Source organism: Rhinopithecus roxellana, chromosome 16 (genome assembly GCF_007565055.1).
Source record: "Rhinopithecus roxellana isolate Shanxi Qingling chromosome 16, ASM756505v1, whole genome shotgun sequence".
Taxonomy (NCBI): domain Eukaryota; kingdom Metazoa; phylum Chordata; class Mammalia; order Primates; family Cercopithecidae; genus Rhinopithecus; species Rhinopithecus roxellana.
Window position 1 is genome coordinate 14,499,528 of NC_044564.1, and position 213,480 is coordinate 14,713,007.

Genomic DNA, 213,480 nt, shown 5'->3' on the forward strand with positions numbered 1-213,480 from the left:
CGTCCATCTCTAGAACTCTTCATATCTTGTAAAATTGGAAGTCTGTACCTATTAACCAGTCACTCACCATACTCCCATACCCCCAACCTTGAACAACTACCATGTTACTTTCTGTCTTTGAATTTCACTATTCCATTTTAACCTGATCCTCGAGGCTGTGTGGTTGCCTTATGGGTCATTATCAAAAATGTGTCTGTTTCACACCAGCCTTTGAGTACACAGACATCTAAGAGGTCTTCTAACTGGCCTGAATCCCTACTTGTGAGAAAAAAGACCAAAACTACCATGAAGCTTATCTATTGCCTGTTCTGCTGGAGTCAGCCTGAAAGATCCCACATTTAGATAGTGGAGTGATGACCCAGACATCTCTCCTGGCCTTTCTAAGGATCTCTGTGGACATCTCTTCAATTTCATGGGCATGGACACCAGAACAGGATTCAGCTGTTTGGAGGCCCAGGGCATGGGGGAATGTGGGAGCCTCATATTCTCCGTAATAAATAATGAGCAAAATCTCCATAAAAGCATAGCATCGTCTGGGCACGGGGGCTCACGCCTGTAATCCCAGCACTCTGGAAGGCCGAGGTGGATGGATCACCTGAGGTCAGGGGTTCGAGACCAGCCTGGCCAACATGGTGAAACCCCATCTCCACTAAAAATACAAATTAACCAGGCATGGTGGCAGGCACCTGTAATCTCAGCTACTTGGGAGGCTGAGGCAGGACAATCACTTGAACCTGGGAGGCAGAGGTTGCAGTGAGTCGAGATTGTACCACTGCACTCCAGCCTGGGCGACAGAGTGAGACTTTGTCTCAAACAAACAAACAAATAACCGAAAAAACGAGGTCACTAATCCCATTTAAAGTCACTGAAACATTTGCCTTCTCTATTTGGACTTGCCTGAGGCTCCAAATTGAAATGAATACCTACACACTCAGACAGCACAGTAGGCACCCGTAGCTGGAACATTTCTCACAGCTGGTTTCCCGGAAGAGTCCATTGAGATTTGAAATCTCTGCCTCCAAACACCCCTGAGGCTCTTGGAGACCAGTATGTAGGTCTTTTTTTTTTTTTTTTTTTTTTTTGAGACGGAGTCTCGCTCTGTCGCCCAGGCTGGAGTGCAGTGGCCGGATCTCAGCTCACTGCAAGCTCCGCCTCCCGGGTTCACGCCATTCTCCTGCCTCAGCCTCCAGAGTAGCTGGGACTACAGGCGCCCGCCTCGTCGCCCGGCTAGTTTTTTGTATTTTTTAGTAGAGACGGGGTTTCACCATGTTAGCCAGGATGGTCTCGATCTCCTGACCTCGTGATCCGCCCATCTCGGCCTCCCAAAGTGCTGGGATTACAGGCTTGAGCCACCGCGCCCGGACTGTAGGTCTTATTTATCTTTGTTTTTCTCGTAAAGCCCAGTACACTAAAGACATACAATCGATGTGGATTGAATTGAATTGAACCCAAGATCAGGCATATATGTGAAACACTGTGGGGAAGAGGTATAAAGAGAAGTTTGAGTTAGGGAATTTGTAGCATGGTGGTTAAAACACGAGCTCTGAGTGGGCTGACCTGTGTGAGTTCCAGCCCCACTGCTTACTAGAAATGTATCTTCGTGTCTCCCACTAAGCCACGTGGAGTTAACATGAGCCATAGAGGACGTAGGTGTATGCCCACGCTAAGCCCTCCTTTGCTGAGAACTGGACCCACGAGTGTAGACTCTAGCAGTTGTGTTTGTACTGTGTAACCGTGTTGGGAGCCCGATTCTGTCACTGTTCGGGACCCCACTATGTAACCTGCACAGACCTAGGGGGACTGAACAAAGGGGGCAAACTCGGGAATAAAACACAAGAGACAAAAGAGCCTATTTGGAAGAAGGGGTCAGGGGACACCTTGCCTCTAGTGGACAAGGGCTCTGAGCTTTACACAGCCCCCCGTATTTATTAAGCAAAAGAGGTAGCGAGAAAGGGGTGGAAGAAGGGGTCGGCTGCTTGGTCCAGAGTAGGCTTGTAAGACTGCATTCCTCAAACAACAGGCTCTAGATGTCGCTGTAGATAACCTTGGCTCCAAGGAGTGATGGCGTCCAGCAAACCTTCTGTTGGCAGGAACCGTCTGATGAGTTTGCTCACATCCTGCATTCATGATAAACACTTTGCTGTTTGATCGTATAGCCTCCAGTGGAATGCTGAGTTGGTCACGTCCCTCAGGTCTTCGGCTCCCTGAACAACCCCAGCCACCTGGCCAGACCCAGTTGGGCCAGGGATGGACCCAAGCTGGGCCAAGCAGCTCATCTCTCTTGGAACCTGGGGTTGGATGGAGCATCCTTAGCGGGTCTGGTCTCATGGCTGAGCTGGGGGAGGAAGCGGCCTCAGGGTGTGTAGGAAAGTGATTGTTGTGTGCAGTTCAGTTTCTGGCAGGTGTTGAACTTCCTGCCCTTTGGTTCTACCTATGAGACATTCATTTTTCTTTTTCCAGTACATTCCCCTTTGCCAACATTAAGTAGGTATCTACAACCCGTGACCAAACAAACACTCTCTTATCTCGACCCCACCCTCCCAGGATTCGTGTAAGGATTGAGGCAGTGACTGAGTAGGGCCCAGCCACAGGCAGCCCTCAGGAAGCATCAGCCCTCATTGCTGTGACTCCTGTTAGTAATGGTTTCACCTCCTCCTCTGATCTACAGTGGTGATGTAATGAAGCAATACTCTCTGTCCATAGGGAACGGACAGTGTGTCTGGGAATTCAGGCAGGTGCATGCCAACAGATCCCATCAATCCAAGCTGAGGTGGGCCCCTGGCCACCAGCCTCACTCTGGCTGTTTTCTACCCTAGTCTCGTGGAATTCCTGTTGCCTGAATAGCTGAGTGTTGTCTGCAAACACAAGAAGAGGATGTGGCGCTTTTGCAAGGGGCCCCATCAAAAATAGTCTCCAATGAGCAGGCTCTGGGCCACCTAACTATTTCTTTTTTTTTTTTTTTTTTTTTTTTGAGACGGAGTCTCGCTCTGTTGCCCAGGCTGGAGTGCAGTGGCCGGATCTCAGCTCACTGCAAGCTCCGCCTCCCGGGTTGACGCCATTCTCTCGCCTCAGCCTCCCGAGTAGCTGGAACTACAGGCGCCTGCCACCACGCCCAGCTAGTTTTTTGTATTTTTTTAGTAGAGACGGGGTTTCACCGTGTTAGCCAGGATGGTGTCGATCTCCTGACCTCGTGATCCGCCCGTCTCAGCCTCCCAAAGTGCTGGGATTACAGGCTTGAGCCACCGCGCCCGGCCACCACCTAACTATTTCTTCCATCTTCCACCGCGGCGTCTGGAGAGCTGCTAAGGTGGAGTGGTTACCTGGCTCACCCCATCCTTCCCTGGGATGTTGGAGGAAGGCCTGATAGCACCCATCCAAGCACTAACTTGAGCCCCTTCCCTCTGCTGGAGTTGGTGCTGCTGCAGTACAAGAGCCCGGCGTGATCCCTTGTATTAATAGGGCTTTATTTTCTGTTATCTTACAATTTATTTTGTTTTCAGACACAGGTCTCACTCTACTGCCTAGGCTGGAGTGCAGTAGCTATTCATTGGTGTGATCATAGCACCCTACAGGCTTGAACTCCTAGGCTCAAGTGATTCTCTTGCTTCAGCTTCCTGAGTTGCTAGGCTGTTCCACAGCCTCTGCTCCCAAGCTTTCTTACAATTGGCACAATTCCTAGGCTGGCCAAGTCACATATTCTACCCCATTCCTGCAGTCATTGGCTTGGGGATAGACGTGTGACTCAAACTGAGCTAATTAGAGTCTGCCATGGGGCTCTCTTTGACACAATGAGGAAAGAGATCCTCTTTGTCCATTGCGGTTATTAAGCAGGCAGGTGACAGGCCCAGGACTGCTGGTGCCTAGCTTCACCCTTTGCTGCCTTGTAGAGAGAGATAGCCTGAAAAGGGAACCGACACAGAGGACCAGTGGCCTTGTTCCAGAGCCTGGGGTTAGCTGTGTTTGGACCTAGTTGTATACCTGATTTACTAATTATGATCTTCAAAAAATGCCCTTCATGCTCTAAGCAGGCAGAGCTAGGTTTCTGACAGTGAAATCAAGTTTCCTAACCAGTACAGGAGGATGACCCTGTTGGGGCGTGTCAGGGAAGGATTCTCTATAGACATGACAGTGAAACCGAGAAGCGAAAGATGACTGGAACCAGCCAGGTGGAGAGGAGGGGAGAGAACATTCTGGACAGCAGGAGGAGCTCATGAGAAGGCTCCAAGCCAGCAAGAACAGGGGTGTGGGAATCCGTTTGCTTCATTATCTTGTGTGTGTTCTACTATAGCTATAAACATATTTGATGAATAGCCTTTATTAAATAAGTTCTGTGACCCTGATTTACCATAATGTCCATTTGCAAAGTACTTTGTGTTTTGCAAATCTCTTGTCATCGGATATGTCATAATTTATTAAATATATTTGACTGTGTTCTCACAAACCCCTGACTGCACCTAGTATTCATGTAGTCTAATTTTCTACTTTTCACCCAGGATTTTGAATTTTAAATATTGGCTTTTCTCAGCTCAGAAGCCTAGAAGGGTTGGGGACAGCATTGAGAGTGTTTTGGAGTTGGGCCTGGGACCAGGGGCCAGTTTTGCCTGGTGATGCATCTGCCAAGAGGGCTGAAGAGAGCCACCCTGGCTCAGAGCATCCATTCATCAGCTAGAAGAGGGAAATGAATTTGTCAATCTTTGGCTTTGCCTTTGACCCCTAGAGGACTGCAACCGATGAAATGATGATGGGAAATTTGGCTGCCATCTATGACCAGCTCCTTTTTTTTTTTTTTTTTAAGACGGAGTCTTGCTCTGTCACCCAGGCTGGAGTGCAGTGGCGCGATCTCAGCTCCCTGCAACCTCTGCCTCCCAAGTTCAAGTGATTCTCCTACCTCAGCCTCCTGGGTAGCTGGGATTACCAGCGTGCACCACCACGCCTGGCTAATTTTTGTATTTTTAGTAGAGACGGGGTTTCACCATGTTGGCTAGGCTGGTCTCGAACTCCTGAACTCAAGTGATCGCCCGCCTTGGCCTCCCAAAGTGCTGAGATTACTGGCGTGAGCCACGGCGCCCGGCCTGACCAGCTCTTGGTTGTGGAATGGGTGACCCTTTAGACTGTCCAGGGGAGATGGGAGTAAGAATCTCTCACAGCATTAACAGGTTTCTCCTCCTCCCTGCGTCTCCCCCAAATCCTGTCCCCATCACTAGGCTATTTAATTTACTTATTTTTGGGGAAGTAGGAGGAAAACCTAGCCCAGGTGGTGTGTGCTACTTCTTTGTATTCCATCTTGGACCAACAAGAGCAAGCAGGCAGCAGATTTCCCCACACTGGAACATCACTTGTGTTACTCATTTGTTGTTATTTACTACTTGTATTATAGGATTTAACTTTGACTTCCCAGCTAAGTTGTGAACTCTTTGGAGAGAAGCACCAATTGTGCCCATTTTTGTAGGGCCCACAGCACCCGAAATAGTACTTAGCCTTAGCCTTAGCAGATCCTTTGATTCTTTTTTTTTTTTTTTTTTTTTTTGAGACGGAGTCTCGCTCTGTCGCTCGGGCTGGAGTGCAGTGGCCGGACCTCAGCTCACTGCAAGCTCCGGCTCCCGGGTTTACGCCATTCTCTTGCCTCAGCCTCCCGAGTAGCTGGGACTACAGGCGCCCGCCACCTCGCCCGGCTAGTTTTTTGTATTTTTTAGTAGAGACGGGGTTTCACAGTGTTAGCCAGGATGGTCTCGATCTCCTGACCTCGTGATCCGCCCGTCTCGGCCTCCCAAAGTGCTGGGATTACAGGCTTGAGCCACCGCGCCCGGCCCCAGCCACAACTTTTAATGAACTCATTTGCACACTAGAAAAGTTCCACAGCTGAGCCCCAGGGAGCCCATCTGGGTGTCAAATAAGGAGGACAGGCAGGGTGTGCTGTGTCCCTGAGGGAGTTGGGCCCAGGCCAGCATGGAGGCTCTAGGTCTCAGGGGACATTTAGGCCTGAGTGGGGCCAATCCCAGCCCTGGACAGGTGGCTCTCGCTAACAGGGTGGCTGAATCCCACATGGGGGGCTGGGGTGGGGAATGAATCCTCCGCCTTGGCATGGACCTTGGTCCAGCAGAGGGCTTTCATGCCAGAGTGGAGTCATCCCTGGCCTGGAGCCTCTGGGCTGGCAGGAGGTCCTATGAGGCCACTCCCAGGCCCTGGTGTGGGGTCTCCCATTAAGAAGGGGGTGCGGGCAGGGCGCGGTGGCTCACACCTGTATGTAATTCCAGCATTTTGGGAGGCCAAGGTGGGTGGATCACGAGGTCAGGAGATCGCGACCAGCCTGGCCAACATGGTGAAATCCCGTTTCTACTAAAAATACAAAAATTAGCTGGGCATGGTGGCATGTGCCTGTAATCCCAGCTACTCAGGAGGCTGAGGCAGGAGAATCGCTTGAACCCGGGAGGCAGAGGTTGCAGTGAGCCAAGATCATACCACTGCACTCCAGCCTGGCGACAGAACGAGACTCGGTCTCAAAAACAAAAAACAAACAAACCAACAAGCAAACAAAAAGGAGTGCTGCGTCTCTGGTTTGGGTGTGTCAGGACAGGCTCCCAGCCATCAGAGCTTGTTGGGTCCTGGTGAGAGTGAGTTCTAGGCCCTGGCGTGGAGCCTCTGGCCCACAGGGGATGCTGGGTCTGGGATGACGCTAGGGTTGGGTGGGTGTTAGTTCCACGTCCTGGGGTGGAAAATCTGACCCAGGAGGGATCTCTGTGTCTCCAGTGAGGGGGCAGGCCAGGCTCTGGGCAACCGAGGACACTGGGTTGGAGCTGTCAGTCCCAGGTCTGGACCTGGTGACTCTAGTCCCACAGCAGAGGAATGCGGAGTCCCGGGTGGGGTCGGCCCCAGGCCCCAGGCCCCAGGCCCCAGGCCCCACCAGGCCCCACCAGGCCCCGGCTTGGGGACTCCGGCTCGGCAGGGGGCGCTGCGTCTCGCGGGTCGCGCAGGAGGCTCGGGCGGCTCCGGGCCCACAGGGGGCGCTGTGGCGGTGCGGCGGGCGCCCGGCAGGTGGCGCTGTGGCCGTGGCCGCGGCCGAGGCCCGGCAGGCGGGCGGGCGGCGGCGCTGCGCTGCGGCCGGCTCGCGGGCCGGGGGAGCGGCGGCGGGCGCGCGGGAGGCGGAGCGGCAGCGGCGGCGGGCGCGGCGGGAGCGGCTGGGCCCGGGCGGGCTGGAGCGCGGTCGCCGAGCGGAGGGCCGCGGCCGCGCGGAGCCCGCCATGCCGGCGCGGGTCTGAGGCGTGGCGAGCCAGGGCCGAGGCAAGCGGCGGGCGCGCCGCCCCTGTCGCCCCGCGGCAGCCCGGCCCGGGCCCGATGAGCGGCGGCCTCGGCCTCCGGCGCAGCCCGGAAATGTCCGGCAAGATCGAGAAAGCAGGTGAGGCGCGGGCGCGGGGCGGCTCCCTCCGGCCGGGCCCGGCCCGGGGGCTCCGTCGCTCTCCGGGCCGAGCGCAGGTCCCCCGGGATGCGCGGCCCTGCGTGCGCCGGGGCGGGGTGAAGCCTCCGAGGCCTCGTCGGGACGCCTGGCAGACTCTCCTCCAGGCCCATTCCCTGCCGGGCGCGGGGGGAAGCGGCCGCTGCGGGGACGCTGGGGGCCTGGCCGGGCGTGGCCCCTGCAACCCGGGGCCGGGCGCGCGAGCCGCTCCGCGGTCCCCGGGAACTTCCGAAAATGGCTTAAGCCCCAGGCAGGGGAAGAACAGCCCGGGCCGCGTGCTGCTGCGGCTGCAGCCCTCCGTGCCCGGCCTGGGCTCGGCGCTCGGAAGGTGAACGAGCTGAGCTGTAAAATGTGTCATTTCTAACGAGCCTCGAGTTTAAATTTAACCAGACGCGTCCACTTCGGTGGCTTCAAAGGAAGCAGGCTGGATGAGTGGAGGCGTTTTGAGGACACAGTCAAGTTTCCCCTCCCCACCCCGATCAAGCTCAGCCCTGCAAGGAGGGCAGGTGGGGGCCCGGTGGTTTGTTGTAGATGATAAATCCTGATGCAGACCTCGTCTCTTTGTGTGTTCCTAGAAATCTAGGGGAGTTACCTTCCCAGACCCTGGGTTTGCCTGTCGTGGAAATAGAGTCTCCAAAGATTCAATGACTGTCCAGCATATGGGGCCCCTGGCTTCATTAGCCGGCGGCACCTTGCAGGGCAAATGCGAATGCTTGGGTCTAAGGTGAGGTGGGCGGGTGTTCCTGGGCTCCTGTACTGGGAGCATGCCCTGTGGTCATAAGCCAGGTACCAGGTTAGGTTGGCGTCTGAATTAGGGAAAGCAGATTTTTGGGGAGCTGCAAAGGAGGTCTGTGGCTTTGATTTTGGAAGTTGCTTATGTTTCCTGGTTTGAATCTGGGATACTTCTGTGGGGTGCACCCCTGCAGCGGACCCACAAGGCAATATGACTTTTGCAGGCTGTGGTTGAAGCACAGAAGGACATTTTTGTAGGCTTTATTGAGGGTTTGCTATATATCTAACTCTTAGCACCTAAAAGGCATTGCTTCTTTAATTTTTGAAGCTAGTCTGTGAGAAAGAATATGGTCCCAGTTTTAAAGGCTCAGAGAGGTTCAGTGAGTTCCGGCTGTCCAGCCAGCAAGAGGGCGGCAGGCCCCTAGGGTATTCAATTCCCGGCCCTCCGACCAGAAGCTGGGGTGCTTTTATGACGGACAGGGCGCTTGGGTTCAGGTGCCATTTCTTGAGTATTTTTCTCACTGAATTTGAGGCCCCACAGCCTTGCCCAGTGACCATGAGTCGCCATCCTGTACACCTGCTGCTCCAGAAATAACTTGGGTTCATCTGTGCAGCATTTCTCAGGAACTTCTTGTATAGTGTCTGTCAGAATGGTACTGTTGGGAAACGTGGATAGTTTATTTTAGAAAGAACATTCACTGGGTTCTTTGATTATAAGAATATTCCGTGTTCATTGTCAAAACTTGGAAATCACAGAAAAGTAAAATGAACCACATTGAAAATCATCTGTCACCCAGGTACAGTGGCTCAAGCCTGTAGTCCCTGCATTTTGGGAGGCCAAGGCAGGAGGATCGCTTGAGTCCAGGAGTTTGAAACAAGCCTGGGCAAAATCGCTAATTTAAAATTATATATATATATATATATATTTTTTTTTTTTTTAAAGGAAAAAAATTACCTGTCATCCCATGAGATGCTTTCCACAGCCCAAACCACTGGGAATGTAATGACTCTTCGAGTTCTCTGCTATTGGGAGAAAGACGTGAGGCCAGTTCATTTCAGCATAGGTTGTCCTTGGGCCTTTTCTGGGCACCGCCTTCTGCTAGGGGGTTGTAGATGCAATTGCCTGCTCCCACAGAAGCTTGTCTGACCTAGCACAGTTCCTAAGCTACCCAGGCTGCCAGACCGAGTGACCGTGCTGCTGTGGGCACGGTGAGAGAGGGCCTTCATCAGTGTGGGAATGAAGACGACTTTGGAGGGGACAGTGTTTGTACTAGACTCTGAAGAGAGGGCTGAGATATACCTGGTGGAGACAGGGAGAAAGAGGAGAGAGGGGAAGGGGTGACCAGGATCTGCAGAAGGTGCGGGAGGAAGATGCATTTTGTGAGAAGCAGAAAAAGTAAGACAGTTCTGAGATTGGCAAGACCAGGGTCAGGACCTCGCCTACAGATTGGGGATCACAGACGTGGAGCTGGCTGGAGGTCCAGCCTCCTTGCAGAAGGTCGTTTGCTGTGGTTCATAGGAGTCGTAGCAAAAGATTACAACAACTGCCAAGGAAGACTGGGGCGCTCCTGGAGTGAGGAAGACCTTTCCTGGTGGTCTCTGCTGGTCATTCTTAGTGAACTTCCCTTTGCATTTCAATGAGATTTTGTTAGGTTTCTGTTGGAGTTTTTTTAATGGACTTCCCACTATTCAATCTCCAGAGGAGTATCTGATTCAGAGGGGAGGCCCTTAGGTGAAGTGGCGACAGAGCCTGACACCTGGCAAACAATTGTGACTGGAGTTTTGCTGTTTTCTGTTATCTCAAAGCAACAGAAATGCTGCTTAAATATGTTCATAATCTCTTCTCCCTGAAAGTAGAAGGACCAGTGTTTTCAGTTCTCAGTGCTTAAAGCATCCAAGGTTTTTTGGCTGAACAGGAAACTCCTTCACATCCCGTATAGTGTGCAGCTCTAGCCTGTTCCTCATCCCGCCCCCTTGCCTTGCCTGATACTCGGTGCTGTGCAGGACTCTTCTTAACCCCTGGGGGAGATCTTTTGAGTCATTGATGCTCTTTGGGACATTTTCTTTTTTTTTTTTTTTTTTTTTTGAGACGGAGTCTCGCTGTGTCACCCAGGCTGGAGTGCAGTGGCCGGATCTCAGCTCACTGCAAGCTCCACCTCCCGGGTTCACGCCATTCTCCTGCCTCAGTCTCCCCAGTAGCTGGGACTACAGGCGCCCGCCATCTCGCCCAGCTAGTTTTTTGCATTTTTTAGTAGAGACGGGGTTTCACTGTGTTAGCCAGGATGGTCTCGATCTCCTGACCTCGTGATCCGCCCGTCTCGGCCTCCCAAAGTGCTGGGATTACAGGCTTGAGCCACCGCGTCCGGCCTCTTTGGGACATTTTCTTCCTCATGCAGCAGTTCCTGGCTGGGGCAGGGCCTTGAGGGGTTCATCCATACCTATGTATAGTCTCAGAAGACACACCAGGTCATAGGCCTCATGTCTGGGGGTCCCAAGTGCCATGGAGAATCAAGACAGTCTGGGCCAGAGGGTGGCACAGGGACAACTTGCTGAGCTGGTGGGAGCCTGTCAAGTGAGGCCTAGTGGAGAAGGGTTGAATTTGGAGGGCCAGGAAGAAGCTAGGGTGCAGGGGAGGCTTTTCTTTTTTTTTTTTTTTTTTTTTTTTTTTTTTTTTTTTTTTTTTTTTGAGGCAGAGTCTCGCTTTGTCGCCCGGACTGGAGTGCAGTGGCCAGATCTCAGCTCACTGCAAGCTCCGCCTCCCGAGTTTACGCCATTCTCCTGCCTCAGCCTCCCGAGTAGCTGGGACTACAGGCGCCCGCCACTTCGCCCGGCTAGTTTTTGTATTTTTAGTAGAGACGGGGTTTCACCGTGTTAGCCAGGATGGTCTTGATCTCCTGACCTCGTGATCCGCCCGTCTCGGCCTCCCAAAGTGCTGGGATTACAGGCTTGAGCCACCGCGCCCGGCCAGCAGGGGAGGCTTTTCTAAACTCCACAGTGCTTCCAGAGATGACGAGAAGGTGGGGAGTAGAAGAGAGATGGACAGATTAGGGAGCTCCCAGGGTGAGCTTGTGGGTAGGTCTGCAGTGGAGAAGAGGCTCTTCCCTAGGAGCTCAGAGGGACTTGCTCTGGAAGACTGATGGGAGATGTATGCAACTGTGTAGAGGCTGCTTCCGAGAACAAATGAGCATGGTTCTGGTTGTGCAAGCAGTTACTGTGGTTCTCTTTGCTCATGTGTCTTCCAATAGAGACACTGAGCGAGGAGAGTTGATACCCTCATGTTTCTGGAGCTTGAGCACAGACTGGCAGCCGCGGGCTGGATTCAGTCCACAGGTATGCTGGGTTGGATCGGTGTGTGTTCTTGAGGAAAAAACAGAAGAATCGATGGTCAGTATTGAAAACTCAGGAAGTTGCCTGTAATCCCAACACTTTGGGAGGCCGAGACGGGCGGATCATGAGGTCAGGAGATCGAGACCATCCTGGCTAGCACGGTGAAACCCCGTCTCTACTAAAAAATACAAAAAACGAGCTGGGCAAGGTCGGGGGCGCCTGTAGTCCCAGCTACTCGGGAGGCTGAGGCAGGAGAATGGCGTAAACCTGGGAGGCGGAGCTTGCAGTGAGCTGAGATCCGGCCACTGCACCCCAGCCTGGGCGACAGAGCAAGACTCTGTCTCAAAAAAAAAAAAAAAAAGAAAAATCAGAAAGTCACTCAACAATCTCAAAAGCCAGGTTCCCGATTCCCTTGAAAAATGAGAATCTCAGGTGACCCTGAGACCTTGTTCCTGACTACAAGGCAGCTGTGGGCGGGCGTCAGGTGGCGGCCACTCCCACGGAGCCCCTCACCACTCCCACAGCCAGCCACACCTCCGACAGCCCACTTCGACTTTTGACATTTGCGTTTGCATCCCCTCCCCGGAGAAATGATTCTCGTTTGTTTGTTTTTATCTGGACTTTGAAACCTTTGCCCCATCCCTTCATTGACTCATTACTCCATCCTTCATTCATCAGGGATTGAGCACCGGCTCCATCAGGCTCCATACAAGGCTCTGGGGACTCAGTGGTGAACTCAGCAGATGTTGCACTGCCTGCCCTGAATACAGGCATCCTCTGTGTGTCACAGGGTGGGCAGGAAGGTGGCAAGGGATCAGACTTGTAGTGGGGAGGGATAGTCAGGGAACTCCTGTGCTCCTGTGACAAAATGGGACTTAAGGTGAGAAGCAGAGGATGGGTCCAGTTAGCTGGGCACAGGCTGTGGAGTAGAGGACCAGTCCCCTGGGGTGGGAGCAGACCGAGGCCTCCTTACCTGGAGGGAAGAAGGTCCTTGGACTGCATGCGTCAGTTTCAGTCACTCATTCCTTTCTTCCTTCTTTCAGTAGCTTCACTTGTCGCCTACCTCACAGAGCAAACTCCTAAGGGCCTGGAGTTGTTCTAGTTCTTGGAACACAGAAAAGATCTCGGCCTCCTGGGCCATGCCTTCTAACTGAGCCGGCCATAAGTTAAGCAGTTTGGTATATATATTTTTATAGTCCCTTTCCTTCCTCTCTGTGCTCCCAGTGAACCACAGGCTGGCTGGGAGTTTCATCATTTACTGGACCCTTCTGCCAGCGCTGTAGCTCCCATCACCTTGGAGCAGTTCACTGGGCCTGGTAAAGTGGCCGCAGGCTTGCCCAGCATGCTGCCTGAAGACAGAATAAATACCGTGTCTCGTGCTCAATGTGCTATGGTTTCAAATGTGTGAAGATGCTTTTACTGTAAATCAAAAAGAAATTTACAGTGACTGCATTCGTGGTCACATTTTTGTCTTGATGTATTTTCTCAGAGCAGATACTAAGAAGACAAGTCCTATCATGTGGGGCTGCACATTTTTGTGGCCTGAGAAAGAGGTCCTCTTAGATTGGCAGTCACTGTATTTCGATCAATTTTAAACTCCTCAAAGTTGTACTTCCTTTTTCCCCATAGTTAGGAATTTTTGTGGTCAAAGTATACTCAGTCAAGCAGTGCGACATTTTGATGGCACCTACTCCACTTTCTTTCGCTCACCTTTTTAACACTTATGGAGTGCCTCCTCGTTGGCAGACACCAAGTGATGCCTCGTGGCAGGGAGCCAGCAGGAACCTGTCCCTGGAGACCACAGTCCAGGGGTAGAATCAGAACGATCTTGAACATTTCTGTAATTTTCTATGGTTTTCAGAATGCACTTATAGACTACCTCATTTCATTTCATCCTCACAACAGCCCAGGGGGTGAGGGCAGGGCTGAGTACCCCTCTTTTGCCCCTGAGGGCAGCTAAGGCCCAGGGAAGTTTGGTTGCTTGCCCAAGGTCATGCCCTAGAGAAGTGGAAGAGGGAATGGGCCCCCTTTCTTGCCTTTACAGAGCACTTGTTAGAGCCTCCCTCGTTGCTGGGGACACAGTAGCTTTCTGTCTTAATTCTTCTTCAGGCTTCTCAATCTCTTTTCTGATGTTTGAAAAAAAGATCTACCGGTGAAATTAAGGGAGGGCCACTACAGTCTTTAGGCTGCGTCTGATACTCATAATACTAATCACATTAACAATGCTGTAGAGAGATAAGAAATAACACTAACACCAGCTAAATGTGTTTTTAGAAAAAATCAGCCACAGCAACCCCAAGTGTTTCCTGGTCTCCAGAGCAGCTGTTGGCAGAGGCGGTTTGAATGGGGTTCCTTGTAGCCAAGAGACCTTGTAGGAGGTCTGTAGAGATGAGTCATGTGTGAGCTTGCAGAAAAATATCTCCCAAAGTAGCCCGGATCGGAGATTGCCTTGAGTGCCAGGCTGGGTCTTACCTCAGGCCAGCTGAGCGTGTTCCCTGTGGCCAGGATAAGATCACGCTCTGGAAAGAGGAGAGGCCTGACAACCTGCCGCCTGCCCCACCCCGCGGCCGCCTCGCCGCCGGGACAGGTGTTCCTCTGACTCGTCACCCGTCTTGCCCCAAAGGTGTTTTATGAGTAAATAAATAAAACCCACCGTTTGTGAATTATTAAGGGATCTGTCATCCAGCAGGCCAGTCATCTTAGTTTCTGGTCATCTGTTTGAGAACGTCTGAGTTGTGTCCTTGCGTGATTCGTACGTTTTCCTGGGGCTTATTTTCCCCATTAGTGCCAGGAAGAAGTGGGACTCAAAAGGAGTGCTCCTCTGTTTGTGTTTTTAAGCTGCAGCCCGCCCCCCCCGACATTTTTTTTTTTTTTTTAATTTTGAGTTCTAGAATACATGTGCTGAACGTGCAGGTTTGTTACATAGGTATACATGTGCCATGGTGGTTTGCTGCACCTATCAACCCATCATCTAGGTTTTAAGCCCCGCATGCATGACTGCAGGCCCTTCTTTATACATAAGAAGACCATTAGGTAACCACTAATGGGGAAGCCTCTTTGAATGCCGTCCTTCCTGCTTAGCCGTGGCCAAGGCTCCTCCTTGGACCCTCCGCCCTAAACACAATGTGAAAACCCACTTCCTGCATGCTCTCACAGCCTCCTCCTCCAAAATCAACTTCCTCTGGGCTCTTTGTGTCTTCTCTTCCTCTAGCAGGTACTAAATTCCATGGAAATGCCCCAGATCAATGCTTGAGTAGAATGATGTTTAACTCATTCAAAATCAAAGCCCCAGTTTCCTTTCTGCAAGTTAAAAATCAACAAGTGAAATGTTAAAGAGATCATTAGCTGCGTGAGGGAGTGTGCCTGTCTACCGCTGCGGTGCCATTACGGGGCCTGGAACACAATGGGTGCTCAATAAATAGTTACTAAAAGAATGAGTGGATTTAGTTAATATTATCATAGAATGAATTTCAGTTTCTGGTTCCAAGTCTCATATTATCTTTAGATGTAGCGTATTCTGGTTTTAAATAGCCAATTAGGATGTTTCTTGGTACATTAATAGGACCAATATCTGATGAGTGGTGTGCAGTTAGTTGGGGGTTCTGTGTTAACCATACACCTTGGTCAGTGTTTTCCTGTAGCCCTCTGAACATTAATGATGAAGTTAGGATCAAATTCCCAGAACACTGTTGGGAGAACGCCAGGACACCGTGAAGGCTGAGCCGGCTCTGACGCCGCATCTGTCAGTCAGTGCCCGTTCTTTGAGCTTCCACTTGTAGTGACTGCCTGGTTCTTTGGGATACGCAGGAGCAAAGCACTCGTAGGCAATGCTCATTCTGCCCTGTATTGACAAACCAAGGCCTGTACCAGCTCTGCTCAGCCTGACACCCATAGTGATCACCGTCCCAGAAATCCCTGTCCCTACTTGTTATTTTTTTTTTCAGTTGGCCTTTGAACGTGATTTAGGACTAGCTTTCTGCAGCATTACTGTCTTTTCCCGGGATGACTGTGCGGTGTGTGCTGTCTAGGGCTGGGGTGCAGGCTGTTGGTGTGCCTCTGGCTCCGCCTTCCTTCTTTGTCAAGCGGCATGGGCAGTCTTTCTTGCTACTTCCCCTTCTTCCGTGAGGTACAGGGGAGAGGCTCACCTGAGTGTATTAGAGCTCTGCTGTCTGCTGGTCACAATTCCTCTTTCTCCCACTTTCTTCTTCCATGCGTAGTTTGAAAGACAGATGGCACTTCTCTGAACCCACGTCCCACCCTGCAGTCTGGACTGCTGCTTCCTGGAACACCATGACTCCTGTAACAGCTTAGACCTCTGTCCCCATCAGTCCCTTAGCAGCAGGCTTTCTCTTTGCTTTTCACTGGCTTGCCGGAACCACATAGTGACTTGACCGCATATTAAGTTTTGTGATCAGGCAATTCTGCAGTGCTTTTAAAGCATAGAAATGGAGCACTGAGCACAGGATGCTGTGTGGGTTTGCCCAGGGCTGGGTTCAGAGGGCCGGATTTCAGGCATTTGCTCTATAGTTTTTTAAAATTTGTGCCATTGGTGTGGACCTGGCAGATGAGATTCCCAGCCGCACACTGTGTTGTTAAAAACAGAGCAGGAGTGTGACGCTGGCAGTAATTGAGAGAAGGAAGGACATGGAATGAGAAGAGAGGACAGCTGACAGCCAGTGGAATGTGACCGTGTTAAATAGCCACTTAGCTGACCCCAAATGAGCAAACAAACAAAACCCCTGGTTGGAAACAGTGGTTGTGTTTATTTGCTGGTTATCACATGCTCCCATCCTCCTTCAAGTGATGGTTCTGAATAAATAGATGGATGATTGTTCATGAGTCATGGAATTGGGCTACTCTCAACCCCTCCTTTCAATAATAAATACAAATAATAGTAGTAGCTGATGTTCATTAGGCACTTACCACGTGCTGTACCAGGCTCGCTTCTGTGTGTTTTACACTTATGGTTGCATTTAATCCTTACAATAGGAGAAAGGTACTGTTAACTGTTCTCATTCTGCAGAGGAGGAACCTAAGACACAGAGCTTAGTCTTTGAGATCTGAAAGAGTTAAAATTTACACATAGTCATATACTGAGTTGGGGCAAAGTTAGGACTAAAGCCCATCAGACTATTCCCCATGCATCTGTATTTCCATTGATTCTGATATTATTCTCTTGGCTTTGTGACTTGGGTGAAAATGAGCCTTCGCGTTTCCAGGGACCCCTCTGCCACAGAGGCAGCTGCTGCACTGACAGGATACCCCATCATCCTGAGGTTCGGAAGACAGCTCTCCTCCTGGCTGTCCTGCTGGAGCTCACGGGACTGCGGAAGCCTTGCTTCTGGCTGGGTGACAGTGGGCAAATTGCTTAATCTCTCTGAGCCTCAGCTGCCTTTGTGGTAATTTGGTAGGATGGATAAACCCACCCCAGAGCCCTTTCTTTCTTTCTTTTTTTTTTTTTTTGAGATGGAGTCTTGCTCTGTCGCCCGGGCTGGAATGTAGTGGCCGGATCTCAGCTCACTGCAAGCTCCGCCTCCCAGGTTCACGCCATTCTCCTGCCTCAGCCTCCCGAGTAGCTGAGACTGCAGGAGCCTGCCACCTCACCTGGCTAGTTTTTTGTATTTTTTAGTAGAGACGGGGTTTCACCGTGTTAGCCAGGATGGTGTCGATCTCCTAACCTCGTGATCCGCCCGTCTCAGCCTCCCAAAGTGCTGGGATTACAGGCTTGAGCCACCGCGCCCGGCCTCACCCCAGAGCCCTGTCTAATGCTGGTTCTTCTTCTTCTTCTTCTTCTTCTTCTTCTTCGTCTTCGTCTTCGTCTCCGTCTCCGTCTCCGTCTCCGTCTCCGTCTCCGTCTCCGTCTCCGTCTCCGTCTCCTTCTCCTTCTCCTTCTCCTTCTCCTTCTCCTTCTCTTTTTTTTTTTTTTTTTTTGAGATGGAGTCTCACTCTGCTGTCACCCAGGCTGGAGTGCAATGGGGTGATCTCGGCTCACTGCAACCTCCCCCTCCCAGGTTCAAGCAATTCTCCTGCCTCAGCCTCCCACGTAGCTGGGATGTGAGGCACCCACCACCATGCCCGGCTAATTTTTGTATTTTTAATAGAGATAAGGTTTCACCATGTTGGTCAGGCTGGTCTCTCTGGCCAGGCTGGTCTCGAACTCCTGACCTCATGATTCGCCTACCTCGGCCTCCCAAAGTGCTGGGATTACAGGCATGAGCCACCGCGCCCGGCCCTAAGGCTGGTTCTTTGTGAGTCTCCACTGCAGTATGTGGGGTGGACTTATTGAGGGTTGTTTTGTTGATGGTTTTTAATGGTAGTAAATGTTGGACAGCACTTAACTAATTATCAAAGTAGGTTTTGAAACATTTTGTACAGATTAGTTTCTTTGTTGTTTTGGGCTTTGTTAATTTGTTTCTTTCTTTCTTTTTTGAAACGGAATCTTGCTCTGTCGCCCAGGCTGGAGTGCAGTGGCATGATCTTGGCTCACTGCAAGCTCCGCCTCCCAGGTTCATGCCATTCTTCTGCCTCAGCCTCCTGAGTAGCTGGGACTACAGGCACCCGTCACCATGCCTGGCTAATTTTTTGTGTGTTTTTAGTAGAGACTGGGTTTCACCATGTTAGCCAGGGTGGTCTCGATCTCCTGACCTCATGATCCGCCCGCCTCGGCCGCCCAAAGTGCTGGGATTACAAGTGTGAGCCACCGCACCCGGCCAATTTGTTTCTTATCATAAGGTATTGGAGTTGCACAAGATTTTTCCCGGATGAGGATGATGACAGCTCACATTTATTATTTCCTGTGTGCCAGGAATGATCTTAGGAGCTTTACCTTCAGATATGTGTGTGATTTAATTAATTCTGTCCTTATAAAGAGTCAGCAATGGCAGGTATTGTGCCAATTTGACAGTTGAGGAAAGGGAGGCAGCAAGAGGGAAGTGACTTGCCAGAGGTGGGTTGTGTATTGCTGAGAACTGGAGTTTCAGTTCTCTTCCCTTCCTGGGGTCTAGGACTGACTTGAGGGCACCACCACTGCCTTGGGTTGGAATGTACTCTGGGGTTCCCCCTGGGGCTTTCCAGCCCTCTGTAGGACTGTTAAGGTGGCACCACATCTGCCTACAGATTTATGAAGAAGCCCCTGGTTTCTCCATTATTGAAGTGGCTTAAAAAGTACATTTGCTGAAAATATTGCATGAAAATCTGCTTTGGAGAAACCTCTCACAGATGGCACAACAGTGGGAAGTGGCTCTTATGAGTTAAAGTAGTTCCGTCCATCCACCCACCCAACACTGAGTGTCGAGCAGCCTGCCAGGGGAGGATAGGGTACTGAGAAGGCTGAGGGATCAGTGCCCTTGGGGAACTGACAATCAGCCACCACCTGTGTTGTGCACAGGAGACTTTTGATGTTGACTCTCACACCCTCAACCATGTTACAGGCAGCATGAGCCTGAGCTGAGAGTTGGGAGACCTGCCTTATGGCCCCTAGGTCTGCACCAAGGCACTGGCTCAGTGCCCTTCCCCAACCCTGTCTCTCCATCTGTGCGGTGAGCTGGTGCAGAGCAGTGACTTGAGAGCATGTGCTTCAGGTCCTCCAGCTATGGCTTTAGATACCAGCCCTCCTGTGTCATTGTTGTGGGATCTTGGGCATGTCACTCTGTCTTGTCTAAGCCTCAGTTACTTATCTGTAAAATGGAGAAAATCCTAACAGTACCTGCCTTATGGTATGGAGGGAGAATGAAATGAGATGATGTGCATAAAGCATTTAATCAGAGTCTGGACACATGAGAAGTGCTCGATAAACCTTAGCTTTTGTTCTTACCTCAGGTGGCCTTCTACTCTAAAGTGAGCGTTTCTTTAACAATGGTAATCTGGTAACTAAAATTCAAACCTCAGTACTCACAGAGAAGGGGAGGTCCCTGGCTGTTGAGGTATTTCCTTTTAGGCTGGTTTGTTCTTTCTCTTTCTCTCTCTAAGAAAGCTAAAGTCCAGGGAGGAGGTTTTTACAATTAAGTAATAAACTTTTGAAGTGATCACTTGAAATGATCACTCATAGGATGAGTAGAGGGCAATTCATTTCAGCTACACGTGTCCCAGTGCATGCAGGCAGACCATGAGGCCCTGATTTTAATTTGAGTCTCTCTGGAAGGAATGGGCCTGTGCTTGCAGGCTGTGGTATATGTCAGAGCCACAGCAGGGCTGATACACCAACAGGTATATTTTTTGCCCTGTCTCAAGAGACACCTCCCCAGTTTCTCCTTGCGGAGTGACTCTCGGGGATTAATTAAATCGTCTTCGTTCAGCTCTGGAGGTGAAATGATCACAGAGTGTTGCGTTTGTGACAGTTAAAAACCACAAGACGTTCAAAATCCTCGTGTACAAAGTAACGTACAAATTGCATTGAGCACTGCAAGAAGGGGGATTTCATACCCTTTGTTTTTCTTTCTTGATTAATTTTCACAGTAAAGATAAATTCAGAAATGCTGTTGCTGTGTTCTGAGTCTTCCTTAACCCCTGCTCCACTGGGAATTTCGGAAACGTGAAAGTAAATGTGTGTCGTCTCCTTGCAAATTTGTCCATGCAGCTAGCATGAAGCACAGTGCTATTTGCAGAGAGACCAAAGCCCAGTCAACCCTTTTCACTTTCTGTAATCATTTGGTCCTGGAGCTACAGAACCTCTCAATTAGCATAACCACACTAATTTGTGCTTCTGCCTCAGCTTGTCAAGAGTGCCTTCCAAATATTAATTCTCTGAGCTCATCAGAAAACCAAAGGCACAGATCAAAAGCATGCTTTTCTGCATGATCTGTCCTTGTTTTCTTCTGTTCATGAGGAGCTTTCTCTATTAATTACCCTAAATATGCAAGGTTATAGAATGAAGCTTTTATATTTGACAAGTAAGAATTGGACTAGGGACCTGGATTACCGAGACTCGGGCTAGGGACTGCCCTTGCTACAGGGGTGCCGAGTTCCCTGGCCTCAGCTTGGCGGGAGAAATGCACGTACTGCTGAGGAAATTCTGTAGGCTAAAGTCATGGGGAGCAGGTGAGTCACCATCGTCAGAAATGCTTGGACCTGTGACATCTTTGGGCGATGAAGAGGGAACCAGCTTGGCACTGCCACAGACACACCGTGTCCTCTGGGGCAAGCCAGGATTCCCTCCTGGGCCTCTGAACCCCACTGTATAATTTGAGGGCCTTGAACTGGAACAGAGGTTCCTGAGCTTTTTAAGATCATAGGTCTCCCAAGAGTCTGATGGAAGCTCTGTGGACCTTGTCCCCAGGGAGAAAGATTCATTATGTGTGGACATGTTTCTGCCAAGCTGTAAATTCCCACTACTATATGACAAATGAGGATTTGCAAATACCCAGGGTCTTGGAAAGATCAAATAGAATTTTTGTTGTCTGAAACAATCAGGACTTAGTTCAGTCAGATCTGAGTCTGAGTGACAGTAATTATGCCTTCCCGGAATTTGGTAAGGATTCTGTGAAATGGGGCTTGTAAGCTGCTGGGTGTAAAGCCTGCATGGATAAAAGAGGGAACCTCTCCCTTATGGGTGAGGTTTTAAAAAAATTTATGTATAGTAAAATTGATGTTTTGGGGATATCCTGCAGGGATAAAAGGGGGAACCTCTCCCTTATAGGTGAGGTTTTAAAAAAATTTATGTAGAGTAAAATTGATGTTGTGGGGATATACAGTTGCATTTGTTGTTTTTCATTTGTGATGGGGTCACAGTGTCACCCAGGCTGGAGTGCGGTGGTGCAATCATGGCTCACTGAAGCCTTGACCTCCTGAGCTCAAGGAGTCTTCCACTTCAGCCTTTTGAGTAGCTGGGACTACAGGTGTGTACCACCACACCCTTTTCATTTTAAAAATCTGTTTTTGTAGAGACAGGGTCTCCCTATGTTTGCCAGACTAGTGGGGTATAAAGTTTTGTGCACTTTAACGCGTGTAGATTTGCGTAACCACTACCACATTCAGAATACAGGCCAATTCCATCGCCCTGGGGAGAAAAGCCTTCTTGCCGCCCCTTTGCAGTCATACACTTCTCCCACCCTGGCAGCATGGATCTGCCTTCTTTCTTTCTTTTTTTCTTGAGACACAGTCTCGCTCTGTCCCCCAGACTGGAGTGCAGTGGCGCCACCTCGGCTCACTGCAACCTCTGCCTCCTGGGCTCAAGCGATTCTCCTGCTTCAGCCTCCCGAGGAGCTGGAATTATAGGCATCCACCACCACGTCCTGCTGATTTTTGTATTTTTAGTAGAGACGGGTTTCACCATGTTGGCCAGGCTGGTCTCTAATGCATGGCCTCAAGTGATCTGCCCGCCTTAGCCTCCCAAAGTGCTGGGATTACAGACATGAGCCACCATGCCCAGCCAGCATTAATCTGTTTTTTATCTATACCTATAGATTTGCATTTTCCAGGATACCATGTAAATATAACCATAGAGTGTGTGATTGGCCTTTTACTCTGTACTGACTTTGAGACTCATCAAATTGTCCTTTTTATCACTGGTTCATTCCTGTTTATTGCTGAATAGTATTCTGTTGCATTGACATAATAACTGCTTATCTGCATGAGAATTTGACCTTGGCTAACTATCTGTCCATTTGCTAGAAATAGACAAAGATGGCACAGGACCAACAAAAAACAACCCAATTTTTAAATGGGCAAAGGACTTGAATAGGCATTTCTCCAAAGGAGATATACAGATGGCTAATAAACATGTCAAAATGTGCTCAACACCACTGATCATTAGGGAAGTGCAAATCAAAACTACAGACAGAGCTGGGTGCAGTGGTGCATGCCTGTAGTCCCAGCTACTCGGAAGGCTGAGGTAGGAGGATTGCTTTAGACCACAAGGTCAAGACTGCAGTGAGCTCTGATCGCACTGCTGCACTCTGGCCTGAGTGATAGAGTGAAACCCCGAAAAAGAAAATTAGCCAGGCACGGTGGTGTAAGCCTGTAGTCCCGGCCACTTGGGAGGCTGAAGCAGGAGGATTGCTTGAGCCCAGGAGTTCTGGGCTGTAGTGCACCGTGCCTACCGGGTGTCTGTACTAAGTTCAGCATCAATATGGTGACCTCTGGGACTATCATGTTGCTTAACGAGGGGTGAACTGGCACAGGGTAGAAGTGGAGCAGGTCAAAACTCCTGTGCAGATCAGCAGTGGGATCTCACCTGTGAACAGCCACTGCACTACAGCCTGGACAGAATAGTGAGACCCCCGTCTCATTCATTCATACATGCGTATATACATACATACATACATACTTAAGTACATCCCTACCTACCGCAGGGAGATACCACCTCACACCCATGAGGATGACTGTTTTCAAAAACACAGAAAATAGAGCTTGCAGATAGCTGAACAGGTGGCACACCTGGGGAGGGCGTGGAAGCTCCGTGCCCCTTCTCGCAGGCCCTGCCCAGTGCAACTCTTCATCTGTGTCCTTTGTAATATCCTTTTTGATAAACGGGTAAGCACAAGGCAGATGGAATTAACAGACTGTGGCTGCTGTTTTTAAACGGGGTTTGCCAGTATCTTGGTGTCTTTTCGGAGGATGGGCCGACTTTCTGCAACAAGGGAGAGCAGAATCGCAAGATCTTTAGGAGGGACCTTGACATTTCCTGTGGCAGATTTCAGTATTGCTGGTCAGAACTCATTTCATCCATCAGGGTTGCTATAGGCTTTCTTTCGAAGTGCCTTAATCATCTTTTGCCTTCCTTGGATTTACCAGGCCATGGATGCTGAAAGTAACAATCCTGGTGTTTTAGGAGAGGAGTGGACTTTTTTTTCCCATGAACCCTATGGGAAGTCTGCTGCTTCATATGTGTATACGGCCTTCCTGAAAGCATGTCTGAAAATTGAATATCAAACCTGTATCTTAACAATACACTGTCAGCCGGACACGCACACAGTCCGATGAGTTACCTGAGTCAGGACGAGGATCTACAGCTTTGGCATGGCCACTCACCTCTGCCTTCTCTCAGCAGTAGTAGTTTATGAAACCTGTGTTTTTCACTCGTATCAACTATTCCATTTTCTCATTTTCACTACTTTTTATAAAATATTAATGGCAAAATGTAATAAAGCAGTCAAACTCTTTCCACAGCAACAATCACTGCCACCACAACAAAAACACCCCGCAGAAAATAAGTGTTGTGGAAGATGTGGGGAAATCTGAACACTTGTGTGCTGTTGGCAGGACTGTAAAATGGTGCAGCCACTGTGGAAAACAGTATGGCAGCTCGCCAAAAAACTAAAAATAGAATTACCACGTGATCCAGCAAAGTATATACATACTTATGGGTGTGTACGCAAAAGAAGGGAAAGCAGGAACTTGAGGAGACATTTGTGCACCGTCTCTGTAGCAGCATCGTTCACAACAGCCAAAAGATGGAAGCGACCCAGGTGTCCGTCCAGTGACGAGTGAATGGATAAAGAAATGGGCTGTTCGGCAGGCGCAGTGGCTCACGCCTGTAATCCCAGCACTTTGGGAGGCCGAGGCAGGCGAATCACAAGGTCAGGAGGTCAAGACCATCCTGGCTAACACGATGAAACCCTGTCTCCACTAAAAATACAAAAAAATTAGCCGGGCGTGGTGGCGGGTGCCTGTAGTCCCAGCTACTCGGGAGGCTGAGGCAGAAGAATGGTGTGAACCTGGGAAGTGGAGCTTGCGGTGAGCTGAGATCGCACCACTGCACTCAAGCCTGGGCAACAGAGCGAGACTTCGTCTCTAAAAAAAAGAAACGTGGGATGTTCATACGTGGAATATTATTCAGCCTTAAAAAGGAAGGACTTTCTGACGTATGTTCCAATGTGGATGAACCTTGAGGACATTATGCTAAGTAAAATAAGCTAGTCACAAAAAGACAAATACCACATGATTCCACTAGACCGTGAGGTGCCTACACTAGACAAAATTATAGCAACTGTAGGATGCTGAGGTGGCTGCCAGGGGCTGGATGGAGGGAGGAATGGAGACTATTTCAGTTTCGTAAGGTAGAAAAGTTCTGGAGATGGCTGCTGGTGGTGGTGGCACGTTAATGAATATTACTTATTACCACTGAAGTGTACACTTTAAAATGATTAAGATGGCAAATGTTATATGTACTTTACCACAGTTTTTTCAATGTTTATATAATTACATAATTTTAAGTATCTTTTTAAATTATTTATTTATTTATTTATTTATTTGAGACGGCGTCTCGCTCTGTCACCCAGGCTGGAGTGCAATGGTGTGATTTCAGCTCACTGCAGCCTCTGTCTCCCGGATTCAAGTGATTATCCTGCCTCAGCCTCCTGAGTAGCTGGGGCTATAGGCGTGTACTACCACACCTGGCTAATTTTTGTTTTTTTAGTAGAGACGGGGTTTCACTATGTTAGCCAGGCTGGTATCAAACTCCTGACATCAAGTGATCTGCCAGCCTTAACCTCCCAAAGTGCTGGGATTACAGGTGTGAGCCACCATGCCTGCCCCCCACCCTGTTTTTTTTTTTTTTTTTTTTTTTTTTTTAATGGAGAGACAGTTTTGCTCTGTTATCCAGGCTAGAGTGCAGTGGTGTGATCATGGCTCACTGCAGCCTCAAACTCCTGGGCTCAAGGAATCCTCCCGCCTCAGCCTCCCAAAGTATTAGGATTACAGCTGGGAGCCACCTTGCCCAGCCCGTGAAGCTTTTATTCCAGGGCAAATCCTGCACCTCTGGATGGGGACCTGGTCATCTTGTACCTGGGCCTTTCAGTGGTGTTGGGCCCCTGCTGTCCCCTGGCAAGCTCCCATTCCCATCAGGGGCCGATGGAAGTCCCTGGGAGCCTAAATGTCTAGTTGAGCTCTAGCCTCTGGTGGTGATGCAGCTTGGCGCGTAGTTAGTGCTTGGCTCATGTCAGCTGTCAATAAAGACTCTCAGGCTCTGCAGTGGCTTCCCTCCGAGGGCTCTGCCTGGATCCATCAGCGGCACTTACTCTCTCTGAGTTGACAACACAGATGGCACTTACTCCAGAGCTGTTTGGCAGGATTCCAGGCTATCGCCACATTCTTGAGAAGGTATCACTGGCTTGGGGGAGGGGAAAAGAGAGAACGATGTAGGCAAAAGCAAGATCAAGGCCCTCTCCGAGAATTTTCCAGCCTGGCAGGCCCTGTTAGGTGGCATGGTGCCGCTGTGTGAGTGGGAGCACCACCTGGCGTTGGCCACAATAGGGTCTCTGTTCCTACAAGTATCATTAACGTGTATCTCTACGAATCTGGGTGATAACCAATTACCTTTGGGTTTTTCTGGTACTAAGACACCAACACATGTAAGAGATGTAAGGCGTTATCGATTTAGTGTTTCTCAGGAAACAAAGGAGAAAATACATTAGCAGGTGGATTATAAAACGCACCTTGATTTCAAAAGTGAAGCTGTGAAAAACTACAGTATCCAAGGGAGATTGATTTTGGGACCTCGGGTGGATACCAAAATCCACAGATGCTCAAATCCCTGATACAAAATGGCATAGTACTTGCAGATAACCTATGCACATCCTCCCGTATACTTAAAATTATTTCTAGATTACTTACAATACCTAATACAGTGGAAATGCTATATAAATAGATGCTATACCATCTTACTTAGGGAATATTGACAAGAAAAAAGTCTGTATGTGTTTCAGTTACAGACACAGCCATCCATTTTTTTTTTTCCTGAGTATTTTCAATCCTCGGTTGGTTGAATCCACAGATGCAGAACCCATGGCTGCAGAGGGCCAACTGTATATGACTTAGAATCAGGGAGATACAGTATAAGCCACTGACCCAACTTCAAGCTGATTTCTTTGACACCTGTTCTGTACAGTCGGTGGCAATAGATGCCTGGAACGCTGATAAAGAAGAAGTCAGGTCTCCTGCCCTCATGAGCTTGCTGTGACTGGGTCCAAGTTCACCCCTCCAAATAAGACTTCGCCTTTGACTGAAGGGTTGGACTCTGGATTTTTGCTTGTCAATGCACCTCTATTCTAGCCTCTCAGTTAGATATCTGGACACCAAAGGAAAATTGCTCTGAGGATCACCGTGCTGACAGAGCGCGTGACAGATGGCGTGATGATCACACTTCCCGGCTTCCGCCTGCTGTCCTGGCATCGTTATTAACGGAGCCCTCCCTACCCCCTTCGAAGTGTCCTGGTTTGGATGAGAAAACACTGAGGGAGTAATCATTGACATCTGTCGCATTCCACAAATTCGCGTTGGAGAGGGTCTGGGTTTGAAGTGAGAGAACTGCTTCAGGTCCACAGCCTGTTCTAACACAGGTCAAACCCATGGAGTCTGCAGGAGGGTCGGTGGGATTGGCTGGGGCTCCATTCTCCCATGGGCATCTGCTACTTGGCATGTCCCAGTCACTCCCAGAAGCATCAAAATCTGGGATGGTTTGGTTCAAGAAACATAAACATGTACATACAACAACCAGTGCACGTTATCTCGAGGTAAAAATCAGATCAACCAAATCTCAAATTGTTATTCTTTGGAATGGGTGAAAAGGATATTAGTGTTTTTGTCAATTTAAGTTTCATAGAGAAAGTTGGAAAAATAATTATATAGGGACACTAGTCTTGGTTAACTTGGACAGAGTTTTTTTTTTTTTCTGTTGCTATGGAAAGGGTACAGGCATAGGATTTTTCTAAGAAGTTTCGTTTTTTATGCAAGTGATATACTGCATATTTGGTGGGAGGAGGTTAAAGGAAACAGCCAGAAAGCAGGTAGGAAGCTTGATGTTTGTGACAAATTGATAACTTGCAGCCTGTGATGTTGGCAGGTGTTGCTGACAGGGTCATCTGGGGCCAGGTGGTCGCTGTCCTGAGGACCTGCTGGGTACCCAGAATGCTGCCTGCCTGTTCGGTGGCTCTCAAACATTAGCACCTGGAGGTTTCTGGGCTCTGGCGCCTCATTTCTGATTCAGTAGGTCTGTGGTTAGGCTGAGAATGGGCATCTCTAGCAAGTTCCCTGGTGACACTGCTGGTGGAGGTGGGGGGGTATCTTTGGAACCACCGCTCAAAGTCTGGAGAGGAATTGGAAGGGTCATGGGGACTTACCTATAAGATAAAAGGTTGCCCTTATAATAATAATAATGATGATGATGGCATAACAAAGAATTTCTGTGCATTAATGCCAGGAGCTGTGCTACATGTATTTAATCCTCCCAGAAGGACTGGAAGGAGGTCACAGTGGCCTCATTTTACAGATGAGAAAACTGAGGCCCAAGGCTGGGCGCGGTGGCTCACGCCTGTAATCGCAGCACTTTGGGAGGCCAAGGCAGGCAGATCGCCTGAGGTCAGGAGTTTGAGACCAGCCTGGCCAACATGGTGAAACCCTGTCTCTACTAAAAGTACAAAAATTAGCTGGGTATGGTGGCCCATGCCTGTAGTCCCAGCTAATTGGGAGGCTGAGGCAGGAGAATTGCTTGAACCCGGAAGGGGGAGGTTGCAGTGAGCTGAGATCATGCCACTGTGCTTCAGCCTGGGTGACAGAGTGAGATTCTTGTCTCAAAAAAAAAGAAGAAAAGAAAAGAAGAAAACATAGCTACATGGGCAGTAGTCAGATGGGCTATTCCCCTAACTTTGCCCCAACTCAGTATATGACTAAGTACAAATCCTAACTCTTTCAGGTCTCAGAGAAGCGCTCTGTGTCTTAGTTTCCTCCTCTGTAGAATAAGAACAGTAACGGTATCTTTCTCTTATTGTGAAGATTTAATGCAACCACGAGTGTAAAATACACAGAAAGGAGCCTGGTACTGCACGGGCTAAGTGCCTAATGAGCATCAGCTACTACTATCTCTCTGGGCGACAGAGCAAGACTCCGTCTCAACATAAAACAAAACAAACAAACAAACAAAAAACAACAAAAAAGGCCCTGAAGGGTTTCTGTGACTTGTCCAGCTGGGTTGAAGAGCTAGGTTGGGAGAGCTGGGTTGAAGCCGCTGCCTAGTATTGAAACAAACCCTTATAAAATGGAGAAGTAGTTTATTCATAGCCCCAGAAAGACATCACAAACTGAAGACTTTTCTAGTAGTATAAGTACGCGTGAACAAGAAAATGGTGACCCTTCCGCTTCCAGTTCATGCTTCTTGTCGGCAGTATTGCGAGGGAAAAACAACAGTGATCAAATGGGCCCTGACAGGAGATGGCCAGAAGCTGAGCAGTTGGGAAAAAACTCTTTGGTGAGTCTCACTCTGAATGTATATTGTGCCTTGGGATATTAGCTGGTTAATTTGGATGACGTATTAGTCACAATAAGCAAGACATTTACAAACTAAGCATCCAGAATGTGAAGACAAAACTAAAATTTTGCCAGGCACTGTGGCATGTGCCTGTAGTTCCAGCTACTCTGGTGGCTGAGGTGGGAGGATCACTTGAACCCAGGAGTTCAAGTCCAGCCTAGGCAACATGGTGAGACCCTGTCTCAAAAAAAAAAAAAAAAGAAACCCACAACCTCTTTTTTTTGTTTTGTTTTTTTTTTTGTTGAGACGGAGTCTTGCTGTGCTGTCCAGGCTGGAGTGCAGTGGCGCTATCTTGGCTCACTGCAAGCTCCGCTTCCCGGGTTTACGCCATTCTCCTGCCTCAGCCTCCCGAGTAGCTGAGACTACAGGCGCCTCCACCTCGCCCGGCTAGCTTTTTTTGCATTTTTTAGTAGAGACGGGGTTTCACCGTGTTAGCCAGGATGGTCTCGATCTCCTGACCTCATGATCCACCTGTCTCGGCCTCCCAAAGTGCTGGGATTACAGGCTTGAGCCACCGCGCCCGGCCTACAACCTCTTTAAAATTTAAATTATATCTGAAGTCACGCAGTACTCACATGAGTAATTTTACAGCATCAGGTGTATGTGCTCTATAAAGGGTTTCATCTCAGCCCTCTTTTTTGGGCTCTTCTGTCTCCTGAATTCTCCATTTGGGAACTGGCAGTCTAGTCCCGTGACACTAAGCCAGTTAGCTCAACAGTGGTCCTTCTCAAACGCATGTTTCCAGCCCCTCTTTAGGACATTATGCGCCTGAACCAGAGCTCTGGTTCTTCCCTTCACTCTCTGCCTGGTAACTGCTCTCGGGTTCCCCCATCACCGTAAATAATGCCATTTTTGACCCAGTTGTTCAGGCTCAAATCTTGGTTTAGATGAGAAAACAATGAGAGTGTCCTTGCCTCCTCTTTCCCGGTGCAAATCCAGTCCCTCAGTAAGCCCCCGCGATTTACTCCGGTAAATCCTGACTGGTCCCTCTTAGCACCTCCTCTGCTGACCCCTTACTCCAGGCCACTGCCCTTCTCCTTGGACTGCTCCATGCCTTCCTAACCGGCTTCTTGGTTTCTACTCCCGACTCAGAGCCATTCATTCTGCATTCCACAGCCAGAGTGTGAACTGGATCACATGGATCCTGTTTATGATTGCCCGGGGCTTCCCCACACATGTGAAGAAATCTGAGGTCCTCGACATGGCCTGTGCACGCCGTGGACTCTGGCCCTTGACTCACTCCCCGACACCCCTCTCCCCGTCGCTGTGTCCCAGCCACACTGGCTTTTGTGCTCTTCTTCCAGGTGTTCTTTCTCTTAGAGCCTTGGCACTTGCTGTTCTCTTACTGGAATGTTCATTCCCCAAATATTGCAGGGCACCTGCTGAGAAGGCACGGACAAGAGCCGCAATTTAAAGGCTGCTGGCGCCACCATTTTCCGATCACGTGACCTTGGGAAAATTTGCTTACCCACCTCCTTTTAAAAATCAATTTCTCATTGATAGGATGGATCCTGCAGTAGGGTTGTGGTGAGTTCCTGCTTGGGAGTACTGGATCGGAAGTGCTGGGGAGATATGAGTTCCTCTTCCTGCGTCCTTTGCTCCCTAGCTCCCTCGTATCTTTGTTCAGATGCCACCCAGAGAGGACAGCCCTAACCACTGGGCCCACAATAGCAGACAGGGTGCCCATCACTTTCTGTCCCTCCCTTACCCCTGCTCTTTTTCCCCCCTTTAAATGTAGCTTTTTTTTTTTTTTTTTTTTTTTTGACAGTCTCACTCTGTTGCCCAGGCTGGAGTATAGTGGTGCAGTCTTGGCTCACTGCAACCTCCTGGGTTCAAGCGATTCTCCTGCCTCAGCCTCCCCAGTAGCTGGGATTATAAGCATGCACCAGCATGCCCGGCTAACATCTTGTGTTTTTAATAGAGACAGGGACTATGTTGCCAAGACTGGTCTTGAACTCCTGAGCTCAGGCAATCTGCTGGCTTTGGCTTCCCAGAGTGCTAGGATTACAGGCGTGAGCCACCGCACCTGGCCTATTTGCTGCTTTTTTATGATTTTTTTCCCTATTTGGGAGGTAAGCTCCCTGTCAGGTACTGTTTCACCGAAGCCCAGAATGGTGCCTGGCACATAACTGACGCTCACTAATTTTTGTTGAATGGATAGTGAGTACCCATTGGGTATGGACTCCAGATCTCTTAAGGGAGACAGGGGTGCATTTTACAAGCTTGAGGAGCACAGCCAGAGTGCAGGCTGTGACCGTGTTCACACTCTCACAGCTCAGTGCAGAGGGCCATCAGCAGTGAGTGGCTGGGTCAAGTTTATCTGGAGACGGGGAGTTGTAAAGGGCAGAGGCACCACAGCCTGGAGCCTGAGGTCAGGGGGCTGGCCGGGAGAGGGGCCGGAGTCTTCCCCAGCGCAGGCATTGCCTCTTCCAGTACTGCCATGGTCCAAGTGAAGCAGAGGCCGTGGGACCCTCAACACTGGTCTTTGAGAGTCCACTGGATGTTGGCTGTCAGGTTTCCTTTGACTCGCTGAACTACAGTTCAGAGGAGGGACCTGAACTACAGCACAGGCAGCAGGTGCAGGGCTGTGCCCAGTGTCCAGTCTTCATGTGAAGAAGTGGGAGATGAAGGTGGGAGAGGTAATTTGGGGCCAGACTCTAAAAGGCCTCAAATGCCAATTCATGTACTTAGGACTTCTGCTTTTAGTATTACAGGAAGCATCAAGGGGTTTTTATTTTTTATTTTATTTTTTTGAAACAGGGTCTGCCTCTGTCACCCAGGCTGGAGTGCAGTGGCGCAGTCTTGGCTCACTGCAACCTCTGCCTCCCAGGCTCAAGCCATTCTCTCACCTCAGCCCCCTGGGTAGCTAGGACTACAAACACACGTACCACCATGCTTAGCTAGTTGTGTTTTTCCTTTTTCTGTAGAGATGGGGTTTTGCTATGTTGCCCAGGCAGGTCTCAAACTCCTGGGCTCAAGTGATCTACTCACCTCTGCCTCCCAAAGTGCTGGGATTACAGGCGTGAGCCACAGTGCCTGGCCACATCAGGGATTTAAGACGCATTCTCTGTACATATTTAGACTTTCCTCCAAGTCTTCTACATTTCTCCCTTTCCCGTACTGAGGGCTACGTTTAGTTCCTGGCCAAGTCCTGACTTTGTAAAGAACAACAAGTGAAACAGCTTCTTCAGAACCCTGGATGCTGAGCCCTGATTGCACTTCAGTGAACCAGCCTCATCCATGAAGATCCTTGAAAAGCCAGAAGGTGTCTCATTAGGGGGTCCTTGAAATCTGAAGCAGGGGACAGGTTCTGAGCCCCTGTATTTTGTAGGTCAGGTTAGCACAAGAAAGATGGGCTGGTGACTTTGCAGTTCATTTCTGTATAGTGTCCTTCGAGGCCTGCCTGAATAGAGAAACAAAGCAGCCTCGTGTGGGATCCAGCAGCAATGGCGAGTGGGATGGGAGCCAGCGTATGTAGTTGTTGACACATCCCCTGTAGAAGTGGGGCGGTGGGCTAGCTGTGGGAGAGCACTGCACTGGGAGTTGGTGACTTGGGGCCTCCAGCCTCCTGTGAAAGGTCTTTTTTCTCTGGACCTCAGTTTCTCCATTTTATTGTAATGACCTGGGCTAGCTCAGTAGTTCTTAACCTCTTTTTTTTTTTTTTTTTTTTTTGAGACAGGGTCTCGCTCTGTCGCCAGGCTGGAGTGCAATGGCGTGATCTCAGCTCACTGCAACCTCCGCCTCCCGGGTTCAAGTGATTCTCCTGCCTCAGCCTCCCGAGTAGCTTGGGAGTGCAGGTGCTCACCACCATGCTCAGCTAATTTTTGTATTTTTAGTAGAGATGGGGTTTCACCATCTTGGCCAGGATGGTCTCTATCTCCTGACCTCGTGATCCACCTGCCTCGGCCTCCCAAAGTGCTGGGATTGTAAGTAAAGGCGTGAGCCACCGTGCTGAGCCATTCTTAACCTCTTAAAACTCCTTAAGACTTTGGTGACAGCCATAGACCTCTCTTCCCAGAAAAACGAACACATTTGGTTTGCCAACACCTTAGGAACCCCCAAAGTCCATGAGACAAAGCCCTGGATCTGTAAGGCCCTGTCCCGTCTGACCCCCAACCTTCCCCTGGGCACGTACCTCCAGCTACACAGGGCTTTCATACACGCTGCACCTTTGCCTGGTCCAGCTCTGCTCATCCTTCAGGTCTCACCCTTCCCTGACTTCCAGATTAGATTAGGTCGCCCTGCTAGACATGCGCCCCCCCGCCCTGAATTTAGCACTGATCACCGGGATAACTAAGTAATTCTTCGTGCATGTTATCCGACTCTCCCCAGGCCCCGTGTTGGTATTTGTTGAGTAAATCTCTGAGGCCCCTCCAGCTATGACATTCTGAGACTGATCTATGAGTTTGCAGGTGTGTCATAGGAGAGTCCCTGAGCTTGTATTTCCTATGACATTCGACACATGGTGGCCTTTGCCTTCGATGATTTCCTCTAGGCCTGGACAGGAAAGTTACTTCAAAGCAGTCTAGGCCAGACTCGGTGGCTCATGCCAATAATCCCAGCACTTTGGGAGGCTGAGGCTCGAGGATCAGTTGAGGCCATGAGTTTGAGACCAGCCTGGCAACCAAGCAAGATGCTATCTCTACAAAAAATAATTTTAATAATTAGCCAGGCATGGTGGCAAGTGCTTATAGTCCCAGCTAGTCAGGAGGCTGAGACAGGAGGATTGCTTGAGCCCAGCAGTTGGATGCTGCAGTGAGCTGTGATTGCACCACTGCATTCCAACCTGGACGACAGAGGGAGAGTCTGTCTCAAAAAAAAAAAAAAAAAAAGGCAGAGTCTAAGGACCCAGAAGACAGAAGAGTGGCTCCCAGACTTTCTGCCTCAGTGCTCTGCTGGGCCTGACCTCCAGGCTGGTCATCGCCTTTGTTTATATTCTGGGCTGAGCTGGAACTCGCACTTGGAACATTCCCACAGTGCTTGACGCTTCCTCGTATTGTTGTATTTTTCTCCAGGAGGGAAGTGACCGACATCAGACTTTCCTCCCAGCAGACAAATTCCATACACAAAGCTTTGTGTCAGCTACCGGGTACCCGCCTGAGAGCCCAGCCTCTGTTTCTTTGATTCTGGGTGGGTGAATGTGCACATTACAGGGATCCACGAGCCCTTCCCTTCTGAGCCATTTCTATCTTAAAAAAAAAAAAAAAAAAAGCTCCTTCAAGAAGTGAGCACCGCCTTGCAGACGAACCCTGACTCAGAGTTCCTCTGGAGCCAACAGCGTCTTGCATGTAGGGACAGGCGCTTCTTAAAATGTTCCTAGTTCAGTGGCCACAATGTTACCCCTCTGGCTTATGTCATGTTCCACAATCAAAGTATCATTCTTCCCAGAGTCCAGCTACTCGGGAGGCTGAGGCAGGAGGATCACTTCTCAGAGTTTGAGGCCAGCTGGGCAATATAGGGAGACCCTGTCTCTTAAACAAAAAATTATTCCTGAGGTACAGATGTTTGTAAGATAAATTTTATTTTAATTATACTAAGATAATGAATTATTTACTAGAATATTGCAGTGGATCTTACTCTGATATGGGGGAGAAAATCCCGAGTGAGAGTAAATAATTTTTTTTCAATGTATTGTATCTAAAGCTTGGAGATTTATAGGTAATAATAATTAAAACAGTGACAGTAGCTATTCTCATTGAGTGTCTGCTGTGTACCAACAAATTTGAAACATCTTTATTTTATTTTAGTTTTTTAGAGATGGGGTCTCGCTCTGTGGCCCAGACTGGAGTGCAGTGGTGTGATCACAAATCACTGCAGTCTTGACCTCTTGGGCTCAAATGATTCTCCTGCCTTAACCTCCCACCTCAGCCTCCCAATCTAAATTCTTATTTAACCTTTAAACCACCCATGAAGTATATAACATAATTGTACACGTGAACGTATATGAAAATACAGGGTGTGGAGAGGTTTAGTTTCTATCACAAAGTTGTTTAGCTAGGAAGTGCCCACAGAGATTCAAACCAGGCCAGCTGGCCTTCAAAGCCAGTTCCTTCACACTGTCCTCCTGCCTCCTCCAGTCATGAGGAAATGGGTAGCAGAGGTTTTCCTAGCCAAGGATAAAGATTTGGGGGCTGGATCTGGCCCTCCAACTAAATGCCTAGCCTTGATCCCTGCCCCTCTCTGAGGAATCTGTGAAATGGGGGAGGGGCTCGCTGGAGCAGATGATCTTGTGGATCACCTTGGGTTTTACGGAGATTTGGGGCTTGGAGTAGTCATCCCTGAAGGAGTGACCTTGATAACACACAGCCAAGTCGGGTCTGATTGAAGGCAGTTCATACCGTTACAGCGTTCTCGGCGTATTTGTGCAAGGCTTGGAAACTTGTCACAGTGGCTGTGCAGTCAGCCCTCTGCTTCCCATTTGTGAAGAATCAAAAAAGTTTGTGTTGTCTCCCTGAAATGTGCACTGGAGGTGGGTCGCTTGCCCATCTTGGATTTCAGGCATATTGGTCTTTGGGATGGCTCTGTGTTTTTTTGTTTGTTTGTTTGCTCGCTCGCTTAGTCTGGGACACTGCAGAGGGGATGACTGTAAAAGACGCTTTCTGAGCTGGGGATTAGAGAGGAATTCTTAAGATTAGGTTATTCTGTTGCTGTCCCCCTCCCTCTCCCCCTGAGCAGTTCACATTGGAGTTACCTTGGGGGAGCCATGATTGAGAAGTGGTTGGACCACAGGGTCCTCATTTCAAAGCTCTTCTCTCAGGGAAATGTCCAGTTCATTCTAAAGGTGCATCAGTAAATTAGTTGTTTGGAACCTAGGATGCGTTTTTTCATGGAAACACCATTACGAATGTGTTGGCCCCCAGCTAAGAAATGACAGAGCGCACACCTGAGCCCAGGTTCTGTGACTGTGACCCATTGTTCTCTGTGTGCACAGGAGCCTCGAGGAGCTGCCCCAGACACGGCTCCTGACTTCAGGGGCTTTGCACTCCTGAGAGGGAAGAAACGCCAGGGCTGGGAGTGGCCTGAGCTAAGGAGTGGGGAAGTGGAGGAAACAGGCCCCAGCCACCCACACCCTCTGACTCTTGCTGGGAGAGGAGAGTTTATTTTATGGATTAGAAACTCTGGTTAACGCATTCCGGGGGAGAGGACAATCAGTGTGTGTATGTTGGGGATAATTCTCATTGGTTTATTCCGTCACCTATCCACCCATTTATTCAACAGAGAGCTATATAAATAGCACCTACTGTGTGCTAGGTATTCTGCTGTGCAGCTGGTTTCATTGGACCCCTCTAGCGTGGTGGGGGTTCCCTGTGCTTTATTCCAGTTTGTGGCTGCAGTTTAATCTGGGGAGGAGCTTGCGGCTCTGTGAGGGAAACGGGGAGCCTCTGCACGCATGCTCCTTCCTGCCGCCTCATTGGAGAGGGTGCAACAGACACATACCATTTGCTTTGCCAAGTTTGGAATCTCAGGCCGTGATTTTGCAAAAATGACCTCTGTATTGGTAGATCAAAATATGAGGCCTTAAGATTTTGTAGAGATTTGGATTTTGGTTTCGTCTGTTTTGCATAAATTGGAAAGATTATTTCCCCCTCCTGTAGAAAGGAAGGGCCTGAGGCCGGGCGCGGTGGCTCAAGCCTGTAATCCCAGCACTTTGGGAGGCCGAGACGGGCGGATCACGAGGTCAGGAGATCGAGACCATCCTGGCTAACACGGTGAAACCCCGTCTCTACTAAAAATACAAAAAAAAAATAGCTGGGCGAGGTGGCGGGCGCCTGTAGTCCCAGCTACTCGGGAGGCTGAGGCAGGAGAATGGCGTAAACCCGGGAGGCGGAGCTTGCAGTGAGCTGAGATCCGGCCACTGCACTCCAGCCTGGGCGACAGAGCGAGACTCCGTCTCAACAACAACAACAACAACAACAAAAAAAAAAAAAAAAAAAAGAAAGAAAGAAAGGAAGGGCCTGGTATGACACAGTGACCCACTGCGCCCAGAAACTAACAGGGCGTTAAGTGCCTCTTAAACTTAGTCTCTCTGGTTCTGTGGGTCTTTTATGGAATGTTGTCTCAAATTTTACTCCAGTTCTATACTTGCTTCCATTTTTTACCATCCAACTCTGTAAAATAAATTTACTTTGGTGCTTTTGGCTAAATTGACCAAAGCCAGACATCTGCCACCTAAGCTAATATATTTTCAGTCTACATTTATAAAAGTGATGAAGGGCTGGGCATGGTGCTCACGTCTGTAATCCCAGCACTTTGGGAGGCCGAAGTGGATGGATCACTTGAGGTCAGGTTGAGACCAGCCTGGCCAACATGACGAACCCCCATCTTGACTAAAAATTCAAAAATTAGCTGGGCATGGTGGCGCACACCTGTAATCCAGCTATTCAGGAGCCCGAGGCAAGAGAATCACTTGAGCTCAGGAAGCAGAGGTTGCAGGGAGCTGAGATTGCGCCACTGCACTCCTGCCTGGGTGATAGAGCAAGACTCCGTCTCAAAAAATAAATAAAATAAAATAAGCAGAGTGCAGTGGCTCACACCTGTAATCCCAGGACTGTGGGAGGCTGAGGCAGGAGTTTCACTTGAGGCAGGAGTTTGAGACCAGCCTGAGCAACATAGGGAGACCCTATCTCTACAAAAAGTTTTAAAAATTAACCAGGCAAGGTGGCATGCACCTGTAGTCCTAGCGTCTTGGGAGGCTGAGGCAGGAGGATTGCTTGGGCCCGGGAGGTTGAGGTTGCAGTGAGCCATGATTGTGCCACTACACTCAGCCTGGGTGACACAGCAAGACCCTGTTCCTGCCCTCCCCCAAAAACAAAGATAAATATTCACCAAGGACTTCCTGAGTGTCAGGCAGCATGCTAGGTACTTCACAAATGTTCTCTTGTATTTGATTCTTATTACAGCTGAGGAGGTGGGACTGGAATTATGCCCAGTTAACAGATAAGGAAACTGAGGCTACTGTGCTCAATTGGCAAAGCCAAGGGGCAGAGCTAGGATTTGCACCCAGGCTGGAGTGCAGTGGCGTGATCTCGGCTTGCTGCAACCTCCCCTTTCCAGGTTCAGGTGATTCTCCTGCCTCAGCCTCCCAAGTCACAGGGATTACAGTTTTGTGCCACCACGCCTGGCTAATTTTTGTATTGTTAGTAGAGACAGGGTTTCACCATGTTGGCCAGTCTGGTTTTGAACTCCTGGCCTCAAGTAATCCATCCACTTCAGCCTCCCAAAGTGCTGGGATTACAGGCGTGAGCCACCTCGCCCAGCTCAGAGCCTGCGTTCTTACCCATACCATGCTGTGGGGATTCTTTAGAAGTTTTATAACCTCAAACTTTGGGACTAAAATAAATGAAATATTTTCATCCACCTCGTCATTGTCTTCCTTTTTACCAAGAATATATGATTGATTTCATTCCCTTCTTTTCTTCCAGAAAACCCATCGTTCAGAATTTAGATAGTGTAGCACTTTTTCCAGCACAATTTTTCCCACAGTGCAGTGGAAGTTTGGAACGTGAGGTTGTAAATTCTTAGCTGTGTTTGTCCCCAAGGTGTTTTCTTCTTTGGAGACTGAGGTGTAGCAGTGTTTTTTGATGTCTTGTTTTGTTTTGTGTTGCCCTTGGAAACACAGCATTAGTGAAATCAGCTTGTTTTCTCTGACAGTACTTGTTACATGGTGCACACTGGTCTGATCGTGGGACTCTGAAATAGAAGGCGTGGCATAAGGGTCTGTGTGAAAATGTTTCTCCTGGCATGCCCCAGAATGGTTCATTGATGACTTTCAGCTTTTTTGATCACCTGATTCCCCATTTCTCCTGCGGGGAAAAGTGGTATTAAAAGTATTTGGACATAAAATTCATCTTTCCAGCCACTGCTGTGCTGGTGAGTAATAAAGTGTCAAAAGGATGACGAGGAAAGAGCTTCTTAATATAGACCATGCCTGAGACACACCGGTAGGGCGATAACAAGCCCTTTCTTCTGACTTCCTCCCTGGGGCCGAAGGGATTTTGAAAGGCAGAAGGCAAAGACTGTTCAGAATGAGATTCCTCAAGCTTCCCTTGTGAGGCTGCCTGGGCTCTGCTGCTGGGTGATTTGGGATGTCCAAGAGATGATCCCCTTTCAGCCAGTGACTCTGTCCTCAGTTGCTGTTCCAGAAAGACACTGGGGCTGGGAAGGGCCCTGTGTCCTCTGGCTTTAAAATGGGCAATGCTATTGAAAAACAGAAGCCCTTGAAACGAAGTCATCTGTACCCCTGGAAACAAGGTAAGAAAGCCCTGTGCTTCCTTCCCAGGAAGAAGCAAGAGAGCAGTTTTCTCTGAGAGACTGGCCCAGCACCAGAGCTGAAGTGCCTGGGGAATCACTTTCCAGAGCAGAAAGCACTGGTAGTCCAACATGGTTTCAAGGAAATTCACAGTTCTTCTGAGGAATAAGATGATTCCTCTCTCAATATGAGGGCTTGGTTTGGCTGACGGTTTAGGTTCAACTTGAGATGTTTCATTCAGTGCAGTATGTGTCTGTTGAAAATTTTTACTTTTTTTGAGACGGAGCCTCGCTCTGTCACTCAGGCTGGAGTGCAGTGGCACGATCTCGGCTCACTGCACCCTCCGCCTCCCAGGTTCAAGCAATTCTCTGCCTCAGCCTCCTGAGTAGCTGGGATTACAGGCACCCGCCACCACGCCCAGCTAATTTTTGTATTTTTAGTAGAAATGGGGTTTCACCATCTTGGCCAGGCTGGTCTTGAACTCCTGACCTCATGACCCACCTGCCTCCGCCTCCCAGAGTGCTGGGATTACAGGTGTGAGCCAATGCGCGTGGCCGAAAATTTTTACTTTTTTAGAAATATTCCAAGTCAGGCAGGTGCAGGGGCTCACGCCTGTAATCCTGGCACTTTGGGAGGCTAAGGCGGGCAGATCACTTGAGGTCAGGAGTTCGAGTCCAGCCTGGCCAACATGGTGAAACCCCATCTCTACTAATAATACAAAAATTAGTCAGATGTGGTGGCAGGCACCTGTATTCCTAGCTACAGGATGAGACAGGACAATCGCTTGAACCCAGAATGTGGAGGTTGCAGTAGCTGAGATTGCACCTCTGCACTCCAGCCCGAATGACAGAGTAAAACTGTCTCAAAAAAAAAGAAAAAGAAAAAGAAAAAGAGATATTCCAAGTCAAAGCTTTGATATCTAGTAGTTTGAGGCTTTTGTGATATTTTTGGTTTAGAGAATGTTATTAACAGCTTTTAAATATATAGCACTTCCAAAAGTTCCAAAGTACTTTCAAGGTACTTTCTGTAAAATCTTAACATTTATCCATCCTGGACACCCAGGGAGTGGGATAGCAACCTCTCCTGACACCTGCTCTGTCTTTCTAGGGCTTGGGGTCATGTCAGCTTGAGAAGGAGGAAGTTGGCAGGGCCACAGAGCAGTGCAGTACATTTGGAACTCAAGGACCTTTAATAGTGTGTCAGTGCAGGGCAGTCTTCTGATGCACTCAGCGGCCTTTTTTCATAGTTACTGACCCAGGAGGCCGGCTGGCTGGCAGACATGCCAGAGATGACACATGTGACACTTTACCAGGTCTTTGTCTCCTCTTGCCAGAAGAAGTTGCAGTAGCATTTGACCGGTAGCAAGACAGTTTGTTCACAGCTGCATATATGGGTGTGTTTATGAAAAGAAAAAAAAAATAACTGGAAGAAAATGCATGGAAATGTTAAGAGCAGTTGCTGTTTGTCAAATGATAGATCTTTTTCTCTTGAAAAGCAAGTAGGTGGGATGCTAATTTACTGTCAGGTTCCAGCCCTTCTGACTTTGCATGAGTCATTCTTTTGTCTGACATGTTACTTTGGAAAGGGTAGTCCTTAGCCATCCTTGATTGGATCCTGGTTTGAACAAAACAGCTATTAAAGACATTGGGGGACAGTTCGGGAAATTTGAATATGAACTCCAGGGTGGATTATAATGAGGAACTGTTGTTCATGTGATTATGTGTGATACGGTGCTGAGTCATGTAGGAGTATGTGCTTTTTTGAATAGTCATGCTGAAGTATTTAGGGGTGAATAGTTATGCTGTCTATCATTTACTGTCTAAAATCACAATCACTCTGTGATTTTCCCTGTGTACACGTTAATAAATTTGTATGCCTTTTCTCCAATTAAAAACAATACTGTAATCCCAGCACTTTGGGAGGCCGAGGCAGGCAGATCACTTGAGCTCAGGAGTTCGAAACCAAGACCAGCCTGGGCAACATGGCAAAACCCCATCTCTACCAAAAATACAAAAAATTAACCAGGCATGGTGGTGCGCGCATGTAGTCCCAGCTACTCAGGAGGCTGAGATGGGAGGATTGCTTGAACCTAGGAGGCAGAGGTTGCAGTGAGTCGAGATTGCACCATTGCACTCCAGCCTGGGTGACAAAGCAAAACCCCCGTTTCAAAAAAAAAAAAGAATCCCAGGGCACCACCATGACCCTGATCTGCAGCCCACATTCAACGTGGTTGTGAAATCTTGATGAATGAATGATGGCCCCAGGTTCCAGGGCAAGTAGCACTGTCTGTGTCTAGTTTAGGGACAGGCGAATGGGAATCCCGGGCATATCGTTATGTGGATTTGCTACAGGCAGTTGGGACAGCCCAGACGGCCCCTAATTTCTGCCCCGGTGCCCCTGTTTTAGGTGCTTCAGAGAATAAGACTTTAACCAGAGCCAAAGATGATCATGATTAGGAAGGGCAGGCCCAGAGTGCGTTCCAAAGGCAAATTTAAAGGAAACTGTTATCTGCCATTTAGATCATTTACGTGTGTTTCCATGTCATACACTTGGGGAGTTGAAAAGCCGCAGGGGCAGAACACCAATGTGAAAAACATGAATCTCACAGCCTCCACCTGCATTTTATGCTTGCTAGAGAAGCTTCTCTAGTGATTTGAGACAGTGTGGGACACATACCCGATGAGGGGACCACTATACTGTCTGACTTATGGTTCTGGTTTTTATTTTTTGATAGCTCTCAGGACCAACCCCACACAGAAGAAAATGTTTTTTACAATATGGATGCTCTTCGTGGTTGAGAAATCTGACTCATTTGTATTACCATAGTGAGTTCCAGCAGGCCCCAAACAGAAAAAAATAAGATGGGAAGTGGCACGAGGCAGTGGCTCAAGTGTGATCCTGAGAGTTCCAACCAGAGTTCTGGCCCAGCCCGCTCTCCGACCTTGAACAGATGCATTTTCTAATGCCAAATGCCATGGCTTTCCTTGTCTGCACTGCTTTCAAACTTCCAGCTTCCAGAACAATAAGACTATAAATTACTGTTATTTAAAGGCACCCAAATGTGTGGTACATTGTTATAGCAGCCATAACAAACTAAGATAGTGGGTACAGGTGGGAGAAGCATTGATTATTGATTGTTAACTGTAACTAGGCTTTCCTTGTCTACAGTGGCCTGTTCCAAATGACTGCATCTTATTGTGTTATTTAATTTACATCCCCAGGTTTTTTTTTATTATTATTATTGATCTGTTTACCACTTGATTGTAAACCACCTGAGGGCAGGAAGTCGCAGGGTTCATTGCTTTGTCCTCGGCACTTGCACAGTGCCTGGCACATGTGCCCTCTGTGAGTGCTCTCTGGCTCTAGTTTTGCTGCTGGTATAAAGGGTAGGCGTATGCCGGGCATGGTGGTTCCTGGTGCACAGTGGACATGCAATAAATAGTGGTTACCAGTGCCAGCAGGTGTATTTGGGACTTGGAAGGTGGCAGGTGGTTATTTGGGACCTGGAAATTGTTCATTCTAGCCTTTCATGGCCCAAAGTAGAAACATTGGAAAATGAAAATAGGTACACCTTCCTCTATCCCACAGCAGTTCTGAGTTTACAAACAGTAAATGTATTGATGATTGTTCAATTGCAAATATTGCTTCACAAAAGCCCCTCTTAAAGAGTCAACATTTAGTCGTTGATTCATACAACTGGAGGAAACTTTGAAATTCAGAGCTAAATTGAACTTCTCTGAAATAGGCTTATAATCCTACCCTCCCAGAGGTAGGCAGGCAGGCACCCTGCCTGACTGGCTCCTTTCCTTCTTTCCTTTCCTTTTATTCCTTCCTTTCCTCTCTTTTTTTTTTTTTCTCTCTTTGAAAATAATTTGAAGAGTTGCTTACTGTGTTCATTTTGGCTCTTGGGAGTACGGCACTGACAGAAGTTTCCTTGGGAATTAAAAATTGCAGCAGTAATTGCAAATTGAATTGTTATCTCCTTCAAAAATCCCAGCAGCTCCAGGCCATACCAGCCTGGTAAATGGAAATGTTAATGATTTGCATGTTTGTACACAGTGTGGGTGTGAGCGAATGAAATTAACACCCTTAGTAGAAGAGCTGAGTATAAAAAGCTTCAGCCCACAGGCCTTGGTGGATTGTGGGGTTTGCTGTGCTATAAGCAGATTGGCAGGCCCAGTTGGGGCTGGGGGTGGCAGGGGGTGAGTTAAGGATTTGCCTCAGTTCTGAATGCGAGTGGTTCTTCTGCCATAGGGGCAAATTTAGAAATGTTTGCTTTCCAGCCAGCAAAGGTGTTTAGACTCGCCTCTGCAGACTAGATGGCAAAGTAGCATCTGGTGCAACTGGATGCCCATGTGCCAGCTAATTAATATTGATCCGGAATGCACAAGGGCTGGGTGCTGCAATAACCACCAGCTCAGTGCGTTCTAGCTTCTAAGTAAGGCAAGACAAATTACTTCACATTTCCAGGCCTGTTTCCTGATCTCTAAATGAGATTAATAATAATGCATACTTTGAGGGACTACTGTGAGCACTAATGAGATAATTCACATGAAGGGGTTATAGCCCTTAGCATACAGTGAGCATTTAATGAATAATAGTGATTCTTGTTATGCGTTGCATAGTAGAGAGAACCTTGGATTGACCAGATCCATGGACATGGATTATCTGCCTATCTTCATCCTAGTCCCAGTGGCTGTATGAGTTTGGGTAACTCTCCACCTGTTTCCATCGCTCAGTTTAATGTATCACATGCCCACTCGTCTTGAAGGACCCCTTGCAGGCCGTGCATCAATGACCATCAGCATTGGTCACATTGCCTTTCAGATCTGCTAGCTCCTGGAGCATTCAGTACCTGCTTAGACAGCCTCAGTTTGGCTGAGCTGAGAGATCACAGGAGAGCTTTTTTTTTTTTTTTTTTTTTTTTTGAGACGCAGTCTCGCTCTGTCACCCAGGCTGGAGTGCAGTGGCTGGATCTCAGCTCACTGCAAGCTCTGCCTCCCGGGTTCACGCCATTCTCCTGCCTCAGCCTCCCGAGCAGCTGGGACTACAGGCGCCCGCCACCTCGCCCGGCTAGTTTTTTGTATTTTTTTAGTAGAGACGGGGTTTCACCGTGTTAGCCAGGATGGTCTCGATCTCCCGACCTCGTGATCCGCCCGTCTCGGCCTCCCAAAGTGCTGGGATTACAGGCTTGAGCCACCGCGCCCGGCAGGAGAGCTTTTTATGGTGTTGAATTTCTTTGAAAATTTCTTTAGAACTCTGGAGCCCAGGTGCCAGGGTGGAGTCTTTGTTCTCCCACTTTCTAGTTGGCTGACCTTCAGCAAGTTACTTAATTTCTGGGCCTCAATTTCCTCATCTGCAAATAGTGCCCACTTCCTAGGGAGATGTGAGGATGAAGGAGTCTGTCCATGCAAAGTGCTTAGGACGGTGCCTGGCTTGCAGTCAGTATCCAGTCAATGTTTATTATTGTTATTACTTTTGGGTCACATACAGCGAAGTTACGTTTGATTTTGGTTGAAATGATGTTACATTATTAAAGAAAAACATTGGAGCAAACAGACACAATGCAAACAAGAAAATGCATGTTGAGTGTCTAAGCCTAAAAGACATAAAAGACTGGGCATGATGGCTCGCTCGCACCTATAATCCCTGCACTTTGGAAGGCTGAGGTGGGAGGATTGCTTGAGCTCAGGAGTTCAAGACCAGCCTGGACAACATAGTGAGACCCTGTCTGCAAAAAATTTTTAAAAATAAAATTAAATTAACTGGGCGTGGTGGCACACATTCAGTGGCATGATCATGACTCACTACAGCCTCTGCCTCCTGGACTTAGGTGATCCTCCCTGTGTGTCAGCCTGGGTGAGCTGAGGTCCTGTCTTAAAATGAATGAGTGACCTAAAACATAGTAAGGCGGCAAAAGTGTTAGTTGGTGCCATTATTCTTTTTCAGAGTGGCTGCACACGATGCATATTTTTCATAGAGTTGTCAACATGTGCGAATAATTTTGCTTTTTTTTCTTTTAATTTTATGCTTCTATGTGGTCTTCATATCTACTATGACTGTGACATGCCACCATGTTACTGTTCCGTAACTTATGAAATCATTCACCCGCTGTTGAATACTGAAATTATTTCCACTTTTTACAGGTCAGGCAGCAGTAAGTAGCTTCATTAATATAGTTTTGTGATTCTGTTGGATCATGTCCTTAGGATAAGTTCCCAGTGTAAAGTTCCCAAGCCAGGAACACAGAAATAGCTTTAAGGACCTTGCCTTGTTGTTTTCCAAAAGTGATGCATTTTCATGAGTGATGTATACATTTACCAGTTATTCACAAGCACATCAGTGCTGAATATTATTTTGAAATCATTCCTCTTGTAAAACGTAAACTACACTTACAAACGCCATTTTGATGAATTATCTGATGGCATGGGACTCAGAGAAAGGGTATGGGAATTTCAAAAGCCATTATCAGTGTTAAGAATCCGTTTCGTTAGAAAATTCTAATTTCCCACAGTCATTTGCTTAGGGCTTGACTCAATCTCATTCAAGTGCTGAGTTTCGTAGAAAAGAGACATGAGGCCTTATTTAAGCGTACCCAATTACCATCACAACTTTTTGTCTTCTGCCTCCCAGAGAGCAGTGATTATTAAATACTTAGTTTCTTCACATGAAAGAGACAGAGTGAACCCAGAAGTGTTATTAACATCGTTAATGTAATGCTTACTGTTAGGCAGTGTGACTAATGACCCAACAATCCCTCTTCGCTGCTTCTGTAGAGGGCTAACCATTTCCCCAACTGCATATGTATGACAAGAGCATCAATTTCGTTGTTAGGAAAATACATTAAACAGCTTGCTGGGAGGGTGGTTTGAATCAACTAGTGCAGAGGGTCAGGGTGTTGGAGTGAATATAATGGACAAGGCCATTGGTTCATCAGTGAGCTTAGAAGCCATATTGGGATGTAGTCATAAACTGGTTTGGGGTAGGAGAAGAAGGTAAACAAGGCCGGGCGCGGTGGCTCATGCCTGTAATCCCAGCACTTTGGGAGGCCGAGGCGGGAGGATCACAAGGTCAGGAGATCGAGACCATCCTGGCTAACACGGTGAAACCCTGTCTCTACTAAAAAATACAAAAAACTAGCCGGGCGAGGTGGCGGGCGCCTGTAGTCCCAGCTACTCGGGAGGCTGAGGCAGGAGAATGGCGTGAACCCGGGAGGCGGAGCTTGCAGTGAGCTGAGATCCGGCCACTGCACTCCAGCCTGGGCGACAGAGCAAGACTCCGTCTCAAAAAAAAAAAAAAGAAGGTAAACAAAAGATTATTTAACATGACTTTGGAGTCACAGATGTCTTGAGCTAGAAGAGAAGAGTAAAAATCTCAAATTATTCCCTAATTTTGCCAGTGAAGAAATTGAGGCTTCTAGAAGTGAAGTAACTTGTCTGAAGCCCGGCAGCTAGTATGTGGCTTTGTGTCTCCTAAGTTAGGATAGCAATATAACAGTGATATAGTAATGCATGTAATAATATAAAGCCATACAACATATTGTATATGTTATGATTTTATATTTACATGTTACAGAATATTCAATACATTGTATATGCAATCCCTTATGTATTGTATTGTATATAATATGTGATACAATAATATATGTAACAATGATACAATAATAACATATTGGGATACAGTATTACAATAATGCCTGTGGCTTCCTTTTTGCCAGGCGTGGCACTGAAAGGTCTGTTTATATTAGGAGCTTCCATTTGGGAGCAGTTGATAGGTAACTCAAGTGTCCCAGAAATGGGTTTTTTCTTAAGTGAAAGATCAGATGTTGGAAATGGAAACCCTAAGTGTGACAGAATTTTTCTCATGAGAAGTGTGGGTATAGTTTTGGGTGTGGGTAAGAAAAGGGAAGGAAACTTCATTCTGTCATCAGATACCTCCAAATTTAGAACAATATCTATCGTAGCCATTGGCTTTCGGATATGCTTTACCCTGGGAACATGCGTAAAATACATTTCCGTGTTGGGCTATTTCTTTCCCAGCTGTGTAGAGGGTGTCACCATTATTTTAGATAATAGCCATGGCCAGTGGCCACTTTATCTCTAATCACTTTTCCAATCACTTTTCGCTGATTGCTTCTAAGGCATTTCATTTCAGATGTTACTTTTTGCTGAAATACCTGGGTGGCTGTTTCAGGGGCCTCATGGACTACCAAGGAGTTTGCCCCCAGGGGTTGGTGAACTTCTAAAAGCCCCAAGTTGTGAATATTTTACGCTTTTCAGGCCCAAGAAGCAAAATTAAGACTATTATATAGATATCCATAAAACCGTTTAAAGTGAAATCATTTAAAAATATGAAAACCATTCTTCACTTGCAGGCTACGAACAAGTAGCCTGCACAGACAGGTCCGGGTGAACTTGGGCTGTGGGCAGGAGTTTGCCAGTCCCTGACCTGCAGTGTGGCTTTGGTTCGGGTGTTCTCTGCAGTCATTCTTACTCTGGAATCCAGAAGCAGGTCACTCATCAGTTTAAAAAGGTCAAAGAATCTTGTGATTTTTGGGCCAGAAGACGACTGAACCATGACTCCCCCCCGAGCTGCCTCCTGTTTGACTGGGGTCGTTCAGCGAGCCTTCTGGCTTCTCCGGCAAACACACATTCAGGTCTCCATCTATGCAAATGGAGACCTCCTTCTCCTTCTCACCACTGTAAGGAGAAATAGACAGTGGAAGTTTTGTAGAACCTCGTGATTAACTATAGAGGCTTTCAGCATTTTTCCTTTACCATTAAATGGGGCACTGTACTAAAAAAAATTCTATTGTTTCTATATTTGTTCATTTATTGATTGGATGTTCATTCATCCAACAAATGTTTATTGAACAGGTCCTGTGTCACCACTGTTCCAGGCACGGGGGGTATCTAATGAGGAAAATAAGACAACTCTGCCCTCTGGAGTTTTTAGTGTACATGTGAACAAGTATAATATTGTAGGCTTTTGGATGACAACAAGTATAATATTGTGTCCTATAGAGGAGCTAGGGAAGGGGACAGGATGCCGGGGGAAGAGGGTTGTTAGTTTTACGTGTGATGGAAAGGGAGAGTGATCAGAAATAAGGAGCAGAAGCCCATGTGTTGCAGATGTCTGGGCAGGCGTGCTCCGGAAAAGGAAGAGGTGGCACAGAAGTCCCGAGCTGGGAGTGTGTGACTAGGGCGGAGGCTGGAGACCCATGGCAGATGAGGCCAGGCCTTGAGATGACTGTAAGGACTTGGAAGGGAAAGCCAGTGGGATTTGCTGAGGGGTTGAGTATGGGGTGCAAGAGAGAAAGAGGAGTCTAGGACGACCCCAGTGGTTTTGGCCTGAGCATCAGAAGGTTGATGTTCGAAGCAGGAGTGCTCCAGTGGCACAGATTGTGGGGGACGACTGGGGCTGTGTGGGTACAGAGTGAGTTTGAGGTGCCTGTCAGAGATCAAGGAGGTGGCCATTAGGCTATTAAAATCTGGAGTTCAGAAAAGAAATGTAGGCTTTTTTGAGAGTTGTTGACATAAAGACGGTGTTTAAAGCTATGAGACTGAGTGAGATTACCAGCAAGTGAGTCAGAGAAGAGCAGGGGCCATAGCCTGAGCCCCAGAGCACTCCAGCATTAGGAGGTGGAGGAGATGAGGGAGCACCAGCAGAAACCTCGAAAGACCTTCCAGGAAGGTAGGGGGAAAGCAGTAGATTGGTGTTCAGAAGCCAACTGCAGGAAGTGTTCCTGAGGAGGAGGCTGAGAGGGGGCTGCGGTGACACATGATGCTGACTGCGTCAAGTCACGTGAGGGGCAAGACTTGGCCTTGGCATTCAGTAACATAGTGGTCACTGGAGACCTCGACAAGAAGTGTCAGTGGGGCCAGGCGCGGTGGCTCATGCCTGTAATCCCAGCACTTTGGGAGGCCGAGGCAGGCGGATCACCTGAGGTCGGGAGTTTGAGACCAGCTTGACCAACATAGAGAAACCCCATCTTTACTAAAAATACAAAATTAGCCGGGCATAGTGGCACACGCCTGTAATCCCAGCTACTTGGGGCGCTGAGGCGGGAGAATCACTTGAACCTGGGAGGCAGAGGTTGCAGTGAGCAGCCAAGATCATGCCATTGCACTCCAGCCTGGACAACAAGAGCGAAACTCCGCCTCAAAAAAAAAAAAAAAAAAGTGTCAATGGAGTGTTGAATATGAAAGTGTTAAAGAACAAGCAGAGGAGAATTGGCCACAGGGAGCGTGGGCCCTTCTTAGAGTTTTGCTGAAAGCAGGAGTGAAGACACAAGGTGGTAGTTGTTAAGGGTATTGGAGTCAAGGGAAAGTTTTATTTATAAAGGGTGAAATAATGGCAAGGTTGCGTGCTGATGGGAATGACCTGGTAGAGATGGAAACATCGCTCAAGACCAGGAGACTGGCCGGACAAGAGAGAAGTCCTGATTATCAGCTGCGGCGCATTGAGTATTACTCCAGTCATTGCTGACAAATCACCCCGGTATTTAGGGAGCTTAAAGAACAACTGGGCACCTAGTTTACACTTCTGCAGCTGGCAGTTCAGGCTGGACTGCTGGGCTCCTGGTCTTGCCTAGGGTCCCTCAAATGTCTACAATCAGCAGATGGGAGGGCTTATTCCTGGGCCTCAGGCTAGCCCAGGTTCCCTCGCCTGGTGGAGTTGCCCACCTCAGAGGCGGGGTGGGGGGCTGAGGCCCCAGGTCAGAAACCGCACAGTCACCTCCACTTCTTTTCATTGGCTAAAGCAGGCCACAGGCCAGCCCAGATTCAAGGGGAAGGGAGAGAGGACCTGCCCCCTCCCTTTACCCGTCCTTCTAACAGGAGAGTGCAGAGTCATCTAGCCAAGCTGTGGGTGTAAGGAACAGGGAATCATTTGGCCATTACTGCAAACAATCTGTCACAGCTGTCTGTGAGCTAAGCATGTTGCTTTCGATCGTCACAAGAGTTCTTTGGGGTAGGTAGTATGATTTTGATTTTACAGATGAGAAAACCAGGTCACCAAGTGTCCAGTAACTTGTTCAAGATCATGCAGCTAGTAAGTGGCAGAATTGGGACCTAAACTGGTCTCTGACGTCAAAGCCCCTTTCTTCCCTGTTCTCCCTTCCTGCAAGTGTCTGTTTACAAGGGTAGACTAGAGGGCCCCTCCTCCCTTTGCTTGTCAGGCATGAGAATAATATTTTGGTGGATGATGATTATCTCATAATCAGGGCGGACTGAGGGAAGTGGTCATCTTGTTGTGGCGTGCATGTTTACTGTACAGGGATTGGACAACTCTATTTATGAGAATCCCATTGAGGTCACAGTGGTGTGTTACTGACAGAGATTCATGTCTCTGCTCGCAGCTGGTCCCTCAGTGTTCTTTGACAGTCTTTGCCCTTGTCCTTGGTCAGCTGACTCTCCTGTCCAGATAGTCACACATGTTCCCCTTCACGCCCCACTTTGTTCCAGGCCTCTGATTTCCTCTGCCTTTACGCTGGCCCCTCTTTCTGTCCCTGACACAGGTACACTCAGCCTCTAGTCCAGGTTCCCTCTGCCCAGGTCCTCTTCCCTCCAGAACTTGTCATAATCAACTGTCTTTTCAACTAAGTGGACTTCAAACTTTCCAAGAGTAGAATCCAAAATGTGGGAAAATTTGAATTAGCATCAGGGAACTTTGGCTCTGCCACTGGTTGTATAAGTCTTGAGCAGGTCCTGTACCCTCAGGTTCACGAATCTGGGAAGAGTGGGCACCTTGAGCCATCTCCAAGGCCATTCAGGGAGAGCGAGATCTCTTTATGTCTGCCTTGGAAACCCTTGGCCTAGAGCTCAGTTCTGTTGCAGCGGCTGCAGTGTGTCCTGGGTGTATACCTGACAGCCCTGCATTTTGCTGCAAGAGCTGCAGCCTTCTGTCTGCCCTCTCCTAATTCAAGTGTCAAAACCTTGTTGGCCCCAGAGCTAGAGCACCTGCCAGCCACTTCGCTCATTTAGGAAAGCAGGAGGTAGGTCCTGTGCTGAGTCCACAATCTCAGCAAAAACCTCAGTGAAAATGTTTTCCAACTGTCTTTGGATAGAGGGAGCAGAGCAGTGAGTAATTAGGTTCAATCACCCATTTCAAGTCTCTGTGACCCTGGTTATATAGGGAGCCCGGAACTGGGCCCTTCTTGGAGTCCCTGGGTTGGGATCTGAGCCAGCTGAGTGTGAGGGAGGGAGGGAGCGAGAAGGGATGGAGGAGAAGCCTGAGCCAGTGGAGGGCTGCTGTCTCTGCTGCGCTTTCAGCAAACTGATCTCAGGCATGACATTCAGGATGCAGAGTTGCTCCTTACTTTTTTATGTAGCTTGCTACGAGAAAATAGTCCTGCTACTTATGTATCAATGTAATCTTGGGGACATTACTTCATTTCTGTCAGCCTCAATTTACTCATCTGTAAAATGAAGGCACCTGCCTTAGCGTATGAGGCGTGAATGCAAGAATACTTGACAATACTTGGCATAGAGTTAGCCCTCGATAAATTTCAGCTGCCATTGTTATTATAGAACCTTCACATTTTGTTGTGTTTATATTGTAAATCATTGGTTAAAGATGTTTTTATTGTCATGCTAGCTCCGTACTTTCAAGATGCATCCTTGTAGTATTTCTTACCCATTTAGTTATTGATTCACTGAGTTGGTATTTATCAGACACCTTATGGACAAGGAACCCTTGATTATTATCTTTCTGTTCAGGTTATGATAAGCTGTTCATTTCTTAGCACTTGCCACTATGATATTCAGAGCTACAGTTCACTGAGCACCTGTTTCAATAGAGTTGCTCACTGGAGAGATAGATTCTAACGTCAGAGCATAAAGAGAACATGGCACAGAGGAAGAATTAGCCTTGAAAGATCCCTTAAATCGTCTGTAAAGTACAGTGTACATCGGAGGTCATCAGACTTTTTCTATAAAGACCATATAGTACATATTTTAAGCTTTGCAGGCCACATGTGGTCTCTGTCACATATGCTTCTTTATTTTCCTTTTTATAGCCCTTTAAGATGGAAAAACCTTTTGTTAGCTCTGGGCCCTTAAAAAATAGGCCTTTGTCTACATGAACAGACTGTGTGGTATGTCTTCTCTAGGATGGTCCAGGGGTCCCCGCCTCCTGGTATTCACACGCAGGTGTCATCCCCTCCCTCTCTGCATCGGGGCTGGTCTTGTGACCAGTAGAATACAGCAGAAGTCATACAAGATGTTGTAGCTTCCGCCAGCCTGTCTCTCTTGGATCCCGGGCCCTGGGGGAGATCAGCTGTCCTGTGGTGAGGTGAGGCCACAGGTGAGGGTCTGTGACTCCAACTAGCAGCCCACAGGGAAGGGAAGCAGCTCTACCAGCCCCAGTCAGGCCTCAGGTGACTGCAGCTTCACGAGACGTCTTCCTGAGCCAGAACTATCCAGCTTGTGTCAGTCACTCTGCCTTTCAGTTCATTATAAAATCCACAGCAGGGAACAGGGTGCAGTGAGGAGTTCTAAAGAATGCCTGCTTGCCTGCAGAGTTACTTTGATTTTTTATTTAAGTGTCTGCTGGTTACACTTGTCCACAAATCTGTTTATGGAGAAGATGAGATGGGAACACGTTATTCATGGGTGTTCTCATTATCATGCATCTCTTGGAGTTTCCATCATTCCAGCCAGAGAGAACATTTACCATTCAGCAGATGGCTGCATATAGACATTTAAGTTAAGTTTCCTGAGGGAGTGATGCACCTTTTCTGGATGAGCCAGACATTGAGGTGCACCACTCAGTCCTTGGCAGCAGCCCCCACTAAGGTCAGGATTGGTGGCTAAACATCTAACTTGATCCAACTCACTCCTGATGCCCCCGCCTCCACTGATACCCAGTGTGGCCTCTGCTGTAACACAGCAGTGCGCTTGCGATCTGGGGAGAGCTTTTGCTTTCACATTGAATAGCTTCAGATGGCTTTGCTCTTTTTCCGTTATGCCGAGAGGCCCTTCTACACTAAATGGCTCATCCATGGGTAGCTACCATTGACCTCTATCGTGTGGCCTGCTTTGGGAAGACAAGCTGGGTCAATTGGTTCTGCCTCAGAAATTTGAAACCGAACACGGAGAGGCATTCTAATCATTGGCGGGGATTTGAGCTAAAGAATCTACAGAATTGGAACCAGGCAGCCTCTGTGTGCTTCCAAATTATGAGAGAATAGTAACTCAGAAGAAGCACGTTCATGCATTTATCTGATGAACATTGATAAGGCACATGCCAGGCCTTGTTTTAGCCACTTGGGTTCCAGATCTCCTCATGAAACCTATATTCCTAGTAGGGGAAAATACACAATAGACAATCAACATTATCCATTAGTGAGCTGCATGTAAAGGAAGTGTGAAGGTGATGAGTGCTGTAGGAAGGAGGATAAGGGGGCATCAGGAATTCCAGGGATCGTGGGGTCAGGTTGCAGAGCTAAAGAGGGTGTCCGGGGTGGCCTCATTGAAAGGTGAGATCTGCATCAAGTCTTGAGAAGGTGAGGGAGCTGGCGAAGCAGATAACTGGGGCACAGGCATGCCAGGCAGGGGGACCTGGTAGGTATTGAAGGAACAGCACGAGACCAGTGTGACTGGAGCAGAGTGAGCGAGAGCGTGCCAGCCTTGGAGGTCATTGCAAGATTACATTTCTGTTTCATTTTAACAAACCTTTGAGCACCTGCTCTGTGTCAAGTAGTATTTGGCACAAAGCTTTTCAAACCTGGGTTCCTCATCTGAACCACATAATACAGAACTCTGTGACTATTCAGCTCTTCAGCTCTTCCAGGAGTGTGACACAGCTGATGCTTTCTGGATGCGTGGAAGAGAAATTCATTCAGTACATCCAGTGCATGCCCTAGGGTATTAGGCCTCATTCTCTGCTGGAACCCTGACTGAAAAAGGCAGAATTCCTCCCCCAGCCCCTGCCCTGTAATTACAGACTAGTAAATACTATGAAAGATCAGAAGTAGGATCTGAAGGGTAAGTCAGAGTTAACTAGGTGAAATGTGAGGTGGGCCCTTGGGGAGGGAGAGGATACTGTCTAGGTGAGAAAACAGTGGGCAGAGACCTGAGGGAAAGGTGGGAGAGGGGGTGAGATGGATTTTGTAGGGCCTGTCAAAGCCTTGAGTTTAAGAGCACTTAAACTCAAGCTCAAGCTAAATAGCCATTAAGTGTTTGGGAGTTGAGAGAGAGAGAGAGAGGGAGAAGCGAGCAAGAGCGAGAGCGCCTCGGAAAGTCAAGAATGGAATTCTTAGGCTACCTTGTATTTGCAGGCAGATGATGGCAGCTTGGATAAGGGTGGTGGCAGTGGGACAGATTCCCTGGATATAATGGAAACTCCAAGAGGACTTGGGAATGGATGGGATCTGGGATTTGAAAAGGTATTGTCAAAAGACAACATTATCCTGCCAAGTGAAAAAGGTAGGCATAAGCAAGGAAAAATCAAGAGGAGTCAGAGTCTCATTATGATAAAACATCTTGTTCTGATGTCTTGGGAAAAGCTGTCCACAGCATGAAGTTGTCAGCTTCTTGTCCTGGTTTGCAGTTTGACTGTCTGTGAGTATAACATCTGGTGTTTGGGTGAACTCTCTGTGGCCTACATATCAGGTGTGAGACCTGTCCCTCACAATATACATGGAGTTGTCAAGCTCCAGCTTGTGGGGCTTGTGGGACAGAGCAGTTCTTGTTCGTATTTGGAGAGTTGTAGCCAGATGTTTCCAAATAGGAAAGTAGAAGAATTCCGGATCCAGTTCAGTCTACAAATAGTAAAAACTCAAAAACAACGAACAGGGCTACAATCTAATAACAGGTGTACTATAGTTTTTCTTCTGAAACATAGTTTTTTCCCTACAGTCACCCTCATTTCTACTAAAGATAATCAAAGCAAGGTGAATTTTTTTTTGCAAAATAAGCTTAGTCTCGTCAAATTTGACCTGATTATTTACACAACTCCAGTAACGCTAGTGATTGATCACAAAGTTTGCTTTGCTGGAACTTTGGATAAGAAATCTCAGATTGAACTTTTAAAGGACTCTCAAAGCTAGGAAGCCAAACTGATATTTCCAACTATATTCTGTTATGACAGCAGACTCATATTGAACTTAATGGAAATAACAATATTAACGCAAAGATAAGAAGAGTCACAAATAATTTCCGAATTCTGGAGAGATTAGGTAGGGAGAAAACATAAATATTTAGTTTTTGTTCATAAGAGTAAAACTTTACCAAATTGCTGAAAGCTAATATAAGGAAAAAGGTTTTTTTTTTTAATCTAAGAAATAAAATGCCAGCAATGTGTCAAATTAAAAACCGTAAAACCCACAATTATTATTTATCATTTTATTGCGTTTCATGTCATTAATTTTTGTTCTGCTTGATCTTGGTCAGTAGTTTCACGAGCCCATCAGTTTCTTTATTAGAGTTATGGAAACGTTTACCCAGTCCAATGGTATGATCTTAAAGTTATCAGAGACCTCTTTCCGTGAATCTCCTTGAAAACACAACATTTTAGGATTATAGTTGCTTGCAAAAAGCATTGAGAAAAGCATCAGAATAAAGCTATTAACCGTGGATAACAAGACTTAAAGCGACCATGATTAGAGATCTGATGAGGGTTCATTATAATAATTCCGTTGACAAGGAAATTTGGCTGTTCCTGTGGCATACAGCAAGTTATCATGATAACCAGAATTATGACTGCCAACATATCAGATGATCAGATAAGCCTAATTGGAGTAATGTCTCTTTTTCAAGGTGAGGGACTCGCCCTTGGATGTTTTCTGCTGGCCCAGCTGAGAAACCTCAGAGTGAATGTGAGGTCAGAGAGACTTAATCTAAAATTGATTTTGGGAGGTTTGTCAAAAATATCAACAGGTTTAAAACAATTAAAATAGTATCACAGGTCATTGTGGAAATAATAGTTGTTCATTTAACCAGTGATCATTAAAAGACTTCAGGAGACAAAGTAAGTTACATAGTTGTCAGCAAAAACTTACCTCCTTTAATATTGAGAAGACTCACGTTTCTTAAGTAATCAAAGGCCTAATAAAAGAAAACACAAAGCACAAAAAATTGTCTTGATAAAATGCAAAATCTTTATTTCCTAGGCCAATTATCTAGAAGGAAAGAAAAACCTTTCGCCATTTCTTATTAAGAGTAAATCAATACTCCAAGAAAGCCTTGAGAAAAGCATCAGAATAAAGCAATTAACTGTAGATGACAAGACTTAAAATGACCGTGATTACCTCGTGTTAACAGAGAGAACCAAATTCTTTTTTTTTTTTTTTTTTTTTTTTTTTTGAGACGGAGTCTCGCTCTGTCGCCCAGGCTGGAGTGCAGTGGCCGGATCTCAGCTCACTGCAAGCTCCGCCTCCCAGGTTCACGCCATTCTCCTGCCTCAGCCTCCCGAGTAGCTGAGACTACAGGTGCCCGCCAGGTCGCCCGGCTAGTTTTTTGTATTTTTAGTAGAGACGGGGTTTCACCATGTTAGCCAGGATGGTCTTGATCTCCTGACCTCGTGATCCGCCCGTCTCGGCCTCCCAAAGTGCTGGGATTACAGGCTTGAGCCACCGCGCCCGGCCGAGAGAACCAAATTCTATTTAACATCTTTTTATTTTATTTATTTTTCTGAGACAGAGTCTCGCTTTGTCTCCTAGGCTGGAGTGCAGTGGCACAATCTCGGCTAACTGTAGCCTCCACCTCCCAGGGTCCCACCTCTGCCTTCTGAGTATCTGGGATGACAGGTGTACATCACCACGCCTGACTAATTTTGTATACTTTTTTTGGTAGAGATGAGATTTTGCCATGTTGCCCAGGCTGGTCTCCAAATCCTAGGCTATGGCGATCTGCCCTCCTTGGCTTCCCAAAGTGCTAGGATTACAGATGTTAGCCACCGTGCCTGGCCCATCAGTGCACTTTTGATATTAATGCTCAATTTTTAGAAAAAAAAGTTTTAGAAAAAATTGGATGTTATAATTTCCTTTTAATTTTAGTTTGATCAAACATAAAATTCCTTTCACAAGATTCATCTTCCACAAACCTTTTACCATTTCCTGATCAATTCCATTTGTCCTCTAATGTTCCTCTTTCTCATTTTGGAAGAACCATCACTCTACTGTAGAAAGAAAAAATTACTTTCTTTTTCCCTTAACAAAGTCTTATACTTTATAACTTCCTATTTAAAACGTCTCTTATTTCCCTCACATACAGAGTTATTTCCTTCTAGTTTTAATGGTCATCTATTAATTAGACTTTTTAACTCTTGGTAGCCTTAATTTCTAGTGAAAACTAGGGAGTGAGCAGATTTAAACTGTTTTATATCAGCATTTTGTACATGAGCACCATTTCTTAATGTTTAGGAACATGTGCCCTAGTAATACATTTTTCATGTTTATTAACAGACTCTCAAGGCCTACATGTACTTAATTTATGCCATATAAAAATAAGATGCCAAAATACATATACTTTACATTTATATTCAGATACTAATGTTTCAGTATTTTAACTTATTTAGAAACAACTCAGACATTTCATAACTATTACTTAATTTAACATAACTCGACTTTAAGATTTCAAGTTACTGGCTGGACGCAGTGGCTCACGCCTGTAATCCTAGCACTTTGGGAGGCCGAGGCGGATGGATTGCCTCAGCTCAGGAATTGGAGACCAGCTTGGGCAACACAGTGAAACCCCATCCCTACTAAAATACAAAAAATTAGCCGGGCATGGTGGCAGGCACCTGTAGTCCCAGCTACTCGGAAGACTGAGTCAGGAGAATCGCTTGAACCCAGGAGGCAGAGGTTGCAGTGAGCCGAGGTCGCAGCACTGCACTCCAGCCCAGGCAATAGAGCAAGACTGTGTCTCCAAAAAAAAAAAAAAAGAAAAGAAAAAAAAGATTTTCAAGTTACTGAAAAGGATTTTTGAAACTATGATTTAATTCATCTATAAACCTTTATCCCCTTTACATTGACCTAATTTAGTCATTCTTTTTTTTTTTTTTTTTTTTTTTTTTTGAGACGGAGTCTCGCTCTGTCGCCCAGGCTGGAGTGCAGTGGCCGGATCTCAGCTCACTGCAAGCTCTGCCTCCTAGGTTCACACCATTCTCCTGCCTCAGCCTCCCGAGTAGCTGGGATTACAGGCACCCGCCACCTCGCCCGGCTAGTTTTTTTGTATTTTGTAGTTTTTTGTATTTGTTTGTGGAAGATGAATCTTGTGAAAGGAATGAAACGACGGGGTTTCATCGTTTTAGCCAGGATGGTATCCATCTCCTGACCTCGTGATCCGCCCGTCTCGGCCTCCCAAAGTGCTGGGATTACAAGCTTGAGCCACCGCACCCAGCCGTTGTTCTTAATATATATGCTTAAAATGCTTCTTAAAACTAGTCAGTGAAGGAGTTCAGGAAATGCCATTCGGGAATATGTCGCATTAGTATATTGATCGCTTCCAGCTGCATGTACTTGAAATATAACGAATGCAGGGAGAGGCGTTCTCTGAACTCGTACCTGCCCAAAGACAGATTCTCAGAAGCACTCAGTTGTCATCAGTCCCTCCTCTGCCCCATCATCTTACGTTATTTTATTTTTGTTGACAAACAAGACAGGTATAAAAAAAAATCACAGAATCAAAGAAACAGAAGTTAAACATGATTCTTTTTATTTCAAACTATTAATCTTTCCATTTTCTGTTCCATCACCCTAAGCAGTTGTTAGCTAGGCAGCCCTAAATCTGTCCTTCCAAAAAGATGACTCTTGGATGAAATGAGTTTAAAAACTGACATCTCAGAGGCATAAAATTAAACACTATTATTTGTCAAAAGAAAGAAAGGGGTAAAGTGGGAAGCCCAGTTAAGACACAGTGGTCCAAGGTGAGGCTTATTATTTGTTTTTGTTTTTTTTTTAATTTTTATTTTGAGACGGAGTTTCGTTTCTATGGCCCAGGCTGGAGTGCAGCCTCCACCTCCCAGGTTCAAGTGATTCTTCTGACTCAGCCTCCCGAGTAACTGGGATTACACCATACCTGGCTAAAATTTTGTATTTTTGGTAGAGACAGAATTTTGCCATGTTGGCCAGGCTTGTCTCAAACTCCCGGCTTCAAGTGATCTGCCCACCTTGGCCTCCCAAAGTGTTGGGATGAGAGGCGTGAGCCACCACACCCAGCCACAGGCTTGTTATTTAGATTTGAGTCTTGCTTTCTTCATTGTAATAGTTTCTAGTGATTCAGGGTGCAGACAGGCAGAGCCCTTACAAAATGGAGATTTCCTTTATAGATGTAAATTTCTTACAAAGTTTCAGAGTAGCCAGCTGAATGCCAGAAATGTAGGCCCCTGTACATTTTCTTTAGCAGTATAAAGTGAGTCAAGGATGCCACCAGGTTTCTGGCTTATGTTAATGGGTAGTTAACATCCACTGGGAGAAGAAACACAGGACACTTGCTGACACTGGTTTATGTATAAACAGTGAATTGTGGTTCTTTTAGGGCTTTTTCCATTTTTATTCACCACCAGAGTTTAAACCATTGACTGGAGGTGTTCACAGACTCGGAATCATTGACTTCAGTTCTTCCCAAAGTTCTTAGCTTGTGGGATTTGGGGGCTTTTAAAGGGAGTGACCTGGGGTGACAATTCTCTACCTTGAGAGATCTCCCTTTCGTCTGGCACGGTGTCTCCAGCGCATCTCCTCTAAGCACCTCTGCCCAGGCAGGTAACTGTGCATGAACTAACCTTGGAAAAGTCAAGAGACCTGGCTGTGGCTCATTTTTCTTTCTTTTCTTGGGTACTTGGGCTCCTAATGCAAATGCTTCTCATTCAGAGGTTCCAGGGAGCCTCCATCCATGAGCGACTCCCATGATTTATGGAAGAACTGCTGTGTATCTTCACGTGGGTAACGCGCTTGTTCCACACAGCCTGCACTGTTTCGTTATTAAACTCTTGGGACCCATGTGATAGTGGAGTATCAAGATTGACAGGTTAATTTCCCATTTATATAGAAAAGTGTATGAAAATTGATTTTTTTAAGGCATGGGGGTGGAGGATCCTGGGATGTGTGGCATGGAGGGAGAGAAGATTAAGCATTTAGTGTTTGTCAGCTACATTTAAACTTGTCCTGCTTAGCACCAACCTAGGAACTGCTCTGAGTTCTAAAGGAATCACAGGAGGCTGGCTGTACAAGTGGCTGCGTTGCCTCCATGCATTTCCTTTGCTTCTTTCCATTAAAAGCCAAGGACCACCTTACTCTTGGCATTTTAAAAAATGAAATCTGAGGAAAACATGCTCAGTTGAGAACAGACTTTTGGGGAGGAGTGAATGGGATTTCTATGCAAGGCCGGGTATGGTGGCTCAGCCTGTAATCCCAGCACTTTGGGAGGCCGAGGCAGGCAGATCACTTGAGGCCAGGAGTTTGAGACCAACCTGGCCAAGATGGTGAAACCCCGCCTCTACTAAAAATACAGAAAAAATTAGCCAGTGGTGGTGGCACACACTTGTAGTCCCAGCTACTTGGGAGACTGAGGCAGGAGATTTGCTTGAACCTGGAAAGTGGAGGTTGCAGTGAGCTGAGATCATGCCACTGCATTCAAGCCTGGGGGACAGGGCAAGACTCTATCTCAAAAAAAAGAAAAAAGAAAAAGAAACTGTATGCAAGTTACTTGATTGGCCACTCAGAAAGCTTACTGATTGATTATGAATTGAGTCTGTTGTCCAGGCTTGCATTCTCAAATTTTCCAGTATTGTCAAGAAGCCAGAGGCTGGTATTAATTTAACATAACATTTGACTTAACAGATCCTATTGGTAATTTTATTTTATTATCTTTGCATGGTTTTGAACCTCAACACCTCAGCAGTCAACTTATTTTACATGTTCCATTTCATCAGAACTCCATCATAGTTCAACTAAATCATTAGAGTATGATGATGTAGTTAGATTTAAGTACTCTGAATGTAAAACACGGGCTGAGAAAACATACACTGAAACCCGCTTTCTTCATCAGCAGATGTTAATGAGGACTATCTAAGTCTCTGGTACTGTGCTAGGCACTGAGCAAAAGAGAGGCTTTGCCTGCCTTTTCCAGGAGGCATCCTCTCACTGCCGGGTGGAAAACAAAGGCGGTAGATGTAACCTACAGTACAGGGAGGTGAATGCTGTGCAGAAAGCTGTGACCTCATTACCCAGTCTAGGAGGTCAAGGAAGCTCTGTGGGAGAAAATAATTATTCAAACAGGAGGGAACCCAGCATCTTGTGGACGGCCTGGATGGTGACTGTGTTGATTTCAGGCCGATTGGGCAGCTCCTTGTATGGCTGCCCAGTTGTGTCGTGGAGCTGCATTCCATACAGTCGGGGGTTGGGTCTGAAAAGTCCACGCAGCACCAGTTGCCCATAGTCATAATCAAACAGAGAATCCTTGTCGGAGACCCACAAAGCCGGTTGTCTTCAGCGTCGGAACAGAATGCTGTTTCTTAAAAGCGGGGATGGCAAATGGGCCAAATCCAGTTGGCTGTCTGTTTTTGTAAATAAAGTTTTGTTGGAATGCAGCCATACCCATTTAGTTACGTATTGTTGGTGCTGCTTTCTCACCAAAATGGCAGTTGAATATTTGCAGCAGATTGTATGGCCCACGAAGTCCAGTGTCTTGTATGTTGCCCTTCAGGGAAAGTTTGCTGCCCTCTGCTTTGGAGCAAATGAAGGAATTTGTTTTATATTTGGGCACTATGTTGTAAAAAGAAAATCGTTGCCTTTCAACACCAGAATCGTAGCAGCGAGGTGAGATGTTCACACCCCAGAACACATGAAGGAACTGAGGAAGCCGCCACCTCACCTCTCCATCTGATGCTCATCTGGGATCATATGTGCTCTGACTCAGTCGGAGAGTGATTTGCCTAAAATGTGTTTCCTTCCTCCTTTCCCTGCCCTCTCTGTCTGTCTCTCTGTCTATCCAAATGCATGTAGCTAAATTCGCCTGAGTTTTCTCCATACTCCATTGTATGCCCTTCCCCCTCCTTCAGTTGCAGTGGACAGACTGATGAGAAAAGAGCAGAACCAGGTTTAATAATGTGGATGAGGCACTTCTGCCGACAGAAAGCTAAAATGATGTCTAGTGATTCAGTAGCAAAACGTGGTAAGAGAATGAGTTGTCATTGTGACACACAGTTAAGCATATTGAACCCCAATATAACTGTAACTCCCTACACTGGATTCACATTGGAACTGACTGTGCAGTCTCAAGAAGATATGCCCTTATAAATGAGCACTGTTAATCAGAATTTGGGGATGGGAGTTAGTTTTAGTTGCGTTTAGTTATAAATGTGGTTTGATTTTACAGTTGTAAAGGAGCTGGATGCATATGGCAGAGAGACTTTAAGGTGACCCCTAAGATTCTTGCGTCCTGGAGTTGACACCATTGTCTCCCCTAGAGTTGGATGTGGTCTGTGACTCGCTTCCCGCTTCTAACTCCTCTTGCCAGCTGACTCCCTCTGGGGCCCTTCGTCCTGGCTCGCTTTGAGGAAGAGGCCCCTGTGGCAGGGAGCTGAAGGTGGCTTCTGCCTACATCCAGCAAGCAGGGGACCTCAGTCCTACAGCTGCAAGGAAATCAGTTTTTCTGCCCACACCCCAAGTGGACAGCTTGAATGAAGACCCTTCCCTGGCAGAGTCCCTGCTGTGCAGTACCCTCATTGCAGCCTTGCAGGGACCCAGCTAAACTGTGCATGAACCCGGACCCCTGACCCACAAAAGCTAGGAGAGGATAAATGTGTATTGGAAGCCACTGAGTTTGTGTGCTTCGTTATGCGGCGATACGAAACGTTTCAGGACTTACACAAGTTGTTACTGGTACTTATTTAATGTTACAAAAATCCGAGCCAAGTCAGATCACTTTAGGACAGGAACATCTGAATCACAGCCTTGGTGAGCTTCTAATCCACTGTTCCCTTTTTCTTCCCATGAGGCAAAGCCGAAAATGGCTCCTGAGGTCCTTTTTGTAGCACTGACAGGTTTCCTTGGTCATAGTGGAAGAGGGGGCATCCCACATCATTTGGCCCAGTGTTCTTTTACAGAAGGACACATGGAGGACAGGGGCTGGTCCCTTGGGCTTGTCTTCCCTGAAGTCAGCTGCAGCTTCCAAGGAGGTAGCATCTTGAGACATTTATAATCTATCTGACCCCACCCCTCCTCCCGCTTGTCAATAATGAGTTCCCCGCTGGGATTTCCTCGCGTGCATTTCCAGCACCCTGGGGCCATATTTGTCCTAGGATTCTCCTCCTCATTTACCCCAACCCCCAGTCACTGCTACCTCTTAGCCTTTGCTTCTCCGGGCTGAGGAATTCCTGCATTTTTTATCTGTCCTGCTCCTGCTGGCCTGTTTTGTCTAGCTACTGCCCTTCTAAACCGTATCCAGTTTCACTCATAAAAACAAAGCAGGGGGAGATGGTTAAACCAAACCCTCCGGCCTCCCCTGTGCAGTCCTGGCTCCCATTTGATTGTTGGTTCTCTGAAGAGAGGTGCTCTGAGGAGGAAGAGGGCTGCCTGTGCCCCTGGCACACCCCATCATGGAGGCTGGCCTCCTGGTGTGTTGTTTGATTAGGTATCCTTTTGCACCCCTGAGGTCCTGCTAATACCTGCAGTACTCACAGTCCCTGTAGGCATGGGTGTGTGTCATCCCTTAGTCATCAGCACTTAACCGCTCTGAGCTGCAAACATTGGGCCTCAGAGCTCAGTGTCGATGTGACCACCATCTCACTTCTGCCAGAAATAGATGGGGAAGAACATATTTCTGTTAAGTTCTTGAGAGTAGTGTATTAAGTTAGAGCTCCTGAAAACAGTACACTGGCTTATACCAGTGGTTTAGATTCTCTAAGAAATATGTATTGATATGAAGTTATCAGACTATTGATTTTTGTGTAAATATTAAATCGTTATTTGAAGAACATCCTAGATCTTGTAAAAGCAAAGTTGAAGACCAGATTCCAAGTTACTTTACATTCTTCTTGAAATTCCCTCTAGAATGTGCTAGGAAAAGTCCCTCTTCTGTTGAGTTTATTTTTTTTTTTAATGGACAAAACCCATCTTATTTACCTTTTTACCTTTGCCACTAGGAAACTTAGAGCCAAATGAATACAACTCAGTTGCAGTAAATCTTGAGTTCTAAGCTTCTGACTCTGTTTGCTTTTAAAGTGTCTCATTTGCTGCTTGCTTAGTGTTGCCTAAATAAATACCTACCATTAGGGGAGGAATTGCTTTGTAACTTTGCACATTAGCCCTGTGGTTTGCATTGACCTCGATTCTAAGCAGAAACAGCTGTGAGTATGTTATATTAATTATTAGGTGAGTTGTTTTAACTAGTGCAGACAGGAGCTTGTTGACCTGTGCTCTGGGTAAGAACTCTGATTTCTGCTTCTACTCAAAAGGGTCAAATCCCATGATATAGTTTTGACTTAGGAGAATTTAGTTCTGGCCTGGAGTGAATCTTTGTGGGATTGATGCAGACCAAGACTCTTGTTAACGCCGAGCTCTGCAGCAGCTGGCCGCTTGTTTGTCTTCTGAGCCTGTTTCATTTGCCTTCCCTGGTCTGCTTGAGCAGAGGAGAGAGGAAGAAAAGCTGTTGGCAGATGTTTTTAGCAAGACCCTTAAGCGTAAGGGAGGAAGCTAATTTTAGTCCTGTTTTTCATGTTGTGGTGGTTTGGTTGCCTCCTTCCTCTTAGGGTAGAGCATTTTAACTTTTGTTTTTGCTTTTGCATTTCCTGTGTGTATGTCCTGAAGCAAAATGGACTGCTAAAAATGTCACTTGGTGTTTGTTATTTTGTGCCTAGAATAACATTCAAGACCCGTGAGCGCTGTGAGTCACGAAAATAGTTTTAGGAGAAAGGAATGTTGTCTGTGTTACTCTTTTCTATATTTCGTTCTAGAAGTTTTCCAGGTGATTTTCTGTGCTTATGTTAATTGGACATCCATAATCTCTTTCTTTCATCAACAGCAACACAGTAACATTGTATTTGTTAGCACATTGCATATCTACTTGAATGCAGAGCTCTTTAATTTTAAAAGTACAATAAGTTTTGGGAGAAGATCATGGCTAAAGAGGCAAGTTGCTGGAAAATACAGTTGTGCTGCTTACTCAGTAAACAACCAGCCAGCAAGCTGCGTGCACGTTCATTGTGATGACAGCTTAAACACAAAGCAGACGTGAGTGTGTTCCCCTGGTGTCCCCAGTTCCTAGCACATAGTAGAAACTTTGTAAATATTTGTTGGGTAAATGAAGTCAGTAGCACTACAGGTAGGAGACCGTAAGGAAGGATGGTTTCTAAAACAATAAAAAGGGCCATCAGCTAGGCCAGTGGTCTTCCAACTTAGTGTGTATCAGAATCACCTGGAGAGCTTGTGAAACCAGATTGCTGGGCCTACCCCCAGAGTGTCTGCTTCTGTAGGTGTGGCCTGGGGCCCAAGAATTTGCATTTCTAAGAAGTCTCTTGGTGAGGCTGCGGTCATTGTCGGTTCAGGACCACACTTAGAGAACCGCTGACTAGGCTAATAGCTGTGGGTGAGAAAAGAGGCTTGGAGAAATTGTGTGTTGCCTAATTAACAAAACCAATTAGTAGCTGAACCAACACAGAAGGCCAGGTTTGTCCTCTCACTTCCTAACTTGAGGACAGAGAAATGTATTCTGATGTCCCTAACTGGCAGTCTGCTATGGTAGTGACCACATGCCCCAGTTTCTTTCTTGGGATTTCATCCCAGCCTGACAACCTTGGGACAGAACAAGAGGACAGGCGGTGTCGTTCCAGGTATGTGTCAGCTGCACCAACCACTCTTTGTGGCATCTGCTGCCCATCAAAGGAAGTGGTTGGGCTTGGAGCCAAGTTAAGTTTTCTCATCGTTTGGCAGTTGTGTCCCCAGATTTTCTTGCCCATCTTGGAGATCTTAGCCCAGCTGGGGTGCTTGGGGTTCAGCTGCCTTGAAGGGGAGTCAGTCCCCCACACAGGTGATTCCCAATACCATGGTGGGCACTGAGATTGGGGTGAGGGGAGCACATTTGAGGAACCCTTCACTTCCTCACAGCCCTTGCCCCTTTCCTCAGGGTGCGCTGCCCCCAGCGGCTGCCCATGCCCACCTCAGAAGCTGGTCAGTTGGGGCAGAAGGAGGTTATTGTGGCTGCCTCCTGTCCGTGGTTTTCTTTTACATCCTTTCCATTACACTGTTGGTGCCCACCTCCCCATTCTAAAAGACATGGCCAGTGGCTCCCCTTAAGGAAGGCACTTTATTGTCGTGATTAAGACTGTGAGGCCAGCCTATAATCCCAGCGTTTTGGGAGGCCAAGGTGGAAGGAGCCCTTGAGCCCAGGAGTTCGAAGCTGTAGTGAGCTGCAGCCATGCCACTGCACTCCAGCCTGGGCCACAGAGTGAGATTAAAAAAAAAAAAGACTGTGAATTTGTTGTCAAACTGAGCAGTCCGAGTTCAGGCTGTTTCCCAATCATGCTGTGACTTTGCACCTAGTTCTTTTCTCTGAGCTTTAGTTTCTTCATCTGCAAAATGGCAGTTAATGTCTGCCTGTCAGGGCTGGCATATAGTAAGTGCTCAGTAAGTTACAGGCTATCTTTTGAGGAGCAAGAGGTAGACTAGGTCCTGCCTAACCCTTGCCTTAAATTCCTCTTCTCTACCTTCATTCCTCAGGGGCTTTCCTGGTACAGGGGCAGGATAATGGTGTGTGCTTACTATGGATTTTGCATTGTGGCAGTTTGCTGCAAGACAAGGTTGGGGGCATTCATTTTTATCTAAACATCAGGACCACCAGTACATTGGTAATTCATCTCTTAGTGGAAGGTGGCTTGTGGGTGTTTAGCTTCTCAGCCTGTTGGGGACCATTTTTAGATTTCTGAATTAATCCTTTCTCATGGCTGGAGAAGAAAAACATCGTGAACCCTGTGGATGGCGTGTCCCAGCACCCGCAGGAAGCTGCCGGGCTCCTTACTCCCGCAGAGCCCTCCTCTGCAGCCTCGCCCAGCCCCTGGCTCTCGCCCTCCCTGAGTCAGGTCTCCTGTTCAGCTGACCCTGCTGGGCTGGGGCCTTCCAGACATGCTCACCCTCTGCTGGGAGCATTTTCCCCTCGGTCCATACCTCATCCCCACCAGAAATACCGTGCAAATCCAGCCAAGTGCAGCAAATCTCACCAGCTTCTGCTTAAGCCAGTTTCCTCCTGGTGGTAAGCATAGTTACCACCACCCCCCCACCACCGTCTGTGGAAAGGGCGGTGACGCTTGCCTTCTCTCCGCTCTCTCCCTCCCAGCTGCTCCTCCACAACCCCCCAGTGTCCCTGCACATCCCAGGAGTCTGCTTCCGGGGAACCGGACCAAGGTTTAAGCGTTCACCTTGTGGGGGAGGCCACCCCCACCCCTCTCTCCAGACTTGGTTAGGGGTCTTTGGCCTCACTTGTGTAGCACTTGTCCCCCGACCACAGTAGTGATGCTTCAGGTCTGCCCTCCCTGCGCCTCCACAGGGTTTCTTGTTCTCTGAGGAGTAGGGGACAGGACAGAGGCTTTTCCTCAGCAGGCAGCCAGCTCAGATTGGACTTTCCTTCTAGGGATCCCTCTGCAGATTGGGAAGGCCGTCTGAACTGGAGCAGGTGGGCTGTGCCAGGGAGGCCATCACCAGACTGGACTCTACCCGGCGGTTCCCACCCCCACGTGCCCACCAGGCCCAAGCAGTCAGAGCTCCAGCCCTAGCTGCCCGAAACGATGCAGGGGAACAGTTTTCTCCTGAGCCAAGTGTGGAGACCTAGATTTCCTTGCACCTGAGGGAGAGGGACCACAGTGGTGGCTTCTCACGCCTTGGGGAACTGGACCAGGGCCCGTTCATAACACAGAGGTCTGAGCTCCTTTTCAAGTCAGGCTGACTGCTTTGGGTAAGAGGGCAGAATTTTAAAGCAAAATCATGCCCTGCAAGCCGCCTATTTCAGCATTTTCAGACTGGTCTTTACGTAGTTGTTTCATTGCCCTCGGAAAGGAATGTTGAAAGCGGCAAGCCCCATTTGAAGCACCCCGGATTTTAACCAAGCTTCAGGACACATAGTTCTGTGCTAATATTTTTGTTTTGATGAAAAATTTAAAAACACTGCTCTCAACCCCCACCACAAAGAATACGAAAATATTATTATAAAGAAACTAGATATATCCCAATCCCTGCTCTCCGGTGGTGCTTCAGTTTGTAAAGCAAAAGTTAGAACCAAAAATGCTTTCAAAGTTGGCTTCGAACAATGTGCATAACTCTCTGCCCCCATAATTCTGCTTTTTACAGAGTTTAGAGACCCGTTTATAGATTCAGTCCACGGATGGTTATGCATTTGTGAACATGTCTACTAGCTCTCCGAGTTCCACATTTCTGTTATCAAGGGACCCTTAGATCTGAGGACACGGGGACTGGCAGACACCAGCTGCAGAATGGAACTGTCTTTTAGGAAACAGAGGCCATGATGAGTACATGACGGGCCCTGTCTACCTGGCGGAAAATGAAGCGGCCTGTTTTTCTTCATGGTCACTTGGTGGCTCTTGGCAATTTCTGACTCAACACCATTGGACTTTCTGCTGGCCCCTCCTTTGCTCTCTGTTGGCCGGGGGAGGGGCTTTTGTAGCCCGGCACAGATGGAGTTGATAGGAACGTCCAGCTTTCTATCCATCTGCAGAGGACCTGTGCTTTGGGTCACAAGGTCCTCAGCAAATTCCTTTCCCTTCTAATTGATTTACAATTGATTCCAATTGGTTTAGTTGTTTAGCAAATTCTAAGTTCATCTTTTTTTTTTTTTTTTTTTTTTTTTGAGGCAGAGTCTCGCTCTGTCGCCCAGGCTGGAGTGCAGTGGCGCAATCTCGGCTCACTGCAAGCTCCGCCTCCCGGGTTCACGCCATTCTCCTGCCTCAGCCTCCCGAGTAGCTGGGACTACAGGCGCCCACCACCTCGCCCGGCTAGTTTTTTGTATTTTTTTTAGTAGAGACGGGGTTTCACCGTGTTAGCCAGGATGGTCTCGATCTCCCGACCTCGTGATCCGCCCCTCTCGGCCTCCCAAAGTGCTGGGATTACAGGCTTGAGCCACCGCGCCCGGCCTAAGTTCATCTTATATGTAAAAGGTGGTTATCATCTTAGAATGTGTTCAAAGAACTTTAAAGATCCTGCTTTCCACTCAGGACACAGTTCATCTACAGGGCAGGGTCAGCAGTGGAGTTGGGACCCCAACCTCTAGCTTTTGGGCCTGCTCCTAGCAGGCCAAGTGGCATGGTGGCTTTTCACCCAGCCCTGATTTGGGACACACTGATGTTTCAGCCCCTCCCTCTTAGGAATTCTGATTTGAAAATCGTTGTATCGGCCGGGCGCGGTGGCTCAAGCCTGTAATCCCAGCACTTTGGGAGGCCGAGACGGGCGGATCGCGAGGTCAGGAGATCGAGACCATCCTGGCTAACACGGTGAAACCCCGTCTCTACTAAAAATACAAAAAACTAGCCGGGTGAGGTGGCGGGCGCCTGTAGTCCCAGCTACTCGGGAGGCTGAGGCAGGAGAATGGCGTGAACCCGGGAGGCGGAGCTTGCAGTGAGCTGAGATCCGGCCACTGCACTCCAGCCTGGGCGACAGAGCAAGACTCCCTCTCAAAAAAAAAAAAAGAAAATCGTTGTATCTACTCTGTATTCCTATGAAAGAGACAAAAAGATTTGTTCAGATTTGCCTTCTTCTGATTGCAAATAGGAACATGTATGGTTTTTTTGGGTGCACTTTTTCAGAAGATGCCAGGTCATTCTGACCCACCTCCCTCCTCTCCTGAGAATCACCAACTTAGAGCAGTTATTTGAGGGCAAAAAGCACATATTTTCCCAGCACAAAGTAGGTGCTAAACAAAGTCTGCAGCCAAATATAAACAAGCCCGGAAGCAGAAGGAAGAGCAGGGCTCAGTGGTGGCTTTGGCCCCCTGGTTCTTATGTCTGCCACTCCACACACACGGTAGGGCTTAGGAGATATTGGCTGACTGGTGCTCTGAGCCTTTTACCAGAAGAACCTGATTCAGCTACATTTCCTTGGTAGGGGTGACGGCTTAGTTGGACTTTGGTGGCTGGAACTGGTGGTTGATTTGCTTTAATGCGACCCCCAGAACAAATGCCAGAGAAAAGGCAAGTAGGCAAGGCAAAAAAACTTTATTTACAAGCCAATGTGAAGGAGGGAGCGAGGTTCACCAGTCTCCAGCGGTGGAGGCCGACGAAGTTGCTCCAGCGTTCTCGGGCGAGGTTCCTAGGTCCGCACAGGAGGAGCAGGGGCCAGGGAAGTTCGCACCGCGCGCCCGCCGGGAGCGGCTTTTATGTCCTGGGCCCGGGAGTGGGCGGGCAGTGGGCGGGACATAGGCGGGTCGGGGGCGGGGCGGTAGGCGTGGCTAGGCGGGTTCCGGTTCTTCTCCGTCGGAGGTTGGGTTGCGCCTGCGCAGTACCCATGTTTTTCCCGGGCGTGGGAAAGTTGATGGTGAAGAACCCGGAACTGCGCCATCTTGCCTCCGTTCGTCCAACCAGTGGTCACCCCCTCTTCCCGTACACGGGCCTTTTCCAGGTTCAGCATTTACAGACTTGTTTCCCAACCAGGAGGGGCTTATCCTGAGGCATGTTCTGATCTGAGATGAGATTAGAACTTTCCCTGCCGTCAAAGTCAAAGGGTCCCATCTGCCTGTCACTTCCCATGTGGCTCTGCTGGGCTTGCCATCAGCCCCTCCCTGTCCTTGGCCCAAGATGTGGAAAATCTTAATAGCTCAACCAGTTCCCTCAGACCTTTGTCTTCTGAAACAGTGCTTCTAACACTCCAGCACTGCAGGGCCACCTGGGGGACTTGTTGAAACCCAGTGTCCTGGTCCCTTCCCAGGGACCCCAGGGAATCTGATGGCCCAGAGATCCCAGTTCATCAGATTCATTAGATTTGGGCCAGGGCTAAAGAGCTGACATCCGGACCCCCTCACCTGTGACGCTGATGCTCTCATCTGATGCCCAGCCCCTTCTCTTCTCAGCTGAACAAAGGATGAGGACACAATGTTGCCTTAGATTGATTCATTGAAATCGCAAGTAGTGAAAAAGTAAAATAGAATTTAAATCTTTAGATTTTTGACATATTTTGTGTACTTGGTTGTAATATAAAATACGTTTCTTACCGGGTCAGAAAGGTTATTAACCTCTGCCTTAGCTGCTACTCCCTCTCTGAAATGCCCACCTGTGCCTTTGCACCTGTGCATGGTCCTTAGTTCCAGGCTCAGGAGGGGAAGCCAACTAGTGTCTTGGCAACTTTTGGCTAAGGGCTAGGTTTGCGGTCTTGACCACCGTACATGACCCCTAACCTACAGCAGCACCTGTTGGCCCAATGAGGTGGTTTCTCCACCCCACACTCCAGGGAGAAGGGTCTTCAAGTGTTTCAAGTTGATTGTGATTGAAGTAAGTTTCATGAAACGATATTAGCCTTAATACATGCATGGCCTCCGAGATTTTCTGTTTCATGTTTTCATCTATCACATTGATTTTGGGAAGTGCTAAATGGGTTGTGCATAGTAAGCATCAGCATTGGAGTAATCCACAAATCCACCCCTCAAGTGGCCAGGACCAGTTCCCACAACTCTGCAGGGCACCTGTTCTCCCCCATCTCAACTGCCCTGCACTTACCACAGCCAGATCCTTCGCCATCTGCCAGTCTCGGTTCTAGGGCCTCCGTTCATGGACTTTTCCTGAATCTCTCACAAAGTGACCCCATATGTCCCCAGCATTTGACTCACCCCACAGTGTGCCATAGCCCTGGGTTGGTGGCTTGACTTCCTTGTCATCTTATAGACCACCTGAGTGCAGACCACCTGCGTTCCTGTGTCCCCGGAACCCCGCTTTGTCTGGCTGGTTGGAAGCTCTCAGCCACATTGCAACCCCAGCCTTGCGGGCGGGCCCGGAACTGGGACTTGGTTTTTAACTTTGTTTCAACAGGAAAGTGTGTTCTGATTCCAGCAACTGAGTTGGAGAAAACAGATCTCTGCTTTGTCTCTCCGCCGTGTGGCCCATGCCCTCTCCCTGGCGGGCTGAGATGTAGGCCTTCAGACAGACGGCAGGAGACTGCCTCCTGTGGAGGATTTGGGCCTTTAAAATAGAACTTCAGCTCCAGGAGACTTAAAGGCTACAGCTGCTGAGGGAGAGCAGTGAAAAATGAGATTCCCTCTTGAAAAACGATCAGTTTCCTGCTCTGAGGACTCTAGAATAAAGCAACTGAGTTTTTGAAGTTGGGTTGGCCCTGGTTTTTCCTAAGGGCACTCCCTGGATGGTGTGGGGTTTACAGAGTGTTAAATGAGAGGTAATTTGGAGGGAGTTAGAGGAATGCTGTTTGACTGAGTCCAAGATCCAGGGAAGAGGGATGGCTGTCTTTCAAAAACACTTGGTTGGGGAGCCTTTTTAATCAGTATGGCGAGGCCGTTTTGTAACTGATACAGACTGCTGAGGCATAAAGGCAGTGAGAAAGGGAGGACTTTCTGATTTAGGAAGATCCCCTTCCCCACTTTCTAGCTAAATGTTGGCAATTCCAGGCATCACTGAAATATATGTTCTTCTCCAACCCATTATTTTTGGGGTTGTTTAAAAACAGTGTCTTGGTTGCACCCATAATCCCACCTCTCAAGTTGAGAGAGCCAGTGTATAACTTTGGCCTCTTGCTTGAGGCCAGGAGACTGTCCCGAGGTTTTGCGCTGAGAGTAGTTTTAGCCCAGGTGCTAGCACAGCCAGGAGGCCTTTGATGTGCGCCTGCTGTGAACGAGCCATCTTGGTCCTGGGCTTTTCCAGAAGGGTGTAATTCACTTTTACAAGCAGTCCTGGCCAGAAAGTCTTTTCCTCTACTCTTACAGTGACTTACTCCCCTGGTGATCAAGGTTGTGAACACACTTAATAAACAGCTTATTTGCTAGTCTTTGGCTTCAAAAGGGGGAAGAGGAATCTACACCCAGGTTGTGGCATCTGCGTTGGAAGCCAGGGTGGGGACAGGATGGTGGTGATCCTAGCCAAGCCCAGCGTCCCACGCTGAGTGGGTGCCGACTTCAGTGGAACACCGACCCAGAGGAAATGAAGGAAGTCTTCCAGGGACGAGAGCAGATGTGAGCCCTCTTTCCTCTGAACTTGGCGTCTGCTTTGTTTGAACCATCCTTAGGGTACTTACTTACTCCTCTCTCTACTAAATTAGGAGACCGTGTGGCTGGTGTGTGAAGCAGAACTGATTCAAATCCAGGGTCTGTCACTTACTCCTCAGCCTCACTCTCCCTGTCTGTGGCATGAAGACAGTGGTACCTGTATTGGAGGGTCATTTCGAGGCTTCAGTGAGATGAGGCCTATTCAATGCCTGCAGTGATGCTGGCTGCTCGCTGCACAAGAAGTGGTCCTAGTCATCGCTGTGTGGCCATTGTCATCGCTACCAGCTCCACATGGGCAGGGCCTTGTGTTGCTCAGCACCTGATACAACTCCCTGTACATAGTGGGGGCCAATACATTTGACTGGAAATGAAGTGGATTGAATTTTAGGCTCTAAACCAGTGAAATTCTGGCTGTGCCTAAACCAGCAGGACCTCCAACTTTCCCAGAACCTCAGGGGCCCTCAGGAGCCTCCCATAGGGGTTAGGCTAGTAACTCCGAAGTTAAGAGTCAGCTGGTATCAGTAGCACCGCAGTGTGCTTTTCCATCCCGGCCCTCTGCACGCTTGGGTGTCATGTCAGAATGGTTGCATGAGGAGAAAGGGCTGAGGGAGGCGAGTTGACACTTTCTCCGCCAGTTCGGAGGAAGGAGCCTGGACTGCCCTTGTTCGGGGGCAGGGGGCCTGGGTGGTAAACTGGGCCTCCTCCTGACCCCGGCACCTTGCGAGTGCTCAGCGTGTAAACGTTTATGGAGTGAAGGGGTGGTTGAGTGAGGATGCCGGGCCGTGTCTGACCTGCACTATCCAGTGCAGTCTGCTTCCCTAAGGTGACAGGGAAGGACTTTTCAGGTGACTCCTGTCCCTTCACTGTCTTCTTTCTCTGCCCATGAGCTCCTTCTGCAGTGTCCCAGGCTGCTAGGGATTGTGGCTGCCAGCTCCTTCCCCTGTTGTCTGGGAGATAAATACGTAAGTATGTGCTCATTGACAAACGAAAATGCTGTTTTTCCTCTGGAGGCCCAGAGGGTGGCTGGACAAACTGTGAGTTCTCAGAGTCTCTGAGCAGGGCTAGCGCAGCAGAGGTGGGGGCCGTCTGCTGCCACCTCCTGCCTGCAGGCCCATAGGGCTCCATCACCATGACCCAGCCCCAGCTAGACAGGCCTTCCTGCCCCCAGACTGGCTGCTTTGCTGGTGGCACTGCGCTGGAGAGCAGGAGGCTGCAGCCCCAGCAGAGTACTGTTGGAGTGCTGAGATGGCATGCTGCCTCCACCTGCCCCTCCTAGGCTGGCAGCCGTCCTAACAGGCAGGTTCCTCTGAGCCACGGAGACTGCCCCAAACAACTCCACCTAAAAGACAGAGGCCGGGGGAGGGCTCTGTCACCAGGTGATGAGATGTGCCCTGGCCTCTGCTCTGTGGTTTACTCAGAATAAACTGCTATTTTACCATCACCCTTTTTTTCGTTTTGCCTCTGAAAATAAAGCTGAGAAATGACTAATTCACATCTCAGGAAGCCTATGAAGTCTGTGGTTTTAATCTCTAGGTCAGTGTCTAACAGTAATGGAAAAGCAACGCTTCCTTGGGAGTAGGCCACCATGGGGACAGGCCAGCTTGAGTGGTTCAGGACACCTGCTAGGGCTGCAGTCACCTTGTCTGTGAAAACGGGAGGGGTGGGAAGGTTTAAACTTAACCGTGTGACTTTGGCCAAGGTCCATGACTCCCGTGTGACTCAGTAGCCTCATCTGTTTAGTGGTAATAAGAATACCTCCCCTCTGATGTTAGCATGAGGACCAGGCATATGCCAAGAGCTCCCCACATATTAGAACCCCCACTCCTGGCTTCTAAGGGGATTTCTAAAATGGTGAGTTTTTAAAAAATCTACATTTTAGCATCTAATTAAAAAATTTCTGAGGGGAAGTTTAAAAACAGCCGCTGCTGATTTAACCACTTGATTGGGCTCCAGGAGGGAAGCCGCTCTGAGTCTCAGAGGCTTCCCTTCCATCCCCTCGAGCTGCGTCTGTGGTTTATTAGGGGAGTGAGTCTGGGAATTCTCTTCACATCTCTGGCAGGTAGGGGAGGGACTCCCAGGACATCATCTCCACGCTTTGTTCCCACGGAAAAGTTTACCTGACAGGGGCTGTGGGTTCTGTTTAAATCCTAGGAGATGCTTAAGTTATTGGAATTTTTCTCTAGTTTTAAAGCCAGTTGTGTTAAGAAATAACAGCTGTCCACTAAAGATGGTGGCATTTATCCCAAAAAGGAGTATATCTTTGAACTGCCCGGTGGCTGCAGATGACATTTATGAATGTTAACTAAGTGCCAGGACTGGGCTAAGTGACTATGTGCAGTACCGTATGACATCCTCCCAGCGGCCCAGTGAGGTAAAGATCACTACTCCCATTTTACAGCAGAGAAAAGCAAGCCCCAGGGAGGCCAGCTGACTCAGCATCACACAAGATGAGGCCCCTTTCCTTCCATCTGAGACATGGGTGGAGTGGGACTACGTGGATAGGCTGCCCTAGCCCACGTGTAGAGATGAGTGCCGCTCCTGTTTGCCCCATATCATAGCCATAGGACATGGCGGCAGTTCCCCCTTGAATGACCATGGTCCCTGCCTTCAGAAAAGATCAGTCTGCATTGTTGGGAAGCTATGATTGAAGAGATTTCTTCTCTTGAAACAATAGAAGACTGCCTCTTTTTCCATGCATTCCATCTCCAGGCCTTGTACAGTGACATTTCTTGATGCCATCACCCAGCAACCTCTGTTTCCCTGTACCAGGTACCGTGGAGGAGGAAATGGGGCAGTATCTCCGTGTAGGAAGAGGATGTGGGAGGGCTCCATAGCCCTGCCCAAGGCCAGCAGGAAGTCGCCAGTGACTCGGTCTCCTCATCTATTGAGTGGTAATAAGAATGCCTTGGCCAGGCACAGTGTCTCACACCTGTAATCCCAGCACTTTGGGGAGGCTAAGGCAGGCAGATCACTGGAGGTCAGGAGTTTGGTGCCAGCCTGACCAACATAGTGAAACCCTGTCTCTACTAAAGATACAAAAATTAGCCAGGTGTGGTGGCAGGCACCTGTAGTCCCAGCTACTAGGGAGGCTGAGGCAGGAGAATCACTTGAACCCAGGAGGCAGAGGTTGCAGTGAGCTGAGTTCGTGCCACTGCACTCCACCTGGGTGACAGAGCGAGACTCTGTCTCAAAAAAAAGAATGCCTTGAAGGTGAACAGGAAGCGCCACCTTCAAGACCTCAGCACACCACCCTGAAGCAGGCAGATCCAACCAGGCCAAGGCTCTTTGCTTCATGTCCCAGCCGTCCCCATCACAGGAGGTGAGGGCCCAGGCTGGCTGTGCGTCTAGTCCATCAGCTCTGGAAATGTGGCCAGTGCCATCTGAGATGTGCTGAAGTGTAAAATCCACACCAGATTAATATGAAAGAAAAAGAAGGTAAATGACTCATTAATCATTTTTATATTATATGTTGTAATAATACTTTAGATAAATTGGGTTAATTAAAAAATATTTTTAAGGCCGGGCACAGTGGCTCACGCCTGTAATCTCAGCACTTTGGGAGGCTGAGGCGGGCAGATAACTTGAGGTCAGGAGTTCGAGACCAGCGTAGCCAACATGGTGAAACCCTGTCTCTACTAAAAATACAAAAATTAGGCAGGACGTGGGGATGCACACCTGTAATCCCCGCTACTTGGGAGACTGAGGCAGGAGAATCACTTGAACCCAAGAAGTGGAGGTTTCAGTGAGCTGAGGTCCTGCCGCTGCACTCCAGCCTGAAGGACAGAGTAAGTGAGACTCTGTCTCAAAAAAAAAAAAAAAAAGGTAAATTACATATGTGGTTCACATTATGTTTCTATTGGATAGCGCTGGCCCAGAGAGACCATTATGCTTTAGAACCTAGAGGAGGAGGGTGAACAGTATAATCTTTCTTGTCTATTCCCTGGAGGTAGCTTGAACAATAGATGTTCTAGTAACCCAGGCTGAAGAATCCCACCAAAGAAGGTTCCTGATCGAGTTGTCTCTGACTCGTGTGCTAGAACTACTTAGAGAATTATGTTAAAAATCCTTATAAACCATCCTTTCTACATCTCTGATCTGGCGTGGATTGAATGTCATAGCTGTTAGTTGTTACAGGGTTCATTCATTGATTCTTTTATCTGTGTGTTTGCTAACAAGCACTTATTTATTTTCATGGTGTGCCAGTTATTGGGCTAAGTGCCAGATTCCAAAATGAATGAGATTTGATTCTCTCATTGGGGTCTCAAAGGACTAGTTAGGTAGAACCCTTCTCTCTCCCCTGAATTCTGAAAGTTGGAAAAGAAGACAGTAAGGTAGATAGACAGGGACCTTGATTTCTAAAGCCTTGCTTGAAGAATGCAGCTTGTTCTAAAAGCGCAGTGAGCTTCCCAGGATTGAGTTCCAGGATTAGACCAACATTACCCAACCACTCATAGTGGCTTTGCACTTGTCAGGCCTCCCCATCTGGGGGACATCAAACAGGCTTACCATGGAGGGCTTACTCTCAGAGGTAGGGAGGGGGTTGGTTGGGTGCAAATCACGCAGGGCCTCTCTAAGGGAGAAGAGACACCATCAGAGGGTTTCAAACAGAAGGTTGACATAGCCAGACTTAGCTCTTATAAGGACTGCTCTGACTGCAGAGTTGAGAATGGGGAGGGCAAGGAGCAGGGGACAGTTAGAAAGCCATCGCAGTCATCCAGGTGTGGGATAAAAATGGCACTGGCCAGGCTGACCGTGGTGCAGGTGGTGAGAAGTGGTGGATTCTGAATGTACCATTAAGGTAGAACTCACAGGCTTTGCCAAAGGATTGCAGGATGGACTCAAGCAAATGAGAAAAATCGAGGATTTTAAGCTGAGCTGCTGGAAGGGTGAAATATCCTGTTTACCAAGATGCAGTCAAAGCAGGTTTGGGAGGAAGCTTCAGAGATGCAGCTTTAGACTTGTGTTTGAGCTGCCTGTCAAATGTCCAAGGGAATCACCAAGAGCTTGTGTTGTGTAAAGAGACCACCCAACAGTGAAGTAACCTGGCCCCTCTTCTCTATCTACACATGTCCCTGAGGGCCTCCACTGGTCTACTAGCTTCCTATACTGTGTGTATGCCGGCAGCTCCCAAATATATACCCCTAGCCTTCATCGAGTGCCTTCATTCCTCTTGAACTGCCTAATTCAGGCTCCCGTGGATATGTAATATGGTATTTGTAGGAAGAGGAAATAAGGATGGATATACTACTTATTTCTGTGTAAATGAGGGATAAACCAGAAGTTATATAGTTTTTTTAACTTTTGAACTGTATAAATGTTTTACAAATTCAGAAAAATCCTGAAATTGAATATCAGTAAAAACAAACCTAACTGTATATTAAATGATAATATAACCCACACAGAAAAAAGAATTAGAGTATCTTTTTGAACACAATACTCGCTGTATGCCCATCACAGGATATATTCTAAGGACTAAAAGAATTGCTAAGAAATCTTGAACTTTTGCCTTTAGTAGTTGTTGATAATGATATTGCTGTAGCAATTCTGAAGAAATTGTGTGTTTATTGTAGGATAAAGCAAATGAGTAGATTGATGATGTTAGAAACCAGGGTTCTCACTGTTGTGGAAGGGGGCTGCAAATATGGAATCAAGGAAGGAGGAAGAACCTGGTGGTGTTGGCTTGCAATAAGAAATAACAGTATTAACTTCTAATTTAAAAAAAAATATGTATATACACACACACTCATGTTTAATTATATATATTTACATTAAATATATGTATGTATTTCTCTCCTAGTTGTGTCCACTGAAAGGACATGAAACAGTGACATCCCAGTGGCAATGAGCACATCTGATGCCCAGATCTTGGTTTCTAAATACCACTCCCCACCAAAAGGAGCTAGGGCACGTTAAAGAAGTGGCAGATTCCAGGCTGATTTCCTTGAGAAATGGGGTAGGGAAGGTACAAGGTGATTCTGGAGCTTCTTTTGCATCAAAAACCAAAGAAGTGTTCAAAGATTGATGGAGACTCCTCAGTAACACTGGAGATGGGTTAAAAGGGCTCCCTCTGGCCAAGTTTGGAAGTTTGAACATCAAAGGGCATGATTATAATGGATTCTAACATACTGAATAATAAATGAACACCCAAGTCCATAGTGATACCAAAAAAAGTGAGGGGTGGGGGTCTGTTACTTATAAAGGAATGCCAGCCAATAAATGCCAAGGAATAATTAAAAATCACCAATGTGTAACCACTAGTAAAATAAAGATTCACATAAGGAACATCAGTGGATGCCAAACTATTTCAGTGAAAATTTGTTGGCCGGGCGCGGTGGCTCAAGCCTGTAATCCCAGCACTTTGGGAGGCCGAGATGGGCGGATCATGAGGTCAGGAGATCGAGACCATCCTGGCTAACATGGTGAAACCCCGTCTCTACCAAAGAATACAAAAAGCTAGCCGGGCAAGGTGGCGGGCGCCTGTAGTCCCAGCTACTCGGGAGGCTGAGGCAGGAGAATGGCGTAAACCCAGGAGGTGGAGCTTGCAGTGAGCTGAGACCCGGCCATTGTGCTCCAGCACGGGCGACAGAGCGAGACTCTGTCTCAAAAAAAAAAAAAAAAAAAAAAAGAAAATTTGTTAGGGAACAAGATGCTTAAAATCTCAAATTGCAGTACAGATTACTTGTTAGTTACAAAAGAGAAACTATGTCATTGCAGCGGAGAAATTTGGCAGATACCACCTTGACCAAGTGATCGAACTCAGCCTTATCAATAACTGATATAATACAGTAGAAAGCACATACCACCCAGGAACTATGTTTACCGAACATGTATTACCTGAATCTCATGACAGGGAACAGGCTGGTCCAACCTACGGGGGACCTCCTCCAAGACAACCAGCAGGCACTTTTCAACGTCCAAAAGCCAGTCCCCTCCTTCCTGCCTCCAGACTAGATAAGGGAAATTGGAGAGACATGACAGCCAGATGCAATGTGTGCTCCTTAATTGGGTCTTGGATTTAAAAAAAAAAAAAAAGCTACAGAGAACGTAATTAGAGAAATTTGCTTATGGAGCAAATATTAATGTCAGTGTTAAATATCTTGGGTATGATAATGTTATTATGTTATTTATGTAGGAGAATGTCCTTGTTCCTAGGAGAGAGACAGCTGGTAGTATTTAGAGATGTGTTTTAACATGTGCAACTTTCAGTTGCTTTGATGAAAAATAAATTTGCATGTATGTATCTGTGAGAGAATGAAAAGGGAGGGAAAGCGAGCATGACAGAATGTTAACAGTTGGTGAATCTAGGTGAAGGGTATGTGGACGTTTGCTTCATAATATTCTTTCAGCACATCAATAGGTTTGATTTTTTTTTTTCCAAAATACGACGTTGGAACCAGGCATCGAGGTTCACACCTGTAATCTCAACACTTTGGGAGGCAGAGGCAAGAGGATCACTTGAGCCCAGAAGCTCAAGACCAGCCTAGACAACATAGACCCCATCTCTGTAGAACGAACAAAACTTCGCCAGGTGTGGTGGCTCATGCCTGTAATCCTAGCACTTTGGGAGGCCGAAACAGGCAGATCACTTGAGGTCAGGAGTTCGAGACCAGGTTTGCCAAAATGGTGAAACCCTGTCTCTACTAAAAATACAAAAAAATTAGCCAGGCACGGTGGTGCATGCTTGTAATTCCAGCTACTCAGGAGGCTGAGGCAGGAGAATCACTTGAACCAGGAAGGCAGTGAGCCGAGATCGTATCACTGCACTTCAGCCTTGGTGACAGAGTGAGACTCCATCTAAAAAAAAAGAAAAAATTAGCCAGGCATAGTGGCACATGCCTGTAGTCCCAGCTCCTCAGGAGGATCACATGAGCCCCAGAGGTCATCGCTACAGTGAGCTGGGATCACACCACTGTACTCCAGTCTGGGCAACAGAGCAAGACCCTCTCTCAAAAAAAAAAAAAAATGTTGGGGGAAAATAAAGGATAAGAGGAAAGGAACTGTAGACAGCATATAGGCAAGTCTTTCAAGTGGTTTTGCTATTTAGAGAAACAAATGTAGGAGTAGCTGGAGGAGAAGGTGGGCTTAAGGACTTGGGTTTTTAAGATGGGGGAGATCTACCATGCGTATGGGCATACGTGAAGTGACGCACAGCAGAAGGAAACCTAGTGGTGGGGAGAGGAGAGAATGGCTGGTGCAGTGTGTGAGCAGGCCTGGTGGGTGGGGCCCCACTGCTGATGTAAGGCACAGATGAGATGCCTAAAAAGTCATTGAATGAGTTTTGGTTTTAATTCTTAGGCTAACCTCATGAAATAGGTACTGTTATTAAAAATATATTGATTCAATCTTGGTTAAACATAGATAATTATAGGATTCAATTGTACTTATATTAAGTTCCTAGAATTTTTCACACAATGAGGGAGAAGAGATTGGAAAATGTTTATTTACTGGTGATTTAAGATCCTCAGAATGTATACATTTGTGTAGGTGTTATCTCTTGTTATTTTTTAAAAGCTGAAACAAAAATTTCCTGAGATATTCACAGGCTCTTCCTGAGATCGTCAATTCAGAGTTCTTAGGGAAGATATTCATGGGTAAATACATTTGTTTGTTTTAGGGAATAGAATTTCCTTAACTTGTAAATGAACTTTGCAATTGTTAATCTGACCCATATAAAAATCATGTGGGGCTGGGCACGGTGGCTCACACCTGTAATCCCAGCACTCTGGGGGGCTGAGGCGGGTGGATCACGAGGTCGGGAGATTGAGACCATCCTGTCTAACACAGTGAAACCCCGTCTCAACTAAAAATACAAAAAACAAAATTAGCCGGGCACGGTGGCGAGCGCCTGTAGTCCCAGCTACTCAGGAGGCTGAGGCAGGAGAATGGCATGAACCCCAGGGGGTAGAGTCTGCAGTGAGCTGAGATCACGCTACTGCACTCCAGCCTGGGTGACAGAGTGAGACTCCGTCTAAAAAAAAAAAAAAAAAAAAAAAGAAAGAAAAGAAAAAACAAATCATGTGGGCTCTTTTTCAGAAGAATCTTAGACCTTTGTATCTAGTTTATTTCACCTTTTTATTGGAATATACTATACATCAGAAAGTATATACACATACCTTATGTAGATAACTTGCGGGATTTTCAGAAGTTGAACACACTGGTACAACCAATCCCCAGATCAAGAAACAGGCCATAAACGTCACCTCAGGAACCCACTGCCTCATGTCACCTGCCAGTTAACCACCCCCACTCCACGAGCATAACCAGTATCTTAAATCCCCAAATAATAGATTAATTTTGTCTGTTTTTGCATTTATATAAATGGAATCGTATAAAATGTACTCTTTTGAATCTGGCTTCTCACTACACTCATGAGAACCGTCCCCGTCATGGGTGTAGATTGCATGGTATTCCACTGTGCGAAGGTGCCACGGTTCACCCGTCCTGCTGTGGACAGGCATTCGCCGAGCGCTGCTATGATATTCAGGTACGTGTCTGATGGTGAACTCATTCTTTGGAGTGGAGTTATTAGGCTGGAGAGGAAGTGGGTGGCTGTCAGTCAGCAGGGTAGAGAGTCCCCCTTCTCTTCATCCTCACCGATAGTGTTCCCTGTTTTTTCTTTTTATCCATTCAGGCATGTTCATGGTGGTAGCTCTGTGGTTTTAATGTACTGCTTCCTGATGACAAATGTCGTTGAGCCCCGTGTTATATGTTTATTGACGGTTGAATGTTGCCTTTTGTGAGGTGTCCAATTCTGAATCTCTTTGTAGTGCTTACCAGTTAACACAAAATGAAAAAGGTGATTCTGTCAGATCTTAAATCCAAGGTGAAGCCTGGTTTCCTGCATAGGCAGCAAGGTCCCAGGGCTCAGAATCCCTCCTCACCCCTTCTGCTGCCATCCAGGGCCCCACTCTGGGGCAGGCAGTGCTGGCCGCATTCAGCTCAGTGCGGGACATTTTGACCCTATCGCATCCAGCTTCCCATGCCTGTCCTCTGTGACAGAACCACTTCATCCCTAGGAGTCTGTCTCACCATATAAGGGCGCAGACAGGCCAGCATGAGGGTGTTCATCAACGCAGCATTGTTTGAAAGAGCAGAAGTTAGAATCTATTCAGTCAGGGCCCTGACTGCATAAATACACTGTGGTCGCCGTCCAGCAGAGCATCATGCAGCCATTAACTGCGCTCACATGGGAAAATGCCCACAATGGCTTGTTGTTTAAAAAAAAAAAAAAAAAAAAAAAATGAAAAAAATAGTTCTGCTGTATGTGGAGTTATGAGAAATTTTTACCTTCTACGTTATATATTTTTACAGTGCTTGGCTTTTTATAATGAGATTGTTTGAAAATTTTTTTAAAAGATAGGCTTAGTATTCCCATTAACAGTGTCATAGTTATCCGGTAGACTTCCTGAACTATTGGGTAGTAGGAATGAATTTTCATGACAAAAGAGTCTTTGGAATTGCAAAACTTCAAATACTGTTTTCCCTCTGTTTTAACAGGAATAGTTCTATATTAAGTAAGACAGAGGATCTTTCGACGTGAAAGTTGTTAGAAAAATATAACTCCAGGCAGGGCACGGTGGCTCAAGCCTGTAATCCCAGCACTTTGGGAGGCCGAGGCAGGCGGATCACGAGGTCAGGAGATTGAGACCATCCTGACTAACACGGTGAAACCCCATCTCCACTAAAAATACAAAAAATTAGCCGGGCGTGGTGATGGGCGCCTGTAGTCCCAGCTACTTGGGAGGCTGAGGCAGGAGAATGGGGTGAACCCAGGAGGTGGAGCTTGCAGTGATCCGAGATCGCACCACTGCACTCCAACCTGGGCGACAAAGCGAGACTCCGTATCAAAAAAAAAAAAGAAAAATATAATTCCAGGTTGCTTTTGGCTCGACTAGACTGGGGTTATTTTTAGCTTTTGCCTTTTTAAGAGTCGGCAGAGACCTGACAAGGTTATCACGTGACAATAATAGCTGCCATGTAGTAAGTATTTCTATATATCAGGTCCTTGGCTACATGCTTTACACACAGGTCACATTTAATCCTCACAATTACTGAAGAGGAGGAGCTAGGTCTGTGGCTATGGCTTTCCTATAGGTGAGGAACCGGAGTGTCGGGTGAAAAGTTTGCCCAGGTTAGTGGCCAAGCTCAAGTGAAAACAAAGACACATAGGCCTGGCGTGATGGCTCATGCCTGTAGTCCCAGCACTTTGGGAGGCTGAGACGGGAGGATCCCTTGAGCCCAGGAGTTCGAGACCAACCTAGGCAACATACAAAAATACAAAAATTAGCCAGTCTCATAACCTGGTCTCAAGATAAAATAAATAAATTAATAATTAAAAAAAAAAAGCCACAGACTTCAGCTGTGCTGCCTGCCATGCCCACAGCCCTCTGTCTCCATCTTTACCTTGCAGTGCACAAAATCCTAGACATGTGAAAAGACTGTTAAAAAATCTGAAATCCTCATCTTTAAAAAAGCCCTTCCTAATGTCCTCAATCACGCCTCCACTCCGTTTGTCCTTTTTATGCATTTGGAAAATGGGGAATGTGGATTAAGTAAGTGATCTCTAAATCCTCCCCAGTGCTCTACTTCTGAGCCCAGTAGAAGACAGGGAATGAGGAATTAACAGTCACAGCATTTCTCAAGATTGGCTGCCTCAAAGTTGTCCACCTTGCCCTTGACTTTGTGATCCCGTGTGGTTGATGTTTAGAGACTCCCCGCCATCCCTGGTGAGAGATTAAGCTGAGACAGAAACCACTGCTAAGTTGGGATCCCAGCTGCTGCTACAAGTGACACAGAAAGAAGGCCAGTTGATAGCCACATTTGTCAGCAACAGGCAGAGACGATTGTGAAGCCTGGCCGAAGGGCAAGTTAAAAATTTAACAGTGAAATATTGGCATATTGGCATCTGGCAGACCACTTTGGAAGACATTGGGTTGGGGTTTGGTGTCTTTTTGTTCTGCTTGGTTTTCTGTTGAGACATGATTCTGTGAGCAGGCTACATCCTCTCCTCCAGCCCATCCTCTTTGTCTCGCGATAGAGAAGGACTTTCATCCGACAGCCAGATCTGTGGGCTGCGATGTTGCCCAGGAAAGTGGCTGCTGTTGTTAACATCACAGTCATTTATACAGAAATTGGTTGTGAGCTCATATAAGCCACCCTGCCTCTGGAAGGAATGACTAGCAGATTAGTCATTGGGAGTCTCTGACCTCGGGGTAAATGTCACATGGAGCAAGAGTCTGAGGCTTTCTGTTCTTAAGTTCAGGTGAATTTGAAGTTCTTCTCACAGATTGGATAGATCACAATAAAATAAACCAGCATATGGCATTTCCAGGTGAAGGAGGACTTTCGTGTCCTTTCTTAGACATGGCCATGTGGGAAAGTGTGCATGTCTGGCAACCCCAGGTGTCGGGAGGAATATGGAGCAACTAGGACTCTCCTAACCTTGCTAGTGGGACTGTAACGTGGAAGAACCACTTGGGAGAATCGTTTTGCAAAATCTGTAAGAATCAGTGTGGCATATGCCCTACAGTCCAGCCATTCTGCTGTTAGAGGACTCTTGGCATGTGTTCCAGGAGACATGTGTGAGCAGCATTGTTTGTGAAAACAAAAATGCTGGAAGCAACCCAGTGTCCACTGACAGGAGAGCAGATAGATAAAGCTGGGCTTATGGAATCTACAGAATTTCTCAGCATTGACAACGAAAGCACTGACACACTCCAGCATGCCTGAGTGTCAGGCCTGCTGTTGAGGAAAAAAGCAAGAGCGTGAGAATCTTTACAATATGCTATCACTTCTGTAAAGTTCACAGACTTATAAGTTAAACTGCATGTGTCAATATAAACTATCCAGAGAAGTAAGGGATGGTAAGTCTGAAAGTTAGAGTCGGGCTGCCCGTAGGGAAGAGGCATGGCTGCAGAGGAGCGCGTGGCAGCACCAGTGGAATCCATCTGCTTCTCGAGCTGCACCATCCAGTGTGCCAGTCACCATCCCCAGGGGCTGTTTAAATTACACAGTTAACTCACAGTTCAGTGCCTCAGCCACAAGCAGGCCTCAGTAGCCACTAGTGCCTGTCGTGTTAGACAGTTCAGGTACTGGCTGCCTCCATCGCTACAGAAGGTTCTGTTTGATAGGCCAGATGGTGGGTGCCTGGATTTGATTCATTCTGTATAACTTGTATATATTTATTTGTATAAAATTTTTAAATTTTTTGTTTTAACTTCAGTTCTAGAAAATTACTAAAAAGAGGCATATACAAAATCAACAGTGTAACTTCCTAAGTGTGAAAAGCAGGGAAATAGCAAGAGAGTGGTCAGTGGCACTGCCTGAGATGCAGCAGTCATGTGGGAGCACTCCCTTCACGTCGCCCTCCACCCCAGATGATTGACATGCATGAGACAGGGGCAGGGAGAGTGTGTCTGTCTGTCTGTCTGGAGCCGCTGGCAAGATTGCCTTCGCAGCAGTGTTCATGCGAGGGCACCTGTGGTTTCCTCCCCACCCTGCTGTTGCAAGGCATTATAGTACCTCCTCAGCACTCAAAGGCATAGTGTGAATGACCTTGAAAATCACCTGAAGCCTGTGCTGCTAACCCAAGGTTTCAAGAAGAATGTGACAGGTATACTATCCTAGTTAGTGCTGTCCTCGATTTCCAGCGTTGAGAAGGTTGGTTGTCATTTGAAAGAATCTCTCCTCTCTGCCTGATTTATGACTTCTTGTACTAGAGCTGACTGTTCTGAGGCAGATACCCTGAAGAGGGAGATGCATTGGTAGGCACTGCACTGTCTTTAGGTGCTGACATGGTTTCCCAGCTGTGCCCAAGGCAGACGAGAATTGTGAGTGCAATAATAACCCTCCTGAGTTCCGTCAACAGCTCATGGGCAGAGGTGCCCTTGGCTGGTCCCTGCCCTTGCCGGAACCTGAGAGGGTTTTTGGTGATCGAACTCCACGCCTCGCTTGTCGACCCCAGTTCCGCCCTGGTCATGATGGCGTAGCTGTGAATCTTGCCACCGCCTCAGCCCCATGACTGCCCGAACAACAACTCAGGGCAGTAGACGGTGAAGAAAGCGGAAGTTGGCTCACCCAGCCTGAAGATCTTTGACCGCCAGAGAACCCGTGCATCCTGCCCAGACTTCCCCATTTGTGTCTGCTTTCCCTGCTTTCAGTCTTACTTAACAGGGTAGAAGTCGCATGGATTAGGAAACTGCTCTGACAGCCCATCTGACTTGGAAACCTGCCTGGTGAGGGAAGAAGCTGTGTCTTTTAGGGACACTGTGGGGCCGCCATCAGAAGACATGGGGTAGGGACAGCAATAGGATCCATATGCAGGGAGGCAGGTTAAACCAAAGAGGGAAATAGACTAATAGGCTAAAGGCCAGATTGAGACTTCTGGGTCAGTGCCAAAGGAAGAGAAGAGTGGGCATTTATAAAGTCCTCATTTACTTAGGATAGTGAGTTAAATGTTCAGTGTTGCCAATTAACTGGATGAAGATCTGGAAGCAGTTGGGAAATAAGAATTCAGAATCGATCGACCTTGCTATGCATCCACGCTCCTTGTGTTGAGCAGGTGCCATGTGTCAGACATTTTGTGAAATACCTTATTGCATTATCCACAGTAAATATCTCATTTAATCTACATCACGTCAGCCATCTCAAGAAATACAATGTTATCTCACTCATTTTCCAGACAAAAAAGGGAAAGATTTAGAGAGATGATATCTAAGTATTTTAATGCAAGCATTCTGACTCCAGTGCATACCCCTTTAAAAGAGATGGGTTCTTGCTATGTTGCCCAGGCTAGCGTCCAGTGGCTGTTCATAGGCACGATGATAGCACACTACAGTGCTAAAATCCTGGACTCAAGCAATCCTCCTGCCTCAGCCTCCCACGTAGCTGGGACTACAGGCATGTACCAACAGGCCCGGCTAACAGTGCACACCCTCTTAAGCATCATGTGAAGGATTAGTCTGTTCACATCCATGTTGAAGTATAAAGAAGGAATTATAAACTGTAAATGGGATCCACCCTGCTTGGGTGAGAGAGAGAGAAGAGGCAGGACAGAGGGGAGCGGGACAAGTGGCACCATCCCAGTTCACTTGAATGCCAGGGATGACTGCTGACATATGAGGGCTGGTGTTGAGAGCCTCCTGACCCTGTTGAGCCGTTCCAGGTGAGCTAGCCAGGTGCAGCAACTTCCTGTTGACTTGTGTCCCCATCTGGGGACTAAGAAGGGCTTTCTGCAGCTCTGGCCAGCACACAGCTGTGAAGCTGTTTGGTTTGACCACATGTGAATGCGGGTCAGGCCCTGGCTTTTCTCTTTGGTCCAGAGCACCATGTGTGCCTAGGTAATTTGCAAAGGGTAGATAGTTTATCTGATCCTGCCTGGCCACCTGGAAGGTCTTTTTTTTTTTTTTTTTTTTTGAGACGGAGTCTCGCTCTGTCGCCCAGGCTGGAGTGCAGTGGCCAGATCTCAGCTCACTGCAAGCTCCGCCTCCCGGGTTTACGCCATTCTCCCATCTCAGCCTCCCGAGTAGCTGGGACTACAGGTGCCTGCCACCTTGCCCGGCTAGTTTTTTTTTTTTTTTTTTTTTGTATTTTTAGTAGAGACGGGGTTTCACCGTGTTAGCCAGGATGGTCTCGATCTCCTGACCTCGTGATCCGCCCGTCTCGGCCTCCCAAAGTGCTGGGATTACAGGCTTGAGCCACCGCGCCCGGCCTGGAAGGTCTTTAACAAAGGAATTGAACTTCGGCCTTGTTAAGTCACGTGCAGCAATAGTAGACACAGTGAGAGCTGTGTAGTGCAAGGTGCTGTGCTGTTTATTCAGAGGGTGGTTTTGTTTTCTGTTTTGTTTGGTTGTACTAAATTGCTGGAAAAACTTGACAGAGGGAGTTCTTTTTATTTTTAAAACTACAGGTGTTTATTTTTCCATTGCGTAGGACAGTATTTTCTTCCTTAATTTTCAGCCAATTTCAAGTATTTTCTGCTGTTACTAAAGAAGCAGTCTTCCTCCTGGGATATTTTTGTTGTTGGTTGATTTCTTCATTTGTTGAATGTGTGTTTACTGATTATCTTCTGTGGGCCAACTACCATGTCAGCACTGGGAAAACAGGCATGAACAAGACAGATGCAGTCCTCAGGGAACTTGTCCCCTGAGCCTTAATTTTTTTTGAGGCAGGGTCTCGCTCTGTTGCCCAAGCTGGAGTGCAGTGCTCACTGTAGCCTCTAACTCCTGGGCTCAAGCAGTCCTCCCACCTCAGCCTCCTGAGTAGCTGGGACTACAGGTGTGCACCACCATGCCCAGCTAATATTTTGTAGGTGCACCACCATGCCCAGCTAATAGGTAGACAAAGTCTCACTCTATTGCCTAGGCTCCGACTCCTGGGCTCAAGTGATCCTCCCGCCCCAGCCTCCCAAAGTGCTGGAATTACAGGTGTGAACCACCACGCCCAGCCAAATTTGCATTCTTGTGAGGAGACAGGTGTAAATAAATCAATTAATAAGATATTTTCAGACTCTGGAACAGGTTGTAATAATGCTGAGATGAAGGAAGACTGCCAGTGGGCTTTTTTTTTTTAAAAAAAATAGCTTTATTGATATTTAATTCACATATCCTACAATTCATTCAAAAAGGGTACAGTTCTTTTTTTTTTTCCTTATAATTCACTGGGCCTACAACCATCACCAGATTCTAATTTTAGAATACTTCATACACCAGGAGAAAAAACACCATACTGATTACAGCAGCCCTCTCTATCTCTCGGCCCCATCCAGTCTTAGGCAACCACCAGTCTACTTTCTGTCTCTATGGATTTGCCTGTTCTGGACATTTCACATGAATGGAACCATACAATACATGGTCTTCTGTGGCTGACTGCTTTAGCTTAGATAATGTTTTCAAGGTTCAACTGTGTTGTAGCTGATCAGTACTTAATTTCTTTTTATTGCCAAATAATATTCCATTGTACGGATGTAATACATTTTATTTAGTCATTCACAAACATGTGGACATTTGCGTTTTTCCCACCTTTGGCTACTATGAATAATGTTGCTGTGAACTTTCCTTTGACTTACCTGTACAAGTCACATGGATTTAGGCTTTCATTTCTCTCGCAAATGTGCCCAGGAGTGGAATTTCTGGGTCACATGTCAACTCTGTGATCTTGTGAGAAACTGTCTGACATTTTCCAAAGCAGGGAAACCATGTTACATTCCTACCAGCAATGTGTGGGGCTTTCAGTTCTCTAGTCCTCACTAACACTTGATACTCTCTTTTTTATTAGACCTAGTGTGCGTGAAGCGTTACGTTCCCTTAATGGCTAATTATGTTGACCGTCTTTCCATGTGCTTATTGCCAATTTGTATATCTTCTTTGGAGAATGTCTGCTCCAATTCTTTGCCCATTTTACATTGGGTTATATGCCTTTTATTCTAGAGCTGTAAGAATTTTTTAATTTTTTCTGTATACAAGTCCCTTATCAGGTATAGCTGGCCCTCCATACCCATGGGTTCTGCAGCCTCTGATTCAACCATTTTCATGGTTCAAACATATGCAGGGAAAAACAATAAAAATAACAGTACAATAATGCAAATTTTAAAATAAAGTGTAACTATTTACATAACATTTATATTGTATTAGGTATCATAAGTAATCTAGAGATGATTTAAAGCATGTGGAGGATGTGTGTGCGTCATACACAAATATTCCGCTGTTTTATATAAGAGACGTGAGCATCGTGGATTTTGATCCCTGAAAGGGATCCTGGAACCAAGCCCCTGAGGATGCTAAGGTTCATATGATTTTCAAATAGAGTCATGCTCTGCATAACGACGTTTCAGTTAGTGACAGACCACATATCAGGCAGACCACATTATAATATATACAAGGCAGACCACATTATAATCTTTTTTTTTTTTTTTTTTTTGAGACGGAGTCTTGCTCTGTCACCCGGCTAGAGTGCCGTGGCCCGATCTCAGCTCACTGCAAGCTCCGCCTCCCGGGTTTACGCCATTCTCCTGCCTCAGCCTCCCGAGTAGCTGGGACTACAGGCGCCCGCCACCTCGCCCGGCTAGTTTTTTTGTATTTTTAGTAGAGACGGGGTTTCACCGTATTAGCCAGCATGGTCTCGATCTCCTGACCTCGTGATCCGCCCGTCTCGGCCTCCCAAAGTGCTGGGATTACAGGCTTGAGCCACCGCGCCCGGCCATAATCTTATGGTCCATAAGATTATCATAGAGCTGAAAAATTCCTGTCGCCTTGCCTGATGTAGCCATCATAACATTCAACGCAATGCATTACTCATGTGTTTATGGTGATGCTGGTGTAAATGCACAGCGCATATGGTTATGTACAGTACATAGTACTTGATAATGATAATAAATGACTATGTTACTGGTTTATGGATTTGCTGTACTTTTTATCATTATTTGAGAGTATGCTTCTGCTTACTAAAAACAAAATGTTAACTGTAAAACAGCCTCAGGCAGATCCTTCAGGAAGTGTTATAAAAGAAGGCATTGTCACCGTAGGAGATGACAGCTTCATGCATGTTATTACTCATGAAGACCTTCCAGTGGGACAAGATGGGGAGGTGGAAGATGGTGATACTGATGATCCTGCCCCTGTAGACCTAGGCTGATTAATGTGTGTCTTTGTCTTTAATGAAGAGTTTTAAAAGTAAAAAAAAATAATAATAATGTTTTAAATAGAAAAAAGCTTAAAGAATAAGGATATAAAGAAAGAAAATATTTTTGCCAACCTGGGCAACCTAGTGAGACCTCATCACTACAAAAAGTTTAAAAATGAGCCAGGCATTGTAGTACTTGCCTATCATCCTAGCCACTCGAGAGGCTGAGGCAGGAAGATGTCTGAGCCCAGGAATTCCAGGCTGCAGTGAGCTGTGATCACATCACTGCACTCTAGTCTTAGCCAAAGAGTGAGACCCCATCTCAAAAAAACAAAAGAAAAATACTTTGTACAGCTGTACTATGTGTTTATATTTTAAGCTATTACAAAAGAATAACTTTTTTAATTAAAAGTTTATAAAGTAAAAAAGTTATAGTAAGCTAAGGTTAACTTATTGACGAAAGAACATTTTAAAAATAAATTTAGTGTAGGTTAGATGTGCCACGGTTATAAAATTTACCCTGGTGTACAGGAGTGTCTTAGACCTTCACATTTACTCCCTGATTCACTCAGAGCAATTTCTAGGCCTGCAGCCTCCATTCATGATAATGCCCTTCACAGGTGGAATTTTTAATCTTGTATACCATTTACAGTACCTTTCCTACATTTAGATGTGGTTGGATACACAAATACCATTGTATTGCAGTTGCCTGCAGTGCAGTACTCAGTACAGTACCGTGCTGTACAGATGTGTGGTCTCGGAGCAATGGGTATTACTCCATATAGTCTAGGTGTGCAGTAGGCTATCCCATCAAGATTCATTTGAGTATACTCTGTGACATTTGCACGACGAAGTCGCCTAATGATGCATTTCTCAGAACTTATTCCTGTGCTTGAGCAATACATGACTGTATTTTCTTTCATCCTGTGGGTTTGTTCATTTTCTTTTTTTTTTTTTTTTTTTTTTTTTTGAGACGGAGTCTTGCTCTGTCGCCCGGGCTGGAGTGCAGTGGCCGGATCTCAGCTCACTGCAAGCTCCGCCTCCCGGGTTTATGCCATTCTCCTGCCTCAGCCTCCGGAGTAGCTGGGACTACAGGCGCCCGCCACCTCACCCGGCTATTTTTTTGTATTTTTAGTAGAGACGGGGTTTCACCGTGTTAGCCAGGATGGTCTCGATCTCCTGACCTCGTGATCCGCCCGTCTCGGCCTCCCAAAGTGGTGGGATTACAGGCTTGAGCCACCGCGCCCGGCCTGTTCATTTTCTTAGTAGTAGTATTTGCAGTGCAAAAGGTGTTAATTTTGATGAAGTCTAATTTTCTATTTTTTAATTTTGTTACTTGTGCTTTTGGTTTTGTATCTAAGAAAACATGGTTAAATTCAAGGTCACAAAAACTCCTGTTTTTTTTTTCTGAGAGGTTTACAGTTGTAACTCTTACATTTAGGTCTGATCCAGTTCAATGTCAGATAGGAGTGGCGAGAACAGATGTCCTAGTCTTAAATTCTTGATCTTTGGGGCAAGTCCTTCAGTCTTTCACCATGGCCCAGAGGGTTTTGAACACCTTTCTTCTCGTTCAGTCACTGCTGCCAACTCCAGAGCTTTGCACCTGTCACTTGTTGCAGTTTCCTAAAGAGTGAAGAGATTGATTCGAAATGGCCTTCCTTTCCAGTTCTCACCTCCTACACATCTGTGATTTGACTGGGTGTTCTTTCGTCTTAGCCAGTTCCCTTGGATGTTAGTTAGATCACACAAACTCTCTATGGACACTTGGGAATATTTGCAAGTTCTTTTTCCATATTTATTTGGACTGCCTTTGATTTCCACAATTCCTTGGTGAAAATTGCAAAAATTGAAGCATGTAAGCAGAAATGTTTTGTAATGGATCCATACGTCCTTTCCTTTGAAACCCTCAACAGCCAAGAAAAAAGATGGGTTTGGGGACGTTGCTCCTTTCCACAAAAGGTCAGTGAACTGTTGCTTCTTCCCACTCCCATCTAACAGTCAGTACCCTCTTTGTTTTCAGACTCTCAGCGTTCTCATCTCTCTTCCTTCACCATGAAGCTGATGGACAAATTCCACTCACCCAAAATCAAGAGAACGCCATCAAAGAAGGGAAAACCAGCTGAGGTGTCCGTAAAGATTCCAGAGAAGCCTGTGAACAAAGTAAGCTGACTCTAGGTGTTTCTCCTGGCCTCACCTGCTTCAAGCAGTATGAGTTTGTGCGATTTGTATGTTCCCTCCCTGGGGATTCAGCTTTCAGTGATTCATACCTACTTGGTAGCATTCCATGGGCGGGACCTTTGGTGTCCTTATAAAATAAGAACCATTAGGATGGTGAGTGTTTGCCATGTTAGCCAAGCTCAGTTGACTAGGACAGTTCTCCTTTTCCAGCTATGTCATCCTCTGGGCATTTAAAACAGCTCAGCACATCATGTCCACACCCCAGGCTGCTGCCTCCCTGCCCTGCAGTTCCCTACGTTGCCTTGGCGCACACTCAAACACAGGGAACTTTGTGATGTCCAGAACATCCATCATTCGGCTTTAGGGCCTGTGCTCTGAAACATGCAAACCCCTTGAGACCCAGCCAAAGATGTCCTCAAGAGTTAGTGGCCTCAGCAGGGCCAGTCAAGCCAGATATGTTGAAACAGCTATTGACTTTCATCAACCCCTCCCTTCAGCCTCAAACAGCCATTTCAAGCTCTGTAGGAATCCAGGTTTCCTCTCTTCCAGGAGGCAACAGACAGATTTCTACCAGAGGGCTACCCTCTCCCCTTGGATCTGGAGCAGCAGGCAGTAGAATTTATGTCCACCAGTGCTGTGGCTTCCAGGTCTCAAAGGCAGAAGGTCAGTGTAACATTAAGAACAATTGGGTTTGCCTTGCCTTCTACTGCAGAATCCTGGTCCATGGTTTTGGGGATGGAAAAAAAATCTGTTGCACTATTATTATGTTCAACTGGGTGGTGACTGTGGGCTGAATTGTTCAGGAAAGAGTCCAAGGGACCTTGGATAAAAGTGAGAGTTTATGCAAGGTCCCATGATCTTTGGAGAGAGCTTTGTGGCAGAAGCTCAGGGATTCTTTCTGGGGTTGGTTTGGGTGTGCTGCTTGGGTCCAACGGGTTCCGGGGGATGTGGGCGAGTCTCATCTCTCAAGACCAGCTGTTCCTTGAATTGCTAAGATGATCTGAATAGTTTAGAAGGGAAGAGGCTTCTGAAGCCTTCGAGTGCTTTCTTAGCCATCTCACAAGGCTGGTGGAGTGCAGTGAGACCGCCGCATAACCAAGTGCTCTCAGAGCCACAGACACCTATGTCCCTAACATTTATGGAGCCTTTTCTTGGCCCAGTGCTGAGTGCTTTACATGTGTCCTCTTACTTATCTTCATAGCAACCCTGATGTATGGAAACTTAGGAAACTGGATCTATAAAAATATTAAGCATTTAGCCAAAGTCACACAGCAAAATGTTGGCGAAGTCAAGATTTGAATGCAGGCTGTCTGACGTCAGAGTCTGAATTCTTGAGATGCTACATTTCCTCTTTATGAAAGACAGAATTTTTAATATGTCGTGAATTTAAATATTAATCCTGACTCGTTACATAAAAATAAAACTAGGCTGGGCACACTGGTTCACACCTGTAATCCCAGCACTTTGGGAGGCTGAGGCAGGTGGATCACTTGAGGTCACGAGTTCAAGACCAGCCTGGCCAACATGACGAAACTCCCTCTCTACTAAAAATACAAAAAAAAAAAAAAAAAAAAAAAAAAAAATTAGCCAAGCATAGTGGCAGGCGCCTGTAATCTCAGCTACTTGGGAGGCTGAGGCAGGAGAATCATTTGAACCCGGGTGGCGGAGGTTGCAGTGAGCCGAGATCGTGTCACTGCTCTCCAGACTGGGTAACAGAGTGAGACTCTGTCTCCAAAAAATAAATAAATAAAATAAAACTAAACTTAGTAATGTAAAATAAAACAAACCTTGTAGACAGGTGTTATTAATCCTTTAGTGCTTATCCAAAGTATAATTTCTGTGTAGCAGAACTACAGTCACAGCCATCAGTTTAATGCAGCTGGTACAAGCTAGCCTGTTATTTAAATACATAATTCTTGAATTTTGCAATTCATCTATTTTTGTTTTTTATGTTGACCAGCAGAATATCTTAAAATTATAGTTAAAAGTGGAGGAAAGTAAAGGTTTTAAATCTAATAGTCTTTTGTTGAAAAATAGTTTTTCTTGCCTCCTCTTTTAACAAAAGGTGGCTGACAAGAGGGAAATAGTCAGTGTTTGCCAGATTGATCTAAATTCCAGATTGAAGAATAGTACAGTGGATTTGGTCTGTGCCACAGTTATTTTTTATTACAACCTGTTTATAACCTCTTGTAGCCGAGTTAGTATTAACTACAAATAGAGTGTTATTGTCATCCAACACTAGTCCAGGCAGGCAGAGTAAAATGATTCACTTACTAACAACGTTATTCTGCTAGTGAACTCTGATATGAAACTGTTCAGCCACTCAATTTCTGGGATTTCCCTGCTTTTTGTTGTTGTTGTTTTTGTTGTTTTTTGTTTGTTTGTTTGTTTTGAGACAAGAGTCTCTGTCGCCCAGGCTGGAGTGCAGTGGAGCAATCTTGGCTCACTGCAGTCTCCGCCTCCCAGGCTCAGGCAGTTCTCCCACCTCAGCCTCCCGTGTAGCTGGGACTACAGGCGTCCTCTACCACTCCTGGCTAATTTTTGTATTTTTAGTAGAGACGGGGTTTTGCCATGTTGGCCAGGCTGGTCTCAAACTCCTGACCTCAAGTGATCTGCCCACCTCATCCTCTCAAAGTGCTGGGATTACAGGCATGAGCCACCGCACCCGGCCGGGATTTTCCCCTTTGTTCATTTTTCCAGGAGAGATCATGGAGAAAAATTCAGTGCTAAAGTATACCCCTCATTTAGTGGGGTGCCTGTAAACCCCAAGGGCCATTTGGCAATGTCTGGAGACATTTTTGGTTGTTGCCATAGGAAGGCAAAGCAGATGTTACTGGCTTCTAGTGGGTAGGGGTTGGGAAGCTGCTAAACATCCTACAATATACAGGACAGGACAGTCCCCACATACAACAAAGAATTCTCTGCCCCAAAATGTCAGTAGTGCCAAGAGAAATCTGTTCTGTAGCAAGGAGCTATAGATGCGATCTTCACCCAAGAAGGAATGTTATCCCCTTTTTCGTCATTGCCCATTAGGAAGGGCTGGATGACTGTGCTCTGTCCCAAGCCACCTGTATGGGACAAGTAAATGCAAACCTGTTGCTTTGTGGAGGCCCATGGACAGAACCAGAAGCGTTGAGAAACCTGCCAGAGTATGTGGACTTAGAGGATTATGTGCAAGAAACCTTACAGTGGGTCTGTCATCTGCTGCCCTCGTTGATTATTCATTAGCTCTCTTACCACTTAGGGAATGATTACATACATTCTTATTTTACTTCAGGTCGTATACATGGCTTTCCCTGCTCAGATACGAGGGAAATGGAAGTGCAGGGAGATGAAAGTACATTTTCAGATTCGCTGCCACTTCTCAAGGGCTCCTCCTTGCCCCAGCCCTGTCCTGGGTGGTTTCAGACACGCTGTCTTATTTACTCCTCACCATAATTGTGTGGGAAAGCTTTTATTATTCCCACTGTGCAGTGTTGGCCCTGGTGCACCTTTTCTTCATCAAAATCTGTTTTTCTCACTATATTCTGTTGTCTTCCCAGACTGATTCCATATTAGCAGTCTCTTGCATCTTCTTAGTGAATTTTAAAATTCAGAGTACATTGTGATGAGCTTCTAAACTTTTTTGCAGCCTTTTAACAAGTCTAGCAGTAAGCTGCAGTGCTAAAGTGGTAGAGGAAATTTAGCCACATACTGGGAGTCCAAAGGTATAATTACAGTGAGCAGTGAGCAGGGGGTCCTGGGAGGTGTGAGTGCCCCATCTCTGAGGGCATTTGGACAGAAGTTGGATCCCAGGGCTCTTGGGTGGATTCCTGAAAGCCCTTCCCCTTCAGCTCTTCAGATCTTATGAAATAGAAGCAGGGAGCTGCTGCTGCCGGACAGCCTGGTGGCAGGTGGTGATTTGGTGCTCTCATTGTAACCAATATCTGTGTTAGCCATGTCTTCTTCCTAGGCCTCACTGTCCTGGGCTAATGGAGAAGAATGATGTTGCTTTGCCATTTTTTTTTAAATCCTACAATTCTAGTGTTTTGTTATACTGATTGTGACTTGCCCTCCCCTCACTCTCCAGCTTAACCCACATTTTCCGGTTACACTGTCCTATAGTGTGGAAATGAGGCTTGCGTTGCTGTGGAGAGGGGAGGCACCAGGGCTGCAGATGGGACAAGGAGTGACAGGGCAAGTTGGAGTGTCCCGGATGCAGCACAGCTGTGCGGAGAGAAGCATCTGGAGAGGAGGGCCAGTGTTCCTCACCCCGCCATCTCCTGTGACGGCACATGGCTGTGGAGCCACAGCCTGGGCATCAGGAATGAATATGACCCACAGGGCAGGAAAGGCAATGGGGGTTTTCTGTCCACCTCTGCCATCTTGGTCTTAGTTTACTCGTTTATTAAATGAGATCTTTAGACCAGGGGATCTCAAATCAACCTTTTAACTTCAGCACATTTCTGATCTGGTCTTTCTTTTCCTTTCCATCTCTCCAGGCTCTGAACTCAGACAGACCAAGTTCAAATTCCGTATCTGTCACTACAGCTGTGTCTCCTTGGGCAAGTTGCTTAACCTCCCCCACACCCCACCAAGCCTCAGTTTCCCCACCTGTGAAATAATAGTATCCACTTCACAGGGTGGTTGTAACCTTCAAACAAAATAGCCTGTATAAAATCCATAGCATGGTGGGTGCCTCCATGTCCCCGATGAATGGCAGCTATGATCTGGCCTGTTTCTTCCCTTTCCAGATGTTCCCATCCTAGGCCCTCTTTCTCTGCTTTATTACTGCCAGGTATATGGTCTCTGGTGTTGGTATAGTGCCTGTTAAATGTTGTGAACCACTTCCATATGCATTCTCATTCAGTCCGCCACAGTCACCTCTTTAGTTACATGGGGCAGATGTTATTCTCCCCATTTTGTGCATGACAAGCCCGAAGCCCAGTAGTTGGCCTTGTCTCTAAGCCATCCCCAGACACAGACAGCCTGATTTAGTTTCCAGGCTTATGTGGACCAACGATGGCAACCCATCCCTCACAGCAGGAGGGGTGCACAGGTGAACGCACCTGCCCTCAGGTTATGCAACGAGGCACCTTCAGCAAAGCCAAGGCATGGAGTCCCCAGTCCGAACCAGTGCTGGATGTGGGTGTGTAGCTGTGAACTCTCACTGCCAGCTGCATTCACAAGGAGCCCCAGCTTGACAGCTGAAAGGCTGGAGAATGCACAACACTCAGAGGCCATTAATTCTGGGAATGGAATCTGAGTTCTCGGAGGCAGCCTGGCTGTGCTACATTACATTGTTGGCTCCTTTAGGAGGAGCCCAGGGCAGCCCGACCCTTTTTTTTTTTTTTTTTTTTTTTTTTGAGATAGAGTCTCACTCTGCCACCCAGGCTGGAGTGCAGTGGCCAGATCTCAGCTCACTGCAAGCTCCGCCTCCCGGGTTTATGCCATTCTCCTGCCTCAGCATCCCGAGTAGCTGGGACTACAGGCGCCTGCCACGTCACCCGGCTAGTTTTTTGTATTTTTTAGTAGAGACGGGGTTTCACCGTGTTAGCCAGGATGGTCTCCGTCTCCTGACCTCATGATCTGCCCGTCTCGGCCTCCCAAAGTGCTGGGATTACAGGCTTGAGCCACCGCACCCGGCCAAGCAGCCTGACTCTTAAACGGCTGATTTGATCTCTCCGCAATGGCAGAAGAACTCTCTGCTCTGAAGTGCCTTGCCACTTTCGAGTGCCTCCCATCTTCAGATTAGCCACTTTCTCCCCAGCAAACCTGATGACACATCTTCTTAAAATGTTTTCTGTTCCTCACCAAGTTTCATCATTGGTGGTCTCTAACACTTTCTGATGTGCTAAGGTGGCAGTGTTACTGTCATAGTCCTCTTCTTGCCTGGCTGACTGTGGCTTTAGGCACATCTGAGGTCTGTTGGCACTGCGACTCCTTCACCCTCAGGTTCCACCCTGCCCCAGGCAGATGACATGAAGCAGAGAGCTCTGGTCCACAAGGTGGAAAAGCAAGCGCCCAGCCTCTTGGAAACAGACCATAAACAAGTCTGTCAGGTAGTGAAAAGAGAAGAATAAAGCCAGGGTTCAGGACCCAGGGATGGGGATGAGGAGGGGGCACTTCCCCCACCCGCGGAGAATTGTGTCTTCTGGTCTATGGGACACCTTCTGGGAAAGACTCTATGGAAGAAATGACCCAGTCTTTTGCACATTGTCTGACTAAAAGTAGCCATTTATAGATTTTTCTTTTGACATTCCCATGAAATAAAAGCCTCCACTATTGAACTGTTTTATACTTAAAATGATATTCTGCACCTTTTTTTAAACTTTGTTTTTTTTTTTAATTGAGACAGTGTCTCACTATGTTGCCCAGGCTGGTCTTGACTCCTGGGCTGAAGTGATCCACCCGCCTTGGCCTCCCAAAGTGCTGGGATTATAGGTGTGAGCCACCTCACCTGGCCAGTCTGCACTGTTTTAGAAGAAAAGAGCTAGTGTTCAGAATCATAAGTACTTTTTATTAATTTCTACCATTTGTTTGTATATTTATATTGTTTAAATCACCTTTTTCTAGAAATTATCTTCTTGCCCTCAGTTGTTTTTATTTACATCCTCTAGACTTCTGAGATCCTGCAGGTGGCTGTTTGCCTCATACACACCCCTCTTAATTTGCACTGGACATGTAATTGACTACTTGAGTACACTGCCCATTTTGGGATTTATCCATTCTGTAGACTACTCTTTTTTTTTTAAAAGGACAACCTCCCAAACCAGAACAGGTTCAGAGATTCCATTTCTGTAGATTACTCTCAGCCTCCTTCCCCTGCCAGCCAGCTGAGACCTGGATCATTGACATCTGGGCAAGTAGAGGGGAAGTTGGAGAGAAGAACGAAAGGGGTATGTAGACCCACCAACTGGATCCAAGGCCCCCCACGGTCAGGGAGAAAAGCTTGGGGTTGTGGCTTAAGCACTGGAAAGCGCAGGGCTCTGTATTTTCTCTTTCTCTCAGGAGCAGAGGGAGCATGAATGCTGCTGGCGCCTGCTGCATGAGTAGTCATTGAATCTTGAGAAGCAGTGTCATCTACTCTGGCTTCTCTGCCTTCTCTCCCCAGACTTCCTGCCCCTTCTAGCTGTGGGGACTTCAGTGGGGTGAACAATCTGAGAACCTAGTGAGGAGTCCTCAGGGAATGGGTTTCAGCCCTTCATGCCCCGGACTGGTCTTACACAGTCCCTCAGATCTTTGAAACAAAAGCCTGGAGTTTCTTGATGTGATTTACAGGATACAGATGTACCATGGGCCTTGACTGTTGCTTCTCCAAGTCGTCAGCAAACTAGTCCTTACTCTACTTAATGGGGTCAGTGGTGGTCTGTCAGTGTGGCTGATGAGGACAGACAGGAGAAGTGGTTTTCAGGACCTCAGAGTCTGGAAAGGGAATTCAGAAATTTCTGGATGAGCTTTCTTGGTCCAAGCCCCCTTCTTCCTTCAGCTCTACCCTCTGTCTCCTGATTACAGTCCTTAGAAAAATGACCTGGCTTGGTTTCTGTAGCAAGAGCCTTTCCATTCCTATCGATCTCAGGCTGGTTTAAAGAAAATGTTCCTTTATTTTTTCAAAATAGCTCCCTTTAATCTCTCTCCTCCTCCTTATGCTGAACGTCTCCTTTCAGAACCTGAGCTGGCTGGAGGAGAAAGAGAAGGAAGTTGTCAGTGCCCTGCGCTACTTTAAGACCATTGTGGACAAAATGGCAATTGATAAGAAGGTACTGGAGATGCTTCCAGGGTCAGCCAGCAAGGTGCTGGAGGCCATCTTACCCCTGGTGCAAAACGATCCTCGAATTCAGCACAGGTGAGTGGCTCTGACGTCCTTGGCTGTATCAGAACAATGGAAGCCTTGGAGGCATCTTGGTTTGGTGGCACTGGAAACTCAAGGTTCCTAGGAACCTTGAGGAAAAGGACTCCATCACCCCTCATCCTTCCCCTGACCCATCCCCCCACAACTGTCCCTTGATGCCATCTCAGAGTTGAGGTCACTATTACTCCTGAAGCCCGGGACACATCTCTGCCATCCCTAGGGATGTGGCCACAGTGTAAGTTTGTGGTCATTTCTTTGCCTTAGCTCATTGGCAGTAGTCACATTGGTTTGGATACATTTCTCCTGAAGCCGTCAATCACCTAACATGTCCACTCAGTCCTATCAGTGTCCAGCTGCTTAGATGATTAGGCCAAGAGAGGCAGGTAGGGAAGCCCTGTTAGAGTGTGGGCCGCGCAGCGCTTAACTGTGTCAAGCCAGGACACCTCCCAGACTTGGAGCCTGGATTCACTGCAGGTGGGGGGAGCCTGTTTTGAATGAAACTTTTTGAGTTTCATTATCTGTCAGCTGGAAGCTACTGTTTCCAGTCATCACCCGAGGCCCTGACTGAAGAGCACCAGCAGGGCCTCCACCTGCATGAGGCTCTTCGCAGGCTTCACTGGCAGGAGCTGGACTGCAGGCTCACAAGCTAAGAGTTTTCTGGTACCTTAGACCTTGGGGGTTACACAGCAGCCTGGAGGCTGCACAGGGAGGCAAAGAAGCACAAGCTGGGAGAGAGAGGAGGGACCCTGTGGACCAGCGCCATTACTGGGGTTATTGGGTCCAGGGCGGGCCTTATCCAAACAGGCCTCCTGCAGTGAGCTTTAATTGGTGGGTTTAAAGCAAGCAGGCATGCGTTCAGGAGGCGCAGCCTGTGACTAAGAGGTGGTTACTTTAAGTTCTCAGGCAAATGGTCTGTTTAAAGGAGCAGTAGGTAAGCCAGGAGCCAGCCTGCTGGCGGGCAGAGATGCCTTTAGTTTCTGTCTGGCCACCGGCTAGAGCCAGTCAGGTGGGATGTAGTATTAGGAACCTTGTCAAGGGTTCGTGAGCCCTACTTCTGGTATGAGAAAGCTAAACATATTTTAAAACGGATGCTGAGGCAACATAAAATTACAAGCACTCCGTGCAGGGGACATGGAGCGAGCCTTTACCCCAGGAGGCTTTTGTTGGGTAATACTTTCATTGCTGGAGTGCATTTTCCTCTTACAGGTTAGTTAGCAGCTTGTCCTGTATTTATTGTTAAATGTGAAAAGAAAAGCAGTACCAAATGTAATCTGAATTGAAAGCCTAGCAGGAGCTTTTTCTTAAGAGGCTGGCACATTTTTTTGTTTTTCTTCCATGGTACCTGTTCAAGATAAATGCTTCTCTGTCACAATTCCCCAAGATGGCTTAGTGTTCATTTAGCCCCGTGAGGCTAAGCTTTTATGAACTGCTTTCAGAACTTGGCAATGAAGTTCATAGTTTTCTTCTTCTGGGGGATAAAGCAAATAATGTCTTTATTTATAAGAAACTCTGCCCTGGCGCTTCCACCCTGGAGTTTCAGCTGACCCGTGGAGACTGTGGTCTTCTGGCCAGAAGCTCGCTGGCACTGGTTGGTGACAGGGAGGAAGCAGGACATGCTTGTGTTCACTCTGTCTTTTCCAGAGTCAATCCAGCTTCAGCTCGTAGAAGGGTTCGGTGCTGGGCTCCTGGGAGTGAATGGTGACATCATGCCACAGTCAGATGTATGGATGCCCTTTTAGAACATGTTCTTGTGGACCTGGTCTCAAGTGGTGGTCTCTGCCTTGGAAGAGTTAAAGCCTAGTTGAAACAAATCAGCTCCCTCTGTTCTATGATACAGCCCTTGTTTTATGGTACAGAGAGGAAGCTCTGTTGGAGTTTGAAGAAAGGAGAGCTACGTGGGTGTTGGACTTGATCTGATGAAACCTCGACTGGGTAGTTCTTGGAGCCCGACTTGAGGGAAAGCAGCAGTTGGATTAGCAGTGGGGGCAGGAGAACAAGAGCAAAGGAACTGAGGCCACTGGGCCTGGTGTGTCCCGGGAAGGGGAGGGCAGCGACTCGGGCAGTCATGGGCAGAGGGTATACGTCCTAGGGCGTGGGTGAGAGGGGAACAGTGGGAAGAGGGGAGTGATCACTTCACCCTGCACCCTCAGGCGCTAAGCCTCTTTGGGAGAGGCCAGGATAGTGTCCCCTGGACCCTCACACCCAGAGCGTGGTGCTGCTAGCAGTCTTGCTTCCTGGATCCAGGGCGCTGTTTGGAGGTAGGTCACTTGCAAACTCCGGGTAAGAATTGATCAGGTCACATGGTAATGGCTGGGGGTATTTTGTGTCTGTTGAGGGGTGGCTCTGAATTGACATTGAATGTCTAGAACCATTTCCTAGAGGAGAAAATGGGAAGTGCCTGGGTGTGGCTGTAAGGACCCATGAAATATGGTTTGTTTTCTGGTCGTCCTTTGACTAATCCTGTTGAAGGGGTTTTCCTTCTGAAATTCTTTCAGGCTAGTGGAGGTGGCTTTTTGGTCTCCCACAGTGATTGGAAATACCTCCTCAGATGCTCCTTTTAGATGCTTTGCATTATCTCTTTCCTCCCTAAGGGCAGTTTGCGAGCTGGAAGGTCCTTTCCCGTTTCTTCTGCGAGGCGGGTCCTTGCAAGCAGGCCCTTTGCCGCCCTCACCTCAGTTCCTGGGACGGTGATAAGCTGGCCTCCAACAAGCAGCTGGCTCTTAGCATGAGCTGTGAATGGAGGATTCCCGAGTGAGGCACCCGGAGGCCCATATGAGAGCAACAGTTACACTTGTCACACGCGGAGGGCTTTGCTCCATTGTGGAAATGAGCCAGCAGCTGGGCCTCAGATGGCATTTTTATAGTCCTCAACTCTCCTTCCTTTCTTATGTCTTAGCCCCTTGACACAGGAATCTTCTGCTTCCAAGCTAATGACAGGAAGGCTGGACATTTCCAGCACCTTCAGGGAAACGTTAGCATCCAATACAGGCAGAAAGGAAGTAGTGAATAAAAGTGTTTCACCTCTTTCACCTCACCGTTACCAGCAGTGTAACAGTGAGATGTTTTCTCCGGTGGAATCGTCCTGCAGCACCTCGGGAAGGCCGCAGGCTTCTGTCAAGAGGCCTCACCTGGCCTTGCCAGGAAGCAGAGCGAGGTGCAGCCCCGCCGTTAGAAGCACATTCCCCTGCAGGATGAGCTTAGCTCTGGTCCAAAACCCCAGGAGAGACTGCAGGGTCTTTGTTTTCCCCTCTCCATCCTCTTTCCTAAGAGAGTAGTTCCAACAACAAATACTTTCCATCCATACCATCTTCTAAAGTAGCCCGATCCTGGCTTTCTCGGGGCTCCTTTGGGAATTTTGTTTGTTTGTTTTAAGGGACTTGATAAGTTTGCTTTCATTCTTTTCAAAAGAAAAAGAAAGTTTGCTTCTGACCCTTTCGTTCTGTTGGAACATGCAGAGTGGAACGCCTGGCTAAATGGAAACTTGAGATCCCTTGCAATAATTGTTTCCTCCTTACCTGATTCTGAAGAGCTCCTCATTAAAGCACTATTTGGTCCACATTTTTGTTTTAAGTGGCTTTGTTTTTAGAACTTGTTTAAATCCTATCTTACAATATTATATATTTTCCTCAAAGTTACATCTTTGGCTCCTAAATGTCTGCATCATTTTGGTTTTTTTTTTTTTTTTTTTGGACTAGAGGGGGTTTCAACACATAAATTTTCTATATTGTTGCTCTTCCTCTGTTATAATTATTTGAAATGGAAAAATAATCCTTTCCACAATTCCTAGGGAAATTAGTTATTTAAAAATATGTGAAAGATGTAAACACCTCCATCCGACTGCTACTCTACAATCACTGAGGCACTCAGGGCTTCTGTTCGTGGGCGCTGGCATCACAGTATAACTGGTAGTGTGGTGCCACACACACACACACACACACACACACACACACTCACTCACCTGCGTTCCCACCCTCACATCCCCACCACCATCACAGGCCCCCTCGCCCCTGATTTACTATCCTCAAAATAGTCTTCATTCGTGCGCTCCTGACTTCCGTCTCATGGTTATAATGCAGAGGATGATGAAGCTGGCCCCCTGACAGAGGAGTTCTAATAAACTGCAGACCTGTTTTGAGTTCATGACTGTTAAAATCCCGCAAACCTGTCGGCTCCTTGTGGCACATCTAAAATAGATTTTATTCTAATTGCTGACAGTCAGTATACGCTCCCTGGACCTGGTCTAGTGATTAGCAGCTAGAAGGAAGGGAAGATGGGGCACTCCTTGAGACATGTGATCAGAATCTTGTAGAAGGATGTGAAGTTTGAAAAAGCATCTTAACTATCGTGGTGGAATTTTTGTAATGTTCCATTTTGGAAATGAAAAAATTTTGAAACGCAGATTAGAATATAAAGCTCCACAAAATCTTTGTTGGATGTAAGGAAAAAGGCTCATGGGAGAAGTTTGCTTATTAAAAGGCGGTGTGGATTTTGCACAAAGAAAGATGGGGAAACACACCCTCGTCACCGAGAAGCTGGCTCTGTGCTAAGTGATGGTCATGCTTTAGGTTTTCTTTTTTTTCCATTCTTCTCTTCCCTGTAGCTCAGCCCTCTCTTCCTGCTATAGCCGAGTGTACCAAAGTCTCGCCAACCTCATTCGCTGGTCTGACCAAGTGATGCTGGAAGGTGTGAACTCAGAAGACAAGGAGATGGTGACGACTGTGAAGGGGGTCATCAAGGCCGTGCTGGATGGAGTGAAGGTACCGGTGCAGGTTCCAGACAGTCCCGGTCAGGGACTTAGAGCAGCCTGCCTGCTGGTGCTTGTCACATAAGATCTTGCTCCTAACCTTCAAACATTAGAATGTCTTTCTGCGTCTCTGGTGTTGGTGCGCTGTATCCCATAACTACTTACTTCTCTCAGGACTGGTGAAAATGGCTCTTATGGAAAAGCTGCCCAGAGCAGTCAGCCCTTACTGAGCATTGCCTTAAATCTTCAGTGAGCCTTCGTAGCATTGTGCTAGCTGAGCATGCTTACCAGCTAGACAAAATGCAATGGAGATCATTTTCACAATGACTTTAAGCAAAGCTCCCAGCATGTCATATCAGTGCTACCTTTTCATATTCTGGGAACTTCTAGGATTCTTGGTAGAAAAGCAGGAGTGAGTTGAATAAGAAATGGAACTTTCTATATTTACTTGACATCCATGATGTGGTCTGTGTATTTGCTATCCAGAGAAGTCAGAAACGGTGTAAGAAATTATGAATCCTAGTTAAGATGGGAAGCAAAGGCCATAGAGGGTCTGGAATTGGGATCAGGGGGACAAATCCTAATAGAGAAAATAAGTCCTAGTGGATGGGGAGCAAGACAGAACGTTGGACATGAACCATTGGGTCTTTGGGTCAGGGCCAGGGCTGCAGGCAGCAGGACAGTGGAAACCCCGCTGTTGTGTGAGGCCGTATAATGTAGTAGAAAGGGGGTCAGCCTTAGCGCCTGGATGGATTTGAATCCCAAGTTCATCACTTGCTAGTCTATGAACTTGAACAATTTACTCAGCTGCTCTGCACCTTAAGTAACTCATTTATAAAATAGGGATAATAATAGCATTGTGCATCGCAGGGTTATAGGAAAAATTACACTAGTCAATACACATAATGCTTCTAGAACAGCACCTGGCACATACGGAGCAGTCAGGCCTTAGCTGCTATTTATTATTAATTATGTGGTGCTAGATGCATGCTTTGTAAACAGATCTCTTGGCTTGAAAAACCTGCGTCCCTCTCTTTTCTGAACCCCTCAGTCCACAATTACAGCTGAGGTATTTACCCCAGGTCAAAAACAATTCCTTCCCACTCAACCAGGCTAACAAATTCCTGAAAGCCGTCTCCTTGGCTTAACATTCCCCAGCAGCTCTGGAGAGTAGAATAAGGACCCCCAAAGGGCTTAAATTACAGAGAGAGGCTGAGAAAGCATTGCTCAGCATTGAAAATTGCTCCAGAATGAAATGTGTGTTTGCCAGGACATCTGGGTGGCCCTCCACCTCCAGTAGCATTTAAGGGGAGGCTGGTGTGTCTGCTGGGGTCATGGAGTTCATGTAAAGGGGGCTTTCCTGGATGACATCAGTATTTTCTTCTGAATTCCCCCATGTTCTCCTTTTTTTTTTCTTTGAGATGGAGTCTCGCTTTGTCAAGCAGGCTGGAGTGCAGTGGTGCAATCTTGGCTCACTGCAACCTCTGCCTCCCAGATTCAAGTGATTCTCCTGCCTCAGCCTCCCGAGATGCTGGGATTACAGGTGTGAGCCACCACACTCAGCTAATTTTGTATTTTTAGTAGAGATGGGGTTTCACCATGTTGGCCAGGCTGGTCTTGAACTCCTGACCTCAGGTGATCCGCCCACCTTGGCCTCCCAAAGTGTTGGGATTACAGGCATGAGCCACTGCGCCCAGCCTGCCCATGTTCCCTTCATTCCAAAAAGTTACTAGTATCTGCTTAGGGCAGCGAGACTCAAGGATGTAACCCAGGGTGGCTGTTGTGATCAGACCTGATGGCCCGTTCCAGGATTTGGAGGACAGGCACGTACGTTATCCTGTCTGGTCCTCACAGTAGCACATTGGGTTCAGCAGGGCAGAGTGGGACATGGCCTGGGGCTTTATCAGCAGCCCCGAGTCACTCTGGCTCACCAATTCCTGCTGTTCCTGTCCAGGCTTCTGAAAATGCTATTATTGAAAATTGTTATTTTTCAGGTAACATTATTAAGGTTTCCTTCTATCAAATTGATTCTCATGAGATGTTCACAAGTTAGAGTAGCCAAAACGGAGGAGAGTGAGTTTCCATTCATAAAGCTTTGTGACAGTCCAAGTACATTTCCTCTGTGGAGTCATTACAGCACCACTTCGTTAGTTGAAAGGCATGTCTGAAAGAAAAATTTCCTTGATTTTTCAAAGTGACTGGGACAAAAAAACAAGAGAGAGAAACCTATAGATTATGAACCTGTCAATGTCGGAGCAAATAACTTTCCACAATTGCTTTAAAAATAGGTCAGCCAGAACAAAGATTCTCTAGGTGAGAAGCTTTACAAATTCAGTTTTGTTTCATTTATTCAAGAAGCATTTAGTGAGAACCTTCTGTGTGCCAGGCAGTGAGAGAGAATTGGGAATATGAGCAAAGCTGGCCCAGACCCTGCCCTATGGCACTTAAAGTCTAAGGAGGACAGGACCATAAACACAAAGGCACACCCATGTGGTATAGCGCTGCCAGGGGAGATGGCACAGTGTGCGATGAAAGGGTATGATGATCTTCCTTTCTCAGGGTGATCAGAGACGCTTCCCCAAGGAAGAGACAGGCCAGCATCTGGAGGATGGACAGGAGCTGCCTGTGGCTGGGAGCTTTTCATGCTGGAGTCATTACAGGCAGTGAGAGTGATCGAGACACTATGATGTTGGCATTTGTTGTTATTGTCTAATAGTAATAATAGCTAACATTTATTGAGTGCTTTTTGTACATCATCCTCACTTGATACTCATGACAACCCTCCATAGTAGGCATGAATGGCTGCCTCTTACCCCTTTCACAGGTGTGGAGACTCAGGCCCAGGTGGAGCAGTAGAGTCAGTGGCAAGGGCATGATTCCCACCCCAACCCATTGCCCCCTCCCCGGCTCCTGCGCACCATGTCATCCGAGCTACCTCCCACGGGAGGACAGGATTCTCTGCACTCCCATCCACAAGCCAGCTGTGACTTCCAACATCTCTCGCTGACCCTTCAGGCCTGGGACACCTTACAAGCCCATGCCCTGGTGGCGTGAGAGAGCCTCCCACAGCTGGGAGGGGCTGGAGCTGTGCAGGGGGAAACGCACTCACGAGGATGTCGGCAGCCCACTGGAGGAGGGGCTGCACACTCCTTTACACTGACTCACCATCCTTTACGTAACCCATTCAGTTGTTCAAGGGAGTCTTTCCTCTTTTTTTTTGAATGATTGAACAGGTGTTATAAAACAGGATTACTTTGGTTTTGTCCCTGAATGGGTAGTAGCATTTATCATTTAAACCTCCACATAAATGCCACTTGTTCAAGCTGTATAACCTTGGGCAAGTTACTTCCCTGAGTTTCAAGTAGGTTTTACAATATTTGTCCTGAAGATTTGAGGAGAGATTCAGTAAGATAAAGTATATAAAGTACCTGGTAAGAACTAGGTAACCAGGAGGCAGTGGGGAAGCAGTGTTACTTGGAGAAGTGTTCATTTCTAATGGCTCACGGTGACCATTTTTGACGGTGATTAGGGCTCTTTTCCAGGTAGTCTTATAATCTCAGGTAAGAGATAGACCGCTGTCACCTCGTCTGGTTCTGGGGCTGCTTTTCCACCGGGAGCCTGTAGCTCAGAGGTGGTTGTGACTCTTGAAGGAAGGAAATCTGAGGAATTTAAAGACCCTCAATGTTTTTCTCTGAAAACCAGACCCAGTCTAGCACCTGGCTGTTGGGGGCTGAGCCACTCAAGGTCAAAGAGATATCCCAGCATGACCTTTTGAAATCAGTACCCCACCTCTTCCCAACTTAACCAGTTAATTTCCTCTCTTACTTGAGCACCAGAGCTGTATTTTGACTTGTCAAAGGTCATTTAAGCCCTTCCTTCTCTGTGATTATTTTCTTTCTTTCTTTCTTTCTTTTTTTTTTTTTTTTGAGACGGAGTCTCACTCTTGTTGCCCAGGCATGATCTCAGCTCGCTGCAACCTCCACCTCCAGGGTTCAAGTGATTCTCCTGCCTCAGCAGGAGATTACAGTAGCTGGGATTACAGGCACCCACTACCACGCCCGGCTAATTTTTTTTATCTTTAGTAGAGACAAGGTTTCATGTTGGCCAGGCTGGTCTTGAACTCCTGACCTCCAGTGATCCGCTCGCCTAGGCCCCGCAAAGTGCTGGGATGACAGGCGTGAGCCACTGCGCCCGGCCTATAATCATTTTCAATATGAATAAAATGAACATGGAAGTAAAGTATTACATATTTGGAGAGCTACTTTTCCAAATACCGTTTTTGACTTTTGAAAACTGATTTTCAGTGACCAGTTGGCAGTTTCCAGTCACTGTTGTAGACGTAGACTCTAGAGTAGTCTTTTACAGTCTTTTTTCTTTTTTTTTTCTCCCCGAGACAGTCTCACTCTATCGCCCAGGCTGGAGTGCAACAATGGCACAAACTGTGCTCACTGCAACCTCCACCTTCTGGATTCAAGTGATCCTCCATTCTCAGCCTCCTGTGTAGCTGGGACCACAGGTGCATACCACCACGTCCAACTAATTTATTTATTTATTTGTTTTTTTGGTAAAGACAGAGTTTTACCATGTTGCCCAGGCTGGTTTTGAACTCCTGGGCTTGAGTGATTCACTCGTCTCGACCTCCCAAAGTGCTAAGATCACAGGCATGAGCAACCACGCCTGGCCTTTTTATCAGTCTTTTTTTTTTTTTTTTCCTTCAAAACGGAGTCTCGCTCTGTTGCCCAGGCTGGAGTGCAGTGGCGCCATCTCGGCTCACTGCAAGCTCTGCCTTCCGGGTTCATGCCATTCTCCTGCCTCAGCCTCCCGAGTAGCTGGGACTACAGGCGCCCACCACCGCGCCCGACTAATTTTTTGTATTTTTAGTAGAGGCAAGGTTTCACCGTGCTCTCCATCTCCTGACCTACACATGAACCACCCACCTTGGCCTCCCAAAGTGCTGGGATTACAGGAGTGAGCCACCGTGCCCGGTCTTTCAGTCTTTTCTAACTTGTGCCTCAGGACAATTAAAAAGTCTGACATCCCTCTCAAAAAAAAATTCTACCTTCAGTAGGAGGTGTTGGGCTCATGCCAAGTTATAAATGGTCAGCTTTCAATGAGATTGGGGTGTTAGCACAGTAGCTAGATATGTGCACATTTTAGGGTTTCTCTTCTGTGATAGTTAAGGCAAGTCAAGACTAAAGACCTTCTGTCTAGGCAGGGAGATAGGTGGTAAGTTTAAAAAGCAGCCCGCCCCCTTTTATACTCTTTTCTTTTTTTTTTTTTTTTTTTTTTTTTTTGAGACGGAGTCTCGCTCTGTCACCCAGGCTGGAGTGCAGTGGCCGGATCTCAGCTCACTGCAAGCTCCGCCTCCCGGGTTCACGCCATTCTCCTGCCTCAGCCTCCCGAGTAGCTGGGACTACAGGCGCCGCCACCTCGCCCGGCTAGTTTTTTTTTTGTATTTTTAGTAGAGACGGGGTTTCACCGTGTTAGCCAGGGTGGTCTCGATCTCCTGACCTCGTGATCCGCCCGTCTCGGCCTCCCAAAGTGCTGGGATTACAGGCTTGAGCCACCGCGCCCGGCCTATACTCTTTTCAAGCCTAGGCCATGCGAGCTAGTGTAGGGAGCGTGATTGGGATCATGACATCATCTTTGAATTCGGGCGCCTGCCTGCACATGTGTGCCTGTCATTCCAGGATTCTTTTGCCATCATTCATTAGTTGAGTTTACAGCTGCCTCTCCAGAAAAATGACGATCTAATTATAATTGCTCATGAATCAATGAAGAGTCGGGAATGTTTTCCTGTATCAACAGATGCAAACAACACAGACTTCTTTCTGTTCCTTTGGCTCTGCTTGTAAAGAAGAGTGAATCTGAAAGTGGAGTGTCCAGGGCACTGTGTTCTGGCACTCTGTAACTCCCTCTAAGGCCGTGATGCTCTTCTTTGGGGCCTGGCGTTGTACTTTTAGGAAGAGCTGCGTCTCCCACTGTCCCCCCTCCTCCAGGCGATAGGGTGCAGGGGAGCTGCCTCTGTCCTAATTGCTCTCTTCCCTGATTGTGTAGTCTCTCATCCTCTATCTCGTCCTGTTTGTAATCACCAGCTAGATGACTGCTCCTTAAATATTAACTTCTAAATTATGCTAACATCTAAGTATTAAGGTTCTCCTTTCTTGCTAGTACTTGGCTCTTAGAGATTTTGCTTCTCCACAGTTCTTCAAGAATAGGCATCTGAATGGGGTAACAACTGTCACAGAGTAGGGTAACACTGAACCTGTGTCTGTGGATATGCCTGGCTGGGCATGGTGGCTCACACCTGTAATCCCAACACTTTGGGAGGCCAAAGCAGGAGGACCACTTGAGCCCAAGAGTTTGATAGATGCATTTAGTTTTGGGGGGGATTTGCTTGTTTAATTGTTATTTCAGAAGTAATATGTGTTCATTTCAGAAAATTTAGAAAATAGAAAAAGAACAAAATAAAGGGGTATTTCATAGCCATATTTTTTGTATTACATATATTCTTGATTTGGCTTTGTTTACAAAACATGCAATATATACCAGCATATCACCTAGAACTATTTTTCCACTTAATGTATTACAGCATCTTTCCATGATACAGTGCATATTCTTGTTGTGACTTTGTTTTTAATAACAATGTAATGGTTGGCCCATTGTCTGGTTCTATCATGACTTATGTAATCAGTACATATTATCAAATATTTAATTGTGGGATATTGAACTATTCAAAATTATCACATTAATGATACATAATCTTACGTATATTCTGTGATGACCATCTTTTGTGGTTTAATTTTTGCACACATTCATGACATTTTTCTAGGACAAGATTCTTTTTTTAAGAGATGGAGTCTTAATCTCTCACCTAGACTGGAGTGTGATTACAGTTCACTGCAGCCTTGAACCCCTGGGCTCAAGCAATCTTTCTCCCTCAGCCTCCCAAAGTACTAGGATTATAGGCATGAGCCACTGCACCTGGTACAAAATTCTCATGATGCAAATGTTTAAGGCTTTTGATATATACTGATAAGTCATCCCTCTGGAGAGGCTGTCTGAAGCGGTGCTCCCACCTACTATATCTGGAAGTTTCTATTTTATTACCATCCAAGGTGATGAATGTCTTATGATTATTGACCATTGGTATCTGTGACTTTCTTGTTTGATTTTTTTTTGGTGTGTTCACCTTCTAGTTTTTGTGTTTTTGAAAGAACCCTTGCACTGGGAAGGATGATAACTGACTCTGACTTATTTGCAGCATACACTGTCGTTTTTGTGTGTGGTGTTTTTGAGTCTGGAGAGGCTTGGCAGCCTCTGGTTCAGGGTCTCTGGTTACTGTGTTGCCCACTGGCATCCACTGCCACCTCCTCTATAACTTGTAAACAGCTTCCTGCTGAAACACGTAGGCCCTGGCCAGATGTCCATCGACAGGAAGGCCGGGGGAGAAGTTGTGATGCATCCACTCGTGGGAACACTGCCGGCAGCGAGCAGCAGGCACCTCGCACACACGAAGCACAACCGTTGACGCTGAGCTTGGGGGATGGAGCAGGCAAAGATGTGTGGACAGGAAGTGGATTGGCGGCTGCCAGGGGCTGGGGGTCGAGGGGAATGTGGAGTTTCCTTTTGGGGTGATGAGAAGTCCTAAAATTGATTGTGTTGATGGTCACACAACTCTGTGAACAGACTAAAAACCACTGAATTGTACACTTTAAATGGGTGAATTTGATGGCATATGCATTATATATCCATAAAGCTGTTTTTAAAAAGAAAGTGGACACAAAAGTGTATATATGATATGGTTGCATTTATATAAAGTTCTAGGACAGGCAAAAGTAATCTATGATAATGGAAGTTAAAAAACGGTTGGGGCAGGGCAGGTTGGCTGGAAATGTTCTTTGTGTTTTTAGTGGCACTTACTTGGGTATATGCGGTTGTCAAAACTCATCAAACTGGGAGAAAATGCATTCTCATCTTTTTTAAAAAAACACATGGGCCCTTAGGTCTTCCCTTTTTTTTCTTTTGCTATGATTTGAAAAAGGCTATTTTTCTTTTCTTTTTTCTCAGTTAATGGTTCTAAAGTGATTTCTTTGCTGGGTTATCTCCCCTTAACTCCTTCTCCATTAACAAGGATCCCAACCAGCCCCCACCCACCCCCACCAGCTAGCTGCTCCACCACACCTGTGGCCAGCTGGCCTTGGGAAGCCACCCAGTGCCATCGTCATGCATACGATCTCATGACTTTAGAGAACTAGAAACAGGGTTATTCCCCAACAAACTGACTGGGAATCTCTTCTGCCACGTATTTTAATTTGTCTGATAAACAATCATTTTGAGACTCTGGGGTTTGCCATTTCCCCTTCCAAGAGGAAGTGCCTTTACGCATTTGAAACTTCTTGACATGCCATGAAGGTATTTTTGGAGGGCCGAGGACATTTGGGAAGTCATGCAGATTACCTAAGGCAAGTGATTCTTGCATTTATGGTGCGTGGGGAATCTGTAGGCACAGAAATGAGACTCAGCAGCAGAGGATAGACAGCACCTGCCTGCCTTCTTATGGAAACTCAGTGGTGACGGGAGCTTTGCTCATTGCCTTTTTCTTGTGGGGGTAGGAGCTGGTCAGGCTCACCGTCGAGAAGCAGGGACGTCCGTCTCCAACGAGCCCCGTGAAGCCCAGTTCCCCTGCTGGCAAGCCTGATGGGTAGGTGCTGACTAACCCTCCTGTCGCGGGGGTCACACTCAGTGGCAAAGTCTCTACATTTGACAAGGATAGGGCCTGGGGGGTGGGCAGCATGAGGGTGGGCTGCTGGAGGCCCATATTGCTTTTTCAGTGGTTAGCATTTTGTGTATATTTCACACAGGCTTGAAGTATTGCCCATCTCAAGTTTACTCTTCAGTGTGACTGTTTCCAGGGATCATGTGTGAGCGCATCCAGTGACACATACCAGTGCTTTTCCTGGGCAACTTCGTTTCATAATTACAAAGAACTTTTAAGGGCTTGGGTTTGGGGGCTTTGACTTGAGAGCACTCTTGCTTGATCCAGAGTAAACTGAGGATGACATCGATGGTTGTAAGGGTTTATATTCATCTCTACTCCAAGCTCCTGGTAAAAATATAAAACATAAATTTGGAGCTTTTGTTTTGTTTTTGAGACAGAGTCTCTGTTGCTCAGGCTGGGGTGCAGTGGTACGATCTGGGCTCATTGCAACCTCCTCCTCTCAGGTTAGAGCGATTCTCTTGCCTCAGCCTTTCAAGTAATTGGGACTACAGGTGCACGCCACCATGCCCAGCTAATTTTTGAATTTTTAGTAGAGACAGGGTTTCACCATGTTGGCCAAGCTGGTCTCAAACTCCTAACCTCAAGTGATCTGCCCACCTTGACCTCCCGAAGTGCTGGGATTATAGGTGTGAGCCACTGTGCCCGGCCTGGAGCATTTTAGAGAGCCCTTAGATCATCTTCAGATGAGGAAACTGAGGTGCAAAGTTGGGGGCACAGCCAAGCTCCAGTAGCTCCTTAGCAACCAAACCAGAACCCCAGGGCTCTGTATCCAGGGAGCCTGCTCCTCAGCCCCACCTCACCCACCATGTTCTACCCAGTCACATCCTCACCCTCTCACGGCCTGTATGTGCTCGTCCCGTCTGTGACCTCCTGTAACCCCAAGTTCTTCCCAAATCTCCAGCCCAGCAGAGCTCCCCCTGACAGACTGCGAGGTAGAAATCCTAAACAAGACGACCGGGATGTCACAGTCAACTGAGCTCCTCCCAGACGCCACAGATGAAGAGGTCGCGCCCCCCAAGCCCCCTCTGCCTGGCATTCGGGTGGTTGATAATAGGTAATTACCTTCCTGTTTGTCCAGTGCTTCCCATGGTAGAATGAGCAAGAAAGGGAGGAAAGCAGGGTTCAGGCCCTTTCCCCTCAGTGCTGGGGGCTTGGCTCCCCTTGGGAGGCTGACTCTGGAGCTGTCCCCACCCCGCCCAGCCCTCCCTGGCCACCCTGAGCTCTCCTGAAGGCCGCCTTGTGCCCTCAGCCCAGGGAGACCTGGTATGATTTATTATGAAAGAAAAAGAAAGGGTTGTTCTTTTTCGTTCATTTGGTATTTACAGGTTTTATTTTGGGGGAGGGGAGTAGGCAGGAGTTGAAGTGTGAACATTGGGTGTGGAGAGTCTAGTAATGAAAGAGCCCCACATCCTATACCCCATTATCACGCTGAAGAGCTTTGGTGAGTGTGGTTTGGTCTGCCTGGACGTTTCGGTCTGTTTCAGTCCTCCACCAGCGTTGCCACCCAAGAAAAGACAGTCAGCACCGTCCCCTACCCGAGTGGCTGTGGTGGCCCCCATGAGCCGAGCCACCAGTGGCTCCAGTTTGCCTGTTGGAATCAATAGGCAGGTAATGCAGCTCGTGTTCGCTTCTTGGGAAGGCAGGGAGGGGGTGGGAGGCTCAGGGATTTGGCTCCTGAAACTGAAAGAAACCCATGGTCTTTAGGCGCTGGTGTTTTGTCACATCGAGGGGTGCTTGTACCCCTCTCATTCCAGGACATGATCCAAATTCCCATATGGGGATAAGGGTCAGGGCAGGGAGGCCAGAGCCAAAGGGCGTCTCCTGGGGATAGGTGAGCCCGGCGCCAGAGCCCTCCCTGGCCACACCCCCCCACCAACTCCAGACGGCTGCTTCTCGGCTGTATGTGTCCTTCAATTGCTGATGTCAGAGGTGGTTTTTGAGTTTGCCTGACAGTATTTCCTTCTCTAAGTAAATGCACCAGTTGCCTCACCCCTGGTCTCTGCCACTGTTTCTCAGAAGTGACTTGGCTTTGTTTTTCTTTTTCCGTTTGAGGATTTTGACGTTGACTGTTATGCACAGAGGCGACTGTCAGGAGGCAGCCACTCATATGGTGGAGAGTCGCCCCGCCTCTCCCCCTGCAGCAGCATAGGCAAGCTCAGCAAGTCAGACGAGCAGCTGTCCTCTCTGGACAGGGACAGTGGGCAGTGCTCCCGGAACACAAGCTGTGAAACACTAGGTGAGCCGCCAGCATCTTCCTGTTCCATCCTGTCTTGGTGGCTTCTCTGGGGCCATACAGTCCTGGATGGGAGTCCCAGGTCATGCAATCATTAACTACGTGACTTTGGCCAACTTGTTTAAAATCTGAGCCTCAGCTTCCTCATCTGCAAAATAAGGATAACTGTATCTGCCTCCCTAGGAAGTTGAGCATGTAAATGAAATCACAATGTAAAACCACAGCCTAGATATTCAAGCGGTAACTGTTGTTAGTTCATCTGTCAGTGGGTAATTTGACTCTCTTTACCAAAATTAAGAGCCATTTGTGTTGAAAGCTTTAATTGAAGGGGTGGGGGTCCTGACAACACTTGACAGAGGCTGAAGGGGAGAGAGCCGCACGAGCCAGCCTTCTCGTTAGTCAGTGCTGAATGTGTGCTGTGTGGGCCCCTCCAGTCTGCCAGGCAGGGGGCTTAGAGAGCAGGAAGCTGTTTGTATCCTGTGAACTAGATATTTTCACTTCTGAGAATGTATCCTAGGAGCATAATCAGCGATTAATAGCAAGATTTCATTGGTAGGAAATCAGGTGAATTATGGTACATTCATTTGCTGGAATAATCTGTAGCTATTAAAAATTGCTCATAATATATTGATAACTTGAAAAAGTACAGGACCATTTACGTATTTACATAGTATTCTCAATTTTTTTTTGAGACAGAGCCTCACTCTGTCACCCAAGGCTAGAGTGCAGTGACACTATCTGGGCTCACTGCAACCTCCGCCTCCCAGGTTCAAGTGATTCTCCTGCCTCAGCCTCCCAAGTAGCTGGGACTACAGGTGTGCACCACCACGTCCGGGTAATTTTTTTGTATTTTTGATAGAGGCGGGGTTTCACCATGTTGGCCAGGCTGGTCTTGAACTCCTGACCTCAGGTGATCCGCCCGCCTCAGCCTCCCAAAGTGCTGGGATTACAGGCGTGGGCCACCATGCCCAGCCAAGTTTTGTATTTTTAGTAGAGAAAATGGTTTCATCACATTGGCCAGGCTGGTCTTGAACTCTTGGCCTCAAGTGATCGGCCCATGTCAGCCTCAATAAGTGCTGGGATTACAGTCGTGAGCCACTGCGCCCAGCCAATTTTTGTATTTTTAGTAGAGACGGGGTTTCGCTACATTGGCCAGGCTGGTCTTGAACTCCTGACCTCAAGTGATTGGCCTGCCTCAGCCTCACAAAGTGCTGGAATTACAGGCGTGAGCCACCGCGCGGCCCTCAGTTGGGCTTTTTCAAAAAGGAATCCTAGAGACAAAAAAGGCATTTAAGGAAATACATCAAAATGTAAATAGAAAATACAGTTAGATTACAGGGTTGTGGGTGATTTTTATTTTCTTGATATAATTTGCCACGGTTTCTGTAATGGTTGTGTATTTTTCTTTTTTTTAAGTAAGAAATGTAAAAAATAAGAAAAGTATAGCAAACAGCCATATTCCCATCTGGTTTGCTTTTATAATCAGGGAGAAGAAAGAAGAATATAACATGTAAATATAAACGAAACCCTGGAGACATGTCTTTGTCACACACCCATGAGCAAGCTGGCGAGAGGTGGGCAGTGGGGTGACTGCTCCTGCAGGGCCTGTGGCTGACGGGGTCTTTTTTTCCCTCTTGTAACTGCAGACCACTATGATCCCGACTATGAATTCCTCCAGCAAGACCTCTCTAACGCAGACCAGATACCTCAGCAGACGGCCTGGAACCTTAGCCCGTTGCCAGAGTCTTTGGGGGAGTCTGGGTCTCCATTTGTTGGCCATCCTTTCCAGCTGCCTCTTGGCAGCCATCCCCAGCCAGACGGACCTCTGGCCTCAGGGCAGCAGACAGATACGCCGCCTGCTCTCCCCGAGAAGAAGCGCAGGAGTGCAGCCTCCCAGACGGCGGACAGCTCTGGCTGCAGGGTGTCCTACGAGCGGCATCCCTCGCAGTACGACAACGTCTCTGGGGAGGACCTGCAAAGCACAGCCCCAATCCAGTCCGTCCCCTACGCGCCCTTTGCTGCTATTCTCCCCTTTCAGCATGGAGGTTCCTCAGCTCCTGTCGAATTTGTGGGTGATTTTACTGCTCCTGAATCAACGGGTGACCCAGAAGAACCACCTCCTCTACCAGAGAAGAAAAACAAACACAGTAAGCTTTTGTTGCACTGTTGTCAGGAAGTGCATTTTATAACTTGAAATGGCAGTATGTTTTCTGTCAGCATTAGACCAGAATCAAATCAGTGGCCTCATTATTTCATAAAAGATAGGCCAGCCAGGTATGTGGACACTTCTGGGAGCCAGGTTTTCTCATTACAGGTGATCATTTTTAAAACCTGATCAGCTGATCTCTCCTTTACAGTTTCTGTACAGTCTCAGGCCAGTTCTCCACATAGCCCAAGGGCTTCTCCTATTTATTTATTTATTTATTTTTGAGACGGAGTCTCGCTCTGTCGCCCAGGCTGGAGTGCAGTGGCCGGATCTCAGCTCACTGCAAGCTCCGCCTCCCGGGTTTACGCCATTCTCCTGCCTCAGCCTCCCGAGTAGCTGGGACTATAGGCGCCCGCCACCTCGCCCAGCTAGTTTTTTGTATTTTTTTAGTAGAGACGGGATTTCACCATGTTAGCCAGGATGGTCTTGATCTCCTGACTTCATGATCCGCCCGTCTCGGCCTCCCAAAGTGCCGGGATTACAGGCTTGAGCCACCGCGCCCGGCCGCTTCTCCTCTTTAGATGGCAACAGTTAACCTTCTGGCCTGATCACAGTGACAGAGGGGAACGAGTGTCCTGGCATGCAGGACAGCATTGCAGCAACATCTGCGTAGAGCGAGGTGGATATGTGAATTTCAGCAGAACTTACCTAGTGTCCACAGAGTGATTGTCTGAGGATCCCTGTCTAGAGCACGCTGTCTCTGTTCATGCTTCCAGAATGACTTGGGAGCTGAGGTTGCCCAGCAGGAGTAATTGAGGACACTTCTTGGACCAAACATTTTAATATATGATGTTATTGGAGCCCAGGGGTGGAGCTGAAGTTTTGAATATTTTCCAACTGTAAATCTGCCATAAAAGTAATAAGGAGAGTTCTCCTGGAAATTCTGTTTTCTCCTAGCTCCCCAAACTGCCCCACACTTCTGGGAGTTGCCTGGCCCTCTCTGTCCCTGCCCTCTCCCCGCTTCACTAGCATAGTTCTGCTTCGATTTTCTTGGCAGCGCAGCTGTCACCGTTTCAATGTGTGTGGTCACGTTAGCCCCACAGCCCCGGGCTTCCCTGGCCTCAGTTGACATATCCAGCAGAGAACTTCTATGAACTAGAAATGGAATCTCTACTCCAGATTCCCACATGAGAGCATCTGAGCCCAGCTTAGAACTGGGCCCCATTCTCAAAGAAGGGAAGACCTGGCTTGGTTCAGTCCAGCAGGGATCGCCCTGAGGGCCGGCTGCGTGGTCTCCAGAAGGCTGCGGCTGAGATGGTATCATGTATCCCCAGCTCCTCAGTGGGTGTTGCCCAGCTTGTGTGATGGCCTCAGCAGTGGTCCCCAGCTAGAGGGAGAGCTGGCTCTGTGGGACTAATGATGTCATCCCCATCTGTCATGTATATTCGCTCATCAGAAACCAGGGCTCCCGCAGAGGGGTGTGCAATGGCAATGCCAGAAGCATTTCCTTCTCTCCCCCTCCCTCTGCGTGGACAAGTGTTTAAAAAGCTGTTGGCCTCCCCCTCCACCCCTGTTATCTTGGGCTACATGCCACTCAGGCTCACCCCCTTTCCTTCCCTAGGGGAGGGGTCCTCTGAACTCAGACACTGGGCAGAATGGCATCCTTGCAAACTGCGGCAGACGCCAAAGAGCCTTACCCTTCCAGCTCCTAGAACAAGTGTGGGCGGCGGTCCTGATGCAGGGTCTGTAGAGGGGAGAAGGAAAGGGAGGGGTAGCCAGTGTTTCCTTTCAAACAGTCTCAAGTGGCTGAAAATCCCCAGTAATTTAGGCCACCATTTTGAGGCTTTAACCCATTCATCAGTGTCTCCAGCACTGGAGCCTGCAAACCTCTAAAACAACTCCTGAGCTGCAGCCGTGGCGTGCCCTGAGCTAAAGCTTCACATGCCCTGTCGAAGGTCATCCTGACAGCCACCTGCAAGGCAGGCCCTATTCGTTCCAATTTCATAGGTAGAGAAACTGGAGCTTAGAAGAACTGAGTATTGCCCAAGATCAACAAGCAAGTGGGGCACAGATCTGGGACTGAGAGCCTGACCTGAGTTGTACAAGCCTGTTACACTTTCTCCCGAGCCAAGGAGGAAGGGATTCAGCCCTCCTTCCTTGAGATCCCATCCAGTTTTCAGTGTTGACCCCTATGCAGGGGGTGGTCTTCTCCATACTCTGTGAAAGAGCCCCCAAACTTAGGTACCCTGCCTGAGCCTCAGTCCTAGTCCCCAGTCTGCTCTTCACTCCCCGAGGGAACCCTCAGGTGACCTTGTGGAAAATGCCTCAAAATTGCTTTGAGGGAAAGAAGGAAAGAATCATCACCCTGGCCGCGTGGCTGACACTGGCGTGAGTTCACGCATGCTCAGTCCCAATGTCACGACGTATCCTCATCATTTGGGATGCACTGATATCATGAGGGTCCCCAGCCCCTCCTGCCAGGGGCAACCCTGTGAGTCCCTTGCACCAGACGAGCCTTGTGATCACTGTCCGGCACCTGAAATCCCCAGTCCCAGGCCCTGAGCACTGGCGGCTGAGCCTTCCCAGCAATGCTGGCTGCCTGGCCTCTGGGCTGCCTGCCACTGGGCTGCTTTTGAAATGGACCAGGTCCTCCTCATTTGTAGAAGGCTGGGAATATCACTGCTGTTCTCTATGCTTGGCTAGCAGGTCTCTACAAGGACTTCAACATCAAGAGTTCAGAAAGACCTGAAGAGATCACAGTTTCACAGAAAAGTCAGGCAGAGGTGGTTGTGTTTAGTCTTTTTTTTTTTTCCATAGTTCACTGCAGCCTTGAACTGGGCTCAAGGGATCCTCCCACTTCAGCCTCTTGAATAGCTGGGACCATAGGCACATACCACCATTGCTAATTTTTTTCTTTTCTTTTTTCTTTTTAGAGATGGGAGTCTCACTATGTTGCCCAGGCTGGTGTCGAACTAGCCTCAAGTGACCCTCCTGCCTCAGCCTCCCAAAGCACTGGGATTATAGGCATGAGCCACTGTGCCCGGCCACGTTTAGTCTTTTTAGGGAACAGTTTGTGGGTGCTTGGGATCACCTTCCTAGGCTTGCCTCTTCCTCTGGAGCCTGGTAACTATGGTTGTGCAGCATTAAAGAGGAAGTGTGGGGCTAGGCGCAGTGGCTCACGCCTGTAATCCCATCACTTTGGGAGACCGAGCCAGGTGGATCACCTGAGGTCAGGAGTTTGAGACCAGCCAGACCAACATGGCACAACCCTATCTCTACTGAAAATACAAAAATTAGCTGGACATGGTGGTCCATGCCTGTAATCCCAGCTACTCGGGAGACTGAGGCAGGAGGATCGCTTGAACCCACGAGGTGGAGGTTGCAGTGAGCCGAGATCGCACCATTACATTCCAGCCTGGGCGACAAGAGCGAAACTCAGTCTCAAAAAAAAAAACGGAAGTGTAAGACAAGCTCAAGGGGCTGCGAGCTGCCCTTTCAGTAGCAGCAGCTGACCTCGGGGGCAGCCATCTCTTCCTGTGCATCTTTTCCAACCAAGTTCTGCTCTATGCTTGTTGGAGCTAGTAAGAAATTCTTACATAATATTTTAAATAAAGAAGGTGACTTTGAACCCTTTCCTTCAGTGACAGTCCTGGAGAGAGAGCATTTCCTCTATACCTGGACCCCCAGTGCGGCTTAGGGAAGACATAAACTCCCTACCTCTGTGATTGTCTTCCTCAGCTCAGTGTCTGGCCTTCCTTGATTTGTTGACTAGTTGAGGTTTGCAGAAAAGCCTCTGGCTTTGTGCTTATTGGAAGATACAAAATTTAGCGCTGCAGAGCCACCACTTTTTCTTGGTATCTGAATCTCAGCTCCACCTGGCCAGGTGCTCGTCACAAGTGCCATGCCCTGAGGGGAAAGTGCCTGCTCAGGAGGTGGCTGAGATTTGCCATCCCTTGAGTCCCTCGCTTGAATCCTGAGTTCACATTAGGGTTCCCCATTGGTGTTGCGCGTCTGCTGGTCTGGACGCGTCTCCTCTGTTAGCGCATCAGAGTGTGATTTCACTGCCCGAAAAGGCCTCTGCGCTCCGCCTGTTCGTCCCTCCCTGAGGTGCTTTCGGTGGAAAGTCCCGTAGCTGCTGTGGGAAGAATGTGGGGAGGGGTTCCCTGACGTGGCAGCCCCCAGCCTTGCTGCAGCTCTGTCCCTCCGTTTCACAGTGCTGGCCTACATGCAGCTGCTGGAGGACTACTCGGAGCCGCAGCCCTCCATGTTCTACCAGACGCCGCAGAACGAGCACATCTACCAGCAGAAGAACAAGCTCCTCATGGAGGTATACGGCTTCAGTGACTCCTTCAGCGGAGTGGACTCCGTGCAGGAGCTGGCCCCGCCACCCGCCCTACCCCCCAAGCAGCGGCAGCTGGTGAGTGACACCCTCCCTTGTGACTAGAACTTCCGATCCTAGCAGGTCTTTAGGAACCAGAACGAGCCTCCTCCCTGCCGTGGCAGGGCCCCAGTTTTGGGTGTGAAAGGCACCATCTCCCACACAGATGCTTTTACTTTTTCCTGAGATGCTCACCAGCAGCCCAGTGCCTACTCCACCACCTCCCCACCCGGGGGTGCAGGGACCTTTCTTTTCCACAGCAGCCCCACGCAGCAGGGACAGGCTTGTACTCAGGGTGTTTGCTCTCTCTGCTGACAGTCTCTTGTATTTTTTTCTTTCTTCTTTGGCTTCAACATAGACCTCCCAGAAGGGAGGGACTCAGTCAAAGCACAGGCCATGGTCTGTGCATGGCCATCTGTGGACTTGATTGGCATAATGGGCCTAACTGTGTAGAGTGACTTACAACCCAGCCTTGGCCAGGGAGGGCCCAAGGGAAACAAGCGCCATTGAAGCAGAAGATGGCTTTAAACAGAGCCACTCTGTTTCAGACACAGCACCTTCCTCTTCTAGAAAACACTCCTGTGCTGAGGACTCCCGTGCACGTAAGGAAGCATGGGTCAGCACAGAAGGCAGGCTGTTCCACCGTGGGCACCCCATGAGGCTCCGGAATTGCCCAGGCACTGGGCAGGTGGGCAGATCGGGGGTGCCTGTGGCATCCCTCCAAACTTTCTCCCTTTGCTGCCAGTTAATGAACATGGAGGACCCTAGTCAGGTTTGAGGATCTGAGCCTCTTGTCCAGCTATGCTCCCCAGGAAGAGGAGGCTCCCCAACGGGGAGCTCCAGGCTTGTTCAGAGCTGCCTGGGTTGCTGTGCTCATGTGCTGGCCAGTCTGGTGGCTTCTACTAGGAGGCGACTGGTGTGCACTGGGCCATCTTTTATCCATTACGAGAGGACATGAAGGGCCGTCTGATTCTTCTGGGAGGCAGCTGCAGACTGGAGGACAGATGTCCCTGGATTACTCCATATAATCACCTGGGGCTCAGCGCAGTCCCAGGAGCCCCTGAGCTTCCTATACTCAGTGGGCTCTGGCTGACCAAGCAAGCTGTTTTGTTTCCACTCAAAAACTACACTCAGCCCCTTCAGAGAAGGCCATGTCCAGTAGAGAAAAGGCCAAGCTTGGAGTTGGGAGTCCTGAATACCAGTCCTGCCACTCGTTAGCCGTGTCACACGTGCCATTTTCAGAGTCTCAGATCCTCACCTGCCCTGCCCACCCCGCAGACACAATTGAGAATGTGAGTCTCAATTGCTTTGAAGATGTTTCAAAAAGGGTCCCACCATGGAAATATAAATGCCTCATTTAGAGACCCCTTGCCTAAAATGTTTGGTTAGAACTATTGCCGAGACCCAGGAGTGGTGGTGGCAAATGTCTATAGTCCCAGCTACTTGGGAGGCTGAGGTGGAGTATCACTTGATCCCAGAAGTTCAAGACCAGCCTGGACAACATAGTGAGACCCTGTCTCAAAAACAAAAAAGCCATTGCTGAGCCTGATTTATTGAAAATATGTTTGGCCCATTGGCCATCCTTGGGCATCTTCTCCGTACTACGGAGTCCAAAGGCTTCTGAATATTTGGGGAGACACCCCTAGTGAGTGAGTGGAATCAGAACCTGTTCCGCCACACCTGCGGGGCAGTGGTGAGCTCAGCCCCCGGAGGCCTGTTAGGAACATCTGTGTTGAACACCTCCCCAGGTAAGCACCAGGGCTCTCATCTGGCTCTATATGGTCCCTGCCACAGCTCCTGGCATCCCCATTATAAGTAAATTGAGGCTGACAGAGCCAGCGAACCTTAATCCAAGCCCACAGCTAGAAACAGAAGACCTGGGAGCCAGGCCCAATCCTAATGACAACCCAGGCATACCACCTGACAAGTCCTGCCAGCTGCTGGTCGCACCCTCTCAAATGCAGATGCAGGAAGTGTTATCCACACTTCACAGACAAAAATGGTGCTCATTACACACGCCTGTTGGCCCATGTACAGTGTGATAAGCAAGATTCCAGGTGCTTCACACATATCATCCCATTTCATCCCCCCAACAGCCCTGTACAGGAGGCGCCAGGGTTCTCCCCATTTTACAGACAGAAAACCTGAGGCACAGAGACCTTTAAGTAGTGCCCAAGGCCAAACCCGTGAGAAATGGCAGGATCCAGACTCAAACCCAGGCAGCCGGAGCCCCATCTGAGTTTTGAAGACGTGTTAATGACACATGGATCCACTCCCCACAGAGGAGCAGCTCCAAGCCCGGAGTCAGCCCGTGTCTGTATAGCTCCAGCCACCTTGTCCTCCTTCCACCCGACCTGCTTCCTGTGGAAACAAATTTTAGGATCTAGAGTAAGGAAGTGAAGGAGGGTGTCCTTTCCTGCAGATAGCCTTCGGCAGCTGGTTTTAGTCCCTGAACTGGGCCTAGAAGCCGTCCCTCTCCAGAATGTCTCTGAGAGGATGTGGAGAGCGACCTCCATGGCCTTTCCCTGCACGGACCTGACTGTTCTCTGCTTCTCTCCCTCCTTCCCTGCCTTCTCTCTCCTCCCCTCTGTCCAGCAGGCCTCCTGTGCTGCTTCTTCCTTCTCCTCTGTCTCCTACTGTGTCCAGCAAACTAAAGTGGCCTTCACCCCCGAGGACGGCAGTGCCGCTCAGGGCCTCAGTGTGTCCGTCTCTAACTCCTTTCTCAGCCGGCACGGCAGCTTGCCCGTGCCCTCGGTGAGTTGCTCCCTGCTGTTCTTTACTTGGAAACACGTGAACAGGGCCATTCCTTGGTAGCGTGTGCCTCAGCTCTGTGTTCTGCCCATCACGGCCCTGCCCTTCTGCGGGTCCCTACACATAGATGGGAAGGTTATCAATGGTAGGTTCTCTGGGGCCTTAAAGACCATGAGGCGTCCAGGTGAGGCAGGGGTAGGCATGGGAAATGTGAGTGGCCATCTCTTGGGAGCATCACCAGTCTGGCATAAACTGAAACACATTTTGACCTTTTTATCCCAATCTCCCTTAGGGACTTGGGTCAGCCCTCTGTGTTCCAGGATTAAAAAGGAATATAACCAGGTGTGGTGGCACTCACCTGTAGTCCCCACTCCTCAGGAGGCTGAGGCAGGAGAATTGCCTGAACCCCGGAGTTCAAGTCCAGCCTGGGCAACGTAGTGAAACCCTGTCTCAAAATAAATAAAATAAATGAGATGGATGGGTAGATGGGTGGTACTATTCCTCACGTAGAAAGCCAGGTTGAGAAGAGCAGGCTTCACCAGCACTTGGTGGTTTGACTTAAGGGCTGTGTTAGTTTGCTTTTGCTACATAACAAACCCACCCAAAACTTCGTGGCTTAAAATAATAGTGACCATTTGTCACTGCTTAGGACACGGAGTAGCAGGATGGTTGTGCTGCTCTGCCCCAGACTTGGCCAATTTTGGCTGAACTCACTGACATCTGTGGGACCTGAGCTGGGACAATGGGGCTGATTTGGCTGGGACCCATGTAGTCTGTCACCTCCATCAGGCTGGCCCGGGCTTGTTCACATGACAGCTGGCGGGCTTCCAATAAAAACAAATGGAAGCATGCAAGGCCCCTTAGGGCCTAAGCTCAGAAGTGGTGTGATGCCTATTCCATTGCATTTGCTCAGTTAAATTACAAAGCCAGCCCAGATTCAGGGAACACAGAAGTTGTTTCTGCCTCTTTATGGTAGTTGCTGCTAAGTCGTGTTGCACGGGCCGTGGGTCCAGGAAGGGAATGGGCTGCAGCCATTTGTTTAAAGAGTTTACTGCTTTAAGCCTAGGGGCTGGCACTGAAGAGGGGAGTCTTTCACTGGCATCTGTGCATGTCCAGGAAGCAAAATGGCCACATTCTCCCTTTCGTCTGTTAAAATGAAACTTCGCACAGGGGAAAGAACTCTAGAACAATTTTGCTTCAGCGTCTTTCCTTTGGGACTGGATTTTACTTGCGTCGTATTTTGTAATTGTGAGGATTAAGTAAAATTATGTGAAACGGCTAGGTATGTAGTAAGCTTAGCTTATTACTGTTCTTGCTCTCATTGTCTTAGTAATAAGAGTTCTGGATCCTCGTCTTGTTCTGCTTCTAACTTTACACATGAGAGCTAACCTGTTTGGCCATTTTCCCCCCTCTGTAAATGATGAGTTTGGACCAGGCGATTTTTTGTTTTTGGTTTTTTGTTTTCTTTGAGACGGAGTCTCACTCTGTCGCCCAGGCTGGAGTGCAGTGGCACGATCTCGGCTCACTGCAAGCTCCGCCTTCCGGGTTCACGCCATTCTCCTTCCTCAGCCTCCCGAGTAGCTGGGACTACAGGCGCCCGTCACCACGCCTGGCTAATTTTCTGTATTTTTGGTAGAGACGGGGTTTCACCAGGTTAGCCAGGATGGTCTTAATCTCCTGACCTCGTGATCTGCCCGCCTCAGCCTCCCAAAGTGCTGGGATTACAGGCGTGAGCCACCATGCCCGGCCGGACCGGGCGATTTTTTTTTTTTTTTTTTTTTTGAGGCGGAGTCTCGCTCTGTCGCCCGGACTGGAGTGCAGTGGCCGGATCTCAGCTCACTGCAAGCTCCGCCTCCCAGGTTTACGCCATTCTCCTGCCTCAGCCTCCCGAGTAGCTGGGACTACAGGCGCCCGCCACCTCGCCCGGCTAGTTTTTGCATTTTTTAGTAGAGACGGGGTTTCACCGTGTTAGCCAGGATGGTATCGATCTCCTGACCTCGTGATCCGCCCGTCTCGGCCTCCCAAAGTGCTGGGATTACAGGCTTGAGCCACCGCGCCCGGCCAGGACCGGGCGATTTTTAAAGACTTATCCAAACTCAGGTTTCCAGTTTGGTTTTGTCTGGTTTCCATCTGTGCCCAGGGTGGGCAGTCCAATGCCCAGTGACTTCCAGTGCCCAGGACCAAGACAGTCTTGCCTATCATGAGGACCTTGGAGTGCATTCTCCCACTGGATACCAAGGCCTGACTCCTTAGAGCCCCCAGCAGCCCTACTCATGCTGGGAAGACAGGCTCCCCTCACCCTGCTCTGGCCACACAGAAGCCCATGGTTTCCTCAGAGGCACCTCTGGCAAGCTCCTTTCACAAATCTTGCGAAACTTGGCCTGTAGACAATCCAGGCTCTTGACTGAGCTAGGTTTTTGTTTTTGTTTTCTTTCCCCTTAGAGTTTCTACAATATCCCTTTTGAGCAGTTAGGGTTAGAGGACTATGAATGAACTGGACTGTTTGCTACAAAATTAAATTTGAGGGCATTTTAATTAAGTTTGGTTATGAGTACGTCATAGTTTTTATCCCTGGGACACACGAGAGCCTTAAGACATCTTGTGTGTAAAACACTGCATTCTTAGCAACAAGGACCCCGAGGGAAGGACCTTATAAGATGCCTTATGTCATTAAAAGGAGAATACCTTAGGAACCATTAGTAATGGCCACGTTTGGAACATTCAACATCCAGTACACTGAAACCTCAGAAAAGTGATTTAGTACAGTGCCAACACGTTCTTCATATATCCGTTGGTTAAATTCTAAGATGAACCCCAGACATAGGGCTTTGGGTTACTATCAGAGCGCCCTTTATGCCTAAATTTCTTCGCTCATTGCTCCTGGGCCTGTGTCGTTTGTCCAGCATGGAACTCTGAAGGGGTGCCCCTTGGAAACACAGCAGTTGTCAAATCTGAAGACAACTCATATGGTTCTTGACACAGTGGACGGTTACTTCTACTAAAAGATTTTAACCATTGAAAACCTCTTGCCATGGGAATTTGTAGGGCACTAAATCTGTGTGGAACAATTTAAATTGAAGTGGATACTGAGAAGTATTCTCATTCACTCCTCCCCTGATCCTAGGGATGGCTTTAATTCAGCAAGCTCAGGACATCAACTTTTCTGGGCCAGGTTGCAAAAGACATCCAGCTGAGGAAGATGGCCCTGGCCAAAGCAGATGGCCCCGGCCAAAGCAGGGCTGCAGGTCAGCAGGCAGAGGAAGACAGGCACGAAGCCTGCTGCAGAACCAAAAACATCTGCACACATTTTAATTAATTTTGGGTCTGAGTACGTCATGGTTTTTTGGTTTTTGTTTTTGTTTTTGTTTTGTTTTGTTTTTGAGATGGAGTCTTGCTCTGTTGCCCAGACTGGACTTCAGTAGCATGATCTCTACTGACTGCAACCTCCGCCTCCCGGGTTCAAGCAGTTCTCCTGCCTCAGCCTCCAGAGTAGCGGGGATTACAGCCGCCCGCCACCACGCCCGGCTAATTTTTTGTATTTTTAGTAGAGACAGGGTTTCACCATGTTGGCCAGGCTGGTCTCAAACTCCTGACCTCAGGTGATCTGCCCACTTTGGCCTCCCAAAGTGCTGGGATTACAGGCGTGAGCCACCACACCAGGCCACATCATGGTTTTTATCCCTGGAGTATATAGGAGTCTTAAGACATCTTTCATGTAAAATACAAGTTCACACCATGTTAAGGCATGTGTGAGGAATGACATGAGAGTTGTAGGCATAGAAACTTTGTGGGTGGTGGAGCAAGGACAGGGTCGTGGGGGCTGGGGGTGGAGCTTGAGCTGTGGCTTGAAAGACAGTTGGGATATTTTAGGAACTAAAGGGCATGAAAAGCAAGTTAAAGATGTTCCAAGCAGAAGGACCTGCCAGAGGCATGGAGGCCAGGAAGCCCAGTGTCCATTCGGGAAGGTCATCTCAAATGTAAGCACTTAGAATAAGGTCATGAGGGCAACGATGACAGCCCTCCTTCCCGTCTCCCCAGAACCTCCACTCCAGGAAAAGCCAGTCCTCCCCACCCGCAGGCTCTGCCGGGCCTGGACTCGACTGTTTGCTGGGCTTCTCTCTCACCAGCACCGCCTATGAGTTGGTCCCAGGGGGTCCCTCCTACTGTCCCCCACACAGGCTTCAGTCCTGTCTGCTTGGCCATTCATTCACCAGAGGTGTTAGCTCCTGGTCCATAGACTCGCCTCTTGCCTGACTTAGGCCTTAACCCCAGGAGACTTGAACACAGACAGGACTCCAAACCCTGACATGTGGTCTCGGGGGCATTCGGACCAGCTTGGTAAAAGAAAGGTGTTGAGAAGAATGTATGCATGACCGTGAGGCAGGAAAGATACAGAGAGATGGGTGCAGCCTCTGCCATCCTGATTGGGCCAGGCCCCGCCTGTGGCTGTTATGTGGGGGCGTGGCTCCATGTCTGAGTGACAGCCTCACCATCCCTCCCAGAAGGAGCTCCCTGGGCTGCCTGTGTATTCCCATGGTGGCCCTGCCTGGTGGCTGCCCATCTGCTTTCTCTACCCTACTCCTTCCCACCTTCCACAGCAGACTCCCATGGCCCTCTCCTCTGCATGTCCCTTCTCTGGCTTGCATTTTCTCTGCTTCTGCACATCTCAAAAGTTGTAGATTTGGTTCCTATTCACGGTGCCCTTGACCAAGATATTATGCACAATCTCTCAGTAACCATTAGGGCTGCCTGTGCCCTGCTGGTGCTGCATGGTTGGCATTGGAAAAAACACCTTCCTCCAGCCGGGCGCGGTGGCTCACGCCTGTAATCCCAGCACTTTGGGAGGCCGAGGCGGGCAGATCATGAAGTCAGGAGATCGAGACCATCCTGGCTAACATGGTGAAACCCCATCTCTACTAAAAATACAAAAAATTAGCTGGGCGTGGTGGCGGGCGCCTGTAGTCCCAGCTACTCGGGAGGCTGAGGCCGGAGAATGTTGTGAACCTGGAAGGCGGAGCTTGCAGTGAGTGGAGATCATACCACTGGACTCCAGCCTGGGCGACAGAGCCAGACTCCGTCTCAAAATAAAAAGGAAAAAAAAAAGAAAAAACACCTTCCTCCGTACCCCACACTACTTTCTTGTACGTTCTTTCTTTGCTAACTGAAAGTTATGGGTATTTACTGTCACGAAAAGATCTATTTGGGTGCTAGAAATCTGTTGAAATATTTCTTTACCATCTTGGCTTCCAGAATGAATCTGGATAATTAAAACTGCTAGCAGACCCAAGTTGTGAGTAGAAGTTACATTGAAATGCCTGTAATAACTGTCATCTGTTTAAAAAAAAAAAAAAAAAAAACTTCAGGCAAGGAGAGTTAAGTGTGTATCATCTTGAAGACTTTAATTTTTTAAAAAGGGTCTGCAGAGCAGCTGGCATCCCATTCTGGGTGAAACAGTCGTTTTCTGAGATGGGCCCAGGTTTCTGCGCATCAGCACACGTGCTCTCAACAGAAGGCTTGGGCTTCATGCAGACGCTCGGTCCCCATGCCATGGTGTCCCCTCACTGGGAAATACCAGGCTCAGCTCCTCGGGACCCGTGGTAGGTTCCTTCACTCTGCCCATGTGTCTGCCTCTCCCTTGCTCACTCTTTCTCTCGCTCCCCACCCCCAACCTCCTGGCCACAAACCATCCCCAAGGATGAGCCATCACAGAGACCGTGGGCACGCTGACAGGCCTAAAGGCCAAACAGGAAAGGGGAGAGAGAGAGAGAGAAGGAGAGGAGGAGGAAAACGGAATGGCCCACGGGAGGGAAGTGGAAGACAGTCCCGTGGGGCTCTTGGCACCTGTTGGAAACTTTGTTGGAAAAAATAAGTTTCTGCCATCCTGACCTTTGTCTCTCGTTCCTCCCTGATGCCATCTTGTCTTACTGGCTTTCTGTCCTGGTCAGAGCTAGATCACATTGAGAGAGAAAGAGCAGGGAGCATCTGTGGGCAGAACCCAGTAGCCGAGGGTGGGAGAGGGATTTCTCAAGGCAGCCCCTCCTCCCTGGATGGGGTGGGGGTGTTGGTGCACAGGCTGGTCAGACCCTCCCTTTGCACGGTCTGCATGGAGTGCTCCTCTTTTGGGGAAAGGACTGTGCCGCTGTCTCCATGTTGCGAAGCCTCCTTGAGGCCTCTGCCTCCCACTGGTACATGGTCCTCCTTGGCCTGGCGTAGCTCATGTAGTACACAGGTGCTTCAGGTTATTTCACACCATTGACTCCTAGACTCTCCTCCGTTCTTGGAGGTTTAGCAGCACAATATAGTCTACAAGTCTATGCCCTTAAGGGTGTGGTCTACCAGTCTGTGCCCTTAGGGGTGTAGTCTACCAGTGCATACCCTTAGGGGTAGCATCTATCAATCTGTGCCCTTAGGGGTAGAGTCTACAAGTTCATCCCCTTTGAGGCAGAATCTACAAGTCCAAGGTTGAGTCTCTGCAGATCTCCAGCTGGTTGCATGCAGGCTTCTCTCGTCACCAGACCCTGGGCTCCCTGAGGTAAAAAATTAGTCCCCATGCCTGGCACATAGCAGACAGGCAGGCAGTGCCCATTCACTCGTCCTGCCCCTCTTCTCCCCGTCCCACCATGTCCTACTGATACTGCACAGGGCATTAGCCTTGAGTGGGTCCACTTCTCTCCAGCCTGTGACCACTCGCTTCCTCCCCACTCCCGTGTCTCACCTGGATGCACTGCAGCTCCTGACTGGCTTTCCTACCTCTGCAGTCAGAGGCCCTCCCTGCTTCTCAACCCTGCAGCTAGACTAAAATGTCACCACATCCCTGCAGAAACAGGGCCAGCTTCCCTGGCTCTTAGGAGGCCCTCACACTGTTTCTCCCCACTCTACCGTGAGCCTGTCCCCTTCACACCTCCACTGCCTTCCCTTCATCCCTTCCCCACATACAAGTTTCTCCTTCCTGCTCAACCCCGTCTTCTTCTGCACCATGTTTTCTCCTTACTTGCTGTATGAACCTGAGCACGCCGCCCCGCCCCAATGCCCTGGGCCCCCCTTTCCTCATCTGTGCAATGGGAGCACAAGGTTTTTATAAGGATGAAGAGCACACATGATGTAGTACGAGATGCACAACCAGCATTTCATGGAAAGGGAGGTATTAGCATTAGATCTTTCACCACATGGGGGAGGCTGCTGCTTTCCTGTGTAATGCTCCGGTTCGTCTTCTCAGGATTGCATGTCCCCTGAGGAGCGGGCATGAGCTGTGAACGGCAGCTTTGGTGCAGCCTAGCCTCTAGCTCCCATGTAACAGATGCATTGATCCCAGGCTCTGGCCAAGAATCCATTTTCTTCCTCATTTTCCTTCCCTACTAATCTGAGGCTCTTGCTGTTGTGTCTGGGTCAAGAGTTTCCTGGGTAGTTCCTGTCTGCAGAGCCCTTGAAACACAGTTTGGCTCCTGCAGTGCATTCCCCCTGTGCTTTTCCACTCTTCCTGATAGACCCAGTGCTACTCTGAAGTGTGAAGACTGGATTAGATCCTACTCAGCTTGACCCGGTCTTGTGGAAGGAGATACATGCAGACCAGAGCCCCTTCCAGATCACTGCGACCCTCAGGGGGTATTGTAGAGCCACCTCTGGAGAAATGTCCAGCTCTGGAGGAGACGGTGTTACCTCCTGAGCCCAGGAGTGAGCCTGCCTTGCCTTACTGTGGGCGGTAGGGAGTGTGCCCATCTCGAGAGCGGGACTGGTCACAGCCCTGACAACAGGAGCAGAGCTGAGAGTGCCTTGTGTTGGGGGCTTTCAAAAGCAACCAGTCTGATGCAGCTGTTTCCGCCCCCTGGTTCTAGACTTTGAGAATCTTTGTTGTTTACAGCCTGGCATTTTGGCTGGTCGGTGCCCCTGGACCAGCTTCAGGCGCAGTAGTGTCACTGTAGCACCTGGCCGTGGTTGTCCTTCTGACTCCATCTGTGACAGGCGAACTGTCAGGTGGGAGTTCAGTCAGGGTGCTGGGAAAAATTACGGAGGAGAAATTTTAAGATAAAGTTATAGGAAATAGAAACAAACCTTCTTGGAAGGCCGGTACCAAAAGCACCCCCATTCCTTGTAAAGGTCATGCGCTCACACGCACCCTGAGGGCCAGTTCCACATCCAGTGCCTCTTGCCTTTACTTCCACGTCGGGCTGCCGTCTCCCTATCGAGGGCCTTCCTTACTACTCTGTGATCGAGATTCACTGCGGTTCTAGAGATGGAGAAGCCAAGAGAGAGAAGCTGAGCCATTTGTTCCGAGTTAAGCTAGAGCCATGGTTGGAATCCAGATCCCCATCATGAAAAATACAGTGTTAAGTTAACATTTTTGAACTGCTTAATTGCCAAATAAATTTTGAGATCTCGTAAGGCTCAGTCAAAAGAGAAGTGTGTAGGCTGGACATCGAGAGGCGTGTATTTGTCCTTCATGGTCTGACATGTTACAAAGTGTAGCTACAGGCTCTAAATAGAGTTCTAAGAATAAGTATAAATTAGAGCCCCTGTCAGGCTGTTGAAATGCAAACTGAGTAAAAATAGTTGGCAGACTTCTAGAACTGAATTTGAATCATTTTTTGGTGTGTATTAAATCTTTCTATAAAGGGTTGATGCTATTCAGATCAACACTTAGTGAATTACAAAGCATTCTAGAATGTATTGGAGGTTTTGCAAGAGTGTAATTTGCCATAAAGCCATTGGCCCAAACGTAGTATTTTCAAGGGAGATACTGTGATTCCAGTTGTAAAAATATGTCACATGAGAAGGAACTTAATAAGGAACTTTTACATTCACCCATCTTCTCCCAAGCAACACGTTTTTGTTCTTTTACATCCTTTTTTTCTTAGGATATTCAAGTGGTTTTTAAAAATAAGCTCCACTAAGAAGTTTATTTGAAAAGGGAGAAGATATTTTTTGGACCCAACGTAATGCTAATGTTACCCTTCTTTGAGGAGAAGGATGACTGCCTCCTTACCAGGATCAAACACAAAACGGTCTGTGGCAGATCTCAGTTCAGGTGCTGGTGGCATTGGCCTCAGAACCTACCACTTGGCTTTGGAACTCATCTTTTGACATTATGTAAAGTGTAGTTATTGTTACAAATTAACACAAGGGCATCAAAGAAGAGGAGTTGCTCCTGGGCCTAAGGTAGACCCTACCAAAGTAAGGTAGACCCTTCTGTAAACCAGTAGTTAATTGGGACTGTAAAGAAAGAGAAGACAAAGCCAGAAGTCTCCCTAATAGTTTGCCAAATGGAGTAACAAGGAGTGTTACCAAGCACCTTTCCGAGGCAGGAGGGTGTCCTGGGAGTGGTCGTACCCCATCTCTGTAGGAATCAAATCAGATAAGCTTTTCTCCCCAGGCGATCACGTGGGCCTCGTCAGCAGTTAAAAGCTCAACTTCCTTCCAGAATAGATCAATTAGGGCCCACACTGTGAGGCTCACAGTCCCTAGTTGAAGGACATATGTGCTCTGAGCCCACCGCCGGTGCTGAGCTGTAGCTCCCATTGATTCTCCACTGGGGAAGGAAGCCCAGACCACACTAGAAAAGCAGCTTCCCCTGAATGTGTTTTCTCACAAATGAGGAATAAAAATTTAAACCCGAAAACCAGCTGTCCAATAGCTTATCTATTTTGCTAAGTAGCATCCAAAAACTCTGAAGTCATAAGCCTTGCTTGAGCCAAGATTATACAGTAATAACGAATTTCTGGCAACTTCTCTTCCCAAACACTTCACCGTGCCAATGAATCCATCCATTTACATGACCACATTTCCCTGTAACTGGTGGAGCTGACAGTTCTCCAGGGCTTGGAGCTCAAGTCACTGTGGAGCAACCGTTCTGATCCAGGTCCCTCGGCCTGTGTCCCTAACCCTCAGCCGCTGATGAGTAGACAGCCTCCTCTGGCACACGGTCTTCCTGATCAGCAGAGGAATTAAGTGGAGTGGCTGTTATATTGAGGATTCAGAGTTGTTCCTTAAAATATCTACTTTCCTGCTGGGCATGATGGCTCATGCCTATAATCGCGGCACTTTGGGAGGCTGAGGTGGGAGGATCACTTGAGCCCAGGAGTTCGAGACCAGCCTGAGCAACACAGCAAGACCCCATCTCTGCAAAATCCAGAAAATTCGTTGTACCTGGTGACACATGCCTATAGTCCCCCCTTTTTGAGAGGCTGAGGCAGGAGGATCAGTTGAGCCCAGGAGGTCGAGGCTACAGTGAGCCATGACCGCACCACTGCACTCCAACCTGGGTGACATAGCGAGACCCTGTCTCAAAAAAAGGAAGAAAAAGATCTTTCCTGCTTTCTTGCTAAGGCAACACAGGGCCCACCCCTAGTCCTTTTTCCATGCCAGGACTATAATAGAGAGAAGGTGTCACCGAAAACTGGTGCCTTTTCTAAGTATTTTACTTGTGAGAAAAAAAACAAAACTGCTGCCTGGCCAGCCTCAGGCAGCTTTGCCTTTTAATGAATTGGCCACACGCTCGCATATGAGGTCATCGGCCTCCAGCATCGTTTTGACTCCGGGGCCCAGTTGCTTTCAGGGGTGTGTTTCCAAAGGAGCTGGTTGCTGATTCCACCTTTTCCCTGCCTGTCCTGCCGCACTCCGGCCAGTGCACCCCTCTCTGCATCCTGGCTTATGGATCAAGTCTCAGCTCACTGGGCTTTTGCATGCCTGGCGTCATAAAGCACTCAGCTAAGGAACTCTCTGCAGAGTTGGTGAGGCTGCACCCTGCAGAACTGTGGGATCGCATGGTTAGGGCCTGTCTTATGTCTGGGATACACTCAGTATTTCAGAAAACTGATTGTGATACCAGCCATCCCCACGCTGCCTCTTACCAGCTGTGTTATTAGGCACGTGGTCTTCCCTCCCAGCCTCAGTATTTTCATCAGTTATGAGAACCGTAAGGCACTGTGTGTAGGTTAATTGAGATGATTCATGCAACGCCTTATCTGCCCAGCAGGAAGATACAGTAGGAGTAGTTGTTCTCGTCCTCGTGAGGCAATCCCTGCTGTGTTTCGACTGACTGTGTGACCAGGGCTGACATTGGGGGCCAGACACCCCCTCTCCTAACTGGCACCCCCTAGATCTTCTGCAGAAGTTTGCAAGTCTCAGACAGGCAGCCCTTCCCGTTCTAAAATCCTCAGCCCAAACAGTCTTATTCTGGCTATAAATAAAAGTTCCTGCTACACAGAGAGCAGCAGCTCGTCAGAAGCAAAGCCGGGCACGAGCCAGATCCTGAAATAAACCCCCGGCTGTGGTGAGGCGGCGTTTCTGTGGAACAGCCCTCCCTGCCTTTCTCCCTGCCCCTGTGGGTAAGTGTGATCATAAGGGGCTGGAAGTATTGCTCTGGAGAATCGGTAGAGATGAGGGCCCGTTGAAAATGGTGTGATCATGAGCCCTGATGCAGCTGCTGGCATCTGCAGAGCCCGAGGGGCACAGCAACGGCTTCATGGTGATCAGAAGGCTTTCCCTGTGTCTCCCTGTCCCGTGAAGGTACCTTTCCAGTTTGGCTCTTGTCCCAGCATGACTGCATAGCTTGAATACCAGAGCGTGAGCTCACAGCTGCAGAGGGAGGGCCAGGCCAGGCCAGGCTCCTTTGTCCAAGAGAGGCCGACTCTCCTTCCTTTCTCCTTGGTGGCTGCCCCCTCCTTGGCAGTCCACACCCCTGGTCGTTTCCCTGAGCCTCCCTCCCCAGTGTCTGGACCTGAACCCACGCAGTGGGTGAAGTTTGTCTCTTACCCATCCACGCTCAAAACTGAGCCGCTGCTGTGAGTCAGGCAATATTCTAGGCACCTTCATTAATAATACGGTGCCTAGACTATGTATTAGGTGCCTACTGAAATACGTATCAGCAAATACATATTAGGTCCCTACTGAATGCCCCAGTGCTGTTATTTAGAGCAGTTCCTGGATTGTTTGGAGGGCAGGAGAAGACAGCTGCTGCTGGCCGAGAGGTCGCCCACACCAGCACCCTGCGGAGGATTTGCATGTAGTGCTCTGCGTCTCACGGAACGTCCGCAGAAACCTTATGGGAGAGGGGCTGTTTTCATCCCCGTTTTAAAGATGAACAGCTTGAGCTAAGGCTCGAGAACTTCAGTCACTTCTACTAGGGCACACAGGCAGAGATGCCACGAGGGGCAACTGGAGATCGTGCAGTCAGCAGCTGCCCTGTGCCATCTCCCGGAAGAGGCACCGCACTTTGGGAGTCTGCCCCTCACCTTGTTGAATTAAAACCCGCTAAACACACCGTGTGGTTGGTTAGGAAGACACTTCTCCAACTTGGTACGTTTTGTGATGACACAAAAGCCATTTGTGTATGTGTAAATCAGGTGCTAGTTATTGCAGGGCACATGTAAGCACAAAGTGACTTTACATGGCACCAATGAGGCTGTGTCAAGACTCCAGAAGGAGTTGGCGTGGAGCATGACTCTTAAACTAGGCGGCAGCAAGACAAGGTGAGAGAGAAGTGTTTAGCAAATCTCGTGGTAGTGTCTGGGTGTTGGGAACGAACATCTGGCAGATCTGAGAATTCGGGCTCCTGCAAAAGATTGAGCCACTCCCTGAAACAGTCGTGCAAGGGTTTCCTGAAGGCAGCACGCCGTCCCACCGCTCAGCCAGTGCATCCCGCTCGCTGTCTTCTCTGTGGACCTTCCCAGCCAGCGAGGGAGCCTTGCTGTGTGCAGGCGTCCTCCAGAGATGAGATGGAAAACCCAGAAAGCCAAGCCCTTCACCCCGCTGCCATCCCAGGAAGGCTCAGAGTGAGCTCCCAGGCCTGCAGCGCCATCCTGGATAATTGCTATGAAACATTGAAGTGTTGCGTGGAGCCTGCTGTGAGGGCTTAGGTAAGGGTGGCAAGCCAGGGTGTACCAAGTAGGGTGTCTGCCCCCCCCGAGCTTCTCCTGACAGAAGGATATGAAGGGAACTTCACTTGTGCAGGTACCTGAGTGTTCAGTGCTGGTCGCGTGTATGACACTTCCACTGATTCATCTGACCATGGCCGAGGGTTGGCCTTGAGTTTGTGGGTTAGATGGGGAAAGCAGATGTGTAAGTGGTAGTGAGTTCTTAGGGCAGATGTCATGGATCTGGTGTGAGATCTAGCAGCCACTGGAGCTCACAGGAGTGAGAGGAGGGAGGAGCTTGAAACTCCGGTCAGTGCAGCCAGGAAGGGGCCACAGCTGTACACATGGGTGGAAATGAGAGGGTTGCGTTGTCCCTCGAGTTATAGTAGCTCTTTGTACAGGTTAAAGGGTAGCTTTGCCAAACAGCTTAAGGGCCAGCCATGGTGGCTGATCCCTGTAATTCCAGCACTTTGGGAGGCTGAGGCAGGCAGATCACTTGAGCTCAGGAGTTCAAGACCAGCCTGGGCAACATAGAAAGACCCCGTTTCTACAAAAAAAATCAAAAAGTGAGCCAGGCGTGGTGGCATGCACCTGTGGTCCCAACTACTCAGGAGCCTGAGGCAAGAGGATTGCTTAAGCCCAGGAGGTCGAGGCTGCAGTGAGCCTGGGTGACAGAGTGAGACCCTGTCTCAAAAGTGAAAACAAAAAACGACTTAAGGATGAGTGGCTTTGACCTCTTGTTAGTTTAAAACTTCATTTGTCTTCCTCTTCTTCCTCTTTTCTGTGGGTTCTGAAAATCCCCAACCACAGCAAACACAGAGAATGTTTCAGTGAGTGGCACGCACATTTGTGTTGGGCTTGACTTTCCTCACGTCCTGACCTCTGTAGTGGGCCAGTGAGCCTGGCAAGGTCTGTGTTTTGTTTAATTTTGTGACTCATTCATTCATCCATATCTGCAAGGACTTTGGACGTGGCCAGCCCCACAGCGCTCTCCAAGCTCCCCTTGATGGTAGCAGCATGGTGTCAGGCCTTTGTAGGACACGATGACATCACATCATTAGGTTCTCTCCATGTGGAGGCTGCTGACCAGTGGTCCTAGAACGCCTCTGTCCCTCCTTCAGCAGCAGAGCCCCAGCCTGGGGTGCTCACTGGACCCCAGAAGCCATGGGATTTGCTGTCACTTCTCAGCAGTGTCAGACTTTCCTGTCTGATGAGCATCTGGGGGAGTATAGCCTTGTGGCTACAAGGTGGCATCAAAGGTGTAAGATCACATTTGTTTTTATTTGAGACAGGGCCTTGCTTTGTCACCCAGGCTGGAGTACAGTGACTCTATCTTGCCTCACTGCAACCTCTGCCTCCTGGGCTCAAGTGATCCTCCCATCTCAGCCTCCAGAGCAGCTGGAACTACAGACACTTACCACCACCCCCAGCTCATTTTTGTGTGTTTTGTAGAGATGGGGTTTTGCCATGTTGCCCACGCTGGTCTCAAACTCCTGGGCTCAAGCGATCCACCCGCCTCAGCCTCCCAAAGTGCTAAGACTGCAGGTGTGAGCCACCATGCCCAGCCTACTTCATTTGTTTAAAAAAAAAAAAAAAAAGGAAAAAAAGAAAAGAAAAAAGAAAATGGGTTAGGAAGAGAAATGGACTCAGACATCGTTAGCATTTCCATAGTGCAGCTTGCCAGCCACACTTAGGGTTTGAGCCCTTCCTTTCCAAAAGCATTCAAGGTGGATTTCAGTGTTTAAAAGTTGCAGTGTTTGACGCTTAAGGAATAAAACCTGAGAGATTCGTCCAAAAATTCAAAATGAGTAATTAACAGTGACATTGAATTTACCCGTGAGGTTCCTGAGCAGGCAAGACAGCGATGGACCACGCAGGTTTTATTTTCTGTCCCAGCGGAGCATGTGGCCATTTAGACAGCCCCGAGGACAGTGCTGTTCACTCTCCAGTCTCAGGGCCCTTCTCAAGGGAGGAGGTGCTGGGTGTGGGTATCACAGTGGCCTGAGGACTGGGGGTTGCTTGGCGTGATTGGTGGCCCCGTTAGAGTTACTATGAACGGCCTGTCACTGCTCAGCTACTGCCGATCTAATTACTTTTTCTCTTTTCTGTTTTCTTCCCGTATTCTCGTTTTTGTTTGTTCTCCACCTGGATTCTGTAGTATAAGTCTGTGTTTAGGTCCTACTCCCAGGATTTCGTGCCTCACCACCAAGCTTCCGTTCCGCCTTTCCTTCCGCCTACCTCCTCTTCCTCTCCACATTTCCCACCTGCCCACCAGTCTCAGAGCTCTGACTTAGCCGTGCCAACCATGGCCGGTCCACCTCCCAGCACCGTGGACGGGCCTCTCTCGGCTTCTCAGGAGAGCAGCTTTCATGGGAATACTGTCTGCCTTCCTTCCGAAACCTCTTTCACTGACCCGGTGAGAACTCGGCGCGCACACACACACCCACACATACCTCTGCACGTGGGGCTGCATGGTTTTTTAAAAAGCGGTTTCACTGTTCCTGAAAGACACTGCCTCCCCTTCACTAGCAGTCAGGGGGTGCCAGCGCACACCTGCTGGCAGCATTGCTGAGCCGACAGCCACTGAGGGTCACAAGGTGCAATGGTAGCCCATCTGTTGCCAGAACAGAACTGACTCTTCTATACAAAGTTCTATCAAACTAGGAATCTGATTTTCCACAAATAGATCAGTGGCCATTTAGCGATGAAGTTATCAGACGCATGAGATACAAAGTGCTACTAGCTTTCCATTTAGTTGTCTGTTTTTAGGGAAAGGGTGTCACACACCCCTTTGTAAGTGTGGAGGTGACAGATTCAGGGCAAGTGTCTGTTTGGTTGCATGTGGTGCCGATGACAGAAGCCTATTAAAGTGCCTGTAGCGCTTCGTCCAACTCAGAGAAATGCTGCCTTGCTGATTGGAGCAGACAAGTACATGGGGCAGAGGAAGTGCAGGCAGCGGACCCCACTCCCTAGTGTGTGGGATTGTCTTGATGTGTTGCTTCTCTCCCTGCATAATCGTTTCCCGCCACACTGGGGACCCCTGCTGTCTCCACTACAGTGAGATCGTCTCTCCAGGATGATTTAGCCCCGGACACCATTGGAGAAGCAGCTGCAGGAGACTTGGGTTCTCTCTAGCGCAGAGGCAAGAGGTGGCAAAAGCAGCTTTGCTCTCTGCACCTGGGGAGAGCAGAGTACAGGCCGTGGCGTCCCCTGACCAGCTGTGAGGGCTGGCTGGAGGGCCTGGCCCATGTGTCTTTCCTCTCATCCTATCTCCCCCAGAGTGAAAACGCCAGTGAGGAAGCTGGTGAGGGTGAATATGTCAATCTGTATTCCTCTGGCCAGAGCAGCGAGGAGCTGGCTCCCTCTCGAGGAGTAAGTAACCTCGGGCGGCCTCCTGCATGTGGCCTGGCCTGGCAGGGCTTGGTCCCTGCCCTCCCGAGGCCGCTTCCCCCGCACCTGCTTCTGTTGGGCTGAGCCCCCTCCTGGTCACCAGCAGACTGGGCTCCTGCAGGCTGCTGGGAGCCAGCTCGGCCCTTGGGAGAGGACATGGCTTCCAGGTGGAGGTCTGCCCTTTGCTCCTGCTTCAATGCGTGTGGCACTCCTCAGAGCCTGGCCAGATGGGTCTTCTAGAAATCTCTGGGAGCAGCATGGCACGGGCCCCAGCTGTGTATCCGGTGCTCTCTGTGGGGTTCCTTCCTCATCTTCTGATGTTAGCTTCATCTTCTGTCCCTCATGCAGAGGGAGGGACTCTTCTCCCCATAGGGCCTTTCAGACCTTCATCTCCCTCCTCCCCAGCATGTCCCATTGCTCCAACACTAACTGCTTCCGAGGAAGCGGGTGAGTCTGGCCCATAGCCCCTGCCATGGCTATGCACACGCCCTCCTGAGGGAGGCGCAAGGTACCTGACGTCAGCACCCTTGTGACGCTGCTGTCCCAGCTCCCAACCGTCGAGGAACACCAGTTCTATTGAGCAATCCACTTTCCAAGTTTTGCTTCAGCCAAACATGAGCAAGTTCCAAAGCTTCAGAAATTGCTCTCCCCACGAGCCCAGGTGGGACAAGTTCCTTGAAGGGAGGCCCATAAGGAGTGGAAGACTCCCAGTGATCCACCCCAGGGCAGGGCCCTGCCCATGAATAGCTTGGTCACACCCGTTAAGGTGGTTCTCTCAGCACCTGACAGATTCAGAGGCCCACACAGACCCAGCCCTGTTTCAGACATTAGCAAGCTGTAGAACACTGAAGAGTGTTCACTCCAGTAGGATTTGACCCACTGTCCGTGGGGGCTGTCTCCTCTGCTGACCTGTGCCTCTGGCACCCCCTGGCTCAGCCTCCCCATGGTGAAGTCCATGCGCAGGGAGAGGCCAGCTTTGCACGGCTCTCTCCCTCCACGGTGACGCTTCCAGGGCTCACTGGCTCCTTGCCTCGAAGCACTATTTCTGTATTTGTCCTGCCCCAGTTCTCCCATCAGGCCTCAGCAGCAGACCAGGGATGTTGGAGGGCCATGTTGTCACTGAGTAGGGCCAGCCCAGGGACCCAGGAGGAAGTGAGTCTGCCAGAGGAAGAGGGGACTGGCACCCCAGGGCCTGAGCAGCTGGCCCTCTGGGGACTGAACCCGGTTGAGCACTGCAGCCCTGAGGACTTCTTTAACTTTAAATCGGCAAAGTGTGGTTCACAACAGCAGGGCCCAGTGGTTAAGGGCACAGGCTTTGCAGGTAGATAGCCCTGGGTTCAAATCCAAGCTCTGCTGTTTATGAGCTGTGTGGTCTTGGGCAGGGTCCTTGACTTCTGACCTCTGTTTCTGTGCGTGGAGTGGGGATGATGGTGTTAGCTCACTAACAAAGTCAGATGAGTAGAAGTGGACAGAGCCTTGAGCCCAGCACCTGGCTGTGCTCAGGAGGAGTGGCTATGACAGTCTTCTTTGAAGAGGTGGTTGAGGTGGCTTTGCCTAGATTGGCAGCTTACAGATGTTACAAATAGTGGCACCTTTCACTTTCTCCAAAGCCCAAGATGCTAGTCTCTAGGGCTTGTGTTTCCTGTGATTAACGGCATTCATTGTTAATTTGTTCACATCTCAGATTGCTCCATAGGAACTTGCACTCCACGGCCATTTGCAGGCAGGAATGCTGGGAAGACAGAGCAGCCCCGCAGTGGGCCCCTGTCCAGAACTCAGCACCCACTCCTCTTTCCAGGAACCACCGGCTGGGAAAGACGGACATCCCAGAGACCCCTCAGCGGTCAGCAGCGTCCCTGGGAAGGACAGCAGAGACAGCAGTGAGAGGTAGGAAGTGGACCCAGAGGAGCTGGGTCCCCCGAGAACGGCGTACCCACTCATGAGGCCTGCCTGAGCGGCCCCTCCCAGCTGGCCCCTAGGCCTGAGGGTGTCTCAAGTTGAAACTCTTCCTTCTTTCCTTGTTTCCTTTTTTCATTTTTTAGATACAGGGTATTGATCTGTCACCCAGGCTGGAGTGCAGTGGCACAATCGCAGCTCACTATAACTTTTAACTCCTGGGATCAAGCGATCCTCCCACCTCAGCCTCCCAGGTAGCTGGGACTACAAGCATGCAGCACCTCACCCAGCTGATTGTTTTAGTTTTTTGTAGAGACGAGGTCTCGCTATGTTGCCTAGGCTGGTCACCAACTCCTGGCTTCAAGCGATCTTCCCACATCAGCCTCCCAAAGTGGCGGGCTTACAGGCATGAGCCACTGTACCTGACCCTCTTCCTTTTTTTCTGATTCTCAAATAATACAAGCTCAGGGTAGAGACTGTTGAAAAGCATAGAAAACTGCACGAAAGCAAGAAAAATCACTAATTACCCCACCCTGCAAAGGCCTTCACATGTAGTTTGCCGTTACTTCTTCATTGTTTGCATCTAGATTATCTACCTTACAGATTACCCACAATAGCCTTGCCTTGTATTTTTCAGATCCCAGGCCAACCTTCCTTGGTCTTGGCCTCTGTGTGATAGGGAGCGTAAAAGACACCCTTCCACCTACAAACTTGTTATCAGGGACATTTCTAGACATACGTGTGCATGTTGTGTTGCTAACAAAAATGTCTTGTGTATCTTAATTTTTTGCAGCCAAGATCAGGAGCTGTTCATTGCATTTAGTCACTATAGCTCTTTAATGTCTTATAACGTTTGTTTTGTTTTGTTTTGTTTTGTTTTGTTTTGTTTTGTTTTGTTTTGAGACGGAGTCTCGCTCTGTCGCCCAGGCTGGAGTGCAGTGGCGCCATCTCAGCTCACTGCAACTTCTGCCTCCTGGGTTCAAGCGATTCTCCTGCCTCAGCCTCCTGAGTAGCTGGGACTACAGGCACCTGCCACCACGCCTGGCTTATTTATTTATTTATTTATTTATTTTGGTATTTATTTTGGTATTTTTAGTAGAGATGGGGTTTCACCATGTTAGCCAGGATGATCTCGATCTCCTGACCTCGTGATCCACCTGCCTCAGCCTCCCAAAGTGCTGGGATTACAGGCGTGAGCCACCACGCCCAGCCACATTTTTCAATATTAGCAGAAAGCAAACCTGACCGAGTATAGAAATATGTAGTGAATTTCCCCAGTATGCACTTGTGAAATATGATGTGTGGGGTCTGCAAATGGGCACTCCCACTGCAACTTCACGTTGACTTCCCCTTCACTGTGAAATGTTCCACGTGTTCAAGCTTTTCCTCCCTCCTTAGGTCAAGCTTTAGCCATCTCTGGGGTCTTTGGTGACCTTAGAGCAAGGGAGTGCCCACTTGTCATTATCAGGGCTCAGGGCTCAGGTTGAAGAGGCTGTTAATAAAAATAGCAAAAGAAAAAGAAATGAGAAAGCATTGCATAGGAACCTGTTGAAGAGGGCCACCTGCCCAGCCTGCCTCCTGGCCACTCTTGTGTTCTCTGACTTGTCTCTCTGACTTGTCTGCCCAGACTGAGGTTTCCCCAGGTGTGAAGCCAGGAATGGTGTGGTTTCTAGGTTAATACCTGGGGCAAAGTGTGTGGGCCAAGCAAATGCAGCTCGTGGGTGTGCCACCAGCTTCACCGGACCCCAAGGAATCATCTTCAGAGTTCCAGATGGTTCTCGTGAAAGAGAAGGATGAACACTTTGACTGCTCAGAAATAACTGTGGGATGTTGTCCCTCCATCAAGGCCAAACCACAGGCTAAACATTGACGAGATATGGAGCAGGGTTCTTATCAAGACTGGGCATGGGTCTTGAATATGACCCATCCATATTCTTTTACTGAAGGCACTTTTTTTTTTTTTTTTTTTGAGACAGAATCTCGCTCTGTCACCCAGGCGGAGTGCAGTGGTGCCATCTCGGCTCACTGCAGCCTCCGCCTCCCGGGTTCAAGTGATTCTCCTGCCTCAGCCTCCAAGTAGCTGGGTTACAGGCAAGCACCACCACACCCAGCTAGTTTTTCTATTTTTAGAAACAGGGTTTAGAGACAGGGTTTCACCACGTTGGCCAGGCTGGTCTCGAACTCCTGACTTCAAGTGATCCACCCACCTCGGCCTCCCAAAGTGCTGAAATTACAGGCGTGAGCCATCATCACGCCTGGCATAAAGACATATTTTTACATCTCAGATACCTCGGGATAAACTGTGACCTATGACCACAAGACTGGCCAGTATAAAACAGAGGAACGTGGAAGAAAATGCCAGGGGAAAGCCAGGTATATCTGCAGGCCCAGCTTCCACTCTCCCCAGAACACCCTAAGCTGGGAGACTCATCTTGGACACTCCCGGCCGTCCCACCTTCCCCTTGGTGGGGAATGTTCTCTCCCATCCTTCCGCCGGCAACTTGGGCTCAGTGCTGCAAGCCTCGGCTTACCCATCCCATTCCAGAAGCCTCCTAACCTTTAGACGAGCCCAGACCCCCTGCTTGTGCTTGTGGTACCCTTCTGGGCTTCTCCTTTCTCTGTGCTACCGTGACCACTTGTTTTAAATTCTGTCTCAAATATAAAAAGACTGGGTGCAGTGGCTCAAGCCTGTGATCCTAACACTTTGAGAGGCCAAAGAGGGAGTATCACATGAGTCAGGAGATCAAGACCAGCTGAGTAACATAGTGAGACCTCATCCCTACAATGAACAAAATTATCCAGGCATGGTGGTGGGGGCTTGTGCCTGTAGTCCTCGCTACTTGGGAGACTAAGATGGGAGGATGGCTTGAGCCCAGGAGGTCAGGGCTGCAGTGAGCCAAGATCACGCCACTGTACTCTAGCCTGGGCTACAGAGGGAGACCCTGTCTCAAAAAAACAAATAAATGGCCAGGCGCGGTGGCTCACACCTGTAATCCCAGCACTTTGGGAGGCCAAAGTGGGAGGATCACGAGGTCAGGAGTTCGAGACCAGCCTGACCAACATGGTGAAACCCTGTCTCTACTAAAAATACAAAAATTAGTGGCCTGGCACAGTGGCTCACGCCTGTAATCCCAGCACTTTGGGAGGCCGAGGCGGGCGGATCATGAGGTCAGGAGATCAAGACCGTCCTGGTCAACACAGTGAAACCCCATCTTTACTAAAAAACAATACAAAAAAATTAGCCGGGCATGGTCCGGGCACCTGTAGTCCCAGCTACTCGGGAGGCTGAGGCAGGAGAATGGCGTGAACCCGGGAGGCAGAGCTTGCAGTGAGCCAAGATTGCGCCACTGCACTCCAGCCTGGGTGGCAGAGCAAGACTCTGTCTCAAAAAAAAGAAAAAAATTAGCGGGACGTGGTGACATGTGCCTGTAATCCGAGCTACTTAGGAGGCTGAGGCAGGAGAATCACTTGAACCCAGGAGGTGGAGGTTGCGGTGAGCCAAGATTGTGCCACTGCAATCCAGCCTAGGCGACAGAGCGAGACTCCGTCTCAAAAAAAAAAAAAAAAAGAAAACAAATAAATCAATTCTGTCTCCTGCTAGACTGAACCCTCAGGGACAAGAGGCTATGTCTGCTTGATTCACAGCTCTTTCTTAGTGCCAAGCAAAGGGTCCCGTGGCGAGTCGGTCCTTGGAGAAGATGGGGAAATAGCCTCAACAGCAGTGCGGCTTTCTCTCCCATTCTGCTTGCCCCTTTGCTCCTCCTCTCTCTAAATGCTGACTGTGCAATGGGCCTTGGCAGAGAGTGGCTGAGACCATCGCTCAAACAGCTTAATGGAACCTTTTTATTTTCCCAGCGGAATGACTTCCGTGGACAGATGGGACATCCGGAGGCAGCAGGGAATGTCCTGTGGCCACACAGCCAGTCAGTAGCAAAGCTGAAGATCCAGTCCATAGTGATGTAGCTGCCATCGGGGCAGGCATGTTCCGGGAGCAGTTTTGAGCGGTGCACACCAGCACTGCCTTGGCCTCCAGGCATCAGGAGCTGGGCTGGTTTGACACTTGCAACACAAACCACTTCTCCCCTCAGGGCCCCAAAGTCACCAGATGCTCTGGAGTCTGCTCAGTCGGAGGAGGAAGTGGACGAGCTGTCCCTCATCGACCACAGCGAAATTATGTCCAGGCTGACGCTCAAGCAGGAGGTGAGGACTTCCCAGGCCGGGGTTTTGCAGCCTGGCCCGACAGAGAGCAGGTGGGGCTGAGGAGAATGTGATCTTGTCATAAGCAGAACAACCCCAGGAGGCTTAGAGACCAACTCTTCAATGCCCCTGGGGAGCCTCTGGGCTGTGGACTCTGGAGGGATAGATTCCAGGAGAAGTGTGCCGTCTCCTGATGCTTCTAGAAAGTGATCTTGGCCGGGCGCGGTGGCTCAAGCCTGTAATCCCAGCACTTTGGGAGGCCGAGACGGGCGGATCACAAGGTCAGGAGATCGAGACCATCCTGGCTAACACTGTGAAACCCCGTCTCTACTAAAAAATACAAAAAACTAGCCGGGCGAGGTGGCGGGTGCCTGTAGTCCCAGCTACTCGGGAGGCTGAGGCAGGAGAATGGCGTAAACCCAGGAGGCAGAGCTTGCAGTGAACTGAGATCCGGCCACTGCACTCCAGCCTGGGCGACAGAGCGAGACTCCGTCTCAAAAAAAAAAAAGAAAGTGATCTTACACAGGTCAAGTTCTGCAGCCTCTGTAGCAAAAGATGCCAGAACTCCTGAGGGTGTGGAGATGAAATCCATGTAAATGCTCTGCAGACAGAGCCTGTGTGTGTTTGGCCCTCACTAATGGGAAACTCTTTCTGTTGTTGAAAATATAGCCCCACTGTAGCTTCAGCCTGGGAGACACCAGCTGGGTGTCTCCCTGGGAGGCCAAGGCAGGGGGATAGCTTGAGTCCAGGAGTTCAAGACCAGCCTGGGTAACATAGCAAGACCCATCTCTAAAAAAAAAAAAGAAAAGAAAAGAAAATTCAGGCCTGGACACTGTGGATTCCCTGGTCCTGTGCCTTGCCTGCAGAACCTCGTTGGTGAAAACAGGGCCCAAACCTATGACAGTGGAGAGGAAGCTGGACCGAGAGTGCCCTGCCTCTCCCTCCTGGCGTGCAGTGCTGGAAGTGCAGAGGAACAGCTTCATAAAGCAGCCTTGGCCCTCACGAGGAGGCAACTATTTTGGAGCTTCGATTTGATGACACATAGACAAAAGGGCAGATACTGTCCTTTGCACACTCCCAGGCAAGAATGCGCTGGCTCTGGCCATGGCAGGGAGCAGCCCAGGAAGGTGTCTGTGCCTTGGACTGTCACACGCAGGCAGGGCTGGTGGGGGTGCTCACACAGCTGGGCTCCTCTGCAGAGAGAAGTGTCATTTCATGATCCTTGCCATAAATTTCTTCCTTAAAATCAGGTCAGAGGCATAACTCCCACTCCTAGAGGTAAACCCAAGACAATCTCAGGCCTCTGGAGTCAGGAGGTAAAATACCAAAGCCCAAAAATAAAAAGGTGGACGAGTCTCAGAGTGTGTGCCACAGCTGAGAGGGCTGGTTCTGTACCCCCAAGCGTTACAGAGCAAGGAGCATTGAGGGGCAGGGGCAGAAACAGGCCTGGGGGTTTGTCCTGAACCTCCATTCCTGGCCCTGGTCACAGCTCTTTTTGGCTATATGCTGGGTGACCTCTGTTTGCCCGCACGGAAGCAAAACTTGCTTCTTAACAGGTAGGTGGGGTTGGTGGCAGGTGTGCAGCATCAGATGTCATTGAACAGCTCTCTCTGTAATGCTTTGCTCTCCTCTAATGAAGGGCCCCATAGAAGAACCTGTGTCAATGCAAGTAACTTCTACCTCCACCTGGGGAGACGGATTTAGATTTAGGGCAGCTTGCTGCAGTTTTGGGGAACATGAACATGCTTGGAAATAGCCCTGCTGCCTCCACAGGCATCCTGGGCAAGATTGGGAACTGTCTTGCCCCCAGGGGGTCCTGCTTCACTTGTGGTTTGGTGAGCAGAGAAGGATGGATGGTGCTGTGTCCCCTGGCCCAAGTTGTGTACTCAAAACAGTGACATGTCCTGGTGCCTTGGTGCCCGGGCAGCTCCCAGGCCATCCAGCTCCCAGACTCAGTCCAGTTTGTGCCTGTCACCAAGCACAAGGCGAGTCTGGAGGGCACCCCTGGCATTGCAGTGCAGTCACACTGCTCCTGGGCGGAGGAGCACAGGAGAGGGGACTTGGGGTTCCTGCATTGCATTTTCTTTGTCATCTCATTCCTGCCTATTTCTTCCTAAACTGACTCTCTGAAGGGCATACTCTGCCTCATACCTTCCTTGGCTGCTTTCATTACAGGGTGATGACGGGCCGGATGTCCGTGGAGGATCTGGGGACATCTTATTGGTCCATGCTACTGAGACTGACAGGAAAGGTAGGGTGCCCTCTCCGCAGCGGCCTTTGTGTCAGCAAGCTCACTAGATTGGGGCTGATCCTGCCCCAGGTGCCACTCGGCCTCCCATCACTCTCCTGTCCCCTCCTGGCAGCCAGCCCTGAGCAGGTCTGATCAGCAGTCCTGGGGCACCTGAGTCAGAGCAGAGAGAGCCCACCTTGGGAGACAAGTAGATCATGTTCAACTCCAGGCATGTGCGGCGTCTGTCCTCCACTGGTACAAGGTAATGACCGCAGGGCCTCCAGGGTCCTTGAGGGGCTCAGCGCATAGTAGGTGCACCACAGACAGCGCCTTGAATGGTGGCATGTCACCCAGTAGTACCAAACTTAAGATAACATGCAGGTACCTTTTGATCCCTTTCCTGACTGCTGAGTCAGTCTATTATTCCAGACCATTAGACCAGACTTCACTCACATACTCCACGAGGAAATTCTCCGTTTGTTCCATCCAGGAACCTTCGATTCACAGCACACAGCTGCCCCACCCCACCACGCATTCAGTGTGCTGATTGAGAGGGCTGGAAAAGCAGGGACCATCCCCTAATCCCTAAAACGCCCTGTTGGGTGGACTCTGCTAGCAAAAGAGCTGTCATTCCCAGTCACGTTCTGGAAAGGAGGTGCCAGTGACCTGGTGGGGTGCGGCCGCAGCCCCCTTCACTGCCTGCCCTCCAGGGGCCAGCACCACCTGGCCAGCCCATCTCTCCACACAATGCTTTGCTTTTTACATTGAAAACAATGATTTAAAAGATGATGTCAGAGCAATGGTAAAGTAAACTGTGGAGGGAATGAAAACGCTCCCACCTTGAAATCCTAGTCCAGCCTGTTTCATTTCTTTTTTTCTTCTCTTTTTTTTTTTTTTTTGAGACAGAGTCTTGCTCTGTCGCCCAGGCTGGAGTGCAGTGGCGCATCTTGGCTCACTACAAGCTCCGCCTCCCGGGTTCACACCGTTCTCCTGTCTCAGCCTCCCACTGTTTCATTTCTGTAAAGGACTCTGTCCCTGTGTTTCCTTAACACGTTTCCCAACACGTGACCTAGAATGACTCGGGGAATTTCTGAATTATGGAGGTAGTACTAAAAAATATTTACATTGCAGAAAATTAGAGAAAAAGAAGAGATGGCTCCCACAAACTCACCGCAGCCACTGTTGCGCCCTTCCCTTCACTGTTCCCTTACCCTTTGTTTGTTCTGACCAGGGCAGGGCCCAGACCTGGTGATGCTGCATCCTAGCCCCAGCTGTGCCATGACAGGCTCGGAGGGCCCCTGGGCAGTCCCCAGGCTTCTCGGCCTGAGCCGACTCCACTTGTTGAAGGGGTGAACAGTGCCCGTTGTTGTGCAGATTACGTGAGGGAGCGTGAAACCTGCCCCGCACGTCAGCGGTGCTGGGGGCGTGATCAGCACCATCCTGAGCGCAGCCCTCACTTGGCTTCTCTGCAGTGAATCCCCTCCCTGCCTGACACAGTGGGGCTCCATCCTCAGTCGGGCACAGGAGTGACTTTCGTTTCCTTTTTGTCCACAGTGAGGGGCTGAAATGGGAGCTGGCTTCAGACCTCGGCTCCAAAGGGTGAACTCCACTGTCCTGTTGGGTACAGCCCCGAGACAGGACAGCCAAGAGGCTTCTGGCTTTTGCTAGCTGGACCTGCTGAGAGGAGGCTCTGTGCCGGTGGGAGCTGTGCCTGATGTTATTAGCAGGAGGGTTGGAGGCTCCCCAGAACTAAGGTTGTACCTAGGAAAGTATTACTGAGGCAGAAGCCATGGCTCCGCTGGGAGGGTGAAGCACCTTGTGGCAGGTAACAAAGCAAGCTTCTTGGGCAGGTGCTTCCTGCAAGCCATAGACTGCCCCAGCAGCACGAGTGGCTGGGAGCCCCATGGCTCAGGGCTGTGGAACCCAGCCTGCCGAGCAGGGCTTGGCAGGGAGAGGCCATGTGGGGGTGCTTTGTGGTTGTGTGGCTCTGCTCTCAGGTGTCAGGACCTGCATGGGAGAAGGTCAGGTCAGCCTTGGCCTCAGGCCTCAGCTTAGATCCTGTCTATCCCTTGGCAACTGTGTGCCAGGCCTGTCAGCTCCAGAGCTTCCAATTCCTTGGGAGGAAAATGAGGAACAATTTTGGGGCCTTTTAGGGCTGTCACAAAGACCAGGTGAGCTAGGGTGCACAGAGTGCTCAGGGCCACACCGAGAGTCCTGTGATCGCTAGAGGAGTGGCACGGCACTGCCGGTCCCAAAAGCCAGGTGCTGTCCCATCTGCCATAATCCAGGGCACAGCAGAGGAGGGAGGGCTCTGAAATTGGGCAGACATGGGCGCAGACCCGGTGTGGTGGTGTGGCCTCGTGCCCAGGCTCCTCCTCTCTCGGTGGGGTAACAGGCCTCTCTGCCCTTGTGGGATTGCTCTGGGCATTGAAGGATGTGGCGTATGTTCAGGGCGTGGCCCAGTGCTCACCAGCAAGTCCCACGAAGTCGCCATGGCTACTGGCAATGATGCACCCGCAAAGGGCAGTTGACTTGGGCCCATTCTTCCAGAAGCAGGTGTGGGTCTATACTGGGCCATCTCTGCTTCCTTCCTGAAGCACTCTTTGAACAGAAATAGAAATCCAAGCTTGACAGTGAACTGAGTGGGTGTGGGGGCCCCGGAATGAGCCCGAGCGCGGTGCACATGGGCCGTGCTGTGATTCTCAGCCTGGAGCCTCCCTCACCTGCCGGCCTTACCCCATGCAGCCTCCAGTGCAAGAGCAGACATGGGTTTTCCTCTCTTGTTTGATGCAGAAGGGGATGGGGCAAGGGTGGGGGCAGGAGCCAAGCCAGCATGGCTCAGCTGGAGACATTGGTTCGTCAAGGTTCCTCTACCCAGCAGCTCGGGAATGAGTGAGAAGGTGGGAGCAGGTGGTCTGTGCCCAGAGCACAAGATTTAAGCCGTGCATGTGTGTGCCCAGCCTCACAGTGAGGAACACGGCTGCGGAGCCTCCTTGGGTCTCACACCTCAGCAGCCATGGGGGGTGGCTGCAGGGAGTGAGTCTGGCTGCCTGTTGGCCACCTGTTGGCTCAGGCAGTGTCCTACGTTTTAAAATTCCACTTTTTTCTGTAATATCAGAGATAGCACAGTTGAGAAGGTGTCACCACAGCAAATAAATAAGGCTGTTGTAATTCTGGGAAGTCTGGGAGTCCCTGGCTGGTACCAGCCTCCTCTTAGAGGAGGCAGGCGTGGAGAAGTGAGGGGTGGACTGGAGCTGCCAGCCCACATCTGCCCAGTGGCTGGCACCACGCCCCTCCTTAGTACCTGGCCCAGGCTGTGCCTCTTCAGCCTATCCCTTAGGACCCAAAACGTGGAATTTCCCCAGAGTTTTGGGTTGGACCCTACCATCTAAAAGTACTGGCTGGGCACAGTGGCTCATACCTGTAATCCCAGCACTTTGGGGAGGCCACTTAAGGCCAGGAGTTTGAGACTAGACTGGCCAACATGGTGAAACCTTGTCTCTACTAAAAATACAAAAATCGTCAGGCGTGGTGGTGCGTTCCTGTGGTCCCAGGTACTCTGGAAGCTTGAGGCAGAAGAATCACTTGAACCCAGGAGGCAGAGGTTGCAGTGAACCAAGATCGCACCACTGCACTGTGGCCTGGGCGGTAGAGTGAGACCCTGTCTCAAAAATAATAATAATAATAATTTAAAAATAAAAGTACTGCCTAGGATTTCATTTCAGGATCCTGCTGACAAGTTTGAACAGATTATTTCCTTTGTGCCCATGATGGCTAAGACCCTCTGAAGCATTAGACTCGGATAGGCAGAGCCTCTCAGAGTCTAATCCAGGGCTGGCTCCTACCTGGAACAGGCATGCCTCCGGGTTTTGATGCCTAGGGCAGGCATCACTTGTCAGCCTAAGTGCCCTCTTCCGCTGGGACCAGAGCTGGCCTCAGCTCCTACAGCACGGTTCTCCAGGCAGCACTATCGTCGGTAGGAAGTGCCCATGAGATAAAACTCATTCCTGTTGTCCCTCTCTGATCTGCCATTTCCTTTGAGAGATGGACAGAGAGGATGTGTGACTTCTCTGGGACATGCAGGCGGAGGCACCAGAGTGGGTTCCCAGGCCCCTGGCTCCCTCGCCTGTCCCACTCCCCGTGCCGTCTCCCCTGCCTCTCTCAGAGCAAGGACTCACATCCACCCCAGCTCCCACCCTCAGCCCTCTGCACCCTGACAAGCAGCTTGTGTTGCTTTTCCCTCTAGATTTGGTGTTGTACTGCGAGGCCTTCCTGACCACCTACAGGACCTTCATCTCCCCAGAGGAGCTCATCAAGAAGCTGCAGTACAGATATCCTTTCCTGCCTGACCCACGGCCCCTGTGCCATGGGCATTTCAGAGAGAGAAGGGCCCTCTTGCCCCTCAGCCTTCATGGGGGAAGCTGAGCAGCATGTTGGGTGGCAGTGTGATTGAAGTGGGGACACAGGAGCCCCACGGACCAAGGTTCCCACCTCTACCCTCCTGCATTCCAGCTTTGAGCTCGGGCAAGTTCCTCATCTCTTAAAAGGTCGAGTGAAATGATGTGAAGAGGCTGGAACGTACGTAGTCTGGGAATGTGTGCCTGGTGGCAGTTGTAGTCACTGGATGATTCTAAAAAAGAATGAGATATGCCCCGGACTGGGAGGGAGCGAGTGTGCCGGTCCTGCAGACGCCCCTGCAGAGACCCCCCATGGTCGGCTCTGGCAGCTTCTCAGAGCTGAGCCCCAGGACGTTGGGCACGATGGACACCAAGACCCAAATAGAAAGCTCAGGGGTCAGCACGGTCACCTCCCCCGCAGCGGACTCTGCGACTGCCACATCCACAACTGGAATGGGCTCCTGTCCCCAGATCTACCTCACAGGCCCACCCTCAGTAAATGTCACCCTCTGCAGTAGTGGCTGAGAAGGACCCCAGGGGCTTGAAAGGACCCACTTGTGGGACCCGTTGCTTCTTCAAGTTCGAACCTGCCCACCCTATGAGGCTGACCTGCAGCTGCTGCTCCAGGAAGGCAGACTGGGTCGGCTGCTCCTCAGCCACCTCACCTCTTAGCACATAGCCCACGGCTGCCATCTGCTGGGCAGCCGCCACCACCTAGGGTAGGAAATCCTGAGTCCACCAGCGCCCTCGCCCCTTCCTGTGTGCCCTGAGCCTTCACTGCTCCACTTGGGGTCTCCTGCAGACCTCCTGGCCTTCCGTTCTCCCCTCGTGGTAACCTTTAGAATTCCTAATCTATCAAGACAGATGTGGACATCTTCCATTGGCAGAGTCTCGGGTCCCTGGCAAGTTCTGTCACTCAGAGTGCCTGCTCACAGGCCTGGCTCAGCGAATGGCTGTCACTTACACGTGTCGAGGACTTGCTGGTCAGGCGAGATGTGCTTTACATGTGTGCTTTCACCTAGCTCTATGACCATTTTTTAATACGTGTGTGTGGGTGTGTGTAAAATTACCATACTATACATGGGGCCACTGCTCTGTAATTTTCTATTGTGTAATTGAGGAAACCGAGGCTCAGAGACATGAAGGACCTGACCCATGTGGCTGCTTGGTGGGAAAGCAGCCATATGCCACTTGCCCCCTGCTGCCAGCGCCCAGGCTCTCCGCCTCTGCCCGGCTCAGCCATCATGGAAATGGTGCAGCATCAAGGTCTGGGCCTGATTGGCTGGCGACCCCTGTGCTGTGGGCCAAACCATTGTCCCTGCTACATTGCTCTGTCCCGAGCCCCATGACTTGGAAGGTCCAGGATCGCTAGAGAGAGAGCAGGAGGGTATCGGAGAGGTCTGGAGAGTTGATGGCAAGCACAACAGCCGGGCAGGAAACCCTGACCGCAAAGCAGAGCCCAACCTCAGGGCATGAGCCAGAGCTGGTCAGGTGCTAGAAGGGCTGCCCTGGAGACAGGGAGCCAATTTGGAGCGTGCTGCAGCTCTGGGAAGAGAGACCCGGCCCAGTGTCACGGAGGCAAGAGCTCCCCTGCAGAGCCCAGGGAGGCAGCCTCAGGATGGAAACTCACAGAAAGACTGGAAGGCGACACTTCTGGCCTACACACCTGCCCAGCGAGCTGGGGTTTTAAGGGTGTTTGGTTTGGGCCCACCGTTCTCTACCTAAGGTTCAGCAAGGCACTCTCTACATGTCTGTAGTCTCACGGGCACCTCGCGGTGAACCCAACAGAAAGGCAGGCCTGGACAGTGCAGCAGAGATGGCATGGCAGGCAAGAGAGGACAGCAGCCAGGGGCATCCCTGGGGTCAGATGCCTGTGCTCAGATCCTGGCTTTGCAGTTGTTGCCCCGCGCTAGCGCTAGTCCCGTGCCCTCATTTCTGGATGCCAGTGCTTTACACGCAGGGAGACGGGCACATTGTGAGCGCTCAGCAAGTGGTCCCCAGGAGTCAGTCCTCCACTCCCACCACCCCCGGCTGACCACGTGACTATTTCTTTAACCCGTGCTCCACATACGAGAAATTCTCTCCCTTTGCCGACACATTCAAGAAGCGCGTCAGCAAGAACACATTCTTCGTGCTGGTGCGGGTGGTGGATGAGCTTTGGTGAGTGCTTCACCCTTGGGGTCCTAGGGGGCCAATGGGGAGGCAAAGGCTCCAATCCACCTGCTTCTCCTGCCCATCGGCTCTGGGCAGAGCTGGCTCTTGCCTGCATTATCTTGGTCCTTTGAGAGAATGGCCTGTCCCCAGCAGGCCAGGGTGAGGTGGGTGAGGTGTCTCTCCACCCCGCGCCCAGGCCCTGGATTTCCTCATGAGGTCCCTTGTGGACCCTCAGGAGAGAACCCGCCACACCCACCTGCTCCCATGGGTATCTTAGGTCCAGTCTCCAGCAGGCGTGCTCTCAGCCACCAGCCGTGGTGGAGGCTGTGTGGAGGCTGGAATGGGAGAGGCTGCCTCTCCCTCCCTCCTCAGTGTTTCCATGGACGGCATGGCACTTGCCATATCGGTTCCGCTAACGAATCTCCATCAGGCGGACTGTATTCCTCCTGCTGGGGGAGATGACCGTGGTCAGTGGCTGTGCGGCTGGGAAATGGCCACGCGTGGACAGCTCTCAGCAGGGCAAGTTGGGGAGCATCCCTCAGGCATCTAGTCTGAGAGGTCAGGAAGTCTTGGTGTCTCATCGCCCAATGGGAGCAGCAGCTCCCCAGGGCGGGATTCGTGTGGGACTTGTCCCTGCAGCCCAGGCCCCAGCAGAGTCCCTGGCGCTTGTCCAGTGCCAACAGATGGCTGTTGCATGTGTGGCAGGTGGTATGACCATCCCAACACCTCTAAGAATGCAGGCAGCCATCCCAGGCTCTCGTCTCCTGCTCTCTTCCCATGAGAAGTTTCCCAGCCAGCTCTGTGTCTTGTCTTCCTGCTCCTCACCTTGTGCTCTGGTCCTTCAGCCTGGTGGAATTGACAGAAGAGATCCTGAAGCTGCTGATGGAACTGGTCTTCCGTCTGGTGTGCAACGGGGAGCTGAGCCTGGCCCGTGTGCTCCGGAAGAACATCCTGGACAAGGTGGACCAGAAGAAGCTGCTCAGGTGTGCCACCTCTGGCCAGCCCCTGGCGGCCCGGGGGGTAGCAGCCAGGTGAGGAGCCCACCTCTCCAGCCCCGCCTCTTCCCCAGGAGCCGTGCCTTTCTCAGTTTACCCTCCCTCCCTGCCAGCCCCACAGCCCCATCCTGGTTCTGCACAGGCGCTTTGATGAGATGCCTCAGGAACAGCCCTGTGGGTCCCTGGGGGCTGGGCCTCTTCTCCAGGAGACACATATTGGGTGGTGATCCCCTTGTGAGTAGGAAGTGGGCAGCAGGGCATGGGGCTTCAGAGGACAGGGCAGGAGTGCACACACCCTGGGCTTGGGTCAGTTCTGGGTTGTCCCAGCATGAACATGGCAGTGGTTGATGCTAGTCCGGCCCTCCAGGCTACCCTGACCATCCCTAAGAATCTGCATAAAGAGGCCGGGCGCAGTGACTCAAGCCTGTAATCCCAGCACTTTGGGAGGCCGAGATGGGCGGATCACGAGATCAGGAGATCGAGACCATCCTGGCTAACACGGTGAAACCCCATCTCTACTAAAAAATAGAAAAAACTAGCCGGGCGTGGTGGCGGGCGCCTGTAGTCCCAGCTACTCGGGAGGCTGAGGCAGGAGAATGGCGTAAACCCGGGAGGCGGAGCTTGTAGTGAGCTGAGATCCGGCCACCACAGTCCAACATGGGCAACAGAGCCAGACTCCCTCTCAAAAAAAAAAAAAAAAAAATCTGCATAAAGATTCCTGTCTGTGGCCCGCCCCCTCTACACCGACGGTGAGTGCCATTTGCAGCTATAGATGTCTTTTGAATAGTGGGCTCCTTCCGGTGAGCGCATAGCCTTCGTTTCTTTGGCACCATCTCTGTTCTTGCTGGCCACCTGGAAGTGGGCTCCAGCCATGAGCGAGCCTTCTTGGCATCTCAGTTGTCCATGAGCTCATGAGGGAGACTCAGTCTCCTGATTCCAGAAGCTGCTGGACACACTCGGCAAAAGCAGGAGAGAAAGGCAGACGGTGTTGTCCCGGAGAGAGGCAGGAGGCCCATAGGGCCCCAGGGAGCCTTTTGGGGCTTCCCCGCCACGTAGCCTCCACGCGCCTGCTGGGCAGAGAGGCTCTCCTGCTCTGACACCTGCAGCCCGGGCCTGCTTACCTCTCCCCACCGCCCTCCCCACCCCTGACGGCTCTTCTCACGCCTCTGTCTTCCAGGCCGGGGACCTTGCACGACTTTCACAGTCATGAGATCGCGGAGCAGCTAACTCTGCTGGATGCTGAGCTCTTCTATAAAATAGAGGTACAGGCTGCTCCTGCCATGGGGAGCCACACTGGTTGTCCCTGAATGAGAGAAACCCCCATTACGGGAAAGCCGGGGGCTCCACCTCCAGCTGCCTTCTTTCCTTTTGCAGATTCCTGAGGTTTTGCTTTGGGCAAAAGAACAGAATGAGGAAAAGAGCCCCAACTTGACCCAGTTCACGGAGCACTTCAACAACATGTCCTACTGGTAAGAGGGGCCCAGCGCCAAGCCCTGTTGCTCTGGTTGGTGGCACGTCTGGGTGGGCTCTGCGTTTTCCTTTGCAGGGAGCTCGAGTGGTGGGAGAAGGAGCTACCTCTTTCATTCCTCTAAGCTCCTGGGGGCCCCGCGAGCATTGACCACGAACGGTAGACAGAGGACAGGGGCAGGCAGAGGACAAGGGCAGGGACAGGACGGGGCTTGCTGGAAGTGGCCACCTGGTCGAGGAGGCTCAGTGGGGAAGAGTGCCAGGGTCGAGGAGCAATGTCTGCCATAGGTGGCGTTGGGAAGGGCGTCGAGTTTGCCCTCCTGCCCTGTCACTGCCAGGCAATCTCAGGCTGACACTCAACTGACTCTGCCTGACAAAACAGCACAAGAGTGGGCTCTATAACATTAATGTTTGTATTTAGTCTTTAATTCTGTGTGTGTGTGTGTGTGTGTGTGTGTGTGTGTGTGTGTGTGTGTGTGTGTTTGAGATGGAGTCTCGCTCTGTCGCCCAGGCTGGAGTGCAGTGGTGCAATCTCAGCTCATTGCAAGCTCCACCTCCCTGGTTTACGTCATTCTCCTGCCTCAGTCTCCCAAGTAGCTGGGACTACAGGCGCCCGCCAACACGCCCGGCTAATTTTTTGTATTGTTTAGTAGAAACAGGGTTTCACCGTGTTAGCCAAGATGGTCTTGATCTCTTGACCTTGTGATCTGCCCGCCTCGGCCTCCCAAAGTGCTGGGATTACAGGCCTGAGCCACTGCGCCCAGCCTAGTCTTTAATTCTTAAAGCAAAATGAATCCCAGTAGTGTGTTTATAAAGCAGAGCTCTTGTCTCTTCAAGAGGCGACAGAGCCCCCACAGCAGCTCAGCATCAGGCAGGACCCCGCCCAGAGCTCAGCAGCTGTGCGCCCCCCACTACCCACTGCTGCCTCCAGGAGAATGTCTGATGTGTTTTAAAGGCCCCGAGATCATCTCCCCTTTTCCTGCCATCCTCCCCACAGAAGCACTCCGTCCTGGGGAAAGCATGGTTAGCCATGGCAATCCAGCGTAGGGTTTTGCCCAACAGGATGTGGTTTCTAAGGCAGACGGAAGTTGCACACAAGGCCCCAAGCCTGGCTTCTGACACCAGCCTCTGGCTGGGTGCAGGAAGCTTGGGGGCACACTCCACAGGGCCTGGCTGCACAGAGGTGCAAGCACAGTGGCTCACACCTATAATCCCAGGACATTGGGAGGCCAAGGCAGGAGGATCACTTGAGCACAGGAGTTTGAGACCAGCCTGGACAACATAGAGAGACCCCCATCTCTACAAAAAATTAAAATTAGCCAGGTGCAGTGGTACATACCTATAGTCCCAGCTACTCCGGAAGCTGGGGCAGGAGCAACAGTTGAACCCAGGAGTTCAAGACTGCAGTGAGATATACTCAGTGCACCGGGTGACAGATGGGTCTCTTAAAAAAAAAAAAAAGAAGCAGTGCAAAGTGTGGCACCTCCTCTAAGTGACCCTGGTAGTGGTCCCTGTGAACCACAGGAAACTGAGGCCAGCGTGACACCCTGCTGCATTTATCCCACAGATGAGACTGGCCTGTGGCTTTGGTCTCGGCTTTGGTTGCTACTAAGGTTCTCAGAAGTTCCTTCCCTCGTGGCTGCCAAAAGTGACTTCTTAACGTCACGTGCTAGCGGGTCTCCCCGAGCCAGTCCTGTGCCAAACAAGGAACTTGCCCAGCCCGCTGCTACTTGGGGTCCATGCTTGTCGGGAAAGGCTCTGCTTTGATCCTCCCATGCTCCACCTGCAGATTCAAAGCCCCTTTTGGGCCTTTACCAGATTTCCTTATGGTCACCAGATTTATTGTCACCAGATTTCCTTGTGGTGTCTTGCCTCTGTCCCGGGATGCTGTGAGCTCCTGGAGAGCAGAAAGTAGGTCTATGCCTGGGGCAGGCTGCAGGTACTCAGTAGGGGTGGGCTGGTGACCACTGGCATGGAAGTCGTACAGGTCCTGTCTCCACCAGGACCCCTGGGGCCTGCAGGGACCGGTCAGCTCAGCTGTTTCTTTTTCCCTTGGTCCATGCAGGGTCCGGTCCATAATCATGTTACAGGAAAAGGCCCAGGACAGGGAACGGCTGCTCTTAAAGTTCATCAAGATCATGAAGGTAATGGTGGCCAAGTCCTCCCCAGGCCCCCACTATCAGTCCCTGCCTGGGGAGCCCGGGACCCGCCTACCCTCCTGCCTCACGGCGCCGCCCCTCTCTCGGCAGCACTTGCGGAAGCTGAATAACTTCAACTCCTACTTGGCCATCCTCTCTGCCCTGGACTCAGCGCCCATCCGCAGGCTGGAGTGGCAGAAGCAGACCTCAGAGGTGAGTGGCCTTGGGGCGTGGTTGGGAGGATGGCTGGTAAAGGGGGCCACGCAGCCCTCAGACAACCAGCTGTGGCAGAAGGTGCTCCCACTGAAGTAAAGGCTGGGCCTAGGCCCGTGCTCTGCCACCGACATGCTGTGTGGCCAGGACAGCTACCCTCCCACCTTCCTGTCTCTGATCCCCAATCTTCAGGCCCCAGGGAGCTCCGAGGTTGGTTCCAGGGTGGTCACGTCCTGGTGTTCTGCTGCCACCCAGCAGGCCCATCCCTGGGTTCCCATCTCCCTGCCCTTCCTCAACCCGTTCTTCTGAAGGGTCTGCTTCGGGCCGGGCGCTGCGGTAGGTGCTGGGGATGCACGGTGAACAGCCCAGCATGATGTTGGCTGGGTTTCTGCTGGATAAGCGCTAAAAGAGGAAGGGCGGGCAGGTGGGCCAGCCCAGAGGAAGTGTCACTCATGCCACCACCTGTAGAGGAGGAGGAGTTTCCTGGGAAGGGAAGAGAATCAAAGGGGACAAAGGAGTGCACAACTGGGAGCAGGTGGGCATTGGCACCTCCAGGAACAGGAGGAGGCCAGGGGACCACATCCCCAGAGAAGGGGACCAGCTCTAGGTCACGAGAGCCTCAGGAGCCTGGTGAGGAGTTGGGCCTTTATCCTGTGTGGGGAAATATTATTGCAAATGGGGGCAAACCCCATAGCTTTGAGTGTCAGCCAGGCCACCCAGAGGTCATGTCAGGGACCCGAGGGTCAGCCAGGCCACCTGGGGGTCGTGTCAGGAACCCGAATGTGACCCAGGCCACCCAGGGGTCATGTCAGAGACCCAGGTGTCAGCCAGGCCACCCAGGGTCGTCTTGTTCAAGCCCATGTTCAGGGATGGTTGTAAGCTAGTGTATGGGGAGAGGTGGGAAATTCACACGGCCTCTCTGCAAGAGGGTTCCTGAGGAGGCAGCACTTCAGGGACAGGCACCTAACAGGAGAAGAGGCAGGAGAGGGGCCTTCTGAGTGGGGCAGGGCTGGCTGAGTCTCCTAGGCAGGAGCCCCCCGCCCCTGCAGGAGAGAAGCCTCCAGCCCTGAGGAGGGCGAGGTCACATGCCGTCTCTAGTTGGTCCTCCCTGAGTGCAGGGCAGAGCGAAGGCAGCTCCAAGCCAGGAGTGACGCCACTCAGTGTGTGCCTGGGAAGCTCGTCTGGCTGGCAGGAGCCCATCTTCCGGGACGTCGTACACACGTAGGCGCTGGCTGCCCAGGCACAATGAGTACTGTGAGGTGTTTCTCCATAGAACGGCCTGAAGTCCCCCTGTGACCAGGGGTTGGGCTGACACTCGTTGAAAAGGACAGAATCCCTGCTGGCCAGGGCCAGGACCCACACCTGGCTGGATGTTTGCACGTGGTGGGACCTGTGGAGGTGGGCAGAGGGTGGTTGACCCTCCTGTTAGTGAGGAGGACCAGAGCTCTGTCCCAGCACTGCCCCAGCACTCGCTCACACCTGTCCTGTCCTGTCCTGTCCTGCCAGGGCCTGGCCGAGTACTGCACGCTGATTGACAGCTCGTCCTCCTTCCGAGCCTACCGGGCCGCCCTCTCAGAGGTGGAACCGCCGTGCATCCCGTACCTGTGAGTAGCAGCCCCTCCAGGCCCCCAGCCCCGCCTGGGTTTGCCTCCATTGCTCTGGGGAAGATCTGTCAGGCTCCAGCAGAGAAATCCTAATTTAGGGGTTTCTAACAGAGACATTTGTACTTCGGTTTTACTTAAGGTTCTTGTAATACATAATGTACAATACATATATATAATATAATACGTAATGCTTCTTATAATACAGTTTAAACAGAACAGAAAGGCTCAGGTGAAGAACACGGGTTCTCCTTCCCCAGCCCCCAGCCCCGCTCTCGTTTCCTTCCGTAGCCTGCCCGTGAGCGTGTGCAGCCATGCTTGTGACAGATGTATGGCTCCTGTCCCCACACACGGCATCACACAGTATTCCAGTGTCCTCACACGTGGCTGCGCTAGAACAACCTGAGGATGCACAGCCACGCAGGAACCTTGAGAGCCTTGGTGTAAAGAAGTTCAGAAAGTGCTTCCTGAGTGTGGACCATGGGTGGGAGGAAATATGTTTCATAGCAAAGGGACGTGGCGGAATAACCAAAGCCAAACAAGTGTCTGTTGCAGGAGTTACGAGAGCCTTTAGTGTGCTGTAGACACTGAGACTCTCCAAGAGACCAAGACTCAGCAGCATCCCAAGGCTGAGTGTTCAATGGCACATCCTATAGGGCTCCTGTAGGGCTGCCCTCCAGGCCTCAACTCGCAGAGATAAAAATCCCCAGGCTTTCTGCTCTGAGTGCTAACAGTCTTTCCCACCATGGCTCCACATCTGCTCCCTCAAGCTGAGTTCTCCCTGAGTGGAGGAGCTGCCCCCGTCTCTCTCATCTGGCCTTACATCTGAGTTCTCCCTGAGTGGAGGAGCTGCCCCCGTCTCGCTCATCTGACCCAGGCTGGAATACAGTGGCATGATCTTGGCTCACTGCAACCTCTGCCTCCTGAGTTCAAGCAATTCTCCCACCTCAGCCTCCTGAGTAGTAGCTGGGATTACAGGCGTGCACAACCATGCCCGGATAATTTTTTTTTTTTTTTTTTTTGTATTTTTTTAGTAGAGATGGGGTTTCACCGTGTTGGCCGGGCTAATCTCGAACTCTTGACCTCAGGTCATCCACCTGCCTTGGCCTTCCAAAGTGCTGGGATTACAGGCGTGAGTCATCACACCCGGCCTGTTTCTTTGTTTAATAAAGACGGAGTCTCTGTCACCCAGGCTGGAGTGCAGTGGTGCAATCATAGCTCACTGCAACCTTGAACTCCTGGGCTCAAGGAATCCTCCCACATCAGTCTCCTTAGTAGCTGGGATTGCAGGTGCACACCACCATGCCCAGCTAATTTTTGTATTTTTTTGTAGGGACGAGGTCTTGCTATGTTGCCCATGCTGGTTTCAAACTGTTTTTTTATTTTATTTTGTTTTATTTTATTTTTTATTTTTTATTTTTTGAGACAGAGTTACATTCTTGTTACCCAGGCTGGAGTGCAGTGGCTCAATCTTGGCTCACTGCAACCTCTGCCTCACAGGTTCAAGTGATTCTCCCACCTCAGCCTCCCAAGTAGCTGGGATTACAGGTGTGCACCACCACACCCAGCTACTTTTTGTATTTTTAGTAGAGACGGGGTTTCACCATGTTGGCCAGGTTGATCTCAAACTCCTGACCTCAGGTGATCCTCCCACCTCGGCCTCTCAAAGTGCTGGGATTACAGGTGTGAGCCGCCACACCCAGCCTAGCTGTTTTCAGACTCTTGAGCTCAATCCTTCTGCCTCAGCCTCCTGTAATACTAGGATTACAGGTATGAGCCATTGCACCCAGCCCACCACACCTGTTAATAAAAGGAGATCTCTGCCCCTGCCCCCTGGTTTGGGTTTTGGGTTTTTTTTTTTTTTTTTTTTTTTTGTATTTTTTTTTGTTTGTTTGTTTGTTTGTTTGTTTGTTTTTTTTACTGCTCATTTGTTTAATGTTACTTTAGCAGCCATGGCAGCCATGTCACCCTCAGGCTCCTCATCAGCTGTACTGGCTTCCGAGGGCCCCAGCAGGTGCTTGTGGAGCCAGAGGCCAGAGGCTGAGGAGGGAGTTTGTTCTGGGAAAGACAGGCACCCCAGACTGGCTCTTTGGTTTGCTCTGGGATTTGGAAGCAGCAAGGGCTAGAGTCATGTGTCAGGCGCTAGGACTCGCAGTGAGCAGCTGCCAAACCAGCCCCTCCCTGTAGCAGTAACAGGCTTCCTAACCCGTCCTCCCAGGGGGCTGATCCTGCAGGACCTGACCTTCGTTCACCTGGGAAACCCAGACTACATCGACGGGAAAGTGAACTTCTCCAAGCGGTGGCAGCAGTTCAACATCCTCGACAGCATGCGGTGCTTCCAGCAGGCGTGAGTGCCGCCGCCCCGGGGGGGCTGGGCAGAGCTGAGCCCTGGGCCACACCCAAGGAGAGACAGCCTGGGATGCCGAGGGGAGAGGGAGCCACAGAGGACCCAGGGACCCACCCCCTGCTGAGCAGGGATATAGTCCAGGCCTTTCCATTTCTGCCAGGATGACTTGAGAGCATGCCCACCAGGCTCCATGCCAGGCCTGGCCCTGGGCCTGGACCCCGTGACGGCACAGCTCGTCCTCCCATTTTACACACCAGAAGCTGGTGCCCACCTTGCTGTGAGAAGCGCCTGACAAACCCTGGCCTGCCTGACTCCGAGGCACCAGAGCTCCCCCAGGGCGGGCCCTGACATGCATTGTTGGGGGCAGTGGGGTCACCTGGGGCCCCTTCCCTTTGAGCAGCCCAGCCTCAGGGCCCTGTTTGTGCTCCATGTGCTGGTACTGTATCTGAGTGCTGGTGTCCCCCCTCTGTCACATTGGTTAACGGCAGCCCCTGCAGCATCCGTTTGCTGCGAGGCTATGGGGATGGTCCCCACAGCACCATCCAGGAGGGTGGATGTCCAGCCCACACAGGTGCTCACTGACTGCTCCCCATCCCCTGCACCAGGCACTATGACATCCGGAGGAACGACGACATTATAAACTTCTTCAATGACTTCAGTGACCACCTGGCTGAGGAGGCCCTATGGGAACTGTCTCTGAAAATTAAACCCAGGAACATAACAAGGAGAAAAACAGACCGGGAAGAGAAGACCTAGGAGCAGCCACCGGGATCGAGGAGAATGCTCGAGGGGCGTGGAGGGCAGCTCCCAGACCGGAGAGGACCTTGGACCTGTTAGGCGCATGGCAGGAGTCCCGGCCTCGGAGCCACGAGGCTGGCCGGGCCTTAGCGGGGCCGGGCGGGAGCTGGAGCCTGCCTGCCGCTTCCTGCCTCCCTCCTCTGTGGGAGCAGACCCGTGGGCCTCAGTGCAGCCAGCAGGCAGGTCTTGTTGCCAATTTGCAAACCGGTGGTTTTCTGGTTTGGTTTTGTTTTCTGCTTTTACTTCCATCTCTCCCCTCTTGCCCTTCCACCCACTCCCCTCCAGGGAGACAGCAGTAGAGACCTCATCAGCAGACCAAGGAAGTGGCGGGTGCTCCCCTTCCCTGAGCTCCAGGGTCCCTGAATCTTCTGAAATGGAAAATGAGGGGAGGCCTTCTGGGGTGGGCTGTCCTCCAGGGGCCCTGGAATGGGGGCGAGCAGCTGGGTGGGCAGAACACAGAGTAGACTGGGAGGAGGTCCTTTCACTTCTCGCTTCCGCTTCTGTTGCATGGAGGATGGTGTGAGCTTTGCAGCAGGCCCGGAAAGGTACGCAAGTGACGCCTTAGCAGCCCCGCAACCGGTGCTCTGCACTGCGGTACTGGCGCCATCAGGGCCTCCCTCGCCCGCCTGAGAGCAGCAGCAGTGTCTGTCATCCCGTCACCCCTTACCCCCCACCCCAGGCCACTGGGCCCCTCCCACACCACCTGGGGAGCTGAGCAGAGGAGGCTGGAGTAAGGGAGGACTTGATCATCCAAGAAGTACTTTTTATTGCTGGGAGTCTTCTGAACCTCACCAAACTGAGGCCAGAGCTGAGCTCCTGGGGGAGTTAGTTCAGAGGGGAGAGACCCGCACCTCCCTCCTCCATCGCTCGCTGTGTGCCTTAAACTCCATCTCCTGTCCCTCCCCATCCCCTGGCTTTCCCTCCCTCCTTGCCCTATCCTGGGCCGGCCAGCAGGGCTCCTCCTCTGGCTCTTCAGACCTTTCAGCCAGTGCTGTCAGTGCCCCTGGGAGGGAAGGGCATCCCTGAGGCACCCGAATGGGCCGTCGGGGTGCAGGGAGGCAGAGGCCTGGCCGCGGAGGAGCCTCGTAAGGTAGCAGCTGCAGCAGGTGCGCCCTCTCCCTACTCTCCCCACAGCAGAGCGGCTTCCAGAGCAGATGCTCTTTCCATCCTCCTCGTCAAAACCGTTCTCGCTGCTGAGCTTGGCAATCTGGGCAAGGCTTGTGGGGCGCTTGGCAAACAGAACCTGCCCTGTGCCACCCGGCTCTGTGGCCTCCATCCAGCATGAGCCTGCAGGCAGGGCACTGCGGGAACCCAGTCGTGCTGCCCCAGCCCATGCCTCCGGGTCATGTGAGTGCTCACTTGTCCCAGGTTTAGGACGTGGTCAAGTGAACAGCAGGGTCTAACTATGCTTACTTAGCCCAGTTCAAACAGAACAAAGGCAAAACGTAGAAAGCAACATCTGTTGATCATTTAGGTTTTTTTAAAACAACCATGTCACTTTGAGTCCTTCATGGGTTTTTGAACAGCATTTATCAAGAAGAAAATGTGGGTTTTTTCCCCTCTCCCATGTTTTGTTTGTCCTGTAGATAGAGGGAGGAAAGCCGTGCAGTGGCAGGCGGGACCCCCTCTGGCGGCGGGCCCCCTCTGGCGGTGGTCCTGCAGGGCCAGCCGGGACCTGTCACTTTATTATTTAAGGAGTGTGTGTGTAGAGTCGCTGGCTTATTAACAGTATTGTGTGTGGGTTGGGTTTTTAGTTTGTTCCTTCTTTTTGAAGTCCCTTCATTTCAATCCTTGCCTCTCCCCTTCCCTTGCCCAGCTCTGTTGAATGCTGCTGTGCGCGTGTGAGGGCCTCTCTGCACACAGGGCCCTTGGGTTTGTGCGAACTGAAATTCTCCCTGTATTTGTGAGACTCGTAGGAGTCCCCCTCTGTAGCACAGGCAATGCCAGTGCCATGCTGTAGCCTCAGAAACCAGGCCTCTCCACCCAGCAGCAGGCGGAACCGTGTCTGTGGTCGGGTGCTGTCCACAGCTCTGTCTGCTTTGTTCTTGGGCTTGAGCCGGGTGGAGGTGGGGTCTCTTCACCTTCCCTGAATTCAGAACAGACCCTGTGCCTGGCCCCAGTGTGCCCAAGCAACTCCCCAGGCCCTTGTTGGGAGCCCTTGGTGGTCTGAGCAGCGGGGCCCAGGCAGCACATGAGCAGTGCCCGGGACTCCCTGCGTGAGGACGGCAAGGTGCGATGTATGTCTCACTTACTGATGGCAGGCGTGCCCCTGCGCCCCCTGCTCCTGGCACTGGTTATTGCTGAGCTCTGTGCTCAGTGCTGCGGCCTGGCCATGGCTCATCTGTTCCTTTTTGGGGGCCGGGCGGGTTGTGGGAATCCATCTTCACAGACAGATAGGAGCCAGGCGGAGGACTCGTTCCTTGCAGAGGTCAGTCCTCACCTGCAGGTGTCGGGGGTGGCAAGGAGGGGCAGGCACACACCATGTCTGACCTAAACCCGATTCTGGGGAGCATCTCCCGCTCCAGCCCCACAACCTCCACAAGGTTACATTGTAATATATATGCCCCAGCTAACCTGTCTGATGGTGGCATCTTCCTGCAGACATTTCAAACATGTAACTTTTATATGAAAAAAATAAACACAGACGAAAGCTGCCGAATGTCATGTCCGCGCTCAGCTGCGTGTGTGCAATTACAGTGACAGCCCAGCCTGCTCTGGGCTGGCCTCAAAACCTCTTTTCTGAGACCCCTCTCGCAGGTGGGGCTCCTGGGAGGCTGAGGGTCATTCAGCTGCATTCCCAGGCCCACTCGCTGCCGTTGGGGTAGTTGTGGCTGAGTGAAATGGATGTTGCCAGAACTTTCCCTCCTAGGCCTTGTGCCCTAGAAGCAGTCAACTGGGCAAAGAATTGCTCGTTCCCCGGAGGTCGGTTCATGCATAAGAGCCCCCCACCCCAGTGTCCTGGTGAAAAGGGTATTCCTCGGGTGGGATTCGGGAGCGCAGGCTCTAGAACTGCTTCTCAGGGCCCGGAAGCACTGTCTTTATGGGGTGCCTTTTGCGGTGTGTCCTCTGCCACCCAGGAGGCAGCGCACAGAGGCTGGGGCCCAGCCCCAGCAAGGAACAGCAGAGCCTCTGCACTTACAGGAGTCGGAGTGAGGAGGCCCTGGAGGTTCCAGTCCCTTCTCTGCCCTGAGATGTGCTGTGTCCCCTCCATGCAGAGTTAGGCACAGGGCCCAATGGTTCTGGGAGACCATTCACCACCTCCCTGTCTTCCTTGTCCTCCCAGAGCCACCCCCACGCCACGGCCCACCTGTGCCCCAGGGTTTCCACCCTAGCACCTGAGACCAAGCACCCCGGCATAGCCACCCAGGGATGGCGGGAGTCAGGGCCAGCCCTCATATTCACCCTGGTTCCCAGTCCCCAGCTTTCAGCCCCACGGCGGCCCCTGGGGAAGCCGAGGATCTCTGCATCTCTCTGTACCTGGTCGTGCAGAGGTCAGACCTGGTGAGGAGGAGGCATCTCCCTTCATGGCCCCTGAAAGGCAGCAGCTTAAGTCTGTCCCTTTAAAGGGGGAGGCCAAGTATTCCCGGACCGATCACAAGATTTGATAGAAGGGACCCCACATCAGGCAGGCATCCACTGTCCCCTTGGCTGTTGGCGGAGTGCCGTGTGCCAGGCACCACCCCGGGAGCCTCCAGGAACCTCGGAGGTGATGGAAGCCCAGGTTCTTTATTTTGTTCATTGCATCCTCCGGCACATTGCTCAGCCACTGGTGCCTCAGGCTCCTTGTTATCTGCTTTTGTCCATTTCGACCAATGAGCTCGCAGAGGCCCGAGAGAGACCAGTTCACTCCTTAGTCCTCCACTCCCATCTCCCTCCCCTGCCAGCAACGCCAGGAACCTGGTCTGGCCCCAACAACCCCAATGAACATGCCAGGTACGGACCTCAGCCCTCAGCCTTCCCACCAGGGCCGCCACCCTGGTCTTTGGTGACCGGCAGACCGCGAGATTCAGCGAGACCGCGAGGTTCAGCGAGGGAGCCGCCATGGTCACGGAGGAAACACCTTGGCTTCCACCCCACCCGCAGAGTGTCCCCGCCCAGGGCCTGAGAGTGTGCGTGCTTAGCCAGTAACCCAGGAGGCTCCGATGCCTGCTCCAACCAAGAACTGCAGTCCCACCGAAGGTATCTGAGCCGAGGGCTCCAAGCCTCCCTCCTGCTCTGACCTTGCGGTGGACAAGCTGGGTCCCACCCCCAGCAGTGCAAGGCTGGAGAATGAGGTATGATGACTGACTGCTCACTGTACCCCTGTGGGGTGAGAGGCAGGCCCCAGCATTCATTCAAACCTTTTTTTTTTTTTTCATTCATTCACTAGGAGTGCATTATTTAGGAAGCAGTCAAGATGTGGCTCGGGCCATCTGAGTCCCTCATTGGCTGCCAGCAGTCTGGGGGTCATACGGCCTTGGCTGCAAAGGGCTGTGTCCTGACTCTGCAGCTAAGCAAAAGGACTCTGGGTAAGTGGTTTTCTTCTCTGCTTCCCAGTTTCCCCAGCTGGAAGTAGGGGTAATAACAGCCTCTACTTCCTAAGGTCTCACAAAGTTTCAATGAGTTAATACTTGGAACAGTGTCTGGTGAGCATTTTGGGGTACCAAGCACTTTACAGACTGCTTTACCTCATTCACTTCTCTTAATCGAAAAATCACACAGGCCGGGCGCAGTGGCTCATGCCTGTAATCCCAGCACTTTGGGAGGCTGAGGTAGGCGGATAACTTCAGGTCAGGGTTGCGAGGCCAGCCTGGCCAACATGATGAAACCCCATCTCTACTAAAAATACAAAAATTAGCCAGGCGTAGTGGTGGGTGCCTGTAGTCCCAGCTACTCAGGAGGCTGAAGCAGGAGAATCGCTTGAACGTGGGAGGCGGAGGTTGCAGTGAACTGAGATCGCACCACTGCACTCCAGGCTGGGTGACAGAGCGAGACTCTGACTCAAAAAAAAAAAAGAAAAAGGAAACACTAAACTTGTTTTATGAATGGAATATAACCTTGACAATGAATCAAGACAAGGACAGTACAAGATAATTACAAGTCAGTCCAGTGTATGAATACTGATACAAAATTTATAAAATCATCTTAGCAACCCCAAACCAGCATCACATAAAAATCGGTCCTTCCTGACCAGGTTGGGCTTATCTCAAAAACGCAAGGATGGAATAATTTCAATCAGTTAACGTCACTGACCCCCATGCCAGACGCTGCGGCTTTACACATCTGGTTTGCATCTCCTTCCTGGGCACACGGGACTACACTTCCCAGGCTCCTGCCTGAGATCTGAGAGGCAGACACATGTCACTGTGGGCTGGGCGTTTAAGAACTGTTGCGTGGCTCCATACTTACTCTTTCCCACCCCCAGTACTCCTGGAGTCTGGGTGGTAAGATGGCAGAGCCCCAAATTGGGGGAGCCTGGACAGGGACCACCCCACTCACCCACGCTGGGCTTGCTTGACGTGAATGAAAATTGAAGCCATGGAGACTTCAGGGTTTATTTTCACCGCATGGCCTCACCTCCCCCAAATACACCACATTAACAAATTAAAGGAAGAGGCCGGGCGCGGTGGCTCAAGCCTGTAATCCCAGCACTTTGGGAGGCCGAGACGGGCGGATCACGAGGTCAGGAGATCAAGACCATCCTGGCTAACACGGTGAAACCCCGTCTCTACTAAAAATACAAAAAACTAGCCAGGCGAGGTGGCGGGCGCCTGTAGTCCCAGCTACTCGGGAGGCTGAGGCAGGAGAATGGCCTGAACCTGGGAGGCGGAGCTTGCAGTGAGCTGAGATCCGGCCACTGCACTTCAGCCCGGGCGACAGAGCAAGACTCCGTCTCAAAAAAAAAAAACAAATTAAAGGAAGAAAGCCATAAAATCACCGCAATAGTCACAGAACAGCCTTTGTTAAAAATGCAACATCCATTCATTATTTTTATTATGAATAATAAAAATTCAGGGTTTCACTTTTGTCCCCCAGGCTGGAGTGCATGGCATCTGCTCACTGCAACCTCGACCTCCCAGGCTCCAGCGGTCCACCTCACCCTCCCAAGTAGCTGGGACTACAGGCATGCGCTGCCACACCCAGCTAATTTTTTATTCTTTGTAGAGACCAGGTTTTACCATGTTGGCCAGGCTCGTCTTGAACCCCTGAGCTCAAGCGAGCCACTCACCTCGGCTTCCCAAAGTGTAGGATTCCAGGCATGAGCCACTGCGGCCAGCCAAAAACAACCTTTTTGTTAACTAGAAATAGAAAGCCTCTTTAATCTGATAAAGGTTACCTTCCAAGATCCTATACAGACATCCTTAATTGTGAAATATTCAAAGTGCTTCTTTTAAAATCAGAAACAAGAGAAAGATTCCAGTAACTCCTTGTCTGTTCATTGTACTGGAGATCCTTGCCAACGTTGTGAGAAAAGTAAATAACTGAGAGATGAACAAGAAAATCTATCAAGGTGGCTAGCTATACAACCAGGTAAAAGTTAAATATATTCCTATATACAGTCAAAAAGCAACCAGAAAACGTAATCCTTTTTTTGTTTGTTTTTGAGGATTTGGGGTTGTTTTCTGTTTTGTTTTTTGTGTGTGTGTTTTTTTTTTTTTTTTTTTTTTTGAGACAGAGTCTTGCTCTGTCGCCCAAGCTGGAGTGCAGCGGTGCGATCTCAGTTCTCTGCAAGCTCTGCCTCCCGGGTTCACACCATTCTCCTGCCTCAGCCTCCCGAGTAGCTGGGACTACAGGCGCCGCCACCATGCCCAGCTAATTTTTTGTATTTTTAGTAGAGACAGGGTTTCACCGTGTTAGCCAGGATGGTCTCGATCTCCTGACCTTGTGATCCCCTGGCCTTGGCCTCCCAAAGTACTGGGATTCCAGGCATGAGCCACCGCGCCTGACCTGTTTTTGTTTCTTTTATTTTATTTTATTTTATTTTATTTTTTGAGACGGAGTCTCGCTCTGTCACCCAGGCTGGAGTGCAGTGGCGGGATTTCAGCTCACTGCAACCTCCGCCTCCCGGGTTCACACCATTCTACTGCCTCAGCCTCCCGAGTAGCTGGGACCACAGGCGCCCGCCACCTCGCCCGGCTAATTTTTTGTATTTTTAGTAGAGACGGGGTTTCACCGTGTTAGCCAAGATGGTCTCGATCTCCTGACCTCGTGATCCACCTGTCTCGGCCTCCCAAAGTGCTGGGATTACAGGCTTGAGCCACCGCGCCCGGCGTTTTTATTTCTTTTAATGGTGTCTTGCTCTGTTGTCCAGGCTGGAGTGCAGTGATGTGACATAGCTCACTGCAGTCTCAAACTTCTGGGCTCAGGCAGTCCTCCCACCTCAGCCTTCCAAGGGACTCAGATTACAGGCACATGCCACCACGCCCGGCTTCAAAAAATGTAATCTTAAAGGACCCCACTTATACTAGCATCACAAGTCTTAAGGTCCTAGACCAGCAAAAGATGTGTGAAACCTTATAGGAAAAATCAGATTTTATTAAAAACCATAAAAAACACCTTAATAAATTGAGAGGTGTGAATGTTTGTGGATAGGAAAATTAACTTTCTGGGAGACAGGGTCTCACTCCCATCACCCAGGCTACAGTACCATGGTGTGATCTTGGCTCACTGCAGCCTCATATTCGTGGGCTCAGGTGATCCTCCCACCTCCAGCTGGGACTACAGGTACATGCCACCACCTCCAGCTAATTTTTTTTTTTTTTTTAGTAGAGACAGGGTTTTGCCATGTTGCCCAAGCTGGTCTCACACTCCTGGGCTCAAGCAGTCCACCTGCCTTGGCCTCCCAAAGTGCTAGGATTACAGGCATGAGCCACCACAGCCAGCCAACTTTTGTAAAGATGTCACTTCTCCCCCAGATAATGTATAAATTCAAAACTATTCCAAAGGAAATCAAAGAAGGACTTTATGTGGTCCTTGATGAAGTTAATTCTAACGTGTTAAAGAATTACCACTCTGGCGATTCCACCCAGCCGTCCTCCTAGGAAAGCTTGATCAGATTTTAAAATCCTGCCTGTGGCCAGGTCAGATAGCTCTCACCTGTAATCCCAGCACTTTGGGAGACCAAAGCGGATGGATCACTTAAGGTCAGGAAATCAAGACCAGCCTGACCAACATGGTGAAACCCCGTCTCTACTAAAAAAAAAAAAAAAAAAAATACAAAATTAGCCAGGCGGCCGGGCGCGGTGGCTCAAGCCTGTAATCCCAGCACTTTGGGAGGCCGAGACGGGAGGGAAGCCTGACACCTGGGGCCATGTAATGTTAAGGGAGTCTGACAATTCCAGATGAGGTGCCGAGGAACTGAGCAGAATTTCAGACAAAGCGTAGTTAAGGAAAAAAGGGGAGAGTCCATAACTCACCAGGCTTTGAATTGAAACCTCAGGGAGGTGCCCTGCAGGTGGAAGGGGCACCCACGACAAGTATAACAACAGGGACGGAGCTGGCTCCAAATCATCTCAGTCCCTGAAACTGGGTTAAGATGATTCTGGACACCTAGCAACCCAGGCACCTGCCAGAAACAAAAGGCAAAGGAACTGGAGAGGTTTGGCCTGGCGCGGTGGCTCACGCCTGTAATCCCAGCACTTTGGGATGCCAAGGTGGGTGGATCACGAGGTCAAGAGATCGAGACCATCCTGGCTAACACAGTGAAACCCCGTCTCTACTAAAAATACAAAAAAATTAGCCAGGCATGGTGGCGGGCGCCTGTGGTCCCAGCTACTCGGGAGGCTGAGGCAGGAGAATGGTGTGAACCCGGGAGACGGAGCTTGCAGTGAGCTGAGATTGCGCCACTGCACTCCAGCCTGGGCAACAGAGCGAGACTCCGTCTTACAAAAAAAAAGAAGAAAAGAAACTAGAGGGCCGGGCGCGGTGGCTCAAGCCTGTAATCCCAGCACTTTGGGAGGCCGAGACGGGTGGATCACAAGGTCAGGAGATCGAGACCATCCTGGCTAATACGGTGAAACCCCGTCTCTACTAAAGAATACAAAAAACTAGCCGGGCGACGAGGCGGGCGCCTGTAGTCCCAGCTACTCGGGAGGCGGAGGCAGGAGAATGGCGTGAACCCGGGAGGCGGAGTTTGCAGTGAGCTGAGATCCGGCCACCGCACTCCAGCCTGGGCGGACAGAGCCAGACTCCGTCTCAAAAAAAAAAAAAAAAGAAACTAGAGAAGTTAACATCACCCTAGGTCTCAAGTTATATCTTAATTTTTCACATACAGCAAAAAGTAGGGCACAAGCATTTCCTGCTTAAAAAGAAAAATAGGTCCTTTCGGCCGGAACCGCCATCTTCCAGTAATTCGCCAAAATGACGAACACAAAGGGAAAGAGGAGAGGCACCCGATGTATGTTCTCTAGGCCTTTTAGAAAACATGGAGTTGTTCCTTTGGCCACGTATATGTGAATCTATAAGAAAGGTGATATTGTAGACATCAAGGGAATGGGTACTGTTCAAAAAGGAATGCCCCACAAGTGTTACCATGGCAAAACTGGGAGAGTCTACAGCGTTACCCAGCATGCTGTTGGCATTGTTGTAAACAAACAAGTTAAGGGCAAGATTCTTGCCAAGAGAATTAATGTGCGTATTGAGCACATTAAGCACTCTAAGAGCCGAGATGGCTTCCTGAAACGCGTGAAGGAAAATGATCAGAAAAAGAAGGAAGCCAAAGAGAAAGGTACCTGGGTTCAGCTGAAGCGCCAGCCTGCTCCACCCAGAGAAGCACACTTTGTGAGGACCAATGGGAAGGAGCCTGAGCTGCTGGAACCCATTCCCTATGAAATCATGGCATCATAGGTGTTAAAAAATAAATAAATAAAAGACCTCTGGGCTGAAAAAAAAAAAAAGAAAAATAGAAGCATTTGACAGAATCAGCCCCCGAAGCCTGAAATTTGGAGTTCTCAAAGGTGGGTGTGAATGTGCAATGCTTAACTGTGTTCTAGGAGTAACACAAGCCTGAGAAATTGCCAAATAATTGGAATATATAAACAGGACAAATGGAAATTCTAAACCAAAAAAAACCTCATATAAAGAATTCAATGACTGTTTAAGAGCAAAATTAGGGAACTGGAGATAGGTTAGAAGCTGTGGGGAGGCCGGGCACGGTGGCTCACGCCTGTAATCCCAATATTTTGGGAGGCCGAGGCAGGTGGATTACTTGAGATCAGGAGTTCGAGACCAACCTGGCCAACATGGTGAAACCCCATATCTACTAAAAATACAAAAATTAGCTGGGTGATGGCAGGCGCCTGTAATTCCAGCTACTTCGGCGACTGAGGTAAGAGAATCGCTTAGAGTCCAAGAGGTAGAAATCGCAGTGAGCCAAGAGCACGCCACTGCACTCCAGCCTGGGAGACAGAGTGAGACTCCATCTCCAAAGAAAAAAAAGATGCTGAGGGTAGAGTGCAGCATGAAGAGACACAGGATGGAGCAAACCAGGCAGGAGGAGACCCAGGGATGGAAGTCCTGAGGGTAAGTGGACCAGCAGAAAGGAAAAGGTCACAACAGAAGCAGGGAACGCCTCACGTGTACGTCAATGTTCACAGCAGGATTATTCACACTGGCCTAAAAGGGGAGAGGACCCAAGTGTCCATCAGCTGGTGCAAGGATTAACAAAATGAGGTACGTCCATACGGTGGAACACTTCAGCAGTCAAGAGGAATGAGCTGACACATGCTGCAACATGGATGAGCCTTGAAAACATGGACATGGCCGGGTGCAGTGGCTCACACCTGTAATCCCAGCACTTTCGGAGGCCGAGGTGAGTGGATCACAAGGTCAAGAGATCAAGACCATCCTGGCCAACATGGTGAAACCCTGTCTCTACTAAAAATACAAAAAATTAGCCGGGCATGGTGGCGGATGCCTGTAGTCCCAGCTACTTGGGAGGCTGAGGCAGGAGAATCACTCAAACCTGGGAGGTGGAGGTTGTAGTGAGCCAAGATTGCGCCACTGCACGCCAGCCTGGCGACAGAGCAAGACTCTGTCTCAAAAAAAAAAAAAAGAAACATGGACATGAAAGAAGTCAGATGCAAAGGGTACAGTATCACATGATTCCATTTATATGAAGTGTCCAGAGAAAGCAAATTTATAGATACAGAGAGCAGATTCATGGTTGTCTGGAAGTTGAAACACAGACTAGAAAAAGGGTATGAGGGACTCACGCCTGTAACCTCAGCACTTTGGGAGCCCAAGGCAGGCAGATCACCTGAAGTCAGGAGTTTGAGACCAGCCTGGTCAATAAGGTGAAACCCCGTCTCTACTAAAAATACAAAAATTAATGCGGTGGCTCATGCCTGTAATCCCAGCACATTGGGAGGCTGAGGTGAGCGGATCACTTGAGGTCAGGAGTACGAGATCAGCCTGGCAAACAAAAGGAAACCCTGTCTCGACTAAAATACAAAAATCAGCTCAGCATGATGGTGGGCACCTGTAGTCCCAGCTACTCAGGAGGCCAAGGAAGGAGAATTGCTTGATCCCAGGAGGTGGAGGTTGCAGTGAGCCAAGATCACACCACTGCAGTCCAGCTTGGGCGACAGATCGAGACTCCCTCTCAGGAAGAAGAAAAAAAAGAATACATATATATACACACACACACACACACACACACACACATATATATATAAATTAGCCCGGCGTGGCACACGCCTGTAATTCTAGCTACTCGGAAGGCCGACGCATAAGAATCTCTTAAACCTGGGAGGCGGAGGTTGCAGTGAGCCGAGATCGCGCCACTGCCCTCCAGCCTGGGTGACAGAGCGAGACTCCAACTCAAAAGGGGTTCATGAATGATCTTTGGGAATGATAGAAACTTTTAAAAATTGGATCATGGTGCTAGTTGCACAATTCTGCAGGTTTAAAAATAACTGAATCATATACTTAAATGAGTAAATTTTGTGATATATACATTATACTTCAATAAAGCTGTTATTTTTTTTTTTAAGTTTTTCTAAACCAACTGCCCCGTTATCATGTCCGAGTCCACCCTTCATTAACTGCTCTGCAATGAAGACGTCTCCTTTGCAGCGAGCACGTTAAGTTCTGTCAACAGAGACGCTGGAGAGACACTGCTGGAGGAAGGCCCTGGTCTTTTGTCCTTGCTCTGGCTCAGTGTCTGCTAGAGGCATGTGTGGAGACCTGTCCTACCATGCACCTGTCACTTCGGCCCCGGTGCTGGTAGGGTGGCCACCTTGCTGGGGCCCTCCAGGCATGGGTAATGCACACCTCACCCTTGTGCCACTCTGCTGGCCAGGAGGTTCCCAACACCCCAGCTCCCAATGCATGCCTGCCCGCCAGCCTCAGCCCACCTGCACCTCAAAGGGATTTGCCCAGCCCAGTGAGCCAGCTCTGGCCCGGGGGCCCAGTGAGTGCTACCTCCCAGTGGGCTGCACTCAGACCTTCTCTGTGACTTCTCAATCCCAGCCATGGGGATTGGGCCGTCCTAAGTTTTTCTTTTTTTTTTTTTTTTAAGACGGAGTCTCGCTCTATCACCCAGGCTGGAGTGCAGTGGCCGGATCTCAGCTCACTGCAAGCTCCGCCTCCCGGGTTTACACCATTCTCCTGCCTCAGCCTCCCGAGTAGCTGGGACTACAGGCGCCCGCCACCTCGCCTGGCTAGTTTTTTGTATTTTTTAGTAGAGACGGGGTTTCACCGTGTTAACCAGGATGGTCTCGATCTCCTGACCTCGTGATCCGCCCATCTCGGCCTCCCAAAGTGCTGGGATTACAGGCTTGAGCCACCGCGCCCGGCCTGAGAGTTTTTTCAGTTGCACTTGCACTCAACGTTTCAGATTTGCAGGAGCTACCTCTCCTTCGTGGCGCTTTAGAAAAGTTTGCAGCTACATTAGCTGCTAAATCTCTGTCTCCCATGTTGGACTGCTAGCTCCAGGAAAACAGATCCTTCCTTCTTCATGACTATGAATCCTAAAACTAGAATTTCCGGGTCAAAAGTCATGCATATTTTCTGTTATTTTAAAAATTCACAATACATCCTATTTTAAAATTCAGCAATGCATTGCACAAACCCTCCTCATCACCTTCTGTCCCCAAAGGCAGCCACTATCAGCAATTTGGAATAAATCTTTCAGACTCTGTTTTTTGCATGCCTATGTCCATAGTTATATGTCCATGCATATATGACAGGGACATTGTATGTATATAATTAATAAATATGCACATAAATAGTGATAAGCAGTTAAAAGTGCAAAAATTTTAAATTCCTCTCACATACATATTTTTTTTGTTTTGTTTTTGTTTGTTTGTTTGTTTTTTGTTTTTTTTTTGAGACGGAGTCTTGCTCTGTCGCCCGAGCTGGAGTGCAGTGGCCGATCTCAGCTCACTGCAAGCTCCACCTCCCGGGTTTACGCCATTCTCCTGCCTCAGCCTCCGGAGTAGCTGGGACTACAGGCGCCCGCCACCTCGCCCGGCTAGTTTTTTTGTATTTTTAGTAGAGACGGGGTTTCACCGTGTTAGCCAGGATGGTCTCGATCTCCTGACCTTGTGATCCGCCCATCTCAGCCTCCCAAAGTGCTGGGATTACAGGCTTGAGCCACCGCGCCCGGCTTTTTTTTTTTTTTTGAGACAGGCTCTTGCTCTGTCACCCAGGCTGGAATGCAGTGGCGTGGTCACAGCTCACTGCAGCCTTGACATCAGGCTCAAGCAATCCTCCCAGTCTAGTCTCCCAAGTAGCTGGGACTACAGACCCATGCCACAATACCTGGCTTTTTTTTTGTAGAGATGATCTCGCCTTGTTGCCCAGGCTGGTCTCAAACTCCTGGACTCAAGCACTCCTCCCACCTTGGCCTCCCAAAGTGCTAGGATTATAGGTGTGAGCCACCATGCCTGGCCCATACATACATTAGTAACAGATATCATCAGTCTCTTTTCTACGAAGATGATGGCAATACATATCCACCAGTAATATAATAAATGTGAGACAGTGAGCAGTCCCCCTGCAACTCTAGATGTGTTCGACTTTTCTAATTCTTTCACAATCCGGTGGGTAAAACTCATATCTCATGACTTAAATCTGCATGTTCCTGAAATATAAGACTCAAATCAATCAATCTTTCCTTCTATGGTTTTCTAGATTTTAAATGGCCTCCCATTTCCATACCCCAGCACCCTGAAGTTATACAAATATTTCCCTAAGCTTTCTTCTATTACAATTAGAGCTTCATTTTATACTTAGCTCTTTAATCCATATTGAATTTATTTTTGCATACAGTATTAGAATAATTATTTTTTCCAACCAGACAGCAACTCTTATTAGGAACCTTCTTTTACTCACTCAGTTAAAATGCCATTTTTAGTAAGTGCTGACTTTCCACATATACTTGTAATGTTTTCTAGATTTTCAGTAATTTTTCACTGATTTAACTCTGTGGCAATGCCACGCCATTTTGACTGTAGCTTTATGGTAAGTTTTAATATCTGGTGAAGAAAGTCCCCTCTCATTCAACTTAAAAAATGATTAGCAATCTTTGCATATTTTTCCTCCCAAATTAATTTTAAAATAGTTTTTGTCATTTATTTAAAGCTGGGTTTTCTTGCCAGAATTGTATTAAATCTAAAAATATCGGCCGGGCGCGGTGGCTCAAGCCTGTAATCCCAGCACTTTGGGAGGCTGAGACGGGTGGATCACGAGGTCAGGAGATTGAGACCATCCTGGCTAACACGGTGAAACCCCGTCTCTACTAAAAAATACAAAAAACTAGCCGGGCGAGGTGGCGGGCGCCTGTAGTCCCAGCTACTCGGGAGGCTGAGGCAGGAGAATGGCGTAAACCCGGGAGGCGGAGCTTGCAGTGAGCTGAGATCCGGCCACTGCACTCCAGCCTGGGCGGCAGAGCGAGACTCCGTCTCAAAAAAAAAAAAAATCTATAAAAAAGCTATTTGTATCTTACATCTTCTACATCTAAACAAACATCTTGTTTGTTTTTTGGTCTTTTTTATTTATTTATTTTATTTATTTTGAGGTGGAGTCTCACTCAGTCACCCAGGCTGGAGTGCAGTGGCTCGATCTCAGCTTACTGCAACCTCTACCTCCAAAGTTCAAGTGATTCTCCTGCCTCAGCCTCCCAAGTAGCTGGGATTACAGGTGAGCACCACCATGCTTGACTAATTTTTGTATTCTCAGTGGAGATGAGGTTTGGTCATGTTGGTCAGGCCAGTCTCAAACTCCTGACCTCAGGTGATCCACCCCACTCAGCCTCCCAAAGTGCTGGGATTACAGGCATGAGCCACCGCACCTGGCCTTTTGGTAATTTTTAAAAATAATTTTCTTAATTTGGTGTCCAGATCTTTTGTTAAATTATTCCTAAATTTTACTGTTGTCATCACTAAGTTGAATTTTAAATTTTTCCAAGTGTACCTGATTATTACTATTGCTTTTGTGTATTTATTTTGTATCCAACCACTTTACTGAGTTATCTCTCTTACTAGTTCCATGTTTTTTTAATTGACTCTTGGATAGTCTAGCTAGGTAATAATTTTCTCTTCTAGTTTTTTTACTAGAAATTTCACTTTTTTATTTTTTGCATTGGCTGGAACTTCACAACAATGTCGAATAGAGACACCAGGGGGCATCCATGTCATGATCTTGGTTTTAATGTCTTTTAGTCGTTTTGATAATTTCCCACTTACTTAGCTATTGGTTTGAGTACCGGCTTCGGCGTCACTAGGAAGCTTATTAGAAATGCAGAACCTCGGGCTCTGCTTACTGAACCAAAATCCACAGTCTCCAGGCTGCTCATCACGTGTTTCCTCATGCCTGCCTCTCCAGCTTTCTGCAGGAGGGACTGGGCTGGGCTCGGCCACTCTCCTGTTTCAGCCCCCAGTGCCAGGGTTGTAAGCAGCACACCATGGCTGCTCTGAAACCAAACGATTTAGCTTGAGCTATCAATCTTGTGTGGCTCAGCTGGGGGTCCCCTTCCTCTTCTCTCTGCAATGGTTTTTTGTTTGTTTTTGAGGCGGAGTCTCACTCTGTCACCCAGGCTGGAGTGCGGTGGCACAATCTCAGCTCACTGCAACCTCCGCCTCCCAGATTCAAGCAATTCTCCTGCCTCAGCCTCCCGAGTAGCTAGGATTACAGGTGCCTGCCACCATGCTCGGCTAATTTTTGTATTTTTAGTAGAGGCAGGGCTTCACCATGTTGACTAGACTGGTCTTGAACTCCTGACCTCGGATGGTCCACCCGCCTTGGCCTCCTAAAGTTCTGGGATTACAGGCATGAGCCACCTCGCCCAGCATCTGCAGTGGTTTTGAATCTTGTTAAAATGCAGGGTAATTCTTGGGACCACAGCTAATGGGACTGGGGTACCAGGCATCTGATGCCAGGGTCATAGGTACAGCTCTACAGGCTGGTGGAGGAATCTTGGTTCAAGTGCTCCCCAATCAGGTGGCCCTTGTCAAACGAGGACCCGGCTGATCCTCTATCATTTGGTGGTTCTTGCCAGCACTGCCTGTATGCCAACAGCATCTCAGAGAGGGGTGGGTAGGGTGTCCTGGAGCCCCACCGTGGACAGATGTTGCCGTGGGCCCTGGAAGAGAGCTAGGAAGTGTCCCCAAAGTAGCAATGTGAAGCTCTGCATGGGGTGTCGCTTTGTGTTGATTGACCAGACACTGTGGCCCTGGTTTCTGGATGTAGGGTCAGCATGAGGGACCCTGTCTCCTGGGGCGGGGAAGAGATAGAGGAACAACCAGCCAGGAGCGACCATACTCCACTCTCCCACAGGGAAAGGTAATACTGGCAGCCCGATCACCTCAACTGGGCTGGAGGTTGGGCAGGGGGTGGAGGTTGCAGTGTCCTTCCAGATGGCTCTGAAGACAGTGAAGGCTTTGGCCCCTACAGTGGCCTCCCAAGGGCACAGATGAAGGCAAGAGGAGTCCCACGAAGGCCTTGAGAGGAGGCACCTAGGAAATGGGCCTCTGGTGGGCTCCAGTCCCACAGCTGGGGCCGGGCTCTGGAGACACCGTGGATTAGGACACTGACTGAGGCTCCAGTGGGCCACCTGTGGGGGCTGAGAAGGCTGAGGCCTGGCCACAAGTCAGTTGAGGGTTGCCAAGCCTGCCCTCTTCTGGCCCCTGGATTCCCTCTGCAGGCGAGAGCTGGCCACCGGCAGAGAAAGGGTCTGGCCCGGCCAGTTATCCCTGCGCATCCCGGCATCCAGCATCCCCGCAGGAGCCACAGCCTCAGGGAAGGTAGAGAGCCACCACCACGTAGATGACCCAGCTGGTGGACACAAAGACCCCGAAGAGCAGGCTGAAGAGCACCAGCGAGCGGGCCTTCCGCGAGGCCTCCTCGGCCTGGACCAGGTCGCCCCTGCCCAGGGCTGCACGGGTCTGCAACGAGACAGGGAGGCGGTGGTGGGAGCGAACAGGGAGCCCCCCACTCCCTCCCAGTGCGACTGAGGGCCAGGCCCAATTCCACAAACTTGAGAAACTGACACACTGAAAAGGTCAGGGACCTGCCAGGCCCACAGCTCAAAAGGCGGCAGGAGTGAAGGCAGTGGCGGCCGCCAGCCATCGGGTGCTTGTCACGCTCAGCACTGACAGATGCCCTCAGCTTCAACCTCTACCATCCTTGCAGCAGCCCTAAGGCTGACCCCACTTTGCAGATGTGGAAACAAAGGCTCAGAGAAGTTAAGTGACCTACCCGGGGCACACCACTAATGGTGGAGCCAGAATTCATCAGCAGGCAGCAGCCTCTCACGTCCCACCTCTGAGTTGTCCTGAGAGCTGCCTTCTGCTTATGGCTGGGGGCTTGAACAGCAGAGTGAAGCCAGGGCTGAGACCAGGTCAGCCTTGAGCATAGGCCCCCAGAGGCTTGCCTGCTTTTGTTTGTTTATTTCTTAAGACAGAGTCTTGCTCCATCTCCCAGACTGCAGTGCAGTGGTGCAATCTCAGCTCACTGCAACCTCCACCTCCTGGGTTCGAGTGATTCTCCTGTCTCAGCCTCCCGAGTAGCTGGGGCTACAGGTGCCCACCCCCATGCCCAGCTAATTTTTGTATTTTTACTAGAGATGGGGTTTCACTGTATTGGTCAAGCTGATCTCGAACTCCTGACCTCAAGTGATCCACCCACCTCGGCCTCCCAAAATGCTGGGATTACAGTCGTGAGCCACCACACCCAGCCCTATTTCTGTCTCTATTAGAGTGTCATCACATTGGCATCTTTGAATTCCCAGGGCCTAATAAATAGATGAATGGATAGAGGGATGGATGGGTGGATGGATGGGTGGGTGGATGGATGGATGGATGGATGGATGGAGACTAGAGAGATGATGGGTGGTAAGTGGGTGTATGGATGAGTAGATGGATGGATGAATGGAGAGATGGATGGATGGGTAGGGATTGGTGGATGGCTGAGTAGGCAGATGGATGAATAGTGGGGTGAGTGGATGGAAGATGGTAGATGGATGATGGATGGATGATAGATGGATGGAGGCTAGAGAGATGGTGGATGGGCTGGGCGCGGTGGCTCACGCCTATAATCCCAATACTTTGGCAGGCCGAGGTGGGTGGATCACCTGAGGTCAGGAGTTCAAGACCAGCCTGGCCAACATGGCAAAACCCCATCTCTATTAAAAATACAAAAAAATTAGCCGAGTGTTGTGGCAGGTGCCTGTAATCCCAGCTACTTGGGAGGCTGAGGCAGGAGAATTGCTTGAACCCAAAGGGTGGAGGTTGCAGTGAGCCGAGATCACGCCATTGCACTCCAGTCTGGCAACAGAGCAAGACTCTGTCTCAAAAAATAATAATTAAAAAAAAAAATGGCCGGGCGCGGTGGCTCACGCCTGTAATCCCAGCACTTTGGGAGGCAGAGGCGGGCAGATCATGAGGTCAGGAGATTGAGACCATCCTGGCTAACACGGTGAAACCCCGTCTCTACTAAAAATGCAAAACAATTAGCCGGGGCTGGTGGCGGGCTCCTGTAGTCCCAGCTACTCGGGAGGCTGAGGCAGGAGAATGGTGTGAACCCAGGAGGCAGAGCTTGCAGTGAGCCAAGATGGCACCACCGCACTCCAGCCTGGGCAACAGAGCGAGACTCCGTCTCAAAAAAAAAAAAAAAAGAGAGAGAGAGATGGTGGATGGGTGGGTGGATGGATAAATGGGTGGGTGAGTGGATGGGTAGCTAGGGAGAAGGAGAGTTGGAGAGATGGAGTGGATGGATAGATTAGATGAGCATAGGAATGAATGAGCAGATTGTACCCCCTTTAAAACACAAGCCCCCACTGGAATGGGCAGCATATCGGGACTTATCAGTCATTCACAACTTTACTGTGAATTATTTTGGCCAAACATTCCACAGCACATTTTGAGTAGTTGGGGGCAGAGACAGGAGGGGCAAGGACCCCACAAACAATTGGGCTCTGACTTCCCAATTCTCACCCCCCTCCAGAGGGAGAGACGCCAGAGACCGTGTTGCTGGAAGAGGGGTTCTGTGGACCCACTGGGGCACCAGTGGCTGCGTGCTAGGAGAGGCTGTGCCCAGGGCCGCCCCCGCACCTACCTCGTGGGAGTAGACGATGGCGATGAGGCCGGTGAGCAGACAGCAGAAAAGGGTCACCAGCACTGACTCCATCATGTAGTCCTTTGGCAGGGGCCTGTGCTCGACCGTGACAGGGCCTGGCATGCCAGCCATCGGGCCATTGTACTGTGGGGGCAGAGCCACAGTGGTGAGGAACTGGCCCAACCTCCGGACAGCAGAGTGAGTGAGAAGGCCAGCCAGGCCATGCAAGTTCTCTCACTCAGTCCCCAAGTCCCCACCCGTTGAGGCTGCAATTCACGGAGGGGTTGGGTCAGGGTGCCCCTCTGCCCTCTCCCTCTTGCACCCCTGGCCACTGAGTCCCGCTGAGCCCTCAGTCCTGCCCTCTACAGTTGGCTCAGCCCAGGGTCCAGCCTCTGTGATATTTTATCGTCCTCACTGGGCTTGCCACCCCTCCCTGAGGGGCCTCCGATCTTTCCCCCACAGGCAGCCCAGGATTTTTGTTTGGTTTTATTTGTATTTTTATTTTGGAGGCAGAGGCTTGCTCTATCACTCAACCGGGAGTGCAGTGGTGTGATCTCGGCTCACTGCAGCCTCGACCTCCCTGGCTCAAGCAATCCTCTTGCCTCAGCCTCATGAATAGCTGGGGCTACAGGCGTGCACCACCATGCCCGGGTAATTATTTTTACATTCAGTAGGGATGAGGGCTCACTATGTTGCCTAGGCTGGTCTGGAACTCCTAAGCCCAAGCCATCTGCCCGTCTTGGCCTCCCAAAGTGCTGGGATTACAGGTATGAGGCATCGCGCCCGGACTGTTTTGTTTTTAAAGAAAATCTAATCAAGTCACCTCCTATACAAAGTTTCTGGGGTCCCTCACCACGGGTCCCACTTTCCTCCCCTCCCTACCAAGCCAAACAAGCCTCCACCATCCCCAGAACGTCCAGTCTCGGCCCCTCTACGCCTGTGCAATGCCCTCTGCCCAGGGCGCCTGTCATTCTCTTTGCCTTAGCCCCCCTGTTCATCCTCCAAAACCCCACTCAAATGCCCCCACCTCTAAGGAGCCTCCAGGACTCGCCCGCCCCCAGGCCAAGGTGGCGCTTCCTCCTCTGCAAGGACAGAAGTGACCCCTCGCCCTCCGCACGGACGCCCACGACCACGCGCAGACAGCACGCGGCCGCCACTCACCACGGGGAAGGGGAAGGCGGCCCCGGCGGGCGACGGGAAGAGCGCGGGTGGCGTGGGCGCGGCCGGGTAGAGCTGAGCGGGCGGTGGGAAGAGCGCAGACGGCGCGGGCTGCAGGAGCACGGGCACCTGCGGGAAGGGCGGGTACAGCAGCGGCGCGGCCTTGGGGTCCGGGGGCGCGTAGGGCGGGGGCTCCCCAACGAAGCCGATGTGTGGGGCGCTGCTGGCCGCCGCCTTAGAAGCCAGACCGGCCTCGCCCACCGCCTGGGCCGGAGCGTCCTCTGGTGCGGGCTCGCTGCCCCCCGCGGCCCCGTCCTCGCTGGGCGCCCCATCCTCATCCAGGGGCCGCGGGCGGCGCGGGAGCTGCGGCAGCGCGGGCTGCTCGGAAATCTGGGGATCCTCGGGGGCGGCGGGCTTCGGGGGACTCCGGGGGTCCTCGGGGGTGGCGGGGCTGCCGCCCCCTTTTGTGTCGGACCCTAGAAAGAAATGGCAGCAGCCGTAAGCAAGAGGCCGCCAGGCTGGGTGGGACCTCCCTGGTCCCGAAGCTCCCACGAACCAAGCTCCCAGCCCTCTGCAGCTGGGCCTCATAGGATCTTGACCCAAAGGGACTAGAAAACAGGCCCAGAGGGGCCACCTGCCTTGCTAGGGTCACACAGACTGAACGGCTCGTCTGGGTGGGAACCCAGGCTGCGGGCCCCGCCCCTCCCCGCGCTGCCCCGCCCCCTTTCCTTGGCAGATGGCCTCTGTTGGGAGGTAGTTTCGCCCCCAACTAAGGCCTTTATGTCAAAGCTAATTGGACCAGAAAAGGAGAATCAGCCCAGGGAAGTCCCTGATTGGCTGTCCTGAGATACACCTCCAATGAAGGGGATAGGCTGTCTTGAGATACACCTACCTGAGGAGCTGAACCAATTACATTCTTGTCTTGGAGTTGTAGGGGAGGGGGTGAGGTACCCAGGAGCTGCCAAACTGTAGCTAGAGTAACATGGTGGAGCCAGGAGGTCACTAAGGGCCATATGCACACTGAGGCACCAAGAGAATGGACACCAGAATACATAGGGCCCAGCAGTTTGAAGCCAGGACTCAGAGCCTCAAAGCTGCCCAGCTGCCTTGCTCCTGACCCAGGCCCTGGCCTTCACCACCCAAAGATAGGCCCTGGTGGTGCCTGGTCAGGTCCCAACAAATTCTTAAGGTCCCCTGCACCTCCTGAGAGCATCCCGACCAGCTGAGCACCAGAGGGCCTCAGGCAAGCGTGCAAGGAAGGCCCCGGAAGAGAATCGCAGAGTGGACTCCCCTGACATAGGTGGGCATTCAGGCCTCACAGCAGAAGTGGGCAGCCCAGAGCCAGGGGTCTGGCTTTGGAAGTCCATTTCCTAAGTGTCCTTAAGGGTTATAGAAGGCAGAGGGATGAGTGAAACAGACATCACACGGACATCTCAGTGGGGGTGGGAGGACCCTTCCTGAAGTCCCCCACAGGTGGAAGCAGGGATCCTTGCCAGAGTGATCCCAATGGCAGGGAATGCTGAGCCCCTGGGCACGTCCTGCCTCAACCCCCTCCCAGCAGCCAGGGGCTCACTCATGGCCCCCGCACCCCATACACCTGCCATGCTGTTTATACCTCCACACTTTTATCTGTGATGTCCCTGTTTCTCTACCCCTTGGATCTGGGCTTGGCCGTGTGACTTGCTTTGGACAATGGGGCATTGACAAACATTTTGTAAGCAGAAGCTTTAAAGACCTTTCTCTCCAGGTTAGCAGGGGCTGGGGCTGGGGAGTTAGTGTTTCATGGGTGTAGAGTTTCTGTTTGGGAAGATGAAAAAGCGCTCCGGAGGTAAGATGGTGGTGACGCTTGCGCAACAATGTGAGTGTACTTAATGCCACTGAATTGCATACTTATAAGTGGTTCAAATGATGACTTGTATGTTATACGTATTTAGCACAATTTTTTAAAAGCCTATCTCTCCAGCTGATGACAGTTGAAAAGTCTAGACAAAATACAAAAAGGAACCATCTGAAGTCACTGAAAAGCAAACAAAAGCAGGCGGGTTGTGGAGTGGAGTCAAAACTTAGAGAATGGCCAGGCGCGGTGGCTCACGCCTATAATCCCAGCACTTTGGGAGGCCGAGGCGGGTGGATCATCTGAGCTCAGGAGTTTGAGACCACCCAGGACAACATAAAGAAACCCCGTCTCTGCTAAAAAAAAAAAAATATATATATATATATATATATATAAATTAACCAGGTGTGGGTAGCGCATGTCTCTAGTCCCAGCTACTTGGGAGGCTGAGGCAGGAGAATTGCTCGAGCCGCAGAGGCGAAGGCTGCAGTGAGTCGAGATTGCACCGCTGCACTACAGCTTGGGCTACAGAGTGAGACTCTGTCTCAAAAAAAAAAAAAAAAAAAAAAAAAACTTTAAGAGAAATGGGCCAGTCATGGTGGCTCCCAAGAGGCCAAGGCGGACAGATCACTTGAGGTCAGGAGTTTGAGACCAGCTTGGCCAATATGGTGAAACCCTGTCTCTATTAAAAAAACAAAAAAAAATTAGCTGGGCATGGTGGCACATGCCTGTAATCCCAGCTACTCAGGAGGCTGAGGCAGGAGAATTGCTTGAACCCAGGAGTCAGAGGTTGCAGTAAGCCGAGATCACGCCATTGCACTCCAGCCTGGGAAACAGTGAGACTCCATCTCAAAAAATAAAACAAAACAAAACAAAAAACGTAGAGAAATGGACTTCGATGGGGCGAGTTTCCTGCTTTTCCCCTCTCATTGCCCTCGCGGCGCAGAGCACCAGCACCAGACCCCCACTGGAGCAGCAGAACAGGAGACTAAAAGTCCAGTAGAAACGGTGTCATTCTGACCAGATGGACCAGGAAAGGAAAGGGCCCCCCACTCTCTGCAGAGTGAGAAGATGGGGGCAGACCTAGAAGAGACAGAGCTGGAGAAGGGGGGTCCCCTGATTCTGTGTGTGACCTGGGGTGACCACCATATCACTGTCTGCCCAGGACTTTCTCGGATTTAATACTGAGAGTCTCACATCCTGGGAAACTCCTTAGTCCCAAACAAACTGGGAGGGTTGGACTCCCTAGAACGAATTCACCCAAGTCTCGGTGTCCCCCTGAACTGCATGTGCAGGAGACAAACCCAGACCAGCCTAACAAAAACTCTGAAAACTGACCCGAGTTTGGAAATGCCACTCAGAAGGTGAAACAGAACTTGTGGTCTGAAACGAACCAGGCTGATTGCCTGCTGAAACCAAACAAACCCACCTTCTCCGGGGAACTGTAACAGGACTAAGAATCTACACAACACACTTGTCAGGCCTCTGAACCTAAACCAAGCCATCATATCCTCAGTGACCTGCACTATACATTCAGATGGCCTGAAGGCGCTGAAGATCCACAGAAGTGAAAATAGCCTTAACTGATGACATTCCACCATTGTGGCTTCTGCCCCACCCTAACTGATCAATGTACTTTGTAATCTCCCCCACCCTTAAGAAGGTTCTTTCTTTTTTTTTTTGAGACGGAGTCTCGCTCTGTCACCCAGGCTGGAGTGCAGTGGGGCAATCTCGGCTCACTGCAAGCTCTGCTTCCCAGGTTTACACCATTCTCCTGCCTCAGCCTCCCAAGTAGCTGGGACTACAGGCGTCCGCCATCTCGCCTGGCTAGTTTTTTGTATTTTTTAGTAGAGACGGGGTTTCACCGTGTTAGCCAGGATGGTCTCGATCTCCTGACCTCGTGATCCGCCCGTCTCGGCCTCCCAAAGTGCTGGGATTACAGGCTTGAGCCACCGCGCCCGGCCAAGAAGGTTCTTTATAATTCTACCCACCCTTGACAATGTACTTTGTGAGATCCACCCCCTGTCCCCAAAACATTGCTCTTAACTCCACCGCCTATCCCAAAACCTATAAGAACTAATGGTAATCCATCACTCTTTGCTGACTCTTTTCAGACTCAGCCCGCCTGCACCCAGGTGAAATAAACAGACTTGTTACTCACACAAAGCCTGTTTGGTGGTCTCTTCACATGGACACGTGAAACAATACTATTCACAATGTCCAGGACACAATCCAAGATCATTCGCCATACAAATGTGGAAACGTGACCAATGCTCAAAGGAAAAGACAGTCAGCAGATGCCAACCCTGAGATGACCTGATATTGGAATTTCTAGAAAAAGCAGCCATTATAACTATGCTCCATGAGGTCAAGATAAACACACTTGGCCAGACATTGTGGCCTCCTCACAGGAGGGTGCAGTGAGCTGTGATCAAACCACTACACTCCAGCCAGGGCTGCAGAGTGAGACTTTGTCCTCCCCAAAAGGGAGGGGTGGCATGTGACAAACTTTCTGTGCCTCCATTTCCTCATCTGTAAAGCGAAGATAAATCACAGTAATAATCTTTTTGTTGTTGTTGTTTTGAGACACAGTCTCGATCTGTCGCCCAGGCTGGAGTGCAGTGGTGTGATCTGGGCTCACTGCAAACTCTGCCTCCCAGGTTCACACCATTCTCCTGCCTCAGCCTCCCGCATAGCTGGGACTACAGGTGCCCACCACCACGCCCAGATAATTTTTTTTGGTATATTTAGTAGAGATGGGGTTTCACCGTGTTAGGCAGGATGGTCTAGATCTCCTGACCTCGTGATCCACAGGCCATCCAAAGTGCTGGGATTGCAGGCGTGAGCCAACGCACCCGGCCCATGGGTGGGGTTATTTTATAGGATTTGGGTAGGTAAAGGAAAATTACATGCAAAGGGGGTTGTTCACTGGCGGGGAGGGGTGGGGGTCACAAGGTGCTCAGTGGGGGAGCTTCTGAGCCAGGATGAGCCAGGAAAAGGAATTTCACAAGATAATGTCATCAGTTAAGGCAGGAACCAGCCATCTGGATGTGTTCGTGCAGGTCGCAGAGGATATGATGGCTTAGTTTGGGCTCAGAGGCCTGACATTCCTGTCTTCTTATATTAATAAGAAAAATAAAACAAAATAGTGTTGAAGTGTTGGGGCAGTGAAAATTTTTGGGGGGTGGTATGGAGAGAAAATGGGTGATGTTTCTCACGGCTGCTTCAAGTGGGATTATGGGCGACATGGGAACCTAGAGTGGGAGAGATTAAGCTGAAGGAAGATTTTGTGGTAAGAGGTGATATTGTGGGGTTGTTAGAAGGAGCATTTGTCGTATAGAATGATTGGTGATGGCCCGGATGCGGTTTTGTATGAACTGAGAGACTAAATGGAAGACACAAGGTCCAAATAAGAGAAGAAGAAAAACAGGTATTAAAGGACTAAGAATTGGGAGAACCCAGGACATCCAATTAGCGAGTGCCCAAGGAGGTTCAGCATAGCCCTGCCAGCAAAGATTGGAGATTGAGTTGAGCATAGTTTGTGATTTTGAGGGGCTCTAAAACTATTAAAACAGCGGCAGCCATTGCACGCATACGTAAGGGCTAGGCTAAAACAGTAAGGTCAAGTTGTTTGGACAGAAAGGCTACAGGACGTGGTCCCGGCTGTTGTGTAAGAATTCTGACCACACTAACCATGCCTAGGAAGGAAAGGAGCTGTTGTTTTGTAGAAGGGATTGGGGTTTGGGAGATTAGCCGGAAACGATCAGCAGGGAGAGCACATGTATTTTCATGAGAATTGTGGGGAAAAGAAAGAGAGATCAGACTGTTACTGTGTCTATGTAGAAAGAAGTAGACATAAGAGACTCCATTTTGTTTTGTACTAAGAGAAATTCTTCTGCCTTGAGGTGCTGTTAATCTGTAACCCCAGCCCCAACCCTGTGCTCGCAGAGACATGTGCTGTGTTGACTCAAGGTTTAATGGATTTAGGGCTGTGCTGTTAAAAATGTGTTTGCAGGCAGCATGCTTGGTAAAAGTCATCGCCATTCTCCAGTCTCAAGTACCAAGGGACACGATGCACTGCGGAAGTCCACAAGGACCTCTGCCTAGGAAGGCCAGGTATTGACCAAGGTTTCTCCCCATGTAATAGCCTGAGATATGGCCTGGTGGGAAGGGAAAGATCTGACCATCCCCCAGCCTGACACCCATAAAGGGTCTGTGCTGAGGAGGACTCGTGAAAGAGGAAGTCCTCTTTGCAGTTGAGATAAGAGGAAAGCATCTGTCTCCTGCTCGTCCCTGGGAATGGAATGTCTCGGTGTAAAACCAGAACGTATGTTCTATTTACTGAGATAGGAGAAAACCTCCTTATGGCTGGAGGTGAGACGTGCTGGCAGCAATACTGCTTTTTAATGCATCGAGATGTTTGTGTAAAGTCAGACATAAATCTGGCCTACGTGCACACCAAGGCACAGCACCTTTCCTTAAACTTATTTATGACACAGAGATCTTTGCTCACATGTTTTCCTGCTGACCCTCTCCCCACCATTACCCTGTAGTCCTGCCACATCCCCCTCTCTGAGATGGTAGAGATAGTGATCAATAAATACTGAAGGAACTCAGAGACCAGTGCTGGCGTGGGTCCTCCGTATGCTGAGCGTCGGTCCGCTGGGCCCACTGTTCTTTCTCTACACTGTCTCTGTGTCTTATTTCCTTTCTCAGCCTCTAGTCCCACCTGACAAGAAACACCCACAGGTGTGGAGGGGCTGGCCCCCATCAGAGAATTATGCCAAGATAGGTAACAGATGAGGAAGAAATTTGGGCTTGACTGAAGTAATGGGGGATGTCTGTGAAGCCTTACCCAGGTTAATTTGCTGAGCCTGATGGGTGTCAGGGTCAGTCCAAGTGAAAGCAAAGAGAGGCTGGGGATGAAGGATGCAAAGGAATAGTAAAGAGTGTTTGAGATACAGAACAGAATAATGGGTTGTGGAGGGAGGTACTGAGGATAGGAGAGTATATGGGTTTGGAATCGCGGGGTGGATAGGCAAAATGATTTGGTTGATAAGGCATAGATTCTAATCTAACCTGTAAGGCTTATCTGGTTTTTGGACAGGTAAAATGGGGGAATTGTAAGGAGAGTTTATAGACTTTAGAAGCCCATGCTGTAACAGGTGAGTGGTAACAGGCTTTAATCCCACGCTTTAAAGCGTGCTGTGGGATGGGATATTGGCATTGAGTGCGGTAAGGGTGATTAAGTTTTAACAGGATGGTAAGGGGTGCATGATATACTTGTCGATTAAGGTGGGGAGATACAAGAGAGAAATGCAAAGGAGGCTTTGGGTTGGGAAGAAGGGCGGCAATGAGTTGTGGCTATAGTCCAGGAATAGTCAGGGAAGCAGATAATTTAGTTAAAATGCAGATAATTTGGTTAAAATGTTTCTGCCTAATAAGGGAACTGAGCATGTGGGGATAACTAAAAAAGAGTGCATGAAAGACTGTTGTCCAAGTTGGCACCAGAGTTGGGGAGTTTTAAGAGGTTTAGAAGCCTGGCTGTCAATACCCACAACAGTTATGGAGGCAAAGGAAACAGGCCCTTGAAAAGAAGGTAATGTGGAGTGAGTAGCCTCCGTATTGATTAAGAAGGGGACGGACTTACCCTCCACTGTGAGAGTTACCCGAAGCTCGGCGTCCGTGATGGTCTAGGAGGCTTCCGAGGCGATTGGGCAGCGTCCGTCTTCAGCCGCTAAGCCAAGAAGATCTGGGAAGGAGTCAGTCAGAGCCTTGGGCCAGAATTCCAGAAGCTCTGGGAGTGGCTGCCAGGTGAGTTGAAAAACTGAAAAACAGTCCGATTTTCAGTGGGGTCCCACACAGATGAGACACGGCTTAGGAGGAATCCCGGGCTGTGGGGGCATTCCTTGGCCTAGTGGCCAGATTTCTGACACTTGTAGCAAGTTCCTGGGGGAGGAGGTTCTGGAGGAACTGTGGCAGCTGCGGTTCAGGCGTTTGGAGCTGTGTGCTGGAGATATGGCTGGGGTCTGTCTCACAGTGGAGGCAAGGAATTGCAACTCAGAAATACATGGCTACTTGGCTGCCTCTACTCTGTTATTGTACTCCTTGAAGATGAGGTTAATTAAGTCCTGTTGTGGGGTTTGAGGGCCAGAATTTAACTTTGGGGGTTTTATTTAATGTCGGGAGTGGATTGGGTAATAAAATGTATATTGAGAAGAAGATGGCCTTTGACCTTTTTGTTTGTTTTTGAGACAGAGTCTTGCTCTGTCGCCCAGGCTGGAGTGCAGTGGCTCCATCTCGGCTCACTGCAAGCTCTGCCTCCACCTCCCAGGTTCAGGCCATTCTCCTGCCTCAGCCTCCTGAGTAGCTGGGACTACAGGCGCCCGCCACCACGCCCGACTAATTTTTTGTATTTTAAGTAGAGACGGGGGTTTCACCGTGTTAGCCAGGATGGTCTCGATCTCCTGACCTCGTGATCCACCGGCCTTGGCCTCCCAAAGTGCTGGGATTACAGGCGTGAGCCACCGCACCCAGCCGGCCTTTTGACCTTTTAGGGTCTAGGGCTGTAAAGCGTCTAAGTGTTGCTGCCAAACGAACCAGGACCTGTGCTGGGTTTTTCATATTTGATGAAAAAGAGCCTAAACACTTATTGACTTGGGGGAGATCAGATAAAGAAAAAGGAGCATTGCCTTGACTATGCCTTTAGCTCCAGCCACCCTTTAAAGAGGAAATTGCTGGGCAGGTTGGAGAGGGCTAGTCGTGGAAGGAAACTGTAAGCCAGACCAGCTGTGAGGAAGGGAGGTGATAAAAGGATTATACGGTGGGGGAGCACAGGCTGAGGAAGAATTGGGACCTAGCTCAGCCTGGCATGGAGCAGCCTGGGGAGGAGGGAGAGGCCAGAAGGGTCCGTAGAAAAGGAATATTCAAAAGACTCATCGACGCTCGGGGTTGGGACTGGGGACAGGCGGGAGGGAAAGGAAGATTTGGGCCAAGTTGCATTGGGAACAGAGACTAGGGAGGGACCGATGTGTGAAAGAATGCCTGGATGTCAGGCACCTCAGACCATTTGCCCATTTTATGACAAGAATTATCTAGATCTTGGAGGATGGAAAAATTGAAAGTGCCGTTTTTTGGCTATTTGGAACCACCGTCGGTTTGTATTGAGGTCAAGCGGTGTTGCAGGAGAAAATAAGACACGTCGATTTTAGGTCAGGCGAGAGTTGAAGAGGTTTTAAGTTGCTGAGAACAGAGGCTAAGGGAGAAGAGGGAGGAAGAGAGAGTGGAAGGTTGCCCGTAGTGAAGGAGGCAAGTTTAAAGAGAAGGGTAGAGACACGGAGAGAAGGGGTGGGGGTGCTTGCCCCCCAGGAAGGTGGAGAGAAGAGAGGATAGAGACACGGAGAGAAGGGGTGGGGGTGCTTGTCCCGCAGGAAAGTGGAGAGAAGAGAGGGTAGAGACACGGAGAGAAGGGGTGGGGGTGCTTGTCCCCCAGGAAAGTGGAGAGAAGAGAGGGTAGAGACACGGAGAGAAGGGGTGGAGGTGCTTGTCCCCCAGGAAAGTGGAGAGAAGAGAGGGTAGAGACACGGAGAGAAGGGGTGGGGGTGCTTGCCCCCCAGGAAGGTGGAGAGAAGAGAGGGTAGAGACACGGAGAGAAGGGGTGGGGGTGCTTGCCCCCCAGGAAGGTGGAGAGAAGAGAGGGTAGAGACACGGAGAGAAGGGGTGGGGGTGCTTGCCCCCCAGGAAGGTGGAGAGAAGAGAGGGTAGAGACACGGAGAGAAGGGGTGAGGGTGCTTGTCCCGCAGGAAAGTGGAGAGAAGAGAGGGTAGAGACACGGAGAGAAGGGGTGGGGGTGCTTGTCCCGCAGGAAGGTGGAGAGAAGAGAGGGTAGAGACAAGGAGAGAAGGGGTGAGGGTGCTTGTCCCGCAGGAAGGTGGAGAGAAGAGAGGGTAGAGACACGGAGAGAAGGGGTGGGGGTGCTTGTCCCGCAGGAAGGTGGAGAGAAGAGAGGGTAGAGACACGGAGAGAAGGGGTTGGCTGAGCAGTCCTGGGCTGCAATGTGCTTGAGTTTGCCAAAGTCCCTGCAATTGACTTGCCACCAAGGGAATGTGGGTGAAAATCAGGCAGGCGTCCCCGCTTGATTAAACACCAAGGGAAGACTGTCTTCCCAAGTCCGTGACCGGTCTGGAGTTTTGGGTCCACGAATGAAACGCGTCTCCTTTGTCTCTACCAGAAAAGGAAAGGAACTGAAATTAAGAGAAGGGAGATATTGAAGGGTGGCGCCAAGATGGAAAGGAGAAACAGATTGAGGGATAGTGAGAGAGGCTGGAGAAGAGAGTAAAGAGAAGCCGCTTACCTGATTTAAAACTGGTGAGATGTTCCTTGGGCTGGTGGGTCTGAGGACCCGAGGTCGTAGGTGGATCTTGCTCACGGAGCAAAGAGCAGGAGGACCCAAGGGAGGTCCCCCGATCAGAGTCACGGCACCAAATTTCACTCGTGTCCGTGTGAAGAGACCACCAAACAGGCTTTGTGTGAGCAATAAAGCTTTTTGATCATCTGGGTGTGGGTAGGCGGAGTCCAAAAAGAGAGTCGGAGAAGGGAGATAGGGGTGGGGCCGGTTTTTTGTTTTTTTTTTTTTTTTTTTGAGACTGAGTCTGGCTCTGTCCCCCAGGCTGTAGTGCAGTGGTACGATCTTGACTCACTGCAAGCTCCGCCTCCTGGGTTCACGCATTCTCCTGCCTCAGCCTCCCGAGTAGCTGGGACTATAGGTGCCCACCACCACGCCGGCTAATTTTTTGTATTTTTAGTAGAGACGGGGTTTCACCGTGTTAGCCAGGATGGTCCCAATCTCCTGACCTCGTGATCCACCGGCCTGGGCCTCCCAAAGTGCTGGGATTACAGGCCTGAGCCACCGCGCCCGCCCCCAGCTGGGGCGGTTTTATGGGGTTTGGGTAGGTAAAGGAAAAATTACAGTCAAAGGGGGTTGTTCTCTGGCGGGGAGGGGTGGGGGTCACAAAGTGCTCAGTGGGGGAGCTTTTGAGCCAGGATGAGCCAGGAAAAGGAATTTCACAAGGTACTGTCATCAGTTAAGGCAGGGACAGGCCATTTGCACTTCTTTCGTGGTGGAATGTCATCAGTTAAGGCAGGAACCAGCCATCTGGATGTGTACGTGCAGGTCACAGGGGATATGATGGGTTAGCTTTGGCTCAGAGGCCTGACATTGGGCGCCTGTAATCCCAGCTACTTGGGAAGGAGAATCCCTTGAACCTGGGAGAAGGAGGTTGCAGTGAGCCGAGATTGTGCCACTGCACTCCAGCCTGGGCAATAGAGCCAGACTAAGTCTCCAAAAAAAAAAAAAAAAAAAAAAAAAAAAAAAAAAAAAAAAAGGCGAACATGAGGTCAGGCTCTGCTCTGAGAGCTTTCGCTTCGGTAACCCGGGTCATCCTCCGGCGCGCTTTTGTTTTTATGCTCCCCATTTTTATTTTATTTTATTTTATTTATTTTTTTTGAGACGGAGTCTCGCTCTGTCACCCGGGCTGGAGTGCAGTGGCCGCATCTCAGCTCACTGCAAGCTCCGCCTGCCAGGTTTACGCCATTCTCCTGCCTCAGCCTCCCGTGTAGCTGGGACTACAAGCGCCCGCCACGTCGCCCGGCTAGTTTTTTGTATTATTTTTAGTAGAGACGGGGTTTCACCGTGTTAGCCAGGCTGGTCTCGATCTCCTGACCTCGTGATCCTCCCGTCTCGGCCTCCCAAAGTGCTGGGATTACAGGCTTGAGCCACCGCGCCCGGCCTATGCTCCCCATTTTACTAATGAGGGAACCGAGGCTCCCAGGAAACGTGGGTCTCAGCGAGTCAGCTTTCCACCCGAAACAGGTCTCTCTGGGATGCTGTCCCTGCCCCAGCTATCAAAACAAAAACCGCAGTTTCCCTGGATCCCGCCAGGGCAAATACCTGGCCCGATGGCGCGGAGATAGAGCCCCAGAGTAAATAAACCTGCTGGCGGCGCTGCCTTGGGCGGGGGGGGGGGGGGCTCGGGTGGGTCCTCAGGTTCTCAGGTTCTTGACACCAGAGCCTCCACCAGGCATTCCAGCTGGGAAGGGGGATCCGGTTCCCCGCAGGGCAAGTGCTTGAGGGTCTGGGGGGAGAGTCCTGGAGGGCGGGGCGGGGGCGGGAGGGGTCAGCGCTCCAGCATCTCCCGGAGCTGCTTGCAGATGGGACTGGGTGCGCCCCATCCCTGGGCTCTGGAGCTCAGCGGCGCTGGGGAATGCGGGGGCAGGGAGTGCGCCGGACTCTGCAGGGGTCCCACTGCTACCGCCCCACTGCCTCCTGCCAGCCAGAGACTCCCCAGGGAAAGGACGAGGTCTGGGTTCCCTGTCTCCCGCGCCTTTCAGCGCGTGGCGCCTGGGGATGGGCGACGTCTAGTTGGTCGCAGCCTTGGCCGGGTCCCACCCGCGTCCGCGCCTCTCTCCAGCTCTGCCCCCACCCTACCCCTCTCGGTCCCTGTCTCCAGCTCTCCGTCCCTGAATTAGCCCGTGGGGTCTCTTCCCAGCTCGTGCTCCCCACTACAGGCTCTATCTCCACCCCGCCCTGGCCAGGGTCGCCCACTCCCCTGCTGCAACGGCTTCAGCCTGGCCGAGGTGGTGAGCGGAGCTGCCAGAGGCGGGACACGGGGCGGGAGGGGGCAAAATGCGCAGAGAATGAACTGCCACGGCCCCCTCCCTGGCTCGCCCTCAGGAGCGCCCCCAGAGCTCCCGAACTTTCCACAACAGCTTCCCGGCCCTCCCTACCCTGGCTCCGGGTGGGGTGTCCTGGGCCGGACATTCTCCCCCATCTTGTTGCTGCCGGCTTCCGGGGCACCGCAACCGCGGGCCTGGGCCCGCCCCTCTGATCCCTGCCCCTTCAGAACCCGGCCCGCAGGTATCTACCCCCTAAACCCCCTCCAGCACCGGCCCCACCAGCACCTGCCCCTCCAGCAGCCGCCCCGCTGTTATCTACCCCCTACACCCCCTCCAGCACCCGCTCCACCTGCACCTGCCTCGCCAGCACCTGTCCCACCAGCACCTGTCCCACCAGCACCTGCCCCGCCAGACCTGCCCCGCCAGCACCTACCCCTCCAGCTCCTGCCTCCATGGCCTGAGCCCGCGGCGGCTGCAGGGACTGCGCGACTCCCTGGCCCTGCGCCTCCCGTCGGGCCGGCTCGGCTTGCTCAGGTTTCCTGGTGCCTGCAGCGAGGCCGGTTAATAATTGATCGCCTTGTTTGCCCACGGCTGGGTCAACATTTGCTCCCTGGCGCCCTGAGCTCCGCCGGACCTGCCTCCCTGCCTGCCTGGGTAGAACAGGCTTGATGGAGGCTCCGCGGTGCTGTGCAGGGCTGGATGGGTTGGGGTAGGAGGGGGAGCCAGCCAGGGGACTAGAGAAGTCAGGGTGACACACGAGAGTGCTCGCAAGGCCAGCGGGGCAGCATGAGACAATGAGGAGTGGTGGGGACCTGGGCAACTCGACAGCACAGCTGGGCGGATGTGACCTGCACGGAGGGGAGTGACGGTGGCTGTAGCTTTCTTTTAATTTTCCAGCAAAAGAAGCCAGAAACGTAGGTTTTAATGTGAAATCTCTCATTTCTGTTTATAAGACAAAGTCTCCCTCTTTCGCCCAGGCTGGAGTTCAGTGGTGCCATTTCAGCTCACTGAAACCTCCGCCTCCCGAGTTCAAGCAATTCTCCTGCCTCAGCCTCCTGAGTAGCTGGGATTACAGGCGCCCACCACCACGCCCGGCTAATTTTTGTATTTTTAGTAGAGACGGGGTTTCACCATGTTAGCCAGGATGGTCTGGATCTCCTGACCTCGTGATCCACCCGCCTCAGCCTCCCAAACTGCTGGGATTACAGGCATGAGCCACCAAGGCTGGCCGAAATATCTTGACTTTTAAAACCCATTTGTGGCCAGGCACGGTGGCTCAAGCCTGTAATCCCAGCACTTTGGGAGGCCCAGACGGGCGGATCACCGAGGTCAGGAGATAGAGACCATCCTGGCTAACACGGTGAAACCCTGTCTCTACTAAAAAATACAAAAAAACTAGTCAGGCAAGGTGGCGGGCGCCTGTAGTCCCAGCTACTCAGGAGGCTGAGGCAGGAGAACTGGGTAAACCCGGGAGGCGGAGCTTGCAGTGAGCCGAGATCGCGCCACTGCACTCCAGCCTGGGTGACAGAGCGAGACTCTGTCTCAGAAAAAAAAAAAAAAAAAAAAAAAAATGTGTGTGGGACTTCTGTTCTCTGAAATGTGCCAGACCTGAGAATCTGAGGCAGGTCCCAGTCCAACCACTTGGAAATGCTAGAGACACAACACCAGCGTGCCAGGCAGCCTTTTATGTTCATAGCTGAGCTCCCAGGTAGCCAAGAGAATCCTCAGGGCCCAGCAATGAAGACAGAGGGACAGATATGCCCAGAAAGTGTGCAACAGCCCTGGGTGCTTTGGTCTCAGAGTCTAGGGCTTGAGTTTTCCATCCAGATGTGGACGGGAGGTCTGGGAAGCAGGGAGTTGGGATGAAGAGAAATGAACAGAAAACAAAATCTACCCGTGGCCCACAGGGGTGACAAGGAAGCTGGTGTGACCCAGCCTAGATTCTAGAAATAAAATCTCCCTGGGAGTTGTAGCCCTGGGCCTGTTCCTCACATGAATATGGAGTTCAAAGTCAGCCTATCTGCTAATCTAGATGCTCCTACCCTAAAAATTGTCATTAAAACAAAATTGGCTCTAGGAAAGAGCACCGGTCCAAAGCAAATGTAAAAACTGCTCTGGTGGGACATGACCCCTATCCAAGCTGACAAGATTCCTATGGAGGCCCAGCGTGGTGGTTCACGCCTGTAATCTCAGTACTTTGGGAGGCCAAGGTAGGTGTATTGCTTGAGCCCAGGGGTTCAAGATCAGCCTGGCCAACATGACAAAACTGTCTCTACAAAAAATACAAAACTTAACCGGGTGGGGTGACACACACTTGTAATCCCAGCTACTTGGTTGGCTGAGGCATAAGAACTGCTTGAACCCAGGAGGCAGAGGTTGCAGTGAGCTGAGACCACGCCACTACACTCCAGCTTGGGTGACAGAGCAAGACTCTGTCTCAAAAAAAAAAAAAAAAGAATTCAAGAAAATTTCCCAGAACTAAAGGACACAAGTGTTCAGATGGAAAGAGGTCACTGAGGGCCCAACATACTGGGGAGGATACCCTCCAAAGGGACATGATTGTGAAATTGCAAGATTCTAGCAGCAAAGACAGATTCTGTAAATGTCCATAGGAAACAAAGTCAGTTTTATCCACCAGATCAAGAGTCAGAATGAAATGGAATTATCAATGGAAAGATTGAGGCCAGGTGTGATGGCTCACCCACCAATGTGGCAATCTCAGCACTTTGGGAGGCTGAGGCAAAATAATTGCTTGAGTCCAGGAGTTCAAGATCAGCTTGGACCACATGGTGAGACCACATCTCTACAAAAAGTTAAAAAAGCCAGATGTGGTGGTGTGCCTGTGGGTCCCAGCTAGACGGGAGGCTGAGATGGAAAGACTACTTGAACTGGGGAAGTCAAGTCTGCAGTGAATTGTTATCACACCACTACACTCCAGCCTGGGTGACAGAGCGAGACCGTGTCTCAAAAATAAAAGAACGAAAAAGGAAAAAAATAGAAGAATTACAGCAGACATCTTGTTTGAAACTATGCCAGCCAGAAGACAATGAGTGATGTCTTTCATGTGAGGAAAAAAAAACAAAAAGAACTGTCAACTCAGGATTCTATACCCAGTAAAAATCTTATTTTAAAAAACAGATTTGGCCGGGAGTGGTGGCTCAAGCCTGTAATCCCAGCACTTTGGGAGGCCGAGACGGGCGGATCACGAGGTCAGGAGATCGAGACCATCCTGGCTAACACGGTGAAAACCCCGTCCCTACTAAAAAAATACAAAAAACTAGCTGGGCGAGGTGGCGGCGCCTGTAGTCCCAGCCACTTGGGAGGCTGAGGCAGGAGAATGGCGTGAACCCGGGAGGCGGAGCTTGCAGTGAGCCGAGATCCGGCCACTGCACTCCAGCCTGGGCGACAGAGTGAGACTCCGTCTCAAAAAAAAAAAAAAAAAAAAAAAACACACACACATTTAAAAAACCTCTTTAAAAATAAAAGAAAAACATCTTAAATTTGTGGCATCAAGCCATGAAAAGACATGGAGGAAACTTAAATGTGTGTTGCTAAGTGAAAGAAGCCAATCTGAAAAAGCCACATATTGTATGATTTCAACTAGATGATGTCCTAGAAAAACCAAACTATGGAAGATGAACGGTGAACAGTGGTTAGGGAGGGGAAGAGATGAATAGCAGAGAGGATTTTTAAGGCAGTGGAACTACTCTGTATAATACTATAGGCTGGGCGCAGTGGCTCACGCCTGTAATCCCAGCACTTGGGAGGCCGAGGTGGGCGGATTATTTGAGGTCAGGAGTTTGAGACCAGCCTGGTCAACATAGCAAAACCCTATCTCTACTAAAAAGACAAAAAATTAGCCAGAAGTGGTGGTGGGTGCCTGTAATTCCAGCTACTCAGGAGGCTGAGGCAGGAGAATCACTTGAACCCTGGAGGTGGAGGTTGCAGTGAGATGAGATCATGCCACCACACTCCAGCCTGGGGAACAGAGTGAGACTCCATCTCAAAAGCAATAATAATAATATCATGGTGAATACATGTTCTTATAAATTTTTCCAAACCCATAGAATGTACACCAAGAGTGAGCTCTAATGTAGCGATGGACACTGGTGGTAATGGTGAGTCCATATAGGGTCACCACTTGCCACAGATGTACCACTCTGGTGTGGGGTGTTGAAAATGAGGGAGACTGCGCCTGTGGGGGTGGTAGGGAGTATATGGGAAAATCTTTGCACCATCAGCTCAATTTTTCTGTGAACCTAAAATAGCTCTAAAAAGATAAAGTCTATTACAATTCTTTTTTAAAAAGAAAAGTAATTTCTCATACAAAACACACAAAAACAACATAGGGAGTTCATTCAGGCAGAAGAAACAAAAAAAACTAAAGCAAAGGCCAGACGCAGTGGCTCACGCCTGTAACCCCAGCACTTTGGGAGCTCAAGGTAGGCAGATCGCTTGAGGTCAGGAGTTCAAGACCAGCCTGGCCAACATGGTGAAACCCTGTCTCTACAAAAATACAAAAAAAAAAAAAAAAAAAAATTAGCCACGTGTGGTAGCGGGCACTTGTAATCCTAGCTACTCAGGATGCTGAGGCAGAAGAATCACTTGAACCTGAGAGGCGGAGGTTGCAGTGAGCCGAGATCGCGCCACTGCACTCCAGCCTGAGTGACAGAGTAAGACTCCATCTCAAAAAAAAAAAAAAGGGTAGAAGAGGGACGAGACCCCAGGTTTGTGTGGACACAGTGACAACCCCATGAAAAGGCAGCGAGGGAGCAAAGGAGCAGCCGTCTTCCATGGAAACCAACCCTGCGCCTTGACGTTGGACTTCTAGCCTCCAGAACTGGGAGGAAATACATTTCTGTTGCAGAAGCCACTCGGCCCCTGTCACTTTGTGACGGCGGCAGGAGCTCATCATCGCCCCGTAGCCCTTGCACAGACCCCTCCACGGCTCACATTTTGCACTGTTTGCTTTAGCATTTGTGTACTCTCTGTTCAGACACAGACACACACATATGTAAGCGTATACTTAATTTTTTTCTGAATATTTGAGAATAAATCGCATATATTACGGTGATTTCCCCCTAAATAACTGTGTGCATTTCCTAAAAATAAGGATATTTTCTTTTTTTTTTTTTTGAGACAGAGTCTGGCTCTGTCACCAAGGCTGGAGTGCAGTGGCCGGATCTCAGTTCACTGCAAACTCCGCCTTCCGGGTTTATGCCATTCTCCTGCCTCAGCCTCCCGAGTAGCTAGGACTACAGGTGCCCGCCACCTCGCCCGGCTAGTTTTTTGTGTTTTTTAGTAGAGACGGGGTTTCACCGTCTCAATCTCCTGACCTCGTGATCCGCCCATCTTGGCCTCCCAAAGTACTGGGATTACAGGGTTGAGCCACCGCGCCCGGCTGGATATTTTCTTACATAACCTCAGCACAGTTAGCAAATTCAGTGAACTGAACACTGGTGCAATAAGTTAGACTCTAATCCAAGGGTTGCCAACCCCTTGGATGCCATGGACCTGTACCCCGGTCTGCATAGCAGGAGGTGAGTGGTGGGCAAGAGAGTGAAGCTTTGCCTGTAAGTACTCCCCATTGCTCACATTACTCCCCATTGCTCACATTACTGCCTGAGCTCCATCTCCTATAAATACATGTGTGGTTCAGTGGCAGCATTAGATTCTCACGGGACTGTGAACCCTGTTGTGAACTGTGCATGGGAGGGGATCCAGGTTGCATGCTCCTTAAGAGAATCTAATGCCTGATGATCTGTCACTGTCTCCCATCACCCCCAGATGGAACCATCCGGTTGCAGGAAAACAAGCTCAGAGCTCTCACTGATTCTACATCAAGGTGAGTTCTATAATTATTTCATTATATATGACAATGTAATCATAATTGAAATAAAGTGCACAATAAATGTGATGCACTTGAATCATCCCGGAACCACCCCCCGCCCCCTACCCAGTCTGTGGAAAAATTGTCTTCCGTGTCCCTGGTGCCAGAAAGGTTGGGGACCGTTGCTCTAATCTACTGTCTGTGTTACTGTTTTGTCAAATGACTCGAGAATGTCTTTTCTTTCCTAGCATATTTGTTCCTATCCTAGGATTATGTGTTGCATTTAGCTGTCAGGTCTTCAAACACTTTAATAGACTATATATATTTTTGTAGTTGTTGTAATTTTTCAGATGGAGTTTCACTCTTGTTGCCTAGGCTGGAGTACAGTGGTGTGATCTCGGCTCACTGCAATCTCCACTTCCTGGGTCCAAGGGATTATCTAGCCTAACCCCTCCGAGTAGCTGAGATTACAGACATGCACCAGGACACCCAGCTAATTTTTGGTTTTATAGAAGAGGTGAGGTTTCACCATGTTGGCCAGGCTGGTCTCGAACTCCTGACCTCAAGTGATCCACCCGCTTCAGCCTCCCAAAGTGCTGGGATTACAGGCATGAGCCACTGAGCCCGACCGATAGACTTATTTTTAGGTCCTTTTCAAATAGTATCATCTGTATCTTCTCAGATGTGACTTCATTACTAGTCACACCTGTTAACTGTTCTGCAAGGGGGCAGATTTCCTCATCTTTGTAATTTTTGTGTGTGTGTTCATCTTCAGCAGCCGTTGTCTTCTAAAAGCATCCTGCACGTGCCATGTTGGTGCCCTGGAATAGCAGAGTTTCGCATTTGTCTCTGTGAGGGGTTCCCATGGGTGCACCAGTTGTGGCTGGCCTTTTTTTTTTCCTTTTCTTAAGATAGAGTCTGTGTCACCCAGGTTGGAGTGCAGTGATGCCATCACAGCTCACTGCAGCCTTGAACTCCTGGGCTTGGGCAACCCTCCTACCTCAGCCTCCCTAGTAAGTATGTGCCACCAGCACCACACCTAGCTGGGGTTTTGTTTGTTTTTGTTTTGTTTTGTTTTTTTTGTAAAGGCAGGGTCTCACTGGCCAGGCACAGTGGCTCACACCTGTAATCCCAGCACTTTGGGAGGCTGAGGTGGGCAGATCACCTGAGGTCAGGAGTTTGAGACCAGCCTGACCAACATGGCAAAACCCTGTCTCTACTAAAAATACAAAAGTTAGCCAGACATGGTAGAGCACGCCTGTAATCCCAGCTGCTTGGGAGGCTGAGGCAGGGAATCGCTTGAACCGGGAGGCGGAGGTTGCAGTGAGCCGAGATTGCACCACTGCACTCCAGCCTCGATGACACAGTGACACTCCATCTCAAAAAAAGAAGGCCAGGTGCGGTGGCTCAAGCCTGTAATCCCAGCACTTTGGGAGGTCGAGGTGGGCAGATCACGAGGTCAGGAGGTCGAGACCATCCTGGCTAACATGGTGAAACCCCGTCTCTATTAAAAAATACAAAAAAACTAGACGGACAAGGTGGCGGGCGCCTGTAGTCCCAGCTACTCCGGAGGCTGAGGCAGGAGAATGGTGTAAACCCGGGAGGCGGAGCTTGCAGTGAGCCGAGATCCGGCCACCGCACTCCAGCCTGGGTGACAGAGCGAGACTCCATCTCAAAAAAAAAAAAAAAAAAAAGACAGGGTCTCACTATGTTTCCCGGGCTGGTCTTGAACTCTTGGCCTCAAGCAATCCTCCCACCTCAGCCTCCCAAAGTGCTGGTATTACAAGTGTGCTCCACCATGCCTGATCTGAACCATTTTTATGTCAGTTTGTTAGCTTGGAGTTTCTGTCCCATGTGGGTGGCCCAGGTGTAGCGCAGGCCCCTGGTTCCACATTCTTAGATATGACTCCGTTCTTAGATATGACTACCCAGAGTTCGAGCGCGGCACTGGTTTCTCTAATTTCACAAAAGGGCAGCTCCTCTCGGGCTCCAGCTGTCTGCAGAGGGCCAGTTCCAGAACCTCCTGCTGTGTGTGATGCTTTGGCTTTGACTCCCACCCCTAAGACAGATACCTGGTCCTGGACCCTTTATGGGCAATTCAGCTTCAAACCACTGGCTATGGGACCTTCTTAAATTCCAAGGGCCTGGCTGTTACGTTTCCCCATCTTGTCTTTGAACAGGGAGATGATGCAGTTCTGTGTGTGGAGTGTGTATGTGTGAGTATGTGTGTTGGCTTCCTACACCTGCTGGCTCAGACAACTTGACTGAAGTCTCTTGCAGCTGCAAGACTTGGGCAAGCCATATAAGCTCTCTGTTCCTCAATTTACCCATCAGGAAAATGGGATCACAATGGTACCCATATCACAGGGTGGTTGTGAGGCTTTAATGCTATTTAAGATATGCAACCCGCTGGGCACAGTGGCTCACGCCTGTAATCCTAGCGCTCTGGGAAGCCGAGGTCAGGAGTTTGAGACCAGCCTGGGCAACATGGTGAAACCCCATCTCTACTAAAAATACAATATTGGCCAGGCGTGGTGGCGGGTGCCTGTAATCCCAGCTATTCAGGAGGCTGAGGCAGGAGAATCACTTGAACCCGGGAGGTGGAGGTTGTAGTGAGCCAAGATCATGCCACTGCCACTGTACTTCAGCCTGGAAGACAAAGTGAGATTCCGTCTCAAAACAAAAAACAAAAAACCGGGCACAGTGGCTCACACCTGTAATCCCAGCCCTTTGGGAGGCCGAGATGGGCAGATCACGGGGTCAGGAGGTCGAGACCATCCTGGCTAACATGGTGAAGCCCTGTCTCTACTAAAAATGCAAAAAAATTAGCTGGGTGTGGTGGTGGGTGCCTGTAGTCCCAGCTACTCAGGAGGCTGAGGCAGGAGAATGGCATGAACCTGGGAGGCGGAGCTTGCAGCGAGCTGAGATCTGGCCACTGGACTCCAGCCTGGGCAACAGAGCAAGACTCCGTCTCAAAAAAAAAAAAAAAAAAAAAAACACCACCAAACCTTGTTTAGCCTCCCATTCTGTTATCTAGAACAGCCACGTCAGACCAGAAGAGCACACCCCAGAACTCAAAACCATGCTTTTCCCTGGGTGAGGAGTAAGGGGTGGTTCTAGTTTTGGTTGTGTGTTTGTATGTATACATTTTCTGCAATCAACAGGAGTTACTTTTATGATTACAGGGGAAAGGGCAATCAATACTTAAAACAGCAGGCACCTGCTTAACTCTTTAAGCGCTGAGAGCCAGCTAGTGTTCAATAAAAGCTTCAGGACGGGCTTGGCATGAGCTGACATTTTTGCAGGGGTTAGTCTGGCTTGAAGGAGGAGGGAGGAGGGCAGCCGAGGAGAGTGGTGTTTCCTGTACTGCGTGTGTTTGAGGGGACGGGGGAGCAGTTTTAGATTCACAGAAAAATTGAGCAGAAGGTGCAGAGATTTCCTATATACTCCCCACTCCCCCAGACGCACAGCCTCCCTGATTTTCAACATCCTGCACCAGAGTGCAGGTAAGAGAGCGAATCTGCAGAGTAGACAGTGGTCACTCTTAGGAGTACGGCCTTGCCTGGCTCTGGGAAACCCAAACTCCAGGGCTCCAAGACTCCACCCAACTCTCCACCTACTCCCAACCCCCAGTTCAGCAACAATCCCAGGCTGGAGTGCAGTGGCGTGATTTCTGCTCACTGCAACCTCCGCTCCCCCAAGCTCAAGCAATCCTCCCACCTCAGCCTCCCCAGTAGCTGGGACCACAGGCCTATGCCACCACACTCAGCTAGTTTTTATTTTTATTATTTCAGACAGAAAAAAAAGAGTGCAGTGGTGCGATCTCAGCTCACTCAATCTCCACCTCCCGGGTTCAAGTTCTCCTCCCTCAGCCTCCTGAGTAGCTGTGATTACAGGCGCATGCCAACATGCCTGGCTTATTTATTTATTTATTTATTTTTGCCCGGGCTGGAGTGCAGTGGCATGATCTCGGCTCACTGCAACCTCCGCCTCCCGGGTTCAAACGATTCTCCTTCCTCAGCCTCCCAAGTAGCTGGGATTACAGGCGCCTGCCACTATGCCCAGCTAATTTTTTGTATTTTTAGTGGAGACAGGGTTTCACCACGTTGGCCAGGCTGGTCTTGAACTCCTGACCTCGTGATTCGCCTGCCTTGGCCTCCCAAAGTGCTGGGATTACAGGCATGAGCCACCGCGCCCAGCCAATTTTTGTATTTTTAGTAGAGACGGAGTTTCACCATGCTGGTCAGGCTAGTCTTGAACTCCTGACCTCAGGTGATCTGCCCACTTCAGCCTCCCAAAGTGTTGGGATTACAGGCATAAGCCACTGCGCCCGGCCTAATTTTAACTTTTTTTTATAGAGACAGAGTCTTGCTATATTTCCCAAGCTGATGTCGAACTCCTGAGCCCAAGTGATTCTTCCGCCCCGGCCTCCCAAAGTGCTGGGATCACAGGTATGAGCCACTGTGCCCACTAACACCACATTTCTTGTGCGAAGCAGAGACCTCGCTGTGTGGGCAGCCACAGCCCTGCCGTCTTGGCAATTTGAGGCTCATGGCAGCTGTCAAGCAGGCGACTGCAGAACCATCTGCTGTACTGCCTCTGTGTTAGTGGCTTCCCAGGGGAGAAGCCGGGGCCACTGGGAATGGAGAAGTTGGCCTGGCTCATCCAGGGGATGGCTGGGAGCTTCACTGGGGAACTGGTGTGGGGAAGAGTCAGTGACAGGGTTGGGATGGGAGGGTCCCTGCAGACAGGCAGGCATCCTGGCTGGGGCTTGGTGGGCCTGAGGAGACGAGTGCAGCCTGGGAGGCAGGAGCAGCCCTGGGAGACTCCTTGGTCCTGTTGTCTCCATCTCCATGACCCCTAGTGTGTCTTGTGCAGGGCCAGGCCTCTGCACATGTCCACAAAGGTCAAACAAACCCTCCAACACACCAGGAATTCCTTCCATCTACTCACGGTTTTTTTTTTTTTTTGTTTTCAAACAAAGTCTCTCTCTGCCGCCCAGGCTGGAGTGCAGTGGCATGATCTTGGCTCACTGCAACCCGTGCCTCCCGGATTCAAGTGATTCTCCTGCCTCAGCCTCCCGAGTTAATTGGGACTACAGACATGTGCCACCACATCTGGCTAATTTTTTGTATTTTTAGTAGAGATGGAGTTTCACCCTGGTAGCCAGGATGGTCTTCATCTCTTGACCTCGTGATCCACCGGCCTCGGCTTCCCAACGTGTTGGGATTACAGGCGTGAGCCACTGCACCTGACCTCACTCATGCTGCTGCTGCTGCTTTTTTTTTTTTTCTTTTTTTTTCTTTTTCTCTGTTGTCCAGGCTGGAGTGCAATGGCATGATCTTGCCTCACTGCAACCTCCACCTCCTGGGTTCAAGCAATTCTCCTGCCTCAGCCTACCGAGTAGCTAGGATTACAGGCATACACCACCACATCCAGCTAATTTTTGTATTTTTAGTAGAGACAGGTGTTTCACCATGTTGGCCAGGCTGGTCTCGAACTCCTGACCTCAAGTGATCCACCCGCCTTGGCCTCCCAAAGTGCTGGGATTATAGGTGTGAGCCACTGCACCCGGCTGACTCATGCTTCTTTAAGGACACTCTTCAGCTGGCGCAGCAGCTCACACCTGTAATCCCAGCACTTTGGGAGGCCGAGGCAGGTGAATAGGAGTTCGAGACCAGCCTGGGCAACATAGCAAAACCCTGTCTGTATACTAAAAATACAAAAATTGTCAGGCCTGGTGGCAGGCACCTGTAGTCCCAGCTACTCGGGGAGGCTGAAGCAGGATAATTGCTTGAACCCGGGAGGCAGAGGTTGTGGTGAGCCAAGATTGTGCCACTGCACTCCAGCCTGAGTGACAGAGCAGGATTATGTCTCAAACAAAACCACACACACACACACACACAAAAGTCACTCTTATTCACAATATGGGGAGGTGGGGACCAGCTAGAGGTTTGGGGCTGGACCTCTGCTTGGTGGTGGTTGTGATGGTCCCACGGGGAGCCACTGTGGCCCAAAGGCCTGAGCCATGTGGGCCCGGGCCTTGTTTCCTGGCCTGTGGGCTTCCTGGGTGCTGGGCCAGCTCCCAGGGAGTGACTCCTCCCTAAACTGTCCCTTTGCCTTGGGAGCGGAACCACGCAATAGCCTGACTGGCCCTGGCAGCCCATGCCTTGTGACCAGTCACCAGAGAGGGCACATGAGACAGAGGCCAGGGGTATCAGGGACATCCCCTGGTCAGACTCTGCTAGTTTCCCTGCCTTTCACTACGTGGCTGGACCACAGGGGAAGAAATGGCAAGAAACCGTGTCTAACTCTCCCTTGATACAAATTCAAAGCTGGCTTGGGAGATGGCCACCTCTGGGGCACACACCTAGACAGATCTAAGCCAGCAGCATGGCTGTTTGCTAGGCACTGTTCTGTGCCTGGGGCTTAATTTACAGAGGTACGGCTGAGTGACCATGAGAAGAGGCCAAAGCCATCGCAAGGTTGATCACATTTCCTGAGAGAAAGGGCACCCATGTCATGCAGGGCCTGTAGGGAACCCCAGGTTTGGTCAGGAGGCAGAAGCAGGAGCGAGGGGAGAGCCCAGGTCTGAGGCTTTCTTGGGGTTTCCATGGGAAAGGCCTGACAGGGCAGGGAAAGAGTTTAAAAATGGCTAGTTTAAGTAATTCTAGCAGGCTCTGGGCTGCAGTGTGGTCTCTAGTCACCTGATATCTGGCCCTGGGTGATTTAGGGCAGGGAGAATCTTGGCTTGCAGGGCGAGAATTAGATAAGGAGGTGGCTGGGGCTGTAGACTTGGGGTTGTCTGGTTTTCTTGTTTGTTCGTTTGTTTGTTTTTTGAGACGGAGTCTCGCTCTGTTGCCCAGGCTGGAGTGCAGCGGCATGATCTCGGCTCACTGCAAGCTCCGCCTCCCGGGTTCACGCCATTCTCCTGCCTCAGCCTCCTGAGTAGCTGGGAATACAGGCGCCTGCCACCA

The 213,480-nt window shown here is 49.6% G+C and overlaps 2 protein-coding genes and 1 pseudogene across 10 annotated transcripts; 2 read left to right on the plus strand and 1 right to left on the minus strand.

The window, feature by feature from the left end:
• The first annotated feature begins 7,164 nt into the window (after positions 1-7,164).
• RAPGEF1 (Rap guanine nucleotide exchange factor 1) lies at positions 7,165-170,132 on the plus strand. Of its 8 annotated transcripts, none has more exons than XM_030919855.1 (24): positions 7,166-7,393; positions 93,778-93,917; positions 94,485-94,598; positions 101,582-101,760; positions 106,367-106,523; positions 115,126-115,214; positions 116,194-116,346; positions 116,777-116,900; positions 117,345-117,528; positions 119,172-119,672; positions 123,886-124,088; positions 144,837-144,925; positions 149,023-149,134; positions 151,307-151,382; positions 155,608-155,692; positions 157,826-157,918; positions 158,758-158,943; positions 160,085-160,169; positions 160,282-160,376; positions 162,440-162,518; positions 162,624-162,725; positions 164,232-164,329; positions 166,545-166,673; positions 167,279-170,132. In XM_030919855.1, the coding sequence occupies exons 1-24, from the start codon at positions 7,333-7,335 to the stop codon at positions 167,427-167,429; spliced, it is 3,285 nt and encodes a 1,094-aa protein (XP_030775715.1). In that variant the 5' UTR covers positions 7,166-7,332; the 3' UTR covers positions 167,430-170,132. The 8 variants fall into 8 exon arrangements, with proteins under 8 accessions (XP_030775719.1, XP_030775715.1, XP_010371147.2 ...); XM_010372845.2 differs by lacking the exon at positions 7,166-7,393 and adding an exon at positions 38,858-38,999; XM_030919857.1 differs by lacking the exon at positions 7,166-7,393 and adding an exon at positions 65,494-65,769.
• Positions 170,133-176,795: 6,663 nt separating this feature from the next.
• On the plus strand, positions 176,796-177,311 carry LOC115893958 (annotated as a pseudogene).
• A 6,402-nt stretch (positions 177,312-183,713) lies between these two features.
• On the minus strand, positions 183,714-201,139 carry PRRT1B (proline rich transmembrane protein 1B). 2 transcript variants are annotated; one of them, XM_030919863.1, is made up of 5 exons: positions 201,107-201,139; positions 195,650-195,826; positions 188,169-188,641; positions 187,008-187,151; positions 183,714-184,837 (listed from the first exon to the last, which is right to left on the minus strand). In XM_030919863.1, the coding sequence occupies exons 4-5, from the start codon at positions 187,137-187,139 to the stop codon at positions 184,688-184,690; spliced, it is 282 nt and encodes a 93-aa protein (XP_030775723.1). In that variant the 5' UTR covers positions 187,140-187,151; positions 188,169-188,641; positions 195,650-195,826; positions 201,107-201,139; the 3' UTR covers positions 183,714-184,687. The 2 variants fall into 2 exon arrangements, with proteins under 2 accessions (XP_030775723.1, XP_030775722.1); XM_030919862.1 differs by lacking the exon at positions 201,107-201,139 and adding an exon at positions 198,353-198,614.
• Positions 201,140-213,480: the final 12,341 nt, after the last annotated feature.

Excerpts from the sequence above, each read along its gene's own strand:
- PRRT1B (XM_030919863.1), bottom strand. The coding sequence starts at position 187,139 with ATGGCTGGCATGCCAGGCCCTGTCACGGTCGAGCACAGGCCCCTGCCA. Across the intron at positions 184,838-187,007 it reads CCATCGTCTACTCCCACGAG|ACCCGTGCAGCCCTGGGCAG; the intron begins GTAGGTGCGGGG and ends GTCTCGTTGCAG.
- RAPGEF1 (XM_010372845.2), top strand. The coding sequence starts at position 38,936 with ATGGGCAATGCTATTGAAAAACAGAAGCCCTTGAAACGAAGTCATCTG. Across the intron at positions 39,000-93,777 it reads TCTGTACCCCTGGAAACAAG|ACTCTCAGCGTTCTCATCTC; the intron begins GTAAGAAAGCCC and ends CTTTGTTTTCAG. Across the intron at positions 101,761-106,366 it reads GATCCTCGAATTCAGCACAG|CTCAGCCCTCTCTTCCTGCT; the intron begins GTGAGTGGCTCT and ends TCTTCCCTGTAG.